This window comes from Mercenaria mercenaria, chromosome 2 (genome assembly GCF_021730395.1).
Source record: "Mercenaria mercenaria strain notata chromosome 2, MADL_Memer_1, whole genome shotgun sequence".
NCBI classification, from domain to species: Eukaryota; Metazoa; Mollusca; class Bivalvia; order Venerida; family Veneridae; genus Mercenaria; species Mercenaria mercenaria.
Window position 1 is genome coordinate 110,846,524 of NC_069362.1, and position 288,358 is coordinate 111,134,881.

Here is a 288,358-nt window from a genome sequence, read left to right on the forward strand (position 1 = left end):
GATGAGGTAATCCTTTGACTCAAGTTTCATGAAAATCCTTTAAAGGGGTTTAGGAGATACAAAGCTCAAACGTTGACCTTGAATTGTGACCTTGAATTGTGACCTAGACCTTGAGTCGACATGGTTGACTTATAAATTTTGCATATTGTCTTGATGAGGTGATCATTTGAATAAAGTTTCATGAAAATCCATCAAGGGGTTTAGGAGATACAGAGCGGACACAAAATTGAAGGCTCAAACATTTGATCTTGATTTGTAACCTTGACTTTGAGCCGACATGACTGATCAATAAGTCTTGCACATTTTCTTGATGAGGTGTGATCATTTGACCAAATTTCACTAAATACTTGATAAATCAAAATGTATTTTATTTTAAGTGAAGCTTCATTTATATTTAATACTACTCGAATCGAAATGAAATATTAACAACAAGCGATCAGTATTGACCTTCCCGACTTGTTCTAATGGGTTGTTATGCTTTCACCTAGCAATTTTTTTTACTTAGTGCCGGTACTTCTTCGATCGCTGTTACTCATTTATTTCTTCAAGAACATTTAACAAATAACGTATCTGTCAATCCTATGAATTTAGTAAAGATTACAACGGGACAAAGTAATTTTGTTTTACCTAACTTAGTTGTAAGTTTATGTATAGAACTATGACGGTTTGCGATGAAACATGCATATTTGTATATTGATTAAGCTGTCCTATCAAATCAAAATCGGTTAATTTGTGGCTTTAAGATGTAATTACGCGAGACTTAAGATGTTACAAGGAAGTTTGAAAGACTGCTATATCCCCCACCGCTGTTATGGATAGTGAAAGTGTTGATGGTATTGGGTGGAAGCATTGTGATTGCTAAGAATATTTTATAGTCCATGTATATCGACATCAATAAATTTGGAAACCCTTTAAGAGGTTTAGGAGACACAGAGTGGACACAAAATGGAAGGCTCAAACCTTTTGCCTTGAGTTGTGACCTTGACCTTGAGCCAACATGGCTAACTCAAGAGTTCTGCACATCGTCTTGTTGAGGTAATCATTTGACCCAAGTTTCATGAAAATCCTTTAAAGGTGTTTAGGAGATACAAAGCTTACACATTTGACCTTGAATTTTGACCTTGACATTGAGTCGACATGACTGACTCATAAATTCTGCATATTGTCTTGATGAAGTGATCATTTGGTCCAAATTTCATGAAAATGCATCAAGGGGTTAGGAGATACAGAGCGGACACAAAATTGAAGGCTCAAACATTTGACCTTGAGTTGTAACCTAGACCTTGAGCCGACATGGCTGATCCATAAGTCTTGCACATTGTCTTGATGAGGTGATCATTGGACCAAAGTTTCATGAAAATCCCTCTAGGGGTTTAGGAGATACAGTACGAACACAAAGTGTTACGGACGGACGGAAGGAAGACAGACAGAGGCCATTCCTAAAATTCTAAAATTAATAAATAGGGGAGTGGGTAGAGGTAAATTGTGCATGCACGTTAAGTGATATATTTAAGTTGGGTTTAACGCCTCATCGACACAATTATAGGTCAAATGGCGACTTTCCAGCTTTTCATGCTGCAAGTAAAATCCGCAAGTCCCTTTAACGAAGAGCAAGTGATCTGAAGTCAGCAACCTTAACCCCGCGGCTATGGAGACCTCTCATTCTATGACGCAAAACTGGACGAAGAGGTATCCAAACGTTATATGTTTCATATTACTATCCATGCTCGAATGCATCTTTAAAAAAATTACATAATTTATCTAAAACTTACCCAAGTGTGGTCGAATGCATCTTCAGTTGTGTGTGCATATGTGAAACTTTAACAAGTGTCAAGCTAGTGTTACTGTGTTAGGAGAGAGGAAGTATATAGCTGAAGTAAGGATTTTGTTATATAATTTATCTTATTCATAATATATACTTCTTTTAAAAAGTAGATTTTAGGTAGGTTACATTTGTCTTAAAGGCAATTTAAAATTCCATTTTATGCCGTTGGATATGACTGACTGTATGAAATACCAGTGCCAATAATGCGATCAATGTAATCAGAAAGTTAGATTCATTACTGGCGACAGATGTAGGAAACCCATTTAAATATTGCTTTGTTTTCTTATATCATAGCATACAGGTGGTAAATAATGCAGTTATGGCAAATGAGTAGGTTTACAACTTAGCAAAAAGAGAGTATTCAAGTTTTCTATATCACCAATAGAAACAGATGAGTCGCAGAATCAAACGCATTTACCAATCACTTTAATATAAGTATCTCTTAAGTGCTTGATTGTAAATCTACAAGGAAGTGTTAAACATCCAGTATATGATTACATAAATAAATGCTTCAATGTTATGTAAGCTTACGCAATCACGTGGCGTTTGTTGTCCGTACGTCGGGAAACACATTAATTTAAACTGTCCACTGAACTACATGATAAACTTCAATAACAAGAATGATATAGACTTTATGGCTTTAAAATGACTTCAATATAATTCAAACAACTTTCACTTGACGCGACTGTAGATATATAAATGTTTGCAATGATGGCCACTGTGCAAGAGACATAATTTCTGAGGCGTAAATGGAATTGTGCATTAGTAACATTGAGGAAGATCTGACACCTTCGGGTTCCGCTATGCACAAAACGCAGTGGCGTATGGATAACTGGGATCTCTCTGCATATATCGTTAGTTTCATTAGTTCCGAAGCGTTGTGAAACTATTAAATTGCTCACAAAGGCCGCTATAGTACTGTAACATACTGAATTATATATGAAGAGCCACTAGGGCAGAATCGGACAGAACCTTGGTAAGTCCAGATACAGTAATTGGGTTACATGAACACTCATGGTCACCAAGGGTGTACTCAGATGATTTTTAACTGTACGGATATGAGCAGCATAGCAAACCAAGCGGAGATGCTGCGATTGTGGGGTAGGTGAGGGAGGGGGTCTCCATCCATTTCCCGGCGGATTGGAATTTTATGGCCTCCCCTTAAAAATGTTGAAAATATTTCGGCAAGTGATGCGTTCTCTTGCTAGATCTATATTCCAGTGTTAATGTGTTTTATTTGTCACATTTGTGCATTTGATGTGCTACATCTCACAAAAATAATCTTTTAAATTCATAGTTATCGCACCTAATATCGTAACAGTGTCTAAAATTGCAACTGGAGCAGAACCAGATATTTTTAGGAATATAATAATTTTTCGAATCGAGTCCTACGTAACTTTACCCTGGTGCTACAATAGCTCGACACTTGGCAAGTACTATTATTATGTCTCCCCCATATGTGGGGGAGACATATTGTTTTTGCCTTCGCCGTCCGTCCGTCCGCATTAAGCTTGTCCGGCTTTCACAGGTTTCGACGAAACTTCACAGGAGTGATCGGTGCCAAGCCTAGTTGTGCATATCGCCGACACGTTCCGCTTCACTGCACAAAATCCTTCGAAACAACGATAAATAACAAAATGAATTATTTGAGAATTAGAATGTTGAATTGCTCTAGGACACAGCAACTTTAAATCAACAGTCATAGTAGATATATAGTAATGTTTCAAACATTTGCGTCACTGAAACACTGTGTAATTCTTATATATATTTTGTTTTGCAACTGCCAAGACCCGCCCTAACAATGTGTCTGTTAGGGTAACTGCATCTACACTTGCTACACATGTGAACAAATCGCATATTCGAACCGTGTTCAAAGCTGTTATAATCATTATCTTTTTAATCATTTGTTTATTTAATATCCTCTACAATGTGAATATTGCACAGGCAATACGCAAACATCAACGATATACTAGTTTTTTGTTGTTATCATTTCTGAAATCTTCGTCAATGTTTATATTAATGCATGACTTCTGCATACGCATTGTAACAGGTTTTTTGATAAATGTATTTACCCAAACATTGAAAATATTTGAAGTTTTCTCACGCGAAACGTAACTTTTTTTCCCAGTTTAACAACATCTAATATTGGCATACGCAAATTTAAACTGCGTAAATTGCTAAATGGTATTTCAGCATCCAGATTTGCATACTGTATAGCGGGTAATATTCACGGTGCCAAATATTCGCGTTTTTAAGAGTGTTGAATTCACGGTGTCTTAATTTCGAATTAATTAAATAATAATTAATTAATTATAATAATTAAAAAATCTTCAATATCACGCTAAGAGTGACCTTTTTCTTACACATGACATCGGCTGATCTGATTTGTTCTCCTGCTGCTCTCTTGATTTACCAATAAAACACATGTCATTTGAAACTTGAACAGCAGAGTGAGACGTTTGTCCTGATTTTGTGCAAAACTAAAAAATCCGACATGCCCTAATTGAGTACATCGAGGTTCAATGGGCATACATAGTGTTATGTTGGTATGTTTGTAGAAAACGAGCGCTTGGCCGTAGAAACTTACAAGCACAATAGATTTGTATAATGACGCACCGACACAAATTAAGGTCATATGGGAACATTCTTGCTTTAACCCCAGGTGCCCCTCTGTGCATTATTTTATCACGGGCGGCCACCTAGGTAGAACCACCGACCTTCCGTAAGCCAGCATGATGGCTTTCTTACATGATATGCACAATAGAATCTCAATTTTGACAGAGTATCGCAGTTTTCTTTTATTTATATACATGCTTACACTCAAGACGACAGGATAAACACGTCATAACTTCTAATATTTTTTCGCGTTTGAAACAAATCTGATATTTCTTGTATCAGGGCGGTAACCATATGTAGCACAGTTAAATATCGCTATTACCGCAATGTCGCAATGTTGTCGTTAAATGTCGTAACCACCGCTAAATGTCGCAAAATCATTCGTCTACCGTTATATGTCGCAACTCCTACGTTAAATGTCGCACTGCCTATTACAAATTAAGATACATATCAACAATTCAATGCGTTCTTTTTTCAAAATTTATTTTATGTAATAAACTTGAATCTTCAATCGCAAAATGATAAGGTGTTGGCTTTAAGCCTGAACGAAGGCTTGTATACTTCTTCGAGGCACAATACCAACAAGCAGTAAAAAATATGTTTTGTGTGTGGGTGGGAGTGGGTGGGTGGGGGGGGGGGGGGTGGTGGTAGGGACAGGATAAAAGTCTCTCGTGTGGACGCCTTTATAAGAACGGGCGTTATGAAGTTCGATGCAGTTCGCATTACTTGTATGTTCATCAATTTGCGATTGATTGTCTTTCAACATATCGAGGTTCGATCCGTTGGTGGCAAGGCTTTTTATGTCGCATATATCATACATTTTCCTATTACATAAATATATCTTGTAGCAGCTTTTACTTAAACTAAAATTGTGTCCATTGGACACAGATGCCCCAATATACCATGCTATCCTATATGTAGCAACGCTTTTAGTACAGACCATTTTCACTTGAAGGATGTTCGACTAACCGTTTGAAGCAAATTGTATTCAGATCAGACTGTGCATCGGAGCTCTATACTCTATATAGCAAAACTATCAAAGGGTCATAACTGCTGTAAAAATGGTCAAGGCAAAAGTTCTTTCCCTTATGCACATCAAGCTTGTTCATCTGTGAAAGATTGAAGTAAATCAGGCCAATAGTGTTGGAGGAGTTAGACACACAAGATTTTTCTCTATATCCTGTATTATAGCAAAACTATCAAATGGCCATAAGCCCATAACTGCAGTTAAGATGGTCACAGAAAAAAAACCTTTCTGTATGATCATCTTTCCATTTAGCTTGTTTATCTGTGAAAGATTGAAGCAAATCAAGACGGACAGGCATACGTACATATGGGCGGACGGACCTACAGACGTAAGGACGCTATATGTATAAATGAGTCGGACTGGACTGGGCCGGGCTAGTTTAGCCTACAATTTTTACAGATAACTTCTTTTTCATACTTGGTATCGTGTCGGCAAGTCAAACTCATTTGTTTTAACTAACATTACCTCAGCTATCGAAATAAGACGTCGTGCGATCGAATAAGATGTCGTGAATTCGAGATAAGATGTCGTGCGTTCAGGATAAGATGTCATGTGCTCGAGTTAAGATGTCGGGTGCTTTAGATAAAATGTCGAATGCTCGAGATATGATGTCGTGTAAACCAGATAAGAGTTATTGCACTCGAGATAAGCCGTCGAGCAGTCGAAATAAGATGGCGTTCGCCCGAGATAAGATATCATGCCCTCGTGACAAAATGCCGTGCATTCTAGATAAGATGTCGTGCGCTCAAGTTAATATGTCGAGTGCTTGAGATAAATTAATCCTTTTACATGAGATTTATGATGTCATAGATTGATCATATGAGCTTCACAGCTGAAAAAAGATAAGAAAAAAATCCCGTCCACTAGTGATTATGCTTTTGTACAAATCAAAAGTGTACGAGCAGTCCTATTTTAATGTTCACAAATGATATTTTCAATGCCAAGACATACTGAAAATGTAAGCAATGTTCAATTAATAGCTGCAATTATTAATGTATTTTGAAATCGGACAAACTTAGACACATATGCAAATAGTAAACCCTCCCCAGGAGCAGCCGACTTAAACAATTTTGGTAGAAGGAAACGTTCTGCCAAATTACTTGTTTGAAACTGTTTGTTCGATTTTAGAATAATTGCAAACGATAATTGTTCTTTGTATGTTGTTAACGGCATTTCATTATATTAAATAGCCTGATCTTCATTACCGTTAGTTATTTTCTCTATATGTTTTGTCAAAACAATTTATTGCAAATGATTCTTCATGGAACCATTCTACATAGACTATTCGTATCATGTAATTTGTGAAAAAAAATGACTGCTGGTAGCGCAAGCTTGCTTTAACATGTGTTTTAATATATGTCTGAGCTGTGAAAATCGAGTGATTGATCTAGAACCATCATAACTCTTTTGTTTTAAGACAAAAATATCTCAAGAGCTCGACATATTATCTCGAACACCCGACATCTGATCTCGATCGCACGACATCTATACCAGAGCAGTAAATATCTTAGCTCAAGTGCACGATATCTCATTTCGATCGAAAAGCACTAAATCCAACATTCCGTCGTTTGAAACAATTCGAAAGCAAGTGCAAAACTGTTGCAATTTCATTGTCACGTTTGATATGAGGAAAACGTAACACAAAGAACAATAAAGTCTACAAAAACGATCTGTTTCATATTCAAGATATGTCTCTATTTTATCCTACCTTCATGCAAAATAAAGGTAAAAATCAAGGGATCAGATAAATTTTGCTTTATCTGGTCAGTGACTAGATAAAGCTTGGCGGACTACTTTTTGGATTTTTTTTAAAACGACGCCATCTTGTTTTTGAGAACAACTGCTAAAAGACATATTCGCGGAGTCGTGAATACTGCGCCCTCGTGTTATAATTCTGCCAGATTATGAAGTAGACATAGACTATGTACATAGACAAAACGTGTGTATCAGCCAGTTCACTGAAAACCGCATATTTCCTGAAAAGATATTCGTCTGATTCATGTGGGGAAGTTGGCAGTTACTTGCGGAGAAAGGTTTTGTAGCGGTACAGAATCTAGGAACACTGGTTAGGTTAACTGCCCGCCGTTACATGACTGATATACTGTTGAAAAACGGCGTTAAACCCATAACAAACAAACAAACTGTAACTTGGACCTGAAATAGTTTTACTTCTGTGGCGAGAACCGCGTCGAGGCTCAAACCTTAAATATACAATCAACAACGTATATTGAAAAACAAACATGCAGTTCAGAACTGTATGCCATTTCTAAGCCCTCCCCATAGCCCCCCAAAAAATGAATACTCACGCAAGCACTCACCTCTGGAATCTTATTTTGGGTTCGAAATTATTGAAAGTAATATTTAAGTTGTAATGACTGTTGATCTTACCAAAGTTAATTTTTATTCTTTTGTTGTGTGACATTTAGCGTTGGTGTTGCGACATATAACGATGGGCAAATTTTTTGCGACATATAGTGTTTAAGGTGCGACATATAGCGGCAGATGATTTTGCGACATTTAGCGGTGGTTGCGATATTTGACGTCGACCTTGCGACATTTAACGATGGTTGCGATATTTAATGGCGGTGCGACATTTAACGGTGCCACACGGAAGTTTATAATACGCAGTGCGCATGTTTGTTTTTGCTTAACAAATATATACTAAAGATCTTGATATCAATACATGTCCATGGACATACATTATAAAATCTCCGGTATACTAACCTAAGAGATTAAAATTTTTTTAAAAAATTAGACATCCCATGCGCAATATATGTGATTATCATCATATCATTAAAGTCCGGGTTTGCACTCATCTGACAGTGCGTCATTGTACACGGATAGAACGTCATGAAATTGAGTGCTTAATATGAAATAGTGTTTATTCGTTGAAGTGTATCATAAAATTATTATAACTTAATGCCAATATAGCAAATGTAGGTGAAAGCACCTATTCTACATTCAAATATGTTATTTATAACTAAAGGACTAAAAAAATTTTTTTTTTGTTTCTTTAAAAAAATACATCATTCTAACATGACCCGTTTTGTTTTCTAATTTAACAAAGAAGGCTGAAAACTGTGTGTTATTATCCAGCAACTTATTTTTGACGTCACAAATACTACGTGATAGCATTAGACGGCATATAGGCGCGCTAGAAAAATCAGCAGAAACCAGGCACATATTTGATAGATATTTGTTTGTTTTGGGTTAAACGCAGTTTTTCAACAGTATTTCAGTCATATAACGCCGAGCAATTATCCTAGCCAGTGTTCCTGGATTCTGTAACAGCCTGTTCTCCGCAAGTAACTGTCAACTTCCCCACATGAATTATCGGAGGTGGAGGATCGAATTCGCGACCCCGCGATCCGTAGACCAACGCTCTCACTACTCGTCAAGGACGTACATAATAATCCTTAATAACGTGTTAGAATCGAAATAATATATCTCAAACATTGGTCTGCTTTGGAAATAGTTTTGCGTGCTGCGGTGAGAAATAAAACACGGTTTTGAGTTCAAATGCGTAGTAATTTAATCACGAAGACAGGAGGGGATCTTGTGCTACCACAGAACGCAAAACTGAAATCCATTTCCATTCTAACACGTTCGAATTACATCAGGAATGGATACTTATCTTGAATACTGCGCCCTCGTGATATAATTCTGCCAGATTATGAAGTAGACATAGACTATGTACAGAGACAAAACGTGTGTATCAGCAAGTTCACTGAAAAACCGCATATTTCCTGAAAAGATATTCATCAAGTGTACGGACAGAAAATCGAGGTTATTCTGTCGGTGTACGGAAGACGTCGGCCAAAAGTGTACGATAAGCAAACAGAAAATCAAAGATTTTACTACAAAATTGTGTACGGAAAGAAGACAAAATCCTGACACGATCACCAATTACCTTACCCTAGAACTTAAAAGGAGTAATGTGGTCTATATTTCGACATTAGTGCTGCCAATTTTCATTGTGTTTCCAAAGAATTCTCCAGTCTCTCTAAACCGTAAATTTTTTAAAGATTATTGAAAAATTAGAATGAACTTGTTTCTGCTTTTAGCTCATTTGAATGATGTTTAATGTATTTGCATATAATCTGATAGATATGTTCTTTCATGCCTTTGCTTTGGACGACCTTATAATTAGTTGGGAAGGACAGTATGGAGAGATAACAGTGTTATGTTTTACCTGATCATGTGAGCTAACCTGAACAACAAATGAATATACAAGCTACAATTTTCTTTCGATTTATCACTGTATGTCAAAAAACGGATGCCTGCATAGCAATTTGTTATCAATTTGATTGTGATTCTGTCATATTTTTAGTAAATAAGAGTCCAGTCATAAATCAGCCAAACACAATGACGGACTGGGAATGTTTCCGCCAGTTTAGTGAATAGTTCTTCCAGAAACATTGTCATGATTTAATAAAGGCCGAATTTAGAGTAAATACTGGTCAAAATATTCACAGAAAACATCACTAAAATGATCTAAAATTGCCGAAACACTTAAAGGCACAGATAACATAAACCGTAACACAAAAGTGTTAAGGATGTTGCATGAATAATGGTTCTGTTTTTGCGGTCAGAGCATACACCTAATAACCTTAGAGACCGCATAAAAATATGTAAGGAAAGAATGAGCAATGCATTTCTCATTAGTCCACTGTCATATATTTTTACTCGATATTGTTCAAAACATGAATTAATCCAAAAGTGGCTCTGTTATTCATGTGTAGCATAATAAATAATGAAATGAATGCAGTTTATAAACAGCTGCAGCTGTTGATTCAGGAGAAAATCTGTTTAAAACGGATAATTTCAATAGGCTACGGACACTAAAGGGCTACGGACACTAAAGGGCTAAGGATAGCAAATATTGACCCACAACTTATAAAATACAATCATTTTTGTGAAAATAATGATATGTCAAACCGTCTGAGGATATGAAACAGTAGATAGTAAACATGGATTATAGATATGTGTGTTTCTGCTGTAGTTTTAAATAGGGGCTACGGACACTACAAAAATATGTCGCGTTTCAACACGACAGGCATTCAACATACTGATGCTCACACAAGTTCATATGCCGACTTTGAAACACGCAACAATAACACGTGTATATGATCAGTACAGTAATTAAAGCATGATTTGCAACCTATTAGTTGAAAATTAAATAATTGATGTAACATAATCCGGAAATTTAAAAAAAAAACAAAACATAACGCAGGTATATACTCACATTTTCCGTTACAACTTTTATATTAAGTAGCCAAACTTGATTTCAAAAAGGGTTTGGAGCTCTTTAGTGGCATACCTACTAAATCAATACTTAATAATTTTTATTGTTGTATGTGTATTTTCTCTTTTACGAAATACTGAATATCATTTTGCTTCAGCATAACGCGCAAAAAAGCCATTTTTGATCTCTATGTTGATTTTCTTAAGGATGTACGAGCGTTGTTTTTTTTCAGGATATCCGCCATTTTGAAAAATGTTTCTTCGAATATTGTATTCTAACAAATGTTTTCCCAAAAATTCATGCTAAATAATTAAAATATGACTAATAATGTATCATTTTAACAAAATGGATTCCACTTTTTGTGAAATAAATCACCCTTATTTTTGGCTGGCATTTGCCTAAAATTGACGTAAGATTTACAATGGGGTAGAGGTAGGTAATTTCAAATATCTACGAACGTATATCAGGTTTCGTTTTCATATTTTCCTGACTGATACATATAACAATAAGCTATAATTGAAATATAAGTTTTCAAGATAGCACTTTACTTTATCTAGAAAATATAGATTAAAGCAAAAGAACAAAACATATCAAAATTCCCCAGTTTTTTTTTCTTAATAAATCTCTTAGATGCACGGTGACCCTAACTTTTTTCTTTCCGTTTTGAAGCATTTTTGTGTGTCATTAAAGCTGCAAAATATTTTGAAAATCTTACCGTCAGATCTTTTTTGTAGATCTAAATAACTTTTTCCATTGAAAATAAAGTGGGTGGGGTAATTATGTCAACATGTAAAAATGAAAGAGATTTGTTAGTGACAAATATGCTTATGTAATACTGACATCACATTGTATTCATATCAACCTGTAAAAAAATGAAATCCCTATAACATTAAATGGGATATTATATGTTTTATAAAGTACCACCATTTTTTCAGTTTTATAAAGTACCACCATTTTTTCAGTTTTACAAAATTTCAGAAATGCTTAAACAGCGGGTGAAGAAAATGCCCTATAAAAATAAAACAAGTTCGATGACCTGTGTTTTTTCTTCTATTGTTTGTCTTAGAAACTAATATTCGTCAAGCTAACAGAGTATGAAAAAATTCTTAACGTTAGAAAAAATTCGCTCCTACATCCTTAAACATTGATGATAGTACCTATAAGGTGTTCAATATACCTATGGAAAGGTCTTCATTTGAACTTCAACATACCATCATCAGTATACATTTGTAACTGTATTTTAAAGCATATTTCAGTAAATGATCTTATTGAAAACCAATGCCTGATCTTGTCTAAGCCGATACGTCAAAATACATTTCAAATGTCGATCATAAATAACTTTTCAAATGGCGACTCCAAAGTTTCTTCTAAAAGAGCAGCATGCCATACTCAAAAATCGTGTGAAATATTAAAAAATACTTTGCAATTGCACGAAGGATTCACATAATTATGACATAAGTGAGCTCAAATGTTCAGGTAAAAAAACACTACAAGGTGAGAATCCCTCCGTACTTTACTTCCCAACAAATTAAGGTTGTCTAAAGAAAGTGTATGAAAGAATATCAGATTATATGCAAATATATTTATCATCCAAAACGATTCAGATTCAAATAAGCTAAATACAGAAACATAATTTTTCTATAATCTTTAAAAAAATTGTTTTGAAAAACATTGAAAATTGATAGCACTAATGTCGAAATATAGACAAAAAGTGATCGTGTCAGGATTTTGTCTTCTTTCCGTACACAATTTCGTAGCAAAATCTTTGAATTTGTGTCTTCTTACAGTACACTTTTGGCTGACGTCTTTCCGTACACCAACGGAATAACCTCGGCCTTATGTCCGTACACTTGGCAAATTTTAAAACGAGTTTTTTTTTTTTTTAAAAATATGCGCTCTTCAGGGAACTGGCTAATACACACGTTTTTTCTATGTACATAATCTATGTCTACTTCATAAACTGGCAGAAATTACACAAGAAAGGGATGGAAAATTCGAAAAACCGAGTCTCTACTCGCTTAAATTTATTTTCCGTTGTTTTTGTTGCATTCAAGGGCATTGTCTAGAAAATCGAGACGTCGTCTGAGGTAATGGTATACAACCAATGAAAGACAAATGTCAGTGCCGTGTTCACATTCTCCCCTAAAGGAAATATTTACAGAGAAATTAATGAACAAACAAGGAGCCTACCTTTCCTCAATATCCGCCATCTTTACTTTTTCTCGCCGTACACCACGTCACGTGACAACATACAGTGGTTAAAGAACGTTTAAATTATTTGCTTGCACTAAAAACGAGAGTTTATTACTGCATTTTTTCGAGTCATACTGGCGCACAATAATGTTTAAGTTATTAATTAAATGCGACAACATACATTCATTGTGTTCATTCTGACGTCATTCTTGGAAATTTTGAAATAGTTATATATAGCGGATATGTGTTTGTTTTGAAACATGTTCTTACCAAGTGCATGTGAATCAAACATTTAGCTTTTTATTTTGCATTTTCTTCAATCCTTATAACACATTTTACCCATTTTGTAGTTCTTTTTAATTGACACAAGTGAAACATATCAAGTTAAATAATTCCAGAAACGAAACTAAACTCACCCTTTGTTTGTTATTAAGGAAAAATACAAAAGAAAGAAAAGACATCGCAAAAAAATGATATTATGATTTTGACGAGTTTTGTATTTCAGATATGTTGCACGTTTCGGGACTTGTTTTCGTTTGTAAGTACTTTTAAGCATATCTTTTTATTTCAAGATATCCAATGACAATCTTTCGCCGAATTAATTTATATTTAGATATTTATTTTGAATGCAGAAAATCCTCATCATCATATTTAACTTTACTAAATATATCAATTAAATATGCATGTAGAGCTATTTTCAATATTAAAAGTGTCACGCAGTAACAGTCGATTGTTTAAAAAAAAACTTAAGTCTTTAGTGGTCATATACATTTACACATTGTTCAGCTATACATGTATATAGCATGTTAATTTTATAAAAACTCGTTAATTTTATGTTGTATTCTAACACGGCCCGATTCATTTTCCTGCTGAAAATTGTGTGTTATTTTACAATAATTCATTTTATTGATGTCACAAATAATACGTTATAGCCTCAAATAGCATAGCGGCGCGTGCAGAAAACAGGCAAATATCTAAAGGTCAAATGCTGTTATTCTTTGCCGGCTTCGGATTGGTTGAAAAAAGTGTAGGGTGAACCCATAGCATTCAGTGAGACAGCAGCTGATCGGTTAAAAATCATGTTGCCTTGAATCATGAAAATATCCTTAAAATCTTGAAAATTAATGTTTTCTCTACATTCTGAAGTATTTTATAGCTGCCTGGCTATATATCTAACTCTGAAATTAGCAATTTAGTGAAGTAAGTACTAGTTGGAAATTCACCACTAAATTCCATGCACAGTTGAGGGTTGTTGTCTTTGAATGGAAATAGAAAAAAATGGATCTGACATGCCCATCTAAAAATGGTATTTTTTGTGTCTAGAAAGCTATTTGACAGGGTAAATGGCACCTCATGTGTCAACAAAAGTCATTTCTTAGTGTACAATGTAAGCCTATGGAAAAATTAACAGCAGAGTCTGATCCAAAGGATGTCTTCATGGACGCACTTGGTAACGCTTTAGATTTGAAACAATTTATCTCATTTAGTCATTTACTCTTTAATTAATGCGTGAACTATTGTAATATCACTCGGGCTGCGCCCTCCTGATATAATTCCTTCGCATCTGAACTCTTAAACAATGATTTTATTCGGCGACAAATCACAAACTGAGACATATTATTTTTTCAGTATTTGAGCCATGCCATGAGAAAACCAACATAGTAGGTTTGCGACCAGCATGGATCCAGACCAGCCTGCGCATCCGCGCAGTCTGGTCAGGATCTATGCTGTTCGCTAATGGTTTCGCTAATTATAATAGTCTTTGAAAGCGAGCAGCATTGATCCTGACCAGACTGCGCGGATGCGCAGGCTGGTCTGGATCCATGCTGGTCGCCAAGCCACTATGTTGGTTTTCCCATGGCACGGCTCATTTGTTTTCAAATATGAAATTTGCATCTGGTTTACACAGACTCTACCTTTAACTCTCGGCTTTTTACGTTTTTTTAAAATAGATATAGTATCCCAAATGGTTCTTATTTTATGGTTTCCGGTAAAATATTGAACTTTATCAGTGAAATACAAAAAAAAAAAAATTGATATTTTCATTGTTTCAAACCATTTTTATTTTTTCATTGGTACGGAACTACACTTGAATGCGAAAGAATATGAATTATAAATAAAGGAAAAGTTCTTGCAAAACATACGTCAGTAAAGATAAAGATGCATAGAAATACTAACAGGAGTATGTAAATTTTATATGTACATTCTATCACAATAGAATAAAAAAGAAATCAGGAAACATAATAGAACTAGTTACAGTTTTCTACAAAGATATCCTGACGTCACGACATTATGACGTCATGATGCGATGCTCGATGTAAAATAAATAGAAAATTTGTTTGTTTTGGTGTGAGATCGAAATATATTTCACCGATCGAATACTGTAATGCAATATTTTCACGAGTGGCGAATGAAAATGAATTATAAATAATCGTCAATACTCTGCAAAATATACTTTATATAGATGAATATGAATTCCTACAGGATCATAAAGATATACGTCCAATCTTAATAAAATCTAAAAGAAATCTGGAACTCTTTGACAGTAATGAGTTTTTCTGCATAGATATCATGACGTCATGAAATCATCAAGATGAGATGCATGTGACGCTGCGCGGATATTTAAAATGGTTCTAATTTGTTTTAAATCATTGAAAATACATAAATAAAAAGTAAATTTGTGTGTTTCAATGAAAGATGGAAATATATTTCACTCGTGAACACCATAATTTACATTTTCACTCGTGTCTGCGCCACTCGTGAAAATCTAGTGTTCACTCGGTGAAATATATTTCAATCTTATAATTATCCTCTATATCTATCATTGTGTACGAATATTCAGTACTTGAATAAATTGCATTTTTAGTGTTCCCATTTAGGTATGAAATGCACACGAACATGTATTTCATATCCAAATTGAAAATAACTAAAAAATGAATATATCTTAGAATATGGAGCGTTTTGTACTTTGTTTACAGCCTTGTATTTGGCCCATTGTGTAGCTGGGGACGTTTTCTGTAACAAGGAGGAGGTAGAGCTGGCTTGGAAAATATGTGAGCGCGCATACCATCAAAGAGATCGTAGCACTGATATCAAGGAAATATGCAGCAAGTATGAATCTTAATTTGTCCAAATTTAAAACAATTTATGTACAGTGATGTCAAAGGTCAGCATAGTATACTGTTCGTAAAAGGCTTCTATAAATGCTTTTTAAGGAATCATTTTTTAATATTCATTTCATTAATCTTTAATACATATATTATTTTAAAGCTTAATTATATTTCTATAGAAACACAAAGAGGAATTAGAATTACTAACAAGTAGTTATTGACATTAATGATAAGTATAGATATAACTATTTCAACCTTTGGCCTGCTGGCGGCAAGTTATTCTGCTTTTGCGAGCAGTGCAGACCAAGATCCGCTTAAACATCCGTACAGTCTGATCACGGTCTGCACTGTTCGCTATTCAATCAGTAACATTTCAGTGAACACCCCTTCAAATGATAATGGTATTGCCCAAATTGACCATTCTATTTTAGAAATTTAGCAGACTAAACGATAAATTACTAGCCGTTTTCATTGTTTTCTTTCAGTATGGACTGCCTGATCCAATGCAAATTCGATGCAGTTGGTGACTGTACAAAAAGTGACAAATTTCTTGATCAGATGCAGAATTATGACCCTGAGAAGTGGAAGGTGGTCTTCAGAATATTATGCTCAGATGTTACATGTAAGAAATTTATTTATTTATTGAAAATCTCACGCATCGTAAACTCCCCGTTTTCTTTTCTTTCGATTAAACACATCACAGTTTATGTTAAACGTTTAAATGTCGTTTTGAAACCAGGCCTGGGTAGGGAAGAATGGAAGGGTAAGACGATCATACTTCATAATTAGTACAAGTATATTTGTGAAATGGAAAAGTGAATAGTCGTAAAAATATATTATTTCTAGACTAGACTAAGCATTGTATTATGTACAGCTTTACAGAGTTAGCTTTCTACCATTCCAAAGATGGAACACACCCATTTTTGTAAAACTGGTTTTCGTAACACAACTGATATCTGCTTGTGGTTCATACAGGAACCTTACATTTCTGAATTACTGCAATTCGTGTATTTCTGTAATCAGTAAATATTGTATCAATTCACTGGAATTTTAACAAATACTACACTGCTGTCTCTTTTGTTTTAATGTAAACTATTTCAGTTGCGACAGAGCAAAGAGAGTTAGGTTGCGTAATGAACGGTACTTTTTGTTCTTCCTATGATCTCTCTAAAAACTTCTTTTACGGTCGTCTTAACCTCTACAACAACGGCAAATATGATGAATACAAGGAGCTATTGTGCAAGTATGTTCTTCTGTAGACTACGCCTGTTTTCTTTCAGTGTTATATATGCGCGTATTACAGTCTGTACTTATCGGAAAATAACAAGATAAAGAAAAAGAAAAACTACATTTGTATGTGTATGATATAACCTTTTGCATGTAACATTTTTCTTACAAAATCATATTTACTCAAAAATGTTACAATCGACCGTTTTCTTTACGACAAAATCAAACACATTTTATGGATAAATATCTTTATCTACACACAGTGATAATACAAAAGTCGTGTTAAAAACCTTGCTGAGACACATCCATTTCATTAGTTGAGAGCGCCGCGTAGTAAAATTTCCGTTACGAAGACATGATTTCAACACACCGTCGAAAGAATATATAATTGTAAATTACATGCATTACATTCGAGTTAATGCGTTATTTTGTACATGTACATGTATCGGGCAAACAATGGACTGCAGACCTGTCAAATTATGTTGTAATCATGTGCATTTGTATTTAAAATGTTTATAAGCATTTATTGTCAGATACACAATTTATGTAATAAAACATTAAACGTACTTAATTGAAATAAGTATATGTCCGGATTACAGCACTTCTGCTCTTGTAAAACACTTGCTATTTATAACTATTAGACGGGATTATACTTACTTACCATTCAACAGCAACATTGATACATTCCATTTTTATGCCGTTACTGTTTACAGCACTACTGCAGTTGCACGGGACTGCCTTCGTGTATTTCCCACAGCAAACTGTTCAGAGTCTAGTGCAAGAATAAGTTTAGACATTGTCAAGACTAGCAGCTCACTTTCTTTCTGTGACAACAAGGACATCAAACATTTATACACAAAACACGGCGGCGATGCGAAATGTGCAAATCCTAAATTGGTAAGAAAACACTATGCTTTAAATTTACTGACTGGCAGCTTGATCTAAAAATGATAAAAATGACTTATATTGTTTAAAAACAGGTGGTGAATGTGTGTATTGCATCTGACTGTTTCATAGCGTACAAAATTCCTTACACATTGTGGCGCATACAGCCATTTTGCCTTGGCTTAGAGAATGATTTATTCTTTACATTTGAATTTAGCCAAAGCTAGTAGTTTCTTTATAGGGAGCTTTAAAATATGTATTATCAGTGAAACGTTATAATCAAAAACTGTATCAGACAACAAATATATTCCATTATATACATTGTAAATACATGTTTATAATAGTTGTATGTCTATTTTGCAGGACAGCAAATGTTTCACATCAAGCTTAGGGTCTAGGGTGTCACGATGCAGGACGTTTTCGCTTCACACTCTTGTTGACCAGCGTTTGTCACCGAATATTGACGAATTCTGCAATAGGTAATCATGAATTATATTCGGTAATGGCTACCCATTAAACAATTTAAGGTACATCTATTTATGAAAACACATGGTTGAAATGATCTGATAGTAACTGATTAATGCACAGGCAAACGTGTTAGGACCGTCCTCGGCACATTGTGTCTCAGTACAGGTTAATCTACACTATTTATTGTTAAACGGGACGATTAAATAGTGGTTTTTACAAGTAGGCTTTACAAATTAAAGCGCCCTTTAGTCGAAGTTGGTTTTAAGTAACGGTATGCCTGTAACTGAACTTTAAACTGCATTACAGGTTCAAGACTTGTAAAGTCATGTGGTTTGGCCTAAGAATAATTTTGATTATAGGACAATTGGAATATTAAAACTCACGTGCACATTAACCGCAATATGTAGACGAATCATTACAGAATGGTATTTAGCCTCAGTGTATTAACTGTTACACATTTTACATTGCAGTCGAGAATGTAACATAAAATGTTACGAAGATGCTGTAAGCGACTGTGACAAGCAGGAAAAGTACTTTAATTTAGACCCAGTTGCCGTGAAGGTGGCAAACAGAGCAGCATGTGATAATAAGGAAGGTTTGTTTTGGAAACTTTTATATTTTATATCAGTTCTTACTATGGTTTTATCATTGTTTTTATTATGTGATCAGCATATTTAAAATTGGAAGACTTTCAATCGTTGCAGTGTAGGTGAATGCAGTTAATGTTGAAGGTCAGTGATTCAAATCCTTCTTTGTTTCATATAAAAAAACGACAAATTCAGGTCGTCTTTACGTATCTTTATAGAACATCACTTTTTCCAACACCTATTTTTCATCAAAGTTCTATCATAAATAAACGAAAAACTGAAAAGAAAATAGGGGTTGAATAGTTCCTAGTGAAATGCCAGTCAGTTGCGGTCTGCTACCAAAAAATGGCGCATATTTGCTCTTGTCAAAACAATAAACACCTACTTCCGGTTTCGATCTGCAAAATTTGCCATGTGGGGTGTATAAACATGAAAACCTTCTTATTTCATGCAGAATGTATTCTAACAGTGAAAAATGTTATTAAAGCACTCGTTCTACACGAATTTGCGCCAAAAATGGGAAAATTAGGATCTATTTATTATGGACTTCTTTCGACTTCACCACGGAAGCACATTTTCGACCGAATTACTGACCTTATTCCTTAAGAGGGGCATGTTTCTGATAATGTAATATTATACATTTACAGTATCAAAACTATCAAAACAGAAAGCGCGGTCTATAAGATATCAAACTCGTAACAAATAACATTTTTGTTGATATATTAAGAAGAGATAAATTCCTTTCATTTAACATCCCATTTTGATGCAGTCAATATCTTTAATACATACTTTACAAACAACATAAATGATCACTGATGCAGTTTGTATTTCGTTTCATTAACAATTATTTACAACTGAAAGTAATCTTTAAATATCAAGTCTTTTCAACACATGTCATTGTACAAAAGTATATTCACGCCTCGGTAGCCTATTGGTAGAGCGCCCGCTTCGAGTGCGGGAGGTCGTGGGTTCGATCTCTGGCCGCGTTATACCAAAAATGCTAAAAGGGTACTAGTAGCTTCCTCGCTTGGCGCTCAGTATTAAGTGGATAGTGTTATGACTGGTCAGCCCGTTGTCAGTATAATGTCAAGTGTCTACGGCGTGATATTCCAGTGAGGCAGCACTATAAATTTGGGCATTATGCTCACTGCTACAAGTAGACACCGTCGTTTGTATGACTGAAAAATGTTATAAAAGACACACACAAAAATATTTTAATTTTTGTCTTACATATGGAACATTCAGAGCTCAAAACTGCAGTGAAAGAATGCAGTATCCGAAACACGACGTGTTCTACAGAATTTAACAAATCCCGTTCAGGAGCATTTGACTTTTTACTGCAGCAAAATTACACGGAATATAGACAAGCTATGTGCAGGTACAGTCAGTCCTATTATATATTATCTGTCCAATTTATTGCATACCTTACTATAAATTCACACCTATGAAAAAGGATATTCCGAATAAAGTACCGGTGTGTCACATCGCTTGTCACTGACTAGTATATTTATGTTTGGCATAAATAATGGAAATAATAGTAACTAAACTGATTAAAGCAAGAAAAATATAAGGCTATTTTCTCAAAAAAGGACATTTGTTGCTTCCGTAAAAAAACTTATGTATATATAATTACTTTTGATACTGGTACGTTTGAGAGTAACCGTTAGTATTGGAAATCACGTGAATCTTTTTCTCTCTATATTCCCTAAACTAATGTATAGTCACTTTTTATGTTACATGTACCTGGTAGCTATATGGAAGAAATGTAGGAACTAAACAAATCTTTCAAATTTCCTTCGTACTTTTGCCAGATGTAATGTAATTAATTAACTGTATCCTCTTTTTTTTAGTGCTACCTCAAAATTCATCGAGTGTTTGGATTACGTCGTTGCTGGAAAATGCACGGACGAGATGGCAACTCTCTTGAAAGATATGATTACAGTCACGTTCAGCTACAGCAAATGTAGCCCACAAAACCACGCCTTCTTTTCTAAACATGGCGCCGATACCTACTGCGTCGCTTCCGGAAGCGGCAACCCTTTGCTTAACATTTTTCTGTCCTCGATAATAATGTTACTTCTTGCGTTGTTATATAAATAGAAAGATCAATTGTTAAACTATTTTTACAAACTGTTCAGATTTGAATAATCAGCGTTCGAGCTGACACACTTGGACGTTTTATTGGACAGTTTTATTACCCAAAAAATGCATAAATGCCTTATCAAGCAATGTGATACAACATATCAGCAAGACTTCATTCGAGATTATTTTTTTTTATCTGATGCCTTACTTGTGTATTGCATAACTGTGTATTTACGCGCATGGTATAATTTGGCACACACCATAATATATTTATCACAATGAATAATCAAGTTGCAATCCTGTTATATCAGAATAAACGAGACCGTAAGCTTCATTGTGTGCTGCATACATAATTATATCGTGAAAGTGCCGCCTCACATGAATAGTTGCGCTTCTGCTATATCATAATAGAGACCATCACAAATTTGGCCCATCTATTGGTTTGTGAGCATATGAGAGAATATGGTTGTTTTCAGAAATTTGAATGCTTGGAACAAAAACAATCTGGTTGGCTCGTGTTGTAGCGGAATGGAGTTGTTTTGCTTTAAAACATCTTCTGCAACATTCATGTATGTTTTTCCCCGGTATGATTCCACAGTGAACTGAATAATTGCAAATGTACTCTTGCATGTATAGTTTTGAAAGAAAGTTTTGTATATATGTATATAAAAATGATAACACATATTATGGTAAAATGCAAAACGCAAACAATTTAGATTTGATTTATACTGTCATATACATGAGCGTCTGCAAGTTTACTAAGTCACTTCTGTTTTTTGTTGTCTCTACAATTCAGTTTAGACTGAAATTACAATATGAAAAATGACATTTTAGGTTGAGCAATTCTCAGTCATGACAATATAATTTTTTTATAAAGTCTTTTCAATTTATTGTAACAAACAGTCATGACTGCACCCCTCCCCTTGAGGTCATTTTACTCCTATTGCCAATACCGGTGCTTAAAGCATCTGGTACACCCAGACGAGCTGCATATAGAGGTTCAGACCCCCCAGATTAATGGTGCCATCATATACTGTATCACAAAGAAATACCACCACCACCCTACCCATAGAGCCTTACCAACAAGTGCATTTATTAAACAGACCTTGGAAATATAAATGTTTAAAACATTTTACAAAAAAAAAATGTATAGTAAAGAGATCTTCGTCAGCGACAAATGACTTGCCATAGTTCTGTATCACAAAAATAACAATAGCATAATATTATTTATTATGGGTAGAAACAGTCACAGTTGGTATCTATTTGTTGTAGAAATTTTTGTGTTTGAAAGTGTTTTGAGAGTTCTTTTGAATGAATTTAGTGATGAATCTTTTCTGAGATTGTCAGGAAGAGAATTGTAAATCTGGTGCAGACGGAGAATAGCGATTGGTAAAATATAAGATTTATTTTCTTAAATGCTTTAAATGTATACATGGATAGGTTTTTATATTTGTCGGGCTCTCTGATGACAACAATTCAACAAATTTCAGTATTTTCCAATAATATGTGTGTATGTATTGAAATCTACGTTCATTAAAAAGTTTGCATTACAAAAAAAAATGAAATTAATTTTCTAATTGATTACAGTATAAGCATTTTCTTCCATTTCTTTAAATTTGTCAAGGTTTATGCCATCTTCCTTTCTTGATTGCTAATTTGTGTCCAGAAACTTTTAATCTTGTCAAAGCATATCTATTGTTTTTATATTTATTTATCTAAATATATCTTATAATTAAATTCTGAAAACAATCTATATCCCGAGGTGCGTATTGAATTACTTAATTCTCCATTCCAGTCTTGACAAAACGTATCCTTTAGTTTTTGTTTTAGTTCACTAATAAATAGATTTTCATTTCATACTCTTTGGAATAACCAAACATAACAAAATCCTAAATTCTCTATTGTGGATTTAACAGATTTTGCCTAATTGTTCTTATTTTTATGTTTTTCCATGTCTTCAACCATCATATTATAGATTTGTTTTGTGTACTTTTTATTATCACTTTTAATTATTTTCAGCCAGTACTTTATGACTCTGACTATTCTGTTATATTTGAGTGGCATCCTGCCGAGTTCACCAGATATAAAGTTGTTTTATGTTTGTAATTTAACGCCTAAAGGTTTCTTGCAAGAGTTTAATTGTATATTTTCTATTTTAAAAGAGTCATTTATCTACCAGACTACATCAGTGTAACATCAGTTAAATCTAAAAGGTCAAGTTTGTGTTCAATTGTAAGGTCAGTGAAAATTTGTATATAATTTTTAATTTTAAAGGTTGCTTTTAATGTCTGTCCTGACATTGCATCATATGTGTCCGAAAATAAGCAACCTGTAGTAAACACTATCCCTATTTATGTATTTTTTGACAATAATTATTTCTGTTTCCATGTCATCATATAATACTGTTAAGCATCTTTCTATCCTGCCTCCTTTTTGAAAAATAATGACTTTAGTTTTTCTTGCATTGACAATGAGCTTCCATTTATCACAGTAGTAAGCCTTCTTGTAAATCGTATAGAATAAAATCTTTAAACATCCCTATACTGAGTCCGCTGAACTCTTCTTACATAACAGTTTCCTCTAAATCATTTAAAAAAAATAGAAAAGGGGAAAGACAATCTCATTGACGTACTTCTAGCGAACATATGAAACTTTCACATAGTGAATTTTGTATCTTCATTATTGATTTTACATTTGTGTACATGGATCTTAATACGTTTAAAATTTTTCCTCTTACTCCTAGTTTAATCAATTTCAACCAAATGTTTTCTCTAACCACAAAATCAAACGCTTTTGTAAAATCAACAAAACAGACTATTACCTTTTTATTTTCATTTAATATATAATTGATAAACCCGTTTAGATAAAGATATTGTCAACTGTTCCCATGTTTTTTCTAAAGTCCGCCTGTGCTTCTACCATGTTCTACATACACTTTATAGCATTCAACCCATTTGTTTAGTCTTTTGTTTAATACCCTGGTGAACAGTTTGCCTAATGTGCTAAAAAGTGTTATTCTCCTGTAATTTTCTGGAAAACGTTGATCACCCATTTTATACAATGGTATAATAAACCCTTCTGATCATTGATTAGGAAAATAACCTATACATGTGTATGTATATGTATTTAACAATTTGTTGAAACAATTTTTCAAGTATTTCAATACAATCATATGATCTGTGTAAGCACGAATACGCTTCACTCCGTCGTACCAATGAGATCAAATTTTGCTGTAATGTTGCAGCTATCAGCACCTTGTGGCCGTTTTCTTATAACTCTACCATGTGGTTGTTGTCCTAAGGTAATTGACCCGTAATGACACTCGGCAATTTCCGTTTGATTACGTATTGCCGTTCGGTATTTTTCGGACTTGCAAGTGCCTTTCCGAAACTACCGGAAACAACCGGAAACCGCCGAAATCATATACAGAGAGTACGCAATTTGCAGACTTCTTCATTGTGTGTTTTTTTTCTTTATAAAATTGCTATTAACATAATTATGGTAATGTGCATGCAGGAACAGAATGAAATAATCTACAGTCTAATTTGCCATACTTCAACAATGATTAAGGATTTACGTAATAATGGCGGGTTTTATTTGTTCATGCATTGTCAGAAGAGGAGAGGTTATCACGGGAAGGGATTTACACTCATACGTAGAAGTATACGAGTTTTTAAAATCCTTTAAGAAACTGTTAGCACAAACGTATTAAACACATAATACGTTCCCAAGTGTGGTTTATCGTAGACTAACCCGATAACCCGCGTTTTGAGTTCTTATACGTAAGAATATATTATTTCAGAATTGGGAACTTGTTATTTCGATTCTAACACGACATACTTGCAACAACAGTGTTAGAAAAAAATGGTAACTACTTTTTTACGACATAAACTACACTTCGTGCTACGCACTTGGATTTGGCTTTCTCCATGTATTCTTCCCATTGCGTAAGGATTGCAGCACATATTGTGTAACATGGCCATCAAACCTTTTATCAATTATCTTCAAGTCACCAAAACCAAGGCGAATCTCGCGGATTGTTCCCGTACGCAACAGATTAGTTGTTTGTGTCATTTTGCAGCCGAACTGTGTTGTTGTCACCGGAAAAGAAAAAGCTTTTTTTTCAAACACGACTGCATTGCTCAGAAGCGAAAAAATATTCGCATAGTTTTGGGTAATATGCTGCTTATTTTCTTGTAAGCCAACATAATGCCATATTCAATATTTCCGTTATTGGTCAAAATTTGGTAAATTCTAGCAGCTTACTCGATATTAGAATACCGAGACCTTAGACCTAGTGTTAGACTTGCACAGTCAGTTGAGATTAAACATTTCGCATTCTGTTAAAAACAAAATATGTCAACATGCCCTTTACAAAATCCTCTTTTCCTCTTTCTGTGGCCCCTTTTACTGTGACGTATGTTAGATTCAGAGGTAAGTGATATTGTATTTTTTTTTCAGAAAGTGCTATCAAATGGGATTGATTTTATGGTCAACTGCTCTACATTTAATGACTCTAACGATTGATGCCAGTCTAACCTAACATAAATAATTCTGATGTAATACTGTTTTCCCGATGTTTTCCTACTTGCTCCTTTGCTTTGCTTAGAAACATCCTTCAATATAATACTTTAGATAATCCTTTAGGTATACAGTTAGCTGCAGTACTTATTTAATGGCCCTAATATATGCAAAGCTGAAATAGTATCATCTTAGTACATAATAATGTATAATTTTAACATCTTTAACATTCAATACTATTACACGTTAAGTTTCTCTTCAAGATGCTATAGTACATCGTTCAAAATAAATACTTGGATTGTTCTATACTCTTGCGATATACTTCACTGGTATATCGCATAATTTATGCAATCATTGTATCCAATAAATTTATTGTTACTGAGGTTACGTGATTTTTGAATGACTGAAAACACTCTTGTCTGATACTCTTGTCTGCTTACAAGTCTTGTTTTAGTTTTAAAGAACCATTGTAACTTAGACATAAAAAATTGTTTGTTTCCGGTATCCCGACCTACCATAAATTTTTGGCCCGACCCTAAATGTTTGTTATGGCCTTGGGGAAAGCTTTTTTCAATTGTTTAACAAAAAGTTGCAAAACTACACTTTTTATGCTTTAAACATGGTCAGTGATGTTAGAAATCAACTTACTGATGCTCTAAATGCATACACCCCTTATTTGTATTCATTTCTTGGCACAAAAATAGTTTCCGAAAAGTCTCACTTAATAAAAAAAATTCAAAAAAAAAGTTTTTCCTACCTCCCTAGCATGTTACCGGAAACAAAGAATTTTGTTTTTTTTATGCCTTACATGAATAAAGAAATACGAACATTTTAAACAAGCACTGTTATTTTGGCATTACAGATTAAGTCTTAAATCCAATATTCGCTCTTCTTTACTTTGTAACTCCCATAAGCTCTCTGCAGTCTTATGTGAGCTTAACGAATAAATTAGTCTGGCTACCGACTAGATAATCTTTTTTATTTTAGAAAAAAATAATTCCGTAAAAAATTCTGACTCCATCAGTCTTGGCTCTGATTAACTAGTCTGGCTACCGACTAGATAATCTTTTTTATTTTAGAAAAAAATAATTCCATAAAAAAAATCTGACTCCATCAGTCTTGGCTCTGATTATCTATGTATGTTTTGAGAAGATAAGGGACATAAATATACAAAATTTGAATAGCCTCAGGAGTTATCTCCTTTGAACAAACACAGACGACGAATAAATATCTGTGCCATTAGCATTAAACAACAGGAAACTTTTAATTTTTTATCATTATCACAAAAGGTAATTGTAGATACTGTTGAAATAGGCCGAGTTGAATCGTTTAATATATCTAAAGTATAATAAGAGATACAATTAACTACTGGCGATCAATCAAACAGCCGTATATACTTAATTAATGAGCGTAAACAACATAACTGTCGTTTTAATTTTACAACACAAGTTGTTATATGTTTTCGCAAGGTGTGTGCTAATTTATATAAGGAGTAAATTGCTGCTCTTGCAGGATTGAGTTCACTAACTTAAAGGTAAATATAAATATTTCTAACAGTAGGATCATAATATTATATATTTCTTACGAGATAGATACATAAATAATGTTGAAGTTTAACATGAATGATGAATATAACGTAGCTTTCACTTATCTAAAGCTAGGCCGCTTATGAAGACCGTCTCTTAATTGATTTTCATTGTTTTGTAAAAGAAATCAAATACGTATGTTTTCTCCACGTTAGGCCTTTATGTCATATAACGTCATAAACTTTCCAGTCTCGCGTATTGCTAAAGTTGCTAGGGCCAGTTTCATATTGTGGCCAGAAGACGTGAGATGGTATTAATGTTCAATTTGTTATTTATGATGTTTGTAGATCTAAGGAATCCCACGAATGACTAATTGTTGTGAATAGATTTTCCTCGTGACGTAGAAATGGTTGGGTCTGTAATCCTACCCGAGAGAACGGACATGGTCATCCGTCCATAAAAGACTTAGCTCATATTTGCGTGGAAAACGGTTATGAGACATTTTCACACCATTGTTGTTTACGACTGGCCTCATGATGTATGTATACGTTCTACATCAGTCGTTTGCAGGTCTCACTAGGTGTTCAATTTGAGCCATTTTTGCAACAAAAGTTTAGTGTCATGAAACCGATATTTGTCTAAAATCAACTTATTTGGCAGTCTGAAAATGCCATACGACGAATTGCAAAGTATATGTTATACATTTCGTTGTACTCTGCCCAGACATCGTTATGACTTTCAACTCATTTTTGCAGAATTTTCAAATTTCCTATCCTCTGTCCCCTTAAAATATTCCTAGTGGCTAACCAGCGTATCTGACACTGCGTGAGTATACCTTTGAACGATTATAAAAACACATGTTTGTAAACATTGCACAATTAAGATGATAAATTAAGGAAAGGCTTTTCCGCTTTATTGCTGTCACTTGAATGATGAGCTTACATTTTGCATATTAATTCGTACATATCATTATCATAATTAAGTTAGCGATGAGATTAGTTCGTATTTACATTAAATCACTACATCATATCAAAATATAATCACAAATAATTTTCTTACAAGTTGTTGTTGGTTATTGATGTACTAACTCAAAGTCTAACGTTCGACTAAGTATCTCGAAATTGTATCGAAGTAACTTGAAATTTCGAATTAACTTTAGGAATTTCGAGTTAGTAAATCGACATTTTGAGTAACGTATCTCTAATTTTACTTATGCAGTAATTTAATAATTGCCTTTATTTCAGCAATGAATCATCTTGTGATAGCAGGCTGTCTCGGTACGTATGTTTTAATCATATTCTATTCAGCTATATCTAATGTGCAAAATAATAAAGTGTGTACCAAGATTTCTGAAAGAACTGAGACCTGGAAATGAATTTTTTTGTGAATAATTTATAGCCATGTACAGGGGTAACTCTTAAAAAGTGGGAATCCCTCAGTTGGTTGCGAGATGCCATAGCATCTCGCTATGTCCCTCTGGTCTGATCGCTCTGTGTCTGTTAGAGTCAGATCAGAGATTTTTTTCAGACAGTGCTATTAAAGAGAATTTCAGAGATATTTATTTGAAATGCCTCTAACGACTGATGTCAGTCTAAGTCCTATTAAAATACAGTATGATATGAAGCAGCGCATTTGTGTTTGTTCGAAAACATTTAAAGCTTAATATCTTCATCTTTATAAATAAATCAAGAAAATGCCAAACATTTTAAGCAGTTATGCAAAAAAATGCTGAAACTAGGTATCATTATTTCCATTTACTTTCAGTACATTTTCTCTATAAAAAGATAGATAAGTGTCATATAAAAAGATAGATAAGTGTCATATATATAAATGATTATGTTTTCTTAACTCGTATGATAAAAGCAGAAATCATTTCTTTCTAAATGGGTAAACAAAGGCATTTGAACAAATTTTTAAACCAGTTCAGGGGATTAACGGAAAGAAAATCAACATATACAGTGTTTACTTTGTTCCCAAATGCACAAATTTGAACCTTGACCCGCCGCAACATTTCGACCTGATTAAAATTGTGCTCAAAAAGATCGTTACGGAATAAACAGAGGACAATGAATGAGCCGCGCCATGAGGAAACCAACATAGTGGGTTTGCGACCACCATGGAAGCCTGTTGCAATGAGAGAAACCATTAGCTGCGCTGGTCTGGATCCATGCTGGTCGCAAACCCACTATGTTGGTTTTCTCATGGCATGGCTCAAAAGTATATTTTGATCATGTTCAGGTTATATTTTCGTGTTTGACTATCGTGCTGCATCCATATATCGAACACCATCCGACACACCGTAAATATCTATCACCTTAATTTAAGAAAGGTGTTTATATGTGAATATTTGCTATTTGATTCATATAAGTTGCGTGTGTAACACTTTTGCAGTATTTTTAATGATCCTATATTACCGCATTAACTAAATGAACATGCTCTTTTATCTCATTGGCTACATTTAAAGCTGTGTTTGGTGTCCTAGTCACAAGAGCTAATAGGATGTGTAACAAGGAGACAATTGAGCCTGCCTGGATAAAGTGTGACAAAACATATTTCGCAGCAGATGTAAAAGATGAGGCAACCTTGAAGAAAATGTGTGAAAGGTTTGGGATTTTACAATAACATCTATTCTCCTAGTTTTTATTAGCCCTGCGCGGGAAGAAGATTTGAAACCTCTAGATTCCTAGTCTTCTGCGCTAATCAGGAGGACTAGTACATCTGAAGTATAAAATTAAATATTATGAACAAAATATTCATTAGGTCCTTGTAGAACTTGTATCTACTGAGTATTGACAAGTTTCTGAGGTGAATCTGGGTTAAACTCAGTTTGCGGTCTATAGTTCAAATATAGATGTAAAGGGCAGTAATTTATATTTAAGATGTCAGTTGTATATATTTCAGAGGTCAATAGTAATCTTTTGGAAAACTTATTTTCCTTGACTGCAATTGTTCAGTTTAAAAATAAACGAATTTAGTAGGTTTGAGTGGTGTACAGTAGAAAGCATATCATTCAATGAACTTTTGACAGAGGGAATAGTACCAGTTGATAATTGTTTCAGTGTCGATATTCTGATTCAATGTAAGAAAGATGCTGTGGGCGATTGCTACAAACGTGCAGAATTTCGTGGACATTTGTTCTTGTACGATCCCGAAAGATGGAAGGTGTATTTTAGATTTATATGCTCAAATATTGTCTGTAAGTATTAATGCTACAAGTCCTGTTCTTGACTAGTCAATATTTCACTCTAGTTACTTCCCCTGACGGTCCAATGGAAGTGATAATTAAGCCACGAGTTAGACTAGTTCTAAACTATTTAAGATGTCACTGCATTTGTCTTGTAAAACGAATATTTTCAAAAGCTATTTCATTTAAGGTGTACTAGATCCAAATTTCATTTTTCAAACTATGAACAATTACTACATATAGTTTACGTGACGCTCATCAGCACCAAAAAAGCACCAATATCATTTTATAAAAACCATATCAATGCCATATGATGAAACTAAGGACTCAAATGATAATATTGTGTAAATAGCACATGAAGGTGTGGATGGCATCAAAAAGTGACACACCGGAATATAAAATATCACTTAAGAATATCGTGCCTGCTGACATGTTGTATTTATTTCATTATACTGAAATATCTTTCTGTTTTCACTTCTGTATCAAAATTGAAACCAAAAATGTCGTACAGTTTCATTCATAACACATATCAGCAGACACTTAATAGGATAAAGTTAAAGGTAATGGCCGGTCAACTGACAGTTAACATTCAGTATTTAAGCGGAAACATGGCTAGAATAATAAGAAATTATTTGGAACTATTACATGTGCTGTCGGCATATTACTGATAACAGAAAGTGCGTTTGGGCAAAAAACAAAAACATAAATGAATCTGACTTTTCCAACATCATACAGATACGATTTATTTGTAGAGTATTTAAATTCTCGGCTGCAAACACAGTATTTCATACAAATGTTTAAATGACAAAATTGATCAAACTGTTTTAAATAGTTTATGTTGATAGTGTACCAACTGTCTATCTATTCAAACACAGTGGCAGAGTCACAATTTGCCAGCGAGTGTGTAGTTGAAAATACCTGCAGTTCTGAAAATATGGTTAAGAATTTCAATCCAGCTTTGAAGGACAAACAAGCTTTGTGCAGGTATGTAATGAGAATGGAGCAGAAAATCTGCTAACGAAACTACCTTAAAACGAACTTATTTTTCCAAAGGCACATTGTTTCGCTTGAATAAATCCAGTTTCTAGTATATATACCTCTTCCGAGAATTTCCATTTGTGAACTGCAGTATGCTTTTGAAAGAGGTGCATTTTTATATTTAATTCATAATTACACTTAAGTATTTACATGGACATAAGATATATTATTATATGAAACAAATTGAGCTAGCAGTATCTTTCTATAATAATACTGGTACTAGCATCATTAATTTGTATTAAGTAAGGCCTGATTGCTTTTGATGATTCAGTTAATTAATCGTGATAATGTTTTCAAACAACTATAGCCTGGTACTAATATACATGTATATATAAGTGGTTGCACCGCCCTACACTTAAAGTAAGTGAATGCAAGACATTGTACTTGTGAAAGCTATGCCTTAAAATGCGAGGCTTACGATAAAGAAAGCGGTGCTTATTAAAATAATACTGTTGGAGACAATGCATGGTGATAGTAGAAGCGATGCTATGTACTAATATCATATTGGACAATTCCTGGGATTTATGCGAGTGAAAGCGATACCTGACATTAATATTGTTACTGATAGGGATGTCTGGTACAAATATGAGCGATAGTGAGACCTGGTACCAATATACTGTAATGGGAGCACTTATATAAGCAAAGTCAGTGCCCCGTAAATATACCAATGAAAACGCGGGCTGATGGGCGAATACTTGTACTCAAGTAAAAGGAAGTAAGCCTGGTTCTAATGTTTGAGAAAACGATTGTTGTTACTGAAGTTAGTGCATGGGCGGCTTTATACCAATTTTGGTGAAGGCCTGACCTGGCAATTACGTTAGCGAGGGCAGATATTAATTTGTGTCCTACATGCTCTTGACTTATACTACATATTGACTGCTTGCCGAATGTTGCAGATAGTAGCTTCCAGGGTTGGGGATCGAAATCATAAACTAGCTACACATTCTGGCACTTGAACTTAGCCAGCGGGCACAAAAGTGCACCTTCAAGGTATCGTTTATACCAAATTCTGACGCTGTAAATACTTGTGCTGGAACCGTCATATTACTAGACATACAAAGTCTGTTGAGATCAAATAACATTTAATAATGTTGAATTCTTTCTTCATACTGACACTGATATTTTCCCAGAAAATCATTTTCTCTCTAGGCTGATCTCAGTTAGAGTCAGAGATAAGAGATATTGTAAATCAAGAAAGTGATATTTGTTTTGAAGGACTCTAAGGACTGATGCCAGTCTACCATATTACTTGTGCTTAATTGAAAATGGTTTTGGCAAGCCCTTCCTGAAATTGCAAATGAAACTTTAATAACTGACACTTTGGTGTAACACTGTTAACATCAAAAATTATAAATATTTGACGTTAATCTTACAGTAAAATGAAACATCATTCTTTTCAGTATGTATGAGAAAATGCGTAAATGTGTCCGTACGAGTCCAGCTGGACAATGTACTGCTGCAGTGGCCAAATTTCAAGAAAATATCAAGAAGCTAGGATATTCTGTTTCCATATGTGACAACATAGACATCAAAGATTTATACACACTATACGGTGGAACTCGGGTAAGTAAATATCCAGTTAGCATGCGTATGTCTGAAAGATATTGCTAAAATGCTGGAATATCGGCATATAGTTCCGGCAAAGATCTGATGCATGTATGTCCGATATAAAGTTATGAACATCACATAATATTATTTCTTGCACTGGTATTATTGTTATGTTTGTGTAGAAGGAATGTTAAACAAATGCCTTCTGTCACTTATAACTGTTTATGTATGTGTTTTCTTTGCTAGTTAAAAACTATATCGATTACAGAATATCAGCCAGATTTCATCGACGTGGATTCGATTCGACTTGTAACCAATGTATCCGATGATATCGGTTCGCTGATGAACATAGTTTAAGTATTTATGAAGAATATGGTTGCCTTATCTACGAAAGACCCATGGTGACATTTCAACTTCATTATTTCACGATTTCTGCTTCATGATTTCACGATTTCCACTTCATGAATTCACGAATTCACGAATTCTGCTTCCTGATTTCACGATTTCCACTTCATGAATTCACGATTTCACGATTTCCACTTCATGAATTCACGAATTCACGATTTCACGAAAAAACTACACGATTTCTTGATTTCACGATTTCATGATTTCACGATTTCTTGATTTCACGATTTCCACTTCATGAATTCACGATTTCACGATTTCTGCTTCCTGAATTTACGATTTCCACTTCATGAATTCACGATTTCACGAAAAAACTTCACGATTTCTTGATGTTACGATTTCCACTTCAGGAATTCACGATTTCACGATTTCTGCTTCCTGAATTCACGATTTCCACTTCACGAATTCACAATTTCACGATTTCCACTTCACGAATTCACGATTTCCACTTCACGAATTCACGATTTCACAATTTCCACTTCATGAATTCACGATTTCACGATTTCCACTTCACGAATTCACGATTTCCACTTCACGAATTCACGATTTCACAATTTCAACTTCATGAATTCACGATTTCATCATTGTGAAATCGTGAATTCGTGAAGTGGAAATCGTGAAATCGTGAATTCATGGAGTGGAAATTGAGAATTCGTGTAGTGGAAATCGTGAAATCATGAAGTGGAAATTGTGAAATCGTGAATTCATGAGGTGGAAATCGTGAATTCAGGAAGCAGAAATCGTGAGTTCATGAAGTGGAAATCGTGAATTCATGAAGTGGAAATCGTGAAATCAAGAAATCGTGAAGTTTTTTCGTGAAATCGTGAATTCATGAAATGGAAATCGTGAAATCGTGAATTCATGAAATGGAAATCGTGAAATCGTGAATTCATGAAGCGGAAATCGTGAAATCAGGAAGCAGAAATCGTGAAATAATGAAGTTGAAATGTCACCACGGGTCTTTCGTACTTATCGGACTTAAATTCATCATTTCTCTACCTCTCTTCACGTTTTGTTCAAACAAAAGTAACCGATTTATATCGCTACGATGAACACATGAAATTATGAGATATGTTAGAACTACATTATTCATTCATTTTATTGAGGCGAATTTAATCGAAACTTAATTGTCGTACAGCACCTTCTGAATTTATACTAGTACATTTATTGCTAATATTATAGTTTAATTTTGCTTCAATTCCAGGGAGGTACGTCGGGAACATCAAGAATTGTGCTTTCACTTCAAGCTATAAGTTTCGTCATATTCCATTGGATACTGTATCAGTGCAGAAGAATGTTGAAGAATATGTAAAAAAAAATGACATTGACGAAAAGAAAGGTCCAAAATATTTGGACATATGGGGCGCCAACTATGACTATTTTGTTATTGAACATGTGTTTTCATAATGGCCCAATATCTGTCGGTCTGACCCGTAACGTTGGGCAAATTAACAAGTCGAGGATCTATCACTGAACGATTATGAACATCTATTCAGAACATGACAACTACTAGTACTATTTATTAATCTCAACTTCGAGCCTCGTTTATCATATTTCTCTATTTCTAGAATTACACATCAAATACATGAATTCTGCTGTGGCGTTAAAATGATCAAACATAAACATTAATATGCTTCTCATATCGTGCACGCACAAATAAAAATTAACGGAGATTCTGACAAATATTAATGCGCATGCGTAAATATGGTGGTCACGGATTTGAAAATTTGGATAATTTTACTGAAAAAGTTCGTTTTATCTGATAAATATGGATTATTTCTATGAACTTTCTGTGAATTTGTGGATTATGTAAGTTGGCCTACCATGCAGAAATTCAACAGATTAATGAGATCAAAAAATAGAAAAACTGTAATTAATATTTGTAAATTTATCAAGGAATCATATGAATTAAGAGCAGAAACGTTAAGACCACTGATATGAATTCCTTTAATTATACATATAATTGTAATGTTTACTCATGTGCATGTAGTTGTTTATTATAGTTATATCTGTTCATTAGTCAAAGACATGTTATGTCGATATTGCTAATAAAGTTTGTTGTTGTTGTTGTTGTTGTAGTATTATTCAAGTCGTGTAAACGGCGGGCAATTAACCTAACCAGTTTCCTTCGTTCTGTACCAGTACAAACCTGTTTTCCGCAACTAACTGCCAACTTCCCCACATGAATCAGAGGTGGAGGACGAATGACTTTTGTTTGTTGTTTAATGGTTTCTAGTCAAAATGATATTTTCATGTTGCTTTTATTATTTTGCTATTAAATGATTATTGTCAGTGTCATATTTAGTGAGACATTAGATAGAAAAAGAATACTAGTAAAGTATTTTCTAAATCAACATGTGCACCTTTAATAAAGTTTAACACTTTTTGTGTGCACGAGACGACAAGATGACTAACTGTAGATACGTGGCATACGATATTTACTTCGCCTGCAGCCGATTCATATATTATCAATACAGAAAGAAAAACAAGATAGGGAATCTTGGAAGCGTGTGAATGTATATTAGCATAGAAATATCGATTACCACAGCGATATAGAAAAAAACGAAAAAAAAAAGGTCAGGCAAATTTTATGTGTACGTCGGGAAATCTAGCTAAAACACCTTAGTTATAAATAAAAAGGAATTCTTAACTAATACGTGTAGATCTAAGAAATATTTTATTCATGATTTGATTACCTGCTTCCGTAGAATAACATTAGTGTTTTCATCTGCACGTGGATTTTTTTTCGATCTCTGCACTACATCTATAATTATAGAGAATTCAAATTTTGACCTTGATTGGGAAGTTTTGCGGACTTCATCGATTTATGTTTAAGTTAAGTATATTTGTTGACTTAAACTTCAACAGACAACTGATAATACTTCAAAAAGGAATTTAAAATGGACTTCATGTACAGAAATTTGATACTGATAACCTTATTCAGCCTTGTTGATAACCGAATCTAAATACTTTTAAGACCGCCAAACAAATGCGCCTAATGCCTATGGAGTGAAGCAACAGTTACTGTTAATAACTGCGTGACTTAACTGAACTGCGGTGACCTGAATTCACTACATATTCAATAACTTGACGTAAGTTGGTGTAGATCTAAATAAAATATATATAGCTTTTAGCTACGGAGTTTATTCAGGTAAATAGCTTTGTTTACTGCATATTTTTTTCTCGTAACTATTATTGTTTTTATACGAATGGATACATAACATCCAAGTTCAGTTAAACGACCCGTATAACAACTTTCGCACTCTTTCTATTCCTACAACTAATAAATTTAAAAACAGAAGTTACATACATCCGTGGATTTTAGCATTTTAAAAAATAATGGATGTTACACACACATGTTTAACAAACGTGTGCGTGTGAATGCATGCGTGAGTTTTGCAGATATCTTATACATTCAAATTCTTTTTTATATATAACAGAGATGACAAACTATATAACAGGTGACTTGCTGCACCAAACAGTCTCCGGATTTAGTTTGCAAATGAGGAATTTTCGCAAACTCAGCTACCTTTTGTCTGTGACTTTTCTTTGATTTTCAACATCTAACAATAGTTCGGGTCTCCTAGAGAAATAATTGGCCGTTTTCTTTTGCATAACTCAAGAAACGAGCTCTTGGGATGATTTAAAAGTCGGTCCTCCCGTGGGAGTATTTTTTTCTCCAGTGGGGTTTTTACTATCCCACGGGACCCCCTGTGGGAGGTTTTCTCCCACTTTACCAATTACGGGAGGAAAACCCGTGTTTTTTTCTCTCTCAAATTTTTAAATCAAAATATTTTCTCAAATTAATAATATATGTAATAAGAAACTGCTCTGACATTATTTCGCGTTGAAAAGTGAATTTTGAAAAAAAAAAAACTCCCATATTCGTTACAGGAGGAAACCAACCACGGGAGATTTGATGAATTTTTAATATTGCACTTAATGTGTTATTTTTTACTGATTGATTATATTTTTTTTCAATATTAACTTAAATCTAACTTAACGATGTATTATTATGCGAATTAGAAACCCTCCCATTATTTAGTGGGATCACATCCCCGTGGGAGGTTTAAAAATAATTAACACATAAATATGGTGACATTTCATTTTAATACTAATATTCCATTATTTCCAGTAACTATCGGGTTTCTGCTAAGAGCAATTATTATATAATTATTATTCCACCGGCAAAATTAAACATAGGTCACCGTGGTGATCAAGACCATAGCATTGCGATCTCGAAGATGTCACATATTTAGACCGGGTCATAAAACTTACTGAAGCATAATACAATGTCTTTAGCCTGACTTGCATCGCCGGCACAATCTAACATTAATACACACTAGGACAAATATACATCATGGAAATACTTTTTTAAATAAAAAATAAAAAAAATAAAAACATCTCACGATATTAGATGGAAATCTTTTAAAATGGTGTTCACATTGAAAAAAAATCTTACTCGTCGAAATTAGTAAGAATTTACTTAATTCCTTCATTTGAAAACCTAGTCAGACCTTGAAAATTACTAAAATAAACATATAATAAACCTTTTAAGGAAAAAGCAGCTGGACATCAGGTCCGCCTCATTGAATTTCATTTTTTTTTTTTCGCAGTTGTAAGTCACACTTTTCCTTGAAGTAAACAGGATAACGTACTCATGTCAAACAGAATACGCGGGGGTTGTGGGGGCGGGGGTGGGGGAGAGGGGGGGGGGGGGTAGCGTGATTGTAAGATATTTCAGTAGTACCAGGTTAATGTACAAGTAAAACTGTTGACGATCAGTTGAATATGTTTTATCAACTGCATTTTGGCATGGTATTCAAGTTTATAGTATTTAATCGCCATTTTCAAAGAAAATAATTATAGAATTTGTTTGGTTGCTCAAATGTTAAAGAGGCAAGAAAGATACTTATGAGCAACGCAACTGGCACTAGTTAATAGTTCATTTGCTTATGTAAGAGTGATGAGCCGCTTTGACGCGATCGTACGCACGACAGCCCAATATCGACATTCAAATTCATACTGTCCAAACTGTTCGTGGAAGGATAGTCCAAGATATAGAAGAAGAAGCTTCCCTGGTTTTCTAGCGTGCCAGGTTTAAATTACCCATACACGGGACTCTTATCCCAATGTTAGTAACTTAGTTGGAGGAACGGAGGCTCGAACTAACGCCCTCTGGTTTCATGGTTAGACTGCGTTAACACTGGACAATTGCACCCGTTCTCAATATCGGAGAGAAGAGACATCTATTTCCCTTTTAATGCTGACCACCAAGCAAGGGAGCTGCTGGTACTATTTTTCACGTTTTTGGTCTGGCACGACCGGAGATTGAACCCAGGAGCTCCCGCACTAGAAGCGGGCACGGACTAGGCTGTCTGCTCTGTAAGTGAATACGCTTTTAAAATATATAGTCGTCAACCCGAAAATAAGGGTGATAAAAATATTGGGGGAGTTTTGCACTTTTTCGTTTTCTAGATCTTTAAAAAATCGGGGAATGTAGTGGTACATACGGTGGTACATACGGTGGCACATAGGTGCACATACGGTGTACATACGTAGGTACATACGTGGCACATACGGTGCAATACGTGTCATACGTGGTCATACGGTGGTACATCTGGCAAAGGTGCACACGTGCACATACGTGTACATACGTGACATACGTGGCACATAGTGCACATACGGTAGTACAATACGGTGGCACATAACGGTGGCAATACGGTGGCACATACGGTGGTACATACGGTGGCACATACGGTGGCACATACGGTGGCACATACGGTGGTACATACGGTGGCACATACGGTGGCACATACGGTGGCACATACGGTGGCACATACGGTGGTACATACGGTGGTACATACGGTGGCACATACGGTGGCACATAGGTGACATAGATAAATTACTAAGTAATATGTGCGCACGTAATAATTATTTCTAGTGTACGTATTAATTGTAAAGTGCACACGTATTTGTACTAAAACATCTGCGCACTTATAAGTATGAAAAACATCATCGGTTTTAACAGAAATAAAAAATACAAAACTTCTGAGCATGTATCACTCACCATTTTGGATATCGCCGGGCCTGGCTTACTATCGCATACGCGATTTATATCGATTACGTGTGCATTTATTACTTAATACGTGCGCAGTTGTTTCTTATACTAATACATGCAAAGATGCTTTTTATTGTTGAAAAAAAGACGTTAAACCCGAACACACATATATTAATACGCGCACGTATTACGCGCACGTATTAGTAATAAAAACATTTATGCCACATCTGTGCCACCTTAGGTGGTACTGGGTTCGCGGTAAATATCTGGCTTCTTCAATGTGTGTTTTGTATGCACCGGGATTATTTTCCTTGCTTAATGAACATAAACAACATACAGGCTTTTGTTTTATGCAACTTTAAACGTTAATTTTCCTAGCACTGAACATTTAAAAAGTGCTGGTTATTTACTTGTTGTTCGCTGCAGCTTTTTCATCTCGGCTAAAATTGGCGTTTGATGACAAATAAGCGGATTCTAGTCAAGAGCATAGCGGTCGTCTGCTTTTCATTCTGCAACTTCGCCCTATACTCGACATACAAACAATTTATACATCCCGTTCCTCTGAATGTAATATTCAGTAAAGTGACCTATCGTCTTGCGTGTATAAAAATATCATTACTGGGTATATCACAGGCTTTTATATGCCGTGTATATTAGGGGTATTGTACCACCGTATGGTAGTTAATTCTTAACAATCAGTAACCAAAAGCATGATAATTGAAAATGAAAAAAAACCATTGAAAGTGGTCTTACCTTTACGTTTATATACAAAACTTATGAAAAACTGTAATTTAATTTGATTTTATCATAAACATGCAACCACTGTTATTGGAATACAAGCTTATCTTTGTGAAGAAAGCTAGTATGCGGTCCCTAATAGGCGTGACAAATGTGATCAGATGGCACATCAAAAATCGGCATCGATCACATTTGTCTCAAAAATTGTTACAAATGTGCTTGTTTTCTGTTACATATGCGATCTCATTTGTAACACCTGTTACATATGCGATCGCATTGGTAACACCTGTTACAAATGCGGTCTGTTACGAATGTAGTCCTACACCGCCTTACCATTCAGTTTCAAGATTGTGCTCATTTGCGAATAGACATTTCTAACGTAAACGTAAATCGGAAACGGATTACTGAATCCGTAAATGTTATTTGCAAATAATGGTCTAAGGGAGATACTATTGTATTACTATTGGATGAATTTGTCTCCCATAGACCACAAATTAGCCTAAAATTTTACGGATTCAGTATTCCGTTTCGTAATTACGTTTACGTTAGAAAGGTCTAGTACTCAGTTTTATAACGTTTGCCTATGGTCATGTATGCGTATAAATGAAAACACTGATTCAACTTTCCTCCAAATTATTGTCTGATGATATTTAAGCTGCTAGTTCCGTTATTGTCCTGACAAACTTATTTGTTAAGTAATTATTACATGTACATGCATATTTTTGAGTCTTCATAAATCACACACCATCCAATTTGTATTCACTGTTTTATTTCAGCCATGAATTACATTTTGTTGACGACCTGTCTAGGTACGTGTAAGAGCTAGTTTTATCTTTTTATAGATTTAAATATCTATACAAGGTACAATAGATAAGTACTAAATAGGTAATCAAGCACTTCGGATAATGGTGGAAAGAAAGAATCCTCCATGTTGTTACCAGTTAAAGTGGCATTTTCATGTTTTATATATGTAGGCCAGGTCCTGTTTTTATCAGTTTCAGTTTGAACCTATATCTGACATTTTGGTAGAATTTTCAAGGAGAGGTTTTGATTTTGAAGAAATGTAAACAAAGCTAGTTACACATGTGTTCATACCCACATTTTAGCTGTCAGTTTAGAAGATATTCCATAGTGTTGACCAGTCAGACAAAAATCTCTCTTAGAAGATACATGACCCCTACTTTTCTTGGTGTTCTTTTTTGTGGTGTGTAGGTCATTTAAGAAAATAAAGCTAGTAATCCTTTTTTAAAATCGGCCTGGCTATGTGTTTAGAAGATTGCTAATTTTATATAGAACATGTAGTAAATTTATTTACTACTGTATACCCTTTTTATTATTTATTAAGGAGTCGTGTAATAATTTTGACTATTGACCGAAAAACCATTCAATAAGTGTATACTAATAGCCTGATCATCTAATTATATTTCTGTAACTTCATTATCCCAATTCGCTCACTATTTCTCTTATTTTTCATTTAAAGCTGTGTTTGTTGGGCACGCCACCGGAGCTTATGAGGTGTGTAACAAAGAAACAGTCGATCCGGCATGGAATAAGTGTGACGAAACCTATTTCAATGCTTCTATGACAGAAATGTGCAAAAAGTATGTGATTGTACAAATAATATAAATAAAGACATTTCAAATCATTTAATAGTCAAAGTTTTTAAACGCAAAAAGTAAATTTAGCCTTTAGTCTAAGTTTCAGACTTAAATCTTGATGAATACGGGTCAGGCAGACTGGACATTTAGGCAATGTTATAAATAATTAATTTAATAGGAACTGTTTTGAGTCCTCTGTATCATTCCACATTGATAACAAGACGAATTTTTTATGCATGGCATCAAAGAAGCCGCAATTTCTTTGTTCCTTAAAATGTCTTAGACATAGAAATATGGAAGCTGTCTATGAAGTAAAATGTTTAATAGAATAAATGATTATAAAATTGCACCACGTAAACTTATGGTTTGTGCACGGTGATGTTAAGATTCCGTATCATCAAATACTTCAGATTTATACGTCATTTATTTAGGACAGGTGAAATATCTGGCAATTATCCTTCTTCATGCCATGCAACATCTTAGGAATTGTTTTACACTCAAACTAGATGACCTTGGACAACATGTCAAGCTCGACAGGTGTCAAAAGGACTAACAGCACCAAGTTTTGACCTTTGAACACTAAGTATGACTTTGAGGTAGGGGTTTCTGTAAAGAAATTTAGTTCCATCTTACTCTTTCTGTCTAAATATGATTTTAACCCGAGTTATGTTTTGAACCCATGTGCACACCAGGACAGCAGCTACTAGCAACAAAAAGCACCATGTACCAAATTGTAAATTTATACCACTGTATCACTGAAAAGAAACAGTAACTATGATAACTATTATGTAAAAATATTTTTTATTCTGTTAGCAGACGTCTTGGAATGTGAAATATAACTTGATCATAACTTTTACACGGGTCGAAAATCCTCCCGATTTAAGGTTTTTGAATCATTAATACCAACTTCCGCTAATTTCGACCAAAAGCTTTGGGGCGGTCATTCAGGAGATTATCTTCGATGGAATATTAGGACTTTACATCTCTATAATTTGTCATACACGCAGAGTTAAAAATTGCCGTTAAAAATCTGATAAATTGGTGCCTATTTTGCAAGTCACACACATACTCATCTCATTCCAAAACAAAGAAAATTATTCTTCATTTAAATCAAAGTTATCACAGTAACTTTGAATCCAAGTTTTGCAAAGATAAGGCACTGATCTTCAGAATTCGGCTAAAAATCATCTTTCTTTAACTGTTTGGTCTATTATGAACGTTAGAAAATGAGTTTTCGTTTCTAAACTATCTTTAAAAAATCCAACAAAAAAAAAGAGAAAGAAAAACATCATTTCCTTTTAATTATGTCTTAATTACGTCTTAACACTTTATATTGTAAAACATCTAATTCCTTTTCTAAATCTGAATCCATTGTTAAAATATTTATTCTGCCTATGTTCAACTTTAACTGAACACCATTCAATATATGTTAATATTATTCCTAAATATCATTCTTTTATATAAAAACAAATATTTTTGCAATACTTGTAATACTTGAGGATACATTGTTGAATATATCTGATATCAAAGTAACATAATGCACTTCTAAATTGCTTATACATATTCATTAATCTAACCAATAAGAAAACTATTTAATATGTTTTCATTTAAGTATCATAGTTTTTACATAATTGTAATTGAAGATTAAGGGCAGTTCAGACTTTATGGTGAATTAAACTAGTGAGATTAGTAAAACAAAACAGAATCTCAACTCATGAACACGCGCTAACCACCTGTTAACTAAATGTTGATTAAGATCTCTATCAACAGGAGAAATTTATTGCAGTGTCATGGTTCCCGGTAAATAATCTTCGTAATGTAGTGGAGCAGATAAGTTCGAAAACCAGTCTGTATAAACTTGCATTCCTACAGGTATTTTTGTTAGAGAGAAAGAATTTCAATCGCTAATTTTGCGCGAACAAGATCATTTCAAATATTCTATTACCTTATAAATATATTTACATTTTTCACTCAAGTTATGCGAAATTCGCGGAAATAAGTATCAAATAAAACAAATAAAGTATTTATGAAGAGGACCCTTGACAAGTCTACAAAAATGGGGAAAAGTTCTTTTACGATTGTTGCTGATAATTTAATGCTATAATTATGATTATATACCTGCATCAAAAAGAAATTGAATGATTTAAAAAAATCAATTTGATTTTATACTTTCAAATTTTATGAAATCATTTTGTGTTATGTACAATTTTTACAATCTAAACATAACAGGTAATAAAACAACTGATCCTAAATTGATGACGTCATCTCCATAGGACAAATTTTGAAGCGTACCTACTGGAAGCCGCCTCCTGACGGCTTCCAACAATCCTGAACGAGCTTATATCTAAGACATATTATTATAGTCTTTGTTTTCTGGTTGTCTCTTTGTGTTTCCGTATATCTGATACCGTATCTGTATGAAATACTTTCCTGCCTATGTCATTACGACTTTTAATGTATCTCTCTTGAACTTTGTTACCTCAATTCATATGTCTCTCGGACCACTGCTCTGTGTTAAGCCTTACTTGGGTCTAAGTCATATGTTTTCGGAAAGCCAAGAAATGTTTTTTTGGCAGACTGTTGGTTCTACAAAATGTCACATAACTTAATGGCTTCTAGTATATTAGAATTAGTTTTTCCCCTATTTACCTGAACTGTCGGATAAATCGAGTGTCTAGAATATAACTAAAAGCAGTGGGTATGACTGACCAACTATCAAAGAAGCAACATTTTAATTGTCAGTTAGCTATTAGCTGTGGCGGAGGAAAGTTGTTTGATGCACAGATCGAAAATTCACTTAAGGCCTCAGGTTTTGAGCCACACCGACACAGTTTAGATCATATATCAACTTTTCCAGCTCTTGATGATATAAAAGGACCGCAGTTGCTCTACCTGACATTGTTTTTATCATTGGCAGGCCCCTGGGTTAGACCACCAGCCTTCTGTAAGTTATCTAGATGGTTCCCTCATATGAAGAATTCTACACCAAAAGCGAGTGTTCGAAATCACATCGGTCAGGGGCAAGTGATTCGTTGCCAGTGACATTAACCCCACTTGTCCATAGCAACTGAACAATCGACATACTGCAACATTTAAAAGCATCTAGCGTAGTTAACTGGTTTATGTTTCAGTGTTGAATGCTTGGTGAAATGCAAAAAGGATGCAGTGGGTGACTGCGACAAGCGCGAGGAATTTCGTGAACATCTTTTCATGTACGATCCGGAGAAGTGGAAGGTCTATTATAGGTTTATCTGCTCAAATATTGAGTGTAAGTAATGTTCTAGATTTCTTACATTTTCACGATGTCTAATTTCGAGCAAAGTTTTAGAGTAAATTCTTTTATGCAAAATTGTGGTTGGACAAGGAAGTCTAGTCTGTCTTTTTTCGCCCTGGCTATTTAGAATTGTCGTTTTTTATTAAGCTTTTATGTCACTCTTGAATAAATATAACGTTATTCTCGGGCATTTTTTTAATCAATTCAAACAACAACATTTTTGCCAAAATCGTAACTACTATATTATGTGCAACAACTGACATCATAATATTATAATAAGTAATTAAAAGGAATATAAATGATAAATGATACAGCTTTTATGATGTCATTTTCCCTAGCCTCTTTTTACATGTATAAGACTTACTTACACTATTAATGGTAATGACATTGGATGATATCGACGTCTAAATGAATTCTTATAATAGCAGTAATGCAACAGTTTGACGGAGGCTGTGTAGCGAACAATGTCTGTGATGCTGAAAGCATTGGAAACAATTTCAATCCTGCGGAAAAAGACAAGCAAGCTTTGTGCAGGTCAGTTGTAATGTTCAGTAAAAGTTTGCTGTTAACGCCTTTTCTTAACCTATAAATGGGCATTATTTCATTTCCGGTTAATTACTTTCTCCATGAAATATATAGAGGATCTTTAGACAAATGGAATGCGACGTTGACGTGACACACACGTTTATCGTGTCAAACATGTTTCAGACTTGCCGGTGGTGGTTTTCTACAGAGGAAATTCATTCTGTATTGCATGCTATAGCGCAAGTTTATAGTACCGCTGCTAGATTGTTTTAGAATCGTCAATAAATTCTCGGTGTTAATTCTATAAATTTCAAGTCTCCAAACTCTATGGAAAGTCTTAATTTGGGCAACTGATTTGAGGATGTTTGTGAAAACAGAACATTTTACTTGTGTAAATAAAATCGAGGGCTGGTACTTTAGTTTGTGAAAACAGGGCATGCTACTTAAATAAATAAAATTGAGGTCTGGTACTTTAGTTTGTGAAAACAAGCTCATCTAATAATGTAGATAAAAGCGAGGTTTGGTACAGTTATGTTTGTTACAACTGGACCAGTTAGGCTTGTATTTAATGAGTAAAAACGTCTACTGCTAATGTTAGTAAAACCGATGCATGAACTGCTTTGAAGCTCCAGATAGTAAGTCTGTTCATCTGTTCGAAGACCACAGCAGCCAAGGATGGGGTGTGAATGCATAATTTTTAGATACAAGTCCCGACTGAGAAACGACTTAGAGCAGAAAGCAAATACCATAATATGCAACTGTAATGCAATATAATTATGCGTCAAGTGATTTGAGCTTGAAGTTATAAAAACTGTATATGGCATATTGTTTTGTGGCCACAATCCACATTGATCTAACATAATGTATGTCAATATTGCGTGGTATATTATTTGACTACAACTTTACTGTTTTACACCTACAGAAAAAATCGATCTTTCAGTTCGTTTGAGGCTATTCGTAAATGTGTCAGTATGGATCCAGGGGGAACATGCACTGCCGCGGGGGCCAAGTTTAATGAAGATATCAGGAAGCTAGGATATTCTGTTTCCATTTGTGACAACACAGACATCAAAGATTTATACACTACGTACGGTGGATCTTACAAGTGTGTAAGTACATATTATCATTCCAGCATGTACGATTGCCAGCAAGAGTAAATGATACAAATCATAAAACTTAGATATCTATTGCATCATATCTTCTTCCATTCAAGATTAATTGCAGAAAGAATCGGCATGGCTTGTAGTAGTCAACAACGTCCCGAGTTTGAAATCAGATTAAATTTTCTACGTATACTATATACAATTCGATAAAAACCCTAGCATGAATATTTTTATATAATAAAGTGTCCTTATATAACAACCATTATAACTACAAATGTTAAGGAATTTACTTTTGAAAGTTAAACCACTTGAATTGTCGCGCTAGAAAAGCTGTCTTAGAACGTTAATGAATGCAATTGTCCTATCACAAAATTTATAGTAAACTGAAAAAAAAACTTTAATTGGCATTATAAAAAATCCAAATTTCAAATCCAAGAACGCAATAAAACTACAGAAATATCAACACTATTTCATCTATGATCTTTCAGTTGTTTTCAAGCTACATGTAATGTTTATAGTCTTGTGTTTGCATTCCAGGAGAGTACCTCAGCAGCAGCAGCGGTGGCACTGGGATAAATTTTCTTGTAGTCAAGCGTTTAGCCAAATGAAAAAAATCTTGTAGCCAAATCTTATTACCTTTAGCCAAAAATTGTAGCCAACATTGCAGATGGAGTAGCCAAAGAATAAAGACATTGTGGGAACCGCAGCTGCTTGAAATATACTATATATATTGCTCAATATAATGCATATATTTTTAAAACTTAATATTTATTTTATACTATACATTATACATTATATACAACGCACCATGCAACTATGGTTGGCAGAAGTCAGAACTTTTATTGTTAACAAATTTATTATCTTAAAACAATATCTTCTACGACTGACATTTACATAAGAGCATACAACATGCATGTACATGACTTCATACTGCTATCCAAAACTTATCCTATGTAATAATCTTATCTTAAAACAATTACAAAATATAAGTTAAGACCCAAAGTCATACTGAATCCAATCAAGTTCATTTACCCACTGCTGCTTGAATGCACGTGGAATAGCACGTTCAAATGTAGATTGTTTGGATGGCGGACAAATCTAGATCTAAAAAGCTTTGATGATCTTTATTAAGCTTAGTGACATAAAATTTCATTTTCAACATCACAGATGTGTGTACAATATTCTGCAAGCAATAAAACAAAACTTTTAGATGAGTGAATATCACATTTTTCTAAAATATCAAATTTGAATTTGAGCACATTTCTAGACAGAACTTGCTTTTCCCTCCTTAAAACATAATGGAATTTGTAACATATTCCTAAATAAGTTTCTTATTATTTTACTATTATGTTTGATCAACCAATATTTTCCTTTTCATAGAAATGCCACAAATAAGTATAATTTTCAAATTTATCAGATATCTATTAAATAAAATACACTGTTTACCCTTCTCACTAATTGATACACCTGTAAGGTAGACCGACTTTCCAATAAACAATGACCCTTGTTTATTGGAACCATACTGTGATAGTCATTGGCCCCAACTGTGCTAATGAAGCCAGAAATCCCTTTGACCTCTGCCAAGATCTAGGCTTAGAAAACCATTCTGCGATTGTAAACAAAATGCGGTGAAAAAATGCTCCGCCGAGTGTTTTCCAAACAATGGTTAAAACAAGACTTACTGATTAGTTTTTCCAGAACTGGCATAGTCGAGTGGAACAGTCACCTAAGTGTTTAGTTTATAGAATTTATAAAACTGAGTTTGGTTAGATATTTTACCTAAATTTTAGTACATGCACTCTGTAAATTTAGAATCATGAATCATAAGTTAGAGTGTCCATTTTTCACCAACTGGAGAAAAAAATACATTCCCAGTTATTATAAGAGACGTCCTAATTCTTTAAAGTTAAGTCTGCTCAGGAATAATAGTAGTAAATCTAGACTTGTTAAACTTGCTTTAGTTTTGCTTATTTAAATTAGAGTCATTCTCCACTGACAAAATTGTGAATTTTAACAAATATTTTCTGGTACTTTTTCAGTCTGGTTATTTTGTACGGCTACTTTTACGGTTGGTTTATTCATTCCGTATTTAGTCTTGTACATTCCTTGAATAACACATGTGCTGTTTTGTTTTGTTTCTTTTCGTCACACATGTCTTGTTACTGTTTTTCAGTTTGTGTTTTTCTTATTCTTATCACATGCTTGTAATAAGCCTTGATATAGAATAAACTTGTGTAGTAAAGTCAAGTTTCACTTTATTTAAACTGATAAATGGATTCACAGTCATTTATTTATAGTCAGGTCGTATATCGGTGATCAGTACTCCGTATTCCGTTGTATCATGTTTGTACTCTGTGTTTCGTTGTATCATATTGTATTGTACTCCGTGTTTGTATTATCATGTTCAGTCATGTGTACACTCGTGCATTTGAACTTGTTTTGTAGATAGAAGACGTTTTCATTGGTCAGTTATCTTCATGCACAAATAACAACTTTTGGCGCGAACTAACAATTGCACGGCCCTCTATTCTTCATTCTTGAGAATCATTGTCCGAGTGAACGCAAGTTACTCTAGAACTATTGTTATACTGTAGTAATTTAATGTCCTTACCTTTGGACAATTTACTATGTCATAAGTGTACCTTTGCTAGTCGATTCTGGTAAGATATTTTCTTTAGTATTTGTTCTTTTTAAATGCAATGATAACTTATTTACCGCGAGAGATCTATTTTGTGAAATCTGTATTTTTCACATTCTGCTATTGTTGTATTGTAATTCGTATTTTCTATGTTCATGATTTTACTGTTTTATGTTGTAGGTTTTTCTCTACACGTACTATACTGGTACTGTCCAATAAATTGAAGAAACCTCAAAATAGTTGTGTTATACAAACTACCTATACTACAAAATGGCTCCCCGACGAGGCGGACAGTAAGAAAACCAGAACGGCGATCAGAGCTGAATGTACACCACGTATTCCATGGTAAGGAGGTTGTTCTAAAACCCCGACGCCCGCACGAGAGGAAGAGGAGTTCAAGACAACGCCGGCAACCTTATCTATGGTATACCACCTCTTTCCCCACCCCCATCCCTTTTTTTCTTTAAAGTGTACACTCTCGCGAGTAGACTGTCAATTTTGACAGCTATTATCAGCTGTATTTACATCACGTGACTGTGACTTTTAATCTTACGGAACACGGAGCAACGAGGCGGAGGAATATGACTGTGATATTAGTGTTATTTTAAAATGTGTTTTTAATTATAGTGTCTTTTGTGGATTAAATTGGATTTTTGGGAACCGTAAGTACATTTTCTTGATATATGTTGTAATTTTTGGATTTTTGATAAGTAACGCTGCGCACTATTTTCTGTGTAAATCTAATGTAGCGCAGAGTTTAAAAGCTAGGACGATTTTCGTAGTGAAAACCAAACGATAGAGCTTTTGTGCAATTTTTAACTTCGGTTAAATTTTTGAGCAGTAAGAAATTCTTTCTTGGTAGTTTTCATTTGGTTTGGCTTTGTTTTCGACGGTCGCAGTATAAATTCTAAATTGCAACGTACATTTAGATTGCTATATCATATTTTCATACATTTTCGCGACATCGTAATTTTTGTCAAGTTTGAGTAGATATAATCCCAAAAATTTGATTGAGGTTGAATTACGGTTCCGTGTGATACAGTTTGTATTTTAGTGTAACATATATTCTTTGAATGTGTTTTGATTGCAGCAAAAGGTACTCGTATTATTGATTTTCATTGAAATTTTGCAAGCATTGACAGATATTGTGGTGTTTACTTAGAAAGTTGGATTCGCACTAGTATACTGTCTACCTATAAGAAACACATAGTGTGGATCATTAGTCTAGTTAGCTTAGTTAAGTAAAATATCAAGGTTAGAAAAATTTAGGGTGTTCAAGTCTTTGCGTTCACTGAGTTTGACCTGATTTCTTTACTTTCCCAACTAACTGCACTGTTTTTTTTGCCTTGGGTATAATTTACACTGCACAATTTTCCCTGTGGTGAGTCCTGAAAGGTGTGTGTGAAATATTCGTAAACACACATTTACATTATCTGTTTTGCCATTCTGTGTGTACCCTCATTTTATGTGTATTTATTCATGTTTATTTTGTTTGATTTTACTGGTACATGACCATATTTGTGTTTCTACAGAGAAATTAGCACAGATTCATAGTTTTCAGATTAGATATTTTGTTTTCAGCATACTCAATATATTTTCCCATTTGAATTTAAATTAATTACACAATATTTATTTACAGGGTCCTGAAATTACTGCAAATTTCTACTTTCACTTTCAGTTTGGCAGTTCAAGTTTCATTTTGAATAAATATATATACATGTAAACTAACAATATATATTTCATTTTCAGCATTTTATGTACAAGTGCTGATTATTACCAGAACAACAGAGATCCCAGTAATTTATAGTTAGAATTCTAGATCTATTTATTTGCAGCTTGATTTGTCTAGAATACGGTCATAGTATTATTAGTATTTGAAGTTGCAAATCATATTATTTCATACAGGTACTTGTGTTTTAAGTGACTTTAGTGTATTTACTAGTCTAGTGAACCTGTGTTCATTTATTTGTGTAGTGTTGATCAGTATAGGATTTAACTGTTCAATACACAATACATGTGTTGTGTTTACATCACTGTTCACTGACATTTGACAGCATATTAGAATATTGAATTTTTACACACAGGTTAGTTTGTTTACAAATACTGTAGATCATTTGACCTACATTTACTCCATACATCCTTTTGTTATTGGGATTTAGTGACAGCAGTATATTGAATATTTCTATACTGAGTTGACCTTGAAGTTTTGTTGTGATATTTAGAAATTGACAGTACAGTATTTTTGAGTAGAAGTTGAATTTTAATATTCAGCACTTGATTTTTTTTTCAGTAGTCGCTGCACTTAGCTGAATTAATTTTACAGCATTTAGTTCATTTCATCAGCTTGATTTTGAACTTTGAAATATTTGATTTAAATAGTTAAATTTATACTTCAAACTTAGAAGATTTGAATTCAGGTTTCAGTATAAACCCGGTTGATATACAATTTACACATACTTATTTACAACTTGAATTTAAGCCAGTCTGAAAAAAAAAAAAAAAAAAAACTTTGTATATATTTATAGCAATTTGATATTTTTTATTTTTTGGTAATTTGAGAATTACCTGGTACATTGATAGTTTTTTTTTGTGTGTGTGGTCTTTTCAGTTCTTACCGAAGAAAAACTTGAAAATACTTTGCTATTTTCATCTTGGTACAAATATCTTTCAAATATGTCTGATACTGAACCTGAACCTGTACTGGGTGCCGTAGGCGGCAGTGAAAAGGAAGTTGTAATGCCTTCAGAGGAAGAAATGTTGAAAGCCCTCTCTGCTAAGTACAACATTACACCCAAAGGTATCCCACATACTGATATACCTACTACAGATACTAAACTTAAGAATCCTCTCATGTTCCCACCCACAGGTCTGCCTTCCTCACCTATGCGTTTTATGTATCCTAGTGTTTCCTCTCCCTCTTCAGTTCCTCTTGGAAAAATTCCAAGGATTCCTTCATTCTCAGGAGATGAACCAGTACCAAAAAATGAAGTTGGGTATTATGAGTGGAGACATGAGATACGTTGTTTGCGGAAAGACACTACCCTTTCAAATATGCAGATTTTACAGGCCCTGCGTAACTCTTTGAGAGGAACAGCACGCCGCCTTGTAGTTTCTTTAGGTGATTCTGCTTCTATAAATCAGATCTTTACTAAACTTGATGTAAACTTCTCTGAACCTTCTCGGAAAGGGATTACCATGAAAGAGTTCTTCAATGCAACCCAGAAACCTGAGGAATCTGTTACTTCTTTTGGAAGTCGCCTTGAATACATTCTAGAAAATGCTTTCGAAGGTGGACACCTCCCTAGAACATCCAAAAATGAATTGATGTGCGAAAGGTTGTGGTCCGGCTTGCTCTCCGAGTCTTTACAGAGCAATACCCGACATTTCATAGATTCTGTTTCTGATTATGATGTTTTATTGAGACACATAAGACAGGTTGAGAAAGAGTTAAGGATGAACCATCCAAAACCCAAGCCACATCAGAATCAACAGACCTATGATGATGATGTAAAGCATAAAATGGCTGATCTAGAGCAACGTGTCAATCATAGACTAAGTAGTCTGCAGTCTAGTATCGACAAGAAGTTTTCTGCAATCACCCAAAAGTTAGATGCGCTGACTCCATTCAACAACCAGAGACCCACTCAGCAGACCCCCACACCTGTTTCCCAGATACCTCAGCACTTTCCACACCCACCCCCTCAATTGCCTTTTCAGCAACCTACACATCAGCACCCCAGACATGGTCAGGGACGTTCATCACGAGGACGAGGGAACAAAGGTTACACCCCAGCCTATGACCCAAAAGCCTAACCGCCTCTGCCAACGGCCGCACAGAGGTGGGTAATTTTCAAGGCCACTATAATCATATTGATGCTAAATCAACTTTTTCAGTTGCTGCAGATTCCAATAGTATCACAGACAGATTAATTGGTGACTCCAATGTTACTAATGTTGTTGTAAATAATGTTACAGCTACCGGTCTAGTAGACAGTGGTTCTATGGTTACAACTGTCGCAAATTCTTTTTATCAGTCATTGCCCAACAAACCACCATTACTTGATCTAGCTGACTTCGGTGTTGATTTGAATGTTTCAGTAGCCAACGGTAATCATTTAAACATATTGGGCTATATTGAAGCTTCAGTAGCAGTACCATTTTTAGATTTTAACTTATCAGTTCCTGTTCTAGTTGTTCCAGACACTGATAGTAACAGGTCTTGTCCAGTTATTTTAGGTACAAATGTGATTAGACGTTTTAAGTCGGCTGCTGCCGCAGTCGCAATCACTTTGCCAGACGCATGGCAAATGGCTTTTGATTCTCTAGTTTGCCAGCCGGTCATGGTTAAGTCTACAAATGAGCATACAGTCGAGATCAGACCTTATGAGTCCATATCTATGAATGGCATCGCCAGAGGTCTCAGTCACTCAGTTCAGAAAGTGGTTACTGAGAATATCTCTTGTGATAGCTCTTACTTAGTAAGACCCCATGTTGTTCAAGTGCCTCAACACGGTAATTATGCCAAGGTACCAGTTCGATTGTGTAACATGTCGGCTAAATCTGTCTTCATTAAGCCGAAGTCTAATCTTTGTTTTATCAATGAAGTTAAGATAGTGGATAATCTTGCCTCTGACTTGACACCTCCCTCTACTACTAATTTTGTTGAGGATCTTGGTTTGAAGATTGACACTGAGAACCTGTCACCTGAACAGTTACTTCGTGTGCACCAGGTTCTAGGAAACTGGAAACACATCTTTTCTACTGGCCCCACAGACCTTGGTTGTAGCAATCAAGTGAAGCATAAAATTGTTCTTGATGATGACACCCCTTTCAAACAACCCTACCGAAAGATTCCTCCAGGGATGTACGAAGAAGTACGCCAACATCTACGAGAAATGCTTGATAGCGGCGCTATCAGAAAAAGTGACAGCCCCTATTCCTCCAATGTCGTGTTGGTTCGTAAGAAAGATATGTCTCTTCGTTTTTGCCTTGATTTCAGATTACTTAATTCTAAAACTCGACGGGATGCTTATATGCTGCCTAGATTCGATGACACAGTGGACCTCCTCATAGGTTCCAAATTCTTTTCCAAACTAGACCTGCGCTCAGGTTACTGGCAGGTTGAGATGGAAGAAGAGTCCAAGTCAAAGACTGCCTTTTCTGTAGGAAATCTTGGATTTTATGAGGCAAACCGAATGCCTTTTGGTTTAGTCAATAGTGGTGCAACATTCCAACGACTAATGGAAAACTGTATTGGTGATTTGCTATTGCGGGAATGTCTAGTGTTTCTTGATGATATTTTGATCTTTTCAGAGACATTCGAAGAACACATATGTCGTCTCGAGTCAGTGTTTCAACGTCTAGAAGAAAATGGTTTGAAACTTAAAGGTTCTAAGTGTGAACTCTTTAAATCTTCTGTCGTTTACCTTGGTCATGTAATTTCCAAAGACGGTATTTCTACCGACCCGGAGAAGACTTCCGCTATATCAAATTGGCCAGTCCCTACCAATATTTCCCAGTTGCGTTGCTTTCTTGGAACCGCTGGATTTTATCGTCGTTTTATCAAAGACTATTCCAAAATAGCCCAGCCCCTTAACCATCTTCTAGAAGGCCATGGCACAAACAAATCCAAGAAGTCTAAGTCTAAGAAGAAAGCTAAGTCACCCGTAGACTGGAACTGGGGTGAAAAACAACAAGCTGCCTTTGATCTTCTTAAGGAGAAACTCACATCTCCTCCTGTTCTTGCCTTTGCAGACTTTTCTAAGCCCTTTATTGTCCATTCTGATGCTAGTGGGTCTGGATTAGGGGCCGTTCTACTACAAGAGCAAGAAGATGGCAGCCAGAGAGTGATAGCTTATGCTAGCCGAGGACTCCGGCCTAGTGAACGGAATTATCCAGCACACAAACTAGAGTTCCTTGCGCTGAAATGGGCAATATCTGAAAAATTTCATGATTACCTTTACGCCAACTCTTTCACTGTTTTTACTGACAACAACCCCTTGACCTATGTTTTATCAACTGCAAAGCTTGATGCTACCAGTCATAGGTGGGTTGCTGCTTTATCAGCTTATGATTTCAGTATAGTCTACAAGTCTGGAAAGCTTAATACTGATTGTGATGGCCTTAGCCGCAAACCAGAGTATTTTTCTGAAGCTGTCAAAGCTATATGTCTTGGCGTCACTGCTTCTGTCTCACCCGTTTGAATATTTGTCTGGTGACTCCACTCCTAAACTGGCCAATGAAGAGATGATGCCACCAACGGATATAGTCAACCCTATCAATTGGGCAAAAGAGCAAGCCAATGACCCTAACATAGCAAAGGTTATCTCCTTCCTGAGATACGGTTCCCGGCCCAGGGGGAGAAGGACCTTCCTACAGAGGTAAAGTCCCTACTTCGTGACTTTAACAAACTTTATTTCAGAAAAGGTGTTCTTTACAGAACCGCATCTCTGGATGGAGAAGAGGTTCATCAGTTGGTCGTTCCCGAGACACATAGAAGTATCGCTTTCCAAGGGATCCACGATGATATTGGTCATCCGGGCAGAGAGAAGTCATTATGGCTCGTCAGAGATTTTATTGGCCGGGAATTAAACGAGATATTAACTCTAGGGTCTCTTTGTGTAAACCTTGTATTTGCAGGAAAAGCCCTCAAGTCCCTGCTGCTGAGCTTAAGCCCATCCAAACTTCCAGACCAATGCAATTAGTCTGTATGGATTTTCTTAAGCTTGAGAAATCCAAAGGCGGTTATGAGGATGTTTTGGTTATAACTGATCATTTCACCCGTTATGCCAAAGCTATTCCTTGCAGAAATCAGAAGGCTACCACTACAGCTAAAGCACTTTATGACCAGTTCATCGTTCACTACTCCTTCCCAGAACAGCTCCACTCAGACCAAGGTCGCAACTTTGAGAGCAAAGTTATCAAAGAGCTCTGCAAGTTGGCTAATGTCCACAAGACCCGTACAACCCCTTACCATCCCATGGGCAATCCTTCCGCAGAAAGATTTAATCGAACACTTCTACGGATGTTGGGGACATTGGCGGACGACAAGAAAGCAAAATGGGCAGAGTATGTTCCAAGCCTTGTTCATGCATATAATGCCACCAAATCCAGTTCAACAGGTTTCTCCCCACATTTTTTAATGTTTGGGTGGCATCCCCGTCTTTCGGTTGATGCGTTTCTAGGCACAACTCCCAGAGATGACAATGCACCTGGACATGTTACATATGTCAACAAACTACAAGAGCGCCTTAGTTACGCCTATCGTGTTGCTGGTAATGCCGCCAAGAAAAGGGCCGAACAGAATAAATCTGCATACAACCAAAAGGTTTGTGAGAACAAGTTGACAGTAGGTGACATTGTTTTGGTCAGGCGCCTTCATCTCCAAGGCAGGAACAAATTGGCTGACAAGTGGGAGAAGGACCCCTATATTATAGTTGACATCCCGTATGAAAATCAGCCAGTCTATAAAGTTCAGTTAGAGACCCGCAAGGGACCTATTAGAACTTTGCACAGGAACCTGTTACTCCCTTTCATTTCTGTTCCCGACATCCAGGATTCAACTATACCTAAACCAGTCCGTAAGGTCAGATCTAGGTCTACTACTCCACAAGATGTCGAGTACGATGGAGATTCTAGTTCCAGTTCCAGCACAGACATTTACAGCATTCCTATGCGTAGAAATCTACCTATTGGTCATTCACCTAGTCCACCGACTAGTGTTCATCAGACTTCACCTTTATTTCAGACCCCCTCTGTGACACATTTTGTTCCAGATTCTCCAGCTTCGGTGTTACCCAACCAGTCATTGCGAACACCAGTTCCAGTCGCAACACCAGTCGAAACCCCACAAATATTTTCTCCAAGACCGAGACGCAACCAGCGTAAACCAGATCGCTACGGAGAATGGGTTTATCAGCAGTCAGTTGACAAAACAGAGTATTTTGTCTGATTATTTACATGTTACGGTGTGCACAGATTAGTGTTTTATAACCTACAAATTTGGTGTCTTGTAACCTAGAAACAAGCGTGTTATTTTTTTAGTATTTTGTAACGGTTCTATGTTACAGTTATTTTTATTGATTGTATGGAATTGAACTGTAACCAAGGAATTACAGTTTTCATTTTTCAGCATAACATGTACATTATATATAAAATTTTCAAGTTGTTTTATTTGCATTGATTTACGACACTTTCTTTTGGTTTAGATATGAATCATTGCAAAAGGATTTGTTATCTTGCCTATCATTGCGAAATAAATTCTATGCTGAATTTATTTGCAGAAGTTTCAGCAGTATTTGATAATTTAGATTTAATGCTTTCTCTAGCGTTAAAATAATATATCTTGTCATGGTATGGAATGATATCTTATATATTGTTGTATATAATTTTATGCCTTTATTTCTATCTTGTAGAATGAGGAGATGAGATTATTTCATCACCCAACATTAATTTACTAATTATACTGTGATTTTATCAAAATTTAGATGCTGATTTACCAAATTCAAGAGAGGTAACTCCCGTCACAATACTACATACTTCGAGAGATACTGGTAGATTTATTACACACTGCAGTCTGATATTTAAATTTACATAATTTGATTTCAGACTAAATGTACTTTGATATTCCCTTATTGTATTCTTAGTTTCCAGAATGTCGGAGACATTCCAACAAAGTGAGGGAGTTTGTAGTAAAGTCAAGTTTCACTTTATTTAAACTGATAAATGGATTCACAGTCATTTATTTATAGTCAGGTCGTATATCGGTGATCAGTACTCCGTATTCCGTTGTATCATGTTTGTACTCTGTGTTTCGTTGTATCATATTGTATTGTACTCCGTGTTTGTATTATCATGTTCAGTCATGTGTACACTCGTGCATTTGAACTTGTTTTGTAGATAGAAGACGTTTTCATTGGTCAGTTATCTTCATGCACAAATAACAACTTTTGGCGCGAACTAACAATTGCACGGCCCTCTATTCTTCATTCTTGAGAATCATTGTCCGAGTGAACGCAAGTTACTCTAGAACTATTGTTATACTGTAGTAATTTAATGTCCTTACCTTTGGACAATTTACTATGTCATAAGTGTACCTTTGCTAGTCGATTCTGGTAAGATATTTTCTTTAGTATTTGTTCTTTTTAAATGCAATGATAACTTATTTACCGCGAGAGATCTATTTTGTGAAATCTGTATTTTTCACATTCTGCTATTGTTGTATTGTAATTCGTATTTTCTATGTTCATGATTTTACTGTTTTATGTTGTAGGTTTTTCTCTACACGTACTATACTGGTACTGTCCAATAAATTGAAGAAACCTCAAAATAGTTGTGTTATACAAACTACCTATACTACACTTGAATAAGCCAAAAGTGATTTTTCGTCGCCAAATTATTACGATTTTGGCGAATTTGGCGAGCGACAGCGCGAGCCCAGTAGACAGGGGCATCTACAATTATGCTTTCACTTCAAGCTATTAGTTCGGATATTGCTCCAGTTCAGAAGCATATAGTAGTAGAATATTATTAGTTACACTGCTTGTTGGTGACAGGATACGGGATATAAGCTGTCGCCTGATATGGATTTTCGAGACAGCGTATATCCCGTATCCTGTCACCAACAAGCAGTGTAACGATTTTATCTTGCCGACTAACTTTTACATCCTCGCTGTAATTGACATAATTTTTATATTGATAAAGCTACTTACAGTTACAGTGCAGACTGAAATCCTGCCAATCTTCTCTGGTCATCATGCTTCGATTATAGTTGAATGAGTTGATTAACACCAGCCATAAAATGCAAAATGAACTGTATTTTGACTGAATCAGAAACTCATTTATGCAGGTTATGAACTGGTTTTGAAAAACTTATGTTCCATCCTTTCGAAAAATCATCAGATTACACGATGTCAGAAATGTCTTAAAACTTCGGCTTTCCTCCCGTTTCCTGTTAACTCCTTTATCTTGCAGATAGATGAAATGATCCTACAGCAAACTACTGTCTTACAAATGTGTTAATTCCTTTGCTTTACGATGATTTAACTAAAACAACATTTCAACGTGGCAAACGCGGCCGTCCCATACAGAGTTACTGTTCTTCTATTGCCACTAGCTTCACGAACCTAATTTAGATAGAAAAAAATAGAACGGCAAGAAAAACAACACTAAATTTTTTTTCTCGGAAACGATATCTATAGCTAGAGCTTATAATCTGACTTGATTCGATTACGCTGGCGATGCGGCAGCCCATTTTCAATCAAAATTCATATCTGAATTGTACTAGCAGGATATGGAATCCTGTCTCCACGTGACGTCTATTGACCAATAGAAATGCAAGAATCTTATAGGTGGTAAGATAAATAACAATACACTAAATTTCGAAGGTAATATGGGACATTGTGCTGTAAGTCATTATGGAGTTATAATACGAGAAAAACATATTAACTTGAACGATTAGCGTGGTTCCCATATATGAGGGAAAAGTCAAGGAAAATATATATAGAAACTTTCTGAAAAAATCGCCAACGTTTTTGAAGTGGGGACTTTCAAAACATTGTGCGGAAACGATGCCTATTACAAATTGCATCTAAACAACGTGATATATGTATATAGTATTTAATGGTCATTGACTTTTCACTCTTGTTCTCTTTAAAAAATGGCTAATTGTAATAATGTTTCTAACAGAAAATATTGCGATAAAGTGCGTGAGGTGTGTGCAATGTTGTATACATAAGCAGATGTTTGGATAAAGCGCGTGAGGTGTATGCACCACTGTATATAATAGCACATACTTGGATAAAGCGCGTGAGGTGTTTGTACCGAATTTGCCGCCTGTATTTTGCTGAAATTAAATTCTAACTCGTGCGTTTTTCTTCAATACAGTTTTATACAAAAATGACTGAATTTAGTGAATAATATATAATCAATATTAATTTTAGGCTCTATTATACAATGAACTTATCAAAATGGCTAACCCGCCATTGTAAAATTTGCTTTCTCGAAAACTTATTATTTGCTGAGCTCCCACAAATTACTAAGCTGACCTTTTTCTTGTGACTTGGACTGTACGAAAAAAAGAGCATTTCTGACGGCGCAAACAAAGTTAATATTACATCATCACACTATTAGTCAAGATAATTGTATGCTAAGTTCTTTTGCTCAATATACATAAATGTACATGTGTACATATGAAATTTAAAAAAACAAGTTTATATTTCTTGCAAAGCGAACGGGAATTTCCGATGTTTTCACCGGTGCTTGAAAACTCAATTAATTTTTCGAGTGTAAAATGACTAGCATGCTGTAGATGACATATAACGAATTACATTGTACATAAAACTTGATCAAAATTAAATACCTTGATAGCTCCTCTTTGTATGTATACTTCTTGATTAAAATAGTATACGGTATTTAATAAAAAGCATATAACGTAACGCTGCATATGATAAAACAAAAGTGAAATTTACGTTGTGGTTAAACGTCATGATGTCTTCCCTGTAAAATGCCCGCGCTTTTTAGGTACGTTGTTGTACGAAAATAGTGTTGTAATACTACTCATTAACGGATCATCGTATGTATGGTTGTCATTTCTAAGAATTAAAGGTTGTCATGGAAACATTTATGATTTATTGTTCAAAAGAATTTTTATGGGATTTTTGTTCTTTTCACGCTGCTGGTCGTACTAAACTATTTGGTATCTGAAAAATTGTTTATAGGCGGAAGGCTTTACTGTCCCCCGAGCTACAAATGGCTATGGGAATATTCGGTTCTGGGATAACTGTTCACTCGTGAGAGATAATGATTGTTAATTCTTTAGAAAATTAAAACAGCTGATACATGTAAATTTTGATGTCAGTTGTAAAACTAACTGCTGCTAGCTTTGTATGAATCGATGAGTCATCTTCGGCGCGGGAAATTCAAATCATTGAAAAGTTCCATGTTTGTTGATTGACACTCGTGTGCATTTTTGCTATTTTGTGAGAGAAAAAAACGAGATGGCTTAGTCGACATTCCATTAATATCCTGTAGTTTAGTAAGGCCTCTTAAACTGAGAAATGCAAAACAATTGGACGTTGTTCCTGCAACAGGATCATTGCAGGCTGTCCAAAAAGTGCAAAATTGATGGTTTTGGCGTGTTATTTTTAATGAATGGGGTACAACTTTCGTTTTGATATCATTCTGTATTCTTGTATGAGGGTCCTGATTTTGTGATTAATTAAAAGCACAAAACATGCACACGATTTAGTATAAAGTGGCCACTCTGATTCTGCACAATAGGGAAGTGCAATATTACGACTCGCTACATGTAAGCCTGGCCGTGCCCAAAATGTTCGAATCCATGCGTACCCTGCTATCATATCGCATTTTTGCAACCATTTGCACATCACCCTTTATCACATTTTACACACCATCATATATCATGTTTTTCGATATCACCCTGTATGACAGTGCGCATCATCCTATATCACATATTTGCATACCGCTCTTTGCAGACCAGTCTATTACCTTAATATGTCAAATAATAGCCTTTCCTTTGTTTGGATTTTACAATTGTTGATGTTTTATTATTTTATTGCTATTGAATTAGGTAGGGTTTTTACACACTATCATGTGATAGAGTTTATACAGTAACTGTTGTTTTAAATAACTGCTTACATGTGTTTCTGTGAATGAAATCATGGTTAACCTGCAAAATAAATTACTGCTTATACTTGTATACCTATAAAACGGTTACGTTTTAACACTAAGAATAAACTGCTTTTCATGATGGTAATTATATAACTATGATTTTCATGAAATATTTCAGACGTATGAGGATCTTGTTATAATAGTTTCATATTAATTACACTGAACAAAACACCAGATAATTTCAGGTATTGAAAGACTACGTTTGTATAAAAGACAAAAATATTAATAATAAAATAAGTAAACAAAATCTATTAATAATAAACAACTCTGGTTTTATTTATTATTTATTATTAATTGATATCATCAATCCCTTTGGATTTTGTACTTACTGATTAAACAAAATCTATTTATGATAATTTTATATTGACTTGAATGTAATGTACCAACTGGCACACAATTATATTTTTCGCATTGAGTCTTCACACAAACGTAAACAATTTCTTCAGTATAAGCTTTAAAATTTTACATTTTTGAAATCTTAAATGTATCATAAACGAATCATTTAAGGTATATGGACAAACAGGCGACATACTTATGATACTATATATCCGTGTTGCAATATAACATTATCAATTTTGTTTCTACCTTTGCGGTCAACGTGTGATATGCCTGCACTAAATCATCGTCATTGTGTAACAACATCCGCGTCTTTCCGCCGGCGGCGACATACACTGACACGAAATTATTGAATTGAAAAATGTATTTCTTGCTATTTTTAAGATGATATTGGAAAATATATGTATTAAAAGATTTTTTATGTAATGTCTACAGCGAACTTGGTCCCTACTCTACCTGCATGTGTGATTTAAAGCAGAATGTGAATGTTCCATGCACGATTTTATACCCTTTTAATTATCCATACAGTTTGACCACACAAAAACTGTAAGAGTTCGTATAAGTCAGAAATATCCTTACAAAATAATTTAGTTCAGGCAGCAAAGAATTGTATATTTACGACTAAACTGGTGCTGACAAGAAATATTTATTATTTCAACATAGTAATCAATAAAACCTCTTTTTATAACTGAATATTGAAGGAACAGTGTATAAATTTAAGAAAATATCTCTGTTGTAAATACTGTTTAGATAATGTTATACAATGGATTAGGGAGGAGAACCAAGAAGTGTTTTATAATACATATCGACGTAATATTCTAATATCAGAGAAACTGATAAACACAAAAATGATAACACATACTATGGTAAAATGCAAAACAAAAACAACTTTAGATTAAATCTATACTGTCAAATCAACGTCTGCAATAAATAAAAATGCGCAATGTTACTTCCATGTTCATGTTAAATGGATTTAAACTTTGAAAAATAAACTGTTTGCAATTGGCATATCGTTGTAATTATGTCTATAATACATTTAATATAATACTGATTTTCATACTTTATGCTAGTTGTCAGCTTCATGGGCCGATGTAATACTAGTAATTATCGAAAGTTTGTGAGTTCTGGTCTTTGGGTACCATAATGAGGCTATTGACACCATTGGAAAAATATAAAAAGTACAAAATTTTGAGCCGCGCCGTGAGAAAACCAACTTAGTGCGTTTGCGACCAGCATGGATCCAGACCAGCCTACGTATCCGCGCAGTCTGGTCAGGATCCATGCTGTTCGCTTTAAAAGCATATTGCAATTAGAGAAACGGTTAGCGAACATCATGGATTCTGACCAGACAGCGCGGATACGTAGGCTGGTCTGGATCCATGCTGGTCGCAAACGCACTATGTTGGTTTTGTTGACTTCACTTCAATTTTCCATAGATAGTGTCTGCTGCGCAGAAAGATGCGCATAAAAACTATAGGAATTCCCTTTAAAGGATACATATTGATCATTTAAGTTTGCTGCTTAGTTGAAATATTTGCAAATGAGTCATGTGTTCATAAAAATTCGAAACAGATCCGCAGGATTTAACCTTACTTTTTCAATGTTGGAGTTAGAATTCTGTCTCATTAAATCCGTTTACTTGAGGCACCCTAGAAAAAAATTATATTGACTGTTTTATTTTGCGTTTTATAATTGTTTACCAATAGTTTGAGGTTTATTTTGTCAAATTTAATGGTAAAATGAATTCTCTACAAACGTTTTGGATAGTGGCCATCACATTGAAATGTGTCTCTACTTGAGCTTGAGGAAATAGAAAATCTACCATAAATTATACAAAACAAAAACAAACAAAAAACGGCACGGTAAAAGTTGCTTAAAATTTGCAACACAGTGCGAAACATGGTCAACTTTAAGAATATACCAAGCAAATTTCATTTTGTAAACATTACTATTAGGGGTCCAGTACCTTAAGGAAGGCTTTTCCGCCTTATTGCAGTCACTGGAGTGATGAGCTTACATGATATACTAACTTAGTTACTCGAAATTGTATCAAAGTAACTTGAAGTAACTTGAAAATTTGAATCAACTTCTTGGAATTTCAAGTTAGTAACTCGACGTTTTGAGTAACGTATCTCTAATTTTACTTATGCAATAATGTCTTTCCGTACGTTTTCCATATGATCTACATTTAATAATTGCCTTTATTTCAGCAATGAATTGTCTTGTGATAGCAGTTTGGCTCGAGATGTATACTCTGTTGCAAAAGAAAGTGTGCACTTTTTAAATTTGAATATCTCCAGTTTAAAAAAAAAACCGCAGCTATCTCAAATTTTCAATATACTATGCTCGAAGCATGTACTATCGATTTTTTTGAAAATTGCACGATAAAAACTTGGTTGATTTAAGGGTACAAGCGATAGCGTCCTTTTGCACGATTTGCACGTGCTGCCCATGGAAAATGTACAAAAATGTGACGTGTTTTGTCAGTTTCCTTATGCCTTTGGTGAAAGGAAAAACACATTAGATTTCAATTCTGTGCTGAAATAAAATGTCACGACTAAGTGAAAGTCAGCGAATCGAAGCATTAACAATGCTTCCTCGGGGTGACACTGTCACTTACGTCAGCATGTTGTCCCGGCCTGCCCTCTCACCAGATATGAACCCTATTGAGCATATTCGGGACGAGATTTGTCGCAGGGTCAGGTCGAGAGGCGGCATAAACAACCTGAATGATCTTCAAAACGCTCTTACCCAAGAATGGAATAACATTCCTCGTGACGTCATTCGACGTTACGTTAGGTCCATGAGCGACCGCATCAATGCTTGCATCAGTAGTAGAGGTGGTCACACACGATATTGAAACAAAAATGTCTTTGAGAAATGAAAACAAATTTGAAATACAGGCAGTAATTTTTAGAAAATCTGATAAGAGAGAGATTTGCAACTTTTGTTTTTAACCATTGTTGTCTCTGAATAGCTAAAAATCCCCTTAAATGACAAAATTTTGAGAACAACTGATGCATATCAAATTGGTCATAAACTGCCCTAAATTTTGGTACCAAAAATAAAATACTTTTGGACGAAACAATATACATAAACTGACGAAACTAAAGTGCACACTTTCTTTTGCAACAGAGTATATATCTTAATCATACTATATTCAGCTAGTTCCACTGTACAAACTAATAAAGAAATTTCTGAAAAAGATGACACCTGGAAATGAATTTTGACAGCATTTTGTGTTAATGCTCGACAGCAATGTTCAGTTGTAACGCCATAAAAAGTTGGATCGCTATGTCGCTCTGTACGTGTCTGCAAGAGTCAGATAAGAGATTTTTTCAGATAGTGCAAGTCCAATGAAGCATCGCATTTATGTTTCCTCGATACATTTTTAAAAAGCTAGATATCATCATTCTTATAAATAAATCAAGAAATTAAGCAATAATGCAATTATTTCAATTTACTTTAACACATAGAAACACATTCCTGAAGAAGTGTCATATAATTTTTTAATGATCCTATGTTACTGCATTAACTAAATGATCAATTTTACCTCACGGGCTACATTTAAAGCTGTGTTTGATGCGCCAGTCACAACAGTAAATAAGGTGTGTAACAAGGAGACGATTGAGCCTGCCTGGATAAAGTGTTACAAAACATATTTCTACGCAGATATAAAAGATGGGGCAACGTTAAAGAAAATGTGTAAAAGGTATGGAATTTTACAATAACATCTGTTCTCCTAGTTTATCGGCACTGGAAGTATTCGCCTCGCGCGGGAAGAAAACTTGAAAACCTCTAGATATAATTATAATCTTCTGCGCTACCTAGTTTGCAAATCTGGAAGATTCGTACATATGAAGCTATAAAATTAAAGCTTATGAACAAATATTTCATTAGTTCCTAGTAGCACTTCATATGTACGAATCCTCCAGATTTGCAAACTAGGTAGCGCAGAAGACTATATGTCTAGAGGTTTTCAAGTTTTCTTCCCGCGCGAGGCGAATACTTCCAGTGCCGATAAACTAGGAGAATAGATGTTATTGTTAAATGTATATTTAAACTATTGACCGCAAACTGAGTTAAACCCAGTTTCACCTGAGACACTTGTCAATAGTCACAAGTGCTACTGTTTTGGGAGACTAAAACACGAATTAATCTGATTTTTCGAAAATCATACCGTCGTGCTTAATTTGTAGAGTACTAGTATTTCAGTTCAGGGCTGCAACCACAGTGATTGAGTGATTGAGTATAAGATACTTTTTTCATGTACATGTATAGCTGTCACATTGGTAGAGTACCTATGTATTTAACAGAACTGCTAAACTAAGCTTACAGAGTATGTTCCTAGTAGACAAGGTTTGAGATCGTCAGCAAATTCTGAATGTCGTTATGTTGTTCCATACAACAAGTGCAATACATTTTAATGACAGAAGTTTCTGTACTATTGGTCCAAACTTTGGAATGAACTACCGTTAGCATTTCGCAAAAGTAAATCATTTGATACATTAAAACCAATCTTAAGACACTGTAGTTTGGATACTTCATGGCATTGTTTTAGATTTTTTGATAACTGCTTTATATGCGATAACAGCAGGTGTTAGTTTTCAATGTGAGATTTTGCATTTCATAACTAATGTTTTAAGGTTTGTTAAATTAAATGCACATCGCCATTGAATACGTCATTGTATAGAAATAAGCGTTTAATCAAATAAATCAGTACCAGTTTCAGTTTCATAGTATGTTCAGACAATTGTTTAGATAAATAAATTTTGACTGAGAAAATTGACGAAATTTGGCTTACGTAGAACTTCTTTAAATAATGCTGATACATGTACCGTTTTTTCTATATATTTAAATACAGTGGCAGTGTCGCAGTTTGCCGGCGAGTGTATAGCTAAAATACCTGCAGTTCTGAAAATAAATGGTTAAGAACTTCTATCCAGCTTTAAAGGACAAACATTATTCATATTGAATGACATGACAGCTACTTTTTATTTATCTTAACTTCAAGCCTCGTTTATAATATTTCTCTATTTCCAGACTTACACATCACATCCATAAATTTTGCTGTGGATAAAATCATATTACATAAACATTTATATGCTTGTGATATAATGTGCACGCAGTAATAAAAATCAACGGGGATTCTAACACGGCTGGTTTTAATTCTATAGTAAACAAAGAAGACCAAACACTAAATGTGTACTTCGCAATTATTACGCCATACCATCAAACGTCACAAAGACGCGCAGGAAAAGAAAACCACTCACATGTTTTTGGGGCGAATTTACCCGCTTCCAAAGTTATAAGTGTACTTTTGACAAGCATATAACTTTATTTCATTCCTAATCACATCAAAAAATATCTTTATGCGATACACAAAATAGTACTTTTCATGATCATCGCAGATGTCCCCATTCACACTGACAATGTAAATTATTGACGATCTATCAATGATAAGGTTCTAAGCCGCTTTCCAACTGGCCATTTAGATAACTTAATCTTAGATCACGCACAATCCTTTTCTTTTATTTTAGGTACATTTGTGATTGTTTCTCATACACGTTTTTTGATCATTTGGCACTTGCTTTGTTACAAATACACTGTTAGAACTAGATAAAAATATTTCATTAATTTCGCAGTTTATACGTGAAGTACTTAGAGTAGTTGAGTAGAAAATGTTAAAAGTTTTGTTTTTGATTTGCATGCAAACTGTTTATTGTTTTTGTTTTATAAAGTTACATTTTGTACAGCTGGCGTGGCATTTTAATAGACAAAATGCAAATTCAGGTATTCTCTGCTTTATACTATCTGTTAATAAATGGCATTGCGGTACACAATAGTTGCGATAAAAGAGAAAATAAATTTACCAAAATACCCACTCCAAACCATACGACTCAAGTCTATGATTTTATGATAATGTTCATCTGTTTTGTATGAAAATCAGTTTTCTTGTAGTACACAATGACCCAGTTAAAAACAAAACAAAACAAAAACACGCAGTCAGTTGTCGACTAACAACGTACTGGACATCTTTTCAGCTAAACAAACTTTCCCTCACTCTAACCATATTAGAGCCACGCCATGAGAAAACCACGCAGTCTGGTCAGGATCCGTGCTGTTCACCAACGGATTCTCAGATTGCAATAGGCTTTGAAAGCGGACAGCATGGATCCTGACCAGACTGCGCGAATGCGCAGGCTGGTCTGGATCCATGCTGGTCGCAAATGCACTATGTTGGTTTTCTCATGGCGCGGCTCATTTATGAAATTTCCAGCGGAAGCAGTTCAACGCGGTCATTTTCAGCAATGCCCAAGCAAAATCAGTGCCTCGCAATTATATTAGACAATACCCGAGAAAATCCTGATTTAGCAAAATATATTTAGAGAGTTTATTGTAAAATGACTAAGATATTTGTGACATTTAGAATATTCAGTAATTGTTTCGAGCCATGAGCAACTGGAAAGAAAAACCATTAACACACTTTTAAAACTAAAACCTTATGTGAAACCAATCAAACTAAAATAGCTGTAGTAAAATATTTCACTTTCTATACATGTAGTCTACAAATTTAGCATATAATTGCTATAACGCCAGTATCGACAAACAAGTATAATATATTATATATTCAATTATGTTAGTAATAATTTCACCACAGAAACATTCCAAATGGTGTGGATGTTTTTTAACTGTTTCAAAGATTCGGTAATATGCGTGAAACAAATCGGAAGTTCTGGAAAAATCTGGTTATATCTGAATAGAAATATAGCATAAGAAAAAGAATATATGACTTTAAAGGTACTGTTTCCTTATACAATTACGTTTTCAAAGAAACTGAGCAAAAGGTACCATGCTAGTAAGAATATGTAACCTTATAGTAAATCTCCTGACAAAGCATGGTATAAAATACGTTTTTGGAAATGTTCCTGACTCAATTTTTAGCGCATACTAGTAAAGTTCCTCATTTGTTGCTAAGTATTTTCTAAATCAACATGTTGCACCTTTAATAAACACAAGTTTATTACAAGATGACTAACTGTACGTGGCATACGTTTATTTTACCTCGCCTGCAGCCGAATCCTATATTATCAATACAAAACAAATCTTGGAAGCGTGTGAATGTATAGTAGCATAGAACTATCGATTGCCACAGCGGCATAGGACATTATTGGATTTATAGACGGATACATATGGTGGTAACTAACCTTTTTTATTCAACGATTTAATGACAGTACTAACAGTTAGCGTGAGCGGAAAGATACTTTATTCGTACTTTGAGCGTCGTTGATATTTTGGATCATAGGCATTCGGCACATTTGTTTGGTCAATAATAATATATAGCAAAAGGGTGCTGGATTGGACTGCTTATTGATGTTATTTATTATATATAGCATCATTATTAACTAAACAAATGTGCCGAATGCCTATGTTCGTGATAAAACAGTTGTTTTCTTTATAATGCGTTTCACTCAGTCAGTTTAAACATTAATAACTACTATTTGATTTATGTTAAACAAATGTAGTTTAGCCCTTGAAAAAGCACTGAAAGACTGACGCCAGACCTCCGTGCAATCAGTCAGCTTACTTGAGTGAAGCACAGGCATTTGGTGCATTTGTTTGATCACTAATGATGCTATTTGTTATAAAAACATTTATAGACAGTCAAGGACCCAAAAATAAATCTAGCACCCATTTACTATACAATGTATATAAATGTTTTTATAATAAATATCATCATTATTGACCAAACAAATGCGCCGAATGCCTGTAGAGAGAAGCAACAGTTACAATGTACTGTTCATAACTGTTTGACTTAACTGAACTGCGGTGACCTGAATTTACTACATGACGTAATTTGTTTTTCTGCACGAAGTGTAGATCTTTATAAAATAGCTTGTAGCTACGGAGTTTATTCAGGTAAATAGCTTGTTATTCGCTTCATACATTTTCGTCGTAACAATCATTGTGTTTATATGAGTGGATACGTAACATATGCAGGTATGCAAGCCAAGTTGAATTATTCGGGTCATGGGGGTTAACAATATTAGGACTCTTTCAATTTCTACAACTAATATTTTTTTAAAACGTGACACACATCCGTGGATTTTAGCATTTTGAAATGAAAACCAATGACTGTTACACACACATGTTTAATAAATGTGTGCATGCATGCGTGAGTCTTGCAGATATTTGGTACATGTAAATTCTTCTTTATTTACAACAGAGATGATAAACTATGTAACAGGTGACTAATAGCACCAGTCAAATAATAATGATATATATAGCCAATTAGCGATACGAGGATCTAGGCAACACAACGCATTTACTCCTACACAGTGATCTCCCTTGCGTAGCAGCAAAGGGGATCACTGCCTAGGGGTTTGCAAAACGCAAGTGATCGGCATATTATATCAGGCATGTCGCCCATCCCTACTTAGGGGGTTTGGGGTTGGAGTGTATGATCTGACCTTTATTTCACGGCCTTACCTCGCTATCATAGCTAAACACCTATCTTAGATTAATCTGACGTGTAAATCTAGTAACCTTAATTAATTATCATCTTTTGCTTTCGTCAATTCATCTTTATATAAAGGTTTAAATGATAATGTATTAGACAGATATCTACCCAAGTTTTGTATCCAGTGTTGAAATAGCACATAAAAAATGTACTGGTTGAAGATGAAATGATTTATCTATTTTTATTATTTTTTTATTTATTCGTGATAATATTTGTCATGTAATAAGATACAAACAAAATATAGTATTTTGATATTACAGTTCATTACGATTTCTGTAACTTAATATTAGCAAAGATAATTATCACAGACAACAAACAATACAGTTGTAAAAATATTATAAACTGAATATAATAAAATAACATATTTTGCATATTCTGTGACATATATATATATCTCAGGATGATACATAAAAGTTTTACGGCTTCTTTACAATGATTCCAAAAATTCTGTGTTTTTTATGTCCAATGGTATTTTGGTATTCGTCTGTTTTTGAAGCTGATAATATTTAGCTTTAGGGTACTTATAACTTAAACAGATTGAGACCATTAAGCCCACTGTATGTATCGCAAGTTTTTTAACAAAGACTTACAGCACTACAATAGAGCTACTTACACTTGATATCGTCTAAATTTAGCATTAGACTCGTTGAAATTTTGCATAACAGTTGTAATTTAACTTTAACAATCGAAAACCGGAAACCAGTCATTGAATGCCACCTTACTATTCAGTTTCAAGATTATGCTCATTTGCAAATCGGTTGCTTAAATATTCAGTTTTATAACGTTTGCCCATGATCTTTTATGCGTATAACACACTGACTAAACTTTCCGCCAAATTATTTTCAGATTTTAGCTATATGTTTCGGTATAGTGAACTGCTGATATTCCAGTTTAACGTATTTTTTAAGTACTTATTACATTAATATTGTTCAGTTTTCATGAATCATACATCCATTACAATCTGTATTCATTGTTTTGTTTCAGCCATGAATTACATTTTGTTGGTGAGTTGTCTAGGTACGTATATCAACTAGTTTTGTCTATATATAGATTTAAATATCTTATATAAGGAGTCGTGTAATAATTTTGACTACTAGTATTGACCGAAAAGCTATTCAATATGTCTTAACTAACAGTCTGGCATAATTTAACCTCGCATAAAGCATTTCCATATCTTCATTATCCAATTTGAAATAAGCTTTAATTTTTTTCTCTTGTATTTCACATTTCAAGCGGTGTTTGGCGAGCACGCCGCAGGTACTTACAAGGTGTGTAACAAGGAAACAGTCGATCCGGCATGGAATAAGTGTGACGAAACCTATTTCGTATCAGAAGTAAAGGATGAGGCTTCCATGAAAAAGATGTGCAAAAAGTTAGTAATTGTAAATTAATATAAATAAAGACTTTTTAAATCATTCAATAGTCAAAGTTTTTAAACAGAAAAAGTTAGTTAAGCCTTTGGTCTAAGTTTCAGACTTAAACCCTTGATGAATATGGGCTAGGCAGACTGGAAATTCATGCAATGTTATAAATAGGAACTGTTTGAGAGCTCTGTATCACTCCACATTGATAACAATCTTGAGCGAGCGTGTATCTAATGAATGTTGTTATATTCATTGTTTTCTGGTTGTCTCTTTATGTTTCAGTATATCTAATGTCTAATCTGTATGAAATACTTTTCTGCCTAATATGTCATTACGACTACGTCTCACGGAAGACTGCTTATAAGGCTTTAAGCCATATTTATTTCGGCAAGCCAAGAAATGTTTTTGCACACAGCTATTGGCTCAACGGAATGTCCTATAGCTTAATGGCTTCAGGTATACTAGAATTAGTTTTCCCTTTTTTACATGAACTGTCGGATAAATTTAAAGTCTAGAATATAATTGAAAGCAGTGGGTACTTTGGTATGACGGATCAAGTATCAAAGAAGCGACATAACTTACGTTTCCCGGGTGTCTTACTTGTCAATAGTTAGCTAAAAGCTGTGGCGGAGGTAAGTTGTTTAATGCACAGATCGAAAATTCACTGAACGGATCGATAGTCTTTTATTAGGTCGACACAGTTTAGGTCATATATCAACTTTTTCTGCTTTTGATGATAGAGAAGGACCCCAAGTATCCTACTTGACGTTGTTTCTATCACCGGCAGGCCCCTGGGATGGACCGCCGACCATCTGTAAGCTATCTAGATGGTTTCTTCATATGAAGAATTCTACATTCAGAGCCAAGTTTCGAAATCACATCCGTCAGAGACAAGTGATTCGTTATCAGCAACCTAAAACACTCGCCAATAGAGCCAGCTGAACTTTCGACAGACGGCAACATTTAAAAGCATCTCAAATTAGTTAACTGGTTGATATTTCAGTGTTGAATGCTTGGTGAAATGCAAAAAGGATGCAGTGGGTGACTGTGACAAGCGCGATGAATTTCGTGAACATCTTTTCATGTACGACCCGGAGAGGTGGAAGGTCTATTATAGGTTTACCTGCTCAAATCTTGAGTGTAAGTAAAGTTATTCATGACTGATTTGTTTCACTATCATGTATAGTTTTTTAACAAATTTTGAAAAGTAATATGCTAAATTTAGGTTTGAAAAAGATGTTTTGTTTACCTATTTTCTACTTGTCATTTAAATGCCCCATCTATTTAATAAGTATAACGCTATTCGTGTGTTTTTTAAACCTTTTGTTATCTCAAACAACCGCATTTTTGCCAAAAACGTTATTACTTAGTATGTGTAACATCTTACACCATAACTACAAAGCAATTAAAATGAATATAAACGACGAATGATAACACTGTCTGAGGTGTAATTTTACATTGACTCTTTACATAAGACTTATTTACACTGTTATTTATAAATGACACTGGATGATATTGACGGCTGAATGAATTCTTACAATAGCGGTAATGCAACAGTTTGACGGAGGATGTGTAGAGAAGAATGTCTGTGGTACTGGAAGCATTGAAAAGAATTTCAATCCTGCGGAAAAAGACAAGCAAGTTTTGTGCAGGTCAGTTGTAATTTTCAGTAAAAAGTTGTTGTTAACGCCTCCTCGTAACCTATAAATCGACACTATTTCCTTTCCGGTTCTGAGTTAATTACTTTCTCCATGAAATATATAGAGAATCCTTTAACAGATGTAATTCAACGTTGACGTGACACACGTGTTTCACGTGACAAACATGTTTCACGTGAGAAACATGTTTCCGACATTCCGGTGGTGTATTTCTATAGTGGAAATTCTATATTGCATGCTTTAGTGCAAGTTCATAGTACCACTGCTAGATTGTTTTAGAATCGTGAAGGAATTCTTAATGTTAATTCTATAAATTTCAAGTATCCAACTGATTTGAGGATGTTTGTGAAAACAGGACATTCTACTTATGTAAATAAAATCGATGGTTGATACTTTAGTTTGTGAAAACAGGACATTTTTCTTACGTAAATAAAATTGGGGCCTGGTACTTTAGTTTGTGAAAACAAGAACATCTAATAATGAAGATAAAAGTGATGTGTGGTAAAACAGACTCAGTGAGGCTTGTACTTCATTGGTAAAAACGTAAACTACCGCTAATGTGGTAAAACAGACACAGTGAGGCTTGTACTTCATTGGTAAAATCGTAAACTACCGCTAATGTGGTAAAACAGACACAGTGAGGCTTGTACTTCATTGTTGAAAACGTAAACTACCGCTAATGTGGTAAAACAGACCCAGTGAGGCTTGTACTTCATTGGTAAAAACGTAAACTACCGCTAATGTGGTAAAACAGACCCTGTGAGGCTTGTACTTCATTGGTAAAAAACGTAAACTACCGCTAATGTGGTAAAACAGACCCAGTGAGGCTTGTACTTGATTGGTAAAAACGTAAACTACCGCTAATGTTAGAACAAGCGAGGCAAGAACTGCTTTGAAGCTCCAGATACAAGTCATGTCATTAACAACTAACATATGTATAAACCTTCCTACCTAAGATTTGATATTAAATCACTGGTATAGTAATTCTTGATTATTTCGTGAATGCTCAGTTTTGGCCTCTTCTTTTATGTTCCACTAGTTATGTTTTTTACATTAACTATTCCCCATGCCTGTTTAATTTCCATTTTTTGTTCAGGTAGAAAGTGTCATATGATAGGCGTGTTTCTGTAACTATACAGTCTCTAGTGGCAATAATGTAGGTACAATCACTATATCACTATAGACATTGTGTCTGAAATCATTAGTCCTCCACCTCTGATTCATGTGGGGAAGTTGGCAGTTACTTGCGGAGAACAGGTTTGTACTGGTACAGAATCCAGGAACACTGGTTAGGTTAACTACCCGCCGTTTCATGACTGAAATACTGTTGAAAAACGGCGTTAAACCCAAAACAAACAAAACAAACAGGATGGGGTTTGAATGCATAGGTTTAGATACAAGTAGTTTCTTCAAAGTCTCGATTGAGAAAGGGCTTAGGGTAGAAAGCAAATACCATAATATGCAACTGTAATGCAATATATGCTTTACACCTACAGAACAACTCTATCTTTCAGCTCCTTTGAGGCTATGCGTAAATGTGTCAGTATGGGTCCAGGGGGAACTTGCACTGCCGCGGGGGCCAAGTTTCAGGAAGATATCAGGAAACTAGGATATTCTGTTTCCATTTGTGACAACACAGACATCAAAGATTCATATACTAAGTATGGTGGACCTTACAAATGTGTAAGTACATTTTAATATTCCAGCATGCACGATTGACAGCAAGGGACTTAACTTAGTAAATGATACAAATTATAAAACTTAGATATCTATTATAACATATCGTCCTTCCATTCATAAATAAATTGCACAAAAATCATGGCTTGTAGTCAACTTCCCAGTTCAAATCCAAGAACGCAATAATAACTACAGAAATATCCATACTATTTTATCTATGAATTTTCAGTTGTTTTCAAGCTAATGTTAAAAGTCTTATGTTTGCATTCCAGGGGAGTACCTCGGGGACATCTACAATTGTGCTTTCACTTCAAGCTATTAGTTCCGTCATTTTTTGTTGGATATTCCTCCAGTTCAGAAGGATATTGTAGAATATATACAATGAACTAAATTTCGATGCCATAAACTTAAGGCAATATGGGACGTCGACATTTTGATTTAAGACATTATGGAGTTATAATACGAGAAATACACGTATATTGAGTTGAATAATTAGCATGGTTTCCATATATAAGGGAAAAGAGAAGGAAAATATTTTAGAGATTTTCTGAAAAAGTCGGCAACGTTTTGGAAGTAGGGACTTTCGATCAAAACATTGTGAGGAAACATAAATGTCTGTTATAAATTACCTCTAAACAACATGATATGTATATATATATATCATATTTAAGTGTCATGCCCTTTTTATACGCCCGTTTGAAAAACGGGACGTATTATGGGAACGCCCCTGGCGGGCAGGAGTGCGACGTCCACAGACTTTGTCCGGAGCATTTCTTCTACATGCATAGAGGGATTTTGATTCAACTTGGCACAGTTGTTCACCATCATGAGACGGAGTGTCATGCGCAAGAACCAGGTCCCTAGGTCTAAGGTCAAGGTCACACTTAGAGGTCAAAGGATACAAGAATGAAAACTTTGTCCGGAGCATTTCTTCTTCATGCATAGAGGGATTTTGACATAACTTGTCACAAATGTTCACCACCATAAGGCGGAGTGTCGTGCGTAAGAACCAGGTCCCTAGGTCTAAGGTCAAGGTCACACTTAGAGGTGAAATGATACAAGAATGAAAACTTTGTCCTGAGCATTCTTTCTTCATGCATAGAGGGATTTTGATATAACTTGTCACAAATGTTCACCATCATGAGACGAAGTGTCATGCGCAAGGACCAGGTCCCTAGGTCTAAGGTCAATGTCACACTTAGAGGCCAAAGGTCAGATACAAGAATGACTTTGTCAGAAGCATTTCTTCTTCATGCATGGAGGGATTTTGATGTAACTTGGCACAATTATACACCATCATGATAGGAAGTGTCATGCAGTTCCTTTCTTTAGAATTACTTCCCTTTGTTGTTACTATAAATAGCTTATATTGTAACTTCTTCATTACTAGTCGTAGGGAAAAATCAAGACCACTTTTCTGTAGTACAACATGCATGCTACATCCAATTTTGAGGTGTATTTTGGACTTTTTTAATTTAAGATTAACTTCCCTTAGTTGTTACTATAAATAACTTATATTGTAACTTTTTTATAATTGACCATAGGGAAAAACCAAGACAACTTTTCTGTGGTACAACATAGATGTGTCTTTCAAATTTTAGGTGTATTTTAAGGTCTCTCTACCTGGTAAGGAATTTTTTTTGTGGACTTAGGAAAACACTTAAAAAGACTTACAATGATTGCTAAACAACCACAAAATTAAAATCCATTTGCAATACAGCAGCTAGAGTAAAGAAATTTGCTGTGACAGGCGTATATTGTGACATTCTGGCACTCTTGTTCTGTTTGTTTTCTTCCAAACAATGGCTAATTGTAATAGCGGAATGTAACGCTACCCCATAATATTTCAAATAACAAATATTGTGATAAAAGGCGTGAGGTGTGTGTACTGCTGTATACAATAGCAGATAATTGGATAAAGCGTGTGAGGTGTATATGCAACACTGTATATAATTGCACATGTTTGGATTAAAGCGCACGAGGTATATGTACCGAATTTTTCGCCTGTTTTTGCTAAAATCAAATTCGAACTCATGCGTTTACCTTCAATACAGTTATTTAAAAAATGACTGAATACAGAGTAATATATATAAATACAAAATCACATTTAGGCTTAATCACTCTATTACACAATGAACTTAGCCAAATAGCTTACCCGCCATTGTAATATATTTGCTTTTTGGGCCAAAAATAATTATTTGCTGACCTCCCAAAAAACTAGGCTGACCTTTTTCTTGTGATTTGGACTGTATGTAAAAATGAGAATTTCTGTCAGCGCAACATGAAGTTTGTATTACATCATCACTGAGACATACTATTGGTCAAAATGATAACTGTTTGGTAAGCTCTTTTGCTAGTAAGTAAACATATAAAAAAATATATCAAATTAAAAAAAATATATACATACGTTTATATTTTTTGTATAGCGGACAGGAGTTTCCGATGTTTCACCCCGGAGTGTAAGATGACTAGCATGCTGTAAATGACTTATAACGAATTACATTGTACATAAAACAGGATCAAAATGAAATACCTTTATAGTTCCTCTTTGTGGATAAGGGGCCTCCGTGGCTGAGAGGTTAAGTTCGTTAACTTCAAATCAATTGCCCCTCATCGATGTGGTTTCGACCTCACTCGGGGCTTTGAACTCATCATTTGAGGAAGCCATCCAGCTGGCTTACGGAAGGTCGATGGATCTACCCGTGATGAAATAATACTAACTAAAGGCCAGTGTCTTAGCTCTATTTTAGTGCCATTTTTATTGTGATGTTATCACAAATATCCAAGTTATGACAGATCATCATCTGTATGGTTGTGTCATTTCCAAAAAATAAAGGTCGTCATGAAAGCATTCATGATTTATTGTTCAAAAGAGTTTTTCATGGGATTTTTGTTCTTTTCACACAGCGTGTCATACTAAACGTTTTCGTACCTGAAAAATTGTTGAGAGGCCGGATCCCCAGGCTTTACTGGCTTCCGAGCTACAAACGGGTATGGGAATATTCGATTCTGGTACAACTGTTTACTCGTCTCCACGGCAGGGTCGTGTAACCGCCTTATCAGTTACCCTTGAGCCCTCGAGACAAATGAATGCAATACTAAAACCATAGATGTAATAAACAGTCACATGCACAGCAGGGTAACGTTTTCTACTTTGTTTCTTAAACATGAGATATTTATATGTGAGTCTATATAAGTCATGCAGCAAAATCTTTTGTTTTTATATCTGTACACATTTATATGTTTGTCGGCACATAAGTCACAAGGCGTAGACATTTTGCACATCACACTTTTTTGCAATCATTTGCACATCGACCTTTATCACATTTTACACACCATCCTATATCATGTTTTTCCATATCACCCTGTATGACAGTGCGCATTATCCTATATCACATTTTTGCATACCTGTCTATCGCCTTAATATGTCAAAATAATAGACTTTCCTTTGTTTGGATTTTACAACTGTTGATGATGAATTATTCTATAGCTATTGTAGTAGGTAGGGTTGTTACACACTATAATGTGACAGAGTTTATACAGTAACTATTGTTTTGAATAACTGCTAATATTTTCTACCTAACTTTATGTTGCATACGTGTGTTCTATGTATGAAATTATGCTTAACCTGCAAAATAAATTATTGCTTATACTTCATAATAATACACAGTGTTTTAATATTGGGTAGCCCACGTAAAGGAACTTATAAAATTTGTAAAAAAATCGTCAGATTAAAAGGTTCTGCCTTGAGGGGCCGAGAAGAATTGACGTGAAGGTTTTGTGCAACGGTGTGCTCCGTGTTGACCCTCACAGTTGCTACATTGATGGAGGACCGTGCACTTAGGTCTTGAGACAAGTGCTGGTTTTTAGCTCACCTGAACAATGCTCAGGTGAGTTTTTCTGATCACTCGATGTCCGGCGTCCGGCGTCTGTCAACATTTAGCATGTGTATGCGATAGAGGCTGTATTTTTCAAATAATCTTCATGAATTTTGGTCAGAATGATTATCTTGATGAAATCTAGGCCTAGTTCGAAGATGGGTCATCTAGAGTCAAAAAGTAGGTCACTAGGAAAATCAGAGCAAAACCTTGTGTAAGCGATAGAGGCTGTATTTTTTAATTGATCTTCATGAAATTTGGTCAAAATGATTGCATTGATAAAATCTAGGTCAAATTTGAATATGGATCATCTGGGCTCAAAAGTTAGGTCACTAGGTCAAATCAAAGAAAAACGTTGTGTATGCGATAGAGGTTATATTTTTCAATTGATCTTCCTGAAATTAAGTCAGAATGATTGCCTTGATGAAACCTAGGTCAAGTTTGAATATGGGTCATCTTGGGTCAAAAAGTAGCCTAAGGTCACTAGGTCAAATCAAAGAAAAACCTTGTGCATGCGATAGAGGCTGTATTTTTTAATTGATCTTCATGAAATTTGGTCAGAATGATTGCCTTGACAAAGTCTACGTTGAATTTGATTATGGGTCATCTGGGATCAAAAATAGGTCACTAGGTCAAATCAAAGGAAACCCTTCTGTATGCGATAGAGGCTGTATTTTTCAATTAATCTTCGTGAAATTTGGTCAGATTGATTGCCTTGATGAAATCTGGGTCAAGTTTGAATATGAGTCATCTGGGTCAAAAAGTAGGTCACTAGGTTAAATCAAAGTAAAACCTTGTGTATGCGATAGAGGCTGTATTTTTCAACTGATCTTCATGAAATTTAGTCAGAATGATAGCCTTGATAAAATCTAGGTCAAGTTTGAATATGAATCATCTGGGTTTAAAAACTAGGTCACTAGGTCAAGTCAAGGAAAAACCTTGTGTATGCAATAGGGGCTGCATTTTACACTGGATTTTCATAAAATTTGGTCAGAATGGTTGCCTTGATAAATTCTAGGTCGAGTTTGAATATGGGTAGTCCGGGTTCAAAAACTAGGTCACTAGGTCAAATCAAAGAAAAACGTTGTGTATGCGATAGAGGCTGTATTTTTCAATTGATCTTCCTGAAATGTTATCAGAATGATTGCCTTGATGAAACCTAGGTCAAGTTTGAATATGGGTCATCTTGGGTCAAAAGGTAGATCACTAGGTCATATCAAAGAAAAACCTTGTACATGCGTTAGAGGCTGTATTTTTAAATTGATCTTCATGAAATTTGGTCAGAATGATTGCCTTGACAAAATCTACGTTGAATTTGATTATGGGTCATCTAGGATCAAAAATAGGTCACTAGGTCAAATCAAAGTAAAACGCTGTGTATGCGATAGAGGCTGTATTTTTCAACTGATCTTCATGAAATTAAGTCAGAATGATAGTCTTGATGAAATCTAGGTCAAGTTCGAATATGGGTTATCTGGGTTTAAAAACTAGGTCACTAGGTCAAATCAAGTAAAAACCTTGTGTATGCAATAGGGGCTGCATTTTACACTAGATTTTCATAAAATTTGGTCAGAATGGTTGCCTTGATAAATTCTAGGTCGAGTTTGAATATGGGTAGTCTGGGTTCAAAAACTAGGTCACTAGGTCAAATCAAAGAAAAACGTTGTGTATGCGATAGAGGCTGTATTTGTCAATTGATCTTCATGAAATGTTATCAGAATGATAGCCTTGATGAAATCTATGTAAAGTACGAATATGGGTCATCTGGGGTCAAAAACTAGGTCACTAGGTCAGATCAAAGAAAATACTTATTTATACTCAAGACTTTTTTGCTCCAATTTTAATGATAATTGGTCAGAATTTTTTTCCATAAAATCACTAGGTCAAACATGTTTACACTGTTATGGTGGGTTATGGTGTGTTTTTCAGGTGAGCGACCTAGGACCATCTTGACCCTCTTGTTTTGATAATCCCAGCAGTATTTCTTGCGCTGCATGATACTGGTTGGAAATCTTGGTCTGTAATTTTGTTTGTTTGTTTTGGGTTTAACGCCGTTTTTCAACAGTATTTCAGTCATGTAACGGCGGGCAGTTAATCTAACCAGTGTTCCTGGATTCTGTACCAGTACAAACCTGTTCTCCGCAAGTAACTGCCAACTTCACCACATGAATCAGTGGTGGAGGACTAATGATTTCAGACACAATGTCGTTTATCAAATAGTCACGGAGAACATACGCCCCGCCCGAGGATCGAACTAATAACCCCTCGATCTGTAGACCAACGCTCTACCTACTGAGCTAAGCGGGCGGGTATGGGAGGCAAGAAAATTAGACTGGACAGGCTGGGAAATGGTACAATATAAATACGTTTCTGTATGGATATAGCCCCATGGTAGAGGGGATACGGCTCTTAGCTGACGAAACTTTTCATCGTAAGTTTGCCAGTTTTGTTGTTGTTGTTTTTTTTTTATGTTGTGCCAAGTTCTGAATTAACGTCATATAACGAAACATTTGGGAGCTTTCCTCCGGGTATTTAGTGCAATAGATGTCAGCGTATAGCTGAAAGGCGCGTAACCAAGTAAGAATATTGGAAACTTGTTTTGAAGCATCCCTATAGGTGGACGTGACTTTTGAATTATTGGTTTTATGGATTGTGGTTGTCTCATTAACATTGGATTTCGAAAGTCAAGGGAAGCTAAATCTGTGAATTGTTTGTTGAAGATCTTCAGTTTGGTGTTCTTATCAAATAAATGATGAACGCCTGAAAACGTTCCCAAATCGACCTGCATTACGTTGTTGTCCGTATTGGCACCAGTGACCTCTGAATCTTCGTCAACACAATCATCAGAGTCAAGATCTGAGTCACTATCCTGGTCTGAACAAGAATTTGTTTCTACATTTGCGTGATCAGGATTTGTGTCTGAAGTTATAGATAAATTCGTACCGTCGTCTTTCTTCAGTTTTGACGGTAACAGAGAGTTTATTTCTTCCATTACTTTGTCATCTTGGCTTATTGCAGTCGCAGTAAGTATTGCTTCAGTGTAGGGGCCTTGTTTGCTTTCCGCTTCCCACTACTGACCGTTGTTGGTGTCTGTTTGGGCATTGTGGTTGTCTCATTAACATTGGATTTCGAAAGTCAAGGGAAGCTAAATCTATGAATTGTTTGTTGAAGATCTTCAGTTTGGTGTTCTTATCAACTAAAGGATGAACGCCTGAAAACGTTCCCAAATCGACCTGCATTACGTTGTTGTCCGTATTGGCACCAGTGACCTCTGAATCTTCATCAACACAATCATCAGAGTTAAGATCTGAGTCGCTATCCTGGTCTGAACAAGAATTTGTTTCTTCATTTGCGTGATCAGGATTTGTGTCTGAAGTTATAGATAAATTCGTACCGTCGTCTTTCTTCCGTTTTGACGGTAACAGAGAGTTTATTTCTTCCATTACTTTGTCATCTTGGCTTATTGCAGTCGCAGTAAGTATTGCTTCAGTGTAGGGGCCTTGTTTGCTTTCCGCTTCCCACTACTGACCGTTGTTGGTGTCTGTTTGGGCATTGTGGTTGTCTCATTAACATTGGATTTCGAAAGTCAAGGGAAGCTAAATCTATGAATTGTTTGTTGAAGATCTTCAGTTTGGTGTTCTTATCAACTAAATGATGAACGCCTGAAAACGTTCACAAATCGACCTGCATTACGTTGTTGTCCGTATTGGCACCAGTGACCTCTGAATCTTCGTCAACACAATCATCAGAGTCAAGATCTGAGTCACTATCCTGGTCTGAACAAGAATTTGTTTCTACATTTGCGTGATCAGGATTTGTGTCTGAAGTTATAGATAAATTCGTACCGTCGTCTTTCTTCCGTTTTGACGGTAACAGAGAGTTTATTTCTTCCATTTCTTTGTCATCTTGGCTTATTGCAGTTTCAGTAAGTATTGCTTCGGTGTAGGGGCCTTGTTTGCTTTCCGCTTCCCACTACTAACCGTTGTTGGTGTCTGTTTGGGCATTCTGAAAATATTATGTAGGGCGACAAAATTGTTGTTTAATGAACTATTGTGAACGATTATATAAAGAGACACAGCCCCAACTATGTATAGCGGGCTAATACATTACACCGCACTAAGGTATGAAAATTACAGTATTTTACTTCATATCCTGTTACGACAGATAATAATTATGCCAATTCACAGAAGTAATACAAAATAACTAATAAAAATGTATAGTTGAAACAAGTACAGCAGAATGTAAAATTGTTATTGCTGAACTATTGTGTCACAAGTAACAAGTATTACTGCAGATAGACAAAAGCTTATAGAAAGATAGCATGAAGCAAAGTACCAACAAAGTCAGTACTATAGAATTGCAACAATGATACGTCACAACATACAAAAAGCTATACAAAGCTTGTGAATATAGTTAAAAATGCTGCAGCCAATGCATCACAACCAACAAATGGCATTGTCGATGGACATGGCATATAGCCAAAACAGCAAGAAACAAAGTACCGTCAAAGTCCGTACTATAGAATTGCAACAATGATATGTCACAACAAAATATAAAAGCTATACAAAGCTTGTGTATATTATAAAAATGCTGAAACCAATGTGCATAATTTCAATAAATATCACTGTTGATTACATTGCACAAGGCCAACCCAGCATAAAACAAAATATATGCTATATTCTGCAGTATCATTCTACGTACAGAAACTATCAGCCGGTTAAAAGCTAAAATTAGCTAGCCAGTTTAAATAGAAAAGAAGGTATATAGTGACGGATGACATGGCAAACTGAACAAAGTGTTTTTAATTTCATTGTAATAATGTTCATGTCAATGTTTTGAAAAAAAACTTAAGCATGACAATCAGCAAATAGATACTCACATGATCAATTAAAAGTCTGAGGCATCAACAACAAATCACTAGATTCAATAAGAAACAAGCATTATTGCAACCTGAAAAATAAACAGCAGTGATAAGCAACAGCGATGCTGGAATAAGTTTAGCAATGTGATTGTCGGATTATTGTAGAGATGAGATGTGGTTTTCAGCATAAAGAACAGCACCACTTATTGACCTGTAGTACCGAGCCAGACCGTTCCGGATCGACATGTACGCCTTGCGCTGAAATAAAATCTGACAGAAATCTTTTGTTAAAATTTTGCCTACAATACATAGTTCCCACAAGCCGTAGCAGGTGCCCGTTTTACCGGAAGCCGCCATTTTGATTGGCAAGCCGAAACAAAAGATAAAGATCGTAAACGTTTACAAATAAAACTACAAATATTACCGATAATTTACCGCGGTTGTGACACAATGAGTGTCAAACAAGTGAAGAAACTTTATAGAGATGGTTTGGATAAGCAGACTAGTGAAAGATATGCTCAAAAGTGTAATTTGATAGGCGGAAAAGATCCGTACGACCTCGTGAAAGGGGACTTGACAAGTGACGTGAAATGCCTTCCAGCGGTATCTTACATAGATATTATCAATTACTTAGTCAACACAAAAAGTGCCTATACGATGGATGAATTGAAAGCTTACAAATCCCTAGAAGCATACAACCAGTTTGTCTGTGGCTGGGTTCGAGATGTCATGAGCATGAATGTTGGAAACAAAGTTCTGGTTACAGCACGGGTATGTAATATTGTATAAATAAATATTTCTTGGAATTTTATCAGCGTCATTTTTTATTTAAAATAATCTCTAACAAACCCCAGTACATAATGGTACCAGTTAGTATATAACACCTTGTCACTGAGTGGAGAACAAATAAGACTACTTTATAAATTATAAAGCCAGCTGACTTCTTCTTCTTCTTCCATTTATGTACAGGTCCCACTCTGGGGCAACGTCGTACAGTGATCTATTTGTATTTTGTTTTTATTTGACACAACATTGCAGTGCAGAAGATCTGCAGAGGTACGCATAATATTGAAGCAACATTGCGTGATTCGACAAGTGATCTATAGTTGTATAGTATATAATATAGACTCCTGGACTTTCCTGGATTTCAACCGACAATCATTTATACTGTAAACTGTAACTGTATTGATAATATATATGAACTAGTTCAACTATCCTAGTCTACTAGTCCTTAAAACTATGGATTGTTTGTGTGTCATGTACAGCTTATAGATATTTTACATATGCTGCTTTTTATACAGGTAAGGCATTCCCAGAGGATGAACGAGACTGCTCTTAGACCTTGGGTGATTGTTGACACAACAGGAGTCGTTGATACAGCGCATTGTGATTGCATAGCAGGTCTGGGAGAGGCATGTAGCCACGTAGGGTCGCTGTTGTTCTATCTAGAGGCAGCTGCTAGAATCAACGCTTCAAAAACAGTCACTCAAGAGAAAGCATACTGGCTATTACCAAGAAGTATCGATAAAGTACCGTATTCCATGATATCAGACATTGACTTTACATCAGCAGAGACAAAAAAAAAGGAAATTGGACAGTGCCATTGAAGGTGAAGATGAGGGTGATTCACGGTCAGCTACAAAGCTACCAAAAGTGCCAGAACCATCTGAATCTGAACAGGAGAATTTATTACAGTGTTTGTTTTGCAACAAGTCAAACGCGGCAATTCTGACAGTGTCGTCAAAATATCAAGAACAATTTGTGCCAGATATTCTCACTGATGGGAAGTTACCAGAGCCTCTGATTAAGCTAAGAGATGACAAGTACCTCAGTATGCCGGCTGACGAGCTCAGGAAAACGTGTGAGGATTTATTTGCTGGTATAACAGTTACAGAGAAACAAGCGGAAAATGTTGAACTGTTGACACGAAAACAGTCGAAATCTAAGGAATGGCACAGACTGCGTATGGGAAGAATCACTGCGTCAGGTATGAAATCAATATGTGCAACACTAATAGAAAAACCAGCATTATCAACTGTGCAAGCTATTTGCGGACAAAGTAAGTTCAAAAGCAAAGCGACAGAGTATGGATGCAAAAATGAGCAGGATGCTCTCCATGACTACAGTGAATTCATGAAAACAAAGCATGATAATTTTTCAGTTTGCCTTGTGGACTTGTTTTGAGCACAGATTATCCATTTTTAGGTGCTTCCTCTGATGGACTGACTTCCTGTTGTTGTTGTGGAGAGGGACTAGTTATCATAGTGCATGTAATATTGAATGCTTGAAAGATGGTAAACTGAAAACTGGACACAGATACTCATATCAGATACAAACACAATTAACTGTGACGGGTAAAGAGTTCTGTGACTTTGTGATGTGGACAGCGAAAGACCTGCATGTTGAAAGAGTTCAGTCAAATGAGGATCTTGAAAATGAAATCTTGGAAAAGTGGAAGCATTTCTTTGTTAAGATAGTTCTACCCGAATTGACAGGAAGTCTTGTTACGCGTGAAAAAAATTGCTGAATGCAAGCCACCAGTCAGCACAAGTAAATAGTTCTGACAAGGAAACAAACGCAGGTTCGGTTACAAAGTATACACCTGGGAGAAACAATTGTACAAATGTTGAACTTGCGTGTGTTTGCGGATCTAAGTGTTTGAAGGCGTCAGACCGTGTTGTTAGTTGTGACAGTGAAAATTGTAAATATGGTCTCCTTCACTTCAAGTGCGTAAATGTGAAAAGGAAACCAAAAGCACCTTATTACTGTCCGGAATGTAGAAAATCAAAATGGTGATTCTTGTATATGGAAATGTCTGTAGTAAATGTAAAACCAGGTTTTCATAGATATGTGATTCAAAGAAAACATTCGCAGAGTGATTGAACATGTTGAGCAAAATATTTCTTTTTATTGCATGTAAAACAAAACAGTATATATTGAAACTGCTAATAGCATTTTTTGTCTGTTTTTATGTTTATTTTCATTGAATAATAATGTTATATCTGTAGAGATGTTTAGTTATTTCTTTTCATGGTATGTTTTGAAACACACTTTTTGAAAGAGTCATTTAAAACTTAAGCCTATAGATTAGTATAATAACAAGGTTACATGGACTGTCGCCTTCAATGGTTGAAAGGTTTCCCAGTATCTTTACAGGGACTTGCTCACAGTTCAGTTCAGTTCTGTAGAAATATGCATTAGTTTACATTTTGTTATAACTTTGTATTGTGTAAAAGTTGCTTCACTATAAACTTGTAAAAAATATCCTATCACAGTCTCAAAATAGTCTTAATTTTTTTCGGTGCTCGAAACAATTCAAATATCAGAATTAAATTGTAAAGCAAATGCAGAAGTTTAAGTTTACTGATCCAACTGTGAGCAAGTGATACATACACTTTGGTACATGTGAAATGAATTTTTGTATGGACTGGAGCCATGTTCTGACAATAAAACACAAAAGTGTAATGAATCAGTTTAATAACAATTGAAAGCATACACATAGCATGTGGTAACTATATACATGTATATATAATATCCAATTAAAAACGCTCTTATCCAAATTTATCAACTATGATGTTAATCTGCAGCCAAGCTCTTTAATTAATGTTTCATCAACAAAATCATTCAACTACTATGTTCAGCTACAGGTAAGCGCCTTTAATGATAAACCAATAAAGAATTTTTTTATGGACTTCGCAATGATGTTTATCTGCGGGCAAGCTCCTTTAATATATAATCGTTAGAAAATATTCAAATGGAGTTAACAACAACTATGATGTACATCTGCTGGCACGTGTTTTTAGTATAAAGTAAAAAAAAAATATACCAGACTCCAACAACAAATTTGATGTTCATCTGCAGGCAAGGTTCTTTATTATATAATCAATAAAAATCTGTAATAGACTCAACAACAAATTTGATGTTCATCTGCAGGCAAGGTTCTTTAATATATAATCAAAACCTAATATGTTTTGGACTTTACAACAATTTTGATGTTCATCTGCCGGCAAGCTTCTTTAATATATAATCAATTAAAACACGTCCTGGACTTAACAATTTGATGTTCATCTGCGGGCAAGCTTCTTTAATATATAAGCAATAAAAGATTGTTATGGACTCGAAAACAATTTTTATTTTCATCTGCGGGCAAGCTTCTTTAATGCTTTAATGTATAATTAATAAAATAATATAGACTTCAACAACAATTCTGATGTTCATTTACAGGCAAGCTTTTTAATGTTTCATTTACACATGCACAGTGAATATGCATTGCCTTTATAATAAAATGACTCCAAATTAATTATCCGATTTCCTTTATCTAAAATTCATCAGTTAAATCCTACTACAGATTCATTAAAATTTGCAAGAGCACAACAGACAGATGCAATTTTGTCAATGACTGGAAGTTCACCAGTCTCACTCTTCAAGAAGTCTATTGGAAGTTTGTCTTGAAGAATGGTGTATTTATTTCGCACTAACCTATCACGCGTTCCACCTGTATTCTAACATGAGCAATTTTGCGTGTCGTTTCGATATCTGTTGGTGAAAGTTGTGACCGTCCTTTAGTGAAACTCGGAATATTTACTTGTGCACAATACATCCCTACGCTATCCGCAATGTCGAATCCACGGTCGGCTAGAACCAGATCGCCAGGAAGGAGCTTTTCCAGTATCCCACAATGCTCTGTTATATACTTATCACTTACTCTACCACCCCAAGCCCGGGACAGAAATGAAATTGAACCTTGTGGAGTAATGCCTATTAAAAATTTAACAGTGTTATGGTGCTTATAAGAAGACCATGTTTGTGCTCGGGCAAGAAGGTTCTTAGGTCTTTGAATAAAAACTTCGAAACAATCTATAACCACTGCAGTCTTCTGCGCGAACTGCTGTCTGAATTCTAACGGCATAGTCCGTCGCAACTCCTCGCGCTGCGGCCAGTAAATCAAATGTTTAAGTCTAACATACATCACATGAACAACAGTAATGAAAATCCTTGAAACTGTGGAAGTTGATGTCTGATACCTATAGGCTAGATCTTGCACAGACAAGTTAAACTTAAGTCTCATTAAAGTCATCACAACGCGTTCAAAAGCACCAAGATCTGACAGTCTCTGTTTAGGAAGGAATTCTCTTACAAAATTGAAAATAGTCAACAATGTCAAATAGTCTGGCAGTCCTGGCAGTCCTGTGTAGTATTTGACTTTATCGTCATTTCCCTTGAACGAATCCTGGTTTAACATTAAACCACTAATCTGAGACTTCAGCAACATGTTTTCTGTTAAGAGTCGCTGAATATAACTGTCCACCTGACTTTTTGTTACTGGATTTATAGGAACTGGTCTTTGCTCAAGTTTTTCTGTTTGTCCACTGTACACAAAAGAACAGGTTTTTATATTCTCAACAAGTGGTGTTGCGGTGAACTCGGGTATCGGAACTTCCTCATACAGATCCAGCAGTGCTCTGGCAGCATGGTGTTTCTCTTTTATTTTCTGTCTCTCCTGAGCTCTGACAAACCTGAAATTAAAAGGAAGCAATTGTATTTGAAAGCAAAGTATATCCATCTTGTAAAGCTTTGACAATTTGCGCAATGCAATTTGGACTTTTCTGACTGAATCTGCTCACACGAATATGCTCTCTATGAGCATTTATATAAGTCTAACAAGTAGTGTTTAGTCCGGTCACATTCTGACTAGAAAGACTTTGATATTCATCCTGGTTTAGATGTGAATGTATTGTTGTACTTGGCTGAGATGCTTTCATGATGACATGAAAAATGAAAGCCCTGGGTTGATTTCTGACTATTCATTGTTACACAAAGCCAAAGTAGATAAAACGTAAAATTACCTTTTTTATCTGTTTCTATCTTTTTTTCTTTCTTCATGGATTTTCTTGGTGAGAGATTTTCTCCAAGAAGAAGCGTTGGAGCCCAATCAGGATTCGATCTGTCATACATACTTGATGGTTTGCCTGAAAATATAAATACAATAACAGTTCAGAGGACATTTCCTTTGTTTAAAGCTCGTATGATAAAAACACAAACACACAAAACTTAAAACGGCACTGCTGCATCCCGCTGCATACATATATTTACATGTCAACTTACTGTGTAAACGAATTTCATAGCAAGTCGTCGCATATTAATATCTGGGATACATGTATTAAAAAAACTAAAAATAGCTCAGATCAATTCAATTTATAAATAGTTACCGTGTACAAAATGGTCAGAGCATATTTTTGAGTATTTTGACGGCGTATCCTTCCTGTTTACATTTGCCAGCCACTGTCGGCGTCGATCTTCACTTAATTTCTTCGTAAACTTGCCTTCATTCTCTCTGACAGCAGGAAATGAAACGAAACCTCGCCTCACTGAATTGTCTGCTCGATTGCTGCAACCTTTGACCCAACAAGACACAACCATATTTGACTAAAAATAGATTATTTGTCACCCGAAATAGGTCAAGCGTAAGTGGTATTTTGCCAAACAAAATGGCGGCGGTGTGAAAAGTACCCGGATGTTGTGACGTCATATGAAAAGCATGTATGTGCCCAGAAGATAACGGATTGAGTTGACATACAGTATTCTTGGAGTAAATTATGAGTGTACGCAACCCTTTCATTATAGCACTAGGCAGCTTGTCGAGGCATTATCTCAGACACAAGAACAACCTTGCAGCCATTGCTTAAAGCTTTTTCTGCGTATGCGATAATGTATCCCACCAACATCACTGGGTGAAGAGCAGGGTCACAAAGATCATTGCTGCCAATATCTATCAACGTGATTTAAATAGACAATTCATTAATTAAATACTCTGTGTACCAAACAGATTTAGGTTGGTGAGGTTTGGTAATGGTAGCACCACCTTCGCCATGCCAAAGCACTCTGTCCGGGTCTAAATTTAAATTGGACACACCTTTTTTTTCCTTATCCTGTTTGTTTCTTTATCGTCACTGTTAATTCGGTGAAAAGTTTGCAAGGTTTTTACCATCAATAATGAGCCTGTAAACTGATTTTCCGACTGTCGTCTATCTCCGTTACGTAATTTCGCCACCATGCCTTGCAATGTTTTTATTGTTGGGCACTCTTTTACCAGACGCTAACGGTCATCGTGTTTTGACAAAGGTGTGTCCAATTTAAATTTAGGCCCGGACAGAGTGCAAGTGTTTTGGCATGGCGAAGGTGGTGCTACCATTACCAAACCTCAGCGCCCTAGATCTGTTTGGTACACAAAGCATTTTATTAATGAATTGTCTATTTAAATCTCGTTGATAGATACTGGCAGCAATGATCTTTGTGACCCTGCTTTTGACCCAGTGGTGTTGTTACACGCTCTTAGAAATCAAACAGGAAGATATTCCAGAAATAGAATACCTAGAAATGAAAGATATTGTCAATGCTGTCACTCTGTAGACTTGGAAGGTGAATGTCATTTTATTTTAATATGTCATTGCTATATAGAATTACGCAAAGCGTCTGGTAAAAGAGTGCCCAATAATCAAAACATTGCAAGGCATGGTGGCGAAATTACGCAACGGAGATAAACGACAGTCGGAAAATCAGTTTACAGGCTCATTAATGATGGTTAAAACCTTGCAAACATTTCACCTAATTAACAGTGACGATAAAGAAACAAACAGGATAAGGAAAAAAAATACTCAGTGATACGACAAAAAGCTAAAATCCTTGGTTAAAACTTCTTTGTTTTGCAAGGGACGCCATCACATCAAAACGAGGCTGGGATATTAATTAGGTTGGTTGGTTTAAGACCACTAAGTTTGTCCAAAGGTAAACGAACTAGGTTCACGACTACTAAATTCATTTAAGTAACCTGGAGCCACGGTCCACCTGCTCGGTAGATTTACAGCACATTGAATAGTGTAATTTTGACTTACCGTTACACTACATAAATTATTATTAGATATTTATTCAACTTCACTATGTCAAAAGCATCATTTTCTTGTGCGTTTGCACAGGTATAATCCACAATTCACAATAACTCAGAAAGGACCTAAAATTGTCCAACTGTCATCTACCAAAGGCTTTCATAAGAGGGCATTACTTTTTACTGGCGTATGCTTATTTGACTGCCTGTATTTGTCAACTTTTGCAATGCTGAGTAAGAGTTGACCGACCTATATTATTTATTTATTAAATGGTACTACAATATTAAATTGATGGTTTCAAGGCAGCAATATGGTATGTAGATTCTATATGTGCAATTTAATGTATGTTTTTATTATAATTTTCCTTTTTTCACAAATATTCAGTTTAATTTGAATTCAAAGTGTGTTCATGCTCCGTTATAAAAAACATCAGCTCATTTTCTTAGTAACATTGAATTATTGAAATGTTTCGAAATGTTTCGGCTGCCATGCGCTATACGTGACGGGTATGTATTTATATCCGGAGACAATTATTTCGCATAAACAACACATGTAAGTTGGCAGTCATTGATATATGGCAGACTTTTCAGCGAGCCACAGATACCTTCAACTAGGTAAAGCAGGCGTCCATTTTATTCTGGATGACCGCCGACTAGGACGTCAACGTGGGAGTCCACGCATATAAACTCTGTAGCGTATGACTGTGTATCTCCTCCGGACATAAGGTATCCACTGTATTATTTTGTCCAGCCAAGGTAGGGCTCAAGTCGACTTGGAATCATTATGACACTAGACCTCGGTGAGGAGCATACAGCGCAAGGGGCATCTTCGTCTCGGACATTTGATCCTAGATAGTGTGATCCACCGTTAGCTTGATTGTCTACAACTTCATACTCGCTGCCGTCTACCTTTCCTCCAAAACCCTCAGAACCTTCATAGTAGACCCACTGGAGATCTGGCGGCAGGTAGAGATAATTTGCTGCACCTCCGCTGTGAATATAGTGTGATCCTGCAGCATAGCCTATTTAAAGAAAAGTATTTCCTCTTTCTTTGGAACTGTGACCAACAACACTAATGAATACCGTCACCTCTTTTCACTTTTCTTATCATTGTACAAGTTTTTACTGTATATAGAAGGAATCAAAGTCGTCTATTAGCAGAGGGTTGCAAAACGTATGATATAAAAGTATTTTGCATGAATGCAATCTTGAAGACCACGGTTAGTAAAACCTACGTTACTGAAAATGTTTTATTTTTGGTTTTATAATTTTCTTTGTAAATCAAAGCTTTGTCTTTCGCAGCGTTGTTACCTAACAGTAGTTTCGTCTATGTTTATGACGTGCCATTAAAATATAACTACAATCAAACTTTATACTGGTCTAAAAATAGAAATATGCATTTTACAACAAAGACTTTACATGAATTATTCGTTGAGGTGCCATTTCCAGGACATGTTTCGCGAACCCATCGAACATATGTACCCTCACCATTTAAAGCTTAAATTCAAAACAAATTGAATATTTATCTATCTATCTATGGTATATTAACTCCACTTTGTGTTATAGACATGGTATGTACGCGTACTTGTTCTGAATCGCTTTTTCCTCTTCGACGTGAGTCAACTTGTGGTGTAAAAATCGCAATGTGAGGAACCCATCAAGCTGGCTTTCAAAAAGTCAGTGGTTCTACTCGGGAGCTTGCCCATGCCTGGGGTCTTCTTCTACCATCTTAATCTGATAAAGGTTTGTTAAGACACCAAATTTCCTGAATAGTGGCACGTATGTTATGTTTGCGTTGGTGAATCATTTCTTTCAGTAAGGGAATCTACTCCTCCCTTTTTGAATTTTGAATGTCTCGTTATTTATACATTGACACTTTCAACATGCACATTGATTATAAATCCATATCTGAAATAAACGTCAATGTGATTATTAGTTATTAAAGGTTATCTAATAGGTCAGTATATTCTGCAACATTTATTTTAAAGGTCAGTTATTGTATTATTTTAGATATGAACGTTGACATGATATGTAGGTTTTTAACTACCGTCGTTTGCCGTAATGTTGAATATAGAGGAAGTTTCAAGGGTGTCTTTTCATTTTGAATTTATTAAATGCGAGGCTCTGCTGAGCACTTTATGAATTTTATTCAACGAGTTTAATAAATTCAATGTGGAAAGACATATTTTTATCACAAGTACGTTTTTCCTGCTGAAACGTCAAAATGTCTTCTTTCTTTACCTATTGTAAATGTTGGAAAACCCTGCAATATGTTTAGTTCCTTATTTATTACACCTTGCTACGAAGTAACTGTCAGTCGTTCCATTGTACATTACCATATGTTTGTTTTTACCTTGGTGCGTACCGCGATATCTTTCTAGATTTAAACCGGAAGAAAGATCATATTTTAACAGGATATTACTCTTACATTTGAGGGTGTTTTTTTTTCAAGCTTGAAGTAGCTTGAAATTTCGCTGCGTGTTGCAAATATTTGAAAGAAATGACCTGAAATTGGGCAATTAATTGCCATTCTGTTAATTCAAATATTTGCTGAAATAGCGTTCAAAACTCATTTTTTCTAAATTTGTCGGCACTTTGCACTAAATGCAAAATATACCGTACACATAATCCGCGTTAACTGTACGAACCGTAATATTTTCAGTACACATGCGTATGAAAATCGCCACATTTTGTGATTTTGACAGTATCAATCTCATGGCGTATCATTGTCTCGGGTGCTTAATGTAGCAGATACTTTGCCTCTACAAGACTTTTATTTTCAATATCTTGCCTGCTCCATCAACTTTAAAACACAAATGAGAACAATAAGTTTCATAAGACAGGAAAGAAATCAAAGAGCAGAAACGAAAGCAAATTTTGTCGGACATCACTTGGAAAATTCCTTTCCTTTTTAGTTTGATGAATACGCCGTTAGAAAGAAATAGTTTTGATCCATAAACTCTAAAACGTTTAAATGGAATGTGTATTTCTAAAGCACATATTGATGCCTTACCAATATTGTTATAAATGTAAGCGTATCCAAATATTTTGTTGCAATAATAACCGTTTACGTAACTTGCGTAATGATATTGGGAGTAGCTGCGTAAATGTTCCGCGCAAATAACCAGAACTGCGCGTTTTGTAATCGCGACGCGCAAATAACCAATTTGTGGTTTAAGACCTACTGTCTTTATCTAACGACAAAATTTCATAAGAGATTTTTTCATATGAAATAGTTGAATGATACAAATGACAAAAGCCAGACATGGTTGAAGGTGTGAATTATCCGGTTTACGTGTACACCTCTTTAAATAATAAAAAGTGATCCATATATTTATACAGTTATCCGAAAAAGATACTTACGCCCTCCAAGTTGGTAATTTACGTACTATTTCTTTAAAAGTCGTTTATCATTATCCTGGATTTTATAAACACGTAATATTCTTACTTTTTAATGCTTTTTTTACATTGAGTAAAACACCAAATCCTGACAAGTATTTTAAGCATTTTTCATAAACTTTTGTTACTTTTACCAAGAACGTTATTTACGTCCTTAATCTTACTTTTGTAAGGGCTCGGCGATATATGACCATTTTGTGTCGATTCGCCGAAAAACCCAACTCACTCACTCACTCACTCACTCACTCAATTTGTATGGCATTATAGTTCAAGGTTCGATTATGCAAATTAGTAATCTAAATAGCAACATTGGTTTTTCCTTCAAACTGAGAACTTTTTACGCCTCTTTGTCCAACAGTCATGAAAACACATCAGACTGTCTGCCTACGGTCTACAACAAAAGACACCAGAATCGTCATATCACCTCCTCATCTGTAAGTACTACACATACTGCTTTGTTTGGCACGGAGTTTCTTTTTGTTGCATCCTGCAGCAACTTTCGTACTTGTTAAGTATAGGATCGCGAACAAACTTAAACAAAAAGTATGTGATGTGTATTGCTAGAACTGTATACTTCTCGACCAAATTTGCTAAATAAAAAGACAATACATGCTGTGTGATAAAGCATACGAACTTGAGATAAAAGTCTATCGTCATTGTCGAAAGTGTAAAAAGTACTGAAACACTAAATATAAAGTCATCAAAATATGTAAATTTCTTATGAGCTAGTTTATATTAGGACTAGCATAGGCGACAGTTCTACCCCATCACTCACCTGAAAACAAAGTTTAACCTCAATTTTACGGGTCGTACTGAGTTTGGTCATTCTTTTTAAATTCTATATTCAAAGTACTAACAGGATTTAACAATTCTAGTGAATGAATAATATCAAGGCTTTAATCAAAGTAACTGACCGATCATTAACGGTTTCAAGTACTTTGAATACTTAAAATCAGTATTATTTGTAGGAGACCAATTGTCGTTGGAGGTCCTTGCGCTAGTCTTGAAAATTAATCCGCACGGAAGTGTCAAGTCTTGGACCTTTATAACTATACAATGTGAAATATAAATGATAAATTCTAAAAACAGTAGTAGGCTAGTGAGTGAGTGAGTGAGTTGGGTTTTACAGCGAATCGACACAAAATGGTCATATTTCGCCGAGTTGTAGTAGACTAAAATCAAAAGAAACGTATAACTTAACCACAGACTAGGTTAGATAGAGTGTGTCAAATGTGCGTTAACTATACAGTTCTCGGCAAGCGCAAAATGACTCTATAATCCCAATAATTTATGGACAAACGAGTTTATGTCAACACAAATGGGAAATTTTGGTCAAAACTTTTTGCCTTCACGAAGTTAGATAAGTCCACTAGTAATTCACAATTATTCATTTATATCACTTGTAAGATATCGAATGTAATGAAATACAATGTAATTATTTCTTCTTCATAACAGTGTCATATTTAGTGTGATATTTAACTAAAACGAATAAATTTCCTTATTTTTTGACAATATTGTATAGTATTTTTAATGAACTTGTGTACCTTTAATAAACATAAGTTTGTTTTATGCACGAGAAGACAACATGACTAATTGTATACGCGTGACATACGATTGTTGTACCTCCCCTGCAGCCGAAATATTTTAGAATCTGATATGATAAATAAAAAAAAAACAAGTATAGGAAATCGCCGAAGCGTGTGAATGTATTTTAGCGTAGAAATATCGATTGCCATAGAAATATAGGACATTCTTGGATTTATAGACGGATATATACGGAGGTAAATATTTTTAAGGACACCCTAAGGGGTCCATTGACATTTTAGGACATTTTTTGTTTTATGACATATAAATTTACCATACTTTCCTCTATAAGATGCCAAAAATGAATTAAAAATTTCAAATACAAAAGCTTTTTTTATGAATTTCCAGGATTAACAGTAAATATTTGACATGTTTTACAAAAACACATTTCTAAAACGAACAGCCAGGCTATAAATTTAGTTACGGTATTTCTGGTCTGAACCATCACCAAAGCATTTGATTTCAGGCTGAATCGCAGTAATGTGGTCATTTAAAGCTATGGTGGGAGCGTGAATTGGAATTATATTGCTTTGAGGTATAATCGAAATTATATAGGTGATTATCATCGGGTATATATAACTGATTTTGACTGGCTGTCTTGGTGGAAGGAGTTAATTTTTTGCAAATAGTATTATCAATGTTCAAATTGTGGGCCTATAAATACATGGAATGGAAGAATGAAATAGTCTGATTTGTTGTCAGAGAAAAAGGACGTTCATGCTTTGATTAAGGTTTAGCCCAAGGATTTAGTTATCATTATATATTTTCTCCGTTTTCTCAGAACAGAAATTCACAACTTGATGATGTGGTTGATGTGATTCAAAATTATTTCAAATTATTTATGAAGAAAGTTGAAGAAAAATTGATTGTTTTATACAATTTTATCACAGTTTTTAGTTTTTAAATAAATCAATCCATTCTTGGGTTATATCACTTTTAACATGTTTAATTCACTGGGGAAGGAAACAGATACCCAAAAATAATTGATTTGTTTTTAACTCTTAATTTTCTGGCAATTTAGGAAAATTTGGTGATACACTTTGGTAGTTTATGGGCCTCCCATGCTGCATACAAAATTTTGGTTCATTTTAAAGTACTGATGAAAAAGTTGAATCTGTTTGAAGATAACAGTAGACTTTTACTTTTACTTATTCTGCTATCGTAAAAGAATCATGGTGCATAAAATGTTATCAAAATAACACTGTCAGAATAATTTGTATACTAGTATTTAATATATTGATAACGTAACACATAAGCACAGATGGTGTTTGACTCCCTTTTCAGGTTGTTATTGCTATGATTATTGTTGAATTGCTGTTAATAATAGAATTTGGGTCATTTGTGGCTGACTTGGGTTCATTATAGTGATAGCTGGATCCCAGCATCACACATTATGTCATATACAATAGTTAAAGGGAATCCAAAGACCAATCAGAAACAAGTTCTATAAATAGCACGCCTGCTGAGGTATAAATAGGTAGATGGATGACAGAGAGGGACATTCGGTAGAAGACACATCGAGGTACCGGTTCAACTAATATTTATCCCAGTACCTTGATAAGGAGACTATTGCAGTTACCCTGTCAGAGCGGATAAATTATTAAAAAGAAGACTAAAGAAGAGTTGCAGAATTTCAATAAGGTTTCGAGCTATAGGGCCAGCACATAGGAGTTTTACTTTAAAGGTAATTGAATGCTATAGACGATAGCAAAATATAGGCTGAGCATTTGGAAAGCTGAGACAGAGACCCAAAGTTTGGTAAGTTTGAGATAGTAAGAGAGTTCCAGCTTATAGACTGTTCAGCGTTATTGGCGAAGTATAGCCAAGGCATCGGAGATACACATATATGGTAGTTGAATGCTACATATGATAGCATATAGGCGCTGAGCATCCAGGAGTCAGGGTAATCATATAGAGTTGGGAGGACAGAGGCCGAGCATCTATGCGATAGGACTCGTATGTTGTTGATTCAAAGACATTGTCTGACGAGAATTTCAAAAAAAGAACAGTCAAGTATAGAGCCTCCAGCCTAAAGGAGTTTGAGCTTATCATTATTAATTGAAGATTAAGTTAAGTTGAAACATTTATTGATTTGCCTGATCTCTGAAATTATTCAGCTTCAAATAGAAATCATTTACGAATCATTGGTACACGAATCATTTAGGCAAGGTTGCCAGTGAAAAATTCTATGTATGAAATATTTGGTCTCAACAGCTCAAGTGTTTCAACAAAGGACATTCTACATCGTTTGTCAGCTAGTCTAAGACATAGTCACATTAGCGATTGGACCCAAACTATTGTTCAAGATACTAAAGGCGTAGGCACTTCCCTGGGTCATATAACCAATATCCTGACAAATACTAGGGTATAATTCAATCTTTCACCTTCAGTTTGGTTCGCTTCACATCATTATAGAGAAAAATCATGTTAAAGCAGGTCACCCTCTGCTCCAAATGGTGTCCTTAATTCTATTATGGTTTAATGAAAATATCATTAAGTATAAGTGAATAGATGCTGTATTCGCACTTTGGGAGTCGCTGATATTCTGGGTAAAAACAGGACTGGTGTTTGCTTCCTTTTTTAACTCAATTCTGTTTAATTAAGCCGAAAGATCTATCGCTTGGGCATATTTACTACTTGATGTTTGGTGTATAAATGTAGGTCAGCCTTGAAGTAACAGATAAACATATAAAGTATCTCGAGGCCTTCATGTAATAAGTCATCCTACTTGTTCATAACTACGTGACTTAACTGACTACCATGACCCAAATTCACTACATATTTAATAACGTAACACAACTTGTTATTCTATATGGATTAGAGACCTATATGAAATAGGTAGTTTATTCAGGTAAATATAGTGTTATTTGTTTCATACTTTTTCTATAGTTACCTTCTAACATATATTCCAAGGACCCGTATAGGGGTCCAGTGATTGTAAAAGACAGTTACAATCGGGATTTCAGTCTTTTGCAACAAAATGCATTAAAGTTTTTATATATTATAGCAGAAAGGAGAAAAATATTTTTGAGATCAACAGCATTAATCTGACGTGTGGTAACTTAATTATAATCGTATTTTCGTCAATTTATCTTTATGTAAAGTTTAAATGATCTCATGGAATACAAGGCAGGGTCTTTACCCTTATATTGTTTCCAGTGCTAAAGTATCAAATGAAGTTTGACTTGTTTCATGTTATCCTAGACGAAGGTTTAATGATTGCTAAAATTTATTATGATAATATTCTGTTGTTTTGTTGTTGTTGTTGTTGTTGTTGTTGTTTTTGTATTCTTCTGATTAGTTTTAGGCTTTATGATACTTTCCATTCAAACAGAAAATTGTACTTAAACTTTGCACTTGAAATGAATTCTAATTATTCAGTTTCATTAAAGACATCTACATCTGGTAATTTAGAGACGCCCTTATGTTTGATTGGGGTACTGGGATGCGGGTATAAACGGACAAAAAATGAAGATATACAATCTGAGCGTATGGTCAGATGCATACTAAAATAAAGTTTTGAGAAAAGCTATGGTTTCCTTACTTCGACCCGTATCTCAACAGTATTTCAGCAACTGTTACACTGAACGTCTTATGTCAAATATCTCGTGTGATTTGGTGCCATGAAAATGCTATGTTTACATACAAATAATTAACTTGCTCATACTAGAAAGTAAGATGACAGCTAGTTTTATCCTGAAAATACAGGTCTAGTCATATTTGCGTTCGGTCGTTCATGTGAAAATGATCATTGAAAACACGCCCGATGCAGTTAATGAAATAGGGCAAAAAAGATAAATGCTATTTATTTCATCTTTGCATCAAGTAAAATTTTAAACTGGTATTTACATCGACATGTTTGGTTCATTCGAAGTATCTTGTCAATGTCACTCTCTAAATTGTAACTATTCATTTTTTTTTGCTATCGAATCGCAAAGGAATTAGTCATGTTTGGGTTGTTCAATTATTGTACAAACCGGAATTTGTTATTTCACATCCCCTTCAAGTTCTTGAGTGTACTACAGTAGAGTTACTTAACTTGATTCCGTTCTAATTTAACGGTCGGAATTAAGTCATAGTAGGCCGCATTAACCCGCCTGCTTACCTCAATAGGGAGGACGCAGATCGACGGATCGCGGTGTCGTGATTTCGATCCCCAGGCTGGCCGTATGTTCTCGGTGACTATTTGACAAAACACTTTATTTGTGTCTGATTCCTGATGGGAAGTTGGCAGCTACTTGCGGAGAACAGATTTGTACAGGTATAGAATGCAGGGACACTGGTATGGTAATCTGTCCACCGTTACATAACTGAAATACTGTTGAAAAACGGTGTTATACTTAAAATAAAGCTAAAGAGGTTACCATTCATTTTCAAGACTGTGTTCATTTGACAAATCGGTTGCTTGGATACTCAGATTTTTAGCGTTTGCTTATGGTCAATTATGTATATAAACTAAAAAAATGATTGAACTCTCCGACAAATAATTCTGATAATGTTATAAACGTTAGTTTCGTTATTGTGAATTGCTGACATTCCTGATTAATGTATTTATCAAGTAATTATTACATGCATTTTTTGAGTCTTCATAAATTACACATCCAATCTGTATTCACTGTTTAGTTTCAGCCATGAATTACATTTTGTTGGCGACCTGTCTAGGTACGTATAACAACTAGTTTTGTCTATTTATTTATTTTATATATATATATCTATATAAGAAGTCATGTATAGATAAACGTTGTGCATTCGGGCTTAAATGTACTTTTAATATTGAACTAATCCAAGTAAAGGGGTGTTATAGTTTACTGAATAGATATTTTATACATAAAAGACACCAACTAGTCGCACGTACTAAACTTGTCTCGTTGGCGCAGTAGGTTAGAGTGAACGTCGCATACAATGTATTAGGTGTAGGTGTGGTTTCGAATCCCGATAAGGTAAGACTTTTTTCTTCTTTTCTGATAACTCCATTATACAATGTCCAGCTTTTTTCACGAAGGTCGTTATTAACGTTTATGATTCAGCGGACGATTCGGAAACCGACACTGCCAGCGAATCTGAGGATTAACCTTGTTTGTGAAATGAATTTTTTTTCTGATATGAAATAAATTTTGAGAGAAAAAAATATACTATTAAAAGAAAACAAATGGGAAAAAATGAAGAAAAAATAATTTAAAACAGTAAATATTAAAGTCATGCAATAAAATATGATACGTACTTTTTGAATTATAATTCATAATACATGTACAGTAAAAAAAAGAAATTATGATGGGGTTCGAACTCACAGGTTGCGTGCATGCCATGTATCAGGGGCAATCACACTTACCAATACACTGTGCAGTCTTTGATCGCAACTCGGTTAATTTCTTACATTATATACCTATTTCTTACGTAAATCATCAGCTGAGATGATCCGAATACCAGATCCACCTTAGTTAATGAACTCGCCCAAAGGTCATTTTTGAAGGTCAAAGTATATCTATAGTAATTTTGACTTTTGACCGGAAAGCCATTCAATAAGAATATAATAATAGCCTGGCGTAGTTAAATATCGCATAAGGTGTTTTTATAGCTTCATTGTCCAAATAAGTTCTCAATTTATTTCTTGTATTTTTACATTTCAAGCTGTGTTTAGTGGGCACGTGGCCGGAGCTTACGAGGTGTGCAACAATAAGACAGTTGATCCGGCATGGTATAAGTGTGACAAAACCTATTTCGTAACAGAGATAAAGGATGAGGCTTCAATGAAAAAAATGTGCCAAAAGTTGGTAATTGTACAAATAATATAAACATAGACATCTTAAGACATTCAGTTGTCAAATTTTAAACACTACAAAAAAATAAGACACTCGTCAAAGTTTCAGACTTAAAACCTGGATGAATACGCGCAAAGTTATAAATAGAAACTGTTTTGAATCTTCTGTATTACTCCTCATTGATAACAATACTGAGCGTGTAGCTAATGCATGTTTTATATATGAGCCGTGCCATGAGAAAACCAACATAGTGGGTTTGCGACCAGCATGGATCCAGACCAGCCTGCGCATCCGCGCAGTCTGGTCAGGATCCATGCTGTTCTCTTTCAAAGCCTACTTCAATAAGAGAACCTGTTAGCGAACAGCATGGATCCTGACCAGACTGCGCGGATGCGCAGGCTGGTCTGGATCCATGCTGGTCGCAAACCCACTATGTTGGTTTTCTCATGGCGTGGCTCATATAATGTTTTTGATATATATGACATCATATCTGTATGAAACACTTTTCTGTCTATGATTCAAGTATATTAAAATTAGTTTAGCCCATTTTACATGAATTATTGGATAATTGTCTGGAATATGACTTAAAACACTCGATACGTTTTTATGACTGATTAAGATTCAATCAATCGACATTTTATCGTTTCTTCAGTGTCTTAATTGTCGATAGTCGACTACGAGCTGCTAAATTAATGGACTTTGTTTAATGCAGAGATATGAATCGGCGACCTTTTATTTCACATCGATATAGTTTAGGTAATATGTCAATTTTTCAAGTTTTGATCACTGAGGCAGACCCACGTAGCATTGATTCTTCCACTGGCATGCCTCTGGGTAAGACCGCCGGCTTTCTGTAAGCCAGCTTAATGGGTTTCTCAACTTTAACACTTTAAGCGAGGTTTCAAAATCACTACAGTCAAGGGCAAATGATTCGTTATTAGCAATCTTAACCACATAGATGGAACTGAACTGTCGATAGACGGCAACATTTAAAAGCATTTAAAAACATCTAAAAACTCATTAACTGGTGGTGTTGCAGTGTTGAATGCCTGGTGAAATGCAAAAAGGATGCAGTGGGTGACTGTGACAAGCGCGAGGAATTTCGCGAACACCTGCTAATTTACGATCCGGAGAAGTGGAAGGTCTATTTAAGATTTACCTGCTCAAATCTTGAGTGTAAGTAAAGTTTTAGATTACTTGATTTTTTTTCTTTGTCCAGTTTCAAGTAAAGTTTAAGAGTAAATTCGTTTATGCTAAAATTTGGTTCGACACGAATGTCAAGTTGACTTGTTTTCTCCATGGCGATTTAGAATTATCATTTCATAAGCTTTTATGCCACTATTGAATAGGTATAACGCTATTTTTGTACCTCTTTTTAAACCCCTTGTTATTTCAAACAACAGCATATTTGCCAAAATCGTAACTACTATATATGTACAACAATTGACATCACTATTTTATGATACAGTAATTAAAAGGAATATAAACGATGAATTATGCATCTTCTATGTTGTTATTTTCCCTAGCCTCTTTACATAGGTCTTATTTAGACTGTTAATGATAAAGGACACTGGATGATATTGACATTTAAATGAATTCTTACAATAGCGGTAATGCAGCAGTTTGATGGAGGCTGTGAAGAGAGCAATGTCTGTGGTGCTGAAAGCATTGGGAAGAATTTCAATCCTGTGGAAAGAAAACAAACAAGCTTTTTGCAGGTCAGTTGTAATATTCAGTAAAAAGTTTTTGTTAACGTCTCTTCTTAACCTACAAATGGATATGATGAAATGGATATTTCATTTCCGATTTCGAGTTTATTACTTTCTTCGTGATATATAGAAGATCCTTTGATAGATGGAATACAACGTTGACGCAACACACACGTGACAAACATGTTTCAGACTCCCACGTGGTGCCTTTCTAAATTCTGTATTGCATGCTATAGTGCAAGATAATAGTACCACTGCTAGATTGTTTTAGAATCGTCAATGATTTCTATAAAGTTTCAGGTCTGCAAACTCTATGGAAGGTCTTAATTTTGGTAACTGATTTGAAAATGTTTGTGAAAACAGGACATTCTTCATATTAGTACAATCGAGGCCTGGTATTTTAGTTTTTAAGAACAGAACATTCTAGTCAACTTATGTTGATAAAATAGAGGCCTGGTACTTTAATTTGTGAAAACAAAAACATCTAATAATGCAGATAAAAGCAATGTTTCGTACTTAATGCTTGTTAAAACAGGACCAGCTACTTATGTAGGTAAAATCGACGGATTGTACTTAATTAGTACAAGAGGGTCATGTTGACCATGAATTGCTCAACTGAGTAATATGAGCCATATGTTTAAAATGGCAAATAATTTAAAATATTAGAAAGTAGGTCAGTAGGTCACATTCATGGTCACTGAAAGTCAGTTTTAAGATCGGTGTGCTGAAATTACATGTCATCCAAATTTCAAGGTTGTATTTTAAAATGCAAGAAAGTAGGTCAGTTTTTCAAGGTCATAGTCATGTGACCTCTAATTCCTTGGGGTTATCAGGTAATTATAATTAAATAGTCTAGGAAATTTGATCTGATAATTTTTGAAGTTTTTATTCCTATATAACTCTTTAAACAAGTGACCCCTAGGGCGAGGCCTAATTTGAACAGTCTTGTTAGAGATCCATTAGACAATGCCACATATCAATTATCAAACGCCTAGGCCTTGCGCTTTCAAACGAGAAGATATTTACTTTTTTCCCTATAGAAGTCTTTGTTAAATTTTGAACCCCCATGGCAGGGCCTCCTTTCACCCTAGGGCTATAATTTGAACAATTTTGGTAAAAGGACCGCAAAAAGATTTTTAAAGTGTTTCCTTTTGGTTGTCATGGCAACCAGAATTCTGCATTGAATTCAATTCTTTGAACAATTTTAAAAGGGGACCACCCAGAAATCATTCCTATGAAGTTTGGTGTAATTCTGCCCAGTGGTTTGAAGAAGAAGATTTTTTTTAGAAATTGTTGACGAATTCACGACGGACGACTGACGATACACGCCGGACGACTGACGACGGAAAACTGGCGACGGAAATCAAGCGGTTACAAAAGCTCACCATGAGCCTTTTGCTCAGGTGAGCTAAAAAGCGTGGTCTACCACTAATATAAGTAACAGTGAGGCATGAATTGCATTGAAGCTCAAGATAGTAAGTTATGTCATGTGTTGAAGACCACAGCAGCCTAAGATGGGGTTTTAATATACAAGTATTTCTAAAGTATTGACTGAGATACGACTTAGGACAGTAAGCAGATACCATATTATTACATACTCGTTTCTATTCCCCGTTAAGTTACACTGGTATCGGAAACGTCAATATTTTTCCATACACGACGCCTGAATTTCATATCGGGTGCGTGACGTAATTCAGTGTGTGTTGTTGCACTATTTTTTCTATTTAGTTCAGTATTGTCAATTGTTAGGCTATTGAACATATTTATGATATTTACATAATATTTATACGTGTAGATGCGTATGTAATAAAAAGGTTATTATCTTTGCATCGGGAAATATGCACTCGTTCTTTAGCGGAAGAATATTGCGCTCCTAAAGTCGCGCAGTATTTCCGCTGAAGAACTCGTGCATATTTCCCGATACAAAGCAAATAACCTATAAATATGCACTTGTAATGCAGTATATGCGTCAAGAGATTTATGTATGGTAGAACATTTAGTTTGAAGTTGCAAAAAATGTGTATGACATCATGTTTTGTGGCGCAATGCACATTGGTCTAACATAATGCATTTATATATAGCATGATGTACTATTTCACACAATCTAACTGTTTTACACCTAGAGAACAAATATCAATCTTTCAGTTCGTTAGAGGCTAAGTGTGTAAGTACATACCCAGCATGCACGAATGCCAGCAAGAGATTGAATTTAGTAAATGATACAAATTATAAAACTTAGATATCTTTTACATCATAGCTTCCTTCCATTCATGAACTTTTTGCACAAAAATCAGGGCTTGTAGTCAACAACGTGCTGAGTTTGAAATCATAATTATTTATTTAATTCATATTAAACTGACAAACCGAACTTTAATGACATTATGACAAATCCAACATTCAATACCAAGACCACAATAATAGCTACTGAATTATCAACACTTATTTCATCAATGATCTATCAGTTGTTTTCAAGCTGCTAATGTTTTATATTCGTGTTTGCATTCCAGGGGAGTACCTCAGGGACATGTACAACTGTGCTTTCACTTCAAGCTATTAGTTCCGTCATATTTTATTGGATGTTCCTCCAGTTCAGAAGCATATAGTAGAATATATATACAATGCCTTAAATTTCGATGCCATAAATTTGAAGGCAATATGGGTCATTGCGATGTAAGTCATTATGGAGTTATAATACGAGATAAATATATTGATTTGAATAATTAGCATGGCTCCAATATATAAGGGAAAAGCCACGAATAATATATCAGAGACTCTCTGAAAAAAGATCGGCAACGTTTTGGAATTAGGGACTTTAGCTCAAAACATTTTGTGGAAACTATGCCTATAAACAAATTACCTCTAAACAATATGATATACAGTCGAAACTCGGTATCTCAAACTCGCTTACCTCAAATTTCCGCTTAAGTCGAACAAATTTTCAAGTCCCGTCAAATTCCCTTCTTTATTTATGTCATTCAACTCCGGTTACGTCAAAATTTGACTTATTGAGACTAAGGGTGTCTCGAAAGGGATATTTAGTCCCGTCAATAAAATTCAAAATTCTTGTAAACTCGGTAAGTCGAAATGAGAAAATATGCGATAAAATTTCACACATCTCATTGTGAATGTGGCTGGTTTTTAACACATGTCTATGTTAATTGCCTAACCAGAAAGTCGTGATGCTGACATATCAAAGATGCGGCGATTATCAAAGTGAGATAATGTTATACTTATTTGCACGTGCCATAATGATAATTGTTCGAAGTAAACATTAGATTTCTTTAATTAGCGGTCATTTGGTTTTGAGACGTTATGAAATTTGCATTTAATTTAAACTAATTAATTAATTAGTTTGTACAGTCAGGATCTTAAATAAAGATTAATAAGATGTAATTGCGATGAGACTATATAAAAACTTAACTTTTTGGAGGAAAGCATCATTCGTTCAAAATGTCAGATCGAAATGCTGTCAATCTTCCGGGAGAGAAACGTTGTACGAAAAGGAAACTTGACTTGAGTTTTGTATCATTTTATTCTTCGAAAAACTGAAAATTTTGATACACACAAACTGAACGGAATAGTGTGCGCGTAAAGAACGAACCGACAGCGTATTTTTTATTAAATCTCTTAGCAACTTAAGCAATTTATTTTTACATCATTTCGTCCATGTATGTTCCTCCTCACAACTCGAATTTCGGTTATCTCGAAATAAAAAGCACGGTCCCTTGAAATTCGAGATACCGAATTTCGACTGTATATGATTTTAATGGTCATGGAATTTTCATTTTTGTTTTCTTTAAAACAATGGCTAATTGTATGATGTATCCAATAACAGATATTGTGATAAAGTCCGTAAGGTATATAATAGCAGATATTTGGATAAAAGCGGGTGAGGTGTGTGTACCGCTGTATATAATAGCAGATATTTGGATAAAGCGCGTGAGATATATGTACCGCTTTATACAATAGCAGATATTTGAACAAAGCGAGTGAGGTGTATGTACCGCTGTATACAATAGCAGATATTTGAACAAAGCGAGTGAGGTGTATGTACCGCTGTATACAATAGCAGATATTTGAACAAAGCGAGTGAGGTGTATGTACCGCTGTATACAATAGCAGATATTTGGACAAAGCGAGTGAGGTGTAAGCACTGAATATTTCGCCTACATTTTGCTAAAAGTAAATTGTATTCTAACTCATGAGTTTCCCTTCAATACACAGGTATATCAAAACATAACTGAATTTAGTGACTAATACAATACAAAATCTTATCAAAATAGCTAACCTGCAATTGAAATATTTGCCTTTGGGTCAAAAATATTATTTGTTTAACTCCTATCAACCTAGCTGACATTTTTCTTGTGATTTGGACTGTACGGAACAAAGAGCATTTCTGACGGCGCAAATATAAAGTTTATATTACATCGTTATTGAGGTCACGCTATTTGTCAAAATAATAACTGTCTGTTACGCTCATTTGCTTAGGATACATATATTTCAAATTAAAAAATAATATATACATCTATGTTTCTTGCATAGCGAACGCGAGTTTCCGATGTTATCATCGGTGCTGGAAAACTCCATTTTTCACCCCGGGGTGTAAGATGACTAGCATACTGTAAATGACGTATAACTTTTTTACTTAAAACCGGATAAAAATTAAATACCTTGATAGAACTTCTTTTGTAGGTATACTGACGTCATTTTATGTATTACTAAAAGGCATAACATTATGCTGCATATGATAAAACAAGATTGAATCGTACGTTGTTGTTTGCCTTTTAAACCTCATGATGTCTTCCCTGTAAAAATGCCCGCGCTTTTTAGATGCGCTATTAAACGAAGATAATGTTTTAATACTACTTATTAAATGGCAGTGCCTATGTTTCATTTTGTGCCATTTTTATTCTGCATTAACCACAAATAACAGAGATATGACGGGTCATCATCTGTATGGTTGTCATCTCCAAAAATGAAAGATTGTCATGGAAACATTTATAACTTATTGTTCAAAGGTGTTTTTCAAGGGAAACTTTTTTTTTATTTTCACACAGTTGGTTCTGCTAAACTATTTGGAACATATGAAAAATTGTCTAGGTTTGGGAGACTTCACTGGTACCCGAGCTATAAATACCTTTGGAAATTATCGATTCTGGAATTACTGGGATTACTGTTTGCTCGGTCCTTCAGCAGAGCCTCGTTACCACCGTAACAATTGAGACAAATGAATACAATAATAAAACTATAAAAGTAATAAACGGACACAAACACAGCAGAGTAACGCCTTGGAAGTTTTCAACTTTGTTTCTTAATTATGAGATATTTATATAAGTCATGTATCACAATCTTTTCTTTTGATGTCTGTACGTATTTATATGTTAGTCGGCACACAGACGTTTTGAACACCACCCTATATATTACTGATTTTTCACACCGCCCTTTATCATATTTTTGCACACCACCCTATATCATAATTATCATCTTATAGCACATTTATTGCATACCTCCCTATATAAATATTTTTTGCAGACAAGTCTATCACCTTAATATAACATTGTCAAATAATAGCATTTTCTTTCTTTGCAGTTTACAATATTGATAATGATGTATTATTCTATAGCTATTGTAATATGTGGGGCTGTTATACACTATAATGTGACAGAGTTTATACAGAAACTGTTGTCAGATTGGAAAATTATATAATGATACCTTTAGAGACGAAAAACAAACTGTTTTCATGATGGTAACTATAAATGATTTTCATGAAGTATTTTGTTCTTATAACTACGTATTAATAGGGGCGTATGAATTCATGTTTCATTATGGACTGTTCTTGGTACATGAAGTTGCGTGCAAATGCATCAGATTTTGTTTCTATACGTTTGTACAGGTATAATCTACAATTAACAATAACTCAGAAAGGACATTAAATTATCCAACTGTCGTCTACCAAAGGCTTTCTTAAGAGGGCATCTCTTTCTACTGCGAATGCTTGTTTGTGTCAACCTTTTTAATGCTCACAAAGCATTAACCAACCTATATTATTTATCTATTAAATGACAAGCCGGACATCAAAATACCATATTAAATTGATGGTTTCAAGGCAGCAATAAATAATTGTTTGTAGGTTATATGTACAATTTATTTCATGTTTTATTATAGATGTCCTTTTTTCACAACTATTCAATTTAAATTAAATTCAAAGTGTGTGCTTGTTCCGTTATAAAAACATTTTCTAAGTAATATTGAAATATTGAAATGTTTCGAAATGTTTCGGCTACCATGCGCTATACGTGACGAGTAGGTATTTATATCTAGAGACAATTATTTCGTACAAACAACACATGTAAGTTCGCGGCCATTGATATATGGCGGACATTTCAGCGAGCCACAGATACCTTCAACTAGGTAAAACAGGCGTCCATTTTGATCTGGATGACCGCCGACTAGGACGTCAACGTGGGAGTCCACGCATATAAACTCCGTAGCGGATGACTGTGAATAAGCTCCGGACATAAGGTATCCACTGTATTCTTTTGTCCAGCCTGGGTAGCACTCGAGTCGACTTGGTATCATAATGACACTAGACCTCGGTGAGGAGCATACAGCGCAAGGGGCATCTTCGTCTCGGACATTTGATCCTAGATAGTGTGATCCACCGTTAGCATGATTATCTCCAAGTTCATACTCGCCGCCGTATACCTTCCCTCCGGAACCCACAGAATCTTCATAGTAGGCCCACTGGGGATCTGGAGGCAGACAGAGATAGTTTGCCGCACCTCCGCTGTGGCTATAGAATGATCCTGCAGCATAGCCTATTAATAGAAAAGTAGTTCCTCTTTGGAACTGTGACCAACAACATAATGAACTAGAGTTGTCACAGGAGTGACGAATTATACCCCCACAGTATGGCCCTGTCACAGAACTAAGACAATGTCAAAGCCGAACTTGCTTGACCTTTGACCTACTGACCTCAAAATTAATAGAGGTCATCTGCTGGTCATGATCAACCTCCCTATGAAGTTCCATGATCCTCGGCCAAAGCGTTCTCTAGTTATTGTCCGGAAAAGGTTTAAATGTTCCATGTCACTCTGACCTTTGACCTTTGGAACTCAAAATCAATAAGGGTCATCTGCTGGTCATGACCAACTTCCCTAATAAGTTTCGTGATCCTAGTCCCAAGCGTTCTGAAGTTACTGTCCGAAAACTGTTTAAATTTCCGGGTCACTGTGACCTTGACCTTAGACCTACTGACCTCAAAATCATTAGGAGTCATCTGCTGGTCATAACCAACCTCCCGATCAATTTTCATGATCCTAGGCCTAAGCGTTCTCAAGTTATCATCAGGAAACCGTTTAACTGTTTCGTGTTATTGTGACTTTGACCTTTGACCTACTAAACTTAAAGTCGAACTTGACCTGTATTTTATTATGTTGCACTTGTTTACAGAAATTTATGATCCTAGACCCAAGCGTTCTCAAGTTATCGTCCAGAAATCATTTAACTGTTCCGAGTCACTGTGACCTTGACCTTTGACCTACTGATTTCAAAGTCAAACTTGACCTGTATTTCATAATGTTACAACTGTGTACCAAAATTTATGATCCTAAACCCAAGCGTTCTCAAGTTATCATCCGGAAACCGTTTAACTGTTCAGAGTCACTGTGACCTTGACCTTTGACTTACTGACCCCAAAGTCAAACTTGACCTGTATTTTCTGATGTTACACCCATGTACCAAGAATCATTTAAATCGGTCAAGCCTTTTATGAGTTATTATCCGGAAACCATGAAAATCAACGGTCCAACCGACCGACCGACCGACCGACCGCCAAGCTCACTCCTATATACACCTCCCCGCCCCACTCCCAAACTTCGTTTTGTGGTGGTATAATAAGGTCACCAGTGAGAACTGTGTCAAAGGCAATACAGATCTAGACACTAGTGGTATCTTTTCACTTTTCTTACACGCTTTTACTATACATAAAGGGAAATAATGTTGTTTATTTCAGGTAAATATATAAAGCAGCGGTCTGCAAAACGTATGATATAAAATGTGTCTTGCATGAATACAATCTTGAAGACTACGTTTATTAAAACCTAAGTTATTGACAATGTTTTATTTTTAGTTTTTTTTTTTTTTTCAATTTTCTTTACAAATCAAGCTTACTACAGCAACAAACAAAAATTTGAAGTTGTTCACATCGTTGTTACCTAACAGTAGTTTCGTTTATGTTTATGACGTGCCATTAAAATACAACTGTTACTACAATCACACTTTATACTGGTCTTATAATTAAAATATGCATTGTACAAGAAAGACTTTACCTGAATACATCGTTGAGGTGCTATTTCCAGGACATGTTTTACGACCCCATCGAACATATGTACTCTCACCATTTAAAGCTGGAATCCAAAACAAGTTTATTATTTATCTATCTATCTATGATATATTAACTCCTCTTTAAGGTGTAATAGACATGGTATGTACGCGTACGTGTTGACTGATGTGAAGGCAGAAGGGTTCGTTACAACATTGGAAGGAAAAGAATTACAAGTGAATCCAGTGAACGTGTCTTTGAGTTCGCTGGCTTTGAATCACTTTTCCCTCTTCGATGTTGGTCCGCTTGCGGTGTAAAAATCGTTATGTTAGGAACCTATCCAGCTGGCTTACGGAAACCAATAGTAAGATGTAAGTTTTTCCTGTGGAAACTTTCTTTACTAAATATAGACCAGGTTATTCGACCAACGACTCCTATACTTAAAACGACGGAATGTTGGAAAACCCCATAATATCTATTACAGCTTATAACGAAGTTTCTGTCAATCGTGCCACCGTACATGTTTGTTTTTACTGCGGTGCGTACCGCAATATTTTTTTCAGATCTCAGACTGAAGAAATAGATCATATATTAACAGGAAAATACTCTTTAATTTTTAGTTTTCTTTTTCCAACTCGAATTAAGCAGCTTAAAATAGATCTAGCTACGTGTTGACAATATTTGAAAGAAATAACGTGAAATGATCAATTAATTGTCATTCTGTTAATTCAACTATTTCTAAAATAGTCTTCAAAACACATTTCCTAACTTTATCGGATACTTGCAGGAATATGCAAAATATACTTTACACATAATCGGTGTTTACGGTACGACCCGCGATCACTTACATCGGTCTCTAATGACGAATTAAATAATCTCACATGATCGTGGAAACAAAACAAGGGATAAGAAATTTAAGGGAAGCAACCTACCTGTATGTATTAGCCCCTCCCCCCTCCTCCACCCCCAATTAATCCCTTCATTCGTCACTGACATTTTGATATTTCTGGGTCAAGCAATAAGTTTGCTTTAGGGATGTCGGACGTCATGAGTGTTCTACTAAAATAAATTAGTTTTGCAACTGCGCATATAACAACGAGGCACTTTCTTCGTTCTGTTCCATTGTTCTTTTTCGTTTCAGCTTCTAAAGCGATAACGATGTCGATCGGCGCTTTCTAGACTTGTCACTGAAATAAAACTAATCGAAAACGAACTAATCCTGGGTACTTGAAACTTACACTTTAAGTTCAATATGGTTTTTAAACAATAACAAAACTATATTACAATAACAGATTATAATAATCTATAATAAATTTCAGAAAAGGGCGTTGATAAACAGAATATATTGTATGTTCTGACAGTTGCATAACAGTATTCCGATTGAAAGTCTAATTTCTCGGAGGTTACTGAAGATAATCACTTTATCTGTGTACAGGTTTATTCCTTTACTTCGTTAAGTTCCGACGTAGTGACCTAAAATCAACTAACGTGCCTAAAGTAACATATTTGGATGATTTCACCTGTTGTATCGTGAATACGCTATGTTTTCATTCGAATAACGGATATGCTCGTTGATTGAAAGATAAAAAACATTGCTTTCTAATGTAATGCTGCATGGCTACCACAGTCGTCTCGAAAATATTTGGCTACACAGGTTGCTCCACAAAACAACTGTGTGATCTTTAAGATAATCAGAGACGAGTTGTATTTGTCTGCTGCTAAGTGGATGCCTTTCCCGGTATAACCTGATTTTTTTCTAATGACATCAAGCTGGTTGTCCATTAAAAACAAGACATTACAAGACGGGATTTCCAATCTTCTGTATTCTAGATAAATTTCCTGTATGACTACACTGTCATTCTACAATACATTTTATCATTATGTTTCACGAAGATCAGGATGTACACACTACTATGTGGCATAATTTACATTTGATTTAATTTATTTTCTTGGTGGCGTTTATGATTTAGAAACATAAATGGTAGTTACGTGGAATATGAAGTTATGAAACACGTGGTCCAGACAAAAGTGCAAGGGTATATGGTCAGACCGATGTTAAAGGCTTTGTTGTTATGAAGTAATGAATTTGACAAATAAACTGATATCTAATCCGCAAGGGTATATGGTCAGACCGATGTTAAAGGCTTTGCTTTTATGAAGTAATGAATTTGACAAATAAACTGATATCTAATCCGCAAGGGTATATGGTCAGACCGAATTAGGAGGTTTTGTTTTATGAAATAATGAATTTGACGAATAAACTGATATCTAATCCGAAACCTGCACTAGCATTCAGAACAGATAACCACCTTAGAGAAAGTTATTTGTTATCGGAACCCCCACCCAGACCCCACCCCTTCAACCCAAAGTCAAAAACATTTAGGCTACAACATATATGCTTAATCAATTCATTTCCATAATCCGATCCAATAAAGTTCAATGTCAAAATAATGTTGAATAGATGAATTTACCTTGAGTATTTTGTATCAGAGAAATCGTTGATTCCATCTTGGACATTTTAGATTCCATACTTTGTACCTAAATAATATTTGAAAAGAGACACGGATAAAATTACCAAGATGGCCAACCAACGTGACTTTACTGTATCTTATACAAGGGAAAAGCGGCTCGATTTAAAAAAAAATTTGGCAGTGTTTGAGGAAAGTATGAAAAATATCAGGGAGACACTTTGTTGCGAGGAAAGCACCAATTTTTCTCTCTTCAACGCTTTTTATTTTATTAAATTTGTAAAGTACTAAGAAAATTTTAAGCAAAAATGTTATCGGAATCCCGAGATTTTCCCCTTGCCTACGATACCGAAAAGTCGTGTAGGTTTGCCACCCTAAGAACGTTTTTAAATATTGACATCATAAATAAGTCACCAGGAAAAGTGGCTGTTTAAAAATTGTCGCAACAATGTGCGTTTATTACACAACGGATAAGACAGACTGAATAAAGAACAATGAAGATTCGTAAATCAAAGCTAACTTAAGTAAACAAAATCATTTTACGATAATTTCTTATTTTAGTGTATCATATTTATACGCAAATGTAAATGTACCAATCTGCACACAATTATAATTTTCGCATTGAGTCTTCATACAAACGTAAACAATTTCTTCAGCTAAGAATAAGCTTTAAAATTTTTACATTTATTAAATTTTGAAATCTTAAATGTATCATAAACGAATCATTTAAGGTCGATGGATAAACAAGCGACATATTTATGATACTATATCTCAGTGTTGCAATATAACATTATCAATTTTGTTTCTACCTTTGAGGTCAACGTGTGATATGCCTGCAGTAAATCATTACCATTATGTAACAACATCCGCTTCTTTCCGACGACGGCGATAGACACTGACACGATAAGTACTAAGGTTTTACAAAAAAATATAATAAAACATCGTACGTCTCTTTAAGAAGGATACAAAATGACGAGACTTCAACGTGTCCCTGATAATACAAACAGTTAGATCATACGATGGTTGGTGCAAAAAACTGTTCAATTGTTTCTAAACATGCTGAATATTCACTACATAGGATATGCCTTTGGTATTGGCACTTAGGATGTTGATGAAAGTGGTAGGAGTAAGCGATTGGGCACATTTAAACAAACATGGTCGACCCTCCTCTTATTTCCACTGCATATGGGATTCGTCCGTATTTTTAGTGCGCATGCGTATAAAATCGACATATTTGAAACATGCAATGAGTATTTTTGACAGTTCTAACGTCATGTGGTACCAGTGCCTATCATTATCCCGGGATGTGTAACGTAGCAGATAATTTGCCTCTACACAACTATTTTGAATATTCTACCTGATACTTACTGCATTAATTGTTGGGACAAATCAAGACAGAGGGGTACACAAATTCTCCGGAATAGATATAATCATGATTTATTATTATTATTGCGAACAAAAATCCTTATAAAGCACATTTCGAAAAAACACAGTTATGTGTTAAAAAATTGAACTATTTGACATGTATTCATATTATTTTGTGTGAATAAAGTCGAAACCAGCTCGTAATACTCTGTTTGGCCCCTTGCATTTGACTGTTCAATGTGTAAAAATGGATATTACTTATCTATACTTATTATATAGGGAATAAACTATCAGATAGTGAAAATCTTCGGCTTTATTGATTTAACAATTATGTGGACCCGAAGCTGCCTATGTGAAGCACATGATTAAGCAAACAGTCATTCATGATTATGATATTTTAATAACTCCATTTAATGAAAATTGTTTTCTTTATTATCGAACCATTGTTATGAGACCCTCAAATTCTTATCACATAACACGCATTAAGACTACATGACTAGTTTAACAAGTACGTCCGCCTGAGAGACTACGGTCAAAATCAGCTTTTATCTTGATTTGAAAGGTCTCACCAGTACACTTCAGCACTATCATTCATTCTTCGTATGATTCCGTCCTTTGTTTGTCCAGACCTCCATCCTCACCTCAGAACGTCGAAACAATCATTCATCAGTTTGCCCTCTAAATATTTTTAGCTCATTGTCCGGCGTCAGTCGTCGTGCGTCAACATTTGCATTTGTTAACACTCTAGAGGCCACATTTGTGACCAAATTTTTATGAAATCTGGTCAGAATGTGTGTCTTGATGATCTCTAGGTCAAGTTTGAAACTGGGTTATATGGGGTCAAAAACTAAGTCACAAGGCCTGATCAAAGGAAGATTTGTTAACCCTCTAGAGTCCGCAGTTTAAGTTTGAAACTAATAAGAATTGGTTAGAATGGTTGTCTTGATGACCTCCTAGGTCAGTTTTGAATCTGGGTCATGTGGGGTTAAAAACTAGGTCACCTGGTCAAATCAAAGGAAAAGCTTGTTAACACTCTAGAGGCCACATTTATGATCCTATCTTCGTGAATCTTGGTCAAAATGTTGATCTTGTTGATCTCTAGATCAGATTTGAAACATGGTCATGTGGGATCACAAACTAGGTCACTAGGTTAGATCAAAGGAAACTCATTTTTTACATTCTAGAGTCCACATTTAAAGTTTGAAACTCATTAGAATTAGTCAGAATGTTTGGCTTGATAACCTCTAGGAAAGATTTGAATTTGGATTATGTGGGGTCAAAAGCTAGGTCATTCAATGAAATCAAAGGAAAAAAATGATAACACTCTAAACACTTATGACCCAGTCTTCATTATACTTGGTCAGAATGTTTGTTTTGATGACCTTTAGCTCAAGTTCGTACTTTGATCATTTGGGGTCAAAGACTAGGTCACCTGATCAAATTAAAGGAAAAGTGGTCTCTAGAGGCCATATTTTTTACCTTACCTTCATTAAACTTGGTCAGAATGTTTATCTTGATGATTCCTAGGCAAAGATGGAAACAGGGTTATGTGGGACTAACCACTAGGTCACTAGGTCAGTTCAAAGGAAAAGCTTGTTAACACTCTTGAGGCCACATTTATGACCTTATCTTCATGAAACTTTGTCAGAATGTTTATCTTGATGATTCCTAGGCAAAGATGGAAACAGGGTTATGTGGGGTCAAAAACTAGGTCACCCTCTCAAATCAAAGGAAAAACTCAAGGGGAGCGGTGTCCTGGGGGATAAGGAGTCGGCCGCTCAATCCAGGGGTCGTGGGTTCGAGCCGCACTGGGGTCACGACCATGACCTCTCATATGACACCAGTACTGGTTTTTCCGGGAAATGGGCTTGAGAGTGGTTACAATAAGCAAATCGAGCTAAAACAAATTAGTATAAACTAAAGGAAGCGCTTGTTAACATTCAAGAAGCCACATTTATGATCCAGTCTTCATGAAACTTGGTCAGAATGTTTGTCTTAATGATCTTTAGGTCAAGTTTGAAACTGGGTCATGTGGGTCAAAAACTAGGTTAGTAGGCCAGATCAACTCTGGTGAGCGATATAGAGCCGTCATGGCCCTCTTGTTTATATTTGTCACAGTTCTTGTTGCATAGTGTATTGATCCACCGGCGAATGTCTTCAGCTTTTCAGATTTCATTGTAGAATTCTCTGTTATTTGTAAAGGGTGTGTACCAATAAAGTAAGCTGCATAAGGGATGTATCAAATATAGCAGTAAATCGTTTCTGTAGTGACATGTGTGTATGGTAATATAACAAAATCGAATATTTAAAAAACAGCTTGACACCAAGCCCCAAAGACCTATATGTCACTTTTAAAAATAAGATGTAACTTTTGTTTGGCCTTTATAAAAGTATATATATTATATATTACAGTATTGATCGACAATAGACTAAGCAATTGTAAAACGAGTGATGTACCCGCCATATGCAAAAGTGCCAAGCCGCCATGAGAGGATCGTATTCAGACCATTTTCATGGCAGCAATCTCCCCCCCCCCCCCCCCCCCCCCCCCCCCCCCGCCCACTGTATTGCAAAGTGAGCAACACATGAGTGTCTCCTACCCAACGACGGTTAAGCAACTACAATACAAACCTGAGCCTCTATGGCAACCAGTTACATTACATTATCTCATTCAGTGATCTGTACTTTACCGATAAAATGCCTGTTTGTGCATGTATAGGAGAGCATTTTCTCGAAAACATTACAAGAAATAACATTTTCATTTTATTATTATTGTGATTTTATTTATTATATCCACCAATATAAATAGAAACTAAATTAAAATTCATGGAAATTTATGAAATAAGAATAACTAGAGTGTGTCTGTAGGACACAGGGTGTGCCCCCACTGGTACATTTGTCACAAATAAGGGGCAATAATTCAAATGTTTGCAGTCTTAGGGGATATAGCCTCAACAAACATTTTATAAAAAGGATTCATTATTCTAGGCCGTATACTTTTTGAGCTACGAGCATCACAAACAAAAAATCCACTATTTTGGCTATTTCAAGGTCCATAACTCTGTAATAAGCGCTAAGATTCCCGAGCAAGGTTTCATGAATTAACATGAAATATTTCTTGAGCTAGGCACATTATTAGGTAAAAATGTGCATTTTTATGCCCCCACTTTTTTTTTGGGGAGGGGGGGGGGGAGAGGCATACAGATTTGCTCTTGTCCGACCGTCCGTCCGTCCTTCCGAGAATGTTGTGTCGCGCGTAGCTCCAAAAGTATTTGACGTAGAGTCACAAAACTTTACAGGAATGTTGGTCAGCATGTGCAGTTGTGCACCTGGGGTTTTGCGTCCGGATTCATTCAGTTGTGTAGGAGTTATGGTCCCTGACTTAGTAAAAAAATTGGTCATTTTAATGTTGTGTCGCGCGTAGCTCCAAAAGTATTTGACCTAGAGTCATCAAAGTTTACAGGAATGTTGGTCAGCATGTGGAGTTGTGCACCTGGGGTTTCGCGTCCGGATTCACTCAGTCGTATAGGAGTTAAGACCCCTGATTTAGTTAAAAATTGATCATTTTAATGTTGTGTCGCACGTAGCTCTAAAAGTATTTGACCTAGAGTCACCAAAGTATACAGGAATGTTGGTCAGCATGTGCAGTTGTGCACCCGGGGTTTCGCGTCCGGATTCATTCAGTCGTGTAGGAGTTATGGCCCCTGACTTAGTTAAAAATTGGTCATTTTAATGTTGTGTCGCGCGTAGCTCCAAAAGTATTTGACCTAGAGTCACCAAAGTTAAAAGGAATGTTGGTCAGCATTTGCGGTTGTGCACCTGGGGTTTCGCGTCCGGGTTCATTCAGTATTGTAGGAGTTATGGCCCCTCACCTAGGAAAAAATTTGTGTCCTTTGTCATGTAGTGAGGGCATCTGTGTCCCATGGACACATTTCTAGGTTACTATTTCTGGGGCAATAACTTTAAAAATAGGGAGTGGAGCCAGGCAAACAATAAAAGGTGCGCAAGTTAATATCATGATAAAGACTCATGCAAGTTTTCATCCATTTATATCATATAATATTTGAGCTAGGTGCGTCACAAAGTGAAAATGTGCATTTTTGACTATTTCAGGAGCAATAACTCTGGAAATAGGGGTGGAGGCAGTAAAACATAGGAGGTGCGAAAGTTCATATCATGATAAAGACTAAAGAAAGGTTTAATCAATTTATATGAAATACATTTTGAGTTAGGCGCGTCACAAGGTGAAAATGTGCATTTTTTACTATTTCAGGAGCCATAACTCTAGAAATACGGGGCGGACCAAGATGAAAAAATAGGAGGTGCAAAAGTTCATATTATGATAAAGACTCATGCAAGGTTTAATCAATTTATATTAAATACTTTCTGAGCTAGGCGCGTCACAAGATGAAAATGTATATTTTTTACTACTTCATGGGACATAACTCTAGAAATAGTGGGCGGAGCCAGATGAAAAGTAGGAGGTGCGCAAGTTCATATCATGATTAAAATTCATGCAAGGTTTCATGAATCTTTATCAAATACTTTTTTTAGCTAGGCGTGTCACAAGGTGAAAATGTGCATTTTTTTACTATTTCAGGGGCCATAACTCTGGAAATAGGGGATGGGGCCAGACGAAAAATAGGAGGTGCGCAAGTTCATATCATGATAAAGACTCATGCAAGTTTTCATCAATTTATATCAAATACTTTTTTTAGCTAGGCGTGTCACGAACTTTGGACGGACGCACGCACGCACGGACGGGCGCGATGAAAAAAGACCAAATCTATATGCCCCCACCACTCACGGAGGTGGGGGTGGGGGCATAAAAATGTTATTACTTTCACTAGGGGTAGGGGAAGTGCCACGGTAAATAGAGCCAAATCTAAAACTATGACCCGCATTTTTCTTTTCACGAATAGATAGCGATTGAAATTTTGCACGCTTGTTCAAATTTATTCAAAATATTTTCTGACAGTTTCTTTAAGCCAAATTTCAGGTGAAACGTTTGGAAACTAGATGTTAGTTTTACGTGTTATGTGTTCATAAATCTTTCACCTCCAATGTAATGTCGATGTAAACTTGCAAAATTATATATCACTGGAAAGATAATTTTAAGACAAATTCGAAAATCAAGTTTTTTGTTGTGTTTTTGATTTATGTTAAAACGCTGTATAAAAAACCTGTCAAGCGCTTGATTACGCGCTCTGCTGAAAATATGAAGTAAGTGAACAAGTTTGAAGATATACAGCAGCAAAATGGAGAACAATAATGATATGGAAAAAAAACAGTCTGTCGGAAGTATCGTCGACTTTCATTTGTGAAAATTTCATAATAGTCCGTTGAAAAATTAGGGGCTGTGCGTTCTACCTAAACATATAATCTAGAACGCCAGCGTCGACGCCAGTGTGAGTACAATAGTCCCATAATTTTTTCGAATGGTTGATTTATTTATAATGTACTTCCATCTTAAATTATATACTGCGATTGTGTTTCCTTCAAATTTGTAACTGGTACTTGAAACATGACATACATTCAACAGGGTATGAAGAAGTCAAACTTACGAAAACGAATCATATTTATATTTTCTGCAGTGCATAAGCAATGGATTATCATGCCTCCGATCACAAGAATATATGCTATTTATATGCCTAACAGTTTTCAAGAAGAAATTGCTAATAATAAAACATTGGTTTGAAAGAAAATGTTTTCTTTTGTCCTACGCCGGATGGAGAAATGTTTGTTTTGGGACAGGGCTTCAAAATAGCTAATAAAATACCCGATGCCAACTCCACTGCAAAGCTATCGGACCATCTCAATGTCCTACAACCCTACCATCGTCATTCGTCCTTTCCTTCCGACGGCATTTAAAAGACATTAACAATGTAATATAAGTGGTCAGAGTGTTTGTGGACTGTTCACTATTCTCCGAGTGGTGTTTCTGTAAAAAACTGCTTATTATTTTCAATTCATCCGCATGCTAGGAACAAGAACAACTAAGAGACATTAAAATGACCCTTAAAAGTTTGCATAGAAGACACTAATAAGTCTGAAGAAAAAGTCAAAGGAAGATAGTAGGATAGCTGGATAGCAGGAAAGCGATCAGAGGATGGTAGGAAAGATGTAGTAGGATATCAGTAGAACTGCTATCTTAATATCGCTATTCTACCATCCTATCATCCTACTTTCCTACGATCGCGCTTTGATAACTATGCTATGCGCGACAGTAGGATATAAACTTAACAGTATTCCGTAGCAATCAGCAATGCCAAATGTTAAAATAAGGTTTCAGTTGCTTTACAATGAACAAAATCTGCATTCACATATAACAAGAAAGTAGTAGCAGCAATTACTGTTATAAGTGCTATTAATGGTAACATACTGTTACTCTCCTATACTGCAAACTTCACACTGATCTGAATTCATTGAACGGGTTTGTATAAAAGTTTCCGCTTTATGTGTAATGTTGGTATAGTACAAATATATCACTGATATCAATATAGCTTCATCTTTACTTATCAGTCATGTGACGTACTTTAACATCGGTTTACATATATGACATTTTAATCAAACCAATAACATTCTATCTGTATGGTTTAATACTGATTGATATGTCACTTTGGTGTCGTAAGTTTTCAGTAAATGCATGTAAGCTCACAGATATAGTTACGTCAGTGATGTAAATAAAATTCAGAATTAGAAGAATCTTATTTAAATTATGACAAATCGATTTTCATTTATGTTCTGAATTAGTTTATACATAATTTATTTTTGGTCGATTGTGAAGGAAGTTCTACAAGTTATATTAATCACTCTCGACACCTCATTTCTGATTGAATCCATCGCCACGAGGGTATGAGAGAAGAGGCCAGTTTCCCTTTTTATGATGAGCGCCAAGCAAGGGAGATACTGGTACCATTTTTCACGTCTTTGGTATGACGCGGCCGGGGATCGAACCCACGACCTCCCGCACTTGAAGCGGACGCTCTACCACTAGGCTATCGAGGCCTGAGGCATGTTCTGAATTAATAGAGTTTGAGATTTCAACCTTCGCCTTCCCCTTAAACGTCTCTTGCGAAGTTAACGTATGAAGTTGAAGTTCGATTAAAATTCCTTGAGATTTCAAACATTAGAATGAACCTTACTTCTTTTAATCCGCCCATTCAATTTATCCGTAATTATGATCGTGTTTTTCGTGCATTTTGATACCAGTTGAGATTTTAAAAATGAAAAAATGAAAATTAAATAAAAAAACATTTCAATTAATATAATCATCGCATGGATATTAGAGCGATTACAAAAAAAAAACGAAAGAAAAAACAACAAACAAACAAAAAAAAATTTTAATAAAAAAAATAAAAGATAAAACAATGTGAACAATGCAAAAACTCGTTAGTGTTGCTCCAAACATTTAGGTTTTATATAAAATTATGTCAGTATAGTCAGTATACAATGCACGATTGTAAATCATACATGAGAGGAAATAAAAATGATTATTACATACCTAAAATTATTTTCCATTGGGTTTCAATGGACCGCGATCGTGCAATATTTTCCCATATCATGACGTTGAACGCTTTCATATCGGACTAGTCCCAATCCGTGACTCTAGTTACCTCCCCTGACGGTCCGTCCATTGCTGATCTCGTTTCTTTAGATTTTTGTTGCTATTGTGTGTTTATTTAATTTGTAATTTATGCAACATTTTGTTTACTTTTACACTTTGATTAATCTGACCTATTAGATACTGGCACGTAGTAATTTATCAGACTGAAATGAGTTGGACTAATATAGGACGTGGAATGTTTTCTTAACGTTGTAATGGAAATAATCGCGTGACGTCCGTGGCGTCCGAGCGCACGTTGCGACAACAAGTTGACGTCATTTTCGCGGAAAATATTAATGCGCGTCAGTTTGATTTGTTTATTGCGTTTTCGGGGAATTTTTTTCTGTATTTTTTCCTGTCTTTCGTGACAGAACGATAATTTAGGTATAAATTAATCATTTGATAGTGGATATGTAATAAAAAGGTTATCATCGTTCTTTCGCGGCCCAATATTGCGCTCCTAAAGTCGCGCAATATTACCGCTGCAGAACTCGTGCATATATCCACATACAAAGTTGATAACCTATAATGATCATATCGACTTGATAATGACACTCTGTATGACTCTGTATAATGCCAAACTCTCAGAGAGCACAATATGATTTTAATATTCTATTTTATAAGTAAAGCATCTGCGGATCCAGGAATTTTTGGTTAGAGGGACACCAACATTAAAGAGGGGGTCACCCATTTCAGGGGGGCTGAGGGGGGAGGGGGGTAGGGGTAGGGTAGGGTCACACCGAGTTTCAAGACCGACTTTCTTTGTAAAATGTAAGAATCAAAGGGGGAATTAACCCACAATTTCCTTCTGCCAGGCTCTGGTTCCGTGCATTTAAAGAATGGAGTTATCCCATACGGCTAACAGAAAACGTCCCTCATCATTTTGGCGTACCATTTGGGTCGGAAGTTTCTAGGTACCACAGGTAGTAATAAAATTATACCTGCAGGTATAAATTGGAAATGTACCCGCGGGTATAAAAATTGTACCCGCGGGTATAATTTTATACCCGTAGGTATAATTTTTATACCCGCGGGTATAACTTTACACCCGCAGGTATAAAAATTATACGTACGGGTATAAAGATTGTACCTGCGGGTATAATTGTATACCCGTAGGTATAATTTTATACCCGCAGGTATACTTCTATACCCGCGGGAACAATTTTATACCCGCAGGTATAAAATTGTACCCGCGGGTATAAAAATTATACCTGCGGGTATAAAATTGTACCCGCGGGTATAAAAGTATACCTGCGGGTATAAAAATTATACCTGCGGGTATAAAATTGTACCCGCGGGTATAAAAGTATATCTGCGGGTATAAAAATTATACCTGCGGGTATAATTTTGTACCCGCGGGTATAATTTTATACCTGCGGGTACAAAATTATACCCGCAGGTATAAAAATTATACCTGCGGGTATAAAATTATACCTACGGGTATAAAAATTATACCTGCGGGTACAATTTTATACCCGCGGGTACAATTTTTATACCCGCGGGTACATTTCCAATTTATACCCGCAGTTATAAATTTATACCTGCAGGTATAATTTTATTACTACCTGTGGTACCTGGAAACTTTCGACCCAAATGGTACGCCATACATCATGATATCACAGAGCTGAAATTGTCTGATACTTCAGAAGAATTTTCCGTCTTACTAATACCATTTTGTGTTTATAATTAAAACGCAATTGTCGTATTAAGTGTCCGACAGAAACAGATTGATTTTATTTGGATGTGAAAATAAAATATTCCACCAAATGATAATCGCGCGTAATTAATTATTTTTCAAGTAAAATGACTATCATGCCATGTGCCTCCATCCAGATTTCAGTCTTTGATGCCGAGTATGTGGACAGAGTAGATGTAAAAAGAATGAAGTTTCGACTTTCGTAATATCACATCTGCGGACGTTCAAAACTTCACTTCATACGACAAAAAGGCCCATCTGGTATGATCGATACCGCCTGGGGACACAAATATGCCGTAGAAGTTAAAGTATGAACAAAATCTCAAAGTTTCTCAAAATCAGTTGATAACTTCATACTTCCAGGTTCAATTCAATGTATTTAGTTAAAATCATTAGCCATACAAAACTTCATTATTCTTATACCTATTGATAGTGTTTCGCATCAAATTTAGTCTAATTATATATATGGATGATCAAATAACTTAATAAGCAGAAATCCTGAAACTAAGCTTTTTATTTCGCATAGTAATAAAGAGAAGTCTTAGGCTTACGTGATATTACATGGTAAACTTTAGTAGCAACGTGTGATATAAATAAACTACACGCATATCGGTGACGTTTTACCCAAAATATATATGAGAGACGTTGAAGGGGAAGGCGAAGTTTGAAATCTCAAACTCTCTAATGTCTCCCTCTGACCTTAAACGTGAAATACATGCATTATTGATACCATAAAAATCCAACTTAGGGCAAGAGATCGATGTCATTATTTGCGATGATCACATATATGACACAGTTGTATTAAAGCTTAATTATCAATTTAGTAAAGAACTTTAATAAAATACACGTTTTTTTTTTTTAATATCTTTCGTAATTTGGAGGGCTTTACAATCATTTTCACAGCTTTTATCTTGTTATGTCTGTGACGGTTTTTCTCTATATGACGCGATGTTGTAAAGCCAAAACCAGCGAAACCAATTGGGTCTGTTCATATTTGCGGGATTCTGTATACAAGTTCATTTATTTGATAAAGATCAACGTCCTCTTGTCCTAATATCTTGAAGTGCTTTGACTGACTTATTGCTAGAATAAATAAAAGGAAGAATAATAGCTATATGTTTTAATATTGCTATTTCGTACAAACAACACAAGTCAGTTCGCGGCCATTGATATATGGCGGACATTTCAGCGAACCGCAGATACCTTCAACCAGGTAGAATAGACGGCCCTCTTGATCTGGATGGCCGCCAACTAAGGTTTCAGGGTGTGCATCAACGCATACAAACTCGGTAGCGGACGCATGTGCGTGGTGTCCAGACATGAGATAGCCACTGTATTCCTTCGTCCATCCAGGATAACAATTAAGACGACCTGGAATCATTAGAACACTGGATCTTGGACAGGAGCACACGGCACAAGGGGCATCTTCGTCACGGAGATTGTTTCCAAAGTAACTAGACCCGCCGTTTGCATGGCTGTCTCCTAGTTCGTACTCGGCGCCATAGACCTGTCCCCCGGAAGATACAGAAACTTCATAAACACCCCATTGTGGGTCCGGTGGCAAACAGAGGTAATTTGCCGCTCCGCCAGATTGACTGTAGTAAGATCCTGCTGCGTACCCTGACCAATAAAAAAGTTTCAAATGCAAAAATATTCGTACTTCTTTATCAAAATTGTGCTGTTTTATGAAAAGAATTTATAGTTGAGCCTTTTACAGTACTTTAGTCAAATATATGAAAATATATCAATCGCATAGCACTGTGTGTGTTATCGTAGCTTCAGCTGAGTGCATCTGCTGCAGACTTTGTCAAAAGTACAATCGGGCAAAAATGCCCGTTTGTATATTGTTTTTATTTTCCAAATAAAACGTTTATAGTATTTACTTAAGGTTAGGCGTGAAGAAAGCCTCAAACTACTTTCAATAGTCCTCCAGTCCGCCTCCTTTAAAACCAGTGTTTGTGACTCAGAGATATTTACGATGAAAACTCCACTATTAGAAGCAACAGTTACTGCCTTTGTGTTGTCGAAAAGATTGGATTTGATTTACTGTTTTACTAGAATTTCTCAAAATGCAACGAATATTGGACTGAACTGTGAAAAACACAAAAATGTTTACATTATGGCTTTAAGCTCACCTGAGTAAAGCGTGGATGTTCCGTTTCCAGGACAACTTGTACGTCCCCATCGAATATATGTGTTGATTCCTTGTAAAGCTGACAATATAAAATGTCAATATCTATTTACTGTAAGGAGAAAGTATTAAAGCTAGTTGCGAGGACATTCCGTAGAATAAAACTATAATTGATGAAAGAAACAGGAACAATATGAACTACGTTGATGCCTAAACGAAGGACTCAGCCGTGCGGTAAATTGCGTTTAGGACACATACTTATTTTTGAAATTTAATTATCTCGGGTACGCAAGATGCATTTAATTTATCGTGCGCCCGAGATAAAATGTTACACGCTTCAATTACATAATTTATTATATGTTGAGCGCTCAAGATAATATTGTCTTTAAACAAGAGGGTTATCATGGTCTTACTATGAACACCTGCGTTTAACACAAAACATTTCACACCCACTAGCAGACATATTTTTGTACAACTCAAAAAGTGTGGACAGTTTTATCTAAATTTTCCCATAACATATTGTTTTGCCAAGACATTTAGAGAAAATAAGCCTTATATGGTTGTGGCGACTTTTTTCCATACGAACATGGCATTTACAAATTTCGGCTAATTAACACTTCTACAGTAACTGAAATCGAACAAACTATTTAAGCACAGATTCCTACCTTTAAATAATTTGGCAATAAGCATTAAGCATTTAGCAATAAGTATGGCTCTTTTAACCCTTACCCTGCTAAATTTCTGTTATGAACTTGTCCAGCTTTCAATTTGGACAGTACCATTAACTGTTATAAGGGGTGATTACCAAAAATATACTGACTGAATTGCGAACAGTGCAGTTCATGATCAGACTGCATGGATGTGCAGGCTGATCATGATCTAAACTGGTCGCAAAGCTAGAATCAGTCGTCTCTAGCATGCTAAGGGTTAAAGTATGGCATATATTTATACTTGGTATTTAGCATTTGTTATTGGTTGTTTGGCATTAAGACTTAAGTGTTTACCATTTAGCATTTAGCAATCAGCATCGTGCACCGGTCATATATTTACTAGTCATACCTTTTGTATTCTGAAATTGAGCAAATGCTGATTCCATGCTCTGTACCTGGAAGAAAAACGTAATTATTCTGTTATCATTTTTCTAATCAACGACCCTGGCTTAATAAATAGAGTATAGCGGTGCATGAAATGTCAATTTTGTATGTAGCACTTATGTGGTTAGCTTAACACAAACGATACATGTTTATAATATGAATAAACACATGCGTTATTTTAACATAGATTAATGCAAATTAGAAAAGCATGTTACGTAATGTATACAAAAATTTACATTGAAGCAAAAGGGTTGGGCCACAAGTTTTCCCAACATTAGCGATGGCCCTTCACCAAGAGTAGGTAAAGGTAACAGACAGATCTAGAATGTAGTATAAACATATATTGTTATACAGAGAATGATGATACAAAAAATACAAGAAAGTCTAGTTTAATAAAGAATGAAAAAAAAAGCTGAAGAAAGCAAAAAAAAAACAAAAAAAAAAACTAATGAAGATTTTGAAATCTGATCTTCCTCGATTCTCGTGCCTCGTGTGCACCTGGAATTTACTGTTTTGACTGAGATCAGCGACTAAGTACTTACAATTTTGGTAAGGTACATAAACACCATTAGTTATTGGACGTTTCAATGCGTCTAGTTAATTTAATAAATCGCTGGACTTCTTCAAAAAAAGTAGAATTTTCTTCATCGGTTAAGTAATCAATACCAAAAAGCAATTTTTTACTGTTAAGAGGATGATATTGTCTAGTACTGGTAAACTGTTGGAGTCTTTAGTTTATGTATAGCAGAGGAAATGGCAGTTTTCTCCCCTTTTTCACATTTAATTTAAAATACATGTACATTTAATTTTAACCAATAATGTTAATAATAATAATAAGATTAATAATAAACGCCATGTAGATTGAACGAGTTTTATTATAAATAAATTCTTTGGAGCACGGATTCATTTCGTTTTAACATTTGAATTATACATACTATCAAATGACACTACTTTTTAAATATCGACACGTTTGAAACAAACTTTTAGACGTGTCCTTGTTGTTTTAAACGAAGCAAATTTTACCTTTGCATTCAAAGTATGATATGCCTGTAATAAATCAGAGTCGCTATGAAGCAGCATTCTCTTTTTCCCTTGAACTATACATGAAGAAATAACAAGAAGAAACACGCAGAAATGAACTCTGCATGATAGGCAAGTCATCTTTAGTGTAAATGTTCTAAAAGACTGTGGACTGTGTGGCATGACCTTTGTTAGATTTCAGATATTTCGAGGGATGTCAAAAAGGTTATGGTGTACCAATGAAAGTTCTGCCAGCTATGTGTTTACAAAGGCTACTCATTGATTGCACTGATTTTTATAAATAATGACTTTTAGACAATTTGATTCCCATGCTATATTCACAATTTAGTCTAATATAATGTTAAATTAACAGCCCAATCGGATCATATGATATTTGCAGTCTTTTCGTTTTCAAGATTTTTTGTAGGACCCACGTAAGAACTGCTTATCTATTAAAGACGTTCAAAATATCGACCGCACAGCTGTAAGTAGGAACACACTTACTAAATTTCAATATTATGTACTTATCAAATGGTTCGTTAGTCAATAGTCGAAATTACTGCACGAGATCAGAACTTAAGGTCAAAAGTGGACACTTACTTAATTGCTTGCCAGTCAACAGTCAAAACTATTGCCCGATGTTCAATGGACCGCGGGCAAATAGTTTAGTCCTTATTATTACCCGATGTCCGAAAGACGGGAAAACTCATTTTAAATTGGCCAGCAATCCATTCAACATATGTTTTATTGCAATACATCAGGAATTAATTTTCACAGGTTAGATCGGTGTTTCAGTACTCATTATTGATTGATGATGTTTATATAAGGAGACATGTAGTAAAGAAAGTAGTGACCCAAATACTGAAGACTGTGAATCCAAAATTACGATCGTTTCTAGAGAATCATGTGCAGAACGACCCGACAGTAAACACAGAGGATAAAATTACCGTTAGTGAGATCAAGTTTGACCCTGTGCATAGACTCGGAGGCCCGTATAGCAAAAAACCGCGTGCAATTATTGCAAAGTTCTCTGAACCAAAACAAAAAGAACTTATCAGACAAGCTGGAGTAAATTTAAATAAGCAGAAAAAAGATCATTACATCAATGAGCAATTCCCACCTGAAGTATAGGAACGCCGCCGGAAACTTTTCCCCATTATGCGGAAACTTAAAACAAATAAATCTAACAAATGTGTTCTAGTCCGTGATAAGCTTTTTGTTAATGGAATTCCGTACAAGTTTGAAACCGGTATGCCTGAAAATCCACGACCGAACGAGCACTACGAAGAAAAATCACAACGTATGCCAGATAAAACGCAATTAAACATTTTTAATTAAACATATTTTAAGTTCCTTATTTGTTGTCACATTTTCATTATGGCTTGCATGCCTCCTACTTACCGCTGGAGATGTCCACAGGAATCCAGGTCCAGAATCAACTTCTTCTTCTGTATCATCTCAGTCAAATACATCACCGCATGCACAAGCTATATCAAACCATCTTTCTTTCATACATTTAAACGTCCAGAGTATACAACACAAACTCGATATCTTATACGCAGAACTTTCTGAATTTGATATCTTAGCCTTTTCTGAGACATGGTTAAATCGCTCAGTTACTTCTGAAGACTTAGTGCTGCACTCATATCATAAACCTGAACGAAAAGATCGTGATGGTGATTCTCATGGAGGAGTTATTTTGTATGTTAGAGAGAATATACATTACCTGCGTAGATCAGACCTTGAGATCAATCGTCTAGAATGTCTATGGGTGGAAATAGTTCTTTGTAATAATAAAAATATACTATTTGGAGTCTTCTACCGACCTCCTAGTTCTGACACCATATACAATAACCTGATTGAGGGTTCTATTGGTCTTGCAATTGACACAAACATCTCGGATATAATAATCACTGGAGATTTCAACTACAATGCTCTATGTCCAACTCCACACAGAAACATTCTTTCCATCACGCAACAATTTAATCTAGAACAGCTTATTGAAGAACCAACCCATTTCACTGAACACTCGACATCCATTCTAGACCTTATTTTCGTGACAAACAGAAATAACATTCTTCTTTCAGGTGTTGGGGAACACTTTCTTGAACAAGACCAACGGTACCACGTTCCAATTTTCGGGCTTCTCAAATTTAATAAACTGAAACAAAAATGCTTTGACAGACTGATATGGGAATATGATCGGGGTGACTACGATAGCCTAAGAGCAGAAATCGACAATTTCAATTGGAATAGCTGTATCGATCCAGATATCAATATATACGCCTCCAATATAATCAGTCAAATCACAGTCATTTCAAAACATAACATTCCTAATAAAAATATCACAATTAGACCCTCAGACGTCCCTTGGATGAACAATAATATAAGGAAGAACATACGAAAGCGTAAGCGTATCTACAGAAAAGCTAAGAGAACAAACTCACCTAATCACTGGCATAAATTTCGACAAGTCCGAAATGAAACTGTTTTGCTCATTCGTGAAGCCAAATCACAATACCTCATCAAACTTTCAGACAAACTTAAAAACGGATCATTCTCTTTAAAAGATTGGTGGACTACCTTAAAATCCTTCATCTCTAGAACGAACAACAATGTTATTCCTCCATTATATAACTCCAACACACGACAAACTACGTCTTCTGATTTTGAAAAAGCTAACCTTTTAAATGATTACTTCCAAGAGCAGACATACATTGATGACGAAAATATAGAGATACCTAATCCTGGTCCAACGAATTCTACCACTATTTTAAATTAAATTCATCTTTCGCCGGCAGAAACTGAAGATGTCTTGAAGTCTCTACCAGTTCACAAGGCCGCAGGTCCTGATGGTATAAGTAACAGAATTCTACTTGAGGCTTCTCATGAACTATCTTTTCCTCTTTGTGACCTTTTCAATGCTTCACTTCAATCTTCTACTGTTCCAGTCACATGGAAAGAAGCCCATGTTAGCGCAATCTTCAAGAAAGATGATGCCACTCTTCCAAATAACTATCGTCCAATATCACTCTTAAACACTATTGAAAAAGTTCCCGAACGCCTTATTTTCAAGCATGTTTATAACCATCTTCACGATTCTCGCTTTCTAACTCCTGTACAGTCTGGTTTCATTCCGGGTGACTCAACAGTTAATCAACTTGTTTTCATATACGATACTCTCTGTAAAGCTCTAGATAACGGTCTAGAGGTTCGAGCGGTATTTTTCGATATAAGTAAGGCCTTTGACAATGTCTGGCACAAAGGATTACTATGTAAATTAAAATACGCAGGAATCTCAGGTTCTCTTCATATGTGGTTTCAGGATTATCTCTTACATAGACGTCAACGTGTTGTACTGCCATGTGTCAAATCGAACTGGGCTTTTCTCAAAGCTGGAGTTCCACAGGGTTCAATTCTCGGGCCTCTTCTTTTCCTTATCTTTATTAATGACATCGTTGATGAAATCAGATCATGCATCAACCTGTTTGCTGATGACACAAGTCTTTACATTATAGTTCAGCAACCGGACATTGCGGCAAATCTTCTCCAGTCTGATATCCAAACAATTTCATCTTGGGCAGATAAATGGCTTGTTAAATTTAATCCCTCCAAATCAGAAGCGCTTTTAATTTCAAGAAAACGAAACTTTCAACTACACCCTCCTCTTCGAATGTTTAACCAGAATATTCCAGAGGTACTCGAACATAAACATCTTGGTGTATTCCTGTCAAATGATTGTTGCTGGGATTCTCATATCAACTACATTGTAGCAAAAGCTTGGAAGAGAGTTAATATAATGCGTAAATTGAAATTCTCACTTGACCGTCGCTCCCTTGAAACTATATATATTTCTTTTATAAGGCCAATACTCGAATATGCAGACGTGGTGTGGGGTAACTGTACAAAGTATGAAATGGATCAACTCGACAAAATTCAAAATGAATGTGCTCGAATAGTCTCCGGAGCTACCAAACTTGTTTCCTTGGAAAACCTAAAGAGAGAAGTACCCTGGGAGCCACTTTCCGATAGACGTTACAAACATCGACTTCTTATGTTCTTTAAAATGAAATCTAATTTGACTCCAGCATATCTATCCTCTCTAGTTCCTGACTCAGTTGATACTCGCTACAACCTAAGAAACTCTGAAAATATCCATGGTGTACCTGCAAGAACATCTTTATATTTCAATTCTTTTTTGCCTTCCGTTGTACGTGATTGGAATTTATTGAGACCAGATATCCGTAATTCTGAAACACTTTCATCATTTAAAAGTAATCTAAATAAAAATAAGCAGCGTACTCCAGCCTATTACTACACCGGAATCAGAAAACTCCAGGTGCTCCATACACGACTACGAACTAAGTGCAGTGCATTGAATCAACATCTTTATCTAAAAAGTATTTCTCCTACACCATTATGCCAGTGTGGACAGATGGAAACTAATTTCCATTTCTTTTTTGAATGCAGAAGTTTCGATCTTTGTCGCAACGATCTTCTTAATAATCTGCGGAATTTCGAAATTGACTTGGATACTATTTTGTTTGGAAACCCAGACCTATCTGATCAGGATAACATGACTATATTTACTCATGTACAGGCATATATTTCCGAAAGTAAGAGATTTGGTTAGCAACCCTGAGACATTCCCATTTCTTCCCACTTTCTCTCTTCTATTCTACTTTTGACTTGTTCTAATCTCTACATTTATGAGAATACTTTCCTTCTACCATATACATTGTCCCCTTTCCATTTTTTATATTCACAGCGATTAATATTTTTTTTTTCATATATTTATTTTTTCATATCTTAAGACTATATTCCTAGCCCCATTACAGATTAAAGCTCGATATGCCCATACAGTTATATTTTGTCCGCAAATGAGAAGAATTCTATAAGACTTGTCTTTCATTCTTATCCTTTCCTGTTTTGTCTTCACTACAGTATGTCATACGCATAAATATATGTACACTATTTTGGGAATAAATATGTTTAAACTAAACATTTTGTCAAGTAGACAAAGAAATTTCCAAGTCAGCCCCCACTTCAAAGTCCAGAACAAATATACAGGTACCGATTACGCACAGAAGTCGCGACCGCACAAAACACAATTTTATAGACTTTACTACACCAAATAAATTTGAAACATTACATCGGGAAAGATCAGAATCCCTGAGTAGAAACAAACAGAAAGCAAGGTCCCCATCAGAAGAGACATTTGTCAAGAGGCATCATGTTGACCTATTGCAAACTAAAAATGGGCAGGGAGGAACGGATGGTGAAAACTGTCTTATCTCTGGGGCTTCCTGTCCACCTTGTGAAGAGACTTCTATAAAACTTTTATCCCCCCAGTTGGGGCCCCAGTCAAATTTATCTTTTCAGACGGGAAATAACGGTATGGATTATACAGACGACGAAATCACCAATACACAGGGAACGCTGTAGGCAGAACAGGGAGAGTCACGTGATAATAGATTTCACGTTAATGCAGTAAATAAGATACATTACATAAACTTGTTATCTTTAAATGTATGTGGTCTTGTGTCTAAACAAATCACACCAGAGTTTTTGACATTTATTCAAAAGTTTGATATAATAGGGTTTCAAGAAACTAAAACTGACATTTTAGATAGTATTAATATCGAAAATTTTACTCTATATTTTAAACATAGAAAAGAGATCACCAAAAGAAAATCGGGTGGTATTTGTTTAGCGGTAAAGTCGTTTCTTAATCCGTACATAACGGTTTTAGATATAGTTAATCCCAATGTGTTATGGTTTGTACTATCTGGTAAACTGACAAATACAGATGATGTTTTGTATGGTGTAGTATATGTACCACCAGAATATTCTGAGTACGCTACAATAGATCTTTTTTCTGAAATGCAGATTAACATTGATTCTTTATCAACCAAATATAACAAGATATGTTTATTTGGTGATTGGAACTCGCGGACAAAGCAATTATTAGATTATATAGAGGCAGATTTTGATGTTTCCATGAAAATGGTTTAGGTGATTTGTATTTTGAAATGCAAAGCAGTAATAGTTGTTTTACAAATACTAATGTTTGTATGAATATACAGAAGATGGATTTAGCAGTAAATAACTATGGTTATAAGTTTATAGAATTATTACAATGCAATGAATTGTACATTCTAAATGGACGGACAAAGAGTGATAATGAAGGCTGTGTTACATGCAAGAATGTTAGTACGGTAGACTATTTTGTATGTTCTACAAATTTATTCTCGACAGTCGATACCTTAAAAGTACTTGATTATTGGCCAATGTTATCTGATGTTCATAATCCAGTAAGTTTGACAATTTTTTGTGAAACTTCACAGACAACTACAAATAAACAAACACATAATAATACAAATATTAAATTATGGAATCCAGAGAAGTCAGAAGAGTTTGTTAACAATATAGACACGAATAAGATTGATGAAATGTATGATGAGCTTTGTCAACTTGAAAGAATGGAGTTTTTTTCTTCCGAATATTTTAATAAAATCGGGTCAAAAATAAGCTGTGTGTTTAAAGATAGTGCAAGTAAAAGCTTCGGAACAATCAAGAAATATTCGTATTCTAGAAAACATGTTGTTGATAGACCTACTTGGTTTAATGAAAGCTGTAAAACTGCCAGACGTGATTTCCACAGAGCCAAACATCTTTATAAACTTAGAAAAAATGATTCAAGTAAGGAAAACTTGAAGAGTAATAGTAAGCATTATAAGAAAGTGTTAAGGAAAAGTTTTACTGAATTCAGAATGAACGACATTGAAAAAATAAAATGTTTAAAAAATTCGAACCCAAAAGCTTATTGGAAAGTATTGCGCGGAAATAAGAAAAACACTGTTTCTGCTGAATTGTGAGACTTGTATGACTTTTTTAATAATGTAAATTCTGCAGAAAATGACTCCACATCAGAAAATGTATTTAATAATATGGACTTTCCTGATGATATTGAGTTAAATTCCGTTATTACGATGGATGAAATAGAAAATGCTGCCAAAATGTTGAAAACTGGTAAAGCATGTGGCGTAGATGATATATTGAATGAACATATTAAAAATACTTTACCTGTTATGAAACACATATATTTCAAACTTTTCAATATCATATTTAACAATGGAATTATACCAGAAAACTGGACGATAGGTGTTATCAATCCTATCTATAAAAATAAAGGTGACGCTACTGAACCTTCAAATTACAGGCCGATAACTTTACTTAGCTGTCTAGGAAAATTATTTACAGCTGTTTTAAACATTCGCTTACAAAAGTTTGTTACGAAATATGACTTGATAAATGAGTATCAGTCAGGCTTTCGTAAAGGATTTTCCACTATAGATAATATGTTTGTTCTAAATATGCTGATAGACTTGCTCAAAAGTAGCAAAAAGAAACTTTTCTGTGCTTTTATTGATCTAAGACAGGCTTTTGACACTGTCTGGAGATCAGGACTATGGTCAAAGCTAATTGATTTGAATGTAAATGGAAAATGTTTGAATGTTATTAAAAGCATTTATAACCAAGCAAAATCATGTGTTATGAAAAATGGGCAGAAATCAGACTATTTTAACTGTAATATTGGTGTGCGACAAGGTGAAAACCTTTTGCCCCTACTATTTTCAATGTAATTAAATGATTTACATGAATATTTTGTGAGAAATGGACTAGTAGAAGGTGTATTCTGTAATAAACACGATTCAGATGATACTTTGATAGAATATTTAAAACTTTTCATTTTGTTATATGCTGAGGACACTGTTATTGTTTCTGAAACTAGAAATGATTTACAACAAGCACTGAATCTATATGAACAGTATTGTGAAATGTGGAAGCTTACTTTGAATACCTCAGAAACAAAAATTTTAATTTTTTCAAGAGGTCGATGCAGTCAACATAATTTTCATTTTAAAAATGATATTTTGGAAGTTGTTGATGAGTACAAGTATCTAGGAGTTCTTTTTAGTCGAAGTGGTTCTTTCTTTAAAGCTAAAAAACATATTGCTAAGCAGGGAACTAAAGCTATGTATTGTCTATTGAAAAAAGCAAAAGCATTGTGTTTACCGATTGATATGCAAATTGAACTGTTTTCTAAAACTGTCAAACCTATCTTATTGTATGGCTGCGAAATCTGGGGCTATGGAAATATAGATGTCATAGAAAGAGTTCAATTAAAATTCTTGAAACACATTTTAAATCTAAAAAGTTGTACTTCAAATTGTATGATATATGGAGAAACAGGTGTTCAACCATTGTCTATTGATATTAAGACAAGAATTGTATCTTTTTGGGCAAAACTTGTCCAACCTACAGGAATGAAACTAACAAGTAGTATCTATGCTATTTTGCTTAGTCATTTTAAACATAGTAACCCAAATAATTTTTCGTGGATTGTAAATGTTAAAAATATCCTTCTTTCCTGCGGACTTGTCAATGTATGGGAAACGCACGAATTTCCCAATACAAAATGGCTTACCATGAGTGTTAAACAGAAATTGTCAGATTTATTTATTAATGAATGGTTTTCTTTGTTAGAGAACTCCAGCAACTGTAGAAACTATAGACTATTTAAGCGTACTTTTGGTTTTGAGCAATATTTAGTTAATAGTCAACATAACTTTTTAAAATTCATGATTAAATTCGGAACAAGAAACTGTTGAAACTGGTAATTGGAATGGAGTACCGCTTAATCATAGAACTTGTGTATTGTGTAACTCAAATATTGGTGACGAATTCCACTATCTTTTGGAATGTCCAACACTTGCTGATGAAAGAACGAAGTATATAAAACCAAAGTTTCATAGATTTCCAAATACTTTACACTACGAATATGTCATGAATATGAATTGCAATACTGTAGAATATAAAAAATTATGTATCTTTGTTAAAAATATCATCCAGAGGTTTAAGTAGATTATGATAAATATTAATATACGTAATGTCTGAAAACTGTTGATAGCTTTCTATCTCACCGAAACGTCATATTTATATTGTTTAATGCTATAAATTTGGATAGAATTTGCGGATCTGTTAACTTAATTACGTGATATTTGTATTGTGTACTGTTGCAAAATTGTTACTCTCCCGCAAGAACATAAACATCAAAAATATTATTATTATGGAACTTAGTGCTAGTATTATACCTGCTGTCTTGACAAATTCAATGCAAATGCCTCGTTAAAGTTATATATTATAAATATTGTATTGTACCTCATAATGTCATGTTATCATGAATTGAGAGAAATAAACGAATTGAAAATTGAATTGAAATTGAAATAGTAAAAGTGCATGTGAATAAAAGTCATTCTATAGACTTTAAAAATGATTTCACTATAAAAAAAGAATCACACGATATATTCGCGTCTACAAGAATAAAAGCCTTAAATACAAGATGAATGTCTATCAGGCATGCGTACTTTGCACTCTGCTCTGTAGCACTGAGGCCAGACTAGTCTTCCACCTGAGCTGCTTTCATAGAATCATGGCATCAGCACTAAAAGCCGACGTGTTTTTAAAAAAAATAACAAGGTCCAAGTCAAAAGCAACACAGTTCAGTGTATTTGCTTTTCTCACTGAACGTCGCCTTAATTGACTTGGACAAGTCCGATGGGAATCTAGAGTGGGCGGCTTGCGTGTGGTGTATGCACATCAAGTAGCCTCAGATCCGCTTCGAAGACGTCTATATGTATTTGTGTGAACGGCATGAACGTACAACGCCAAAGACCAGTCACCTAGGCAAACACAGCCGTTGTTTGAAGGACAAGAGTACACAGGTAGCGCTCCATAAATCTGAGTCACAATCTATTGAGTTGGCCGAAGATCACTAATCCAACCTAACAATTTCTAAAATTTCGTATTTAACTTGAAATCATTAAGTATGAAATAATGAACTTCGCGATTTCTAAAATTTCATACAATCAACTTGAAAATGTAAAGTATAAATTCTTGAACTTCACGACTTCACACTTAATAACTTTGCGAGTTCTAAAATTCCATGGAACCGTGAAGAATGAAAATTCTAAAATTTTATATATTTCACATAAAATGAAGTGTGAAATCTTGAACACCATAATTTCACACTTCACGACTCATATTCCTAAAATGTAAAATTTCATATCTTCTAAAATTTCAAGTTATAAAACATGAAATTTTTATTTTAGGAAATACTGAACGCCATAAGTTCACGCTTCAGGACTTCACGATTTTTCTACTAAACATGAAATCATATTGTGTAAAACTATCAAACCTTAAACTCTTAAGGTTCACAAATATGATGCCATTTTAAAGGATAAAAAATAAATGAGCACGAAGTTATGATAGATCGTCTATAGCATAGGAAGGCGAGGGAGTTATTCATATAAAAAAGTGTTACCTTCATCAGAAACGAACCTTGGGGACAGACTGTAAAAGACAGATGAACTTATACAAAAAGATTTTGTAATGATCCTTAGGAAGCATAGAACGCAGCAAAGATACCGTTGATAATAACAAAATTTGTTTGACAGAGTCTGTTCATGAGAGGTAATGAAATGTGCCACATCCCTCACGCCCGGCTTTAGATGGAGAATTATATTATGGTATATGAGCCCAAAAGGACCAGAAAATATAGAAACACCGAGTCAAACTACGAGGGGACTTTTCACAGCCGCCACATGGCACTTAAAGATTGCTGTTGTGATAGTTAATAAAATCTGTAACATTTTATAAATTATTCACTGCTTAAGTGGTGCCATTGTCGCCTCGTGAGAGTGCATTTCCTGTCTCTGTAAATTATTTCAAATTGTCTTTTCTTACCTTTGTATGGTGGTGATATTGAACAGCTTACCTTCATATAATGTAATGCACTCTCAGACGTTTCGGGACAGCATGATAACTTTTGACTGTCACTGTCCCAACTATAAAATATCAAATCATAAATAAGTCATCCCAATAAGCCAAATGAAGAAGGCTTAGTCACAGCAAGTGATTGCAATTATACTTGGGCATGTTATGTACTACAGGTCGTTAAGAAACTGAGATTTTACTATTTCAGAGAAAAAAACAACAAGAAATTTCTTTAAATTACATATTTTTATCTTTAACTGGCGTATAAAACAGACTATGTATGAATAAAACAAAACAAACAAAAAGAGATGTCGTCAGAAAAGTTTATCTCCCTTTTTATCAGAAACGCCGTTTGCTCTGATTCCAACGTTACATCTGTTTTTATTTACTTGGCCCTTTTAATGAAGAGAATTTAGGGTGTTAAAATGAAATAATTACTAACCCGTGTAGTTGTTATAGTTATAGTTGCTGTAGTGTTATATAGAGAACACTTTGTGGGTTCTATACTTTAATACACAGTTATACTCATAGATGACTAATATACAACTAACATCAACATCAAGCATGCATACTTATAAATACATAAGATTCCCGCCAGTATATGACCACGTGATATACCGTATATACTCTACAGTTCTTCCCCTTTCTTCAGAATAATATTCTATTAATTAAAGAAATCACCAATTTTAGAAATTCAAAGTTTAAAAATTCAAAGTATAAACAACAAAAGTTCTACATATTGTGACAAAGTATTAGCATGAACTGAAAGTTTTAGAACAATTACGGTAGCATGAGAAAATATAATGTTTCAATGAAATAACATTCCATTCACTGGCATTTATCAAGCAAAAGTATGATGTTTCAATATTATATTGTAAATATCAGCTAATTAATGTAAACAGAACACACACATTCTTGAACTCTATCTACTGCTGAAACTAGACAATTTGATATGCAGACATTTTTTTTTAGCCAGTCTCAGTTTTCGCGCCAAATTCTTTCAGCTTTTTCACATGAGTGCTATTGCGTTTGTATATGACATTATCAGGAGATTTTAAAATACACCGATTCCCATTTTCGTATTTCTATTTCTTGTGTCTTTCAAAAGAACTTTATCTCCAGGTTTTAAGAATTTTATCTCCAGGTTTTAAGTCACTTTCACCTGCTTTTCGTTTATGGTCAATGTATATTTTGTTTTTGTATTTCTGAATTCTGTCACGATCGCGTATTTCTTTGTTACTAAGTTTTTCTCGCCCAATCTGCGGTAATTTGGTTTTCATTTGTCTACCAAACATAAGTTCGGCAGGGGATTTTCCAGTTACTGAGTGTGGTGTAGATCGATATGCCATAAGGTAAATTTGAACCTCCCGTTTCCAGTCCTTCTTCTGGGCGCGTGCAATCCGTATTCGTTTCATGAGTGATCGATTTTGTCTCTCGATTTCGCCATTTGTGGATGGAAACAACGGTGTTGTTTTATGATGCACAATGTTATGATCTTTCAAATACTTTTCGAACGTTTCTGAAACAAATTGTCTCCCATTGTCAGTACGTAGTGATTCTACATAACCATATCTACAAAACAGTCTGTCCAAAATTTCAATCATTTTCTCACTTGTGATATTTTTTGTTATTTCCAATTCATAGTAACGACTGTAATAGTCAATAACTGTTACAACATACAGTCCATTTTCAAGCGGTCCCAATATATCCATCGCAATATCTTGCCAGGGTCCTGGTGGTAACTCTGTTGGATTGAGGGGTTCGGGCCTCGGTGGTTGACTAACAAGCTGACATCCCGTGCATGAACTCACAAACTTTTCAACGTCAATGTGCATTTTTGGCCAGTAACATTTTGTTCTTAGTCGCTCCTTTGTTCCCAATATACCTAAATGTCCCTCGTGTGCTAGTTTGATACATCGATGTCTTAATTCTCCAGGTATCACTATACGTCTGCCTCTTAACACTATATTTCCTTGACAGCTTATCTCATTACGGAATGGAAAGTAATTTGCACAGGTTTTATCCCATGACGCCTGATGATAACAAGCTCTCAACTGTTGTAACTCGGTATCCTGTTTCGAGCATTTCTCAATTTCATCCAGTGATAACGAGTTTGGTACTGCCTCTTTTGACACAAAGTTCATATAGTATTCCGATTCATCCTCCAGAAATTTGTCATTCTGAGGTAATTGGTTATCTCCAACTAATCGAGATAGGGCATCCGCACAATTGTCTACTCCTTTGATATACTTAATTGTGTATGAATAAGGCATGAGTCTAAGCATCCACCTTTCAATTCTTGCGCTTGGCTTTGATTTTAGGCCAAACAAAACAGTTAATGGTTTATGGTCTGTCACTATTTCAAAGTTTATTCCAAACAAGTACAGTTTGAATTTCTCAACACTCCAGACTGCAGCTAAAGCCTCTTTTTCTGTAGCTGAGTAACGCTTTTCAGTATCTGATAGTAACCTGCTAGCATAAGATATCACTCTTCTTTCACCGTTCTGTTTCTGCACTAGTATTCCGCACAATCCTACACCAGAACTGTCCACTATCACTTGTGTTTCTTCAGCATCGAGTCTGAAATAACCTAACGCTGGAGCATTTGTCATTGCCTCTTTTAATGTCATATAACTATTTTCCTGTTCTTCTCCCCACACGAAGATTGTATCCTGCCTTGTGACCTTTCGTAACGGTTCAGATATTGATGCAAAATTTTCAATGAACTTTGCACTGTAATTGACAAGGCCAAGGAAACTCCTTGTCTGTTTTGCTGTAGTAGGCCTCGGTGCTGTTTTGATAGCTTTCACCCGGTCTTCAGTCGGTTCGATTCCCTGCTTTGATAGCACATGTCCCATGAAAGTGATCTTGTCCATTCCGAGTTGACATTTTGAACGATCGAGTGTCAGTCTTTTCTCTGTTAATTTTTCAAACACATTCTGCAAACGATGATCGTACCCTTGTCTATTTCTACCATGAACAATCAAGTCATCTGCCACGTTCTCAACACCTTCACAGTCTGCAAATACCTGTGAAATAATTTTCTGGTACTTTTCAGGTGCTGCATTAACACCAAAATTGAGCGTCTTGTATCTATATAAGCCTTTGTGCGTTACAAACGTTGTAATATGCCTTGAAGATGGATCTAATTCAATCTGATGGAATGCCATAGTCAAGTCTAACTTACTAAATATTTCAGCTTCATTCATTTTATACAGTTTCTCGTCTACTGTTGGTATTGGATGCCTTTCGCGCTGAATAGCAACATTTGCTTGTCTCATATCAACGCAAATTCTGATATCGCCATCCTTTTTCGGTACGATTATCGCAGGGCTCACCCAATGACTCGGCTCATTTACTTTTTCAATTATGTCCATAGCTTCCAATTCGTCAAGCTTTTCACTGAATTTTTCTTGTAATGAAAATGGTACCCTATACATCTTTTGTGCCACAGGTTTCACTGTATCGTCTATTGACAATTTCAACTGAAAGTCCTTGAGACGTCCAAGTCCTGTGAAGCAATTGTCGTATTTCCTCAAAATATCGTCCTGTAGTAGATTTATTCCCATTTTCAGAAGTCCCAATTCTTCTGCACTTTCTTTCCCTAAGAGAGCTGGGCCTTTACCGTCCATCACATATACATCCAACGTGATATATTTCCCATTCACATTTTTCACTGTCCCATCAACTGTGAATTTGCCAAGAAGCTTCAGAGGTTTTTCAGCACCATATGGGAACAGTTTCTTGTCTGTTTTCTCAGTCTTACATTTTATCCGTTTCATCTTTAATTTTTCCCATAATTCTCTGTCAATCATATTGACTGACGCACCAGAATCGATTATAAATTCCACATCGATATCATTTAGAGAAAGTGTTACCTTTTCTGACCGTGATCCAAGCACAAATGAATATTCCTTTGAATTATCATCTTCATCTTGGTATTCGGAATTATCTGAATAATCCTGTTTTGCCAGCTCTTCAACTTTATTCACATGTCCAGACCGACCTCGGCCGCTCTGTTTGCCTGCATTTTTCCCCATTTGCGTTTTGCAGCATTTTTTGTAGTGACCTATAAGTCCACATCGATCACACTTTTTGTTCCTCGCAGGACAATTTCTATCTCGAGCTTTATGTCCGGATAAACCACAACGGAAGCACAATTCTTGCTGTTTCGAATTCACATTCCTGGGTTGTCTAATATTTCTGGTTTCGACACGTTTAGGTTTCGCGCCGTTTTCTAATTTATTGACCGTTCCTGATTCTTGCGCTGTTGTGCCTTCGTCCATACGTTTTGACTGTAGATCTGCTAATTCCATGGTGGAAGCAATCCTACAAAGTTCGTTTAATTTTAGATCCTGACCTTTTTCTAACAGTTTCGTTCTTAATTTTGTTGACTTGCACTTTTCGATAACCTGGTCCCTAATTTGTTCATCAGTATTTTCGAATTCACAGTGAATTGCTTTTTGCCTTAATCTAGACACGTATTGTTCTACTGTTTCCGAATGTTCTTGTTTAGTGGCTCTGAATTGATATCTTTCGTATGGTATATTGACTTTTGTAATAAAGTACTTGCTCAATGTTGCCACCGTCTTTAAATATGTATTAGCGCCTTCTTCTTCTTGTAAAGTGAAATAAATGTCCTGTACGTCCATGCCTGCGCAATGTAATAATAGTGAACGTTTTTGGTCAAATTTGGTGATTCCGCGTCCCTCAGCGAACAGTTCAAACGATCTGAGCCAACGCTTCCACAAAGTTCCCTGTTCAGACCGCTCACAATGAACATTGAAAGCTTCTATGCCACAAATTTTGCCATCTTAATTACTTATCAAACTTAATTTGACTGATTTAATCACATAAAAAAACAATGTTCTCGAATTTAATCAACATTGAATCTTCCGAATTTAATCCATTTAAACCATGTAGACAGTTTGCATGTCCTGTTTTAAATCAGTCCTTGAATTTAATCAGTTACAAACGAATTAAATCATAATGTCCTTTGAACTTAATTCAAAAACATCACATTGCGTCGCCAAATTGTAGTGTTATATAGAGAACACTTTGTGGGTTCTATACTTTAATACACAGTTATACTCATAGATGACAAATATACAACTAACATCAGCATCAAGCATGCATACATATTAATACATAAGATTCCCACGTGATATACCGTATATACTCTACAGTTGCCATTTCTCTTCTTATTATTTTCAAATTTTTGCTTTGTAGTAGACGTGGAACCCGACCGTTCTATAAATAGACATAAACAGGGGACACAGTCCATCGCGGGAGTTGTTGCATGCTTGGATCGCGCACTCTGAGACGACGGGCAGTCATACTCGTAACAAGACGTTATTGTGATCCGCAGTTTCATAGCTACAAAATGTCATTCAACCATTACTGGATGTCACTTTAATGCTCGCCTGAAATCTTCATAAATAGAAGAGAAAGCTGCGTGCACCTGCTCCGTGACGGCACGGGAGTCTGAAACACCAGAATTCTATCTTTAAAAAGATATACCCGCTATATATAAAATAGGGGGTAGATTCTATATCTTTTTTAAAGACAGACTTTTTCATCTTATTGACAGAATTTCAGACTCCTGTGATTCATGCTGACAAACTTTCTTTTAACTTTCATCTCCACTTAAATGCAAGCTATACAGTTATTAGAAAAGAATATACGAATTTTACAACAAAGCGTAATAACGTTCAGCAATATAACAAAACCAAACAACGACAACAATAACAAAAAAAAACCTGTAAAAACAACAACAACAAAAACAAGAAAGTAACAGTCGACAACCACTGTATTTCTCAAACTTTTCTGGCAGTCGCAGAGCTCTAGGCAATCGAGACGGACAATTCTTGCCGTAATACATACTTAATGTCTAAATAATATTTTGCATACATCTATATATATATATATACTGAAATGGTACGTGATACTGCTCCGTAATGTACGAAAAACATGCATCTGCTTTTGCTTCTTTTTAATAATACGATATTGTGCATCAAACTAATTCATTTATAAAATACTTTTTGCTCTGTTGTGTTCTGTCATTTAATCAAAGATTTAATAAACAATCAAATTGAATTAATTGAAATTTGTAATTCTTATGAGCCGGTTTGTGTTATAAGTTTATTGTATTACAGTTCATACAATGGTTACACATATTGATTCGCGGGGTCCCCATGACCAAGTTTTTAAGGTCGCTGACTTTGAATCACTTGCCTCCCAACGATATGGGTTCGAGCCTCACTGTGGGCATTGAATTCTTCACGTGAGGAATCCATCTAGCTGGCTTACGGAATGTCGGTGGTCTACCCTAGAGCCTGCTCGTAATGAAATAGTGCACCTGGAGTTTTCCTTCACAATTAAAGCTGGAAAAGTCGCTATATGACCCATAATTGTGTCGGTGCGACACAACAGCACACAAAAAAATCTTCATTTCATCATACATTTAAGCATACATCACATGTCTGTCATACCTATTTGTAGTACATCCATATCGTCAATAAAGTAAGGTTACTAGGTCCATTGGCTTGGTGCTTTTTGTACTTATAATAAAGAATTCCTTATCTTTTCTTATGTTTCGATGATAGCTGCAAATAAATGGCAGTTTCGGTACTACTTATAACATACGTTTGTAACCCTTAGCAAGCTACATTTGGGCAATATCATTTGTTATTTGAAGTTTGTTCATTGAATTGCATTAGCATTTTATAACATTTCACTTATTCTCGCATACCAGAGATCTACCATTTTCCCTAGTTGAGTTCGTCTCGGGATTTTGACTAACCTCTGATGAATGAGAATGCATTTCGCAAGTCCGATCCTCAGTGTTATAGGTGGCGCTGAAAGGGCAGTGACGTCACTGATCGTTCTGTGAACGTTAGGAAGGCTGTGGATTTTTTCCTCCCGGATTTTTCAGGTAAAATCATTCTATTTTTTATTTTTTCTTGAAAACCTTGGTGGTTTTTAGTACCTAGGTGGTACATTGCTGTTTTGTGCAGCTATTTTGTGACTGAGGGTCACTTACACCCAGGGAGGTGCGTAATTTGTTCGTCTTGGTGACGATTAACATGGCAGACATTTTCTCTGGCCGGGGGTCAGTAGCTATATCTACCTGTTTCGTGGAAAGTATTGGTAGTTTAACCTGATAATATTACCCCCTAAAACACTGAATGGGTTTTCATACTTATGTTGGTGCATACTTCGTGGCTTTCATTGAAGGTACAAGTTGTTAATTGCTTTGGCTATCTTTTTATTATATGAGGATGCGGGTTCCTTTGTTTGGACAAGCCTAATGTTTATCAGTAGGTCAGTAGGTCAGTTATTTTTAGATTTTGCAGTATCTGCTCTCTTGACCGGCTGCATAACATGCATCTAGGATTTCGCTGGAAGCTTATCAGCAGATTTGTTACGGTATGCTGTGGTCTGCTATACTGACCCTCACTTGTCACGGCTGATAAACGCGCTCCACACATGAATGCATATCAGAAACAGTGGATGATATATATAGATATTGTGTTTATAGGGGATTTGTGCTGTTTTACATGGTTTCTCCCCTTTGATATTAAATACGGGGCTATGTTGTATGCTGTTTTATAGTTATAATATTATCGCGGGATATTCATATATGTTTGTATGCGTTCAGGTTTAGTTTACGCTTAATCTATTGAATCTATTTGTATTTATTTCTGTTGGGAGTATTTATTGATTATATTCTCTTCTAATTTATGTGATTTTAGATTCACTGGTACAATGGTTCAACCCACGACATTGAAAAGGCGACACACTCTGAAAGACACCAATTTGATTTGTCTAGTCAAAAAGATTAGGGATGCCAATGTTCCTAAGCAGTATGCTAGGGTGACGTCCTCACAGCCTCTAGAAACCATGAGTGCGGAGGTAATACCTATACTTCTGAAATATTTTCTATCTGGAAATATAACTGGATCCATCTATTATGATAGATAATTCTTATATTAATTAATGCGGTTGTATTCTGCTATTTTGTTTTATTATTATTTGGTTTATGATAATAATAACCACTATAATAATAATAATAATAATAATAATAATAATAATATAATGATGAAAGTGATATGGAATATAATATCTCTTACGATAATAATGTAGATAATATGAATGCATAAGTAGTGTGTTGAGTACAATTGAAATACAGACGTCTTATTGTAGAACATAAAGTCAGTGTTCAAGGAACTGACAGGGGAGGAGCTGGGAGAAGTTCTTACTATGGCAGACAGAGATGACACACAAGGCATACTTGCGAACGAGATTGGGGCGCCTAAAGGTCAACAGCTGGCTGAGGAGCAGGTACATTAGTTGATAATTTATCTATTGTTATTGTATCATGTTATGACAACAGCTTTTTTCGACTGATCTTCAGTCACTGAACGTTTTCCGTAAATGAACTTGGTCGTTAATTCGTTCAACTTCATCATGTTTATGTAGGTCAGGTGGATCTATTTTATAATATTAGTATTATAATATTTTTCGCATGCATCTTATGACCCTATCATGAGAACATGGTTGCCTTTGGGTACAACTCTGCCATTGTATAATTTATTGGGATTCGTAACAAGTGCTTTTGTACCTGTAGGATGGCCCCGCGCCGATGAAGAGGCAGAAGACAGGAGGTCAGGACATGGAAGAACGAGTGGATGACCTGAAAAAGAAAGTAAGGCTGCTGGCACTTCAAAAAGAGCCTTCAGAGGCGTTGATACTATTAACGTTAGAGGAACTGGCGTCGGTTTCCCGCCGCCATTCCCATGCTGACGCGGAGACTGTTGAGGAATTATATCGTCAGGCCTCTAGACACCAGGGGGAGGTGAATATTGCGGCATTATGTTTGTCTGTCCTTAATGGACAAGCTTCAGACCTGGTGTCTAAGGCTCTGGCAAAATGTCTCAAAACTAAGGAATTTGAGAAGCAAGATGCCCCGAAAGAGTCTTCTCCACTTGCAGGTTTATATCCTCAGATGCCACAGGCTCAGTGGCCGATGTTACCTCCTGCACATACGGGATTCGGCTATCCGTATTCTTTCGGCCATACATTTAGACCTAGGTATAAACCAAGAGGGGGGAGGTCTCTTTTCCGTCCGAGGGGTGCTTGCCTGTTCTGTGACTCTACGGAGCATCAGGTTAAAGACTGTATGCTCATGAAGAGAGCTAAACAGAAGAACTGAATCAATACAACTAGTAGTCATATAGTCACACAGTTATATTATGTGTCTTTTTCAATTAGTGTGTCATTTTATTTCCATCTATTGATTCAAAATGTTTATACATGAACACTTTATGAAACTGAATGGAGCTATATATTTTACTCAGATGTATTGCATATCGTTTTAATGCAAGTGAGTTTGACGACATGTAAATAATATCTATATTGTGACTTGGTAAGAAAAAAGCTAGTTTACTAAGCATTTCTTGAGTTTATTAACGGTTTTCTTTGCATTTTCTTTATTAAAAATTTTAATAGTTTATAACAGACATTTTCTCCTTGATAAATTATTATAGCAATGCTGCGTCATTTATATTGGTTACAGATAATTGAAATGATCTGTCAAGCTATAATATTTGCAGAATTCTTCTCAAACATTTCTTATGTACAATGCATATCGGATAAAGCTATATTGATTGAAATTGTACCGGTACAAGACTTCCGAAACTTTATGATACTAAGTCTTAATGTTATGATGGTAATATACTTCATGTCGAAACGTCTGTTTTGCGTAATCATGTTTACGTTAACGACAAGTTTTAAGTGTGCTTGGGTGGCTCTACTTTTTCCTTTCAATCATTTCATTTCTGGATGTATATTGTGCTTTGTATGTGAAATTATTAATTATTTGATTGTTGATATTGCCATTGTATGATTATTTTGTATTATTAGTACCATATACAGCTTTTACACCTTTCACTAGATTATTTTGAGTGAACCCTCGTCTTTTCTCAAGAGCGTCTAAAGCTCTAGTGAATTTTTTATTCACGTGAGTTAAGAGTGAGGGTCTTTCCTGTCTCTCAGCGTCTTCTGCCTGGCCGTTTCTGTACAGTCTTGTATTTTTTGACAGGAGGAGGAAGGCTCGTTTACTGGTAGTTTCATCAAGATTCCCTCCTGGGAGCGACAACATAATTTTAATCCAACGGCTGTGACTGTACGAACGGATCCTAGGTGGATGACGTTGGGGGATGGTATGCCCTCACTTGACGCTCATTTTCATACTGCTGAAGACGTATTTTTAGATAGGCATGATGTCAGCATTGACATGCTACCCTTGCGAGATCCATCTTTGTTTGTATCGGGTCAGTTACATTCATGTGTTAAGGAATGGCGGAAAATATTGCATGGGACTAGTGCGTCGGACAGAATGGTTCTTTCGTGGTTAGAGAATGGTGTAGACATTTCGTATTTTTTCACTCATTTCAAAGGTAATTTTAAAGGACAGTGTTATGACTGTGATCTTCCACCTAAGCGTTACTTCCCTAATGCGCCCATTTGTCAGCGTTTTGTTCCCTTTATTTGCCAGGAATTATTGGAACGGGTATCAAATGGCTCCCTCCGGGTTTGGGGCAGGGTTGGTGAGTGTGTACCACCGAAAGTAATCTTACCACTTACAATTGAGGAGTCCAAGCCTCGTCTTTGTCATGACGCAAGATATTTAAACTTATGGATTAAAGATGTTCCCTTCCAACTTGAAACACTAAAGGATGTTCATAGATTAATTGAACGTGGTGCATACATGGTATCCTTTGATGAGAAATCTGGATATGATCATATTCGCTTGACTCCAGATTCGCAAACATACTTTGGTATAGAATTTGCTGGATGGTTGTTCTCATATACTACATTGTCATTTGGCTGGAAAGCCTCGCCTTATGTCTACCAGACAGTGGGAATGGTGGTAACGTCGCACATTAGATCATTGGGCATTGCCACAATACAATACATTGATGATAGATTAGGTGCCCCTCTTGTTAAATCATCCGCTAACGTTGATCAGCCATTTCGGATGGCAGAGAGAACATCATACGTATTTCTAGAGTTGTTGACAAGGCTGGGTTATACACTGGCGTTGAAAAAATGTGTGCTTATCCCTGTACAGTGTTTACGATTCTTGGGTTTTTACATTGACTCTCTTCGACAAACTTACGTATTGCCGGTGGAGAAAAAACAGTCATTTTGTGCCCTTCGGGATTTTATCCTGGGTTCGAAATCTATTGATTTGAAAACTCTCCAAAGATTTGCAGGGAAGTGTATCAGTATGACATTAGCAGTACCTGGTTGTAGATTGTTTACTCGTGAGGTAAATAGGGCTATTGCTGTGGCCTCAAAGAATGGTGGCATTGTTTTGGTTGATGACTATCTTAGTGCGGAATTACGGCATTGGTGTTTCTTGGACGCTTGGACAGGCTGTATGTCTTGGCGATCTGAAGCCCATAAACAGATTGTTCTGGCCACTGACGCTAGTTCTTATAAATATGGCGCTGTTGTCTTGAGAGGAACTGACGGCATTCCACCACAGACACTTTGTGATTATTTTGGTTCAGTGGAAAAACCGATTCATTTAAAAGAGGCTGAAGCGGTTCACAATTGTCTTTTGTCATTTGAGTCTAAGTTAAAGAATCATCGCGTTGATGTTTTGGTTGACAACCAAGCAGTTCTTCATGTATGGGACAATCAGGGTGCTAGGGACAGGCCTCTCAATGACATTACGAAATCCATTTTCTCCATTACATTCCGCAACAACATCGACCTACGCATGTCATATGTCAAAACCACGGAAAATGTTGCGGATGCACCCTCTAGATCAGTGTCAGCTTCTGATGCAAAGCTCAGTGATGATGCATGGCATAGGTTACAGGTCTTATTTGGTCCTCACACAGTGGACCTCATGGCATTAGATTCGAATGCTATGCGAGATGTTGATGGCTCATTTCTAAAACATTTTACTCCGACTCCAACACCGCAGTCTGCTGGTGTAAATATTTTTTGCCAAGACTTACGTTCAGAAAAGAATGGTTATGTATTCCCACCGTTTGCAATGATATTCCCGGTATTAAAATATTTGGAGGAACAAGGAGTTAAGAGTTGTACATTTGTTGCGCCAAAGATGAGACCGATTCCAGTTTGGCAAACGCATATAGATAAATATTGTGTTGACAGTGTTCCATTGGGCAGTGTTGGGGAAAAGAATGTTGTACTTTTCCCTTCAAAAAAGGGATTTCGAGACTCTGATTTAGGTCTTAAGTATGACATATTTGCTTACAGATTGTCATTTTGCTAGATTCGATTCTGTTTATTTCCAGGGATCGCAACTTAATATTGATACAAGAAAGATTGAGGATCGACTCTCCCTCTTGGACAAGAAAACGGACCAGTCCAACTCAGCTAAGCGAAAGCGTTCCTTAACGGCATCTTTGGCAGATTTCTTATCCAACCTTCCTACTCCTCTTACATTATGTAGTTGCTCTCCTGAAGATATTAGGAAATTTCTGGTTTGGAAAGATGAGTTCGGGAAGACTAAGATACATACTGCTTCTTGTCCATACATTGGTAGTTCTGACTCTCGGATTAATTGTGCATGCCCACTTCGCCTCGCTGCAGGGACTGTAGAAGGTGTGATAAATCTGTTATGTAGAATTTTTGAAGATCATGGGTTTGGTCGTTTTTGGGATAGCATGACGATGCAAGGGAATCCTGTATGCTCCCCAATTGTCAAGGAGTATCTTACGCGAATACGTGAGGAGCAAGCAAAGGCAAATGTCCTTCCGAAACAGGCAAAACCTATTTTCATGAGTAAATTGCGCTCTATTGCTCGTTATATTGACATGCAACTTGCAAGGTCAGATATAACATCCCGGGAGAGATATGTTCTTTTAAGAGATCAAGCTTGGTTTAAATTGCAGTTCTTTGCTGGAGATCGTGCGGGCGATTTGTCGTTTTTATTGTCACAACAGGTCAGATCTCTTTCAGATGGATCTGGTCTCACAGTTACACATACATTTGGTAAAACTTTAAGGGGTAACAGGGGCAAGGTTAATGAATTTGTTGTGCCAAAATGCGCTGATACGCTAATTTGCCCCGTTAATGGTCTCAATACGTATGTAGCGTCTTCAAAGGCTATGGGAGTAAATCTCACCTTAGGATACATGTTTCGTATTGTGTCTGACTCAGGGGTTGTTCTTGATCAACAAGTGTCTTATTCTGTGGTATATGAACGAATGAGACACTACTTAACCGTTTTAGGTATATATGATGGTGAAACTCCACATAGTTTTAGGGCAGGCTGTGCTGTATCGTTGAATGTTGCTGGGTGTAGTTCAGCTGATATAATGGACCATGTAGGTTGGTTTGGTTCCGAAAGTGCAGAATATTACAGTAGGCGAAAGTTAATGCGTTCTTCAACTGTTGCAAAGCGTCTTGCCCGTGCTGTTGATTTTTCTAACGAGGTGGAGGATTTTTATAATTCCCATGCTGACTATGCATCTTTACCACATGCGTTTTTTGAACATGTATGAATCTTTTTATATGTTAACACACATACTTCTTCATAAGGTTGAATATTTGTTAAAAGAAACTTATTCCTTATACCTGCCTTCTGTAATTCGTTATAGTGTATGTGATGTAAATACCTGGATGCGTTTATTTCTGTACTTTATGACGTAAACGTTTTGTTTGAATTGTTTTTGCAGTAAATATTTGATTAGCTGTGTGTACCTTACATATATATCTGATACGTAATAAATTTGCTCATCATGTAATATGTTGCTGTTTATCTTTTATCTTATTTATTTACTAATGCTGGAATGAGTATTGGGACAAAGGGATGACGATACTGTAGTGCAAAAGTCCTGTCATGGGAATCAAATTGAGGATATAAAGGTCTGGAGTGTGGACGAAGGTTTCATGTCGTGTATTAGCCCAGTACTTAATACTCAGGAAACACTCAAGAACTGACCTTTCTAGACACGAAACACTTAGGATATCCCCAGATCCTCAGTGTTATAGGTGGCGCTGAAAGGGCAGTGACGTCACTGATCGTTCTGTGAACGTTAGGATGCTAAGGATTGGAGTCGATAGGTTATTCTTGTAGCGACTAATTACTTAGTTTAACTAATCAATGCTATATACTGATTTCCCACCCCTTCCCACCCAGTAAAGCGTTGGCTCTTGGTTTTCCTGTCGCGTATTAGCCCAGTACTTAATACTCAGGAAACACTCAAGAACTGACCTTTCTAGACACGAAACACTTAGGATATCCCCAAACTATATATATATATATAAACAAACTTCGTTTTTAAGTGAATTAGTCGCAGATATTAGGTCATAAGGAATTTCACCAAGAGAAAAATGGTTTTTATGGTACTAAAACTTTATTTTCTTTTTCAAATTTGAAAATCAGTTTTAATTAAACCTACGAATGCATCACTTTAAAGTTTATAACCACATGTTTCAGTGCAATAATATGTTATGTGAACTGACGTAGCGTAAATAATACTGTACAATGTGCAAGTAACTTTACGATCTAATGAATTAATAACGCGGTGTTATTGTTACAGCACTTGACGTTTAATATATTTACACATCATTTTGACAACTTGCGTACGACCACTGCATTAATACTAAACTGCCATTGGTCACTCAACAAACCACGATTGTTTTAATTGTCTTATTCACTCAGACGGATTACGTAAAAACCACATATTGAGGAAAAATAATTTTGGACTTCCCAAACTATATTGGTATAAATACAAACTAAAATGTTCGATTTTCACCATTGTCTTCAAGCGAACGCACTTCGTTTTCACTTCGTGCCATTTTTGCATAAATTAAACATTTCTTACCGAAGATGAATACGTTTGCTGTCGTCTGTTTGTTGTTGGGATGCTCAGTAATGGCACAGGCCAGTAAGTATTTTCATTTTTATATTTATAGTCTTACAGGTTATATTCGAGAATTTTAGTCAGATTTATTTACGTACCTATTTAACCATTTGTTTACAATCAAATAATGCAAATCACGAAGAAAAATAAGTTCTGACACTGCTGATTGAGTATTCTTTTTCTTTGTTTCCAGTGTATGTGAAACCAAAATACCCAGTTAAACAAGGTATGTTGGATTTGTTTTGATTTTGTATGCGTTTTTTTTTTCAAATTATAGATCTTGAACGTGTTCAGTAGTCATGTTTAGGCAGAAATATGATTAGGCAGAAAATAAGTATAGCCAGGAAATACGTTTTAGATAGGAAACACGTGTAGACTTGAAAAAAGGAGAAGTTAATCGATATGAAGAACAATAACTCTTGTATTCAGCGAGTTTGTTAACGAAATAAAATAAATACACATTTATTCTAAAAATTCTGAATTTATAATTATGATCATTTGTTCTATATATTTGTAGGATAAATCCATGCATCAATGTTGTGTCCGCATTTCCTTGAATAATTTTGAATACTGCTTACATCAAAGAATAAAAGATGATGAATAGTTACATTAAAGAACAAGATTAGTTTATAATTCAGTATTCTTCATTATCAAATTTGATCAAATTTACTAAAATTTCATATCTTTTTTTTTTTCATGGCGGATTATATGGACGTTTTTACAAGAATTGTTTTAGCTCCATTCACCTAATCAGCATATAATTTAGCATTTGAATGATGAAGATAAACAAGATCAGGGAAATTGACTCTTATATTGCAAATGTATTTCTGGTGTGTTTTTCTTGGACAATTACACCATTTTGTGTATGTTAACATATAAAGAACACGTTTATAGTCATAGACAATATTGTGTGTTACGTTTTAGTACACACCTGGTGCATGTATATCTGCATGTAATTGGCTTTCCATTAAAAATGGGAAGGTCTTTTTTTAACAAATGACTGTTAACCATGACATTAACGAGCCGCACCATGAGAAAACCAACATAGTGCATTTGCGACCAACATGGATCTAGACCAGCCTGTGCATCCGCACAGTCTGGTCAGGACCCATGCTGTCCGCTTTCAAAGCCTATTGCAATTAGAGAAACCGTTAAGAAAACAGCATGGATCCTGACCAGACTGCGCGGATGCCATGCTGGTCTGGATCCATGCTGGTCGTAAATGCACTTTGTTGGTTATCTCATGGTGCGGCTCAAAATTTTAATTGTGACTGTAGCTTTACAAACACAGTTTATATCATTTAGTCATGTAAATTCATTTGATGAGGATTCTACATTAATAAAAAAAATATATTTTAGTGAAAGATGCCCGTTTGTATATCTTAAATCATTGATATTTTACAGTTTACTGCTATGACTATATGGGCCGCCCGGTATACCCTGGCCAGAGCTACTATGATGGATGCAACACGTGCACTTGTGGACGATACGGCAGGGTACGTTTGATTATTGTTGTATCAGATAGCATCTGAAATAGAGTTAGGTTTGAATGAAAGTAAGACAGGAATAATTCGACCTAATTATTGCATATGCGGACGAGGTCGAATTATTACATTATGCTAGAATTATATAATGCTAAATGGTCAGAAAGTAATTATATCTAAGACTTAGAGAACACGCTTTACAAGGGTTTCGCACTTTTTCGCGGTTACTATATGAAATTTCAGCATGATAAGTAAATTTCAGCATGATAAGTCGTTTGTAAGGTAACATTTTAGACTGTAGATTGAATGATATCGAGTTGCTTTTATTTGGCGATCTATTCACTTGCTAAAGAATATGTCCATTGTGCACAGGCAGTTGTTATATTTTGGGCTTTTTGAATTGATGTCGAGCTTTTCACGAATAATAGTAATGATATTTAGCAAATGTTTACTATTATATTGTAATTAAATGCTTTATAATATATAAAATGTATTTTTTTTGTACTTTGAACAAATAATAGTGCAAATAATAGTGCTTTTACCAATGCGCTAGATAATAGATTTCACTGATCAGTAAACAACTTGTATTCAACGTTAACAGCGTTTTGAAAATCATCTTCGTACCATGTTATATGAATTCAGTTGTGTGTACATAATGTCATTTAAATATTTACAGCCTACCATCTGTACATATAGATACTGCGGAGACATTATTGATCCAGTAAGACCCATCCTCCCCATCAACCCAGTGAAACCAGTTTATCCAATCCGTCCAGTGAAGCCAGTAAAGCCAGTCCATCCCGTCCCCTACTAGAAGCTTGCCGGAAACAGCCATCACTCAGAGAAATACTCGTCAACCCAGTGAAACACGTGTACACATACGTATAACCATATAACGTAATGAATTCTTACAGGAAATATCCAATCTTCAGAAAAATGAGAAAAAAAGACATGGAAATTTAGAAGAAAACTTGCTGTGTCCAACATTCACTTAATGCAATGACTGACATGAACATATTTTCAGTTGTTGAAATCTAAGACTCATTTTTTTTATCATTAATTCAAAACAAATATCATTATATTTCTGCTAGTATTCTTGTCCATTCAATTTTGTTTCATAGTTACGAAACGAAATTTCATTCCATCGTATTTATTGTGCAATAAATTTAAAGAAAAACGCTTCTCAGGCTTATTTGTTTTTATGTTGGTCATGTTGTAAATCTGTTAGATCCTAATCATTATACGAATATTTATCCGAACCGGCAAGTTTTACGACAGTTATCCTTTATCCTGCTGGCGGCAAATGATTCTGCCTTTGGCACCAGTGCAGTCCAAGATCAGCCTGCACGTCCTCACTGCCTGCATTGTTCGCTGTTCAGTCTTAAAATGTTTAGTGAACAGTCCGTTGATAAACAGTGGTAATTGCCGACAAATTCATTTTTGAAATTTCGCAGGGTAAAGGATAGTTATGTAGTATTTGTTCCTTTAACGTCGGACATATATACTTTCACATATTCGTCATCTTAGGCGTAAAAAATGTTTGTTTTCCGGTATCCTGACCTACCCTAAATTTTTGGCCCAACCCTAAATGATTTTAGGCCTTGGAGAATATTGTTTTAAATTTTTTAACAAAAAATAACAAAAAATTTCAAAACTGCACTTTTTATGCTTTAAACATGGTCAGTTATGATGTTAGAAATCAACTTATTGATGCTCTAAAGGCATGACCCCCTTATTTGTATTCATTTTTGACACAAAAATAATTTCCGAAAAGTCTCACTTAATAAAAAAAATCCAAAAACAAATCTGACTACCTACCCTATTTTTAGCATGTTGCCGGAAACAAAGAATTTTTAGGCTTTAGCACAAAAGGCGGCCAGGAACATTGAAATAAGCAGCAGTACTAGCGCACTTTTCAGCGACCAACATTCAGGCAACAACGTTTTTGTATTAATTATTTATCATAAAATCTGTACAATATTTACATCTTTAAATTTCTTTGAGGGCCATAAAATGTTTCATTAGATCTAGCAGCAAATATATTGCCTCTAGAGTGTTAACAGTGTTTTATTAGCTCACCTGTCACGAAGTGACAAGGTGAGCTGTTGTGACCGCTTGATGTCCGTCGTGCGTCGTGCGTCAACAATTTCTAAAAAAATCTTCTTCTTGAAAACGACTGGGCAGAATTACACCAAACTTCACAGGAACGATCCTTGGGTAGCCCCCTTTCAAAATTATTCAAAGAGTTGAATTCCATGCAAAACTCTTGTTGCCATGGCAACCGAAAGGAAAAACATTAAAAATCTTCTTGTCCAAAACCACAGGGCCTAGGGCTTTGATATCTGGTGTGTAGCATCATCTAGTAGTCCTCTACAATAATTGTTCAAATTATCCCCCTAGGGTCAAATATGGCCCCGCCCCGGGGGTCACATGGTTTATATAGACTGATATAGGGAAAACTTTGAAAATCTCCTTGTACAAAACCACATGGCCTAGGGCTTTGATATTTGGTATGTAGCGTCATCTAGAGGTCCTCTACCAAGATTGTTCAAATTATTCCCCTAGGGTCAAATATGGTCCCTCCGTGGGGGTCACATGGTTTATATAGACTAATATAGGGAAAACTTAGAAAATCTTCTTGTACAAAACCACATGGCCTAGGGCTTTGATATTTGGTATGTAGCATCATCTAGTGGTTCTCTACCAAGATTGTTCAAATTATCCCCCTAGGGTCAAATATGGCCCCGCCCCGGGAGTCCCAAGTTTTACATAGACATATAGGAAAAAAAGTTTAAAAATCTTCTTGTCTGAAACTACAACACTTAGACCTTTGGTATTTGGTTTGTGGCATTGTCTTATCGTCCTCAACCAAAATTATTCAAATCGTACCCCTTGGGTGAAAAGAGGCCCTCCCCTGGGGTCCCAAGTTTTATATAGACTTATATAGGAAAAAGCTTTAAAAATCTTGTCTGAAACAATACGACCTAGGCTTTTGATATTTGGTATGATGCACTGTCTAGTAGTCCTCTACCAAAATTGTTCAAATTATGCCCCTGGGTAAAAAGAGGCCCCGCCCTGGGGTCACTTAGTTATTATGTTAATTATATAGGAAAAATAATTAAAAAATCATCTGATCCTATTTCCAAGACTGTTTAATTATAATTACCTGAAGACCCCGAGTAATATGATGTCACTTGACTGTGACCTTGACCTACTGACCTACTTTCTTGTTTTTTAAGATGCAGCCTTGAAATCTTGATGACATACACAGGTTTTGCACACAAATCGTAAAACTGAATTTCATTGACTAGGAATGTGACCTACTGACTTTCTTAATATTTTATCATGAGTTTGACATTTGAAACATGTAGCTCATATTACTCAGGTGAGCAATCCAGGGTCATCATGACCCTCTTGTTTTTAATGATATAACCTCGTGATCCAGTTTTTAATCTTAAAACTAAATCTATATAATTTTTATAAAGACACATAATCTAGATATCATAAAGATTGAATATAAATCATGGCCTCTGGTGAGTTAACGTTTCTGTATTACTTGACATGATAACCTAGTAGTGCTTGGGCCAAACTTTTGTTAACACAAATCTTCTTGCTAAGTTTCATACGACTGAGCTAAAATTGTAAGGTCTGAAGTGTTAGCAATGGAATTGTGAACGAAGGACAAAGACAGACGACGAATACAATGCCTCCACAATAGCTTATCTTGATCACTTTGTGCTGAACGGAGCTTAATTTTCGGGAGCGGAGTTCCTTACATTGAATAACATTCATATACAGTTTCATGACGTTCGTTCAGAAACTCTTGGCGATATGTGCGACACTTTTTTTCTCTATGATTTTACTGGTATTTATAAAAAAATGCAGAAAATTATGAAATGTTGAACAATCAGCAACAGTGGGTGTTTCATTTAAACAAGCTTGGTGACCAATTTATTTTATTTGTTCATTATTTTCAGCACAAAATGTGACTTTGAAAATATAAGAACTATGAAATTAAAAAGATATCTTAGGAGTTCTCAATTAAAAAAGACAATCATCACAAACGACAAAGGGCCCACAAAATAAAAAGAAAATCCAACGTTTGGTTGTTTTAATTAAATATCACGAGATCAACGAAAACTGATGGACGGACATTTGAAATCTCTAGTAAAATAAATTGGACTTTTAGTTGTATAAATTTTGAAGTATTGGAATAATGTTAATAGTGTTATGGGCAATTATAAAAAGTCTAAAAGGAAAAAAAGGAACAGTAGTGATGCAATTTTGATCGAACAGTTGAACACAAGTAAGGCGCCAAGATCGGGAGGCCCTGGACACCATGATGGCAATATCAGCGTAAGTGATATTTTATCCGAAACAAACTCTGTTCTATTCAATGAAGATTTGGTAAACAGTTCAGTATTTAAGGAGAACTCTGAAGACACTGATACATGTTTAAGCTCTTTTATACCCCAGTCACACATACGGCGCGGATAGCTACGTCTAGCTACGGACAGAAACGTAGTAATCCGTATCGGTCCGTACCTGAGCCGTACCTCAGAGTAGTCATTCGTACTAATCCGTACCAAAACGTGGTCAAAACGTATTCAAAACTTATTCCAAACTTGCAAGTTTCTCAAACTTTTGAACATGCACAAAAGTTTGAACGAACCGTAGCCATTTGAGCGTGACTTTAGTCCAACTTGGCTGAAACTTATTCATCCGTAGTTAAACGTACTTAAACGTAGTTATCCATGCAGTTACGTACCTCGCCGTAGCCGAACGTAGTTATCCGAGGCTGTTCGTACTTAAGCGTAGTTCAACGTAGTTTACCGCAGACCTGTCCGTGCGCTGGGAAAGTTGCAAGGCGCAGTAAAACGTAACTCAGCGTAGTACCTCGTACCTATCCGTACTTATTCGCGTCCTGTATTGTTTTGTTTGTGGAGGCAGTAAACAGTTTTCTGAGCTCCTCAGCCTAGAGTCGCCTACCTAACTTTCAAAACCTCACACAAAAGTCTGTAACCACACACCTGAAATAAAGATATTGCAACATTAACATCACTGTATGTCTATCGTTACAAACCAACTACAATACATCTCTAATATCTAGTTTTCTGTTTACAAGACCTGAATTTTGTGCTCTCCCGGTCGCGGAAACTGATGACGAAAAAAGCTAAATTTGCCAATTTTTAAATCGCTGCAGAAAATTTCCTGAAACTGATAGCCCCAACTGCTACACTGTTCCATACTCCAGTAACACTGTAAAATCTGAAAATAAGCTCAAATATATGTGCCATCCGTACCGTTTCTTCACTGTTCCAGTTTTCCTGAGGTCCCTGCAAAAATGACAACCCCACTTTAAGCTAGCTCAGAGGAAGCATGTATACGCTCCTGCAAGTCATTACGTCATACTATCAAGATCAAGGATACTCAACTGATTTTTTTTTAAATAAGTGAAACTCAATTCTAGCCGCTGAAACTTCAATTCTAGCAATTATTATAATTTAGAAGTTCAAATATGCACTTCATTCCGTAAATTGCCTCTTATTTGTAAATTTCACCCCGGCCAATTCGACACTAACGGCTCAAAACTGTTTACTGCCTCCTTAAGGGAGACAAAAGTGATCCCAATAGTATGACATTTGCTGTTTATTTTGTAATTTAATCAATTCAGACCAAAAGAAACCCAATTTCATACATATCCAACTGTGCTGTTGAAAATTTTGACAACTGAAATACATCATGTATGCAGAAATTCTACCAGGAACGCGTACCGAAATTAACTAGTAACATTACAGCTTCATTTAGGGCCCATTGCATACAAAAATGAGGTCTCAACCATGTTTTTAGTATCTAGATATGTTCAGCTGCCAAGCTGGCTGAACATTATAGCAATTTTAACTCACTGGTACTGTGCTGGACCTGCTCCAGGAAGCTACAAGCACATGCATGAGCACCATATGTCACCGTCGTAACGTTTCACAAAATACCACTACATGCTAATTTGTCTATTCCTAGACACTAAATGGTGTCTATTTGAAGATAATTATCTGCACTGTGATATTTAGCTATGATGTACGTGACTTTCAACCCATAGAACTGACTGCATCAGACCACGAGTCCATGTTAAGACCTCAATTTCATAATGATCACTTTTCGCGAGTGACGAAATATGAGAAAAACGTTATTTTTGAGACAAACCTTTCAAAACCTATCTATTTTAGGGGAAAAGATGTCTATTCTCTAAACTTTTGTGTGCTGTGACTGGCGTCTATGTTATATGCAATATGTACATAACTTCTAAACTGAAACGAACAACGAAACACTGATTCAGAGGACATACTGCCGAAAGTACCCCCGAGGTCTGTTCCACAGTCCCAGCCGCTATTTTGCTGTTAAAAAGCTTACTGAATTAATAGAAATCAATGAATTTGCATTTAAATGCCTTATTTGACGACTTTAATGTCACAGTAAGCATATGTCTAAGTAAAATGGTGTCAGAACAGATATATCTTTCATTATATCGGCTCGTAAAACACTGTAAAACTGACTTTCATGTCTGAATCGCGGTTATCTCCCCTTAGTTATTGCTCTTAAAAACTCTCATTTTGCTTCAAAATTAATTTTAAAACTCATATTCATTCACAAATCATACTGAAAAACCTCTAAGACATCAAATAAATGCACATGGAAGAACTTACAAATTTTCAAGATTTGCTCTTAAGGAGGCAGTAAACAGTTTTCTGAGCTCCTCAGCCTAGAGTCGCCTACCTAACTTTCAAAACCTCACACAAAAGTCTGTAACCACACACCTGAAATAAAGATATTGCAACATTAACATCACTGTATGTCTATCGTTACAAACCATCTACAATACATCTCTAATATCTAGTTTTCTGTTTACAAGACCTGAATTTTGTGCTCTCCCGGTCGCGGAAACTGATGACGAAAAAAGCTAAATTTGCCAATTTTTAAATCGCTGCAGAAAATTTCCTGAAACTGATAGCCCCAACTGCTACACTGTTCCATACTCCAGTAACACTGTAAAATCTGAAAATAAGCTCAAATATATGTGCCATCCGTACCGTTTCTTCACTGTTCCAGTTTTCCTGAGGTCCCTGCTAAAATGACAACCCCACTTTAAGCTAGCTCAGAGGAAGCATGTATACGCTCCTGCAAGTCATTACGTCATACTATCAAGATCAAGGCTACTCAACTGATTTTTTTTTAAATAAGTGAAACTCAATTCTAGCCGCTGAAACTTCAATTCTAGCAATTATTATTATTTAGGAGTTCAAATATGCACTTCATTCCGTAAATTGCCTCTTATTTGTAAATTTCACCCCGGCCAATTCGACACTTACGGCTCAAAACTGTTTACTGCCTCCTGTTTCCTGTTTCTCGCCATTTTCCCCGTACTAAGACGTACTGCTCCGTAGTTATACACCCTCGGACTAATCTTATCCGCACCGTACCTCAACGCACGGACATATCCGTATGTGTGACTGTAGCTTAATACACCCACAGACTAATCCTATCCGCACCGTACCTCAACGCACGGACATATCCGTATGTGTGACTGTAGCTTAAAAGTGAAACCCGCATTATCAGCAACGTCGTCACAGATCTCTGATAAACACGATCATAACAATATGGCTACATCCATTGAAAACAGTGATCAAAAGCAAACTCTTGACTTGAATTCTAAAATGGACCAATTACTGGCTGCCATTACAGACATGAAAAAGAACCATAATTCGTTGATGAGCAAGGTTGACAGTTAATTAGATAAGATTAGACACGATTTTATGCAGAACCTCGATTCTAAAATTAGGTCGTTAAAAGATAAAGTTGAACTTGACCTGGGCACGGAGTCCATGCGAATAGATGAAGTGCTGACAAGTGTTCAGTCATTACAATTTCGTGTAACGGAAATTCAAACATCCAACCCTTGAGCAGGATCATGGATTGGCGATAACGGTATTTCTGCACATGCGTCAACGAGTAATCCGGACGATTATATTGACGTTACGGTCATAGGATTTAATATCCCATTTGATGAAGGTGAAAACATAATGCAAAAGGCGAACGATATCATAAGCGCTTTGGGAGCGGAAGTTTCAAGCTTCTCCAAGATCTCATCAGTCACGCGTCTACGTCCAAGATACAAAGACAAGCCGGGTTTTGTCAAAATAAGTATTGAAAATATTGAGCAGAAAGTGAAAGTGCTTCGAAATAAAATGAAATTACGAAATACAGAATTCCATGTGTACAAATTCTCGCATTGGGCACTTAATTGAAAGCAACGCGCGCGCCGTATTGCGCGAATTACCCCAGGGTAATACATACAAAGTGCTTTTGGACGAATTCAGTCTCGTAAGCAAAGACAAACAGTAGACCATATGGATGCGACCAACAGTGCTACGTAGGAACACGACCGACCCGATGCGTCCGTCACGGTTTGTCATATTAATATTTGCGGATGGACGGAACAAAATAAAGAGCTTCGGACTCATTTGATCAATAAATGCGGTGCGGATATATTGAACATTAATGAAACGCACTTGTCGGGTACCGACAGTATACATGTGGAAGGTTGGAACTGGTTTGGGTTTAACCGTAAAGTCACCCATGTTCGAGCTCCTAAACCATCCGGTGGGGTAGGACTCTTGGTGAAAAATGAACTTCTAAAAACTTTGATATAGAAATAATAGATAAACAAATAGACGGTATACTTGGTCTGTCGTTTAAATCAAAATTATTATTTTATACTGTTAACATGTTATTTACCTCCTGAACGCTCAAACTGGGGCCGTGATGCACAGACATTTTTCGCCCATATTCTCTTCCAAATATACATTCATTATTATGCGGATGCTATAATGATGTGTGGCGATTATAACAGTAGAATAGGTTCTTTGTCGGATGTTTCTAGTGATTTCGATGATATTCCTTCAAGAACTGTAAAAGACTTTGTAACTAATCAGCATGGCCACGAATTTATCGAATTTTTACCCGATGCTAAGTTCTGCACTTTAAATGGTAGATTCGATAGAAATAATTTTACGATCATTTCACGTTTATTTCTATCCGGGGTCGTTCTGTTGTGGATTACACATGTGTACCGCATGATGTACTGTCGTCTTGTAACAATATCAGTTTCATGCCAGGATATTACTGACTCTGAGATCTTACACCACATGTTGGGTAACCGGTCTAGAATACCAGATCATGCATTTTTGTAAACAGAATTGAAAACATCGTACATTGACCACCAAGAATCGAGTAAATGCAATACAGTCCAAGATAAGAAACGTCTTATCTATTCGCGTATTCCCAATGATATATTTCAATCCGAGATGATTAGGCTTGCACTCAAGGAAATAATTCTAGGCATAGAACTCAGCCGAGGAACGCAAATTGACGGCGATAATACTTACGATCAGTTGTGTGAAGTTATCATGAGAGAAACGAATGAAAATATCCCGTGTTACTCTCCAAATAAAGCGACAAGAAAACGTTATAAATACACCAAACCTTACTGGAATGAAGAATTAACCCAGTTATAGCACAATATGAGCTTAAAAGAAAAACAGTAATTGAGAGAAAAGTCTCGACCCTTATATGTTTTAAAAAGAAAAAATATAAGGCATCACGTAATATGTTTGACAAACGTTAAATTTAGGGCAGTGTGAGCGCGCATACCGAAAGTCTTTTGCCAATGAAATTGAAAACTTTACTACGGAGAACCCAAATGAATTCTGGAATTAGGTGAAATATTTAGGGCCTAGAAAAAACTCTACTAACCCAGTTGAAATTATAGAAGAGGCGGGAAATAGTTGCTTAGATGAAAAGATTGTTTTCGAAAAATGGGAATTCGATTTCGCGAACTTGTATAACGGGGATCATAATGCAGATTTTGATGAAACGTTTTTATGAGCAATGTAAACAGCAAAAATCTATGATCGAAAATGACATGCTAGCAATGACCAGTTAAACTACGGCAGCGAAAAATAAATCGTCTGTTGGTATTGACTCAATCCCGTATGTTGTTCTCAAATACCACAGCATAATTTTAAGACAGCTATTTCATATTATATTTGACTCGGGTATTATACCATCATTATGGCGGAAAGCAATGATATTCCCTATTTTGAAAGACCCCTCCTCTGATAAACGCGTGCCCCTAAATTATCGAGGGGTGAGTTTACTGTCATGCGTATCGAAACTGCACAGTAGTTGTTTTTTGTTGTTTTTTTTCAATAAAGACTTAGTGCGTATATTAAAACGATAAAATAAAATGTTAGATAATAAATAATATGAAATCTGGAAAATAATGATGAGATAAGTGCGGAGGAACAAAATGGCTTTCGAAAGTCGCGCTAATGTGAGGACCATATTTTTGCTTTAAATAGTATTATAAAAAATGTTTTAATATTTAGCAGCTTTCATGGACGTAAAAAAGGCGTTTGATTTTGTGGACAGAGACTTACTTTTATATAAACTGCTCCAAAACAATGTGGATGGTAAATTCTATAATTCAATTAAAAGTATGTATACTAATGTTCTTTCGTGTATCAAGATAGATGGGTCGTTACAAACTTGTTCGAATGTTTCTCGAGGGTCAGACAGGGGGATAATTTATCTCTCACATTTTTTTTTCAATTTTCGCCAATGATTTAGCCACTGAAATTAAAGGACTGGATGTTGGAGTTCAACTTGGTAATATCAAGTGCTCCTTATTGTTATATGCGAACGACATTGTATTTCTTGCCGAAAATGAACATGACCTTCAGCTGATTTTAAACACAATGCATGAATGGTGTAATACCACAGTCACACATACGTCGCGGATAGCTACGTCTAGCTACGGACAGAAACGTAGTTATCCGAGGCTGCTCGTACTTGAGCATAGTTCAACGTAGTTTACCGCAGAATCGTCCGTGCGCTGGGCAAGTTGCAAGGCGCAGTAAAACGTAATTCAACGTAGTACCTCGTACCTATCCGTACTTATTCGCATCCTGTATTGTTTTGTCTGTTTCCTGTTTCTCACCATTTTTCCCGTACTAAGACGTACTGCTAGGTATACACCCACAGACTAATCCTATCCGCGCCGTACCTCAACGCACGGACATATCCGTATGTGTGACTGTAGCTTAAGCGACGGAGGCTGTTGATCAATACATCAAAGTCAAAAGTAGTGCATTTCAGGCTAATAGTATCAAGACAGCCTCGGACACAATGCATATTTAAGATAGGTGAGAATATTATCGAGACGGTTGAGCAATATAAAATACTTAGGGATTATTTTTCATGAGAAATTAGACTTTTCAATCACCTCTTAAGCTCTTAATACAGGTGCTGGGCGAGCACTTGGTTGTATCTGTGCAAAAGTTAACTGTATTAAAGAGTTCGGTTTCTCTACTTTTGAAAAGCTTTAAAATGCTTGTGTTATCCCAGTCCCAGACTATTGTACCTCTGTGCGGGGATTTAAGCCGCACCCGGCCATTGACTATGTGCAAAATAAAGTCATTCGTTGTTTTTTTGTTTTTTTTTTGGTGTGCACAGATTCACACCAACTTTGGCAATTAATGGTGACATTGGTTGGCTTCCAGCTACACAAAGGAGATGGCTGAATATGGTAAGATTATTGAATAGACTTCTTTCGTTTGAAAACACACGGCTTACGAAGAACATTTTTGAATATGACTACGAACATTCAAATTTAAATTGTAACTGGTTTTCAGAAATTTGTCAATTTTTTGAGTATATAGATTTACCTGATATTTTTGTTAATAAATCACAAGTAGATATTGCCGAGGTAAAACAGAGACTATTTCATTATAATGCAGATACTTGGCCAGACAAATTGAACTATCCGCCAAAAATTAGAATTATAAACTCTTCAAAAGTAGATATGAAACAGAAATGTACGTGAAGTTTAATTTATAGAGAAGTGAACGCTCGATTATGGTACAATTCCGGTGTGGTGTGAACCCTTTAAGGATTGAAACCGGTCGCTCCACTGGTGAAGTATTAGAAAACAGGTTGTGCAGACAGTGTGTACGAAATGAGGTAAACATGAAATACATTTTTACTCAAACGTGATATGTACAACGATCTTAGACCGAGATTTTATGATGACACTGTGTCACATTTAATCTTACAGTCAGAAAACAGCAATACCTGTTATGTGCATTTGCTAGGCGAAGGTCATTAACCCATCGTTAATTCAAATCAAGTTTCAAATATTATGTAACTACATTCTATTTGTTTTCTGTAATCGTTTAAAATGCCCATACATTGCTTTTCGGATCAGCAATTTCTATTGTTTTGTAAAAAAGTGACTTATAGGCCCTCTCTCTCTCTCTCTCATTATCCTCCTTTTCCGCCTACCCACACATAACCCCCCCCCCCCCCCCACACACACACACACACACACCACCACTACCCCCCCCCCCCCCCCCCCCCCCACACACACACACACCCCTCTCTCTCTCTCTCTCTCTCTCTCTCTTTCTCCCTTCAAAAGTGTAAATAGCTATATTTTCTATTAATTGTCTTGCTGCTGTGTGTTTGTGTCTTAGATTTCTGTGTCGTTATTCACCTCGTTCTCCACCCATACCCAACCCCCACAAACATACAACATCATTACCAAATCGTATTTAGTTAGAAGAAACCTCAGAATATTTTTGTCCTCAAACACTGGCCCTATTACAAAATAATTTCACAAATATTTTTCTTGCGTGACTGTTCAAGCAACTTGTGGAACTCAGGTGAGCGATCTAGGGCCAACAAGGCCCTCTTGTTGCTAAACGTAACAGCACTTATCATTAATATAATTATTTGTATTACATAAAACTGTCAATTTTTTCCCTCAAAAAAGTAAATATACACATGGAATTGATAGCAATAGGGTCAAATAGGAAGTGCGACATTTAGCATTGGTGTTGCGACATATAACGATGGGCAAATTTTTGCGACATTTAACGTTAAAGGTGCGACATTAAGCGGCAGACGATTATGCGACATTTAGCGGTGGTTGCGACATTTAACGTCAACCTTGCGACATTTAATGATGGTTGCGACATTTAGCGGCGTTGCGACATTTAACGTTGCCACACCATTCACCTAGTTTCTAGGCACCTGACAACACAGCGGTTGTTTGCAAACGAAGCGCTCCATAAATCTGGGTCGCAATCTATTGTGTTGGCCAAAGATCACTTTGTACACTTAACACATCTTCTATCGAAAGATTTTTATAGATATCTGGATTGTTCTTTTCATAAACCATCCCGTTCCGATGATTTTCGTTTCGCAAACAGCAAAAACCTCAACTATTTTATAATGTTCAACGTTATAATGTTCAAATGTGCATTCAATTTGATTGATTGTTTGATTAATTGATTGATAAAGTATAAAGTAATGAGATTCAGGAATTCATTATTTAAGGCTTCGCGATTCTAGAATTTTAGAGGACTTTTAAAACTTCGAAAAAAATAACCTTTTGTAACGGGCGTTTCGTAACTTCACGAGTTTTCAGATTTCCGAAAACGCGTGAAAAATTGAAGTATGAAATAATATTAAGCTTCATGAATTCACACTGCACGAATTGAAGATTTCTAATTCGTTTTGTTTGTTTGGTTTGGGTTTAACGCCGTTTTTCAACAGTATTTCAGTCATGTAACGGCGGGCAGTTAACCTAACCAGTGTTCCTGGATTCTGTACCAGTACAAACCTGTTCTCCGCAAGTAACTGCCAACTTCCCCACATGAATCAGAGGTGGAGGACTAATTCTAATTCGTGGAATTCAAAAGTTTCACGCTTCAAGCCTGCACGGTTTTTGGCGACCTGTGGTTTTCCTCTTTTTTATTTTTCTAAGATCTTATAAAACACGAAATTGTGAAGTATGAAATAACACACTTCGCAACTTCAAGATTTCTAAAATATCACAAAACGTGAAAAAAGTAGTGAAGTTAAAAACCTATGCACTCTAATTTTACACTCAGTCCTTTGTGCTTTCTGTGACTTTATAGAACAAGAAGTCGTAAAGCATGAAATAATAAATTTTACAACTTTAAGAATTCAAAAATTTATTACATGTGAAATCGTGAAGTATAAAATCATGAAATTTAGGATGTCTAGAATTTCATAAAATTTAAGTATGAAGTAATGAACTTTACAATTTCACATTTTAAAACGATTTAAATGTAAAAAAAAAATACGAAATCTTGAGCTTGAAATAATGAACTTTACAACCAATTGATTTCTAAACGTGAAATCGTAAGGTATGAAATAATGAACTTCACGATTTCTAAAATTTCATTCTTGAAATTGTAAAGTATTTAATCTTAAACTTCACTACTTCACACTTAATGACTAAGTGATTTCTAAAATTTCATAAAAAGATGGGATCGTGAGAATGAAAATTCTAAACTTTTATATATTTCACATCAAATGGTGTTGCGTGAAATCTTGTATTCCATAATTTCACACTTCACGACTGTAAAATTTCATATCTTTTAAAATTTCATTAAACACTTTTGTTGGAAATATCGAACGCAAACATGAAATCATATTGTGTGAAACTATCAAATTTTAAACTCCTAAGGTTCACAAATATGATGCCCTTTTAAAGGATCAAAGATGAATAAACTCGAAGTTATGATAACTGTAACATAGGAAGGCAATGTAGTTATTCATACAAAAAGGTGTTACCTTCTTCAGAAACGAAACTTTGGGACAGAATCTAAAAGACAGATTAATTCATATAAAAAGATTTTGCAATGATCCTTATGAAGCATAGAACGCAGCAACGATACCGTTGATAATAACAGAATCTATTTGTTTGACAGAGTCTTATCATGAGAGGTAATGAAATGTGCCACATCCTTCACGCCCAGCTTTAGAAGGAGAATTATATCATGGTACATGAGCCCAAAAGGACCAGAACATATAGAAACACCGAGTCAAACTACGAGGGGACTTTTCGCAGCCGCCACACGGCACTTAAAGATTGCTGTTGTAATAGTTAATAAAATCTGTAACATTCTATAAAATCATTCACTGCTGAAGTGGTGCCATTGTCGCCTCGTGAGAGTGCATTCCCTGTCTCTGTAAATTATTTCAAATTGTCTTTTCTTACCTTTGTACGGTGGTGATATTGAACAGCTTACCTTCATATAATGTAATGCACTCTCAGACGTTTCAGGACAGCATGATAACTTTTGACTGTCTCTGTCCCAACTATAAAATATCAAATCATAAATAAGTCATCCCAATAAGCCAAATGAAGAAGGCTTAGTCACAGTAATAGATTGCAATATATTAACTTGGGCATGTTATGTACTACAGGTCGTTAAGATAAGGTTTTGTTATTTAAAAAAAGAAAGATGTCATTAATTGGCGTATAATACAGATAGTTATGGATGAATAAAACAAAACAAACAAATAGAGAAATTGATCTCTGCGTGTCGCCAGAAAAGTTTTTTTTAAATTTATTTATTAGAAACGCCGTTTGCTCTGATTCCGACATTTCGTATTCCTGTTTTTACTTGGCACACTTTATGATGAGAATTTAGAAATTCTAAAATAAAACTAAAAACTCATCCGTGTAGTTGTTATAATTACTGTTGCCATCGCACTTCTTATAACTTTCATTTATTTGCTTGGCGTTATTACGTGCTGAGATTGAGAAAAATGCTTTGTCAACATCAAAATCGAAAATCTATAAAAAAAAAATCCACCCATATATAAACATAAAATATAAAGGCTTTGATATATCTTATCCCCATCATTTCTCGGAGAAAACTTTGAGCACAATATCTATATGTCGATTCTGACTAAGAACAATTTCAAAACCATTTCTTTTAATTTTTCTGCAAATTCACGGAGATAGAGCAAGTTAATATATATATAAAAATGTACAGCTCTATGGAAAAGCTGCATCTTTTTTTCAATTGAGAGCAGTTCTCTAAACTATATGGACAAAGAGTACTTAAAGACAAAGACATAACAACCATGATGTTAGTTTAAGTGTATGATTGGCATATATAAATTATATATATCAACATTAATTTTACTATTGAAGCGCTCCAGAGATAAAACAAATGTAATTGTTACCAAACAGGTCACTAGAGCAAATCGAAATACTGTTTTCACTTGTATGGTTAAAGTGATAGATATAACGACAATGGAGGAAGTCATAAAATAAAATTTTGATTTATATTTTGCTTGGTTAACCAGAAAAATTGTGAGATGAATATATCATTGTTGCATCTTTTTCACAATATGACAAACGTTTTTAGTTTGTGTTTACAAATCTTAACATGATTAAATGCGCTGCACAGTAATTTACTCTTTAGAAGTTGATAATTCATTATTTCTTTACTACATATTCTTTGTCATTGTCAAAATTGTTGAAAACCTTTTCAAATATTTTACTTGGATAGGAAAAACTTTTATAGCGGCAACAGGCTTCAAGGCCTTTTTTATATTATGAAGGTTTTCCATGAAAATTGTCAAAAGTGCCTGTTGACACAGTATGAAAGGTTTGTCAAAGAAACTGGTGGAAGGAAAATAAAGAAATCACATTGATTATTTTAACTTGGACGGGTTGCAAGTCTGTCGTCTGAATTACCCACGTCAAGTGACAGAAATGATCGGTCTTGCATGTGACAAAATTAATTTAATGACAAGACGGGATTGTTATTTTATCATATCTTTAAATTAATGGAATTGAAACGTTGATAGCTATTCTGACAATCATATTTGACGACAAAAAAGGGCCACTGAAGATATTGGAGAAATGAATTCATGTATTTTCAATTCAATTCATTTAAAATATCTTATTAAATTTTCATTCACATTACATGCATTCACATTACATGTACATTACAATTTACAAATATCGAATATCACAAGAACATGTATGTGACCAATCATAAATGACTTATCTGAGACTATACATATGGCATTTTGTACACTGAAACAATACTATATCATAAAAACCCTTATCATCACTAAAACAATACTATACCATAAAACCATATCAATGAATCTTAAAATGTTTCTATGTTGTTCTTTCTTTAAAATAACACTCTTGTTTAACAAGAGCCGTCCGTAATACAGAACGCTCGACTTTACTCAGTGTTTGACTCTGAATTAGAGCTTTACCAGTAAAAAACTTTATAAAACTTTAACAAAATAATCTAAGTTAAAAGGGGAATAACTCTGTCAAAATTCAAATCTAAGTTATGAGAATTGTTTCTCCTGGAATAGACTTTGATAGTAATAACAATTTCAGGTTTCAAGTCACAAGCTTTGATACATGTAGTAATAGAAATAAATGACTTTATCAAAAACTATAACCAAAATTTCTTAGTTAAAAAGGGTCATAAATCTGTCAAAATTCAAATCAGAGTCATGGGGATTGTTTCTCCCGGTGAAGACTGTGATAGTAAATTACTATTTCAAGTTTCAAGTCAAAAGCTTTGAAAGTAACAGGGATATTAAATTTATCAAAAACTTTAACAAAAAAAATCCAGGTGAAAATGGGGCATAAATCTGTCAAAATTCAAATCAGAGATATGGGGATTGTTTCTCCTAGCGTAGACTGTAGTAGTATAGGGGTCTCTTTAGGGGTAAACAAACGGGCGCCATCTTGGATGACCTAGTTACTATATATAGTAACTCATTTGCATATAAGAAATAAATTCACTGCGCGGCGCCATTTTGAATTCTAATTTTAGAATGACGTATTTATGAGAAGCGTTTTAGTTTAAGAAATGACCTCACTCTGCTATTTATATATCCCAGAGGTATACGGAGCTGACTCATATACACATCTAGGGCGTGTTCGCGCACATTGAGGGTCAGGTGCTCAGCCCCAGACGGGGAGATAACATGAAAACAAAAATTATACATTAATAATGTTGAATTAAACATCATATTTATTTATTTTACTTTGTTAGGTTTAATGTCGCACCGACATGATCAAAGGTCATATGGCGACTCTCTAGCTTTCATGGTGGAGGAAGAACCCAGGTGCCCCTTCCTGCATGATTTCATCACGAGCGGGCACCTGAGAAGAACCACCGACCTTCCGTAAGCCAGCTGGATGGCTTCCTCACATGAAGAATTCTACGCCCCGTCAGTGAGGCTCGAACCCACATCGATGAGGGGCAAGTGAATTGAAGTCAGCAACCTTAACCACTCGGCCACAGAGACCCCTAAAAATCATATAGCTTTATCTATAACCTAAATGAATAAATACATTGTATGGTAAACAAAGAACTTATTAATGATAATTTAAAGCATGATATTTATCCAATTTTTAATTAAAACATTAAGCTTTATTTAGGATAGCTACGTTAGAAGTAACGTTAACTGAAAATAAAGTATTACATTTTTGCCGACGATGTTTCCTCCTTGGCGTCTACTGACCAAATGACTCTAATCATAAGCGTATTATCCCTAAATGCGCATGCTCGGACCTATTCTTACAATGACTTCGTAAGCTTTATATAGATAAGGTCATGAGTGCATCAAACGTAATCATGGTCAGAATGTCTAGCGTGTGTTGATTTAAGGCCGGATAGACGGACAATAAGAAGTAAACATGTCAAAGTTGATCCCTTTAAAGTTGCCACAAAGTCTGGCGTGTAATTATCTAAGAGCGGATGCGTTAACAATAGCCTATTCGGCTGTCAAAGTTAATCCCTTTAAAGTCGCCACAAGGTCTAGCGTCTGTTGACTTATGGACGGATGCATTAACAAAGGCCTATTGATCTGTCCAAGTTAATCCGTGTATTGAGTACAGGAAGGGAGGCGACATCAGGTCTGGGTCACATATAGACCGAAGTGCCTCTTTAATACCATCAATAATATGATGTTAAAGAACATTCTGATAGTTTTCTAAAAAAAAATGGCAACATTTTCAATTACCATTTAGAGTTTTAGAACCAGTAAGGTACTTTTTGAGAAAGTTGCTAAAAATCATCAAAAATAAGACGTTTTAGGGTCCATTTTTACATTTTGTGTATCTGACATTTTTGAAAAGCCATTAGGGTACACTTTACCGTAACCTAGGTGCCAACCGGAAATGAAGTCATTTAATTTCAAAGTCATCGTACAGGCTCAGGACCTGTACCGTTAGAAAGATCTTTTCAAGTAGGTTCCGAAAATATGTACTATTATGGGTCTATCTCTATCCGTTTTCCAGATATTGAGGTTAAAACCGGAATCATTCATCCGGAAACACCGGCTTCATGCCTTTATTATTAAAGATGACCTAGGCATGTTGGGTATCTAACTGAAAGGCTGGACGAGTACTATAAGTTGGTACACTCAAACCGGAAGTGAAATCAATCATGCGTAAAATTCACATTTTTCCTGGTCAAGTGAGGTATGTTTGGAAAGGTCTCCTCAAGAAGATTCGGAACATGTATACTTTGATAATCGTATTTCCAAAAGGGACCGAATAATGAGCCAAAATCACTCAAGCGTTAAAACCAGGCTAACTCCTTCATAATTGAACTAAAGCTAGGCGTGTAGGGTATCTAACCAAAGGTCTCGATAAGTACTATAAGGCAACAAACTTAAACCGGAAGTCAAATCCATCATGCGAGGAATATGCCAAAGTATGCTTACCTGATCCTTACACTTTGATATCCAAAATGACAGTGAATGAATTTATTCATTATTTGATAATTTATTTATCAAAGTATACATGTTCCGAATCTTCTTGAGGAGACCTTTCCAAACATACCTCACTTGACCAGGTTCGAGTCTAGTAACGCTCAGAAAATGTGAATTTTACGCATGATTGATTCCACTTCCGGTTTGAGTGTACCAACTTATAGTACTCGTCCAGCCCTTCAGTTAGATACCCAACATGCCTAGGTCATCTTTAATAATAAAGGCATGAAGCCGGTGTTCCGGATGAATGATTCCGGTTTTAACCTCAATATCTGGAAAACGGATAGAGATAGACCCATAATAGTACATATTTTCGGAACCTACTTGAAAAGATCTTTCTAACGGTACAGGTCCTGAGCCTGTACGATGACTTTGAAATTTAATGACTTCATTTCCGGTTGGCACCTAGGTTATGTGTACCCTATAGGCTTTTCAAAAATGTCAGATACCCAAAATGTAAAAATGGACCCTAAAACGTCTTATTTTTGATGATTTTTAGCAACCTTCTCAAAAAGTATCAGAATGTTCTTTAACATCGTATTATTGATGGTATTAAAGAGGCACTTCGGTCTATATGTGACCCAGACCTGATGTCGCCTCCCTTCCTGTACTCAATACACGGATTAACTTGAACAGATCAATAGGCCTTTATTAATGCATCCGTCCATACTTCAGGGAGATATAAATAGCAGAGTGAGGTCATTTCTTAAACTAAAAAGCTTCTCATAAATACGTCATTCTAAAATTAGAATTCAAAATGGCCGCCGCGCATGTGCAGTGAATTTATTTCTTATATGCAAATGAGTTATTGTATATAGTAACTAGGTCATCCAAGATGGCGCCCGTTTGTTTACCCCTAAAGAGACCCCTATACTACTGACTGTGATAAAACAACTATTTTAAGTTTCAAGTCAAAAGCTTTGATAGTAACAGAGATAAATTGACTATATCAAAAACTTTCACCAAAATATTTTACATGAAAAAGGGGCATAAATCTGTCAAAATTCAAATCAGAGTTATGGGGATTGCTTCTCCTGGTGTAGACTTTGATAGAATATAACTATCAAGTTTCAAGTCAATAGCCCTGATAGTAACAGAGATAGTCGACCTTACCAAAAACTTTAACCAACGGCGACGCCGACGCCGACACCAACACCGTGGCGAGTGCAAAAGCGCTATATTTTCTTCGAAAAATCGAGCTAAAAATACTAATTACTCTACACAATTTTGCTAAAATGGTAAGAAGCCTTATTCATATACAGGATGCGTACAAATGTACTATTCTAGAAGTAACTTTATTACATTTTTCACATAAAACAGTGACTGAGAATTCAGAAAACATGTACAAGTACATTTATGACCTAGAATATAAAAAAATCCTACGTTCGAATAAAATTTTATAGCAGGTTTCAGCAGCAATATTCCTATCATGTTTAAATGTTGCAAGTACTTTTTCATCATCTGACAAATTTTCATACACTATTTATTGCAGAGATCTGTTCAGTTCTACATTCGTTGTACAAAGGGCAGTTATATAATACATGTTTCTCATCTTCTAAAACATCTTGACAATTAAAACAGCATCTTCTCCTTAATTCTAAGTTTTCATATCTTCCTGTCTCCGGTCGTAATGGTGCTACACCACATCGAAATTTTGTAAAAGATGATCGAAAATGAAAAGACATATTGGATTTCAAATATTTCTATGAACAAAAATCTGACTTGAAAATTCAATACGTTCTCAGCTTATTACCATCATTTCCTCTTATAGGGGTATTTCTTTCTAACAATGCTTTCCATTTCAATTTGTTCAATATTAAACAATTTTTCTTACAGGTTTATACTTTCCACCAACATGATTCAGCAGATGAACACAGTTAATATTCTGAAGACAGTTTTTCATTCTAAAATAACTACTCCTAATATTCTCACTTTTTACCATGAAAATATAACTTTATTCCTTCTTGAATTTGACATATTCATAACTCTAAAGTACGGTCTGAATACTGAACCCCAGAGTCTAACATTTAGTGATTTCCATCCCATCGCCCCAAGCAAAACTGTATTTGGAGCATATTTCCTTACTCCAAGATAGTACCGCACGGCCCTATTGTAGACTGCATAGATAAATGAGAACGACCCTCCCACCACCCCAACAATGGAGCGCTATAGTTAATAATTTGCCACACCATACTAGCGTATAGCCTTGTGAAAGCTGAGTAATGAAAACCACCAAAAGCTTTTACTCTTTGTAAAAAAATCAATCAAGAGCTCTTGAAGCCGACATATATAGCAACTGTTTTAGCTATCTCATGGAAATCAAGGAATTCATTCAATACAATTCCTAAATATTTATAACAATGTACATATTCTAAAACATCTATTCCAATTTTAAAAACATGATCTGACACTGTAGTACCATTTATGCGGATTTTTACTTTTCACAAGTTACCATCATTTTATTCTTATAACATCAAACTGATAGTTTATTCAACATGAACTGCAAGTCCTCAGCATTTTCAGCTATGAGTACAACATCATCAGCATATAATAAAATACTTATTCTTGTATCCCCTATCCTAATACCTTTATCTAAACTATATAATAAAACATTAAAAATAGCACATAAAACGATAACACTGAAAAATATGGTGGCTGATTTCTGCCATTTTGTGTGTTTGTGCCGGCGGAGCGAAATGTCGAAGTAACGAAAACACGAAAGGTCGAAATAATACATTTTTGTTAGTGTCGGCGGTTCGAAATGTCGAAGACACGAAAACACGAAGTCGAAAACTGCTTATTTGTCGTGTGTTCGCCTTTCTACTTTCGACGAAACATTGAAGGCAAAATAACGAAACTTCAGAGGCTAACACATGAACTTTTATATTGATTGCTTTTCGTGTCGGCGGGTATCAAAACTTTGTGTTGTCGCCCTTCTTTTGTCGTGTCTTCGTGTATTCGCCTCGAAAGTCGAAAAGCGAACACACGACAAATAAGCAGTTTTCGACCTTTTGACCTTTCGTTACTTCGACCCGCCGACACGAACACACGACAAATGAGCAATTTCTTTTCTTTTTTTTTTTCGGGTATTCGCCTTCCGGTAGGCATGCGCATAACAATTACACATATGCTGCTGAATGAATATGCCATCTAAATAATCTGTTTTACCATTTATAAAATAATATTTGTCCGAAAACGAAAGATAATGATTTATATTCCATAAAAGATGTCATTGTGTAGATATTTTATCACTAGTATTAAAATTTGTATATAAATAAAACTTTTGTCAGTCTTATGGGGCATATCATTACGCCGACCTAAACAAGATAATGTGTTTTACCATTTATACAAAAGATCTTCTCAATTTATGATAGAAAATGTTTCATATGCAATAAAACTTGTCACTCTTCAAGTATTTCAGTTCTGGCATTAAATTCATATATACACTACGCCCCATTCTGCGCTATTATAGTGTATTAAGGCAGACCCTATACGAAATATTTGTCGTGTGTTCGTGTCGGCGAGTGGATGTAACGAAAGGTCGAAAACAGCTCAATTTTCGTGTGTTCGCCTTTCGCCTTCCGGGGCGAATATACGAAGTAACGAAACATTGAAGGCGAAATAACGAAGTTTAAATACCCGCCGACACGAAAAGTAATTAATACAAAGTTCGTGTGTTCGCCACTGAAATTTCGTTATTTCGCCTTCAATGTTTCGTTACTTCGTGTATTCGCCTCGAAAGTCGAAAGGCGAAAACACGACAAATAAGCATTAATTCCACCTTTCGTGTTTTCGTTACTTCGAGATTTCGCCTCGCCAACACGAACACACGAAATGGCAGAAATCAGCCACCATAGAAAAACTACAAAAAAAAAAGAGAGTAACAGTCGACATCCAATATCCTGATTATTGCAGAGGTATATGCAATCCAGAAGGAAAATTCGCGACGTAATAACACATTTGATGTCTAAATAATATGTTGCATAAATCCATATTTTGTTTTAAATTGTGATACTGCCCTGTCATGTGTGAAAAACATATCCAGCAACACCTGCTAATGCTTATTTTTCAGGTGCACATCAAACTGATTCATGTATAATATTCTGTTCTGTTATGTAATTTACTAAACAATTATATTGAATAAAATTGAAATACGTACTTACTCATTTGTCTTTCATTTAATCATACATTTGAGCCGCGCCATGAGAAAACCAACATAGTGCAATTGCGTCTAGCATGGATCCAGACCAGCCTGCGCATCCGCGCAGTCTATTCAGGATCCATACCGTTCGCTTTCAAAGCCTATTGCAATCAGAGAAACCGATAGCGAACAGCATGGATCCTGATCAGACTGCGCGGATGCGCAGGCTGGTCTGGATCCACGCTTGTCGCGAATGCACTATGTTGTTTTTCTCATGGTCGTCTCATTTAAACATACATTACATGTTTGTCATATGTGGTCATACCTATTTGTATCACAATTCATATTGTAAATAAAGTAAAGTAGGTCCATTGGCTGTGTGCTTTTTGCACTTACATTTTTCTTGTCTTTTATAATTCACATAGTTAAAATAAACAATTCCTTATCTTTTCTTATGTTTCGGTGGAAGCTGCAAATATATGGCAGCGTTCCGGCATTACTTATCAAATATACGTTTTGAATAGTTTTAAGCATTGATATGCATTAGCATTTCATAACATTTCACTTGTTCTCGCATACAAGACCTACCATGGTTTCTTAGTTGAGTTCGACTCGGGATTTTGCCGAACCTCTGATGGATAAGATTGCATTTCACCAGGCAATCATCAATATGGAACTGTAAAGAAACTTCGTTTTAAAATGACTTAGCGGCATATATTAGGTAATAAGGAATTTCACCAAGAGGAGAATGATTTTTATGGTACGTAAACTTTATTTTCTTTTTCTAATTTGAAACTTAAATTTAATTAAACCTACGAATGCACCACTTTAACGTTTATTACCAAACGTTTCAGCGCAATAATATGTTATTCTTCAAAAAGAAAAAAAAGAAAGAGAAAACAAATCTAAATCATTGTCGTCGTTTATTTTACGTTAATAAAAACTACATGTTGTAAGTCATACTGCGTGCAGTGAACTGACGTAGCGTAATACTACAATGTGCAAGTAGCGTTACGGTCTAATGAATTAATAACGCGATGTTATTGTTACAGCATTTGACGTTTAATATATATACACATCATTTTGACAACTTACGTATGACCACTACATTAATACTAGACTGCCATTGGTCACCCAACAAAACCACGTTAGATTTTTATTGTCTTATTCCCTCACACGGATTACGTAAAAACCACATATTGAGGAAAAATAATTTTGGACTTCCCCCAACTTTACTGGTATAAATACAAACCTAAAATGTTCGATTTTCATCATTGTCTTCAAGCGAACGCACTTCGTTTTCACTTCGTGCAATTTTTGCGTAAATCAAACATTTCTTACCAAAAATGAATACTTTTGCTGTCGTCTGCTTGTTGTTGGGATGCTCAGTAATGGCACAAGCCAGTAAGTATTTTCATGTACTAATAGATTTATAATCTTACAGGTTATTGATTTTCATTGCGACTTAACCCTTTGTTTATCAATTCAATAATGCAAATAACGAAGAAAACTAAGTCCTGACACTGCTGATGAGTATTCTTTTTCTTTGTTTTCAGTATATGTGAAACCAAAATACCCAGTTAAACAAGGTATGTGGGATTTGTTTTGATTTTGTATGTTGTTTTTTTTTTTTCTCGGATTTTAGATCTTGAACCTGTTCAGTAGTCACATTTAGGCAGAAATATGATTAGGCAGAAAATACGTATAGCCAGGAAATACGTTTTAGATAGGAAACACGTTTAGACTTGGAAAAAAGGATAGGTTAATCAATATGAAGAACAGTAACTCTTGTGTTCCGCGAGTTTCAACGGTTAACGAAACAGAATAAATACACATTTGTAAAAAAAAAAAAAATCTGTATTTATAATTATGATCATTTCTTCTATATTTTTGTAGAATAAATCCATGCATCAATGTTGTATCCGCCTTTCCTTGAATAACTTTGAATACTGCATGCATCAAAGAATAAACAAGAAATATCTTTTAAAAAGATGGTCGGCGAATTGTATTAAGACAATAAGTTTATAAGGTTCTCATATCATTTGTGTTATTCTATCATCTATCTAACTTTTTGAAAATAGCAAAACTAAACACAACACTTAAACAATTTAAATGATTGTCTTCATAAAGGTCTCGTAACGGTGCAATATTGTTTCGTTTTTTTTTCTATGTCGAATAATTACAGCAGTGTCTTGAAATCACTTCTCTACCTAGAAGACATTAATCGATCGGCTAATCACACCCTCATTCATGTGATACGCAGACCGTATTCAGCTCTCCCTGTAAATTGATAATATTGGTATTTGAACAGGTTTCTATTACATTTATTAAACTTACTTATCATTTTAGATATATCAATATTCTTGCTAAATATACTGAGCGAAGCGTAGCTTTAAAACTGTAAACAGCGTCATTAAACGCTCCTTGTCTGACATTTCACTTAGCGTTGCACAATCAGGAGAGTGAAAATCAAGAACAATCTTTAAAAAAGATTGTCGGCTAATTGTAGTAAGACAAGAAGTATATGAGGTTTACAAATCGTGTCATTCTATCATCTATCTAACATTTTGCAAATAGCAAAACCAAACACCACACTTAACAACAATTTAAATGGTTCTCTTTAAAATGTTCACAAAGGTTTCCTAATGGTTTATCTACGGTCTGGAAGGCACTTCTCTACATAGAAGACTCTAATCACACCCTTATTCATGTGATACGCAGACCGTATTCAGCTCTTTCTGTAAATTGATATATGTTGGTATTTGAACAGTTTTTTATCATATTTATTAAACTTACTTATCATTTTTTAGATATATCAATATTAATTCTTGCTAAATATACTGAGCGAAACTTAGCTTTAAAACTGTGAACAGCGTCATTTAGCATAAATGCTTTGTCTACATTTCACCCAGCGTAGCACAATCAGCAGAGTGAAACAAATAGAAACTCTCGTCCAATCAGACAGAATGTTGCATAAATCGTTTATTTTGATAAATTATCTATAATGCGTTATCGAGTAGTCTAATTTGCAAACTGAAATCACGTGGCATGGTCACGAATTCGTTCTTAATACGGCATTCGCCGAAAAAATGATGAATAGTTACATTAAAGAACAATATTAAGTTTATAATTCAGTATTATTCATTATCAAAGTATTATGTATTTGGTCAAATTTACTAAATTTTCATAACTTTTTTCATGGCGGATTAAAATATACACGTTTTTACAAGAATGGTTTTAGCTCCATTAACCTAGTTAGAATATAACTTAACATCAGAATGACGAAGATATACATGAACAGGACAACTGACTCTTACATTACAAATGTATTTCAAGTGTGTTTATTTAAAGGTGTATTCGACCTAAATTCATATTTGAAAATATGGACAATTACACCATTTTGTGTATGTTAACATGGAAAGAACACGTTTATATCTATAAACAATACACTGTATCTAATGTTTTAAGAAAGTACACACCTAATGTATATCTACATGTAACTGGCTTTCCATTAAAAAACGGGAAGGTTTTTTTTTAACAATCTTTTGTTACACATGACATTTAATTGTGACCGTACCTTTACAAACACAGTTTATATTATTTGTCAACTAAATTCATTGGATGAGAATTGTACATTATATATATAAAAAAAAATAGTTGAGTCAAAGATGCGCATTTGTATATATTTAATAATTTTTTTACAGTTTACTGTTATGACTATATGGGGCGGCCGGTATACCCAGGTCAGAGCTACTATGATGGATGCAACACGTGTACTTGTGGACGATACGGCAGGGTATGTTTTGATTATTATTCTTTTTTTCAGATTGCATCTGAAATAGAAGTAGGAATTGATGAAAAGATACATGATAGTAAGAATTCGACCTCCTTTGAATGTGCTTTAATTAATTTTATATATGCATAGTGGTCAGAAATTTTATCTCAGAGAACATGCTTTACAAGGGTTTAATATCTGTTTGCTCTAAATAAGATGTGCACCGTGCATTGTCACTAATTTTGGGAGTAACTGACACATAAGCCGAAAATTTCACGAAAATTAGTATATTTAGCAAATATAATATTATCGATTCTACAATAATTAAATGCCTTATAATATACCAGATGGTTTTACTTTGAAAAATGAATAGTAGTTTTAGCAATGAGCTAAATCATAGTTTTCACATAAATATATATCAACGATAACAAAGCTTTGAAAAACATCCTCGTGCCATATGATAAGGATTCAGTTGTGTGTACATGAGGTCATTTGTATTTACAGCCTACCGTCTGCACAATGAGATACTGCGGAGACATTATCGATCCAATAAGACCCATCTACCCCGTCAACCCAGTGAAACCCGTTTATCCAATCCGTCCAGTGAAGCCAGTAAAGCCAGTCTATCCCGTCGCCTACTAGAAGCTTGCCGGAAACAGCCATCACTCAGAAAAATACTCGTCAACCATGTGAAACACGTGTACACATACCGCCCACGTACATTGTAATGAATTCATACAGGCAATATCCAGCATTCAGAAAAACGAAAAAAAAAAACGAAAAAAAAAAATAGATAAATGAAATTTTAGAAGAAAACTTGCTTTCAAATTGGCAAACATTCTCTTAATGCAATGACTGACATGAAAGTATTTTCAGCTGTTGAAATCTAAGACTTATTTTTTTAAGATTCAAAACAAATATTATTATATTTTTGTTCATGTTCAAGTCCATTCAATTTTGTTTCATCGTCTAGAAACGAAATTTCATTCCATCGTATTTATTTTGCAATAAATTAAAGGAAAAAAAAACTCTTCTCCGGCTTATTTGTTTTTATGTTGGCCATGTTGTAAATCTGTTAGATCCTAATCATCATACGTGCATTTAACCAAACCGGCAACTTTTACACTTTATGCTGCTGCTGGCAGCAAGTGATTCTGCCTTTGCGACCAGCGCAGACCAAGATCAGCCTGCACGTCCTCACGGCGTACATTGTTCGCTATTCAGTCTGTAAATGTACATGTGTAAATGTGAACAGTCCTTTGATAAACAAGAGGTAGTTGCCGACAAATCCATTTTGGAAATTTCGCAGTGTAAAGGATAGTTGTGTAGTAACACTTTCACATATTCGTCATCTTAGGCGTAAAAAATGTTTTCCGGTATCTCGACCTTCCCTAAATTTTTGGCCCGACCCTAAATTATGTTTTAATGGCCTTGGAGAATATTGTTTTCAATTTTTTATGAAAAAAAAAAGTTTCAAAACTGTGATTTTTATGCTTTACACGTGGTCAATGATGTTAGAAATCAACTAACTGATGCTCTAAAGGCATAACCCCCTTATTTGTATTCATTTTGACACAAAAATAATTTCCAAAAAGTTTCACTTAATAAAAACAAAATCCAATAAAAAATCCGACCTACCTACCCTATTTGTTTAAGCTTGTTGCCGGAAACAAAGAAATTTTTGGCTTTAGCACAAAAGGCGACCAATAAACAGCAGTTCTAGCGCACTTTTCAGCGAACAACATTCAGGCAACAACGATTTTTTTTTTTTGGTATTAATTATTTATCATAAAATCTTAACAATATTTACGTCTTTAAATTTCTTTGAGGTTTGCAATGTTTGAGCTATGAAATGTTTCATTAGATCTAGCAGCAAATATATTGCGTCTATAGTGTTAACAATGTTTTATCCGTTTAGAACTATATGATATAACCTCGTGATCCAGTTTTTTTTTTATTCCAGATAATCTCATAAAAAACTAGATCTATATTTTATAAAGACAAATAATCTAGGCTAGTAACCAGATATCATAATCATAAAGATTGAATATAAATCATGGCCTCTGGTGTGTTGTTTTTCTATTTACTTGACATAATCACCTAGTAGTGCTTGAGCCAAACTTTTGTTAACACAAATCTTCTTGCTATTACAGTATAGTAAGTTTCATACGATTAAGTTAAAACTGTACGGACTGAAGTGTTGGCAATGAAAATGTGAACGAAAGACGAAGACAGACGACTGACACAATGCCTCCACGATAGCTCATCTTGAGCACTTTGTGTTGAACGGAGCTAAATTTTCGGGAGCGGAGATCCTTACATTAACTAACATTCCTACACAGTTACATGACGGCTATTCAACAATACTTGGCGATATGTGCGGCACTTGTTTTTCTCTGACGGAAAGAAAAAACGAACGCACATAGATTCTATATTTTCCACCGTATAATGGTTGCATAATTAGTCTTACCTTTCACACATAATTATAATCAAATTATATTGAAATGGTCCCCTAGAGAAATTGTTCTTTATTATAGGTTTTTGCTCCGCTTCATATTAATTTACAAATGTCATTGAAACTCTTTTATTATATTTTAACATCAATGTTTACATGCACGTAGGCTGCAGTAGTAAAACATGTTTAATGATATTCATTCAAGAAAGGACATGCTTTAAGTTCACTGTTTTACCTCAAATATACGCCAAAATGCACCATTTGGCGCCGTCAGTGGGGTCGATACCGCCGCACTTCCTACCAACCATGCGTGCTATGAAAAATGTCCCAGATACGCGCCTGGTGGTATTCCGCCGTAAAAAATACATAGATCTATAAATAGTTATTTTTTATAGATTTAGTAACGTACGGGTTTTTTGAAAGCTAATTTTAGATAAACGGGTGGTATATACTGCGTAGTATTTCTTGTTATTGTCATAACTACACTGACTCACTGGCGAAGAGTAGACTAACGCAAAGAACACTTTTATAATTTTTGAAAAAAATAAAATAACAAGAATGTTTGCGACTTTATGGAAATTACAAGACATCGACCCAGGTTGATTCTTTATACATGGACAACGTTTTATTATGGGGTCTACACATGAACAACATTTGCGAAATCCGCGTTACAGAGACTGGGTAAAAGCGGGTCTTGCTTTAAAATATCTTAAAGATGGAATACAGGAATTCGTAAATGATGAGGTCAAGGATCAACAAAGGTTTATATTGGAGGAAATCCGAGAAGAAATTGGAAACTCTGACGCCACCTGTAACGAATGTCCGATTGACATATTGCTTCCAGCTCATCCACGCGGCAGCTGTGGACTAGGACCCCGGTGTTTTTGTCATAAAACACAACAAAGGCGAAGACCTTGTCCGAATGATGTCTGTGGCAGAATATTTGATAGAATCGTACAGCAACACATGCATGGTAGACCGTCCTGGGGAAACACGGACTCTACAAAATGGTGCACGAGTCACTGGGAGATTGCAAAGTGTTTTCTAGACGGTGGAGGATATGAAGATAAAGTTAGCGCTGCCAACACCGACTGCAAGGGTCTTCTTAGTGTGGTAACAAACAACATGTTTATACAGAAAAGCGTTGATGCACCGATTGACAAAATCGAACCAAAAACTGACGTTTTCTCTAAGGTAATAAAATATAATGATAACCTACGTATTCTTTTTCAGTAAGATTTTCATAGATAATTACTTTTTGCATTAATAGCATCACAATAATAGTCCCAGCCATTTGATGATAAAGGGTCGGAGTTATAATTTTTGAATGGTCGTTGGAGGGACTGTCAGAAGCATAAAATAAGCTCAATGAGTAAGGCTTAAAATTTCAATCACTGTCTTTTTTTCTGTTGTAACACTTTAAAGGCCCATAACTGGCGAAGGCCTTGTTATGACGAGAACTTAACAGAATGAAGGCGCTGCATTTACATTTTACTTCCTTTTATTGTGTTCTTGTTTACTTTTGTTTTCCAACTCGAAAGTTCAAAAAAAGAAAAACACCTAAAAACAAATAAAGGTAGTGGACAAACATATGGAAAGAAGTGGCGGACTGATTGTAGAAGTAGCCCACCTGCTCTACGGATCATGGAGTTGTTGGTTTCGATATTCTCCGTGGCGATTTGATAATGACGTTGTGTCTGAAGTAATTTTGTATTCAACATCTGATTGATGTGGGAAGCTATTCATGGACAAGGGGAACAAATTAGTACTGGTACAGAATCCTGGCACACTTATTTCATTACATGACTGAAATACTAGCTGCTGAACGCGGCCCTAAACCCAAAACATTTGTTTGTTAAAGTACTCAAAAAGTAACTCATTGCAAATCCGGAAGTTTACTTTAAGACTGGATTTGGGTTGACAAGACTACAAAAAAAACAAAAACAAAAAACACATACGTTTAACAAAAACAAACAATATCAACATAAATATATCTAAAAAAATCCGTATTCTTTATTGAAATGAAAAATTGATACAGAGCCACGTATTATCTCACCTTCATATCTACAAAGCTATATATTTTTCTCGTCAGAATCAGATTTTCCCCCATTTTTCTTGGGCTTATTCCTTTTTCATAAAAAAAACAATATTATTGTTGTTTTATGTCGAAAAAAGAACATATTATTCTAGTTAGAAACAAAATAATCTTGTACCGGAATGATTGAAATACATATTTACATTGTTCCATTATCCAAATATTGTATTTTACTTGGGTGAGTAAAAGTAATGTCGCTGCATCTTCCACAGAAATATATTATTTGAGTCGGAATTTTTAGGTAAATTTAGTAACAAAAATACGTAAAAATACCTGGGTATTATTAATTGGGCGTATACGGTTTCATCGGTTTTAAAATCGCGCTCAATTAAAAGGAAGAAGAAAACAAAGAAAATAAACCTTGATGAAAATACTGGATTTTTTTTGTATCATTTTATATAATATTGGTAATACCTGATACACGCACTGCTAGTTCTAAAACACTTTCATTTAACGCTATTTTCAACGCTGGACTGAATAGGGAGAGCAATGGTCTACGGATCGGCTGGGCTGTGGGTTCGATTCCGTGACCGAGTGGTTATGGTCGCCGACTTCAAATCACTTGCCCCTTATCGATGTGGATTCGAGCCTTACTCGAGGCGCTGAATTCTTCACGTGAGGAAGTCATCAAGCAAGCTTACGGAGGGTCGGTGGTTTTACCCAAGTGCCCGCTCGAGATGAAATAACGCACGGAGGGGCACCTTGGGTCTTCCTCCACCATCAAACCTTTTAGTCGCCATATGACCTATAATTTGTCGGTGCGACGTTAAACCCAGCAAAATAAACTTAAGACATTGTGTCTGAAATCATTTGCCCTCCACCTATGATTCATTTGAAGAAGTTACATAACTGAAAGATTGTTGAAAATCGGCGCTAAACCCAAAACAAACATACAATCTGAAGTGTGTAAGCTCTGGGTATCTCCGCTTTTGGTTTCGAAGCGCAAAGAATGGAGCACTGTGCTTCCGTTTCGGTTTTAGAAATACTTGTCACATTTTAATGTAATAAAATGCTTCAGCATGTTTCCAGTAAGTGCTTGTACGAAATGCTACTTTCTAATCATTTATATTTAAACTTTTAAAATATATTGGAAAATGAAACCGTTAGGAGTCGAGATCCTGGGAAGGCAATCTGACAATTTAAATCAGCACGAGACACCTATTTGGAGTAACAGTTGAATATGAGCACACTTAAATACATGCAATTGTTTTTATACGCCTGTCTCTGGCTGGCTGCGGGCAGGCGGTCGGCGTCTAAAAGCATGCCCGCTCTCTAAGTCAAACATGTGCAGTTTTCTTCCAATCTCCACTAAACTTGATGGCAATTTTTGTGGCTATAACATTTCGGCCAAGTTCGATAACCAGTCAAATCGCCCCAGGCACTCATGGATTCTGGCCCTTGAATTACTCGAAATCTGCGAATTTACCCTTGTCCGCCCTCTAAGTCAAACAGTTTTCATCCTGTCTTCACCAAACTTGATGCCAATGTTTATGGCCATAATATCTGGGCCGTGTTGTATAACCAGCCAAATCGCCGCAAGCACTTTTGGATTATAGCCTTTGAATTACTCAAAAACTCGCGCGTCCGAGGGCATGTCCGCTCCCTAAGTCAAACATTTTTTATCTCATCTCCACCAATCTTGCTAAAACGCCCCAGGCACTCGTGGATTATGGCCCTTGATTTAGTCGAAATCTGCCTGCGAATTTAGCCTTGTCCGCCCTCTAAGTCAAAGAGTATTCATCCAATCTTCACTTAACTTGACAATGTTTGTGGGCATAATATCTCGGCCAAGCTCGATGACCAGCTAATTCGGTCACGGCACTTTTGGATTATGGCCCTTGAATTACTCGAAATCTGCGAGTTTAGTCTTGTCCGCTCACTAAGTCGATCAGTTTTCACCCGATTTTCACCAAACTTGCTGACAATATTTGTAAGCATAATATCTCGGCCAAATTCTATAACCACCCAAATCGCCTCAGGCACTCTTGAATTATGGCCCTTGAATTAGGCCAAGTTTGATGACAGGCGTATTTTGTGACAGTCTGGCACTCTTGTTTTTAATAAATCATGTCTCTTTACAGACCAAGGAGGCTAGGAACGAGATCCTTCACCTTGCATCGCTCGAGCTCCCAGACGGAAAGCTAGATGACTATGTTGATGTTATGATACAGTTGCTTGGAGACAAAGGAAAGCTACACGAACATGAACAAGCAAAACAAGCAATATCTGCACTTAAACAAGTATACTTCATATTTTTATTTTACACCAAAATACCGGTTTAATTCTTAAAATTCATGTTATATATACACAAACTAATCTTTCTTTCGAAAATTATCATTTATCAGATTCTACATGTGTTTTTTTTCTATGATTTATCAAAATATTTGAGCGAATATATCTGGTATTTTTACATCAAAAGTATCAGTTCAACTATATTTTTCACTGGTAAGAAATTATAAAAAAGAGAAATTTAGTCAAAACATGAAATAAAAAGAAAACTTGTTTGTTTTATATGTTGCAAGATAAAAATATCACCATTATCTTAACTTACATTCATGGCTATCACCTCCTTAAAGTGGGGTCAGGGTGTGTCACCCTGGGAAATTTTGAAATTACAATTTATAGGCGGTGGCCTCTGGTGCATTTATGGCTCTAAAATTTGAGAAAATAGTATTCTTTTGCCGAAATAGCTGGGTAGTTGGGTGCAACTTTGATGCCTATAACTTAAGTCACCTCTCAACCAAATCAAACTTGGGGAGAGGGTACGTTACAGAAATAATTTACAATGGTTCGCGTCGCAGAACTATGAACCTTTAATGGATGAGAATGTGGTTATGATGGTTTTAATAAACACTGCATTTCAGTTGAAAGAAAAAAATCTGAATATTAGCACTGAAGACGAATGGGAAATTCGTGAATCGGCTTTAAAAGCAATTCAAGAGAAGAAACAAGACGCCCTTGATGAAATAGACGAGAAACAAAGAGAAATGTTTGAGAAACTTCAGATCGGACAACTTCAAGACACCCTTAGTGAACTTTCTAAAACAACTGAAGAAGCAACACAGTCGTTGTCAAATCGACAGGAATCGTTGTCAAACCGACAGGAATCGTTGTCAAATCGACAGGAATCGTTGTCAACCCGACAGGAATCCTTAGAACAAAGGCAGGCACTGTTAGAGAAAACAGTTGAACAGATACAGGAGTTGCAGTCAGAGTCATCAAAGCAAATTGGTGATTTGCACCAGGTATACTTAGATTTTTTAATACAATAAAGCAACTGAAATATTTTGCTGTTAATTTGGATGTTGAAACAATGTTATTTGAATTTTCAATCTATCATTAACTACTAAACAGCAAGTCGTCCTCACAGGTATAACTTGTTTCTTGTTTGAAATTCTTTTATTCTTATTCAAATGATATATTGTCGAGCAGTTCAAATTGGTCATGCAGTTCAAACCACTTTATCACATTAAACGGCTTTGTGAGATGGAAGAGGGTGTCATTGCCTGGAATATTTTATTTTAAATTTAATGACAATGAAATTACTTAGGACATCATGCATAGTATTGGCATCATTGGCTTACAGAAGGTTAACTAATTGGTAGTACAACTAAGTGAACTTCATTCACCATCTAAACCAGAGTTTGCAGGTACAATGTATATTTCTTGCAGGCATTGTCAGACCTGAAAACTAGGTACAATGTATAATTCTTGCAGGCATTGTCAGACTTGAAAACTAGGTACAATGTACATTTCTTGTAGGCATTGTCAGACTTGAAAACTAGGTACAATGTACATTTCTTGCAGGCATTGTCAGACTTGAAAACTAGGTACAATGTACAATTCTTGCAGGCATTGCCAGACTTGAAAACTAGGTACAATGTATATTTCTTGCAGGCATTGTCAGACTTGAAAACTAGGTACAATGTACATTTCTTGCAGGCATTGTCAGACTTGAAAACTAGGTACAATGTATATTTCTTGCAGGCATTGTCAGACTTGAAAACAAGACTAAATTCATCTGACGAAGTGGAGTTGCTTCATAAAAAGAAGCTTGCCTACCTTAAGCGAAAGAAAGGTGAAGTAATAGTTTTCTTTCATATTTGCAAACCGGTAGTTTCCCATACATACCCAACAGGAAAGATAGTACTCAATATACTAACTTGCTTCCCTATTAAGTGTAAAACATTTTTATGTTTCTGATTGATTAGTTTTATTCCAAAGATGTGGTGCTTAAGAATATACATATCATTAAATTAGATACACTTTGTAATTTTAACCCAAATTTCAACTGTTTAATAAAATTTTAATTAAACACTAAATTACTAAATTTCAGAATTTTTGAAATTAGAGGTGTAAGTAAAGACGGCTTTGCATGTATAGGTGCTATATACACACAGGACACGTTTAAGAACCAAACCAATTTATCCCCAAAGAGCAAGGCTAAGTTATTCTGACAGGCCTGTATCTAAAATTATTTCTCTCTGTGATCAGGGTGTTTAGCTCACTCTGTCCCTCCGATCAGATCACGGCGTCCTGTGTGGCTACTCTTGTATGTGAGCCTCTTTGAATGTGTTTATCGTAAAAGGATGATATGATACAATATAATATAATGAATATGTAATAATATATAGACCTCTTAATTTTAAAACTCATCAGCAAAGTTCATTGTCTGACATACACTCACCACGATACCATGCTACTTAAAACTAATAAAAGTCATAAAAAGATCACTAGTAAAACTCTTTTTACATTTGCAGAGCTTTGTGAAAATGAACACAAGCTTTTTTTTTTAATTTACCAGAGCTTGATTAGTTTTGCATGTATTGTGGAAACTGAAGTTGACTTACTAAAGTATGAACATCTTTTCAGTATGGGAAGCAAGGAAAACCCCATACATACTGTTTCCACTACTGACTCTGGTATTTGAAATTTCAATAATCAGCTTTTTTTACATTTTGACATAATACTTCTGATCTTACCCCTTTCGAACAATAGGGATTCATTGTTTTGCTCATGTTGGTTTGTCCGTCAGTTGGTACACAATTTAAATTGAAAACAACAGTAAGGTTTGGGCTACAGTTGTCGAACTTTCCAGAATGATTGCCTTTTGTCAGCAGATGTCCCTGTTGTTTTGGGGGTCAGTAGATCACACTAACCTCGCTGTTTAAGATGGTTTCCAATCAATAACTGGAGAACGCTAGGACCCACAGGTGTCAGACTTCATAGAAGCATTGCCTGGTGTCAAACAAAATGTGACTCTGGGAACAAGGTCATGGTGGCCTTGGAAATGAAAACAGTTTCCAATCAGTATCTGGAGCATTCTGTGTGTGTGTGTGTTCGGGTTTAACGTCTTTCTCAACAATTTTTCAGTCATATGAACGACGGTGTCTACTTGTAGCAGTGAGCACAATGCCCAACTTTATAGTGCTGCCTCACTGGAATATCACGCCGTAGACACATGACATGATACCCCACCCAGTCACATTATACTGACACCGGGCTGACCAGTCCTAGTACTATCCTCTTAATGCTGAGCGCCAAGCTACTAGTACCATTTTTTACGTCTTTGGTATGACGCGGCCAGGGATCGAACCCAAGACCTCCCGCACTCGAAGCGGACGCTCTACCACTAGGCTACCGAGGCGGTGAACTGGAGCATTCTATGGGCCAAAGTTTTTAAGTTGACCGTCATTGTTTGGGGATAAAAAAAGTCGAAGTTCAGTTAGTTTGAGGCTGAAAATGGTTTCTGATTACTTAGGCTTACAGTAATCAAACATTTTACCATGAAGGCCTTTGGTAAGTGATAAAAGGGCCAGTAAGTCAAAGATGAATTTCATGGTGATGTTTGGGCTTACAGTTGTCAAACTTCAAGGGATGACTGCATGTAATAACTTTATGACTTATCAATAAAGGGTTCAGTAGGCATAAAATGTTAAGGTAACTGTGATCAGTGTCATATTGACCTTGAGACAGAAAAGGGCTGTACAGTGTTTTAGCATATAGCTGTCAATTTTCAAAGTTTCAAAGTATAGGAGCACTGTTGCTTTGGGGGTGAGAATGTCGATGGTCAAGATCACAGTGACTGAGACTTAAAACAATTTCAGATTAGTAGCTGGAGAATGCTTAGTCTGACAAGGTCAAACTTGATATAATTGATTGCCTGTCATCAATAGATGACTGCTGTCAATAAGGGGTCAGTAGGTCAAAGGTCAAGGTCACAGTGAGCTTAGAATTTAAATGGATTATGAGTTTCAACAGAATGTAGGAAATATGGCCATTTCAAAACCACTTATCCTGGAGATTGCTAGCCAGAACCTCAAATTTCCTCTGAAAGCACAGAACTGGTTTTTCTCTGCCATAAACTCATCAATAATTCAATAAGCTGAATCGTTTTCTTACTTCAGATTAATTACTACATGTATGCATAAATCTATGTTTATACCTAGCACATTTCGTATACAATGTTGATTGTTGAGGTATATCTGGTTCTAAAAATGTGTATAAACTACTATAATAGTTAATAAAATCATTTCTCCTTCATTTTCTATATACATTTACATTAAATCATACAAAAAGTTGAAAAACATTTTTATTACAGTCTTGTATACTGTTTCTGTTACAGACTTAAAAGACGAGCTGAGCTGTTTGTATTCCAAACACTTGTCAACAATACCCGTACCTCCACTGCTAAAGAAACTTGATCTAAGAGTGGACGACTTTTACATGGAATTGGAAATTTGCGAAGATCAAGAGTACGAAAGCAAAAGTAACAAGGACTCAAAACAAGCTGGCAAGAACATTGTTAGAAACTACAAAGATATTTTCTACAAAGAAAAAAAGAGAGTAGAAAATATCTATGTTTTAGGAGATGCTGGGGTAGGGAAGTCAACCTGGTGTTTGAAACTGATAGATACTTGGCTTAAAGCTAATAAGCCAGAAGGAAAATCAACAAATGAGACAAGTCTGAATGAAAAATTGATGCTTCAGTTTGAAGTTGTTTTGTTTGTTTCTTTAAGACATGCCTCAAAGGAAATGGATCTAATTGATATGATTCGTAACCAGATATTTCTTCAAACACCTGATTTACTTGTTGATACACAGGAAGTTTTAAAAGCAGAGCCTGAAAAATGTCTTGTTATTATTGATGGTCTTGATGAGTGGAATCCGCCTGATGAGCAGATGTCATCACCTTTAGGCCAGGATCCTTCATTTCCAGGCCGGAAAGACATGAACCACTGCACTGTCCTTACCACTACTAGACCTTGGAAGTTGGATGAAATCAGGTCTAGCTGTTCATTTATTGACAGAGCTGTTGCAATAAGAGGTTTCATAAACAGGGACATTAGTGACTTTGCTGGAAAGGTTATCAAAAAGCTCAATCAAAAAACATCTACTGAAATTGCTTCCAATGAAAGACATATAGAAAATATAAAAGACTTCGAAATGGAAGTACAAAAGCGGTTTCACACAAGATATTATTTTCCAGATTTGATGAAAATACCTTTTATTGTGATATTCATGGTTCTCAAGTGGTTTAAAGATGGCTCATTGGAAAGTACAATGGCTGGTAACTATTCCTCTTTGTTAGAAAATATGCTTGAACACGAGGAAGGCTATCGAAATTTACAACCAAGATATGGACAGAAACGTAAATATGATGGCAGACTCTCCTGTGTACCATATTTAGAAGAGGCAAAGGCTGAATGGTCAAAAGAACTTGACACACTTCCAGACTGCATAAAGAAACATCCTATTTGTAGACAATACAGTGGCCTTATACTGAAGCTCTCTAGAATTGCATTTGAAGGATTATTTGAAAAAAAAGGCAACACGCTCATATTCATTGAGGAGGTGCTTCTTAAAAGCCTTTCTCCAGAAGAACTTGAAGTATCAGTAAAATCTGGGTTATTGTCTAAAACAAATGACATTGGTGGCCCAAGTATTGGAATGTCGAAATTCTCATTTTTACATAAAACAGTACAAGAGTATATGTCTGCTATTTATCTTGTTGCTCATGAAAATGACAATGACAGTAAACCATTTCAGATACTTGAAAAATATTGTATAACGTACCAGAAAATATATGAAATGGAAAATGTGATACTGTTTGTATGTGGACTGAGTACTGGTGTGGCCAAGAAAATACTGAAACATGTCTCCAATGTTGAACATAGCAGAATGTGCTTCAATGAACATGACAGATTTTCACCTGATCCTTTTTGTGACTGGTTAAAAGAGCTTAGAGAAACAGCACCTGGAGTGTCCATGCCAGAGGTACCTGTAAGCTCAATCATTTGTAGTTGGGGGGATCCTGTTAAAGATTTTCTTGATTTTCTGGGGGATCCTGTTAAAGATTTTCTTGATTTTCTTGATAACTTGTGGGAAACAAACACAGATAATATCAAATACATAGACATATGTGCGATATCTGAAATATGTATGAAACCCCCCACTTTCCTGTTTCCAAATCTAACAACACTTAAGCTGCAGAGGATCACACTACAATGTATTTGTACTAGAACAAAATTCCAACTCAAAAGTCTGAGAAATTTGTATTTAAGTGATGTTTCTTCCAAGGAACATACATGTAACTGTAATACTGTTAAGTTTGCACAAGGAGTACTTGATTTTTCAGAGAGCACAAACATTGAAAAAGTTGAAATTAATACAATCTTTTCATGGGAACTGGTCTTCCCTGGAAATAAATTAAAAGAGCTGAAACTTGAGCATCTGAATTCGTGCCATCTCCTAGTACATTCAGGTACTGCTGTTCAGAAAACAGAACATAAAATAAGAAAAGTCAGCTGTTTAGCACTTAGACCAAGTAATTCTACACTCAACTGTGTTTACCAAAGGATCAACTGTATTGACATAAAAGAATGTGTAGACTTTAATCTTCATCTCCACAGTTCCTTCAATTTGGAAGAAGCAGATATCACAGTAGAATCAGCACAAGTTTCCTCTTTACATTGCAAGGGAAAAGAGAGATATAAATGTCAAGTAGAAGTAGTTTCAAATATCCCAATAGAATCTGTATCTTTAGATAGAATAGAAAAAATTCCAAATATACCATGGGAAAAAGTTAAAAGTGTGGTTTTGAAACGATTGCAAACTACAGATATATATATAGACATTCTCGAAAGATTGTACAACTCTGAAAGCCTCCTGTCTTTGCATTGTACAGGGCATACATGTACTAAAAACTTAGTATCAGTATTAGGGAACACACTGGAATCAGCTAGTAACATTGAAACTTTGATGATTACAGGTAACTGTTATAAATTAAACCTTGATAGAATTAAACATCTTAAACATCTTAAACTTCAAGGTAAAAGCATGGGAACTGATATTAGCGGATGCAATAATGTTGAATCTCTCCTGCTGAAAAAATGTCCTCACCAATTCTCGAGAAAAGCATTTTACAATTACTTTGACGAAACACATAGAAAAGTTATTTATTCAGTGTCAAATTATAAAGCAGAGTTTCATACAGAGGCTATTTATTCAGTGTCACGTCTTGTTAATCTGAGATGTCTGAAATGTATGGGATTTACTGAATATGATTTCAGTACGTTAGGGGAATGCTTCCCATTTCTTCCTAATCTTCAGGAGCTTGAACTGTCACATTTTTTGTGGGAAAAGGTTAAGAACCCGTTTATATTTTCTTGCTTAGAAAATATTAAGAATTTGAAAATACTGTCCTTGGTGCGTTTATTTCCGTGTGTAACATTTACAGTAGCAAAGACTTTCCATCAGTTAGAATTAGAGGAAGTAAAAATTATTCACTGTTCAGATGTTTTTAAACGGGAATTTAATACCAGCTTTTTGAAAATAATGCAGTCACTTCAGAGTCAGAAAATGCTAAAAAAGGTGACTGTAGTTGAGGAGGAAACACATTGTTTATCTACCTTCATTTCCGCAATTGAAAAACTGAATCAGATAGAATCTGTAACACTAATAAAAGGGAACAAATATAAAAGTTATAAAGAAAGGACTTTGATGCCTTTCATCAATCTGCATGGATTAACCAAGCTTGAAACACTTGTGTTGGGACGGTTTTACATTGAAGAACAAACCTGGCAAGCATTTGTTAAGAGTATGCCTATTGATGGTCAGCTTCAAACAGTGGAATTTCATGGTGCTGAGATATCACACGAAGAAACAGAGGAATTAATAAAGTCTACTTCAGTATTTGAAAGTCAAGAATGGGAATGCACTGGGCGTTACACCTATAATATTGTTCTCAAAACAAAGAAAAACAATAGGGAGAAGAATAAATTAAAAAAACAGGAAGGCCATGATGGCCCTATATATCGCTCACCAGAGTTGACCTACTGACCTAGTTTTTGACCCCACATGACCAAGAGTTGAACTTGACCTAAAGATCAGCAAGACAAACATTCTGATTAAATTTCATTAAGATTTGGTTACAACTGTGGCCTCTAGAGATTTCACAAGCTTTTCCTTTGATTTGACCAGGTGACCTAGATTTTGACCCCACATGACCTAGATTCAAACTTGACCTAGAAATCATCAAGCAAAACTTTCTGACTAAGTTTCATAAATATTGGACACTACTGTGACCTTTAGAGTGTTCACAAGGTTTTCATTTGATTTGACCAGGTGACCTAGTTTTTTATCCAACTTGACACAGTTTCGAACTTGACCTAGAGATCATCTAGACTAACATTCTGACCAAGTTTTGTAAAGATTGGGTCACAAATGTGGTCTCTGGAGTGTTCACAAGGTTTTCCATTGATCTGAAGTAGTGACCTAGTTTTTGATCAAACATGACCCAGATTCAAACTTGACCTAGAGATCATTAAGACTAACATTCTGACCAAGATTCATAAAGATTGGGTCAAAATGTGGTCTCTAGAGAGTTCACAATGTTTTCCTTTGATCTGACCTACTGACCTAGTTTTTGATCCCACATGACCCAGTTTCGTACTTTATCTAAAGATCATCAAGACTAACATTCTGATCAAGTTTCATAAAGATTTGGTCAAAATGTGGTCTCTAGAGCGTTCACAAGCTTTTCCTTTGATCTGACCTACTGACCTAGTTTTTGACCCCACATGACTCAGTTTCGAACCTGATCTAGGGATCATCAAGACACACATTCTGACCAAGTTTCATAAAGCTTGGGTCAAAAATATGATCTCTAGAGTGTTCACAAGCCTTTTCCTTTGATCTGACCTTCTGACCTAGTTTTTGACCCAACATGACCTAAGAGATCATCAAGACTAATATTCTGACCAAGTTTCATAAAGATTGAGTCACAAATGTGGTCTCAAGTGTTCACAAGCATTTCCTTTGATCTGACGTATGGACCTAGTTTTTGACCAACATGACCCAGTTTCGAACTTGACCTAGAGATCATCAAGACTAACATTCTGACCAAGTTCCATAAAGATTGAGTAAAAAATGTGGTCTCTAGAGTGTTCACATGCTTTTCCTTTGATCTGACCTGGTGACCTAGTTTTTTAACCCACATGACCCAGTTTCAAAGTCGACCTGGAGATCATCAAGAGTAACATTCTGACCAAGTTTCATAAAGATTGGGCCACAAATGTGGTCTCTAGTGTTCACAAGCATTTTCTTTGATCTGACCTACTGACCTAGTTTTTGACCCCATATGACCCAGTTTCGAACTTGACCTAGACATCATCAAGACTAACATTCTGACCAAGTTTCATAAAGATTTGGTCACAAATGTGGCCTCTAGAGTGATCACAAGGCAAATGTTGACGCACAAGGGATGCCGGACAATGGCAGGTCACAATAGCTCACCTTGAGCACTTTGTGCGCTGGTGAGCTAAAAAGTAGTGTACACACAATTGTATACCTTGCTCTAAACACTATGTTTAGTGTTTAACTGTACTAGAAAATATAAATTAATAAATATATATACTAAATTTATATAGCTATATCTGAAATAGAAAATAAAATTCTTTGAGACGATACTGGTTTCTAAGTATTTGTATATGGGAATTATTGTTATTGATGTATTATTTACAACAATAAAATCAAATTGTACATTTATATAATATTTGTTTTATTGTCCTTAAACATTGTTACTAAATATAGAACTTTCTGATACAGCATCGATTGCGGACACAATTAGAAGAGTTCTAGGTATTTATGACAACATTTTGTATGTTAAATTTCGTTTGGAGTTACTCATCCTATTTTCAAGGAAACAATTTTGATAAATGAGTTCCAATAGAAATGTATTTTACCAGAAAAATCTACATAAGGTTAACAGTCCAGTGTAACAAGACTAAAACGCTTTGAAAATCGGCAAGAAGACCGGTATGTCTAAACACCGAACACGAGTCATGTCCGCGGTCCGCGGACATGACTGGTAAATACCGAACATGAGCAATTATTACTTTATTAAAGCAATATATTATGTTTTTGTGATTTAAATTGATTATTTATGCTAAAAAACTAGTGCATACCAAAAATATTTAAAATTCAAGTATACTGCTTTTAATTTATATGAAATAGATGACTGGCGATCTGATTCATGTCCGTGAACAGACTGGTAAATACCAAACATGAGTGATTATTATTCTATTAAAGCAATATATTATGTGTTTTTGGTTTAAAATGATTATAAATATTAAAATAAATGTACATACCAAAAATGTACTACATTCAAGCACATTACAGATTGTTATTTATATAGAATACAATACGGGCAATCTGTTTTATTCCAACGAACATGACTGGTAAATACCAAACATGAGCGATTATCATGTTATTAAAGCAGTGTATTATGTTTTTGTGATTTAAATTGATTATTTATCATAAAATACTAGTGTATACCAAAAGTATTTGTAACTCAAGTGTATTAATGCTTTTAATTAATGTAAAAATGAAAACTTGCGATCTGATTCATGTTCGTGAACAGACTGATAAATACCAAACATGAGCGATTATTACTCTATCAAAGCAATATATTATGTGTTGGTGGTTAAAAATGATTATAAATTCTAAAATACATGTACTCACCAAAAGTACATTATTTTAAGGCTTGTTATTTATATAGAATACAAAACTTGCGATCTGTTTTGTGTTCACGAACATGACTGTTAAATACCGAGCGTGCCTGATTAGTTATTTTATTAAAGCATTATTATATTTTTTGTGGTTTAAATTATTACAAATATCAAAATACATTCAAGTACATTAATATTTTTTTTTTTACACTCGATCCGTTTCAGGCCACAATAAACATGATTGCATTGCCTGGAGATTCGTGTTCGTGGACTGAAATGAAAACACCGAACATGAGTAAGTATGACATCTTTTACAAATTGAAATGAAGGACTTCTCATTTCAAATAATGTTATTGAATAGGGAATTATAATGCGAAGTCCAGTTTTCTATCAAACGAAGATAGTACCGACTTGATATTTACATTAAAAATTTAGTTTTTTTTTTTTTTTTTTTTTCATCTTTTATATAAAATATTTTGTTTAATTCAATTACCCATTTTACTGTTAGTGTTGATTGGATTATAACACCTTTCTTAATCAGGCACATGTCGTGCGTGTTGGGAGTAAAATTTGTAACCGGTAATCATTTTTAATTGATAGCGCTAATTGGATTATAGCACCTTTTCTAATCGCAGTTGATTGAGAAACTAGTGCACTGGCGGGTAACTTATTAAAAATAATGCCAAGCGGCTCATTTGATGTATCGAGTTAAATCTAACGAAATACATAAATGTAAATGTAATAACTGAACGCTCTCATATATCCTGTCCGGCTTTAAAATTTAGGTACTCGCAAATTTCCCTCACACTGCGACCTGCAATAACTTTATAGAAAAAAAAGTGTTTTCAGTAGAAATCTTTATTAATAAGTAATTAATTAAATATAAATTCAATACATTAATCATTGGACAAGATGTGGTTAATAGGAAAAATCATATAATGCATGTACTTATATTATTTCATTACGAACATGTTTTGAAATTTTAAAAATTAAAAGCTTTAATGTGCTTGAATTCAATATATTTTATTAGCATTTACCAGATTTTAATAGCGCTATATGATAAACATTTAAAAGCGCTGTATTTTATCATTTATGATCAATTTCAACCACAAAAATCAAATAAACTAGAAAATGCTTTTGTAAAAAAGCGCATGTCTCCCCCAATGCAAAGTCCTATAGGCAAGAAGTCAATAGGGGTCAGGAGCAAAAATCAAAGAGACACTGATGGTTGGCTGCAATAGGGATCATCTACTTGGCATGTCCAGTCATCCCGCTAAATTTCAACACTCTTGGCTTAGTGGTTCTCTTTGATCAAGTGACCTCAAAATAAATAGGGGTCATCTACTCTGCATGTCCAATCATCCTATTAAGTTTCAACATTGTAGGTCAAGTGGTTCTCAAGTTATTTCCAAAAAATGATTTTACATGAACAGGCCACTGTGACCTTGACCTTTAACAGACTGACCCCAAAATCAATAGGGGTTATCTACTCTGCATGTTCAATCATCCTATGAAGTTTCAACATTCTGGGTCAAGTGGTTCTCAAGTTATTGATCAGAACTGGTTATCAATGTTCAGGCCCCTGTGACCTTGACCTTTAACGGAGTGGCCCCAAAAACAATAGGGGTCATTTACTCTGCATGAACAATCATCCTATGAAGTTTTAACATTCTGGGTTGAGAGGTTCTCAAGTTATTGATTGGAAATGGTTTTCCATGTTCAGGCCCCTGTGGCCTTGACCTTTAACAGAGTGACCCTAAAATCGTTAGGGGTCATCTACTCTGCATGACCAATCATCCTATGAAGTTTCATCATTCTGGGTCGAGAGGTTCTCAAGTTACTGACCGGAAATGGTTTTCAATGTTCGGGCCCCTGTGACCTTGACCTTTCACAGAGTGACCCCATAATCGTTAGGGGTCATCTACTCTGCATGACCAATCATCCTATTAAGTTTCAACATTCTGGGTCAAGTGATTCTCAAGTTATTGACCGGAAATGGTTTTTAATGTTCAGGCCCCTGTGACCTTGACCTTTAATGGAGTGACCCCATAATCGATAGGGGTCATCTACTTTGCATGTACAATCATCCTATGAAGTTTCAACATTCTGGGTCAAGTGGTTCTCTAGTTATTGATCGGAAATGGTTTTCCATGTTCAGGCCCCTGTGACCTTGACCTTTGACGGGGTGACCCCAAAATTAATAGGGGTCATCTACTCTTCATGACCAATCATCCTATGAAGTTTCAACATTCTGGGTCAAGTGGTTCTCTAGTTATTGATCGGAAATGGTTTTCCATGTTCAGGCCCCTGTGACCTTGACCTTTGACGGAGTGACCCCAAAATCAATAGGAGTCATCTACTCTTCATGACCAATCATCCTATGAAGTTTCAACATTCTGGGTCAAGTGGTTCTCTAGTTATTGATCGGAAATGGTTTTCAATGTTCAGGCCCCTGTGACCTTGACCTTTGACGGAGTGACCCCAAAATCAATAGGGGTCGTCTACTCCAGCAGCCCTACAACCCTATGAAGTTTGAAGGTTCTAGGTCAAATGGTTCTCCAGTTATTGCTCGGAAATGAAGTGTGACGTACGGACGGACGGAAGGACGGACAGACGGACAGGGCAAAAACAATATGTCTCCTGGGGGAGACATAATTACTTAATATGATATGTAGTTGCTCATGTTTGGTATTTACTAGTCATGTTCGTTTACATGAAACAGATCGCCCATTTTAATTTGTATATAAATTAGAAGCTTTCATGCGCTTGAATTCAATATACTTTTGATATATACTTTATTTATTTATTTTGTTGGGTTGAACGTCGAACAAACACAATCTTAGGTCATATTTAGATTATTACTAGGAAAAGAAAGTGAGATCTCTTTGTTATCATACAAATACATGTTGCGCAAAGACAATGTAAAACAAAACAACTTATCTACATCAACTTTCTGCAACTGCTAAATGTTATATTGGCTTGCTGTCAGTTAGCCAAGACTTGTTTTGGGTCATACAAATGCTCCTTGTGATACAAAGATTTGGTGCAATGCACATATTTTATATCAGTGAAACAAGGTTTTCCTTTTTTCATGACAACTGTCGGAGCCTATCCCCTGCCTGTGATGAATAAACTTAAGCATTCTTTGTAGATGACTGTCTCAATAATAAAGTCTGTGAAATCAGGTAATGTTTCAAACACTAGTAGTTTCAGGGGTATCTTTTGCTACCTTTCTATACAAGGGAACTAGGCCTTTCCAAAAGAAGCTGTTTGTTTTCTGGTGAATCAAGTAAACTTTAGCAGTTCTGGTAAACTGTCACCTGGTGATTAGTTTTGTTTAAGCTCCAACCCATGGGTAATGTCTTTAATTTGGCTAAAGTATTTTTGGCTATCTAGTAAGAAACGACTATAAGGATCTACACGTTTGCCAGTGTAAAACACTTTTCACTACATGAGGGATGATGTGGAATGAAAAACAGAGTGTTTGGGAGGTTTTTTATCAATATTGTCTCATGTGTTGGGAAAACAGCTGTCATTCCTAGGCAAAGCATGTAAGATTATTTTTCTGCCAATCATGTTCAAAATATCGCAGTGACAAACAAATTTGGGCATTTCCTGGTAGCATGTATATATTAAAATATGACATCATAATAGTTCTAGTACTAAGTGACATCACTTAAGTGAACATAATTTTATAGAAGGTTTCCCTAGGGAATGATGAGAATATGTATCCTGGCACATGATAATGACAAATGTATACTTTGCCCTCTGGGTAGGCAAGAAAATGACATCCCTGTAGTGGATCACCTCATCTTTTCCCCTGTGGAAAAAAGACGTGATATGCATGCATTGTGTTGTCATAATTTTGACGTCATAACCTTCAAAGCCTGATTTAGTAATTTACAATAAAAATTTAAAAACTTCACAACTATAGGCAAGAAAGATATCTTTCATGTCTGCCTGTGTCAATCAGGTGTTTCCCCATCCCTTGGAACAGTGTGGAAGTGTAAACAAGAAACCTTGCTTGTGCTCGTTTATTCCTTAAGATAGGAAAACCCTAACCTACAAAAGCAGGCATGTAGGATCCTAATGATTTTCAGCCAGTGTTACTTAAAGCCTATGTCTATGAAACTGGAAATTTTCTGCACAGCTATGTAGATAACACTGGCCCCACCCTCTTGGAAGTAACATTTTAACAGATCAGTTAGATCAAGAAATTTCTCTTACTATCAGCTTAATGAAAGAGATTGTATACGAAGGGCGTTCAATATGTAATGTTACTCCTTATGTAGTTCCGTAACCGTTAGTTATTTTTAGTTGCGGTTTTCGGCACATTATAGAGTAATTTATTGGAAACACAATTCTATATAAACTATAAAAACTGACAGGGTCAAAGTAAAGATATAATCATTTAAGTGAGGTGTACTCAGGTATACTGGACAATAATTATAATTTAGGTCTGTCCTGGGTATCCAGAGTCTCAGAAAAATATAATACCTTGTAAAATCACAAAATTCTATCATTTTTCTATGAGATACAGCAATTTCTGATAAGTTTGCATTTGTTTTAAACTATTCATTGCATTTTTAATTTTACAACACATCTAAAAAATCTAAACTCGAGGTTAATTCCATCTGGAAGGATGTTGAGAGCGTTTAATCTAAGTTGTAAGAACTAGTTTCACAATCGAGAATTGAGATATTAGTATCAACTTAAAATACAAGAATTTTTTAAACGATGATTATCGCACCTCACAAAACTGCAGAGGCTTATTGTACTTACCTTCTCATTTTTCAAGTAAAAATATACACAATTTTAAACTGTTATAAACTTTTTTGTTTTAGTTTTCATATGTTTTTGTGAAGATCATGATTTGTTTTCTCTGTTTAAACTGAAAATTGAACTATAGTTTTAGTTGTTGAATAGTAGAATCAAGGAATTGCATATTACAATCTCAATATTTTGGATATAAAATTGTTCAGTATACCCGAGTACACCTCAAATGAATATATTTTTACTTTGAATCTACCGATTTTTATAATTTATATAGCATTGTGTTCCCATTAAATTGCTCTATAACGTGCCGAAAACATCACCTAAAAATAACAAGCGGTTACAGAATTACATACAGAATAACATTACATATTGAACGCCCCTCGTACATGTATATTCCTTTTTCCATTTTGTGCGACTTATTCATGAAAGTAGGTGGCATTTTTACTTTTGCATATTTCCCCCCTCCTATGTCCAATACTATAACCGTGGGCGGAATGCCACATGTAGAAAGATCATATCAAACTTTGATTTAAAAATTATTTCCTTTTGGTTGCCATTGCAACCAGTGTTATGTGATGATTCATTGCATTTAAACTATCATGGGTAAAAGGTTATGCAAGGACCATTTTTATTACATTTGAATAAAATTTGCCAAATAGTTTCACACTGGAGGTAGTTGTCTGAGCTTAACTCAAATTTTATTTAAAGTACATGATACACATATATTTAAACAATTATCAAAAATCATATTTTATTGAAACAAGAGGACCATGAATCGCTCACATGTGTCCCCACATGACCCAGTTTTGAACTGTGTATGACGTCGTTTTTTCTATTATTTGACATAGTGACCTAATGTTTGAGCTCATGTGACCCAGTTTTGAACTTAACCTAGATAACATCAAGATAAAAATTCTGACCAATTTTCATGAAGATCCATCTAGAGAGGTCACAAGGTATTTCTATTATTTGACCTAATGACCTAGTTTTTGAAGGCACGTGACCCAGTTTTGAAATTAGCCTACATATCACCAAGGTGAACATTCTCACCAATTTTCATGAAGATTTATCGAAAAATATGGCCTCTAGAGAGGTAAAAAGGTCTTTCTATTTTTAGACCTACTGACCTGGTTTTTGACCGCAGTTGACCCAGTTTCAAACTTGACCTAGATATCATCAAGATGAACACTCGGACCATTTTTCATACAGATCCAATGAAAAATATGGCCTCTAGATAGGTCACAAGGTTTTTCTATTTTTAGACCTACTGGCCTAGTTTTTGACCGCACGTGACCCAGTTTTGAACTTGACCTAGATATCATCAAGGTAAACATTCTGACCAATTTTCATGAAGATTTATTGAAAAAATATGGCCTCTAGAGAGGTAAAAAGGTCTTTCTATTTTTAGACCTACTGACCTAGTTTTTGACCGCAGTTGACCCAGTTTCAAATCTGACCTAGATATCATCAAGATGAACACTCAGACCATTTTTCATATAAATCCCATAAAAAATATGGCCTCTAGAGAGGTCACAAGGTTTTTCTATTATTTGACCTAATGACCTATGTTTTTGATGGCACGTGACCCAGTTTTGAACCTGAACTAGATATCATCAAGGTGAACATTCTGACCAATTTTCATGAAGATCCATTAAAAAGTATGGCCTCTAGAGAGGTCACAAGGTTTCTCTATTTTTAGACCTACTGACCTAGTTTTTGACCGCACGTGACCCAGTTTCAAACTTGACCTAGGTATCATCAAGGTGAACATTCTGACCAATTTGCATGAAGATCCATTGAAAAATATGGCCTCTAAAGGGGTCACAAGGATTTTCCATTTTTAGACCTCTGACCTAGTTTTGGACCGCACATGACCCAGTTTTGCACTTGACCTAGATGTCATCAAGATGAACATTCTGACCAACTTCCATGAAGATCCTATGAAAAATGTGACCTCTACAAGTGGTCACAAGCAAATGTTTACGCACGCACGCATGCCTGGACACATGGACGACGGACGCCATGCGATCACAAAAGCTCACCTGGTCACTTTGTGACAGGTGAGCTAAAAAGTACTTGTTTGCTAATACAAAGAAAGCATAGAAACCATAAAATGTAAAACTGATTTATCACAGCTTATATAATCATGCACATGTATATGAAAATTAATAAAACAATTAGTCACATGTTGCCACTAATATTGTACTTCTAGAGATGAAGCTTCAGCCATAGTGAAAAATTCTCAAAATTACCAAACTTCTTACAACATTTTAAATAATATATTGTTTAAAACAATCTGATTTATAAAGGTTGGCAGGGATAATCAAGCATTAACCTTAGACCAGGGCTGGAAGCCTGAAAATCTACTTTCTGAAGCCTGTAATGTCCTTTTTTATACGGCAATCCTAGCAGTACAAAACCTAAAATCTAGACTAGTCCTGAAAAATCACAGGCCTGTAACTTGCTTTATCTAAATCTATTCCAAAATCATTCAAGAAACATAGTGTTAGGAGGCTCGTAAACAGTGCAGCCTCTCTAGAAAGAACACTACTAGGAAGACTGAAAAACCTTTCATATACAGACCGCTTTGCTCTGAAGCGATTTACATACTGTACTAAGAAAATATCTCATTGGAAACTGGAAACGAAGTATTTTATTTGTACGAGGTGTAAGCGCATGGGAGGTATACTAGTATGCTCCACAGAAGTGTAAGTTCAAAGAAAGACTATAATTGGAGGTGTGTGCTCCAAGAATGTAAATGCTCAAGGGTGGTGTATACTCCAGGACATACTTTTCAGCGAGGTGTACACTCCAGGCAGGTGTATATTTCAAGAAAGGAAATGCTATAGGGAAGTGTACATGCTTTAGGGAGGTGTACACTCCATGTAGATGTATGCTTCAGGGAGGTGCCATTAAATGAGGCTTTCCTGTAATTTGTTTCCAGTAAAGTCTGTTTATCTTATGTGTACATCTAAGGTATTGTAATCCTTTAACAGAGAAAAAAACATGCATTAAAAAATGTCTTAAAAAATCTGACAAATATGGGTTCTTACAAGTTCTTGACATATAATATTCCGAGTTACTTTGCAAGCTTGTAATTCAGTGCTGCAATTAATAAATCCTTATTACAATCAATATGCAAGAATCAAATAAACTTTCAGAAAATGGAAATCTGCTTTAAGGTCAACAGCAAAATAGGGGGAGGGGAACAAAAAAGATACTCCAAGTGAGAAACTTATAATGTATCGGGCACCATAATGGTACTACAATCAATAAATTATACTGAAGTTTAATAAGTAGTGAAAAAGCATAATATTATATGACCATAATAAAAGTTTCTGCATAAAAAAACTGAACATTTATGTTGACTTCTAAATAGTCTCTAGGACAGTTACAATTAAATAAAACACTAAAGTCACTGGTTGATTGACCTATGCTTTTTATCTTTACAAATATCCAGTAATTTAAAACTATTCCATCCTCTTGGATTTGAACAACAGTGTGTACTTGTTTACATCATAATGAACTGTATGAAATAATTTCTAAACTGTATCAAATCTGTCTAACTGTTGTTTTTTTCAATCAACTGAGGCAGGTCAACTTGCTTCCTTCTGTAAAAATAAATAGATTTATATAAACTGCAATATCAGCATTGCAACAAAATCATTACACACTAGGTAACACACACCATACACTAAACTTGAACAACAGTTCTATGTTAAACATCTAAGAGGACTGATCAAAAAGTAATGCCACTGAGGTAATATAAATTTCAACATAATTATGATGTCATCACTTAAGTTTTATTGACAGAGAGCAGAGAGACATAACTTCACATCATTTTAACATTTAGCCTTTTAAATTTCTGAAATGAACTGGTCTATTATTCAATCTGGGCAATATCATTTATTATTCAAAGTGATGTTCATTGAAAACTTACTGACTGAATAGTGAACAATGCAAACCTGCACTGATCTTGGTCTGCACTGGTCACAAAAGCAAAATCACTTGCCGCCAGCAGGCTAAAGGTCAATATCATATAATTTTGCTTGTTATTTTGAGATAAACTGAGGATTGCCTTTGTTTCACTGTTTTTTAATTTCTGTTTACGAAACAAATATTATTTTTGCATGCGGCAGGATGACTTAACTGGTATCCTTTAAATCTTTATGTATTTAAAATGAAGAAACCCTAGGCAACAATATTTACTTCTGTATTCTGGAATGAATATAAGTACATCTTGCTATAAATTTCATCATAATGAAATGAAGAGTAACTGTCAGAAAGATACAGTGACATTACTTTTGGATTACACTTTGTTTTTTTTGGCAGTGAAATGGCAGCAAATGCTAAGGCTAACATTATAGCCTTAAAAGTCTAATGCCTGCCCCTCCTCAATATGGCAGATACACATTTTCTCTTGAACTTAAAATTCTAATAAAATGCACTTTAAAATGTTTGCCTCGTTTTTTCCACTAGCTGAACCTAATGTATACAAAGAAATTTTATCCAGTATTTTAGTGAAAAAACAATTTTTAAAACTTTGAAAAATTTAAGTTAATTTGAGTCATAAACAAATGATAACTGACATTTATTTACCTTTTTCAAAGGAACAGGAACTGGAACATCCAGCAGGTTACAGATATTATTCCTAATTGGTCGTATTTGTTCTATTTCATTGTCCCTGGAATAACAACAGAAATGAGTTACTGATAGATTCAGCAAATCCGTGACAAGCATTTTTGATGAAATGTTATGATCCATATAATAAGTTATATAATAATTATCATTCTGCATGTCTACAGGGATAGCAGAGGGATAAGGAACTTTTTTAACTTTGAAGACATCTGCACTCATTATACTTTTATGTTTAATAAATATCAATAGGGATTGTTTTTCATAGCTTTTGTTATCACTCTTTGCGACAACATTTCGACCCAGGGCCTTTATCAAATCACATGCATAAGTCTTAGATTACAAAAAAAGTCATATTCCGCAATTCTTCTTGCTAACAAATATATAAGATATACTTTTATGAGCCAGAAAGAAATTTTCATTGCAAAATCCCCAAGTAACATTTGGCCTATTATCTTCAAGAGAAAACACTGTCTTCAAATCAAAACCTCTGAGATGTGAATGTTGTTTTGATACCAAGCAAAACAATAAAACTCAACCCTTTCCAGAATGTTTCAATAAGGACGGTCATAACAAAGCTTAATACCAGGATGTTACAATGATTACTGTCACAACAAGCAAATTCGATGAATTGGTATCCCCCGCCGAAATGGCTTGTGGTGAGGAATGGCCAAAACATATATCCGGCAAGAAGTTAAGGATGTTACTAAGAAGCAAAAAATTTCATTAGTCAAAATCATTTTAACAGAATATGTGAATGGTTTTTTTTTTGTGTTTTTTTATGGGGGGTGGGGGGGCAGCGGGGGTGACCAGGTGAGGGTACAAAATTTCACATGTTGATTATAAATATTGATGGAAAATTAAAAATGATTAAAAACAAGAGCTGTCACTAATGGTGACAAATGCCCCTGCAGCACCTTGACCTTTAACCTGGTGACCTTGACCTTTGCCCTGGTGATCCCAAAGTCAGTAGGGGTGGTGTACTCAATAAGTACTATCAGCATGTGAAGTTTGAAGGTCCTGGGTGAAGTGGTTTGCGAGTAAAGTGCCTTCATGCAAAAAGTTAACGTTGGCCCCTGTGACCTTGACCTTTGATCTGGTGACCCCAAAGTCAGTAGGGTTGGTATACTCATAAAGTACTATCAGCATGTAAAGTTTGAAGGTCCTGGGTGAAGTGCTTCGCGAGTAAAGTGCCTTCATGCAAAAAGTTAACGTTGGCCCGTGACCTTGACCTTTGACCTGGTGACCCCAAGGTCAGTAGGGTAGTGTACTCAATAAGTATTATCAGCATTTGAAGTCTGAAGGTCCTGGGTGCAGTGGTTCGCGAGTAAAGTGCCTTCATGCAAAAAGTTAACGTTGGCCCCTGTGACCTTGACCTTTGACCCGGTGACCCCAAGGTCAGTAGGGGTGGTGTACTCAATAAGTACTATCAGCATGTAAAGTTTGAAGGTACTGGGTGCTGTGGTTCGTGAGTAAAAGGCCTTTATGAAAAAAGTTAACGTTGGCCCCTGTGACCTTGACCTTTGACCTGGTGACCCCAATGTCAGTAGGGTGGTATACTCAATAAGTACTATCAGCATGTGAAGTTTGAAGATCCTGGGTGCAGTGGTTTGCGAGTAAAGTGCCTTCATGCAAAAAGTTAACGTGACAAACGAACGAACGAACAAACTAACAAACTAACGGATGGACAGTTGAAAACTAATATGCCTCCCTTCGGGGGCATAAAAAATTGGTGGGGGATGGGGATGCATGATCGGGGTGGTGGGCAAGACTGAGTGGAGAGTGAGGTGGGGGAACGGTACAACTTTGCATGCTGATAAATATTCATGGAAGGTTTGGAAAAAAATAATAATAAAAAGGAATTATCTTCTTTTTTTTGGGGGGTGGGGGGTGGGGGCGGGGGGTGTGACCAAGGCAAGGTGGTGACCAGGTGTGGGTACAGAACTTCACATGTTTATAATAAATTTTCATGAAAAAGAATGAAAGAAGTTTAATGAAATTCTACCAATTGATTGGTATGTTATGTACAAATCTGTAGATTTTTAAACAATTAAAGGGCAATAACTGTAAGGAAAATTGACCAATTGAAAAAAAAAAATGACAGGCATCATCGAAGTATGTTGGTTCATATTTATTTCAAGTTTCATAAAATTCTACCAGCTTATTACTTAGAAATGGCTTCAGGCGTGGATTTTTCATTAAATCAAGGGCAATAACTCTAAGGGAAATTAACCAATCCAAAAAAACAAACTTAACAGGCATCATCGCAGTATGTTGTTGCATGTTTATTTCAAGTTTTATGAATTCTACCTGAAAAACTAAAGCTCAACACTTACCCGATTGTTTCAGTAAGTTTTGGCACTATGAAGCTACGAATTACTTCACAAGGTATTGGTCCTAATCAAAGCTCAACATTTGCCAGATTGTTTCAGTAAGTTTCAGTATAGTCAAACTTATACTTAAAGATTGTTTCACAAGGTGAAGTTAGAAGAAAGCATAACACTTACCAGATTGATTCATTAAGTATAGTCATAGTACAACTTACCAGATTGTTTCGCTAAGTATAGTCATGAGTTCATCTAAATTTTCAGCTGGAGCAATATCATAAGTGACGAGAACTTCATAAAACTTGTTTGCTGTTGTCTTACGGATCTAAAATAATAAGCAGATAGGCAACAATCAGAATTTCACAATTCACAAGATGATAATCATCAACCTAATGTATTATATCATATTTTCTTTTGTTTGTTTTAAAGTCGCACCAACACTATTATAGGTCATATGGCGACTTTCCAGCTTTGATGGTGGAGGAAGACCCCAGGTGCCCCTTCGTGCATTATTTCATCCTAAGCGGGCACCTGGGTATATCCACCGACCTTCTGTAAGCCAGCTGGATGGCTTCCTCACATGAAGAATTCAACGCCCCGAGTGAGGCTCGAACCCACATTGATGAGGGCAAGAGATTTGAAGCTATATATGATATAGTTATATATCTATTTTAAAAAATGATTCACTATATAACTACACAATTGATACATTGTTCTCAGTCAACGAGACCTTGACCTTTGATCTCAAAATCAATTGAGGTCATGTGCTGATCATGATCAACCTCCCTCTAAATCTCATGATCCTAGGCCTAAGCCTTCTCAAGTTATAGTCCTGAAATGGTTTCACTGTTCCGGGTCAATGTGACCTTGACCTTTTGCCTCCTGACCTCAAAATCAATAGGGGTCATCTGCTGGTCATGACTAACCTCCTCATCAACTTTTATGATCCTAGGCCTAAGCAATCTTGAGTAATCATCCAGAAACGGTTTAACTGTTCCAAGTCACTATGACCTTGTCCTTGTGCTGATCATGATCAACCTCCCTCTAAACCTCATGATCCTAGGCCTAAGCCTTCACAAGTTATAGTCCTGAAATGGTTTCACTGTTCCGGGTCAATGTGACCTTGACCTTTTGCCTACTGACCTCAAAATCAATAGGGGTCATCTCCCTATCAACTTTCATGATCCTAGGCCCAAGCATTCTTAAATTATCATCCAGAAACAGATTGGTCTACATACAGACAGACCGACTGACATCTGCAAAACAATATACCCCTCCTTACTCGAAGGGGGGCAAAATAACAAAATTATCATTTTTCAAGCAATTTCATCTCAGTCTTCTGACATGTCCTTAGGCCAATACAACCACCCTCAGACAAATAACAAGGCAACTATTAAATTGTTTAATGAATGCTACTTTTTGCGCACTTAGGTAAATATAAAGCATATTAGGACTTCTTGCAAATGTATGAATTGTGCTGATTTTCTGATGATCTGCAATAAGTCCCAATGTGATTTATACCCATCTGCACTAACAAAAAATAGCATGAATGTTTTATTTTTATAATTTCACAGCTGCTTGCTACAAATATAAATGGTTCGCTTTCCATGAGAATCAGCACCTAAAAAAATCTGGATATTGATCTTTTCAACATCTAAATAGAACAACCAAAAAGAGCTGCCCACACTGAACTACCTTCTAATAAAAAAAATCCCGACTTTTATTTCATATATCCTTAAATCCAGGAAAAAATCACACAGTCATATTGATTCAGTTTTGATATCTACAATCAGAAAACTCAGTTTCAACAATACTTTCTGGTGTTCAATTTTGCACTTTTTTTTGTCAAACAATGCCATTTCGCTCATATTTTTTTCCAAATTGTGTCTGCAATCTCATAGAAAGGGAAACCCTTGATATTACTGCATCAGTACTGCTTATGTAAAAATAAATGTTTTTCTCACTTATCGGACAGAAAAATCTCTATTTTTACAAATGCTGGAAAATCTTATCTCACATGGGTTATCCCACACTCCTGTGACGGACTACTTCATGCACTGAATATACATATTATTTATGTAAAATAATTAAAAATCAGGTACCTTTATCTTTTCTCTCCGTTCCTTATAGTGTATTTCTCGATTAAAAATTCATTACTTTATGACAAGAATGTACCGTTACGCTACAAATGATAAAACTAAAGCGGAACTTTGTTATTGTGCGTCACTGAAATGTCACGACGTCACTTCTGCTTACGGACGTCAATTTCCCGCGTTTTTAATAGTTTCATATTTTCATGCTTGTTTTTAATGTTTCTGTTGTGGTAAGTGAGAAATAGAATCCATCATTGGTGTTCGGTAAAGATCGGAAATCCCAACCCTCGGGCGCACCGCTCAAGTCTTAAACTCGGCACAGCCTCGTTTAAGACTTGAGCGGTGCGCCGTCGGGTTGGGATTTTCTGATCTTAACCGAAGACAAATGACAGATTCTCTATTTCTTTCTATACAAAAACACATAGTGACTGTAAATAAAGAATAAACAGGCTATAAACCTGCTTAACATATATCAATTACAGCTTTTTTATAATAAATGTTTATTCTTTACTCTGCTAAATTTCTAAAACAAGAGGACCATGATGGTCCTGAATCGCTCACCTGTCCCAACATGACCCAGTTTTGAACTGAGTATGACGTCGTTTTTTTTCTTCTATTATTTGACATAGTGACCTAGTTTTTGAGCTCATGTGACCCAGTTTCGAATCTGACCTAGATATCATCAAGATGAACATTCAGACCAACTTTCATACAGATCCCATGAAAAATATGGCCTCTAGAGAGGTCACAAGGTTTTTTCATTATTTGACCTACTGACCTAGTTATTGATGGCACGTGACCCAGTTTCGAACTTGACCTAGATATCACCAAGGTGAACATTCTGACCAATTTTCATGAAGATCCGTTCAAAAGTATGGCCTCTAGAGAGGTCACAAGGTTTTTCTTTTTTAGACCTAATGACCTAGTTTTTGACCACAGCTGACCCAGTTTCGATACTGATCTAGATATCATCAAGATGAAAATTCAGACCAACTTTCATACAGATCCCATGGAAAATATGGCCTCTAGAGAGGTCACAAGGTTTTTCTATTATTTGACCTACTGACCTAGTTTTTGATGGCACGTGACCCAGTTTCGAACTTGACCTAGATATCATCAAGATGAACATTCTGACCAATTTTCATGAAGATCTTGTGAAAAATATGGCCTCTAGAGAGGTCACAAGGTTTTTCTATTTTTAGACCTACTGACCTAGTTTTTGACCGCACGTGACCCAGTTTCAAACTTGACCTAGATATCATTAATATGAACATTCTGACCAATTTTCATAAAGATCCCATGAAAAATGTGACCTCTAGAGAGGTCACAAGCAAAAGTTTACGCACGGACGGACGCACGGACGACGGACGCTGCATGATCACAAAAGCTCACACTGTCACTTTGTGACATGTGAGGTAAAAAGACTGATCCATTTGGAAAGTACAATTTATTATTCCAAGGGGTGTTCAATGAAAAGCAAGAAAAAAACACTTGCCGCCAGCAGGCTGAAGGTTAAAAATTCTAAAGAAAGTATATGTTGTGAGAATGAACTTTTGCTGCAACAACAGAACAGTTTGGTTTTTTTCATCACATTTTGTACAAGATTTTTACTCACCCTAGGGAATCTGTGACAAAGGAAAATACAAAGAGACATGAGACTTTTCTTTCTTACATCACCAGGAAATTGTAACAAACCGCAGTAACTGAAACAGTGGGAAATTACAGATTTATAAGCAAACATTTTCATCTACTTTGAATTCATAAAACAGGCAATTTTATTAGAACAGTATTCAAAAGAAATCATTTTTCGGCACAATATGTTTGGAATTCAGCTCATTTTATATGTTAAGTGAGTGACATGTCAAAAGAGTTATTTGCATTAGATATATGTACCACATCACATTTTTCTTCTTGAATATTCTCCTGCTTCATTTCATGTGAATTACTGGAAAATTAGAGTGAAATACCATATACTTTTTTCACTGGTAAAAAACTATAAAATGTGTAAATTTAGACAAAACATGAAATAAACAAGAGGACCATGATGGTCCTGAATCGCTCACCTCTTCCCACATGACCCAGTTTTGAGTATGACGTCGTTTTTTCTATTATTTGACCTACTGACCTAGTTTTTGAGCTCATGTGACCCAGTTTTGAACTTGACCTAGATATTATCAAGATAAAAATTCTGACCAATTTTCATGAAGATCCATTGAAAAATATGGTCTCAAGAGAGGTCACAAGGTTTTTCTATTATTTGACCTATTGACCTAGTTTTCAAAGGTACGTGACCCTGTTTTGAACTTTACCTAGATATCATCAAGGTGAACATTCTCACTAATTTTCATGAAGATCTCATGAAAAATATGGCCTCTAGAGAGGTCACAAGGTTTTTCTATTTTTATACCTACTGGCCTAGTTTTTGACCACACGTGACCCAATTTCAAAACTGACCTAGATATCAAGGTGAACATTCAGATCAATTTTCATGAAAATCCATTGAAAAATATGGCCTCTAGAGAGGTCAAAAGATTTTTCTAATTTTAGACCTACTGACCTAGTTTTTGACCGCAGTTGACCCAGTTTCAAACTTGAACTAGATATCATCAAGATGAACATTCAGACCAACTTTCATACAGATCCCATGAAAAGTATGGCCTTTAGAGAGGTCACAAGGTTTTTCTATTATTTGACCTACTGACCTAGTTTTTGAAGGCACGTGACCCAGTTTCGAACTTGACCTAGTTATCATCAAGGTGAACGTTCTGACCAATTTTCATGAAGATCTTGTGAAATATATGGCCTCTAGAGAGGTCACAAGGTTTTTCTATTTTTAGACCTACTGACCTAGTTTTTGACCGCACGTGACCCAGTTTCGAACTTGACCTAGATATCATCAAGGTGAACATTCAGACCAATTTTCATGAAGATCTCATGTAATATATGGCCTCTAGAGAGGTCACAAGGTTTTTCAATTATTAGACCTACTGACCTAGTTTTTGGCGGCATGTGACCCAGTTTCGAACTTGACCTAGATATCATCAAGGTGAACATTCTGACCAACTTTCATAAAGATCCCATGAAAAATGTGACCTCTAGAGTGGTCACAAGCAAAAGTTTACGGACAGACGCACGCACGGACGGACGCCGCGCGATCACAAAAGCTCACCTTGTCACTTTGTGACAGGTGAGCTAAAAAAACTTGTTTCTTTTACATGTACGGTCGAAGTACCTTTCACTCATGAACACTATATCTTATATTTTCACTCATGGCTATGCCACTCATGAAAATATTACATATTAAGATGTTCACTAGTGAAAGATATTTCAATCTTACACTGAAACAAACAAATATCCTCCTCTATTTATTCTGGTCAATAGTGTGACTATTTACAGCTGTACTGTCTAAGAATACCCCAAAAATTAAAGTGATATCATTTATTTATAAAGATTATTTTATGTATAAAAATATTACAAGCCTGGTATATTCTATACAGAGTTTATGCGTAATCTTAAGGTTAAATTTTAATTCCATTAAACGTTCAGGCGGTTAGCCCTAAATAGTATTTTATAATTCTGCACCAGTACTGACTTTTTTTTCTCAAGCAACTGACAGCTTCCCTACAAGAATCATAGGTGGAGACTGAACCAATCCAGGTACTTACCTCTTGCCTGGAATCCAAATTTTGCCACCATTTCATTCACAGTCTTACTTTGTACTTACTGAGCTGACCACAAGGTCTAGCAAGAGGTACAGAATTCAATTTAATAAGCACAACTAATATCTGTACTAACTGGATCATCTGCTCTAAAATGGATAACAAAAAAACCCTTCTAACAGAACTATCTAAACGTGGTATATCATATCAGATATAAAAGCTACCAGATTTCTTATTAAAGAAACACCTGGAGTATTATTTATCTAGTATAATGACAGATTATTTAGTATATTACAAGAGAAATACCTGCAAAATATCCTTGGTATATAATAAGAAAATACGAGCACAAAACTTACACATCTGCACTGGCCAGCAGTTTCTGAGGATCTCCACTTTTCTGAATTTCTGCTTTCACAAGCTGATACACTTCCAGTGGAAATGGATGACTGAAATCAGGTAAATAACTCAACATAACACAACCCATTTTTTCACATGCATTAACATTTTACCACAATTTAGGACATTTCATAAGTATATTTTATCAATATATGCACAATCCTAATCTCTTAAGTTACCGTAAATGTCTGTTTAACCTTTACCCTGCTAAATTTCTAAAAAGAATTGGTCAATCATTCAATTTGGGCAGTTCCATTTATTATTCGAAGGGGTGTTCACTGAAAGTTTACTGACCGAATAGCAAACAGTGCAGACCATGATCTTGTGCACCGTAAAGGCTAAATCACTTGCCACCAGCAGGCTAAAGTTTAAGATGAAATCTCACTGATTTCGTTTACACCTTTATCAACAATTACATTATCCTTAAAAGAACCCAAACAATCAAAATAAAATTCCCATTTTGCTTCACAGTAGCAGCTTTGGCCGACTGGCCCTACAATATCTGTATGTATGTGTACACTACAAGCATTCTGTGAGGAATTTGAAATGTTGTTTAATACGTGGTTACATATTTTTTATCATAATAGTTAAAGACTGTTACATCCAAATTCATTTTTGAAAATATGAACAATTATTTCACACAGCTAAGTGCAGTATAAAGGTGTTAAACCACTTGTACAAGATGGCCATAATGGCCCTGTATCACTCTACCAACTCAAATGGATATATGATCTCTTGAAAGAGGATTTTTACATAATGCTATATGGCAAATATTTAAGATCTAAGCCTTGAGATTTTTTTAGTTTTTCCTACATAAGTAAATGTGAAACAAGTGACACCTACAGGCGGGGTCAATTCTGATACCAAGAGCATTATCTGATTAAACTTGGAAGAGGACTTAGTCTACTAAACGATGCTACATACCAATGTCTAAGCTCTGGGTCCTGCAGCTTCACTAAAGGAGATCGTTTTCGAATTTTTTTCTCATGTAAGTAAATGTAAAACAAGTGACCAGCCCCTGGGCAGGGACAACTTTAAACCCTGTGGTACCATTTGAACAAAATTGGTAGAAGGTCTACAAGCCAAATAATAAGCTCAAGGGCTTGATGTTTCAGACAATAAACTTTTTATATAAACAAGTGACACCTGGGTGTAGTCAATTTTGACCTCAGAGGCATTATTTGAAGGAACTTGGTAAGGGACCACTACACAAAGCTCTGTACCAAATATCTAATCTCTGGGCCTTACAGTTTTAGAGAAGAAGATTTTTGATATTTTCTTATGTAAGTCTACATAAAACAATAAAACCCTGCGGTTGAGCCAGTTTTGACCTCAGGGGATGATCTGAACGAAGTGTGCAGGGGACCAGTACACAATCCTATGTACAAAATATGTAAGTCTAGGCTTTGTAGTTTTTGAAAAGACTTTTAAAGTTTTTCCTTTTGGTTGCCATATCAATCAGAATTCTGCATCAAATGAAACAACAATTTTTGTAGACAACCATTAAAGGTACATCTATGCCAAGTTTCATCAACCTCCACCAAATGGTATCAGAGAAGACAGATATTTAGTATAGTTAAACTCATCTGAAGGGGACTTTCTAAATTTATCTTAACATAAACTATTTTAAGTGAAAGGTTATCTTTAAGGAAGACAACATTGAACTAGAAGATGTTTTTGTCACAAAAACATATGTCTCCCCCATGTATACCTTTATCTCTGGTGGCCATTTTGTGCAGCGAAGTGGGACGTGTCAGAGATATGCAATACTAGGCTTGGTACTGATCAGTTCTTTGAAGTTTTGTTGAAAACAAGCAAGCAGTTTGACCTGTAAAAGCAGACAACATTTTTCTATTTTTAGCTCTAGTGGCTATTTTGTACAGCGAAGTGGGACGTGTCGGCAATATGCAAAACTAAGCTTGGTATTGATCACTCCTGTGAAGTTTCATTGAAATCCAGCCAGCAGTTTGACCTGCGAAAGCCGGACAAGATTCATCTATTTTTAGCTCTGACAGCCATTTTGTGCAGCGAAGCGCAACATGTCTGTGATGTGCACAACAAGGGTTCGTACTGATCACTCCTTTGAAGTTTTGTTGAAATCCAGCCAGCAGTTTGACTTTTGAAAGCTGGACAAGATTTTTCTTTTTTTTAGCTCTGGTGCCCATTTTGTGCAGCAAAGCAGAATGTGCCTGCGATATGCCCCACTAGGGTTGGTACTGATCACTCCTGTGAAGTTTAGTTGAAATCCAGCCAGCAGTTTGACCTGTGAAAGCCCGACAAGATTTTTCTATTTTAGCTCTGGCGGCCTTTTTGTGCAGCAAAGTGGAACGTGTTGGCGATATGCACAACTGATCACTCCTAAAAAGTTTCATCAAAATCCGGCCAGCATTTGACCTGTGAAAGCCGAACAAGCTTAATGCGGATTGACAGGTGGAAGGATGGACGGCAAAGGCAAAACCAATATGTTATGGAGGAGACATAATGATATATCACACAGACTCACCTTTCCTCTTCTATTAAAGCATCAAAACAACCTGTAGACAGCAACTGGTCTAACATCTTCAACATAGGCAGTGATACCCTATAAAAAGTCAAATATTTAAGTATTGGAACACATATTACTTACATTAATAGATTCACTAACAGATTACCTTTTCCACATTAGAGTCATATTGATCAAAACTCTTGGCACTTCCATTATGTAACAGTTATACATGTTTTGATTTGAACAGAAGCATTCAGCATGTAAATGAGCAAGAAGTGCAGCCCTGAAGCGCAGTCCAGAGGAACTATCAAAATGAATGTTTTATAAGGTTAGTACAAGGATGCTTCTGGGTACTAAGTGTCTCTTCAGCTGACTACATACTGCATATACCTGGGGCCTCTGTGGCCAAGTGATTAAGGTCACTGACTTTGAATCACTTGTCCCCCACTGGTTCAAACATTGCTTGGGACATTAAATTCTCTATGTGAGGAAGCCATTCAGCTGGCTTATGTAAGATTAGTGGTTCTACCAAGTTGCCAGCCCATTATGAAATCATGCACAAAGGGGGCACCTGGGGTATTCGTCCACCATCCAATGACAAAAAGTCCCCATATGACCTATAACTGTGTCACTGAAGAGTAAAAAAACTTAACTTACTGTATAAATGAGCCATGCCATGAGAAAACCAACATAGTGGGTTTGCGACCAGCATGGATCCAGACCAGCCTGCGCATCCGCGCAGTCTGGTCAGGATCCATGCTGTTCGCTAACAGTTTCTCCAATTCCAATAGGCTTTAAAAGGGAACAGCATGGAGCCTGACCAGACTGTGCGGACGCGCAGGCTGGTCTGGATCCATGCTGGTCGCAAAACCACTATGTTGATTTTCTCATGGCACGGCTCAAATGTCTTTACTTACCTATCCACTTTCTGGTGGTCTTTAAATATCTGTGTAAGTGTTGATGTAATTCTAGTTAATTCTTTGATATCTTTACTGATACCCCTAAGGTACCTTTGTAGCGATGCATTTGAATGCTTCACCTGGAGACAACATTAAGAAACAACACTCTAAATAGCTGACAACAGTAATAAATTTACATTGTACTTGCTTTTCTCTTGATTTTAAGACATTTGAAAGCCTATCTGAAATGCTATCAGGTCAATATCCTGGGAATTCCCTTGACAGGGTGTGTTATGTCAATCTCCTCATATACAATTTTGCTTTATTTGCAGCTGTCACAATGACCTATACAGATAAGACTTCTGTCAAATTCTTCACAATCATCCAATAGGCAAGCTTAAACTATGACTGACTTGATATTCATGCAAGTAACAGTAGACCACTGATGCATGTATACCATTATAACTTTAACTTACTGTATTTGCCATATGCCATACTGGTTTTAAGTCACATTGTAGTACCATTATGATAACCAAGTCAGCAATCCTGTATTTTCTAAAAACTTGGCCTCCTCAAGCATCTGACAACCTTTACTTTCCCACATAATTCCAAGGTGGAGAACAAATGAATTTAAATTGACTTATCTCCACTTAAATTGTCACTGAGAAAATTGCTTCACCCAGGGATTGCAGAAACATACACTTCACTGAAAGTGCTTTACCTACACAGCTAACAGACCCAAGTTCATAATCTACTCTTCCATGCAAGTCTAAGACATGCAATATACTAAAAGGGTTCTAAGAAACTTTTGTGTTTTCAGCCCATAATGATTATGTATTTATTGTCAGTTGAAGCAAATATTGCCAAGGTTTACAGCTTGCCAAGTTTATACTCACCAGTGACTCTGTCAGACCTCCTACACTGACAGTAAGACCAAGCAATACACTATAGGTATATGACGGATACTGAAGAAGTTGAGTAAATCTGGGAAATGTATCACCTGGTGCAGCCCAGTTTATTTTTGAAATCTCCTCCCTGTAAAAAGTCAATTTTTGAAAGAAATAATTTAACACTTATATTCTATCTAAAGCAATACTGAATGTTGACTCTAGATTTCACCTTATTTTATTAGCATTTCATCCTACGGCCTTTATCAGAATAATAAAAATTCCAAGTAATGTTCTGTATCTTGATGTTCTTTGAATATAACAACAGAAATAATTTACTTATTGAGAATTCAAACACTTAAATAATATACTGTATAATATAACTACCAACACTGGTTTCACAATTTGGGAAAGCAATAAAAGAAGTACCAGTATCTTGTAGCAATTCTTTGAAATGTGTCAAAAATATATATTTTTAGAACTAGATGTGTTTCCATAGAACACTGTTGAACCCACTTCTGTCAATGTATGCATATTTTTGACTAATTCAAGGGTCATGATTCTAGTCTGGCTGTGTGAAATCCTAATAAAAACACCAGGTGCACAACTTCAAAATGCTGAATAACAAACTTGTTAGGTTTTGAAGACTCTGGGTCAACTACTTTTTGAGATATGCACATACTTATTTGGAGAGAGAGATGGACAGACAAGCGCAAATCAGCGCACCCCCCACCCTAAAACAAAATGTGTGTGGTGTGTGGGTGGACACAAAATTCATAAAATATCAGCAAGGAAAACGATTATACCACATTAAATATAAATTTGTTACATCACAAAGTCTGTTCATACAATTTTGTCACAGTGCATTCTGTTTACTTCCAATTTAAACCATTAACGTTCAAGCAGTATAATGTTACTTTTTTTCATTACATGAAATTTAATAATACATACCTTGGAAACACAGCCTGTAGATGTTCTCTTTCAGGTATATGTGGTACGGGAGGACTGAAATATCAATGAAACAACTGTTAGCATCATATGTCGTACATGCCAAACTATACAGAAGCTACTATTTGACAGTATGAAAGTATTCAATATCTTTATATACGCCCAAGTACATATTTTTTTGTTTCTTATATATGACAAAGCAGAGAAATAACTAAGAGTGCAAAATCATGTTAAATATGAAGCTATTAAACAGAAATTAATCTTAAGAATATAGGAATTTGGCAGTTAATGCTCTTACAGAAAGTTTAGAACTTTTGCCAGAACAGACAAGACCATCAGACAATACAAGAGTCATCACTTCTTTTATTTTTTTTTCAGAAATAACATCTTACTCTTAAAATGTTGGTGATTATTTCTAACAGTCATTTGCAACATTTAATTACAGCCCTAGAGAGTCTTCAACGTACTTCCTTACACAGAAAATATAACTGAAATCTGGAAAGTAAAAACTTTGAATACTTGAACCAACTGATCCTGTTACCATGACTAGGCACGGTATTTTTGTCCTAAGATACATCTGTGCAGTCTGATCATGATCTGCACTGTTAACCATTTAGTCAGAATCTCAGAATCTTTTTGGTAAGCACTCCTTTTAACAGTTAATAATAGTACTGTCCAAACTGAAAGATGGACAAGTTTATGATAGAAATTTAGCAAGGTAAAGGCTAACCTATGATAGAGCAGTGAAGCGAACACATTCCCAGCATGAGCTCTTGTCCTATCAATCTTCTCACACGACTGTTGTATCAGGGATTTTATCATGTGTTCACATCTGAAATACACAAGTTCCTGTGAAACATTTTTCTTTTTAGAATATAACAGGCAACAAAGTTCATCAATATAAATTATGTAATAAAGAATGCCTTTTTCTAGTAATTCAACTAAAACATACACATTATAAAATTCTGACTTTTATTTTTTCACTTAATATTATTTGTAAATTCTTTTAATAAAAGAGCTGTTACTTTAAGTTGCATGAACTAGTATACTGGTTTATAGGCACAGATATTGATAAAAATACTCTACAGCCTATGTTAATGCAAATTAAATGAGTGGAATGTGAAAGATTATACATTAATATTAGCCCCAATTCTTAATACAGTTGAACTTTCTTCACCCAATCTCAATGGGACCAGCAAATTATGTCCAAGTTATGCATACTTTGAGCCATTGAACAGAATGCATTAAATGGATTTGCTGGGACCTGATGATGAGTTTGAGTCGAGGGTGGTGTTTGATTAATCAGAGTTCAAGCCTACAACGTTTGACTGTATTTCCAAGTCTTCTAATAATATCAAATATACTGGGTGAAAGCAAAAGAAGAACCTCTGCTTCTTTACTTGTATGCACTAACACTTCTACTTTTACCCCTATTATTAGCTTCAAAATATGGATACAGATTTTCAAGAATTTTGACTAATAAAAGGACCCTGTGAATCCTAGCACCAATATAGGTAAATATTATTTCCATTCTTACACAACAGGTTGTAAGAGGTCAGGACTGTTTTGAACAGTGAGTGATGTAACTTCTAGAAGACCACTCATACTGGCTTCTCTCACCCTGAAACATCCATTAAAATTTTGACTCACATTTCAGGATGAAAATATTTCAACTGTTCTAGTTGGAATAGTAATAACACATTTAACAAGATGCAATGCTTAACCTACACTATAAATGTTTGAATTATAATTTCAGACTTTCAAATTAAAACTAAAGTATTCTTATTGATCTTTATAAATGCAAATAAGTAGCACATGCTTACAAATTCGGTAATTTGCAAATTGGACAATTTTTTATTCTAGTCTGAATGATGGTGAAGTACAGTGACATGCAAAATCTAGTCAAACAAATATTTTACACAAGCCTCAACCTACCATGCACCCACATCCCCTCTGCTGTCCAGTGTGTAGTCCTTCAATGCACACAGAAATGCCTCATATACCTGACCTATATTGGCTGCACATAGAGTTCTATTCTGATCCCCATCTTTATGAACACCAACTGTAGTACAAACACTGAAATGAGATATGTATATCAGACTTTAGTAACTTACACATTTGGACATTTAAATAACACATTTATGTCAGGATGATAATTAACCTTTGACCTCTGAAAACTGGCTTTATAATACAAAATCTCAACTTTAACATGTATGCTTTTATTCTGTTACAAAGAATGCATTTTCTCCTTAAATCCATGATAAATGAAAGGTTTATGTGGATAGAGATAAATTAAGACATTATTCCTCAAAACTAAAACAGACTGAACCGGTCTTTGATACTGTAAGAACACATTTAGGTCCAATTCACTTCAGGTACATTGTATTAACATTCTTTAATCACAGATATTTTCTAAACTTTTCATTTTTGTAATAATAATCAAACTGCAAGTATATCTAGATCTACAATATGGGGCATTACTGGGTTGTTTGGAGACCAGTCTCTCTTTGATTGGCTGTTTCTGAGCACACATCTGAAAATGACCAATGGCAACACTGGATTCTCAGACTGGTCTACAAACTCAAATTTAAAAACTTCTGACCCAGGAAAATCTGTGAAAATGAATTGTATGATCTAAATATATCAGCTATTTACATAACATCCCTTAAACCACAGAAAGAAAGACTATACAAATACCATGTCATTGCTTTGAGGGCGTCTCTTCTAGCCTCTGCCCACGTTTCCTCCTTCTGTGTGATCTGTGTGGCCTGTATAAGACCTGCTAGAACTGGCCGTAGTTTCCCCACTAACATCATCTGTGGTAGTGCACCAAGGGCTAATGAATGACCTTGCCTAAAGTAAATATATTTCTTTAAATGTACAACAAAATAAGAAACTTTTCATTTTTACTTCTTAAACTGCAAAAACTCTATTATGGTTTAAAGGACACAAAGTTTAAGTAAGCACAGATGTTTTATCTATGGGCAAGGCAAATGTTATCTTTGACAATGTGATTAGATAAGTTTCAAGTCACTGGCTCTCCTAATCATCTCTAAATATGTTGAAAAGTTGTCAGTTTTTGCCAAGAAGAAGTCTGGTAGAGGAACATATCAAATATCAAAAGCCTATGACTTGCAGTTTCAACCAAGAAGATTTTTGAAGTTTTTTCCTATATAAGTCTATGTAAAACTTGAGACAATTTTGGTAGAGGACCACAAGGCAATGCTACATACCAAATATCAAAGGCCTAGATCTAGTCTTGTGGTTTTAGACAAGAAGATTTTTAAATTTTTTTCCTATATAAGTATATGCAAAACTTGGGACCCCTGGGGTGGGGCCTCGTTTCATCCCAGGGGCATAATTTGAACAATTTTCATAGAGGACCATAAGATTATGTCACATGCCAAAAATCAAGGCTCTAGACCTTGCAGTTTTGGACAAGAAGATTTCTAAAGTTTTTTTCTTTTTCCAGTTGCCCTTGCATTGTTCTGTTATTTGAACAATTTGAAAGGGGACCACCCAAGGATCCTTCCTGCGAAGTTTGGTGTAATTCTGCCCAGTGGTTTTCAAGAAGATTTTTTCAGAAATTGTTGACGGATGACTGACAATGCATGATGGATGACAGACATTGAGTGGTCATAAAAGCTCACCATAAAACCTCACCTTTAGCTCAGGTGAGCTAAAAACTGTGTAACTGTAAAACCAAAATTTAAACAAACAACAAACCATTACCGGGCAGAAGTTTGGCAGCAATAGTCTGCAATTTTATCACAATATGTAGCATCTGCTTATTATTTTTCTTATGAAAATATAGATGACCGTTTAGGCAGGTTTAAATTCAGTGACATAGATTTGATACATTGATACACTGATAATAAAGGTAGATGATTCACTGACCTTGTTACTTCTAATGAGGCTCTCAGCTGTCGTAGGTACTTTTCAATCACCATTTCTGAAAATAAATTAAGTATTTGAACTACAGACGAAACATGGTGTCCCGGTTCGAAAGGGATCAAATGTTTTACTTTGAAATACCTGAAATTCAGCTCAAAATAACAGTTTGTGCATGTGTTTTCATGACGGGACCTGAAAATGTCTAGGAGGCAACTTGACTTTTGAGATAAGCAAACTATGGAGTTTCAACTGTATTGCAGATGTTGTATAATCATAACTGTGCATGATTTTAACATACAGCGAACAGCAATCACTCAAGCACCAGGACTTGAGCCATTCATATGGTCTCAGACTATATTCATTAACCTTTCTCTGTTTGGATTGCTCAAAACCCTGCATAACCTAATATTTACCCTGCTAAATTTCTAAAATGGACTAGTTCATTCAATTTGGGCAGTGCCACTTCTTTTTCAAAGGGGTGTTCACTAAAAATTTACTGATGTGTAGGCTGATCTTGGTCTGCACTGGTCACAATCATGGCAAAACCACTTGCCACAAGCAACCTTAAAGTTTTGCATTTTGATCATTTCCTTGCAAACTCAAGTGATTAGTGCTACATGTATATACGACCAATGCTTACTTATATGAGAATCTGACATCACTGAGAACATGTGCCCCTTTGAGCACTAACTAGTGGTTCAAAACTCGCCACACTAAGTTTAGACATATACATAGACTAGTTTATTTTTATCTAGTACATAATTTCTGTCTTTTGATACTATTTCTGGGATTGCATACTTGTTAAAACTTGTTCTTTGCTCCTACCTGAAACTCTTTATACTTTAGTTTTAATAGAAATTTTGACATTATTCATTTAGATATGCAGTAACATGGAACATATTGTCCTTTCTATGGACCAGACACAAATTGAAACTTCTAAATGGCAGTTTGAGGCTTTTGAAACATGGTCATAAAGGAACAACTTTGGTGACAAGAAAACCTAAATTTGAATTCCTGTTTCAACATATACATGACAACTATTCAAAGATTTTGCATTTATTCCGAGTCCACATACCTTGCCTTTTAGGATCAGCCACATCGTTAGAATTTCTGTAATATTCCTTGAAGAAAGCTGGTAAAGCACTGACTGCAGCCATTTGTATATCGGGTTCTATATGATTTAAACAGTCATCCAGTATCTCCTGCCACACATCTGAAATTTAAATTTAGAGAAAAATCCATTTATTTAATAAAACTAAAAAGACTGCCATGTATTTTAGGATCAAACTTTTTTTCATTTTAGAATGACATTACATATCTGTTCTCTATTCTAAAAAGAAAATGTTAATCAGAATGGCTCAATATTGTCAGAAAATGTCAAGCTATGTATATTCAGTAATAAACAATGGTTGATGTAGGGACCGGTATGAAAGCAGTATCACGTCAAATTGCAGCATGATGTCAGGTTCATTACTACCTGTTATGTACCGGTAAATTAAGTCCAACATAATTTTTGTATAAATCTTTCAATAAGCATGTAAGAATGAAAACAATTGTGGCCTTCCCAGGGTTTATCATTTCCTTTACCATGGTTTTTTGTTCAGATGCTTGGATATTCAACACCCTCATTGTTCAGTTCCTGCACATCTGAAGTATGATAAATCTGGTGACAAACCATTTCAGCCTGATCTTTGTCTGCATTGGTAGCAAAAGCAAAATCACTTGCCTCCAGCAGGCTAAAGGTTAAGTTAGAAAAATTAGTGAGAACTTACCTATAACTTGATCATTATGATAGGGAAACTTTGACAGGGAAACCCTCTCTATCAGACAGCTCACAGCTTTCCTCATTAACTCTCCGCCAAACCCTCGAAATAACTTGGCATCATTCAGCTAAAATAAAAATATTTACATGTAGATATAAAGCAAACACAATATGAAGACATATCAAGGTATTCCACATAAATTATCAAAATATCTGACAATGTAAATCTTACTGACCTCAAACAAGATTAAATGCATACATAAAATCTTCTTCAAAACATTTATTAAACAAAATTCCATATATTAACCCTTTCCCACATGGATACGTTTATCACCGTATCTATCGATTACCAAACAGAAACGTATTGACCCGTGTCTATCGGTTCCCCGATAGAAACGTATTATACCGATTAACGGCCATTTGAACAGAATCGTTTTATCCCGTGTCTCATAATCAATCGCTTTATTTTCGTTCTTTTCCTAAAGAAACAAAATCCGGATGTTTACTAACTCAAAATATGGGATTTCGTCATCATTATTTACGTAAAAGATCATGTGGTTACTATTTAAATTTATCGAGTACTTTGCAAAGAAAGACACCGGGGTTTTTTCCTACATGTGCACGACGCTACGTCATGGAAAATTACTGAGAAACTGCTTGCAACTAGCCGTTTCGCGGGGCTTTCCTCGTTCTAAAAATAACAACCATTTAACATCAAAGTATTTTTAAATGTGTTAGGTCATGAAGGTCACGCGTGATACATGCAGATTTCCCCTAAACAACAATTTGTGTATACGATGGCTTGGAATTTATGGCCTTACATAACGGGAAGTGTTAATCAAAACAGAAGGACCGCGGCTTTCAAATATTTTATGACACCCCAAGAGTTAATTGCTGCGGAAGTCACCCGTGATGTACCGACGTTTGATCATCAAAATATTACGTAATATTATCTTAAAAATATTTAATTTTTAGCACAAGAATACTGTAGTCGGTTACGAGTCTCGATCTCCACGATTTTTTTGCACTTTCAGAAATTTTACGATCCGTTATTTTTGTAGTGTTATTCAGTTTGATGGTTGTTTTTTATATAAATACTTACCGATTCCGATTCGGAAGATAAGTCTATTAACTATAAATCAAACTTTCAAACATCAAAATGGAATTGTATATGAATTTCAATGTGAAAGTAATCCAAAACAGAATTTTATGCCTAAAAATATATATCCCCGTACTTTAACACTTTATATCTTCGAAACTCAAAGAGAAACTACAATAAATTTTGTATCATCGGAAAGAGAATTTAAATTGCTATAAACTTTATATTGACAAAAATAATGTCAAACTTACAGAAAATATTAAAATAATGACATTTTTAACATGTGTGTGTGTAATCACAAAATAATGCCAACACCTCTGTTCAGATAAGACAGTCACCTTTATCAGCCATATACCGATTATTGATTATTGATTATCACTTATCAGTGTTATGTAAAAGAGGTTACTTTGGCTTCTGTTCTGTGTGGTAAAGGGTTAAGTTGACCTTACAACAGTATCTTATTTAAAATTTTCAAAAATAAAGTAGATGTGTGTCCATAGGACACTGGTGCTCCCATTACTGTCATTGTACATGGTTTTATGACGCAAAGCAAAATATTTTTAAGACATATGCAACACAAACTTTTAAGCACTTTGTGTATTTTTCACTAAGTGAAGGACCATATTTCTGGCTTAGCTGAGCAACACCAGGTGCAAAATTCACCTGTTATATATTTATCCTCAACTGTTTTATAACTCCATGTAAAGGCCATTTTGATATACATGTACATGGGACACAAAGTTCTGGTTTTTGACTTAGTCAAGGGATATAACTCTGGTCATGCAAAATGAAATTTAAAAAAATCAGGCGCACAAATTCACAAGCTTAAAAATATTCCTACATAGTTTCAAGACTCTGAAGGTGAAATATTATTTTTAAAATATATGCTACATAAACTTTGTGTGTATTTTTCACTAAGTCAAGGACCATAAATCTGGTATAAAAACCCAAACAACTTCACATGGTACATAATAATCCCCTACTGTTTTATGACTCAAAGTCAAATACTTTTCTACATACCAACAAACATGCGACACAAACTTGTATGCCCTTTATGTATATTTTTGACTAAGTCAAGGGCCGTAACTCTGGTCTGGCTTTGTGAGATCCAAAACAACAGGTGCACAACTTCCTATGCTTAATACCAATCTTGTGAGGTTTGTTGATTCTTGGTCAAATACTTTTAGAGATATGCAATACACAAATTCAAATGGATACAGACAAGGGCAACTCTTATGCACCCTCTCCCACCCCAAAAATTTGGGGGTCACAAAAATTATTTGTATTTTTAACATCTACTCAAGCTGACCACAACATTTCAAACAACCAGTCTCAAAATGCAGCCTTGCAATTGGTCAGTTTCAACTGAGTGCTCTGAATCAACCAATCAGATGCTGGAGTTACGGGACTGGTTTACAAACTTACTTTGATAGCAATTTCCTTTATTGTGTCCAAAACATCTTGTGTTAGAATGTCTGTTATATTCCTAAAACAGAAGTTAAACTGCAATGAATGACACAAGACTATGAGCTTCTCCATTTTTCAAAACAAATTGAAATTAATATTACTGCTCTTGGTAAAATAAGAATACAGAAAAACACCGAATTCTTCAGATTCATTGTTTAACCAATGAACTTTTATACAAACTGACTGTGTAGTATAAAAATAAGCATAACATTAAATCTTTTCAGTCTTTCTTTGCAGTTATTGGTAATCAAAAAGATTAAAATTAAAATATTTTTTCTTTTGTTCATATACTGAAACAAGAGGGCCATGATGGCCCTATATCGCTTACCAGAGTTTATCTGGCCTACTGGCCTAGTTTTTGATCCAAAATGACCCAGTTTCAAATTTAATCTAAAGATCATCAAGAAAAACATTCAGACCAAGTTTCATATAGATTGAGTCGCAACTGTTGCCTTTAGAGTGTTCACAAACTTTTCATTTGATTTGACCTTGTGACCTAGTTTTTGACCCAAAATGACCCAGATTAAAATTGGACCTAGAGATCATCAAGACAAACATTCTGACCAAGTTTCATAAAGACTGAGTCACAACTGTGGCCTCTAGAGTGTTTACAAGCTTTTCCTTTGATCTGGCCTACTGACCTAGTTTAAGACCCCACATGACCCAGTTTCAAATTTGACTTCGAAATCATCAAGACAACCATTCTGACAAAATTTCATAAATATTGAGTCACAACTGTGACCTCTAGAGTGTTTACAAGCTTTTCCTTTGATCTGGCCTACTGACCTACATTTTGAACCCACATGACCCAGATTCAAACTTGTCCTAAAGATCATATAGACAAACATTCTGACAAAATTTCATAAAGATTGGGTCACAACTGTGACCCCTAGAATGTTCACAAGCTTTTCTTTTGATTTCACCAGGTGGCCTAGTTTTTGACCCCACATGGCCGAGATTCTGATATGACCTAGAGATCATCAAGACAAACAGTCTGATTAATTCTCATGAGTTTCAAACTTAATTTGTGATCTCTACAGTGTTGACAAGATTTTCATTTGATCTGGCATAGTGACCTAGTTTTTGAACCCACAAGACCCAGTTTTGAACTTGACCTAGAAATCATGAAGACGAACATTCTGACCAAGTTTCATAAAGATTGAGTCAAAATTGTGACCTCTAAAGTGTTCACAAGCTTTTCCTTTGATTTGACCGGGTGACCTAGTTTTTGACCCCACATCACACAGATTCAAAAAAGACCTAGAAATTATCAAGACAATCATTCTGACCAAGTTTCATAAATATTGGGTCACAACTGTGGCCTCAGGATTGTTCACAAGCTTTTACTTTGATTTGGCTTACTGACCTAGTTTTTGACCCCACATGACCCAGTTTCAAATTTGACCTAGAAATCATCAAGAAAAACATTCTGACCAAATTTCATAAATATTGGGTCACAACTGTGGCCTCTAGAGTGTTTAAAAGGCAAATGTTGGCGACAACGCACGACGTACGCCGACGGACACCGGACAATGACCGGTCACAATAGCTCACCTTGAGCACTTTGTGCTCTGGTCAGCTGAAAACATTTAATTTCGTGGTTTTGGTCAAAACATGAAATTGCTGATATGAATTCTCTGATTTCAACTTTTGAACATAAAATGAATGGAATTTTACTTGTTCGTTGAGATTAAATTTTGTGGCTTGACTCAACCACGAAAATTATTCCCCCACAAAAATTAATGATTTTACAGTAAAAACTGAGTTAAAAACATTTTTTTTAGATTTTCACTCAGTCATTGACATAATAATATATTCCTCAATATCTCTGGTTTAAGAAATTTAAACTAGAGCTGCTTTTGAGAAAAGCGAATGTCTCCCACAACTGCCTAATCATCTAAATAGTAAGTCAGTCTTTATATACTGTCAAATATACCTTTGAAGAGTAAAAAGGCTGACTTTGGGTAATTCAAGGGCCATAATTCTGAAGTGCCTCGGGCGATCTGGCTAGTTAATAAACCTGGCCAAGGAGTTATGGTCAAAAACATTTTGTTCAAGTTTGGTGAAGATGAGATGAGAAATGTCCGACTTAGAGCACGGAAAAGAGTGAAAAGGCCAATTTTCAGTAATTAAGGGGCAAAATTCCAAAGTGCCAGGGCTGATTTGGCTAGTTACAGAACTTGGCTGAGGACTTATGGACAAACACATTTTGTTCAAATTTGGTGAAGATCGAATGAAAACTGTTCGACTTAGAACATGGCCAAGAGTAAAAAGACTGATTTTCGGTATTTCAAAGGCCATAATTCCAAAGTGCCTAGGGCAGTTTTGGCTAGTTATCGAAAATGGCTGAGGACTTATAGACAAACACATTTTGTTCAAGTCTGGTGAAGATCGGATGAAAAATGTTCGACTTAGAGTGCAGACTAGACTAAAAAGGCCAATTTTCGGTAACTCAAGGGCCATAATTCTGAAGTGCCTAGGCCAATTTGGCTGAGGACTTATGGTCAAACACGTTTTGTTCAAGTTTGATGAAGATTGGATGAGAAATGTTCGACTTTGAGTGCAGACAAGCTTTGAGACAGACACACAGACAGACACACAGACTGGAATAAATCAATGTGTCTCCCATACCACTGTGTGGTGGGATACATAATAAACACGAGAAAGGAAGTATTTTCCTACAAAATAAGGTCCCTTACTGGCTAGGGGACTGCAGTTTTGGACATATGTCTTAAAAATAGCAGTTATTTTTTGCTGACAGTATCTTCAAGTTAGGGGCCTAGGTCTTGCAAGTGATACAGCCTCTTGACCTGGGGAGTCTGTGCAAAGATATTAGAATAATTAGAATATCCATCCATGGATAAAAAATGTAAATTTTCAGCCAAGAAAAATGACCTTATCGTTAATAGACATACAAAGGGCAAGCCTATTGTTGACAGACATACAAAGGGCAAGCCTATCGTTGACAGACATACAAAGGGCAAGCCTATCATTGACAGACATACAAGGGGCAAGCCTACAGACCCTGAACTGGTTTTCACCCAGTACTAGTGGACTGAAAAGGAGTGAAATACAAGTCAGCGACCCAAATACTCATGTCGTTCAAAATGAGGTCTGCCAAATGAACATTCTGTTCTGCTTTCGTCTACAAATAACAATGTAAAATATCTTCTTTTTTAAGTAAAACACATTTTGCAAGTGGAAGAATATTTTGCCTCTTGTGTACCCAAAAATATGCTAAAAATGAAAAAAGGAATTGGGATCTTTTTATTAGGACCTTTTTCAGCTTCATTTAAACATATTTTTTGACCAAATTATAGCAATATGTCCTTAAGTGTTCCGTTCTAAATTACCTTCCTTCTTTGACAGCTATTTGACTCAAAGCATACACAATTTCTGCCACAGACAGAATAGATCCATGTCTTGTTTGTAGATCCATACATGTTGTATGTGGTAACAATTTTGGCAGAACTGAAACATATGCAATACCATACAGATGTAATAAAATGGAATGTACAAAGCATTAACAAAACATTGATAAAACTTTGAAAATGGCAGCAACTATAGCAGGACAATGTTTTCCCCTTTTTTTAAGTTATTATTACATTACAAGTACTGCAATATTATGACTTCAATGTATGTGTATACATGTTTCGTTTACACAATGGTGGACATTTTGTTTGTTTGTTTTGGGTTAAACAATTTTTCAACAGTATTTCAGTTACGAAATGGCGGGCAGTTAACCTAACCAATGTTCCTGGATTCTGCACCAGTACAAACCTGTTCTTCACAAACAAACTAGTCATTTTACTCACTTACTATTTTACATATCGTATTGTGTTACATTTGACATATCTGATTGTGTTACATTTTACATACCTGATTATATTACATTGTGTTGCATTTTATATATTGTTACATTTTACATACCTGATTGTGTTACATTTTACATATTGTATTGTGTTACATTTTACATACCTGATTGTGTCATATGCTGTGGGGATTTCTCAGTCAAGTTATGTAGAGCTTTAGCAGTTAATTCTCTTATTGCACTGTAAAAAAAAGTAAAGTTCATGCAATTCTAAACTTTTACAAAGTTAAATTATCAGTAAAGACTATTGGTTGCAAAACAATATAGATAAATGTAGACACATCTTGATGAAATTTGCCCTTCACCTTTGTCATCAAATCCAACTTGCGATGCAGATTTCTTTCACTGAGGAAGTTACAAAGCTAACTTGAAGAAGACAGGTGATTCAACATAGGTGTCCTCCCATGCCTTAAAATAATGCCTGGGAGCAAACAGGGTCCTCAGCTTGTTGCTTGAAAGTTGCTAAATCAACTAAATTGTGTTTTTTTGACAGATATGCTTTCCTTATTTTTGAAATGAAAATATCTATGTTTCTATTAACTGTAAAACTGTTTAAGATGTTCTATGAAAATATTTCACTATTAAGCTACTCTTTACCTGTCCCAGTGATGAACTTTAACGTCTGCTAAATGATCTATCAATGCATCGGTGTACTGTGGAAACTGGGCAACAAACACGCTGAAATAATATGTAAAACATTTATACTATAAAATAACTTTGTTTTCAGTAAATGTATGCCAGTAGTGTCAAAAGAAATGCTGTTTTTCTTCTCAATTATATTGCTAATGTTGTTTGTAGAAATAAAAAACGCAAGCCGTTACACGGTTCATATTTGGCATTAACTGCCTTCACCTGTGTCATGAAACATTACATACCAATTCAAGATTGAGGCACGTTAAGGTTAAAATAGGTTTCCTATAATTAAAATAACATCTACCATAGTGGTACACAGCCATGTGCAGCAAAACAGACATTGATAGGATATCCATACCTTTAGGCAATGGTACCCTGTAACATCTCAGTTCTAGACTAGATAACAGAGTGTTCTGCTCCCTATTACAAATTAGTCCACTGTTGAAAGGGTATCTTTACGATGTAGGAAGGTTCCCTGTAATAATCACTCCAGTTCTACATAGTAATTTGTCCAGTACACTCAAGAAATAAATCTGCTGTTAGAATGTTTACACTGAAAAAGTCCCTGTAATACTCACCTCAGTTCTAGACAGCAAAGTAGTCAGCTGTGGAGAAGCTAAGGAAATCTATACTATAAGGGGATATTCATTGTAGATCTCATCTCAGTTCAAGATAGCAAAGTAGTCAGTTGCAGTAAAGATATCTATACCGTGAGTGGATATTCATTGTAAAACTCGCCTCAGTTCTAGACCTACCTGAGTTTTAGATAGCAATATGTTCCCTACAGCAAAGTAGTCGGCTATGGTAAGGATATCTATACAATGACGGACTGTTGGCTGTAAAACTCACCTCAGATCTAGATAGCAATGTGTCCGGTTCCCTACAGCAAAGTAGTCGGCTGTTGTAAGGATTTCTATACCATGTGGGAAGGTTCCCTGCCTACCAACATTTTCCTGGAATGCTGCTGCAGCTGCCCTTCTCACATTCACTTCACGATCAAATATTGAAGCAATTACCAGTGAGCTGAAAATAATTAACCATGGTAATAAAAATCTTATGTACTTCTAAAGTGACATTTCGGTAATATGAGTATTGGCATCACAGCTTTGTATACATCCAGATATTCACCCTCTCAGTACTTGTTCAATTAAAATGATGAAGTTCACTTAGCATGAACCCAACAGGCAAAAGTAACAAAATTAAGATAATACCACTTTGTGATAGTATGTCACTGTTTTTATTAACCCTGCATGTAGACAATGGAAACATTTCTTAGATGATGTTATTGTTGTTCTGTCTGGTAAACAGAATGACTGGGAAGCAGATCTTAATGTTAAATACAACAAAATGAGTACAATTTTTGCAAAAAAAAAAAAATTAACAACAAAATTTGTTCACAAATGGAAAGGAAATATAATGCAAATATAAGAAATGGAAGGGTTTTTTTTGGTTTTTGTTTTAGTTCATACGAAATGAATGACTGAAAATTATTCTGCAAGTATTTCTGACCGGACTAGATAAAATGAATATACTAAATCTAGAACAAATGGATACATTTCAATGGATACATTTCACTGGCTTGCTTTTACTAAAATGATTTACTAGTAAATGAACAGCAATCAACTCATACATAAAACACATTTACTCACTCCAAGGATCCAACCAGTAAGGTCAAATTTTCATGCATATGCACTAACATTATACTGACACATTAAATAACCAAGTCAATCCTAGCTTATAAAAGTCTAAATGTTATAACTCCTTTACTCTGAAATCATTCAATTTGGTGGGCATGAAATTTTTATGGTTTTAGCCAAAAGGGCTATTTAGTAGATCTATGGATATAAACTTGTGGATTTCAACTATTTAAGGTAAACTGAATGGGAATTTCTACTGTTCATTTGGATTACATTTTGCTGATGAATGCAACTATGAAATCCTCGAAAATCGAAAATAAGTCCACAACAAATAAATAAAGATTTCACATTACATGCTTACAAATTTAAACTCGCTATGCTTGAAATGAATTTATTATCATCCTTAATGAAACTTTGTCCAGTAATGTTCTTTTACTCTGATGAAGAGCCAAATTTGTACAATGTTTTCTCAGACATGTGACATGTATTCTAACATATCAAGTACACAAACCTTGCAATCTTGTTAACATAAGGAGTAATGTCTTGTGGCTCATAGGCCCTTGCAAATGCCCAGCATACGTAACATGCAGCATCTCTAACATGAGCTCCGACCGAGAAACTTCCTCGCCTTTCGTCGTAGGCCAGAGCTTTCAACACTACAGGTACCACTGAAAATGTTAAATATGAAATGATCTTCATGATAAATTGTGCAAGTTTCATTTCACTCACAGGCTGGAATAGCAGAATATCAACTTTTAAGGAGATATAATGGTTACCAGAATATCACCCTGTATTACACACAGGCTTTTGAATTTTTAACAAACATACATAAAACTTATATTTTCGTAACTTCAACACTGACATAACATATTGTATGTATATCATATCTATGCAGCATACACAAACTTGAAATCTTTCTCTTTGAAAAACAGCAAAGCTTCTAAATTTTTTTTTTTTTTTGTCTAAAATATACTCAAATACTGTACCGTATATATACAGACAGAGTATTATTATTATTATATCATAAAAGATTCATATAGCTACCTTATCATGATAAATACATTAAAAGGTGCTTAACATGCAAAGGCAGCCACTTTGGATGCCAAATTCAACATCTAACAGAACAGACACAAAGAGATTTTAACAAAGGGACAGAACCAGGGAAACCACAAGAACAGAGAGAGACATATTTTAGATACAGACACATACAACTAAGTTTGCCTATTTCTTTGAAAATTGGCAGCATGCTCCTTCAATGTGCCAAGTCACAAATGTATAGTACATGACCTGGAAGAACAAAACATACTTACCATCTGAGAGTCTCTGAGGCAGTAACAAACCTCTTCTACCAAGTTCTGCTAGAGCTAAACATCCTAAAATATATCATTTTAATATTAAATTCTGCTGACCTTTCACTGTCATTTTTTAGTAAGTGATAAATAAGTCTAAAAACAAGTTTGAATCTGACCATAACAGACCATTTAAAGATATCATTTCCAAAAGTTACTAGAGGAATCTTGTAAGCATAATTCATTTTTAGCCGATATTTAATGTGTTCAATTTATATGCTAGAGTGACAATCAAAACAAACAAAAAGTTAAAGATTTAGTATGCCCATCTTTCACTATACTATTGTATCATTGGATACTGATTTAAATCTATAAAATTCTCATCAAATATAATTAACTCTGCTAAATGTATCAACTGTGAAAGAAAAGCTGCCATCACAATGTTTTTCTTTAGCAGAATTACATAATTAAGTGCAGCTATGCAAAAACAAGAGGACCATGATGGTCCTGAATCGCTCACCTCTTCCCACATGACCCAGTTGATAAACATTCAGACCAACTTTCATACAGATCCCATGAAAAATATGGCCTCTAGAGAGGTCACAACGTTTTTTCATTATTTGACCTACTGACCTACTTTTTGAAGGCACGTGACCCACTTTCGAACTTGACCTAGATATCATCAAGATGAACATTCTGACCAATTTTCATGAAGATCCATTCACAAATATGGCCTCTAGAGATGTCACAAGGTTTTTCTATTTTTAGACCTACTGACCTAGTTTTTGACCGCACATGACCCTGTTTCGAACTTGACCTAGATATAATCAAGATGAACATTCAGACCAACTTTCATACAGATCCCATGAAATATATGGCCTTTAGAGAGGTCACAAGGTTTTTCTATTATTTGGCCTACTGACCTAGTTTTTGATGGCACGTGACCCACTTTCGAACTTAACCTAGATATCATCAAGGTGAACATTCTGACCAATTTTCATGAAGATCTCATGAAATATATGGCCTCTAGAGAGGTCACAAGGTTTTTCTATTTTTAGACCTACTGACCTAGTTTTTGACCGCATGTGACCCAGTTTCAAACTTGACCTAGATATCATCAAGATGAACATTCAGACCAACTTTCATACAGATCCCATGAAAAATATGGCCTCTAGAGAGGTCACAAGGTTTTTCTATTATTTGACTTACTGACCTAGTTTTTGAAGGCACGTGACCCAGTTTCGAACTTGACCTAGATATCATCAAGGTGAACGTTCTGACCAATTTTCATGAAGATCTTGTGAAATATATGGCCTCTAGAGAGGTCACAAGGTTTTTCTATTTTTAGACCTACTGACCTAGTTTTTGAAGGCACGTGACCCAGTTTCGAACTTGACCTATATATCATCAAGATAAACATTCTGACTAATTTTCATGAAGATCTTGTGAAATATATGGCCTCTAGAGAGGTCACAAGGTTTTTCTATTTTTAGACCTACTGACCTAGTTTTTGATGGCACGTGACCCAGTTTCGAACTTGACCTAGATATCATCAAGATGAACATTCTGACCAACTTTCATAAAGATCCCACAAAAAATGTGACCTCTAGAGTGGTCACAAGCAAAAGTTTACGGACGGACGGACGGACGCACGGACGGACGACGGACGCTGCGTGATCACAAAAGCTCACCTTGTCACTATGTGACAGGTGAGCTAAAAACACAAACACTAGAGCTCGGTGACCAGTATGGATCCAGGTCAGCCTGCACATCCATGCAATTTGATAGGGATCCATTCTGTTTGCTTATCATCTGCACACAAGTGGCAAAATCCAATTCTTCAAATATCAAAGGAGGATTAGAAAATATTATATCTTTTTTTTTTCTTCCTACATTCATGTAACATAGTTCCCCACCCAAATCTTTTCAAACGAAAAACCGTTTTATGTTTATCATTCTGCACTCTAAGCAACGACAACACTGTATGGGTCATATACATATGACTCTCCAGCCTCAACAGGAAGACGCAGGTGACCCTGTGGTCAATATTTCATGCATGAGCGGACACCAGAGTTGAGCAACTGATCTTCCCAAAACCAGCTAGAAGGCTTCCTCACTTGACAACTCAAGAAGCACTTAAAACCCAAAAGGGTAAATGGTAAGTGATTCGGATATTCTGCCACAAAGGTCCCCAGAAAAAAAAACATTATTCAAATCAGTGAAACATCCTGCTTGATGTGCCAACCTACCTCCATGCCAGGCACCATCAGATTCTTGAAGATTGAAAAGGTCCATCAATGACCCGACCACCTCATCTGCTAGTTCTTGGGGCAATCTGCCTGTGATACGGCCAACACTGAAATAATGGTAACTGTTTTCAAAACCATACCGAATGTTTGGCAATTTTAATTTTTTGGTGTAGATGAGCTTCTTATTGCTTGAGAAGACATAATTAGCATTTATACATTTATTCTGAGGTAAACATTTCTTTTTAGAAAGACAGTGCAGTTGCATTATTATTACTATTTCTGAATTTTGGTAACATTTAAGGCCATTCTATTTGTTTTCTCTGTGGTCATTACTTTTTTCCAGCGGGGCCCAAAGCATCAATGACTTCTGCAGTCCGGGCCTTGCAGGGCTTCAACCAATAAAATGGTGTGGGTTTCATGGGCATATATTTTTAAACTTTAAAATTAAAATTTAAAGGCAATTTTTTTCATCCTAAAATTGAACTTAAAGTCAAAATTTTTAATTTTTTTTTTTTAGCTCATTTGGAAAAAAAAATCAATGACGAAAAAAAAAATTTAAGAAAGTCAAAGCATAAAAAAAAAGACAGGAAAAACCCTGTCCTTAGTTGTACAATAAAAGAAGTCTAACCCCTTTGCAGCGACCACCTCACTATGGTGCTTTATCTTTCAACATTCAGATTTGCCTAAAATATATAAATGTGGGGGAATTTAAAAACAATTGTATTGAAATAGAATGTATCCTGCTTTCTTTTTGGAATTAGAAAAAATTTCCCCGGGTAAGTTTTCACGACTAAAATCATTGTTTAGATTTCAAATAAAAGGAAATTTATATCAGACGAGCGCAGGTCAAAAGAAATGATTTAAAAAAAACTAAAACCACCCGGAGTGTAAATAGTGTTCAAATACTTTTTTACTAAAATTTTTCCCGATTCTAATAGTCTTTATTGTAAAATTTGGGAAACTGTAACACGTCTTGCAGAAGAGTTCGTTCAGGTGAAAATGGTAAATTATTCGCAAAGAGAAAAACCAATCTATGTAAGTAAAAAAACCAAGACAGTTCGAATTCAGCGTTTTTTTTAAACAGCTTTAATAACAATTTGTGCTTTTTCTGATGCATAAAAGGATAAACTAAAAAATGTGTTGAGGTGACATCCCATAATACCATTGTGAGAATACGGGTAGCATTGCTAGTCATTAAAATAGGGTTTTAAACCAAAAACAACCGTCTTTTTTTTTATAGCAAAAAATCAAGATTCGACACGCCCCAAGGATTTTAACCACACCCGCAAAATCCACAAATATTCACCATTTTTTGCATAACATTCTTTTAGACCAAAATTTATATGTTGTGCTGTAACATTGGGACGTCAAACAATGTTTTATTGATAGTAATGTCACAGTTCAGTCTTCTTTTTTTAAAGGCGTTCGCATTTTTGGTAAATATTGTCTTTTATCTGGTAAGACAGAATAAGCCTCATTTGGAAAATGTAAATCTTTTATTTTTAATGGCCCCCCCCCCTGTGTTCCTTAAAAAACAACAAAAAAACTATTTTTGAAAAAAAACATATGATATTAAAAGTTTGAAAAATTAAAAAATTTAAAATAAAGTTTAAAAACGAGTTAATCATTTGTTTTTCGTCAGAAATTTTTTCAGTGAACATTCTTTGAATAATAAAGGTATTCCCCAAATTCAATGAGGGACCACCCCTTTTTAGAAATTTAGCAGGGAAAAGGTTAAGAGGAAAAAGGAATTTGAGTACTAATTTATTAGTTAGATTACTCGCTAAAAGGGGACAAAAGATTAAAATCTAAAACATGCTTCACATTCCCCCCCTCCCCTACCAAACCCAACAAAATAAGTTCTAAGGTTTAAAATTTATACTCCTATATTATCACCCAAAATTTTAAGATTTTGCGGGGCCCGCACTTTTTTATTAAAAGTACAAACGAAAATTGAGGCAAAAAAATATGACAAAATTTTACGATGTTAAAGTTATTTTACTTTAAAAAAAAATATTTAAATAAGTAAATGGAAGGGGCTAAAATTAATTAATTTTTTTTTTCTTTTAAAAAAAATTCAGTTTTTTAGCAAACATAATGGAACATCTTATTAAAATACAAAATTCTCTAATCAAATCATAACAAATAGTTAGATTTATTGAAAGAATTAAAGAAATAAATTTAATTTATTACCCATGATTATTAAAATGTTAAAATTTGATAAAAAATGTACGCTGTCCTGTAAAAACTGCAATTTAATAAAAAATTAAAATAAACTTAACAAAATTTAATTGTCAAATTTAAAAGAAACATACTTAAATAATTAGTCATTATTGAAATGTTTTAATTACACTGTTCATAATTTTAATTGGTAATTAATACTGTTTGCTCTTTCTTTGATATTTCAATCATCAAAGTTCAATTGTTTGTTCACTGTAAGCTGTGTTCAACTCATTAAAGTAAACTGGTAAGACAATTAAAAGCAAACGAAAAAAACAAGGGGAAGTTTTCCCAAATAAAACTGACCGACACCAGACCCAACCCCAAAACCCTGTGATTTCACTAAGCAGAATTATACCTTGCAATACACTAGAGAAAAAAATTTCCCAACAAGTTTCATTAAATACATAGAGAACAAAAAAATCATAAAAATGGATTTTATTCAGCGCTTAAAATTACGCAGCCGTTGGGGGGTTTCCCACAACAGGGACAAAAAAGTTTCTGAGTTGGAGGAACCTTTTCAATGTTTGATTTAAAATTTTTATAATTTTTTCTTTTTTTCTTAAAAATTAGGCATTATCAACTTTAATCATTAAGTATTTTTTAAATTACATTATTCAATGTTTTAAGGGGGGTTTCCCAGTGTGAAGACATTTCGGTATTTAAATTAAAAAATCATCATGTCTTTTTTTGTTTTTTCAAGGGGGAATAACCAGTCTGGGACAGCAATGCCGATGTCTGCCATAGAAGAAACAGTCTCGCATCTAGTTGTTTCTCCGTTGTCTGTCACTGAGGGATGTGTCCGGAAAAGTTTTAAAAAGAATGGGGGTAGTTTTTGTTAAAAATTCCCTTTTTTTCATTTTCACAAACACTTTATTTCCTTTTTTTTTTAATTCTACACAAAGACCGGAACCTAATAAAAAACATTAATTTATGAGTTTAAAAATTATGAGGCAAACCCATTTTTTTTTAGTAATGCCTTGATTTTTTTTAAAAACCGTTTTAATGCATGCTATTCTATTCTTGCGGTACAAAATTTCAGCAAGGTCGTAAAACCGAGTATAGGGGGAGACAAAAAGACAAGAAATTTATGACATCATCCCCAACGGGGGGCAGCACCATTCAGGACAAGGGTGCGGGAAGTGGCCCAGGTTTTTGTGAATTTCTAGATGTGATTGAAAATATTTTAAAAGTGTGCAAGGCTAAAATGTTACTGAAATAGGGTTAAGAAAATGCTTTGTTGTCATGTTTTCCCCAATTTTAATGTACACATTTTTTTTATTAAAATAAATTTTTAAAGGGATTATTTCTTTTTAAGTTTTTTCACTTGCAGGCAGTTTTTGTCTACTGCCACCACCTCAACCACTTTCCCCCCTCGTCATCATAAGAAGGAACAATAAGAACCGTTTATTTTGACCTTGTCAAACAGAAGCAAAAAGGGGTTTGTAAAAAACAGTATGTTTTTTAGGGTTTAGCAGTAATTAACAAATTTCCTGCTTTTAAAATTCAAAGAAATGAAATTTAAGTTGTATCGTAATATAAAAATTCTTGTAGAAAAACCCCCCAAAATTCAGTTTCATCAAAATTTCTTCACTGAGTGTTTTACATACACATGATTTAGGTTTTGGGGTTTTAGCTAGTTTTTCTTTTTTGACATATAAAAAAATAACCAAGCAAAATTTTTAAAAAGTATGCAGAAGCGCACGCAAGTAAAATATGATATGAATTTTTTTCAAAAATTCAAGTCTAAACTAGAGTTGTCACAGGAGTGACGAATTATACCCCCCTTTGGGGCCTTGAAAGAACAAAGCCAATGTCAAGCTAACTTGCTCCCCCTTTGACCCCTGACTCAAATTTAAAAGGGGCCCTTGCTGGTCAGATAAAATTCCCAAAAGGGGTTTCAAGTCCTCAGCCAAGCGTTCAAGTATTGCCCAGAAAAGGTTTAACGACCTTTTGGAACCCAAAAAAATTTACGGGTACTGCTGGTGATGACCAACCCCCCAAAAATTTTTCAGGGCCCTAGGCCCTGCATTGTCCAGTTATTCCGGAAAACCGTTAACATTTTCTGTTTGTGACCTGACCTTTTGGCCCTCAAACCTCAAATTTGAACTGAATTTTTTAATCATGTTAAACCTGTGTGAAAAGTTTAAAAGGATATTTAAGACCTAGCCCAACTTTTCAATTTTTCTTTTTAGAAACTTTTTAACTGTTGAGTACGTGCCCTTTTGCCCTTTTGACCCCCCAACCCAAAGTCAAATTTTCCTGTATTTTCGTGTTCACTGTGTACCAAAAAAAATTTTTTAAATCGTAAACCCCTTTAAGAGTTTCATCTGAAAAACGTTAGCTGTTAAAAGTCACTGGGACCTTGACCTTTGACCTACCAAACCCCAAAAGTCGAACTGACCTGATTTTGATTTTACCCTAAGTATTATTTAAATCGGTCAACCTTTCAAGATTATCTTGGAAAACCAAAAAAACAACGGAGCAGACAGACCGCAGACAAGCTCAGTTCCTATAACAACCTACCTCTATATAAAAAAATCCGTTTTAACCCTTTATTAGCACGTATAATTTCCAAAGGATGGAGTTTACTGAATTTTTTTTTTCACTTTTGATTTTTTTGCTTAAAAACAACCCGGAAATCTTTTAAATAAAAAAGCCTCTACATAGAGTTCTTAAATAAATAAAATTCAAAATTGCGGGGAGAAGATCCATTTTAACAAAACCATTTTCTCAGACAAGACATGGTGCAAAAGCATTAATTTTTGAATAATAATAAGCAATTAACGTATACTTTGGGGTTGGAGGTTCATTACAATTTTTTGCAATAAAAAGGGCCCGTTGGAACCGATCTGAAAAAATTTGGGAAATCTGACTTATTGCTAACTAGAAGTCAGGTAACGTTTTGAAAATCCCAAAGGTTGCAGTCCCAAACAAAATGCTGCGATGCAAAAGGGCTAAACACAGATTTAAAAAATGTAAAGTTTCAAAGTTTTAATACAAAATATGTTTTTTGTTTTAAAAAAGAAATAAACAGCTATTTAGGTTTTAGAATTGTTTGTGCGAAGTCTTTTTGACCCCCCCTTGCCCCTTGCCCCTTTTCTAAAAAATCAATCCCGGACAATTTAAAAAATAAGAAAAAAACAGGTTTTCAGGGGCTTTAATTGAAAACCCTTACCAATTTAACAAAATGAGAACAAATCAAAAAAAATATTAAAAAAAATTAAAACTATAAAATTTTCCCTCCTGTAATATTATTTCCCGTTTCTTTTTTATTACAAATATTATACCGATTTTTAAAAAAACGATTATTGCGCTTTCCCTTTTATCAGCTGTTATTTGCAATAATCAATAAAGGGGCACCGGTACTTTAAAACATTTTTGTTTAAAAAGGGTTTTATTGATAAACTGAAAAGACCCCGGTTTTGATAAATAGTTTTTGTTCAAACGTTTTTGAAATTACGTGTAATCCATTTCACTAATGCCTTAGTATAGAACGTTTCCGGAGACATATGTGTCAGTTTTTTTGAAACAGTTTTTGAGAATTACGCTGTTTTCAAAATTTTTTTAAACTTTAAACGTATAGTTAATTTGTAATTTGGTGACACACGGTGTGTTTACAATCAATTTTATTTTAAAAAGCATTTATTGCTTTTTTAAAGATAAACTAATCGGGGATTTTGTTTTAAAAATATTTGTTTTTATTTTCTTTTGTAAGATTTATTGGGTACATAGTAATTAAATTTTTAAACCCAAAAGTTTGCTTTATGGGCACGTCATCCGGTATAGTTACCCGATATGTAGAATTAAGAAAATTTCCCCTCAAAAGTGAAAAGTTTTTTTGTAGATGTTGAATCCTCTAGGGTGAATATAAACTTTTTTTTCCTTGTGAAAATAAATTTTAATTTTTTTCTTATAATGGGTTTAACTGATCAGGGCCAAAGTCCTCAGTCCTAAAGTGCTATATTTTTATATTTTGCTAAATTCCCAAAAAAAATAGATTCAATACCACCGAAACCTTCTTTTCCACCCCCAAAAAAAAAAAGGATTTTGGTTTTAAGGGTTTATTGGCCCCCTATGGGCCTGGCCCCCTAAAAATATTAATATCTTTTAATAAATTTCCAGTTTTTGCATAAACAAACCCCTTTAAGTCACATTAGTACATCATTTTTTATTCTTGGTTTGTGTTTTTAAAAACTTTATAATCTCGATAAATTCCCGGGCTTTAAATTTAAAAATTTTTTAAAAGCCCAGACGCCCAGATCTTCTATGTTTATATATCCCGGCACCCCCGACGGTTAAAAATTTTTTTTTATTTTTTCGTAATATAAAACTTTTATTTTAGTATTAAAGGAAACACTTCTGTTTTAATTTTTTTATTTCTTTTTTCCAAATTTTCTTTTATTTTTTTTCTTTTTTTAAGTTTAAGAATTATTTCATAAATATCAACTCGTTTTGTTTTTGGGGAAAATTCGAAGCAGATAAACTATCAACAAAGCCTTTTGTTTTTAGCTATTGGTTTCTTGTTTTTTAAAAAAACTTTTTACTTTTGAATTTTTTCGATTAGTGGAATTTTCCGACATTTAAAGGTTATTTCTTAGTATTAGCAGTAAAATTTCTTGGGGATTTTCGTATTGTTTTTTCCTTTTTTAGTGATATTTCCAAATACAGAGTCCAATCATTTGTTATTTTTTAATTTGTCATTTTTATCTTAATTGCTTCGTATTAGCAGGAATTAAATCTTCTTTTTTAAAGATTTTTTTAACTACAAGTCCAGTTTTTTTTTTATGTTTTTTTAACTTTATCATTAAATTCATTAAAATCTTTTGTAATTTTTTTTTTTATATTTTTAATTTGCTATTTTAAAATTTTGGCGGTTGTCAACAATATAATCCAATTTTGAATTTTTTTTTTTTAAGTCATTATTTAGAATTAATTTCTTTTTTTAAGGTTTTTTATGCTGTATCATGTATACCTTTTGTGAACTGCCTTTTCAATTCAGATTTTTTCTGCCAATTATTTTAAAATGTATCAGTAAATTTGATTTTCCTTTGCCATTTTAGTTTTAGTTATTTTTTTCTGTTTTTTTTTAACGAACTTTTTGTAATTTTTCTCAGCTTAAATTTTTATCTTTTTGCTCTTCATGTTTAATCTACTATCTTTTTTAATTCTTGAACTTGAGTTTAAAAATTTTTAAAATTTAAACCCAAAACTTCTTTTTGTTTCATCGCAAAAGATTCTCTTCAAGTTCTTTAAAGAATCAGTCATAGCTTTCATTTTCTTTAATTTTTTCCTTTTTTAAAAGATTTAAATTTAAAAATGAATTCTTTTTAAAAAACTTTTGTTTTTTCTTTAATATTTTTACTTCTACTTCTAGTGTTGTTTTATACTTTTCTCTTCAAGTTTATGTATCTATTCCTTTGAATTTTTTTTTACACAAACCGTTTGAAACGCATGTTGGGGGTTTTTCGGATTCCTAGGTTGATTATTCTTACCCCCATATCTAAAGCTCTATTCTTGTTTATCAAGTCCTTATTTCTGTGAAAAATACGATTCGTTTCCTTTTAAGCTTTTTTAATTTTTTTTAGTGCATAAACACTTAAATCAATATCAAATTTTCTTTCTTATACTGTCAGGTTCACTTATTTTTTTTACATCTTTTAAAACTCCCTTTATAATATTTATTTACCCGTAAAATTTTTTTTTTAAAAACTTCCCCGGTTTTTCAATATATAAGAAATCATATTTTTTTTTTTGTTAGCAAAAAATATCACGACTATATTTTGTTCATGCAAATCATTATTTTTCCTTTTACCTGGGGCTTTCAAATAAAAATTTAAAGTGAAAAGTTAATTCGAATATCTTTTGGTGTTTTATGAAGAGACTTAAATAAATAAAAACAACATTTTTTTGACGTTTGAAAAAAGTTTTTGTTATTTCATTTGAAATTTTTTTCTTCACATACAAAAAATCAAAAATTATACTTTTTGTTTTTCTGATTAGATTCTCACAAGGTTCAATTGGTGGGGCAGTGAATATTAAGTTTCATTTTTACTAATTTTAATTTTTTTTTCAATTTGATTTAAGTGTTATTTAAAACTTGATATTTAGTTGTTCTAAGTTTTTAGATACAAGTAAATTTTTCAAATTATAAGGGGGTTTTCGAAGTAATGCATTAATTATTGTTTTTCCGGATCCAGAAGATCCAAATTAAATTCTAAACAGAACTGGCATAAAAAGGATAAAAAATTTTTTAAAATTATTGGTTTATCACTTTTTGTATCATAATTTGGGAAATTTCCCTTTATAATTAATACATTATTTTTTTTCAATATCTTAAAATTATTTTAATTATTTTTATTTTTTAAATTATCTTTCATTATTTTATATAAAATGCAATGAAAATTAAAGAATAAAAATTTTAAAAAAAAAAATTGGGGCAAAAGTGAGAGATCTGGAGAAAAAAAAAATGAAGAAAAAAAAAAAAAGTACAAAAGGATTGTATATGAAATTTTTAAAAAAATTACTGAAAAAAAAAAAGTCAAAAAGAACAATTCAAGTCAGTTAAAAGCTTACCTGGAAAAAACAACAATTAGCGTTCTAGGGGTGAAGAAAAACATACAAAATACCCGGGTGTACCACAGCAATTCCAAGAACCAAAACCAATTACGAGGGCTGGGAAGAAACAGAAAAATTTCCTGAAATTTTTGGACAAAACCGAAAAAAAGGAAATGCCTACAGTAGATTTGATGCTGGTTTGGATATAAGTTTTAAAGGAAAAAGATATTTCCCAAACCGTCTGAAAAGTTGATTTTTTTTCTGAGATGAATCTAATCCAATAAAATATAGGACACAGCCAAAAAACAATAGGTATGTTACTACGAATATTTTGAAGTAAACGGTTGATAGCTAGCAAATCAAGATCAAAAGTCCAATAAAAAGAAATACAAAAGAAAATTTAAAAATAAAACCCAAAACGAAAAATGTAAAGTACAAAAAAAAGGTTTATAAATACTTTTAATTTTAACTCCTACATTTAAAAAAGATGGGCAAGAATAAAAAAACATAACCCCTATAAAGTTTCACCAAAGGGAATATGGTAATTAATTTTTAACTTTAAATAAACTTTTGGTCAAAAAAATTAATTTAAAGGGTAGAAAAACTGGAAAAGAAATCATTAACACAAAAGTAGATGAGATTTTAAATTGATTTGTTAATAAAGATATAACAATAAAAAAAAACATTCAATTTATTCAAGAAAAAAATTTTTTTAAAAAATTTTCAGAAAAGTCAGGATTACCCATCAATAAAAGATCATGAAAAATTAAAAAATTTAATTGGGGGGAAAGGTTATACGTTTTTCCCTTATCCAAAAGAATTGGTTTTAAAGATTAGATTAATTTGTGTTCAAATTTAAAGTGGAAATAAAAAAGAAAACAAAAAAATAAGGGATTAGAATAATTGATGAACTTTAAAAAAAACATTTTTACCGAAAACTGAAATGTTTATAAAAAATTTTTTTTTTGAATTTAAATTTTAAATTTAAAATTTTTTGTTATTAAAAAAGGGAACCCAAAAAAAAAGTATAAGTTCTGAAAAAGTTAAAAATAAAAAATAAACCGAGTGATTTTACATCGATTTAGTGTTCTTTAATTTAGATAAAATAAAATTCGTTGTTGGTTTGGTAGTATTAAAAACTAGACCTACTTTGGAAAAATTAGTGATGAAAATGACAATAAAAGAATTGTTTCATAAGGTAAAGGTTGAAAGTTTTTATTTTCAAAGGTTCTTAAGTTACACAATATTAAAATTATATTAGGAAACATAATTAAAAATGAGATTTTGAATTTTATAAACAGAAATTGCACCCAAAAAGTTGGAAATTTTTTTAAGTAGTTTTAAAATTTTTATTTCAATTTAAAATAATTTAAGTTGGGTTTGGGAAATACAAATTTTCATAATTGTTTGGATTTGAGAAAAAAAATTAACAAAATGAAGGGGGAAATAAAACACCAAAAATAACTAAATCTGGGGGGGTCAATTTTCATTTTATTGTGTTTATTGAAATTACTTGTTGATGGTAATTTCGGTTTATTTTTTGCCTTTAAGTACTGCAGATTTAACAAAAGCTTATCCCTTTACAAAAAAACCACAAAAGTTGGATTTGAAATAAAAATAAATTTTAAAATTTAATAAGAATATATTTACGAGTATTTGGTAGAATAATTAATTTTTAAGAGTTGAAAAAGTTTTTCATTTTAATTTAAAAAAAATTAATTAAAACTAAAGTTTTAAAAAATTTAATTTTAATTTTGAAATTATAAATTTTAGTTTTATATAAAGTACAAGAAAGTTTATGACAAAAATAAAGGAAAATTTATTTTTTTTGATCTCACCGGGAAAAGAAATCATACACGGAACAGTTTTTGACATTTAACGAAAATTTCTTTAAGGGATTGCATCTTCAATAGCACAGTGGAAAAAAAAATTTGGAAAAACAGGAAAAGCAGCACTTGAAAGTGGAACAAAAAGGGTTGGCACAGAAGTTGGGAAATTTACTGAAAGTTTTTTGGAAGTTCCCGGAATCTAATAAATTGTTTTAAAAACTTAAAAAAAACCTGTCCGGCATTGGTAATTTAATTTCTAAGGAATTAAAGAAAAGAATAATAATAAAAAAGTAAGGAGGGGGAATTCATATAGAATTAAAAAAAATATTTCAGGATCTGGGCAGTAAAGTATTAAAAAGATTAATTTTAAAAAAAAAGATTTAATTTAAAAAAAAAAAAAAAAAAATAGAATAAAAAAATAAAAAAAAAAAATAAAATTATATAATATAACATGTTTAGAAAAAAACAATATTGTGAAAGATAGAATAACCCATTCAATTTGTCGCTTTAATACTGCCCGGGGAAAAATGTTAAAAAAAAAAAAAACGGATACCTTTACAATTAATGATAGAAGCCATATTTTTATTGGTTAAAGGTTATTTTGAATAAGCTTTAAAAAAATAAGCTTGCTATGGTAAGTTATGATGGTAATGATAAATTTTTAATTTTAAGCGCTTAATTTTTTTTCTTTTGGGTTTAAAAAAAATGGAAAAATTGTTTTTTGTAAAAATTTATACAAAGTAATAAATGTAAAGAGTTTGGTTGAACTATCTGAAAATAGTAAAAACAACTGGAACAAATGGTTTATTATTTAGAATGACGTGACACTGAACCCGAAAAAAAAGCTACATATAATAGGGTTTTGTATTAGAAAGGATTAAACCAAGGGGGAAAAAAGTAATGTAAAATTCCAAATAATTATCATTTTTTCAAGTTTAGAAAAATTTTTACCTCCAAGCAAATTCAAATAACCTACAGTGAAGTGATGATGAAATTTAATTTTTTTAGCTAATTCTGATCCAGGGAGGGTAATTGTAACAAAATTAATTTTTGGGTTCCTGTTTAATTTTTAAAATTTGGCTTTTAATTAATTTAAAGATTTACAAAAGCAAAATGGGAACCTTAGGGGAAAGGTGAACAATCAAATGATACACAACAAAAATATAACCTTTAGAATAACGGTGGGTTTAAAAAACCCCAAACATGATTTGTTTATTTTTCCCCCCCCGGGCCAAAAAGTATGGGACAAATCAAAACCACATTTATTAGATACAATTTTAAAAAAAATGAGCAAATGAAAAATTTTATTTTGAGTTTTTCGTCTGAAATTGGGAATGGGTTTTTTTATCCCGAAAAAAAAACAAGTATATCAAGATATATGATGTGTAATTAATTATTAATATAAACAAAATAATAAGATACTGGGGAAATCTTTTTTTTTTTTTTTTTTTTTTTTTTTTTTTTTGGGTTTAACGTCGCACCGAAACCGACACTGATAGGTCATATGGCGACTTTTCCAGCTTTAGTAGTGGAGGAAGACCCCAGGTGCCCTCCGTGCATTATTTCATCACGAGCGGCACCTGGGTAGAACCACCGACCTTCGTAAGCCAGCTGGGGATGGCTGCCTCACATGAAGAATTCAACGCCCGAGTGAGGCTCGACCACATCGATGTGCGGGCAAGTGTATTGAAGTCAGCGCACTTAACCACTCGGCCACGGAGGCCCCTTACTGGAAGTCTGGAAATAGATCAAACTATAATAGTTTTATTTTGATTTATTCAAGTTTAACTTGGGAATATACAAAGGAAAAAGTATAACAGAAGACCTCGCATATTACATACAGCTAAATTAAATATTCCACCAGCAGCCCAATATTCGTGTTTACGCAATTATATTATATGAGGAACAGTTGAATTAAATTACTATTGGAAATGAACAGTGTTATTGTTTAAATGAACTTGTTATTGTTAATACTATAAATTAATTAAAATAAATATAATTTATATATAATGACATCATTTATATTGCATATAAAATTAACTTACGTATGGACAAGAAAATATTTAGCCCGAGCTTACAACAACAAAATTCCACATACTTTTAGATTAAAACATGAACAATTTAGGGAAATTTCCCTTTACTTTTAAAAAACAAATTATTAAATTTAAAAAAGCTGTTGCAATAAAGAAGGGGATTAGAAGAAATTACAATTTCAAAGGAACAAATGTCCAGTCAAGGTCAAAATGGTGGAATTTTTAGGAGCTTTGGTGGTTTTGTTAGGAAAAACAATTCTTCCAATGGCACCAAAATAGCTCCACAAAAATATGAGCCCCTCTAGGCATGGAGCCCTTCTGGACTGCTGTACTGGTGTTAGTAATACTCGGAAATGGTATGATTTCAGTAGCTAATGATTAAGAGAAATATGTTATCACCATTATCCTTAACCTATATCAAAGGAAAGCAGGTAGTAGGATCTGGAGTGATTTAAATTAACACAAAACCAAAAACAAGACGGTTGGGGTTTTTTTTTTAGTATGTTGGCTGCTAGTCTAGAATACCTTTGATTTTCATCTTTGTTAAGTTGGAATGGATTACAGATTGGATCACAACGAAGACCTTACAGACGAATTCCTATAGTAAAATAAAATATAAAATTTATAACAAACCAATATCTAACTTTGAATTGAACAATGGGTTTTTTTTTTTAAAACATTAAAAATTAAGAACTTTTGGGTGTGTTTAGTAGAAATTAATTTATAAAATTAAAAGAAAAGGGACGAGTGTTGGAATTATAAAAATTTTGACGACTCTGTTGGTCCTGGTCCACATTGGTTTTAGGTTTTGTTTGTAAATACAACATGTACTTTGATAAAACCAGAGGTTTTTCTGAGAAATGCTATGGATTACGAATCCATTTGGACTTTCCTCCACCAAAGAAGTAAATTAAGTATATACCAAAAGTTAAAATAAACAATTTTCATATCAAGCACAAAACAAGCGGCTTTGGCGGATTTTATTGTTTATTTTTCATTAACATGTTACAAGATAAAGTACCGTTGTTGATTTATTGTTAGAAAATACTAAAAAATTAATAATCACAAGCGTAAATGAACAAACTATTATAAATTATTTTAATAAATAAGGACATTTTATTAAACTGAAATTTAATCTGGATTATTAAATATAATGGGAATATTTAATAATATAATGAAAGTAAATAAATAGAGAAAAGCAATTTAATAAGAAAACCATTGTTTTTTAATTGGTTATCCCAAGATCCTATAGTGGATTATTTCAATGGATAAAAACTGTAAATGTAGTCCTGGTTTAGTCAAATATGGTAATAATGGAAGAATTAATTTTAATTTGCATTTTAATTATTCTTGTTGATGCAATTAAATTTAGATAAAGGAGAAAGCTAAATTACAACTAAAAAATAAAGATAATGTATTCTTCAAAGTTAAATGGAAAAAATAACAGAAAAAATTGATCTATTTTATTAATTAGGCTAAATGAATTTAAAATAATGATTGTTATTTTATATTAATTCTTTACACGTTATGAATATTCAGTTAACAATTTATGGTTCGTATATTTAATAAAAACTTTAATAAAAAAAACTTTAAATAAAAACTTAATAAAAAACTTTAATAAAAACTTTAATACAAACTTTAATAAAATTACACTTTAAAAAAATTTTTTTTTTTAAAAAAAACATTATTAAAAAACGTAATTAAGTTAAGAAATAAGCTAATGTATCTATACCATTTTCAAGAATATATCTTTTATCATCATAACATGATAAAGATGTTTTATTTATATAACATAACTGGAAAGATTGGGTTTATTTAGAACGATAACTTTAAAGGGGTGATTACTTGGTTTGATTAAACAAAGTATCTTTATAATTTTTATGAACTATTGTTTTTTTAACAACAAGTTTTTTAATTCCTTTACATTTTTTAATGGTATACTTCATTTTCTAATAAATTGAATACATTTACTTCTTAATCCTGACAAATTCAACAAGTCCTACAACCAGCAGCTTCATCTTTAAATTTTCAATTACTTTTTTATTATTATCAAAATAAAAGTCTGAATTTGGGTTATAAATCACTATTATCAAATAAATCTGTGTCCTTATAAAAGTCTTATATGCATCTTGGTTTTATTTCATCGCTTAAGGATATCAGTGTCAGTAAACAATAATTTACAATTATCTCGTACTTTTTCCTTATATAATTATAATGAAATAATACATTAAATATTTTGATAAATCTAGACTGCTCATTCCAAACATAACAAGGTCTGTTTAATAAACAAACTTTCTTATATTCTATGGGAATACCAAAAAGGTTAGAGTTAAACATCGTTTGAACTAACAATGAAGGTTTGGCTATGTATTTATTAAATATTCTCATCATGTGTTAATATATATTAACCTCTTGCGTAAAATTCTCATCGTCGTACCGAATACAGAGTATTGTTCATTTAACTTAAAAAGTCCTTTTCAAAATGGAATTTTTTGCCTTTTGATCCTTTTTTGAGTATATAAAATCACTATACTTTTTAACAAGGACCTTTCGTCAAAATTTAATTTTAGGTATTTTTGTTACTTTTACCCTAATTGTGTATATAGTTCAAGATTTTATAATGAAACTACATAATTTTGTTTTTTCATTAAAGTTGGAACCATTACTTTTTCCTATTTCAATTTTGTTTTAATATTTTTACTTAATCAGAAAGCCATTGATCTGGTATTTTTATTTTTCAGGAGTAAAGGATAATCATTGTGGTTTTAGTATTTCTTTTGGATATTCAAGATCACATTCAACTATAAAGTTAGTTTTACTTTTGCAATAAATTTCTTAAATTGTTTTTCGGATATAAATTAAAGTTTCAGAGGGTAAATGGTTGCACATAGCCCAACCGTAAAGGTTATTGGCGTCGAGTACATAATGTATTTGCTTTCTTCTTTTGAATTATAATCCTTATATATGATTGTTTGCTTTACTGTATCTGTTTGGAAATATAACTTATTCCTCCTCTTCAGTCCTTTTCAATAAAAAGGATACATCAATATCAGTTATTATATCTAACTTAATTCTCCAGTCCGTTTTAACATTGCTTCCCAAGCTAAACCAGGGACTACTAAATTAATGACAAGGATCTAATTGTAGTACTCTAAACATACATGTAGTTTTCTAAAATTTTCAAAATACATCAGCTAAAAGAATACGTCAGTTTTTAAATATAGATCTGATTTCTCCCAGTGTTTTAATTTTAAATTTATTCCTAAAACATTTTTAGCATGTTCGTAATTCATTATCAGGAACTATTAGTTTCATTTAAAATTGAATAAAACTCTTCTTTAGAAGGTAATTTGTTTCTTTGAATTTTTTCAATGAATCCATGTTAATCATATAGATAAACACTTTTGTTTTTAATAATTAAGTTTTCAAATCAAATTCTTGAGATAAGTATTTAAATTCTGGAATAGTTTTTACTAAGTTATTCCATATGATTGAGGACATAAAATTGAAATGAATCAATCAAGACCAAGTCAGAAAATCATAAATGCCATATATCTTTCCCATATTGTTAGGAATACATTAATTTCTTTTTTACATTTTTCCTATTTGTTGCATAATAAAAATGACGTCATAAACCTCTTAAATTATGAAAAATAACAGGGAATTTTTGTGTAGTTTAAAATTAATATTACATTCTGAGTGAGCACTTCCTTCTGAATTTTCTGTTATAGTGACAATGTCACGGAAGGATTTTATTTTTCCTTCTAGTCTTTTTCCCAGATATGCCAAAACTTTTGTTTTTTTAATTCGGTTGAAATCATTTTTAGACATTGTCAAATCTTGTAAAATGTTCTTTAATATATTTCTTTACTATATTCCTCTTCCTCAAGCATTTTTTCAATAAACTTATACACTGCATTAGGACCTCTCTAAATCAGGTTTTGGGTTTATAGTATATTTATCGTTCATAACAACAAACAATTTATAGCCGTACCACAATTATATGATTTTGATATGATTCCAGTTAATGAAGATTCAGTTGATGGTAATAAAGCAGTTTAAACTTTTTTAGTTATTGAATCAAAATAGCATAAATTTACAAAAATGGTTCTGCTAAACCTTTATGATTATTTTTAAATTGTTCTCTTTACTTCCCTCTTTTGGCATTTTTACGCCTTGGATACATTAATAAGCTAAACAAATTTGGTATGTGTTCATTTAATATTTTTTCTTGAGTAAAATGTTGTAAGCAACTTTTACAGAGTGTTTTTTTATTTGTATTTGTTTGTTTTGTTTATTCATTAAATCTATAAGTTCTTTTATACAAAACCTAATGGATGAACTGGGGTCTCTGGGTGATTTACAGTCGCCATCCATTTATTTATCATTAGTAATTAGCAACATGTCACAGTGTTCTTCGTATTGGATATTTTGATATGTACAATGGATAAATACTTTTACTTCATAAACCAATTATATGAAATGATACTTTTCATTTAAAACTTCATTTTAGGTATTTGATTTAATGTAACAGGAAATTTAATTCCAGTATAATCCAAGGATCGTTTATATGTTTTTTATATTTGAAACCTCTTTCAGAATGTTTTGTTACAGGAATTTATAGCTAAATGACACAATCGATAAAACATTCATTATCATGGTCTTTATATTTTTAATCTTTCATTGCAATGTTGTAAATGGTGTTGGTAATTCTAAATACTCGAAGCAGGCCAATGGACTATACTTATATCTATTTATTAATGAGGCATCAAACTGACTCTATTCTCCAGCCATTCCTTCAGGAAATCCAAATTACCAATTCTATTTATTATTTCATCAAAAGCTTGATGTAAAGTTTTTTTTATTTCGTTTGTGTTAATGATTCTAAAGCTTTTGATTGAAAATAAGCTGATTGATATATTGTATCAGTTTGCTCATTTTTGCAAAAGTTATTTTTAAAACAACATTTATTTTTTATACCTTTTAAAGTTTTTTTAAGTTCAGATTTAGTATTTCATTAGAGTCGTTTATAGTAAATATAATTGATTCTTTGGATCTTGTCTATATGTAATTTTAATTTCAAATTTCTTATAATATTGTTTTGTAGTTCTCTCGATTTCCATTCTATATATTTATTTAGGAAAAAAAATCTTCAAGCAAACAAGGATTAAATAAATAATTAACAAAATAATTAAAAAAATAATAAAATAATATAGTTGTAAATTATCTTAGAAGAAATACATATTTAAACCTTATATCTTTTCCATTATTTGATATTCCACATTTTATCGGTTTGTCCATTCACAAACATTTTTATTAACCCAGCATTAATACCAAATTTTATAGATGCTTTTGTTACGTGCTTCTATATATTTTTTCTTCATTTGTATCACAGTCGGTTACAATAACCTTTTTTAGGATTGTTTCGATAATTAGTTGGTTCTGGGACATCAATAATCTTTCATCATTTTCTTCTTCAGTTAATAGAAACCACAGGTCCCATTCAAATAAAGTTCTTTTTACGAGATAAGGATCTATAACATTTTGTAATGGATCAATGACGTGGTTTTTATATTCATCGCTAACTATTTGATTTAACGATATTTAATAACATTTCTTTTTCTTTTAAGAACTTTCTTATATGAATTTTCATCTGGATTATTATTTCTCCTCAAGTGCTAGATACTTTTGGCATAATCATTCCTATCTACCTTTTCTATTAACCATCTATATATTATATATACTTATAGAAAAAAATCTTTAAAAACGCACCTAATGAAATTTATTATTGATTTGAGAAATTCTGTTTATATTATCTATATCTTTTGAATAGATTGTAAAGTCATTTTTTTTCTAAATTGTTTCAATGGTTTTAAAATTTTTACTAACCTCTTGACAATTCTGTTTAACCATTCTTCGTGTAATTTGTGTAGTTTTTTCTAAATAATCTAAACCAACTTTGTTTTCTTCCGTTTAGTGTCTTTTTTGAAGTCTTTTAAAACATATTTCTGGATCGGTTTTTAAACATATCAAAATCAATCAATTGGGTTTTTCCATATGGTTTTATATGTGGATCAGTTAGAAAAAGATTGTATACTGCCCACTCGGGTCATTTATAACACCATTGTCGTGATGTTGTTTTTGTAAAAACGTTTCTGTTAGTTAATAACAACGTTTAAGGACAGAACAACCATCAAACTGTTTAGCAGAAGATAAATTTTTATATGATGTTTTTTAACGTTGTTAACTGGAAAAGGAAATAATTATTTGGTCAGGTTCTTCGAGCAGCAAGTTCAAAAGGTATATGAATTATAATCAGGTCAGAGGCTTTGTCTCCGAAGGGCGTCCCCCCCGCCCATAGCCCTGTCATAACATACTTTGCCATTCGTGAATTGGTTCTGGAATTATATTAATAAATTAGGATATATTCTTTAATAATATCTAAAACGTTACTTTTTCCTGATGCAATATTTACCTTCAAACTGATATACTTTTTCTCAATTTATATAAATTACTTATAGAAAAAAATCTTTTATAACTCTTTAATTACCGCTCTTCTTCGTTTTTACTTTTATATCCGTTAGTTTAAATTCCTTCTATGCATTTCAAGAGTGGTTTGAATAATTTTTTTTCTTTCTGCATTTCTATAGTATTGTAAATTAATATCCTGAATAACTTTATTTGGATCTTCTTTATTTACTTTTCCAATCCTTTGCTTTTGTTATAAGTGGTTTTATTTTGTGGGTGATGTGATTTTAAAAAATTTTTCTTGTCGTAAAGTTTTAGGTCTGTTCGTAAATATGGTAATTACTGATGGAACAGCACCAGCAACTGCTACTAATATAGGAATAGCTGGAACAAGTGCTAATGCAGCTGAACAACCAAAAACACCTGCTGTAATATATAACCCGGTACTTACTCTCCCACAAAATTTATAACTTTTTCTGTAAGCAGCAGCTAGTTTAGTTAAGTGAATAATTAATTGATCTATTGTTTCTATTCCATTATTATTAGAAATAAGATTTTTATTACTCATTTATATAATTAAACTTTTTATTTCTAAATTAAATTTGTTCAAGATCGCTAAATGGTACCCAACTATTAAATTTTTCACTATAACCTTTCCATTTTACTAAAGCTTGTTTTTTCTTATAGTCTCGTCTAATAACTTTTTCAATTCTAAAAACTTCTTGTGTAGTAGGTAAAAGTTCTTGTTCATAAAATGAACCTTGAACTATTTCATCATTTAAATCTTTAATAGTGTATGTTCTGGGATTTGTATTATTAATTTTATAAATTATAAATATTTCCTCTGTCCAATTTGGTGTATATCCTTTTTCAAAATGTCTTTTAAGTTTGCTTAAACGAACTCGATCACCAATTTTAAATTTTGCTTTGCTCTTTGGTATCTTTAAATCACCATATAAATTAAAGTAAACAGTACCTTTATTTAAGTTTTTACTAGCTTCGGTTGGTGTCATTTTTATACTAGAATGTTTTGTTTTGTTATATTTATCAACCATATCCTGCAAATTATTTAAATAAGTATAAGTATTATTTGCTGTAAAATATTTCCACATTATTCTTTTTAAACTTCTATTAAATCTTTCTATTACTACAGCCTTTCCTTCATTAAATGTATGGTACATATTAATTTCATTTTTATTCAAAAATGATTCAAACTTTTTATTATAAAATTCTTTTCCTTCATCTACCCATAAATTTTGTGGTAATCGTCCTTCTAAAATTATTTTTTCAAATGCTTCAGTAACAGATTCTCCGGTTTTATTCTTTAATGGAATAACCCAAGCATATTTACTAAATATATCAATAACGGTTAACAAGTACTTTACTCCTTTATTATATTTTGAAAAAGCTTGCATGTCAACTAAATCAGCTGACCAAGTATCATCAATATCATTAACTATCACTCTTCGTTTCCTAAATTTTCTTTTAATTGGTTTGTGTAATTCTTCTGCTAATTCATCGCTCCAGTTTATTTCGGGGGTATACTCTACCCCCTTTTCCCGTTTTTTGACTTTTGTCCAAGACCAAGTGTGTATTTCGTTTTAATTATAGGTTTCACAACTAAATGTTTTTGCAATCTTTTCTCCAAATGTTTTTGATTTAGTTTTATTTAAATTGGAAAGCATTTGCTTATCACATGTACCCTTTTTTACACCACTGTCATAGCAAAAATCATGGTCCATACATAATGCATCCAGTTCATTGACAGGGGGTCCATTATCTAGGGGATTTCCTGGCCCGCAATAATTATATCCTGGAAGTGTTAAACCTTTCTTAGGTAATAAAGGTAACATTGCTTTGTGAATATCTAAATTACCTCCTGTACTTTTAACAAACTTTGATTTCATCTTTCCACAAGATGAACAGGTAGCTTTTATCATTTTTCTCCCATTTTTTGTTATAACATAATGGGGGTTTATATTATCAGTAAATCTTCTTTCTTTCAAACAATATATTTTATTTTGTAAACTCATCTATATCATATGTATTTAAAACTTTTTAGTTGGTTTTAACTGGGTTTGAAACCTGTGGATTTTAAATTGTCCGGCACTGGATTTTTTAGAATAGGGGCAAGGGGTCAGGGGGGGTCAGAATTGACTTCGCACAAACAATTCTAATACTACTATTGTGAAATGAATCTAAACTCCTTTTAGAAATAAGAAATATCTAAAACAGACATTTCATTTAGTTATAGAAATTTTAGCCCCGCCTCTTGCATAATCATGTATAATTACTTAAATGTTCTGTTTACAAACTTTTAAAGCGTAGCAATTAGTTGATAAAAAGCACTATCATACAGTCATTTTTCCACTGCCCTACTATAAGTGAAGTATTTATCCTATCAAAACATAATGACTGAGGCTGATCTATTCCACAACCTAAAAAGCCTAGGTCTTCCAATTGTGAACCATTTTCATAGCCAAACTGAGCAATCCAATTTGAATAAAGTCCACAGGCAAATACAATCTTGTTGTTTGCAACTGCTACGTCTTTAGCTCCTTGTAAATGCTGTATAATATTTGTCCTGAAAGCTGTCCTAGTGTCAAACATACTGACATGGTTTTGGCTATAATTTACCACAAACATCTTTGCTCCATCACCACTCAGCTTAAACCTAGAAGCTGATGATTTACTTGAAGGATCCGAATACAGAACTGGATACTGCTGTCCAGTCAGAGAGTAAACAAAGATGTTTGTCCCATCTCCAACATGTAGAAGATTATTTCCAAATGTGAGCCCATAGCAATCATGCTTTAACTCCAAAGTTCTGGTTCGTTTCATACATTTCTCCATTATTTTAACAAACTGTATCACATTTCCACTTATGGAAACGGCAACTTCTTCATTTCCGACACAGCATACATCAAATGGAGCTTCGGGAAGATCACAATAATTGCTTACATAATAATTTATATTCATTCCATCAGTATCATTTTCACAGTAGGTTGACAGACGTTTTAGCTTTTTATTACTATTATCAGCTACAATTATAGACCCATCCAGTAGCTGACAAATTCCAAGAATGTGACAGTCCAGCAAATCTCCTTCAATTCTAACACTAAATACTTTCTTTCCTATTGTTAAGTAACCAGTATTTTTCGGCATTTGATTGACAATGCCCTCCTCTGGCAATGGTGGGGCAGATGGTTCTGGGCGCATACTGTCTTCAGCACTAAATGGTATATCATTACAAGATGCAGTGTTTCTTCCAGGATAATTTTGTCCACGTACTTCTTCTAGAGTATGATTTTTCAAAATTCTACCATGCATATCTATGCAGTTTTCACACATTAAGATTTTGCATTCTTTACAATATTTCCTGGCATCGGTATCTTTGCCATCATCTTTACAAGGTGAACACTTTGCCCTACCCATGTTCAATATACTTATAAATTATAAAGTGCATTTAATATATTATCTACTTTTTCATTAAGTTAACAATACTTCAATATAGTTTTGTGTCAACAAGTTCACAAATTGTAAAGAACTCTGAAATAAATTCAAAGAAGATCATCAATTAAACATTTCAACAAAAATAGGTAAGAAATATCCTGTTCAAACTATCCAAATTTTATGATCAAGAATTTGGATATAATTCTAAAACCAATGAAGCATTACAATCTAAATTTAACGTAAGTAGGACAATACATGTATTACGATCTGTTTGTGTTACCTATAACCAGTATGTACCCTATGTCTTTATATTGATTTAAAGGTAACAGCTTAAATTTGATTTTGATCAATATTACAGTAACAGGTTTGGTCGAAAGTTTAACAAATTTATACTATATTTATACTATTTCACACTTATCTGTGTTGACTGACTGCTTAATACATGTTAGAATTTCACTTGAGGTATTATTAAGAGTTTATTTTCCTGTCCAGGTTGCCCCACAGGCACAGGTCCAGTGTATATTTTTTTGTTTAATATAAAAAATTACTTTTTTTCACACAATTAACCTTTTATATTTTAGTCAAATGAAAAAAAAATCGATGACAAAAAATTCGGTCACAGTATCATATACATGGAAAAGGTAAACTATACAAGCGTAACGCTATGGGAAGCTAGTAGAACTTGTAGAACATTTCAAAATCGGAGTTTATACACTTGCAGCCGCTACCAGCACGATTGCACCTTCGAAACATTTAAAGCCTTCCATAAATACTAAACTGACCCCATAAATTTCTTTGAAGTACACAGTACAAATCTCTAGGAGCGAAATATTTCAGTTATCCCCGGCGATTTCAGCTGCCAAACGAAGTGATAAAAACCAGGAACACGTCCACTATCCGGAATGAAATCACCGGAGATAACTGAAATATTTCGCTGGTAGAGACTTGTACTGTGTATTTCAAAGCAATTTATGGGGTCAGTTTAGTATTTATGGAAGGCTTTAAATATTTCGAAGGTGCAATCATGCAGGTAGCGGCTGCAAGTGTATAAACTCCGATTTTGAAATGTTCTACAAGTTTGCCGAGCAGCTTCCCATAGCGTTACGCTCGTATAGTTTACCTTTTCCATGTATATGATACTGTGACCAGATTTTTTGTCATCGATTTTTTTTTCATTTGACTAACATATAAAAGGTTAATTGTGTGAAAAAAGTCATTTTTTATATTAAACAAAAAAATATACACTGGACCCGTGCCTGTGGGTTGCCCAACCTGGTCTGGATCCATGCTGGTCGCAAACACAATGTGTTGGTTTTCATGTGGCGTGACTCAAATTAAGGGGTGTTTTTTATGCCCCCGAAGTGAGGCATATAGTTTTTGAACCGTCTGTCTGTCTGTCTGTCGGTCTGTCCGCATTTTTCGTGTCCGGTCCATATCTTTGTCATCGATGGATGGATTTTCAAATAACTTGGCAAGAATGTGTACCACAGTAAGACAACGTGTCACGCGCAAGACCCAGGTCCATAGCTCAAAGGTCAAGGTCACACTTAGACATTAAGGGATAGTGCATTGATGGGCGTGTCCGGTCCATATCTTCGTCATCGATGGATGGATTTTCAAATAACTTGGCATGAATGTGTACCACAGTAAGACGATGTGTCGCGCGCAAGACCCAGGTCCGTATCTCAAAGGTCAAGGTCACACTTAGACATTAAGGGATAGTGCATTGATGGGCGTGTCCGGTCCATATCTTTGTCATCGATGGATGGATTTTCAAATAACTTGGCATGAATGTGTACCACAGTAAGACGACGTGTCGCGCGCAAGACCCAGGTCCTTAGCTCAAAGGTCAAGGTCACACTTAGAAATTAAGGGATAGTGCATTGATGGGCGTGTCCGGTCCATATCTTTGTCATCGATGGATGGATTTTCAAATAACTTGGCAAGAATGTGTACCACAGTAAGACGACGTGTCGCGCGCAAGACCCAGGTCCGTATCTCAAAGGTTAAGGTCACACTTAGACATTAAGGGATAGTGCATTGATGAGCGTGTCCGGTCTATATCTTTGTCATCGATGGATGGATTTTCAAATAACTTGGCATGAATGTGTACCACAGTACGACGATGTGTCGCGCGCAAGACCCAGGTCCGTAGCTCAAAGGTCAAGGTCACACTTAGACATTAAGGGATAGTGCATTGATGGGCGTGTCCGGTCCATATCTTTGCCATCGATGGATGGATTTTCAAAAACTTGGCATGAATGTGTACCACAGTAAGACGACATGTTGCGCGCAAGATCCAGGTCCGTACCTCAAAGGTCAAGGTCACACTTAGACATTAAGGGATAGTGCATTGATGGGCGTGTCCAGTCCATATCTTTGTCATCGATGAATGGATTTTCAAATAACTTGGCAAGAATGTGTACCACAGTAAGCTGACGTGTCACGCGCAAGACCCAGGTCCGTACCTCAAAGGTCAAGGTCACACTTAGACATTAAGGGATAGTGCATTGATGAGCGTGTCCGGTCCATATCTTTGTCATCGATGGATGGATTTTCAAATAACTTGGCATGAATGTGTACCACAGTAAGACGACGTGTCGCGCGCAAGACCCAGGTCCGTACCTCAAAGGTCAAGGTCACACTTAGACGTTAAAGGTCATTTTTCATGATAGTGCATTGATGGGCGTGTCCGGTCCATATCTTTGTCATTCATGCATGGATTTTAAAATAACTACGCATGAATGTGTGACACAGTAAGACGACATGTCGCGCGCAAGACCCAGCTCCATAGGTCAAAGGTCCTAAACTCTAACATTGGCCATAACTATTCATTTAAAGTGCCATTGGGGGCATGTGTCATCCTATGGAGACAGCTCTTGTTTTTGCATGAATTAAATGTGTGTTTTTAGGAAAATGGTTGCACCATTTCCTGTCATTGTACATGGTTTCATAACTCTAGCAGAAATATTTTTAAGATATTATGCAACACAAACTTTTAAGCACTTATGAATATTTTTCATCAAGTCAAGGGCCATGGCTAAGTGAAATCGCTAACAAAACCGCAGATACACAACTACACAGTCATGCTGAATAATATTCTTATAAAGGTTCAAACAATTTGTGACACATGCGTCACAAATTTTTAGGTCATTTGTTATCTATATTTTTTTACTTAAAGGGGACTCTGGCCTAGCTGTGTGAAATCCAAAACTTAAACACCTTGAAGGTGCACAACTTCATATGCTGAATGACAGTCCTGCGACCTGACAAAATTAAAATATTATGATTTATAAATCTGTGTCTCAAATAAATAATTCTGTCAAAGGTATTAATCTTTCTTTTATCAAGCATTTAATATTTCATCAGACAATAAAAACTAAAGGTGTCACTGTGGCATCTACAATGCTCTCAAGAATAGTTCCTACTGTCTGATTCACCTTAAGGTTTTCCATAACAGGAATTTTTGTAAATTTTTCTTTTTATCTTTGGTGAAAATAATGATTTTACACATCATTTTAAGGAATTCAAAGTGTTTGTTCTTCTATGAATTTTTGAAAATATACTCTTTATATGCAGAGGAAATAGAGATTAAAGTAATTGCACCTTTACTAATCTTACCACTTCTGTATTACAAAAGTGCTTCTATTATGACATTTTGATACATGCAAAACCGTATTATCTGCACTATAAAATACTTACTGGTATTTCATTATTATCAGCTTGTAAAATATTTTTATTTTATTTTTTTGCCATAAGTAAGCTGACAAAATCATATGAAACAGGTTTTTAAAGGGTAAATCAAACACATGTGAATAAATCCTAAATGTTTTTATTGTGTAAAAAAGTATGATAGTGTGTCTTAAACTGTTTTCATTTTGCACTCAATTATGTAATTGCAGGGGAAGTAAACTAATAGATATCTTTGCTTGTAAGTCAAGAGTAGTCATTCTTTGCAGGTCACAACTTTAAATTAAATATTAAAACTTACTTTATTGATATTAACAAAACTATCTAAATTTCACATTTGTAAAATTATTTTTGGTTATTTCAAGCTTAGAAATCAATTTCTAACTACTATATTTAATGTATTACTATCATTGAAAATGTTAGGTTCTATCTCATAACTGTTGTACTTGACAATAAAAAACAAATTAAATCTTAATATAGTGTTTTTTGATACTTCTTTAGTTCTGAAAATATATTGTTAGTTTTGTACTTGACATTAAAAACCTTACTGCATTTTCAAATCAAATATATATCAATGTTTCAATACACATTTACAGCAAAAACTTGGTCAACGGTCAGAGTGCTTTTTTAAACAAGAGGACCATGATGGTCCTGAATCGCTCACCTCTTCCCACATGACCCAGTTTTGAGTATGACGTCGTTTTTTCTATTATTTGACATAGTGACCTAGTTATTGAGCTCATGTGACCCAGTTTTGAACTTGACCTAGATATTATTAAGATAAAAATTCTGACCAATTTTCATGAAGATCCATTGAAAAATATGGTCTCTAGGTTTTTCTATTATTTGACCTATTGACCTAGTTTTCGAAGGTACGCGACCCTGTTTTGAAATTTACCTAGATATCATCATGGTGAACATTCTCACTAATTTTCATGAAGATCTCATGAAAAATATGGCCTCTAGAGAGGTCACAAGGTTTTTCTATTTTTATACCTACTGGCCTAGTTTTTGACCGCACATGACCCAGTTTCGAAACTGACCTAGATATCATCAAGGTGAACATTCAGATCAATTTTCATGAAGATCCATTGAAAAATATGGCCTCTAGAGAGGTCAAAAGACTTTAATAATTTTAGACCTACTGACCTAGTTTTTGAACGCAGTTGACTCAGTTTCAAATTTGACCTAGATATCATCAAGATGAACATTCAGACCAACTTTCATACAGATCCCATGAAAAATATGGCCTCTAGAGAGGTCACAAGGTTTTTTATTATTTGACCTACTGACCTAGTTTTTTATGGCACGTGACCCAGTTTCAAACTTGACCTAGATATCATCAAGGTGAACATTCTGACCAATTTTTATGGAGATCCATTCACAAGTATGGCCTCTAGAGAGGTCACAAGGTTTTTCATTTTTTAGACCTACTGACCTAGTTTTTGACCGCACATGACCCTGTTTCGAACTTGACCTAGATATCATCAAGATGAACATTCAGACCAATTTTCATACAGATCCAATGAAAAATATGGCCTTTAGAGAGGTCACAAGGTTTTTCTATTATTTGACCTACTGACCTAGTTTTTGACGGCATGTGACCCACTTTCGAACTTGAACTAGATATCATCAAGGTGAACGTTCTGACCAATTTTCATGAAGATGTCATGAAATATATGGCCTCTAGAGAGGTCACAAGGTTTTTCTATTTTTAGACCTACTGACCTAGTTTTTGACAGCACGTGACCCAGTTTTGTAATTGACCTAGATATCATCAAGATGAACATTCAGACCAACTTTCATACAGATCCCATGAAAAATATGGCCTTTAGAGAGGTCACAAAGTTTTTCTATTATTTGACCTACTGACCTAGTTTTTGATGGCACGTGACCGAGTTTCGAACTTGGCCTAGATATCATCAAGGTGAACGTTCTGACCAATTTTCATGAAGATCTTTTGAAATACCGTAATAATTCTATTTATAGCCCGGGCGTTTATTAGAAACACGGTCGGCTCAAAAGTTAGGGATGGGTGAATAATAGAGACAAATCACCAGCAAACATTCAAAATCTTGTTGTAATATTTATTTTCGAATGTACCGGTGACTATAAGAAAGTAATGATGTGATAGTCGTACAAAAATCGATAACGGCCGTACAATACGGTACTATAACCGGTCAAGCTAAACTCACAAGATACAGATTAAATCTAATTTATTCGTCGTGAATTAGATTAGTATTTTTGTTCGTGTTCTGCATTTTCGAGCAATTTAAAAACACCCTATTGTTTTAGATCAAAGCGCCTTGAATCCATATTGATTAAATTTCCCTTGCGGGACCCCTGTCCGAAATTCAGACTAGTGACGTGACGTAATTACGAAAAGCGCGCGCTTGCATTAGCACATGTTTTCCTGGGTCAATACACATTAAGTTATATATGTAGGCGGCATGTTGTGTTAGTTTCGTTAAAGCAGCCATAAATGGTTATCATGTTCATAAAGTTATCATCTTTTTCAACTATACGACAGGCATATTAGAACCTGAAAAGAACACAGGTAGTGCTTGTTGTAAAGAGCGGCATTGAATATGTGTTCATATAAATATATGATTAAAGACAAAAATGATTACGCTCTTACATCAGAAGGGAAATAAGAACTCGCTTTAAACTGATAAAGGTAGGATATTTCTAAGATTCATAGGATGGCGCTTATGATAACACGATTTTTATTTTTTTTCGAAAAAAATGCCTTTTTTTCAAAGTCGGGAGGCGTTATTAGAATGGGTATAATGTATTACGGTATATCCCTGAGAGTACAAGTTTTTTTTTTTTAGACTACTGACCTTTTGTGGCACGACATTTCGAACTGACGATATCACGATGAATCTGACCACTTTCAAAAGATTCCTGAAAAGTGACCTCAGGTGGTCAGGTTTCTATTTTTAGACCTCGACTGTTTTTGACCGCACGCGTTATTGACCTAGATATCATAGATGAAATTAGACAACTCATAAGTCCTGAAAAATGCTTAGAGGGTCACAAGTTTTTATTTGACCTACGACCTAGTTTTGATCACGTGACATTTCGAATTGGCAGATATCATCAAGGTGACTTCTACATTTCATAAGACTTAAATACGTAATAATTCTATTATGCCGGGGTTATTAGAAACACGGCGGGTCAAATAGTGGTGATAATAGAGAAAATACGAAACATTCAAATTGTTGTAATTTATTTTCGAATTCCGGGATATAAAAAAAATGTATAGTCGTACAAAAATCTAAGGCGTACAATATCGTAATGGTCAACTAAACTCCAAATAATATAAATCTTTATCTGTGTGAATTAGATTAGTATTTTGTTCGTGATTCTGTCATTCGAGCAAATTTAAAAAACCCATTGTTTAGATCAAAGCGCCTGAATCCAGATTGATTAAATTTCCTTGCGGGACCCCGCTCGAAATGTCAGACTATGACGGACAATTACAAAGCGCGCGCCTTCATTCACATGTTTACCGGTCATACACAACTGTAATATGATGCGCATGTTGTAGTTTAGTTAAACAGCCAAAATTATCTGTTATAAAGTAATCATCTTTAGAACTATACTGACACTATTAGAATGAAACGAACACAGTATTGCTATTTTCGCAAGAGCGATTAATAGTGCAATAAAATGAATTAAAGAAGAAAAGTGATGTACGCTCTATCAGAGGGAATGAAAACCCTGTTTACTAAAGGTAGGATATTTCTAAATTCATAGGAGGGCGCTATTGATACATCTATTTTTTATTTTTTTCGAAAAAATGCCGTTTTTTTAACAAAAAGTCGGACTGGCGTTTATAAGCATGGCTATAAATAGAATTATGGATATGGCCTCAGAGGTCACAGTTTTTCTTTTTTAGACTACTGACCTTTTTGATGGCACGTGCCCTTTCGAACTTGCCTAGTATCATCAAGTGAACATCTGACCAATTTCTAAAGTTCCTGAAAAAGGACCTCTAGAGTGGTCCAAGGTTTTTATTTTAGACCTACGACTATTTTGACCCACGTGCAGTTTCAAAGACCTAGATATTCAGATGAACTTGACCAACTTTCATAAGATCCTGAAAAAATGGCCTTAAGGGTCCAAGTTTTCTATTTGACCTCTGACCAGTTTTTGAGGGAGGACGTTTGAACTTGGCCTAGAATCATCAAGGAGTCTGACATTTCAAGATTGAAATACCTAATAATATTAGCGGCGAAGAAACACGGTCGGCTCAAATAGGGGGGTAATAATAGGAAAATCCCACAAACATTCAAATTTTATAATTCGATGTCCGGTGACATAAGAAGTAAGATTATGCGTACAAAAATTAACGCGTACAATACGTACTATAACCGTCAAGCTAAACTCACAAGAAATTAAATCTAATTTATTCTGTCGAAATAGTAAGTATTTTGTTCGATTCTGTCATTTTCGAGCAATTTAAAAACCCTTTTTTAGATCAAGCGCCTTATCCATATGATTAATTTCTGCGGGACCCGTCCAATCAACTAGTGACGTGACTATACAAAACCGCGCTTTATTAGCACATTACTGGGTAATACACATTACTGTATAATGATTCGATGGTGTTATTTCGTTAAAGCAGCCATAATGATTGTTCATAAGTTTCATCTTTCGAACTATTGACACATATTAAACCTGAAAAACACATGATTTATTTTGTCAAAGACGGGCATTGAATACTTTCTATAAATATATGAATTAAAACAAGAATATGTAGCTCTTACTAGAAGGAAATAGAAATCGCTTAACTGATAAAAGAGATTTTTTCTAAGATCTAGGAGGGGTTAATAGATAACATTATTTTTTTTTTTCGAAAAAAATGCTTTTTTAACAAAAAGTCGGGACTGGGCGTTTATTAGAGCATGGGTATAAAAGATTTTACGTTAAGCCTTAGAGAGGCACAAGGTTTTCTATTTAGCCTATGACAGTTTTTGTGGCACTGCCCTTCAAGATAAACTCAGTGAACATTTGACCAACTTTTTTTTTTTTTTTTTTTTTTTTTTTTTTGTTTTTTTTCATCAGATCCCTGAAAATGCTTAGGGGTCACAAAGTTTTCTATTTTGACTATGACCTAGTTTGAGGCACGGACCAGTTCGACTTGCCTAGATATCAAGGTAACTTCTGACCAATTTCATAGATCTTTGAAATACCTAATAATATTTATAGCCCGGGTATAGAAACCGCGCTCAAAAGTTGGATGTTAAAGAGCAAACACGAAACATTCAAAATTGTTGTAATTTTATTTTCGAATGACCGGTGACATAAAAATATATTATATGTACAAAAATCATACGGCTTACAATATGTACTATAACCGGTCAACTAAATACATAATGATTAAACTAATTTATTTGTTGATATAGTATTAAGTATTTTGTTCGTGTCTGTCATTTCGACAATTTAAAAAAACACCCATGTTTTAGACAAAGCGCCTTGAATCCAGTATGATTAAATTTCCCTTGCGGGACCCCGTCTGAAATTCAACTAGTGACTGAGTAATTACAAAGCGGGCCTTGCATTGCACATGTTTACTGGTAATCTTACATTTATATGAATGCCATGTTTTGTTTCAGTTAAAGAATAAATGGTTTATGTTTAAGTTAATCACTTCAAACTATACTGAGCATATTGAAATAAAAGAACACAGTTACTATTTTCGTCAAAGAGCGGCAGAAATACTGTGTTCATATAAAATAAAATTAAAGCGAAAAGTGATGTACGCTCTTACCAGAAGGAAATAAGAAAATCGTGTTTAGATAAAATTATTTCAAGATTCTAGGAGGCGCTATTAGAAAATCGTTTTTATTTTTTTCGAAAAATGCCGTTTTTTTTAACAAAGTCGGGACTGGTTATTAGAGCATGGCTATAAATAAATATTACGGTATAAGGCTTGAGAGTCACAGTTTTCTTTTTTAGACTATGACTAGTTTTTGATGGCACGTGACCCGTTCATGACCAGATTCATAGAGAAATTCACCAACTTTCATAAAGTTCCATGAATGTGACTAGGGGACAAGGTTCTATTTTTAGACCTACTGACCTAGTTTTTGACCGCACGTGACCAGTTTCAAACTTGACCTAGAATCATCAAGATGAACATTCAGACCAACTTTCATACAGATCCCATGAAAAATATGGCCTTTAGAGAGGTCACAAAGTTTTTCTATTATTTGACCTACTGACCTAGTTTTTGATGCACGTGACCGAGTTTCGAACTTGGCCTAGATATCATCAAGGTGAACGTTCTGACCAATTTTCATGAAGATCTTTTGAAATACCGTAATAATTCTATTTATAGCCCGGGCGTTTATTAGAAACACGGTCGGCTCAAAAGTTAGGGATGGGTGAATAATAGAGACAAATCACCAGCAAACATTCAAAATCTTGTTGTAATATTTATTTTCGAATGTACCGGTGACTATAAGAAAGTAATGATGTGATAGTCGTACAAAAATCGATAACGGCCGTACAATATCGGTACTATAACCGGTCAAGCTAAACTCACAAGATACATGATTAAATCTAATTTATTCTGTCGTGAATATAGTATTAAGTATTTTTGTTCGTGATTCTGCATTTTCGAGCAAATTTAAAAAACACCCTATTGTTTTAGATCAAGCGCCTGAATCCAGTTTGATTAAATTTCCCTGCGGGACCCCTGTCTCGAAATGTCAGACTAGTGACGTGACTAATTACGAAAAGCGCGCGCCTTTGCATTAGCACATGTTTACCTGGGTCAATACACATTACATGTATATATGATATGGCGGCATGTGTGTTAGTTTCAGTTAAAGCAGCCATAAATGGTTATCATGTTCATAAAGTTAATCATCTTTTCAGAACTATACTGACAGGCATATTAGAACCTGAAAACGAACACAGTGATAGTGCTATTGTTCGTGCAAAGAGCGGGCATTGAAATACTGTGTTCATATAAAATATATGGAATTAAAGACAAGAAAAGTGATGTACGCTCTTACATCAAAGGGAAATAGAAACTCGCTGTTTAACTGTAAAAGTAGGATTATTTCTAAGATCATAGGATGGGCGCTTATTAATAACATCGTATTTTTATTTTTTTCGAAAAAAAGCCGTTTTTTTTAACAAAAAGTCGGACTGGGCTTATTAGAGCATGGGCTATAAATAGAATTATTACGGTATAATGGCCTCTAGAGAGGTCACAAGGTTTTTCTATTTTTAGACCTACTGACCTAGTTTTTGATGGCACGTGACCCAGTTTCGAACTTGACCTAGATATCATCAAGATGAACATTCTGACCAACTTTCATAAAGATTCCATGAAAAATGTGACCTCTAGAGTGGTCACAAGGTTTTTCTATTTTTAGACCTACTGACCTAGTTTTTGACCGCACGTGATCCAGTTTCAAAACTTGACTAGATATCATCAAGATGAACATTCGACCAACTTTCATAAGATCCATGAAAATATGGCCTTAGAGTGGTCACAAGGTTTTTCTATTTTTGACCTACTGACCTAGTTTTTGACGCACGTGACCAGTTCGAACTTGGCCTAGATATCATCAAGTGAACATTCTGACCAATTTTCATAAGATCCTTTTGAATCCGTAATTACAACTATTTACGGGCGAGTAGGAACACGGTCGGTCCAAAAGTATTGATGGGTGAATAAAAGTAGGAAAATCACTTTGCAAACATCAAAATTTTTTAATATTTATTTTCGAATGAACCTAATGTGACTATAAAAAATAATTAATTGTAGTCTTAACAAAAAAAAAATCGAAAAAGCATTACATTAATGTCTTAAATATCGCGTCAACTAAATTACAAGAGTAATGATCCTAAATCTAATTTATTTTTTGTGACTTTAGTTAATATAAGTATTTTTGTTCAATTCTGTGTTCAACCAATTAAAAAACCGTAAGATTTAAATCAAACGCCTGGAAAGATTTAATAAATTCCTGCGGGACCCGCTCGAACAACTAGTGACTTCACTAAGCAGAATTATACCAAGCTTGCTATCAATACACTAGAGAACAAAATATACCAAGCTAAGTTATCATCTCAATACACTAGAGAACAAAATAATCATCAACATGGATGTTATCTCTGCAGCTTCAACTCTACGCAGCCAGCTGGTGGCTCTCCACAACAGTGACAGCACTGTCTCTCAACTTGGTAAGGATCTTTTTGTATGCATTCTATATTCAATTTCACATAAGTCTTTTGTTTTTAAAGTTAAAAATAAAATTTCTGATTTTGATTTTAAGTCATATTCACTTGGCAACACAACATATTACTATTATCTAATATTGTTAAAAATTAATGTCATATTGTAAACATCACTATTTCTAATATATTATTTCTTCCTTTTCAGAGAGCAGACTAACCAGTCTAGGTCAGCAATGCCTGATGTCAGCTATAGAAGATAACCAGTCTCACCATCTACGTCTGCTTCTCCGTCTGTCAGTCAGTGAGGGAGTGTGTCACATGTACAGGCAGTACTCTAACAGGAAATGGGCTGAGGTAAGTTACATATAACATTACGTTTCGTTCAACAAAAACATCATTCAAAAATTAATTCTACATCTTCTTGTGTAATGAAATGTTAATTTTCAATACAAGAACTGAACAAAATAGAACCTGAATGTGACTGATCACCAAAAGACCAATAATTGAACTATGATCATAAAATCTAGTATACATATATCTTTATATTACATGCTTTTTTAATACAACTATATTATGATGTTATTTCTATATTCAGGTTCAGAATACAGCAAGGTCAATCAAGTCCAGTCTAGAAGCAGACAACAATGAGCAGACTACTCCAATGATGACATCATCACCAACAGGGGGCAGCACAAGTCAAGACAAAGCTGCTGGGGAGTGGACCAGTGTGTTATTTGAACATTCTCGATGTGATTGATATTTTCAGTTATACTGGTTTGATTGATAGTGCTTTAATGATACTGTGAATTCTGTGTAATGCAGGGCATTGTATGTGCTAATTTGTGTATTGTGTGTATACATGTGCTAATTTGTGTATTTGCTGTTTTGCTTTGTTGATTCAAATAAATAATAGAAGAAAAGATTTTCTTAATTATTATATTGATAGTATCCTTCAAAATCAACAAAACACAGTTTTTGTTCTGGAATATGAAAAACAAATATGGACAACAATAACAACTAGTAACAGTTTTGCCAGTAAAACTGCACATTGGTCCCTGTGACCTTGACCTTTGACCTGTGACCCCAAAGTCATTAGGGGTCGTGTACTCAATAAGTACTATCAGTCTGAAGGTCCTGGGTGCAGTGTTTTGCAAGTAAAGTGCCTTCAAGCAAAAAGTTAACATTGGCCCCTGTGACCTTGACCTTTGACCTGACAACCCCAAAGTCAGTAGGGATCGTGTACTCAATAAGTACTATCAGCATGTGAAGTTTGAAGGTCCTGGGTGCAGTGGTTCGCAAGTGCCTATATGCAAAGTTAACATTGGCCCGTGACCTTGACCTTTGACCGTTAACGTTGTGACGAACAAACTAACGAACTGATGGACAGTTGAAAACTAATATGCCTCCCTGTGACCCTGACCTTTGACCTAGTGACCCCAAAGTCAGTAGGGGTTGTGTATTCAGTAAGTACTATCAGCATGTGAAGTTTGAAGGTCCTGGGTACAGTGGTTCGCGAGTAAAGTGCCTTCATGCAAAAAGTTAACGTGACGAACGAACTAACGAACGGATGGACAGTTGAAAACTTATGCCTCCCTTTGGGGGCATAAAAACAAGAGCTGCCAGAGGACAGCAAAGCTTGGCTTTTCAACAGCCTTGTAAGTAGAATGAATAAGGTGCATAATTTTGTAAACAATGCCAAGTCGAATTATGGAACCTGTGTAATGCATGTCAGATCATCACAGTGAACAAGTGTGTAGTTTCAATCCATTCCCATTAGTGGTTACTGAGATACCAACTTACATCAAAACTTTTCTAAGTAGAAAAAGTGGGCATAATTTTGTTACTCAAAATAGAGTTAAGGAACCTGTGCAATGCATGTCAGATCATCCCAGTGAACAAGTAAGTGAAGTTTCAATCCATTCCAAATAGTGGTTCCTAAGATACAAGCTTACATACAAAAACTTAACCAAAAACTGCTAAGTCGAAAATGGGACATAATTTTGTAAAACTGCATAGCAGAGTTATTGAACCTGTGCAGTGCATGTCTGATCATTACAGTGAACAAGTGAGTTTCAATCCATTCCCATTAGCAGATACTGAGATACCAGCTACCATAATAAAACCTTAACCAAAAATTTCTATGCTGAAAAAAAAAAAGCCATAATTTTGTAAGAAAAGGAAAACAGAGTTCTGGAACCTGTAAGTCGGTTTATCACAGTGAATAAGTATGTGAAGTTTCAATCCATTGGTTTCTGAGATATCAGCTTACATACAAAAACTTAACCAAATTGGGACACCGAAGCCGATGCGGAGGCAGGGGTGATGCCCAAATTGTTCTTCTTATTTTTTGAATAGTCAAGCCAATTACACTTTATGATATACCCGATAATACACTTGTCCATTTATGGAAAGATAAAGGTCAATTCAATTGTCGAAAACCCCAGGGATTCAATATCATAAACCTGTGGGGTAGGTAATATACTGTTAGACAAACAAGTATCCTCAGCTAAATCTGAGTATGTTATATTCCTTGAACTGCCATCTTTATTATGTTAAATTCAATGATGATACAGAACCATAATGAAATGGCAATGATGTCTTTTTCATCAGTGAAATGTAGTTCATTTTTCAACAGAAAGTAAGTCATTTTGATCAACCTTTATCATCATTCTCAAGTCTATTGTCTCTGCTCAGACAGACACTAGATTTATATTAAACTCACTCAAGAGATATTACATGAATGTTTTAACATCACTTCTTATAATTTATTTCAAAAATTTTCTTATGAATATAAACTACAGGTCTCATGCTATGTAAACAAATGCATGAGTTGTATACAGGACATCATGGTAACTAAAGTATGGACAAACAGCACAAATAGATCAGTAATAAAAAGCTTTTCTACATCTCATTTTCACAAAGAAGGCTGTAAAGTACGTTTTAAGGAAGAAAATCTCCTTACCGATAACTTCCTCTATTTCATCAGGAATATCATATTCTTCATCATCATCGTCCCCATCTCCAGTTTGTGCTGTATTGGACATAGTTATTCTCTGTGAGACAGCTTCTTTACTTAGCTTCAGATTGTCAGCTAGGGACCTGCTTCCTCTCTGGTACCTGTTACATTAAGATGGCATTACCCTCTGTGAGACAGCTTCTTTACTTTCTTTACTTAAATTTTTTTTTTAAAAGTTAAAAAGGGGCATAACTCTGTCAAAATTCAAATCAAAGTTATGGGGATTTTTTCTCCTTGTGTAGACTTTGATAGTAAATAACTATTTTTCCTTGAAAAGTCAAGCTAAAAATATTCCCCATTGTGAGATTATGAGAGGACAATACCTTGAAGACTTTTTTCTAAAGAATCGAATAAGCTAAAAACTTCTAAAACTCATTTCAATGCTCTAGAGCTCAAAACTGATCGCCTCAGTCACAATCAAATGCATATTTTTTATGTGCTCCATGTTATACACCCATATCTAAAAGTGCATGTTTATATATTCTGTCTTCAGCACTCCAGGAGTTACATATCACTACCCAGTTGCAGGTAAAACTACTTTCAGGTGTCTGATTTACATATAAAATGCACGCCATGCTGTCCAGTAACGGAAAAAGGTCAAAATTCAGCGTTATGTTGTTTCACCTAAAAAAATGTGCTTTTTTTCTTTTCATTTGAATTAAAACCTGAATAGCAAGACCTTTTTGTGCGATTTGACTTACAGGAAAATTTGTCTTCTTTCAGCTGCAAGTTATTTCAACTGTCTCTGTCACCCACAATAGAAGTTATGTACTGAAGACTGACATAACCATTTTGTTATATATTTTGCCTTTTTGCTCTTCCTCATATCAGATAATGTGATTTCATTATAAAATAATTCTTTTTTTACTGTCTTATTTGTCTCTGTGTGAACTTCAGTCTACCTTCTTATGAAAATAATAGCATTCTTTCAGGTGGAAATTTCTTATCTCCTCAAATTTGACTCTGAACGGACAATGATAAATGGGCCAAATTTTTTGTCCTGTCCGTAGACACCTATTTTCTTTGTGAATGATATAATAATAGAGTTTGATCAGTGTGGTAATGAAAGCTGTTAGGATAGTGTCTAAGTTGATAAACATTAGACAGAATTAAGCTGGGTTATAGCGATATAAATAGTTGTTGAATTGCAAAATGTCTTGTCCGTAGACACATGTCTTGTCCGTAGACACTAAAGAAATGAAGGTCTTTTGACAAATATTATTTATAAAATCATACTGGAGCTATTTATCCAGTTTCTATGACGCTTCACACTTAATGTTAATACAAAATATAGGATAAATATATTTCTAATGAAACTTACTTCTTCCAAATGCAAAATGTTACCCATTTAATCTTGCACATACAATCTGAATCTGATAAGTACAACGGGTATAGAATAAGTTTTAATCTTATACACTTACATAATTGTTAAAAGCTATCAAAAAGGAATAATACATTTCTTTCTAACCCTCCCTTTGTTATGGCTAAAACAAGGCATGCAATGAAAGTGTCTACGGACAAGACATTGCGCAAATACTATTCAATATATTTTCTGTTTTCAGTAAAATATTAACACTGGATCTTAGAAATAAATCAAGAGACCTTTGAAATAGATCAAGAGACCCTGAAATGCAAAACAAACAATCTTAAATAAAAACAAGTTGGTAGTAAAACAGGAAGAATGAGAAGATAGACGCAAAAACTTAAGCCTGAAAGAAGTCAGGCATATAATCCATTCAGACTGACGGACACGCACAATCACAGGAGTACATCAGTATGTCTCTCACCACAGTGGTACTGGAGACATAATTAAGCTACCTATTCAAGTGCTAAATCTATTAATGAACAATGATAACGAAAGCTGCATAAGGTCACTTGCTGTTTACCATTTCATGAAGTGTCAGGTCTCTATGGCCTTACCAACCTGCTTTGAACAAAAACTGATAATTCTTATAATAAATGAATGTCAGAGGTATTTTGGTACCTAATGTCACCTTTGACCTACAACAACAGGAATTATCAGTCATCATATGATATTTGACAACTGTAGACTAAAACCTTCTACAGTTATTGCATGGAAACCATTACATGTTTGAAGGTCGCTGTAACCTTGACCTTTAATTAACCCACTCCCAAAATATGGACATCTGTTAACCATATGCAGTCACCTTTTTAAGTTTGGCTCTTGAAGGCCAAAGCATTCTCTACAGTAGACACTAACCAGAAACTAAATGATCTACCAACAGACACAACAACTACTGGCTAGAAAAAGAGAATGTATGTTGGGAAGAAAAAAGCATAATTTGTAAGTCATTAGCTGACTCAAAACTAAGTGATAAAAGCTCATCACAGTGAGCATTTATGACATGATCAAATTATTCTGTAAACAGGTCAACATTCAAGGGAGTATTATTTCGCAAGAGTACTTAAAATATTTTTTGCTCATTTTAAACTGTTTATTCAGATCAGTAGACTAATAAGAGTCATGGATTTCACAGAATAAAAGTCATGTGAATATTTCCCAACATACAGCTATTTAAGCAGTCAGCTAGAGAGTTTGTTTCATTAGTTCTCCTGTTAAGACACAGTTTTAATCTTTTTTAAGATATTGTTCTCAGCTATAAGTTTAACAAGTTCTTTCTACTTTTTTAATGTTTCTACCTTTATGAACATTTTAAGATGCACTCATATAGTCTTATGTTGGCCGAGGGCAATGTGACTGTCTTGTCCCTATACACTTGCTCATGTTGAGTTTTAACATACTTCTTCATGTTAAACTTTGTGTTTATACTTTTTTATTATTTCTGTGACTGATGTGGTTGATAACCACATGTAAATTAGTTGCCTCAACAAATTGTAGTCAGGTGGTTTCTTCCACCATCCACTTTCGGAAAATTGTGGTTTGTTTTGTTCAGTTGACGTTAAAACTTATTATAGATAAGTAAACATAGTCTAAATGGTGTACATAACAGGTTGCAAGGTCAGTTCTTAAGCACATTAAATGCATGAGCATTGATCAGAAACATTGTCTGTTTATTTGTCTTTTTGACAGAAATTATGGTCAAATGTCTTGTCCGTAGACACCATGCTGAAGGAGATTTTTAACAGCCTATTTCAATGACGATCCTTTCAAGTATCATTATTTTCAGTTTATAGTGAAATATGAAAACAAATAGTCCTAATTTATGTAAGCAGTACCACAGAACGTAAGTCACATAACGACATCTTGATTTCACAGTTGTTAAAATCTTCAATATTTCGAAGACACATTCCAAAGATCTTCAATTATACTTCTTTTTCTAAATTTGTTTGTTATTTACTTGGTCTGGATCATTTTAAACATAAAAAGTTCAACAGAACTAAAAGACTGTTTTCTGAAACCTATGTAGAAAGCACTCAGCTATGATGTCTTGTCCGTAGACTATTTAGGTAAATTTTGGTTTTAATTTCTAAATTGTGATATCTCTGCCAAACATAGTCATAATCACAACAAGAGCTGTCCATAAGACAGCCAAGCTCGACTATTCGAAATATTGTCACAGAAGCAGGAAATTATTACCCAAAATGTTAAATATCAAAAGAGTTTTAAGTTCGAAAGGGGACATAATTTGACCAAAATACATATCAGAGTTATGGGACTTGATGTTATCAACTAGTTTTATAACCCCGAAGAAACATGTTAAGTTTCAATTCAATATCTGCAATAATTTTGGTGATAGTAACTTGCATGTTAAACTTTAACCAGAATTTTCTAAGTCCAAAAGGGGGCATAATTTGCCCAAAATACATGTCAGAGTTATGGGACTTGGTGCTATCAACTAGTTTTATAACCCCGAAGACACACGTGAAGTTTCAATTCAATATCTGCATTAGTTTTGGAGATAGTAACTTGCATGTAAAACTTTAACCAAAATTTTCTAAGTCCAAAAGGGGGCATAATTTGCTCAAAATACATGAGCATGGGACTTGACCCAGTGAGGTTGGTAATTGACCTAGAAAAAGAAAAAATAAGTTTCAAATCTATATGCCTTTTAGTAATAGCTGTATGTACTTGCACGCAAAACTTTAACCAGAATTTTCTAAGTCCAAAAGGGGGCATAATTTGGACAAAATACATGTCAGAGTTATGGGGCTTGACCCAGTGAGGTAGGTAATTGATCTAGAAAAAAAAAAAATAAGTTTCAAATCTATATGCCTTTTAGTAATAGCTGTATGTACTTGCACGCAAAACTTTAACCAGAATTTTCTAAGTCCAAAAGGGGGCATAATTTGGCCAAAATGAAGGTCAGAGTTATGGGACTTGGTGCTATCAACTAGTTTTATAACCCCGAAGACACATGTGAAGTTTCAATTCAATATCTGCATTAGTTTTGGAGATAGTAACTTGCATGTAAAACTTTAACCAGAATTTTCTAAGTCCAAAAGGGGGCATAATTTGCTCAAAATACATGTCAGAGTTATGGGACTTGACCCAGTGAGGTAGGTAATTGATCTAGAAAAAGAAAAAGTAAGTTTCAAATCTATATGCCTTTTAGTAATAGCTGTATGTACTTGCACGCAAAACTTTAACCAGAATTTTCTAAGTCCAAAAGGGGGCATAATTTGGCCAAAATGAAGGTCAGAGTTATGGGACTTGGTGCTATCAACTAGTTTTATAACCCCGAAGACACACGTGAAGTTTCAATTCAATATCTGCATTAGTTTTGGAGGTAGTAACTTGCATGTAAAACTTTAACCAAAATTTTCTAAGTCCAAAAGGGGGCATAATTTGCTCAAAATACATGTCAGAGTTATGGGTCTTGACCCAGAGAGGTAGGTAATTGACCTAGAAAAAGAATAAATAAGTTTCAAAGCTATATGCCTTTAAATGATAGCTGTATGTACTTGCATGCAAAAACTTAACCAAGGTGTGACGCCGACGCCGACGCCGACGCCAGGGTGAGTAGAATAGCTAGACTATTCTTTGAATAGTCGAGCTAAAAATGAGACCATTATTTAAAGAGCAATGACTGAATTTTTAGAAAATAACATATTTGAGTTAAATAAATGCATTTCAAAAGGTAATCAAAAACTGAAAGCAAGTAGAAAACAAAAAATTCTGGAATTTTGAACTTCAAAAGAAGATAATAACTACAAATCTTTGTGTAATTTATTAGTTTTTTTGGTTTTCTACATTACTTTTATGTACCTTATCATGTGGTAACAATTTTGTTTGGTCTCAAAGAGGTATTGGAATAAAACAGTCCTTTAAAAATGGTCATGTCTGTTTTATTTTTTCCCTGAAGATTCATCTTAATATCGAAAAAAAAAATAGTTGAACTATCAGATAGCGACAACTACTGTTGTTTTCGTAGTACCAAGGTATGTGGTAAATGAACATTGCAAAATGAAGAGTTTTACAAACTTTTATTTTTGACCCCAAGTGAAACAAAAAAATGCATTTGATTGTGACTGAGGCGTGATGTAAATGTTGTCATGGTAAAGGGCAGGTCTCGACTTTAGCGTTGGACCGTTGGACCGACGCAACCAAAATATCGGCAGGTCCACTAACTATCAAAAGTTGGGTAGACCGACGGTCAACCAATTTTCAGTCATGGTCTGCAAATAAAATAAAACCCTTAAAAGTGAAAAATAGGGGGAACAATCGTACCCATATCGGCGAATTCACAAAACGAAAGTTGATTTTGCCTTAAGTACGGCATTCTACAGTTATAAGCATTGGCGAGTTAAAGTCAGGATAACACGAATGGACTACTCCACCGATCGGGTGAGTGGTTTTTACGTGGTAACTTTACCAAATTGAGAAATTACATCAGGCAAAATTACCTGGATTGACTGGAATTTACCCGCGAATTCTAAAAATATCAAAACGTCATGCTGGTAATTTTCCATTCCACTAGCACCTGCGCCCTATCATAATATCTAATTTACATCGCAGTTACTTTTGACACAAAAAATGCGCGTAGTGCATTCATTTTTTAATATAATCACTTCAAATTTTCAACACCGCTTGAGAACTAATACAGTTTGAATTCTATAACAATCTTAATAAGATATCGACAGGAATGTAGGCAAAATTCTTTAAAAACGATCAAATTTTCATATAATGTTTTGTAAAATTTCCAACAGCGCAATCTTGATTATTTATTTCTTTCTTAAAGTAAATAAACGGTACATACTATAGTAAAAAAATTCAGACTTTTGACCAGAAAGTACAAAAAACACAATTAAAAAAATCTTAAATAATGAAAAAGCGGCAGCAATCTAAATACATGGAGTAAAACGATTTTTGGCAAACAGATTTCTGTTAGCGCGGCAGAATAGGTTACGTGACTTCATGAACGTAAATAGAAATGTGGTTTTGAAATAAAGCAGTATGATGTCGTTGCGGTTTTTAGTAAGTTTTAAATGATTCTTTTACATGTATTTTTGACACAACACTTTGTTAGATATTCTTCTCAAACAATAATGTAAATTTCTTGAGGGCAAATAGGTCACAGAGGTAGGACATCCACTATCATCGTTCACGGTTTGACACATTTACATGTCAGTTTATTCGGGATATTGCACATTCGCTTTTAAAAAAATTAAAGAAAAAACTTTTTTACTGATTTCTTCTCAACAATTAAAGGAATCGAGAAAGTACGATCAGACAGTGATGTGTCACATGGCGCGAAAACATGACGTAATGCCATGACAATCTCGGGGAAACTATACCGCTTTGATCTCCACTTCAGATGCCACAATAACCGACACACTTCTTTTAGCTGTTTGAGGGGGTTTTAATTGATGATGAAAACAAGGCCAATTACTTAGTTTATCATCAGAATTATTACCGATAATTGTTGATGTTTTTTTTTTTCACTTTCAACACGGGTCGGGAGGATGATGATTACTGTGTCCATATTTTGGGACACTTTTCAAAATAATTATTTTTCGGGATAACAGATTGCTACTGTCTTCCATTTTAAATTATTTTAGAAATAAGTCCTGTTTCTTTGAGTCATATGAAGTTATGATGTCTAC

The 288,358-nt window shown here is 34.8% G+C and overlaps 14 protein-coding genes and 2 long non-coding RNA genes across 24 annotated transcripts in view; 11 read left to right on the forward strand and 5 right to left on the reverse strand.

Moving 5' to 3' along the window:
* The first annotated feature begins 1,762 nt into the window (after positions 1-1,762).
* Positions 1,763-26,168, forward strand: LOC123564903 (uncharacterized). The gene is made up of 10 exons (XM_053537544.1): positions 1,763-1,876; positions 13,412-13,444; positions 15,885-16,017; positions 16,502-16,638; positions 17,118-17,259; positions 17,957-18,140; positions 18,492-18,607; positions 19,067-19,191; positions 20,429-20,561; positions 21,034-26,168. The coding sequence occupies exons 2-10, from the start codon at positions 13,414-13,416 to the stop codon at positions 21,281-21,283; spliced, it is 1,251 nt and encodes a 416-aa protein (XP_053393519.1). The 5' UTR covers positions 1,763-1,876; positions 13,412-13,413; the 3' UTR covers positions 21,284-26,168.
* Positions 26,169-27,056: 888 nt separating this feature from the next.
* LOC123564908 (uncharacterized) lies at positions 27,057-35,555 on the forward strand. The gene is made up of 7 exons (XM_053537547.1): positions 27,057-27,075; positions 28,557-28,589; positions 29,777-29,915; positions 30,372-30,508; positions 31,372-31,480; positions 32,935-33,097; positions 34,686-35,555. The coding sequence occupies exons 2-7, from the start codon at positions 28,559-28,561 to the stop codon at positions 34,797-34,799; spliced, it is 693 nt and encodes a 230-aa protein (XP_053393522.1). The 5' UTR covers positions 27,057-27,075; positions 28,557-28,558; the 3' UTR covers positions 34,800-35,555.
* Positions 35,556-35,872: 317 nt separating this feature from the next.
* On the forward strand, positions 35,873-50,591 carry LOC123564907 (uncharacterized). Of its 2 annotated transcripts, none has more exons than XM_045358829.2 (7): positions 35,873-36,638; positions 41,063-41,095; positions 41,767-41,887; positions 45,016-45,152; positions 45,584-45,692; positions 46,624-46,792; positions 47,324-50,591. In XM_045358829.2, the coding sequence occupies exons 2-7, from the start codon at positions 41,065-41,067 to the stop codon at positions 47,360-47,362; spliced, it is 606 nt and encodes a 201-aa protein (XP_045214764.1). In that variant the 5' UTR covers positions 35,873-36,638; positions 41,063-41,064; the 3' UTR covers positions 47,363-50,591. The 2 variants fall into 2 exon arrangements, with proteins under 2 accessions (XP_045214764.1, XP_045214765.1); XM_045358830.2 differs by having other exon boundaries at positions 45,587-45,692.
* A 730-nt stretch (positions 50,592-51,321) lies between these two features.
* LOC123564909 (uncharacterized) lies at positions 51,322-79,335 on the forward strand. 4 transcript variants are annotated; one of them, XM_053537545.1, is made up of 8 exons: positions 51,323-51,508; positions 69,482-69,649; positions 71,956-71,988; positions 72,205-72,343; positions 73,339-73,475; positions 73,879-73,987; positions 75,508-75,676; positions 75,943-79,335. In XM_053537545.1, exons 3-8 carry the CDS (start codon positions 71,958-71,960, stop codon positions 76,039-76,041), a joined length of 684 nt encoding a protein of 227 aa, XP_053393520.1. In that variant the 5' UTR covers positions 51,323-51,508; positions 69,482-69,649; positions 71,956-71,957; the 3' UTR covers positions 76,042-79,335. The 4 variants fall into 4 exon arrangements, with proteins under 4 accessions (XP_053393521.1, XP_053393520.1, XP_045214768.2 ...); XM_053537546.1 differs by lacking the exon at positions 69,482-69,649 and having other exon boundaries at positions 51,322-51,508; XM_045358833.2 differs by lacking the exons at positions 51,323-51,508; positions 69,482-69,649 and adding an exon at positions 70,282-70,303.
* A 9,548-nt stretch (positions 79,336-88,883) lies between these two features.
* On the reverse strand, positions 88,884-90,829 carry LOC123562971 (uncharacterized). Its single transcript, XM_053527789.1, has 3 exons — positions 90,619-90,829; positions 90,246-90,378; positions 88,884-89,925 (listed from the first exon to the last, which is right to left on the reverse strand). The coding sequence occupies exons 1-3, from the start codon at positions 90,827-90,829 to the stop codon at positions 88,884-88,886; spliced, it is 1,386 nt and encodes a 461-aa protein (XP_053383764.1).
* Positions 90,830-97,324: 6,495 nt separating this feature from the next.
* LOC123562972 (uncharacterized) lies at positions 97,325-110,860 on the forward strand. 2 transcript variants are annotated; one of them, XM_053537550.1, is made up of 6 exons: positions 97,325-97,471; positions 101,898-101,936; positions 102,903-103,041; positions 104,073-104,209; positions 104,642-104,751; positions 107,250-110,860. In XM_053537550.1, the coding sequence occupies exons 2-6, from the start codon at positions 101,906-101,908 to the stop codon at positions 107,343-107,345; spliced, it is 513 nt and encodes a 170-aa protein (XP_053393525.1). In that variant the 5' UTR covers positions 97,325-97,471; positions 101,898-101,905; the 3' UTR covers positions 107,346-110,860. The 2 variants fall into 2 exon arrangements, with proteins under 2 accessions (XP_053393525.1, XP_053393524.1); XM_053537549.1 differs by lacking the exon at positions 97,325-97,471 and adding an exon at positions 99,676-100,125.
* Positions 110,861-110,873: 13 nt separating this feature from the next.
* Positions 110,874-116,455, reverse strand: LOC123562973 (uncharacterized). Its single transcript, XM_053537548.1, has 4 exons — positions 116,343-116,455; positions 115,537-115,603; positions 113,073-113,150; positions 110,874-111,560 (listed from the first exon to the last, which is right to left on the reverse strand). The coding sequence occupies exons 1-4, from the start codon at positions 116,397-116,399 to the stop codon at positions 111,070-111,072; spliced, it is 693 nt and encodes a 230-aa protein (XP_053393523.1). The 5' UTR covers positions 116,400-116,455; the 3' UTR covers positions 110,874-111,069.
* Positions 116,456-127,305: 10,850 nt separating this feature from the next.
* LOC128548748 (uncharacterized) lies at positions 127,306-130,593 on the reverse strand. Its single transcript, XM_053524155.1, has 4 exons — positions 130,449-130,593; positions 129,391-129,436; positions 128,336-128,413; positions 127,306-127,820 (listed from the first exon to the last, which is right to left on the reverse strand). The coding sequence occupies exons 1-4, from the start codon at positions 130,584-130,586 to the stop codon at positions 127,330-127,332; spliced, it is 753 nt and encodes a 250-aa protein (XP_053380130.1). The 5' UTR covers positions 130,587-130,593; the 3' UTR covers positions 127,306-127,329.
* Positions 130,594-131,603: 1,010 nt separating this feature from the next.
* On the forward strand, positions 131,604-133,227 carry LOC128549981 (uncharacterized). Its single transcript, XM_053527794.1, has 2 exons — positions 131,604-131,745; positions 132,032-133,227. Exons 1-2 carry the CDS (start codon positions 131,604-131,606, stop codon positions 133,225-133,227), a joined length of 1,338 nt encoding a protein of 445 aa, XP_053383769.1.
* Positions 133,228-148,118: 14,891 nt separating this feature from the next.
* On the forward strand, positions 148,119-151,496 carry LOC128555351 (uncharacterized). Its single transcript, XM_053537551.1, has 4 exons — positions 148,119-148,218; positions 149,039-149,198; positions 149,490-149,627; positions 149,914-151,496. The coding sequence occupies exons 2-4, from the start codon at positions 149,052-149,054 to the stop codon at positions 150,496-150,498; spliced, it is 870 nt and encodes a 289-aa protein (XP_053393526.1). The 5' UTR covers positions 148,119-148,218; positions 149,039-149,051; the 3' UTR covers positions 150,499-151,496.
* A 1,932-nt stretch (positions 151,497-153,428) lies between these two features.
* Positions 153,429-155,551, forward strand: LOC123551928 (uncharacterized). The gene has a single exon (XM_045341236.2). The coding sequence runs from the start codon at positions 153,566-153,568 to the stop codon at positions 154,832-154,834; it is 1,269 nt and encodes a 422-aa protein (XP_045197171.2). The 5' UTR covers positions 153,429-153,565; the 3' UTR covers positions 154,835-155,551.
* Positions 155,552-155,971: 420 nt separating this feature from the next.
* On the forward strand, positions 155,972-158,878 carry LOC123562974 (uncharacterized). Its single transcript, XM_045355548.2, has 4 exons — positions 155,972-156,223; positions 156,393-156,425; positions 157,604-157,695; positions 158,360-158,878. The coding sequence occupies exons 1-4, from the start codon at positions 156,166-156,168 to the stop codon at positions 158,495-158,497; spliced, it is 321 nt and encodes a 106-aa protein (XP_045211483.2). The 5' UTR covers positions 155,972-156,165; the 3' UTR covers positions 158,498-158,878.
* A 3,734-nt stretch (positions 158,879-162,612) lies between these two features.
* On the reverse strand, positions 162,613-165,059 carry LOC128555355 (uncharacterized). Of its 2 annotated transcripts, XR_008370002.1 has the most exons (3): positions 164,769-165,032; positions 164,385-164,495; positions 162,613-162,713 (listed from the first exon to the last, which is right to left on the reverse strand). It is a non-coding gene; the product is annotated as an uncharacterized LOC128555355 (long non-coding RNA). The 2 variants fall into 2 exon arrangements; XR_008370001.1 differs by having other exon boundaries at positions 164,385-165,059.
* A 19,769-nt stretch (positions 165,060-184,828) lies between these two features.
* LOC128555354 (uncharacterized) lies at positions 184,829-185,972 on the forward strand. Its single transcript, XR_008370000.1, has 2 exons — positions 184,829-185,318; positions 185,802-185,972. It is a non-coding gene; the product is annotated as an uncharacterized LOC128555354 (long non-coding RNA).
* Positions 185,973-188,238: 2,266 nt separating this feature from the next.
* Positions 188,239-203,199, forward strand: LOC123564910 (uncharacterized). Of its 3 annotated transcripts, XM_053537553.1 has the most exons (6): positions 188,239-188,946; positions 191,929-192,087; positions 192,712-193,092; positions 193,835-193,925; positions 196,473-198,124; positions 203,083-203,199. In XM_053537553.1, the coding sequence occupies exons 1-6, from the start codon at positions 188,383-188,385 to the stop codon at positions 203,182-203,184; spliced, it is 2,949 nt and encodes a 982-aa protein (XP_053393528.1). In that variant the 5' UTR covers positions 188,239-188,382; the 3' UTR covers positions 203,185-203,199. The 3 variants fall into 3 exon arrangements, with proteins under 3 accessions (XP_053393528.1, XP_045214769.2, XP_053393527.1); XM_045358834.2 differs by lacking the exon at positions 203,083-203,199 and having other exon boundaries at positions 196,473-201,881; XM_053537552.1 differs by lacking the exons at positions 188,239-188,946; positions 191,929-192,087; positions 192,712-193,092; positions 193,835-193,925; positions 203,083-203,199 and adding an exon at positions 193,944-194,769 and having other exon boundaries at positions 196,473-201,895.
* A 5,101-nt stretch (positions 203,200-208,300) lies between these two features.
* Positions 208,301-288,358, reverse strand: part of LOC123564912 (tubulin-specific chaperone D-like) — a 91,195-nt gene continuing 11,137 nt past the window's right edge. The window contains 26 exon segments of the mRNA XM_053537563.1: positions 208,301-211,244; positions 212,233-212,317; positions 214,814-214,920; positions 218,304-218,391; positions 220,704-220,793; positions 223,247-223,324; positions 224,146-224,267; positions 225,024-225,162; positions 225,966-226,019; positions 226,693-226,794; positions 227,500-227,583; positions 227,898-228,038; positions 228,660-228,815; positions 229,860-229,914; positions 230,932-231,069; positions 231,629-231,746; positions 234,143-234,203; positions 237,538-237,655; positions 238,163-238,236; positions 238,653-238,733; positions 239,538-239,711; positions 240,837-240,993; positions 241,636-241,698; positions 243,864-243,971; positions 244,492-244,526; positions 281,254-281,433. Coding sequence (XP_053393538.1) covers positions 211,230-211,244; positions 212,233-212,317; positions 214,814-214,920; positions 218,304-218,391; positions 220,704-220,793; positions 223,247-223,324; positions 224,146-224,267; positions 225,024-225,162; positions 225,966-226,019; positions 226,693-226,794; positions 227,500-227,583; positions 227,898-228,038; positions 228,660-228,815; positions 229,860-229,914; positions 230,932-231,069; positions 231,629-231,746; positions 234,143-234,203; positions 237,538-237,655; positions 238,163-238,236; positions 238,653-238,733; positions 239,538-239,711; positions 240,837-240,993; positions 241,636-241,698; positions 243,864-243,971; positions 244,492-244,526; positions 281,254-281,433 — 2,623 coding nt within the window. The 3' untranslated portion in view covers positions 208,301-211,229.

Bases quoted from the DNA above. Each gene is read 5' to 3' on its own strand.
- LOC123562972 (XM_053537550.1), top strand. From the start codon at position 101,906: ATGAATTACATTTTGTTGGCGACCTGTCTAG. The intron at 104,210-104,641 runs GTAAGTAAAGTT...TTCTTACAATAG, and splicing joins TACCTGCTCAAATCTTGAGT to CGGTAATGCAGCAGTTTGAT. The intron at 104,752-107,249 runs GTCAGTTGTAAT...TTTGCATTCCAG, and splicing joins AACAAACAAGCTTTTTGCAG to GGGAGTACCTCAGGGACATG.
- LOC123564908 (XM_053537547.1), top strand. From the start codon at position 28,559: ATGAATCATCTTGTGATAGCAGGCTGTCTCG. The intron at 28,590-29,776 runs GTACGTATGTTT...CTACATTTAAAG, and splicing joins TGTGATAGCAGGCTGTCTCG to CTGTGTTTGGTGTCCTAGTC. The intron at 30,509-31,371 runs GTAAGTATTAAT...ATTCAAACACAG, and splicing joins TATATGCTCAAATATTGTCT to TGGCAGAGTCACAATTTGCC.
- LOC128555351 (XM_053537551.1), top strand. From the start codon at position 149,052: ATGGTTCAACCCACGACATTGAAAAGGCGACACACTCTGAAAGACACC. The intron at 149,199-149,489 runs GTAATACCTATA...GTCTTATTGTAG, and splicing joins TAGAAACCATGAGTGCGGAG to AACATAAAGTCAGTGTTCAA. The intron at 149,628-149,913 runs GTACATTAGTTG...TTGTACCTGTAG, and splicing joins AACAGCTGGCTGAGGAGCAG to GATGGCCCCGCGCCGATGAA.
- LOC128548748 (XM_053524155.1), bottom strand. From the start codon at position 130,586: ATGACTTGCCTATCATGCAGAGTTCATTTCTGCGTGTTTCTTCTTGTT. The intron at 129,437-130,448 runs GTAAAATTTGCT...TTTTTCTTCCAG, and splicing joins ATCATACTTTGAATGCAAAG to GTACAGAGCATGGAATCAGC. The intron at 128,414-129,390 runs GTATGACTAGTA...TTATATTGTCAG, and splicing joins TCAATTTCAGAATACAAAAG to CTTTACAAGGAATCAACACA.
- LOC123562974 (XM_045355548.2), top strand. From the start codon at position 156,166: ATGAATACGTTTGCTGTCGTCTGTTTGTTGTTGGGATGCTCAGTAATG. The intron at 156,426-157,603 runs GTATGTTGGATT...GATATTTTACAG, and splicing joins AAAATACCCAGTTAAACAAG to TTTACTGCTATGACTATATG. The intron at 157,696-158,359 runs GTACGTTTGATT...AAATATTTACAG, and splicing joins CTTGTGGACGATACGGCAGG to CCTACCATCTGTACATATAG.
- LOC123562973 (XM_053537548.1), bottom strand. From the start codon at position 116,399: ATGTTGTTACATAATGGTAATGATTTACTGCAGGCATATCACACGTTG. The intron at 115,604-116,342 runs GTAGAAACAAAA...AATATTATTTAG, and splicing joins ATCACACGTTGACCTCAAAG to GTACAAAGTATGGAATCTAA. The intron at 111,561-113,072 runs GTAAAGTCTTTC...TTCTATTAATAG, and splicing joins CACCTCAACGATGTATTCAG to GCTATGCTGCAGGATCATTC.
- LOC123564909 (XM_045358831.2), top strand. From the start codon at position 70,427: ATGAGTGGATACGTAACATATGCAG. The intron at 72,344-73,338 runs GTTAGTAATTGT...TTGATATTTCAG, and splicing joins ATGAAAAAGATGTGCAAAAA to TGTTGAATGCTTGGTGAAAT. The intron at 75,677-75,942 runs GTAAGTACATTT...TTTGCATTCCAG, and splicing joins ATGGTGGACCTTACAAATGT to GGGAGTACCTCGGGGACATC.
- LOC123564907 (XM_045358829.2), top strand. From the start codon at position 41,065: ATGAATTACATTTTGTTGACGACCTGTCTAG. The intron at 41,096-41,766 runs GTACGTGTAAGA...TTTCATTTAAAG, and splicing joins TTTGTTGACGACCTGTCTAG to CTGTGTTTGTTGGGCACGCC. The intron at 46,793-47,323 runs GTAAGTACATAT...TTTGCATTCCAG, and splicing joins ACGGTGGATCTTACAAGTGT to GAGAGTACCTCAGCAGCAGC.
- LOC123562971 (XM_053527789.1), bottom strand. From the start codon at position 90,829: ATGGTTGTGTCTTGTTGGGTCAAAGGTTGCAGCAATCGAGCAGACAAT. The intron at 90,379-90,618 runs GTAACTATTTAT...TTATATTTTCAG, and splicing joins CTCTGACCATTTTGTACACG to GCAAACCATCAAGTATGTAT. The intron at 89,926-90,245 runs GTTTTATCTACT...TTTTAATTTCAG, and splicing joins GATAAAAAAGGTAATTTTAC to GTTTGTCAGAGCTCAGGAGA.
- LOC123564910 (XM_045358834.2), top strand. From the start codon at position 188,383: ATGGGGTCTACACATGAACAACATTTGCGAAATCCGCGTTACAGAGAC. The intron at 193,093-193,834 runs GTATACTTAGAT...TATTTCTTGCAG, and splicing joins AAATTGGTGATTTGCACCAG to GCATTGTCAGACTTGAAAAC. The intron at 193,926-196,472 runs GTGAAGTAATAG...TTTCTGTTACAG, and splicing joins CTACCTTAAGCGAAAGAAAG to ACTTAAAAGACGAGCTGAGC.
- LOC123564903 (XM_053537544.1), top strand. From the start codon at position 13,414: ATGTTGCACGTTTCGGGACTTGTTTTCGTTT. The intron at 16,639-17,117 runs GTAAGAAATTTA...AAACTATTTCAG, and splicing joins ATTATGCTCAGATGTTACAT to TTGCGACAGAGCAAAGAGAG. The intron at 19,192-20,428 runs GTTTGTTTTGGA...TGGAACATTCAG, and splicing joins AGCATGTGATAATAAGGAAG to AGCTCAAAACTGCAGTGAAA.
- LOC128549981 (XM_053527794.1), top strand. From the start codon at position 131,604: ATGCGGAAACTTAAAACAAATAAATCTAACAAATGTGTTCTAGTCCGT. The intron at 131,746-132,031 runs GTATGCCAGATA...TTGATATCTTAG, and splicing joins CTACGAAGAAAAATCACAAC to CCTTTTCTGAGACATGGTTA.
- LOC123551928 (XM_045341236.2), top strand. From the start codon at position 153,566: ATGACATATTTGCTTACAGATTGTCATTTTGCTAGATTCGATTCTGTT.